Source organism: Oncorhynchus keta, chromosome 21 (assembly GCF_023373465.1).
Source record: "Oncorhynchus keta strain PuntledgeMale-10-30-2019 chromosome 21, Oket_V2, whole genome shotgun sequence".
Taxonomy (NCBI): domain Eukaryota; kingdom Metazoa; phylum Chordata; class Actinopteri; order Salmoniformes; family Salmonidae; genus Oncorhynchus; species Oncorhynchus keta.
In genome coordinates, this window is record NC_068441.1 from 21,254,594 (window position 1) to 21,542,951 (window position 288,358).

General features: G+C 43.2%; 8 protein-coding genes and 2 long non-coding RNA genes across 50 annotated transcripts in view; 5 read left to right on the forward strand and 5 right to left on the reverse strand.

Moving 5' to 3' along the window:
* The window catches only part of LOC118400238 (dnaJ homolog subfamily C member 11), a 288,373-nt gene extending 280,872 nt beyond the window's left edge, over positions 1-7,501 (forward strand). The window contains exon 17 of one of the 2 annotated variants that reach the window (XR_008074242.1): positions 1,096-7,501. The gene's annotated coding sequence lies outside the window, so the exon portion shown is untranslated. Of the gene's footprint in view, positions 1-295; positions 633-1,095 lie in introns of those variants that run through there. The other variant, XR_008074243.1, reaches the window with a different exon arrangement.
* Positions 1-26,373, reverse strand: part of LOC118400245 (cell division control protein 42 homolog) — a 39,065-nt gene extending 12,692 nt beyond the window's left edge. Inside the window, exon 1 of one of the 3 annotated variants that reach the window (XM_035796906.2) lies at positions 26,230-26,373. The gene's annotated coding sequence lies outside the window, so the exon portion shown is untranslated. Of the gene's footprint in view, positions 1-24; positions 71-26,229 lie in introns of those variants that run through there. The other 2 variants (XM_035796907.2, XM_052473465.1) reach the window with 2 other exon arrangements.
* A 14,023-nt stretch (positions 26,374-40,396) lies between these two features.
* On the forward strand, positions 40,397-43,732 carry snrpe (small nuclear ribonucleoprotein polypeptide E). Its single transcript, XM_035796909.2, has 5 exons — positions 40,397-40,606; positions 40,923-40,949; positions 41,084-41,146; positions 41,279-41,357; positions 43,465-43,732. Exons 1-5 carry the CDS (start codon positions 40,553-40,555, stop codon positions 43,518-43,520), a joined length of 279 nt encoding a protein of 92 aa, XP_035652802.1. The 5' UTR covers positions 40,397-40,552; the 3' UTR covers positions 43,521-43,732.
* A 1,771-nt stretch (positions 43,733-45,503) lies between these two features.
* Positions 45,504-124,579, forward strand: LOC118400247 (transcription factor SOX-13-like). 8 transcript variants are annotated; one of them, XM_052473474.1, is made up of 16 exons: positions 59,965-59,979; positions 60,382-60,499; positions 75,624-76,047; positions 93,432-93,651; positions 95,957-96,065; positions 96,578-96,664; positions 97,193-97,365; positions 97,882-97,950; positions 98,050-98,164; positions 99,697-99,770; positions 105,889-106,051; positions 108,145-108,263; positions 120,324-120,411; positions 120,766-120,936; positions 121,421-121,637; positions 122,077-124,579. In XM_052473474.1, exons 3-16 carry the CDS (start codon positions 75,650-75,652, stop codon positions 122,348-122,350), a joined length of 2,277 nt encoding a protein of 758 aa, XP_052329434.1. In that variant the 5' UTR covers positions 59,965-59,979; positions 60,382-60,499; positions 75,624-75,649; the 3' UTR covers positions 122,351-124,579. The 8 variants fall into 8 exon arrangements, with proteins under 8 accessions (XP_035652806.1, XP_052329437.1, XP_052329434.1 ...); XM_052473473.1 differs by lacking the exon at positions 59,965-59,979 and adding an exon at positions 60,277-60,292; XM_035796913.2 differs by lacking the exons at positions 59,965-59,979; positions 60,382-60,499; positions 75,624-76,047 and adding exons at positions 45,504-45,838; positions 45,919-46,189.
* Positions 124,580-125,091: 512 nt separating this feature from the next.
* Positions 125,092-163,368, reverse strand: LOC118400249 (ethanolamine kinase 1-like). The gene is made up of 9 exons (XM_035796917.2): positions 162,862-163,368; positions 150,767-150,904; positions 150,421-150,542; positions 147,905-148,045; positions 144,991-145,133; positions 130,766-130,849; positions 130,530-130,690; positions 130,335-130,408; positions 125,092-129,780 (listed from the first exon to the last, which is right to left on the reverse strand). The coding sequence occupies exons 1-9, from the start codon at positions 163,063-163,065 to the stop codon at positions 129,708-129,710; spliced, it is 1,140 nt and encodes a 379-aa protein (XP_035652810.1). The 5' UTR covers positions 163,066-163,368; the 3' UTR covers positions 125,092-129,707.
* Positions 163,369-176,434: 13,066 nt separating this feature from the next.
* Positions 176,435-181,970, forward strand: si:ch211-112f3.4 (EF-hand and coiled-coil domain-containing protein 1). The gene is made up of 7 exons (XM_035796918.2): positions 176,435-177,374; positions 177,552-178,020; positions 178,119-178,253; positions 179,579-179,782; positions 179,923-180,085; positions 180,562-180,687; positions 180,872-181,970. The coding sequence occupies exons 1-7, from the start codon at positions 176,774-176,776 to the stop codon at positions 181,172-181,174; spliced, it is 2,001 nt and encodes a 666-aa protein (XP_035652811.2). The 5' UTR covers positions 176,435-176,773; the 3' UTR covers positions 181,175-181,970.
* A 462-nt stretch (positions 181,971-182,432) lies between these two features.
* LOC118400251 (solute carrier family 41 member 1-like) lies at positions 182,433-225,953 on the reverse strand. Of its 24 annotated transcripts, none has more exons than XR_008074267.1 (13): positions 225,651-225,953; positions 223,201-224,387; positions 203,721-203,828; positions 191,561-191,632; positions 190,710-190,854; positions 188,975-189,121; positions 188,247-188,394; positions 187,901-187,980; positions 186,677-186,811; positions 186,452-186,600; positions 185,281-186,381; positions 185,016-185,068; positions 182,433-184,803 (listed from the first exon to the last, which is right to left on the reverse strand). XR_008074267.1 is itself a non-coding variant. In XM_035796920.2 (11 exons), the coding sequence occupies exons 2-11, from the start codon at positions 223,681-223,683 to the stop codon at positions 186,196-186,198; spliced, it is 1,653 nt and encodes a 550-aa protein (XP_035652813.2). In that variant the 5' UTR covers positions 223,684-224,387; positions 225,651-225,953; the 3' UTR covers positions 182,433-186,195. The 24 variants fall into 24 exon arrangements, 2 of the variants coding, with proteins under 2 accessions (XP_035652813.2, XP_052329439.1); XR_008074259.1 differs by having other exon boundaries at positions 182,433-184,962; XR_008074266.1 differs by having other exon boundaries at positions 185,175-186,381.
* LOC127910309 (uncharacterized) lies at positions 205,979-207,298 on the reverse strand. Of its 5 annotated transcripts, none has more exons than XR_008074276.1 (4): positions 206,895-207,298; positions 206,553-206,856; positions 206,287-206,400; positions 205,979-206,248 (listed from the first exon to the last, which is right to left on the reverse strand). It is a non-coding gene; the product is annotated as an uncharacterized LOC127910309 (long non-coding RNA). The 5 variants fall into 5 exon arrangements; XR_008074273.1 differs by having other exon boundaries at positions 206,287-206,476; XR_008074274.1 differs by lacking the exon at positions 206,287-206,400.
* Positions 214,577-217,103, forward strand: LOC127910310 (uncharacterized). Its single transcript, XR_008074277.1, has 3 exons — positions 214,577-215,115; positions 215,157-215,197; positions 215,280-217,103. It is a non-coding gene; the product is annotated as an uncharacterized LOC127910310 (long non-coding RNA).
* Positions 225,954-262,066: 36,113 nt separating the features above from the next.
* LOC118400252 (kelch domain-containing protein 8A) lies at positions 262,067-283,062 on the reverse strand. 4 transcript variants are annotated; one of them, XM_052473487.1, is made up of 8 exons: positions 282,930-283,062; positions 272,389-272,810; positions 271,985-272,195; positions 271,382-271,546; positions 270,789-271,007; positions 268,069-268,170; positions 264,904-265,052; positions 262,067-264,648 (listed from the first exon to the last, which is right to left on the reverse strand). In XM_052473487.1, the coding sequence occupies exons 2-8, from the start codon at positions 272,551-272,553 to the stop codon at positions 264,598-264,600; spliced, it is 1,062 nt and encodes a 353-aa protein (XP_052329447.1). In that variant the 5' UTR covers positions 272,554-272,810; positions 282,930-283,062; the 3' UTR covers positions 262,067-264,597. The 4 variants fall into 4 exon arrangements, with proteins under 4 accessions (XP_052329447.1, XP_052329444.1, XP_052329445.1 ...); XM_052473484.1 differs by having other exon boundaries at positions 282,771-283,042; XM_052473485.1 differs by lacking the exon at positions 282,930-283,062 and adding an exon at positions 282,240-282,758.
* Between the last annotated feature and the right edge of the window lie 5,296 nt (positions 283,063-288,358).

Below are 288,358 nucleotides of genomic sequence, written 5' to 3' on the forward strand. Positions count from 1 at the left end.
TCCTGTAGGAGTCTGCTGACTTACCAGGCTTTAAGCTTCCTTTGAAGATGCATTTTCTCAGCTACAGTGCCTTCGGAAAGTATTCAGACCATTTAACTTATTCCACATTTTGTTATGTTACAGCATTATTAAAATTTATTTTTTTAAGTCCCCTCATCAACCCACACACACAAAGTGCATAATGACAAAGCAAAAACTGTTTTTTGGTGTTTTTTTTACTTTAGCAAATCTATTAAAACGAATACCTTATTTAATTAAGTATTCAGACCCTTTGCTATGAGACAACAGAGCTCAGGTGAATCCCGTTTCCATTGATCATCCTTGAGATGTTTCTACAACTTAATTGGAGTCTACCTGTGGTAAATTCAGTTGATTGGACATGATTTGGAAAGGCACACACCTGTCTATATAAGGTCCCACAGTTGACAGTGCATGTAAAAAATAAAAACCAGGCAATGAGGTTGAAGGAATTGTTCGTAGAGCTCAGGGACAGGATTGTGTCGAGGCACAGATCTGGGAAAGCATAGCAAAAAATATCTGCAGCATCGAAGGTCCCCAAGAACACAGTGCCTCCATTATTCTTAAATGGAAAAAGTTTGCAACCTCCAAGACTCTTCCTAGAGTTGGCTGCACAGCCAAACTGAGCAATCGGGGGAGAAAGGCCTTGGTCAGGAGGTGACCAAGAACCTGATGGTCACTCGGACAGAGCTTCAAGGGTCCTCTGTGGAGATGGGAGAAACTTCCAGAAGGACAACCATCTCCGCAGCACTCCACCAAATCAGGCCTTTGTGGTAGAGTGGCCAGACTGAAGCCACTCCTCAGTAAAAAAAGGACTGACCATGAGAAACAAGATTCTGGTCTGATGAAACAAAGTTAATTCTTTGGCCTGAATGCCAAGTGTCACGTCTGGAGGACACCTGGCACCATCCCTACGGTGAAGCAGGGTGGTGTCAGCGTCGTGCTGTGAGGATGTTTTTCAGCGGCAGGGACTGGGAGACTAGTCTGGATCGATGGAAAGATTAACGGAGCAAAATACAGAGATGCCTTGATGGAAACCTGCTGAACAGCGCTCAGGACCTCAGACTGGGGGCGAAGGTTCACCTTCCAACAGGACAACGACCCTAAGCACACAGCCAAGACGACACAGGAGTGGCTTCAGGACAAGTCCCTGAATGTCCTTGAGTGGCCCAGCCAGAGCCTGGACTTGAACCAAATCAAACACCTCTGGAGAGACCTGAAAATAGCTGTGCAGCAACACTCCCCATCTTACCGGACAGAGCTTGAGAGGATTTCCAGAGAAGAATGGGAGGAACACTCCAAATACAGGTGTGCCAAGCTTGTAGCGTCATACCCAAGAAGACTTGAAGCATCTTTGGCAGCGATTACAGCCTCAACAAAGTACTGAGTAATGGGTCTGAATACATATACAGTTGAAGTTGGAAGTTTATACACTAAATTGACTGTGCATTTAAACAGCTTGGACAATTCCAGAAAATGATTTAGAAGCTTCTGATAGGCTAATTGACATAATTTGAGTCAATTGGAGGTGTACCTGTGGATGTATTTCAAGGCCTACCTTCAAACTCAGTGTCTCTTTGCTTGAAATCATAGGAAAATAAAAATAAATCAAAGACCTCAGAAAAAAAAAAATTGTAGACCTCCACAAGTCTGGTTTATATTTGGGGAAAATTTCCGAACGCCTGATGGTACCACATTCACTCAAAGATGCATATCGTTCAGTCTAGCGGAAGAGGGCTCAGCATACTTTTCTCAGACTAGCAAACTGAAAAGTAGAAAAAGTACCTGGCTGAAAATGACTAATCTGCTGTATAGCCAACTGCCAGCGCTAGTGTAAAAAAACTAAATTGTCTTCATTCACATTCATTCCAAGCACTGTGGTTGGACTGCGACTGAGGTAGTGACAACATACTGTCCCCTAAATGAACACGAGTACCAGAGTTGAGGAAGATGACCGGTTGAGATCCTGATGTGCTGAAGGGTTAACCCTAACCCTAACCCTACTCCTAACCCTAACCCAGTTAAAAAGGTGAGACAGAGCTCTGCAGAGTCTGCCTGCCAGTTGGGATGTGCACAGTTATTTGAATATCAGTGTTAGTATTCAAATACTTGTAGGAGTATTCATTTGTGAAAAATGTGTTACATAAGGGTAAAGAGAGACATTTAAAATTACTTTTATTAAATTCACTTCAGTGTAGTTAAGACCACCGCATGACCCATAAAAAGAATGGTATCCTTCACGTGTGTCGCTTGTTTATGTTGGCAAATCAAAGCGGAAGAGGAGTACAAGTTCACTAATGCAATGCAAGATGGAATACAATTACAGAATTAAAAGTTAGCTAAAAGGAGGACTAGGCTACAATGAGCAACCCAACAGGTAGGCTGTTTTATCTGAATGGCATTGGGAAAAAAGCAGAGCATGTGCCCTCAATAAGCCTAGCTAGCTACTCTAGGCTACTCCATGCAAGACAGGCATGGTTATATGGGATGATAAACAATAGTGGTTGCTACAAGTTCTCTAGTTTTGCTGTAGTCAAGTTCCCTTAGAGAGTCTCTCTCCCTCAGTCTGCTCGGCACATATGCCGACCAATACCCTCCGCAGCTGTAGCAATAGTGCACAAGTCTCATCTTTGCGCAGTAGCGCTCAGGTTAAAACAAATTTTAAAAAATAAAATGTTTTGAATATCTGACAAAAAGTCCTGATACTATTTGAAGTCAAATGATTTCAAACACCCATCCCTTCCTGCCAGTCACAATTCAACTAAGCTTGGGCAGTATACCGGGCAGTATACCGGGCAGTATACCGGGCAGTATACCGGGGTATTTGGAAATAGCCACAGGGTGGTTTTTCAAATCAATTTGAAGATTTGTAGCTACTTTAAGTAAAATACTTAGTCAACTTCTGCAATACACGTTAGGAGATAAGGACTGCGTTCTTCATTTCACCCATCACAATTTTTCATCATGACACTTACCGGTAGTTCTCAGTCGTGAGGTGTTTGTTTACAAGGTCACAATGACGAGACCAGAGCCTTGAGTGAGTCACTTTTATTCAGCACGCACCAGGTGATCGCGTTACAGTATGGAATTCACAACCAAATGTTCGCCCGCTAGATATCTTAGCTATTAAGTTAACCGTGTAAAAATGTGCTAAATTCTCTGTAGTGGTGCATTAGGTTTGCTAATTTAGTAGCTAGTTAGCCATCTAGCTAAGTGGGTAGCTTCTTCCAAAAATCAAGCTTCACATGACAGCAGAGAATCTCTCTCTGCTTTTTAGCATTTAATTAGCATGCTCTATGGGATTTTACATGTACTTGTTAGCATTGCTAACATTTGGATTACAAAGGCGGAGTGGGGTATCCTGGTATGGCACAAGATTGGTATGTAGGTATGACAATCTGGATACCACCCAAGCCTATATTACACAACACTCTCCCCCATTGTCTTCTGAACTATCACTCACATGCTGGTTACATAAACTACCTACATCTCCCTCTATTTCGCTACCCTCACACACACCTCGCTGAATACACACTCCATCTCATTACACACACACACACACACCTTACTCATTACATAAACGCTGCTTTCATTACACACTCCCTCTGTCCACCTCTCATCCTCTTTATCTTGTCACGGAGACAAAATCTCAGTACAGTTTGAAATAACTGTTGGTTAAGTAGTACAACAGTGATTATTGGATGCCTAACACCCAGAGATCTCCTGTTCAATAGCCGTGTAAGGCCCGGTCTGTAAAACAACCCCTTGCACGGGACAAACTCTTCTGCATTATGGGGATGGCTTTAATAGCATTCAAATGGGTTGAATGGAACTCAGGAATATTGCTTATCCATTCATCTGATAGATCTGGGTGATGGGAAGGGACAGGGGCCTGTACTGCAACTATACATCACACCTCCAGACACTGCCCTAATGGAGAGAACTGAGACAAGGACATTTGGGTAATTTAAATAGAGTAGTGTTCTTCACACATACACAGCAGAGCTGAGCTGCTGGCATAGAAAAATGGGCTCTGTCAGTGAGATGGAGAACACAGGGTTTTGTGAGGCTAGAGAAAACACATTGATCTTTATAGTTTATCCATCTACTCTGTACCCATAGACTGAACAAACCCACGGTCACAATATTGCTGACATTTTCTGTTTTACTGGGAGGGGTGGGAATCAGTAAGCACAGAGAGGAACGGGGAAGAAACAGTTTTCCTTGAGAAAAAAAAAACAATCAAACTGAACGTTGGACACTGATGACAGCTCGACCTACATGATGCACACTAACATCTAGAAGCAAAATCAATCTCATATTTACACATGCACAGAAAACTACACTGTCAGAGGTTATTGGCACAACACATTTGAATTAGCCTAAATTGTTGTTCTCCCACTTTGAGCCAGGCTGTCCTCTAGCCCAGGGAAACAGGCTGAATCCTCAGCCAAGTTGCATTAATAGTGTGACAGAAGACCATTTACACCCACCCGCCGTACTATTGCTCGCCCTCCATCCGCCCTCTGACCAGCCAGCCTTCCCCTCCCCCTCCCCGTGCAGACAGTGGGTCACTGCGGCTTTAAGCTGAGGCATAACGTCATCGGTTTAGAAGCGCTGCACAGCATAGCACAGCTCAATCAGCACACATAGCTAGATCACAACAACGCACAGCATAGAACTCAAAGCCACTCACTGACATCTCACAAAAGTGATTCAGAGTACCCTGCAGCAGGTGATAACAGACACTGCCACAATGACCGTATAATCGTGTAACAGATGGTTATGATGAAGACAGTCATGAAAATAAGAACCATCATAATGGTTAGGGAACAAAAATAAAAATGGGTGGAACGAACAGCTGACAGAATTGCCAGGCATTGTTGTTGAGTCAATTTCTGCGGTAACTTTCGGTTACTGGCCCAGTGCAAATACAAACGTGATTTTCTTGGCAATAGGTAGCCTAGTGGTTAAGCGTGTTGGGCCAGTAACCGAAAGGTCACTAGTTCGAATCCCCGGGCAGACTAGGTTAAAAATCTGTCAATGTGCCTTTGAGCAAGGCACTTAACCCTAATTGCTCCTGTAAGTTGCTCTGTATACAAGAGTCTGAATGCTTAAAATGTAAAAATATGGTGAATGTTTAATACAATACTTTAAAAAAATGGATTAAATTGAAACTGTCTATGCTAGTGAGACAATACCCCACCCATAATGTCAAAGTGGAATGTTTTTTTAGATTATGCTTTTATTAAAAATGAAGTCAAGTATTCAACCCCTTTGTTATGGCAAGCCTAAATACGTTCAGGAGTAAAAATTCGCTAAGAACAAGCCACATAAGTTGCATGGGCTGTGTGCAATAGTGTTTAACATGATTTTCGAATGACTACCCCATCTCTGTACTCCACACAACTACTTGTAATGTCCCGCAATTGAGTAGTGAATTTCAAAACAGAATCAACCAAAGACCAGGGATGTTATTCAATGCCTCACAAAGGGAACCTATTGGTAGATGGGTAATAAAGGGGGCAAAAGCAGACATTGAACATCCCTTTGAGCATGGTGAAGTAGATTACACTTTGGATGGTGTATCAATACATCCAGTTACTACAAAGATACAGGCACCCTTCCTAACTCAGTTGCCGGAGAGGAATGAAACCGCTCAGGGATTTCACCATGAGGTCAATGGTGACTTTAAAACAGGTACAGTTTAATGGCTGTGAGAAGAAAACTGAGGATGGAGCAACAACATTGTAGTTACTCCACAATACTAACCTAAATGACAGAGTGAAATTGAAGCCTGTACAAAATAAAAATCTTCCAAAACATGCATCATGTTGGCAATAAACTGCAAAAAAAGTGGCAAAGAAATTACCTTCGTGTCCTGATTACAAAGCATTATGTTCAGGGAAAATATGTCACTGAGTACCACCTCATATTTTCAAGCATTGTGGTGGCTGCATCATGTTATGGGTATACTTGTCAATGGCAAGGACAAAAAATTAACTTATTAGAACTAAGCACGGGTAAAATCCTAGAGGAAAACATGGTTCAGTCTGCTTTCCAACAGACACTGGGAGACAGATTAACCTTTCAGCAGGACATTAACCTAAAACATGGCTAAATCTACACAAGCTGATTAGCAAGATGACATTGAATGTCACCTTGACAGAGCTTGAAGAATATTAAAAAAATGCACATCTTAAGAGAAACCTACACAGCTTTAATCGTGGCGAAATGTGATGAACATGCATTGACTCAGGGGTGTGAATACTTATGCAAATGAGATATTTCTGCATTTCATTTTCAATACATTTCTAAAAACATGCTCTCACATAGGGTATTGTGTGTAGATGGGTGAGAGAAAAAATGCAATCCATTTTGAATTCAGGCTCTAACAACAAAATGTGGAAGAGGTCAAGGCGTAGGAATACTTTCTGAAGGCACTGTATAGGCTATATTTCCTCTTTGTGAAAATGATAATCCCTTTTAGTGTAAGAGCGGTTTGAAAAGACCTAACACTTCAGCCTGTTTTGGTGCTAAATTAGTTAGATCAGTAAGTGAGCTCGAATCCTCTCTACCAATAACGGCTAAACTCAACAAAAAAATTTTCAGCAAAATTAACATGTGTAAATATTTGTATGAACATAAGATTCAACAAAAACTGAACAGCTTCCACAGACATGTGACTAACAGAAATGGAATAATGTGTCCCTGAACAAAGGGACACAAATCAAAAGTAACAGTATCTGGTGTGGCCACCAGCTGCATTAAGTACTGCAGTGCATCTCCTCCTCATGGACTGCACCAGATTTGCTAGTTCTTGCTGTGAGATGTTAGCCCCACTCCTCCACCAAGGCACCTGCAAGTTCCCGGACATTTCTGGGGGGGAATGGCCCTAGCCCTCACCCTCCGATCCAACAGGTCCCAGACGTGCTCAATGGGATTGAGATCCAGGCTCTTCACTGGCCATGGCAGAACACTGAAATCAGCCATTCTGCTCGTTCTGTGAGTGGTGGCAATGTCATGCTGGAGAGTCATGTCAGGATGACCCTGCAGGAAAGGTACCACATAAAGGAGGAGGATGTCTTCCCTGTAACGCACGGCGTTGAGATTGCCTGCAATGACAACAAGCTCAGTCCGATGATGCTGTGACACACCACCCCAGACCATGAAGGACCCTCCACCTCCAAATTGATCCCGCTCCAGAGTACAGGCCTCGGTGTAACGGTCATTCCTTCGACTATAAACACACATCTGACCATCACCCCTGATGAGACAAAAGCATGACTCATCAGTGAAGAGCACTTTTTACCAGTCCTGTCTGGTCCAGCGACGGTGGGTTTGTGCCCATAGGCGACATTGTTGCCGATGTTGTCTGGTGAGGACCTGCCTTACAACAGCCCTACAAGCCCTCAATCCAAACTCTCAGCCTATTGCAGACAGTCTGAGCACTGATGGAGGGATTGCGCATTCCTGGTGTAACTCAGGCAGTTGTTTTTGCCGCCATCCTGTACCTGTCCTACAGGTGTGATGTTTGGATGTACCGATCCTGTGCAGGTGTTGTTACACGTGGTCTGTCACTGAGAGGACGATCAGCTGTCTGTCCTGTCTCCCTGTAGCGCCGTCTTAGGAGTCTCACTGTACGGACATTGCAATTTATTGCCCTGGCCACATCTGCAGTCCTCATGCTTCCTTGCAGCATGCCTAAGGTACGTTCACACAGATGAGCAGGGACCCTGGGTATCTTTCTTATTGTGTTTTCAGAGTAGAAAGGCCTCTTTAGTGTCCTACGGTTTCATAACTGACCTTAATTGCCTACTGTCTTAACGACCAATCCACATGTGCATGTTCATTAATTGTGTATGGTTCATTGAACAAGCTTGGGAAACAGTGTTTAAACCCTTTACAATGAAGATCTTTTAAAAAAAAAATGTATATACAAATTATTTCTTTTTTTGCCGAGTTTAGTTTTCAGCTTCCCCCTCCACACTCAGACCACTCCCAGATAGTCCTAGCAATATTCTTGCTTGAGAAATGTCTTTGCTAAGAAGCATTGTTTTTAAATTAAAAATAAACAAAAATCACAGTAAGGTACTTAATTGTTACGAGAAAAACATCTGCACTGGACCTTTAACAATATGATATAGCTTTGTTGCTCCTTCCTGAAAAAGTTGTAGCAAATTAGTCATTGGTTGCTGCTGCAGCAGCACACACATAAATATAATCAATAAAACAGGCTTGGAACCCCAATCCCTGGAAATTTTACTGGTAAAGTCATGGGTACACTCGCAAAGGCTGCCTGGTGTTGTGGTGCAATAATTTTTCATGCGAATATAGAAAATTAATTCAAACGTTTACTGATGTGGCTCATGCAATGGAATGTATTTTTGTTTACATGTCAGTTGAGTTGAAATCAACAAGTCACAGCACATATTGGAAGGGTACACTTCCTGCTCTGCTCCTAGGTTGTTATCTTCAACCTAGTTTTACACCTATAGGTACACTCGCAATGCTCGCTAGTCCACCCATTATGCCATCATTGACTTGAATGGGGATGGCCATTCTATATTTCTACAGCAGCACATGGTCAACCTGTGCATGAAAAAAAAGTAAAATAGCTATTTTCCTAATTAAACTACTTTCAAATGTACCTTGAATGCATGCATGTATTTTGAAGTACAGACTACAGGTGGCCTTCCAAATGTAATATTATTGTTGCTACAACATGGGATACAAAGTCTCAAAATAAGGCTCTTCACATCACATCGGTCCTCCTGTGTTTATGACCAAGTTGGAAGGTTAATTTAACAATAGCAAATAAATACAAAATAATTGTCCATTGAGTGCTAGTATGCAAAATTATAATCTAGTGAAGAGAGAACGCTGATTTGGACAGGCAGTGTCACGTTCGTAAAATTTTTGAATTAAAAGTTAATGTAGCAGCATTTCCAGTATGATTGTATGCAAATGTTCTATGCAAAGCTATCTTTCATAAAGGGTTTAGGTGATGTGTAGCCGGTTGCCTTTCTCTGTCAGTAAGGATGCTTCATAACATGATCATGATAAAATGCGATAATGATAAAATGTTAATGTACTTCCTACTGCTTCTGAAGTGTGTTTATGTTAACAAGCACGCAATCTTAATCTGTGAGATTGTGAGTGCACCCAAAATGGATCATTCTCATATGAACTGCAATGCATTATGCTAACCGGAGCATTTTTTTATTTAACCAGGTAGGCCAGTTGAGAACAAGTTCTCATTTACAACTGCGACCTGGCCAAGATAAAGCAAAGCGACACAGAGTTACATTGAATAAACAAACATACAGTCAATAACACAATAAAAAAGTCTATATACAGTGTGTGGAAATGAGGTAAGATTAGGGAGGTAAGGCAATAGACAGACCATAGTGGCAAAACAATTACAATTTAGCATTAACACTGGAGTGACAGATGTGCAGAAGATGAATGTGCAAGTAGAGATACTGGGGTGCAAAAGAGCAGCAGAAAAATGGAAAGAAAGGCAGCCAAAAGAGAAGTTGGCTTTGGGGATTATCTGTGAAATATACCTGCCTGCCGGAGCACGTGCTACAAGTGGGTGCTGCTATGGTTACCAGTGAAGGGGGTAAACAATGCAGCAACCTTTTTAGCTGTGGCAAAACAGAGATGCCTGAATATACAGATGAAGCTGATTACATTGGACAAGACAGCAGACTCCACCCAGAAGCATCACGTGGAGGACATGTGGAAAGATATCAGACCTGATCCAGGCCATCCATGTTGAGCACATCTCATGGGGGAAAGTGAGAAACTATTCAATCTGCATGTAAATCAGCTGAGCACAATTTTGTGCAGTGTCCTCAAGAGCAGTGTACTACCACCTAAACACACCAATCCTCTGATTTACCAGTCCTTGTCCAGCTCCAATCGTGAACATTAAAAACAGGGACCTGCCTTCTTGTCAAATATAAAGCCACAAAATCCAACAGGCAGTTCATGGGACTGGTAACAGATATAGACTGATGCAGTTGAAATCCAGTTCTTGAGGAGTAACGACCACACAGGATGTGTACATCTTGCCAGCCAATGAGGACAAGGGTTGGGTGGCAGCTGGTCAAGTGGTCCAGTCCATGACCTTTTGTGGACAACAGGCCTTCCGTGTTACTCAGTAGGTGGTTGATAAAAAAACATTTAATCTTTGAAATAAAACATCTATCATTAACGATCTAGAATGAAATTGCTAAAACTTTGTAAATTTGAGATAGAAGTGCAGTGTCATTTGCAGTTTCTTTTGGGACCCGTTCACGTCCATAACTCTAGTGTTGTGAAAATACTCAAATTTATATAACTTTTGAGGTGTGCAACCCTCAAACTCAATGAAAATAAAAAGGTATTCCAATAAAGAATTGTAAACGCATTTTTGGTTGGTTAATACCGGACCCACGAGTGCACTTTGATAGCCTATGCAATAACTGTTCAAGATGCTGGTTATTTATTGGTTCTTTGAGGTACATTGGGCCCTATGATTTCTGTGTTGCGGAAATCAATGACGGAATCTGGCCATAAAAATTGGATCAGCTGTAAAATGTGGAATATTGCAAAAAATGTTCCATAATTTGGCTGAAATTGATGTAAAAAAAAATCTAAAGCAGGCCTAAATATTGTAGTAACCTAAATGATTTCTTAATTTAAAGATTACAGACGAGCAGGCCTAGAGAAATAATTACGTTTTCAAATGAGGCGTTTTGAGAGAGCAGAGCAATACCAAAAGGACTATTACGAGTAGAGGTCGACCGATTAATCGAAATGGACGATTGATTAGGGCCGATTTTAAGTTCTTCATAACAATCGGTAATCGGCATTTTTGGACACCGATTGTGGCCGATTTGAAAAAAAAAAATGTTTTACCTGTATTTACCTCGGCAAGTCAGTTAAGAACATATTCTTATTTTCAATGATGGCCTAGGAACGGTGGGTTAACTGCCTTGTTCAGGGGTAGAGCGCCAGATTTTTTAACTTAGTCAGCTTGGGGATTCAATCGTGCAACCTTCCGGTTACGAGTCCAAAGCTCTAACCCCCTGCCTTACATTGCACTCCACGAGGAGCCTGCATGGCAGGCTGACTACCTGTTACGCGAGTGCAGCAAGAAGCCAAGGTAAGTTGCTACCTAGCATTAAACTTATCTTATAAAAAATTTAAAAAAAATCTACCTTAACAATCACTAGTTAAACTAGTAATATCAACCATGGGTAGTTGTTATCTAGCTTGTCCTGCGTTGCATAGAATCGATGCGGTGCCTGTTAATTTCTCATCGAATCACAGCCTACTTCGACAAACGGATGATCATTTAACAAGCGCATTCACGAAAAAAGCACTGTCGTTGCACCAATGTGTACCTAACCATAAACATCAATGCCTTTCGTTAAAATCAATACACAAGTGTTTTAAACCTGCATATTTAGTTAATATTGCCTGCCAACATGAATTTCTTTTAACTAGGGAAATTGTGTCACTTCTCTTGTGTTCCGTGCAAGCAGTCAGGGTATATGCAGCAGATTGGGCAGCCTGGCTCGTTGCGAACTGTGTGAAGGCCATTTATTCCTAACAAAGACAGTAAATAAATTTGCCAGAAATGTACATAATATCTAAGGTTGTACAGTGTAACAGCAATATTTAGACTTAGGGATGCCACCCGTTATATAAAATACGGAACGGTTCTGTAATTAACTGAAAGAAAAGTTGTTTTCGAAATGATCGTTTCCGGATTTGACCATATTAATGACCTACGGCTCGTATTTCTGTGTGTTATTATGTTGTAATTAAGTCTACGATTTGATAGAGCAGTCTGACTGAGCGGTGGTAGGCAGCAGCAGGCTCGTAAGCATTCATTCAAACAGCATTTTCCTGCGTTTGACAGCAGCTCTTCGCTGTGCTTCAAGCATTGAGCTGTTTATGACTTCAAGCCTATCAACTCCCGAGATTAGGCTAGTGTAACCGATGTGAAATGGCTAGCTAGTTAGCGGGGTGCACGCTAATAGCGTTTGAATCGGTGACGTCACTCGCTCCGAGACCTTGACGTAGTTGTTCCCCTTGCTCTGCAAGGGATGTGGCAATTTTGGAGCAATGGATAACGATGCTTTGAGAGTGGCTGTTTTCAATGTATTCCTGGTTCGAGCCCAGGTAGGGGCGAGGAGAGGGACGGAAGCTATACTGTTACACTGGCAATACTAAAGAGCCTATAAGATCATCCAAGTGTCAAAGGTACATGAAATACAAATTAGAGAAATAGTCCTATAATAACTACAACCTAAAACTAATTACCTGGGAATATTGAAGACTCATGTTAAAAAAGGAACCACCAGTTCTCATGTTCTGAGGAAGTAACTTAAAATGTAGCTTTTTTTTTTTTTTTTACATGGCACATATTGCACTTTTACTTTCTTCTCCAACACATTGTTTTTGCATTATTTAAACCAAATTCAACATGTTTCATTATTTATTTGTGGCCAAATTGATTTTATTGATGTATTAACTTCTTGACACTACCAATAACTGTAGCGGGATATTTTCATCTGCAACCACTGAAAAGCATAGCGCAACAGTCAAATAATATTACTAGAAAATATTCATATTCATTAAATCACAAGTGCAATATTTTTAAATGTAACCTGTTACTCCTACCCCCTACTTTTTCGAACATTCTGTTAAATCGCGCAACATTTCAGCGCCCTGCTACTCATGCCAGGAATATAGTATATGCATATGATTAGTATGTGTGGATAGAAAACACTCAGACGTTTATAAAACTGGTTAAATCACGGCTGTGACTAACAGAACGTGCGTTTCATCGAAAAGTGCAGGAAAATCTGATCACTGAAAATGGGAAAATATATCCATGCGCCACTTCAACCCATTGTTAAACGTGAACCACATTAAATGGGGCCGAGGTTGCAATACCTACAGCTTCAACACGATGTCAGTCTTTTCATTTGCCTACGATTTGTTTCTTGGTCAAACAGACACAAGGCAGCGCAGTTCTTCCGGTCTCCGACCTGATATTTTGGTTGAGATTTACCCGGACATTATTTCCAGACGTACAGCTATAGAATATACATCGCCTCGTGATCAATTTGATCGCGTATTAACGTTTACTAATACCTAAAGTTGCATTACAAAAGTATTTCGAAGTGTTTTGTGAAAGTTTATCGTCGACTTTTTGAATTTTAAAAAAATGACGTTACGTTATAAAACGCTATATTTTTCCTTGATCACAGTCTTCATAGATCAATATGTAGGCTATATATGGACCGATTTAATCGAAAAAAAGACCCAATAGTGATTATGGGACATCTAGGAGTGCCAACAAAGCAGATGGTCAAAGGTAATGAATGTTTTATATTTTATTTGTGCGTTGTGTAGCGCAGACTATGCTAATTATTTGGTTTACGTCCCCTGCGGGTCTTTTGGGGTGTTACATGCTATCAGATAATAGCTTCTCATGCTTTCGCCGAAAAGCATTTTTTGTTGCCTGGATTCACAACGAGTGTAGCTTTAATTCAGTACCCTGCATGTGTATTTTAATGAACGTTTGAGTTTTAACGAGTGCTATTAGCATTTAGCGTAACGCATTTGCATTTCCAGATGTCTAGATGGGACGCCTGCGTGTCAGGTAGGAGCAAGAGGTTAAATCACCCTGTCGTCTCAGATTTCAAATTATGCTTGGTCACGAAAATCAGAAAAGCAATCAAATGAACCATTTACCTTTGATGATCTTCGAATGTTTTCACTCACGAGACTCCCAGTTACACAGCAAATGTTCCTTTTGTTCCAGAAAGATTATTTTTATACCCAAAATACCGAAGTTTCTTTGTTGCGTTATGTTCAGAAATCCACAGGGCAAAGCGGTCACGACAACTCAGACGGAAATTCCAAATAGTATTCATAATGTCCACAGAAACATGTCAAACGTTTTTTTATAATCATTCCTCGGGTAGTTTTTAAAATATATATTTGAAAATATATCAACCGATGGTGTAGCTTTTTCCATAACAGCTGGAGGAACAATGGCTGCTTTACTCAATTGCGCACAAACTCACTCAGAGCCCCCACCTCTCCACTTACGCAATGTGATCCTTCACGCTCATTTTTTCAAAATAAAAGCCTGAAACTATGTCTAAAGACTGTTGACACCTTAGGGAAGCCACAGAAAGAGGAATCTGGTTGATATCCCTTTAAATAGAGGACAGGCATGCATAGGAGCACAGCGGTTTCAAAATAAGAGGCTCTTCCTGATTGGATTATCCTCAGGCTTTCACCTGCAATATCAGTTCTGTTATACCCACAGACAACATTTTTACAGTTTGGGAAACAGTGTTTTCTATCATAATCTGTCAATTTTATGCATATTCTAGCATCTGGTCATGACAAATAGGCCGTTTACTTTGGGAACGTTATTTTTCCAAACATAAAAATAGTGCCCCCTTAATTAAAGAGGTTAAGTTAAAGTAAAAGTCAATTCAGTATGGTTGTAATTGCCGTTATTACAAATAAACAAAAACAATGGGCCAATTAATCGGTATCGGCTTTTTTTGGTCCTCCAATAATCTGTATCGGCGTTGAAAAAAAAAAATCAGTCTGTCGTCCTCTAATTACAAGTCAGTCAATAAGCTGTTTGCAAATTGTCATCATACTATTGGTTGGACCTGTAAAAATACATGTGATGACCACTTAAAGTCTAAAGCCCACATGAAGAACAAGGAAAAGCACCGTCTTAGCCAGAGCATGCCTCTTCAAACGACCATTACTAGTGCAAGCGCAACTGCAGATTCAAGACGAGAATTTATTCAGGCTGTGTACACCGAGTCTGATATTCCCTTAGAAAAGATAAGAAAGCTACGGCCGTTTCTAGTGAAGCATTGCAAACAGGGAGTGTTGGCCAAAAATGAGAGCAGCCTCCATCAAACTCACCTGCCCATGTGTTCGACCAACACATGACTGCTGTTCTACAGAAGATCCGTTAGAAGTTGGCGGTGGTTGTGGACGAGACAGATGCAAGGGATTGTAGCATTCTAAACATAACTTAGCCTATTAATATACCGTTGCTATAGTCTACATTTACATTCTGCAATGTGAAATTGTCTGCACGCTAATTGCGATATTCCAAACGACAAGCTATCGTGGTGAAATATAGCGATGCATAAATGTCAGCAACTGGTCTGCCATCTCCATCTATCGCTATATCTATAGTGTTTACACTTGAAATGTAAATAAAATAACTTTGTTTTAACCTCTTTCATTGCATGTGTTGAAAACCAGTACTTTCTAGTGGACGCCATTTTCATGGACAGATGCAAAAACTCCACGTTTTCCCAAGCTATACTAGCCTCCCTCCACAGCAACGATCTGAACCTGAACAATGCCTGAGCAGTGATCACAGATAATGATGCTACTGCCTGAAGGCATACAAGGAGGTTCTGAAAGGAGTGATGCCCAACAGCGTCCATGTAACCCGTCTCTGTCATGTCATCAATCTGGTGGGTGAGACCTGGCAGCGCTACAAATACTTCTCTGAAGTTGCATCACGTATGACATAGATCTTATCGGTCTTCTTTAAGAAGCCTGGCAGAAAGAGGAAATGGGTGAGCTTCCTCATTATGAAGGAGTTCGTGCAGGCCAAAGCTCCTCCCGAAGCAGTGAGCTCCAGATGGAATAGCTGGTTTGAGGCAGTGAAGTACCATGCAGAGCATGTTCATCACTACAGAGCGTTTGTGTTGGCAGAAAAGTCATCATCCCAGGCAGTCACAAACATCCTCAGTCAGCTGGAAACAGAGGTGGTGGTGCAGGCCCTCCCTGTTAAGCTAACCTTCATCGCAGAGGGCTGCTCCAAACTGATGACAGCTCTGTCAATCCTGGAAGGAACCCACCGTCCCACAGCAGTGTCTGCATACAACGCCATGGAGGATCTAGACTCTTACCTAGTGAATGAAATTGGCAAAAACATTTGGGTATGCTGCCAAGACAGGTGAGCTATTGAGAAAGATGGGGATTGGAGACAGGAGGGAGGTGCTTGACCATCTCCATGATGCATTCCACTTGGCCTTCAAAGTTCTCAAAGCACTGTGACACACATCCAGTCAGAGGTCTACAGGCTGGCAAGGGTGTTCGATCCTAGACAGGTTTCACAGCCATGGAAAAGTAGATTGAAACCTACACACAATTGAAATCCATGGAAAGCCCATCAACAGAGCTCAGTGAAGAATGGATTGCCTCAGCTCTGTGTGTCCAGGGAGTCCTCACCTGTTTTGGAGCTTGCTGATTACTGGAGGAGCATGAGTGCAAGATTCCCAAGAGTTGCAATGCCCTACATCTACTTCCTAGTCAACTCAGTGGACTGAGGGGAGTATCAGCAAATACACAACTCCACTCATAGACAAGCAAGAGGCACTCACCGAGCTCAACACAAAGAGGCTGATAATCATGTACTTATAATGGAGAGGTCTGTGATAGATGGAAACCATAGATTTAGCCTATTGCTGCATAATTTGCCTAGTGAAGCACTTTATTTCACAAAAAAACAGTGAATGTACCATTGATTTTTTTTACACAAGTATAACTAAGTTTTGCCTATTGCTGGCTGCATTGTTGCCTAGATTACCACATTACTTTTTTCATTTATAATGAAACACTTATAAAACTCTGTATTGAAGCACTAGCCTTGATTTTAAAATGCAATGTGCAATGTGCAATGTTGTGTTGCATCAATACAAATGTACCGTTATATCTTAAGTTTTTCGGGCTAGGGGGCAGTACTCGGAAGTTTGAATGACTAAGGTACCCAAAGTAAACCACCTGTTCCTCAGGCCCAGAAGCTAGGATATGCATATATTGGTAGTATTGGATAGAAAACACTGTGCCTGTGAGTATAACAGAACAGATATAGCAGGTGAAAACCCTTTGAGAATCCATCCGGGATGCACCTGTACTGACTTCCTTTTTGTTGTTGAAGTGACACCATTTAAAATGCCTGTCTATGGGACAATCAAAGGAATACCTCCCAGATTGCAGTTCATAGGGCTTCCAGTCTTCAGAAAGAGTTTCAGGCTGTTTTTTTAAAAAATGAGCTAGAATGTAGTTTCTAGGTGGCTCACATTTTGGCTGTAGTATTGTGGCACGCGTGGATGAGCAATTGCACTTCGTTTATTTATCTCCATTAATGAACATACCATTCTATTATTTACATTTTAATGTTTATTTATATATTAGAGCACCTGAGGATTGATTAGAAACCTTGTTTGACTTGTTTGGACGAAGTGTATTGGTAACTTTTGGGATTCATTTGATATGCATTTTCAACGAGGGAAACCGGTGATATACTGAGTCAAGCACGCCAACTAACCTGACTTTGGGATATAAAGGACTTTATCAAACAAAAGGACAATTTCTTATGTAGCTGGGACCCTTGGGATTGCAAACAGAGAAAGGTATGTGATTTATTTTATTGCTTTTTCTGACTTTCGTGGCACCTCTGCTTGTTTGGAAAATGTTTGTAATGCTTTTGTACACGGGGCGCTGGACTCAAATAATAGCATGGTATGATTTCGCCATAAAGCCTTTTTGAATCAAAGTGGCTGGATTAACAAGAAGTTACGCTTTTAAACTATGTAAGACACTTGTATTTTCATGCATGTTTAATATTACGAATTTTGCATTTCACGCTCTGCAATTTCACCGGATGTTGGCCAGGTGGGACGCTAGCCCAAAGAGGTAAAATTGTTGATGTTTTATGAATTCACATTAGACACTGATGATAAAGTGTAAATCGTAAAACACAGAATTCAGAAAATTGTAAACAGATTTCATAGGGCCCAAGGTACACTGTATTTTCAGATACTACTTTCTAGTTATGATGAAGTTTGGTGAAGAAATCTTTAAAATAATAACACTCAATTTGCAGAGCGTCACATCCATTGTGCTTCGCCAAGCCTTCCTTTTAGCCTCTAGGGTATGTGGGACGCTAGTGTCCCATTTGGCCAAAATCCAGTGAGATTGCAGAGCGCCAAATTCAAGTACAGAAATGCTCATAAAAATTCAGAAAACAAAACATATTTTACATAGGTTTAAAGATTAACTTCTTGTTAATCCAACCACTGTGTCAGATTTATAAAATGCTTTTCGGCGTAAGCATACCTAGCCCAGAACATACCTAGCCGACAAATTATTACAAACAGTAACCAGCCAAGCAGAAGCGTTACAAAACTCACAAATAGAGATAAAAATTAATCCCTTACCTTTGATGATCTTCATATATTGGCAATCACAAGACCTTCATTTACTCAATAAATGTTCCATAAAGTCTCTTTATATCCAAAAACCTCAGTTTTTTTCACCTGTTTTCTTAAGTAATCCACAGGCTCAAATGCAGTCAAAACAGGTAGACAAAAATCCAAATTGTATTTGTAAAGTTCATAGAAACATGTCAAATGATTTTTATATTCAATCCTCAGGTTGTTTTTCGCCTAAATGATCTATAATATTTCAACCAGACACGTCGTCAATATAAAAGGTAAACAAGAAATGCACTCTCTCGAGGTTGCGCATGAAAAAGCTCTGCAACACGGTAGGGTCCACTCATTCAGACTGGTCTTACTCCCTCACAAGCCTGAAACAATTTATAAAGACGGTTGACATCTAGTGGAAGGCATAGGAACTGCAAATGGAGTCCTAAGTCAATGGATACTGTAATGGCATTGAATAGAAAACTACAAAACAACAAAAAAAAAACTACTTCCTGAAAGGATTTTTCTCAGGTTTTCACCTGCCAAATCAGTTCTGTTATACTCACACTATTTTAACAGTTTTGGAAACTTCAGAGTGTTTTCTATCCAAATCTACCAGTTATATGCATATCATATCTTCTGGGCCTGAGTAGCAGGCCGTTTAATTTGGGCATGCTTTTCATCCAAAATTCCAAATGCTGCCCCTTAACCTAGAGAGGTTAAAGTGTCTAGTAATATTTTACCCTAAGACTGAGATTTACTTTTGCCGATGTGTCTGTTCTCCAAAAAATGCCTGTCAATTTACGTGACATCCATTAACCATTACTTCAAAGTGGTATTACATAGAACTTGGTAATTGTGTGTACACTTCACCTATAAAAAAGGTTTAAAAAAAATAAAACATTCACATTTATGCATGATAAGTCAATTCTGTGAGACATCTGGTTTCTCATTGTGTGTGCAAATGTCACATCCATAACACTGAAATTGCCTACATGCAGCCAGGAGCATAGGAGAAAATGTTTTGTTTTTTTAAACATTATTTTGCTATTCAAACGTTTATTATTACGTTGACAGATCATTTGGCTGGCCAATAACAGACATCCAAAATTCCATGACCATCACAGTCCTAACAGAGAAGCCACAATTCCCTGTGAGGGTAGAAGGCCCCAGGCTCCAAAAGGGCTGCAACGGGCAGTAGCCCTCTCCCCACGATTATGGTTCCACTTCCAGGAACTGACACAGCCATTCATTTTTAGCATACAAATTTCAACATGCTGGTTATCGTCCAAACATTGAATAGCTACAAAAGTCTCTGGGGTAAACGATTAATTCAATGGTTAGGTGTCACTTTAATCCCTTACACTCTTAGAAAATGGCCTATATAAAAAAAATCTAACAATTTAAGATGTTTACTGAGTTACAGTTCATATAAGGATATCAGTCCATTGAAATAAATAAATTAGACCCTAATCTATGGATTTGACGACTGGGTATACAGATATGCATCTGTTGGTCACAGATTAAAAAATATATATATAAAAAAAAATGAGGCGTGGATTAGAAGATGCGTCAGTATCTGGTGTGACCATTTGCCTCACACAGCGTGACACATCTCCTTTGCATAGAGCTGATCAGGCTGTTGATTGTGGCCTGTGGAATGTTGTCCCACCCCTCTTCAATGCCTGTGTGAAGTTGCTGGATATTGGCGGTAACTGGTATCCCGAACATGCTCAAAGGGTGATATGTCTGGTGAGTATGTAGGCCATGGAAGAACTGGGACATTTTCAGCTTCCCGGAATTGTGTACAGATCCTTGCGACATGGGGCAGTGCATTATCATGCTGAAACATGAGGTGATGGCGGCAGATGAACGGCACGACAACGGGCCTCAGGATCTTGTCACGGTATCTCAGTACATTCAAATGTCCATAGAAATGGTTCAATTGTGTTTGTTGTCCGCCACGCACACCTCCAACTCAATCGAGTTTGCAGATGACAACAGTAGTAGGCCTGAATACCAACAACGAGACAGCCTAGAGTGGAGGGCCCTGGGAGTGTGGTGTCAGAAAAATAACCTCACTTAATGTTGAAAAAACAAAGCAGCTGATCGTGGACTCCAGGAAACAGCAGAGGGAGCATGCCCCTATCCACATTGACGAAACCACAGTAAAGCAGGTAGAAAGCTTCAAGTTCCTCGTCATACACATCACTGACAATGTGAAATGGTCCACCCACAGACAGTGTGGTGAAGAAGGCACAACAGTGCCTTCATGTTGTGGGGTGCTTTGCTGCAGGAGGGACTGGTGCACTTCACAAAATAGATGGCATCATGAGGTAGGGAAATTATGTGGATGTATTGAAGCAACATCTCAAGACATCAGTCAGGAAGTTAACATCTCTAGGATAGGGGGCAGCATTTGGAATTTTGGATGAAAAGCATGCCCAAATTCAACTGCCTGCTACTCATCCACAGAAGATACGATTGCATATTATTAGAAAACACTGACGTTTCTAAAACTGTTTGAATCATGTCTGAGTATAACATAACTTATTTGGCAGGAGAAACCTGAGGACAAACCATTCAGATTTTGTTTTTGTTTTGAGGTCACTCTTTTCAATGGGTTTTCATTCGGAATCCAGATTTCTAAGGAACCTTCTTGCAGTTCCTACCGCTTCCACTGGATGTCAACTTCTGACCCACTGGGAATGTGATGAAAGAAATAAAAGCTGAAATAAGAATCACTACTAATATTCTGACATTTCACATTCTTAAAACTAAGTGGTGATGCTAACTGACCTAAAACAGGGAATTTTACTAGGATTAAAATGTCAGGAATTGTGAAAAACTGAGTTTAAATGCATTTGGCTAAGGTATATGTAAACTTCCAACTTCAACTGTACATAGAGTTGATATCACTAGCCACTAATAATGTTTACATAATGTTGCTTTACTCATACATTAAACTGTATATTCTACTGTTTTAGTATATGCAACTCCAATATTTCTCATCCTAATATTTATAGAATTATTCTTTTTTTTAAACAACTTTTAGGTTGTGTGTATTGATGTGAATTGTTAGATATTACTGCATTGTTGGAGCTAGAAACAAGCATTTTGCTAGACCGGCAATAAAATCTGCGAAACATGTTTATGTGACATAAAATGTGATAGTTTATGCCTGCCCAAACCCCGCCACCATGGGGCACTCTATTGACAAAGTTGGCATCAGCAAACCGCTCGCCCACAACTCCATACACGTGGTCTGTGGTTGTGAGGTCGGTAGGACGTACTGCCAAATTATCTAAAAAGACATTGGAGGCAGCTTATGGTAGAGATTTGACCATTACGTTTTCTGGGAACTGCTCTGGTGGGCATTCCTGCAGTCGGCATGCCAATTGCACACTCCCTCAACTTGAGACATCTATTGTGTTGTGTGACAAAACTGCACAACAGAGGTTAGGCCACAGCTTCTCCAGACAAGGGAGTGGGGGGGGCTGGCAATGGGGGCAGAGGGACGCTAGATGGGTATGTGTGGAGCCTCCGCAGAGCTCTGTAGCAATGAGGATGAGCGACGAGTATAAGGGAGAAAGAGAGCGAGGGGGAGTGAGAGAAAGCAAGACAGTGTCATATTGCAAAGTGAGCAATAGAGTGAACGGGAGAGGGAGTGAACATAAACTAATGCACAGATGGACATCTTCCTTCCACACGCCAACAACCTGAGGATGAGGGGCTAACCATCCCTCTGTTCCAACACACACACACACACCAGCCTGATCAGGGTGTTTTCCTCCTACACTGGCTCCAAGCAGCTGGACACTGGCTGGGGTGATGTTGAGACAAAGTTAAAGAGTGATAGATAGGCATATGACCTAAACAGTGCTGTCAAGAACAGACAGTGTTGCCACATCTAGCCCCTCCAAGCCTACTGCGAGACTAATTTTTATTTTATTTCACCTTTATTTAACCAGGTAGGCAAGTTCAGAACAAATTCTCATTTACAATTGCGACCTGGCCAAGATAAAGCAAAGCATTTTGACACATACAACAACACAGAGTTACACATGGAGTAAAACAAACATACAGTCAATAATACAGTATAAACAAGTCTATATACGATGTGAGCAAATGAGGTGAGATAAGGGAGGTAAAGGCAAAAAAGGCCATGGTGGCAAAGTAAATACAATATAGCAAGTAAAACACAGGAATGGTAGATTTGCAGTGGAAGAATGTGCAAAGTAGAAATAAAAATAATGGGGTGCAAAATAAATACAGTAGGGAAAGAGGTAGTTGTTTGGGCTAAATTATAGGTGGACTACGTACAGGTGCAGTAATCTGTGAGCTGCTCTGACAGTTGGTGCTTACAGCTAGTGAGGGAGATAAGAGTTCCAGTTTCAGAGATTTTTGTAGTTAGTTCCAGTCATTGGCAGCAGAGAAGTGGAAGGAGAGGCGGACAAAGAAAGATTTGGTTTTGGGGGTGACTAGAGAGATATACCTGCTGGAGCGTGTGCTACAGGTGGGAGATGCTATGGTGACCAGCGAGCTGAGATAAGGGGGACTTTACCTAGCAGGGTCTAGTAGATGACATGGAGCCAGTGGGTTTGGCGACGAGTACGAAGCGAGGGCCAGCCAACGAGAGCGTACAGGTCGCAATGGTGGGTAGTATATGGGGCTTTGGTGACAAAACAGATTGCACTGTGATAGACTGCATCCAATTTGTTGAGTAGGGTATTGGAGGCTATTTTGTAAATGACAGCCAAAGTCGAGGATTGGTAGGATGGTCAGTTTTACAAGGGTATGTTTGGCAGCATGAGTGAAGGATGCTTTGTTGCAAAATAGGAAGCCAATTCTAGATTTAACTTTGGATTGGAGATGTTTGATATGGGTCTGGAAGGAGAGTTTACAGTCTAACCAGACACCTAAGTATTTGTAGTTATCCAGGTATTCTAAGTCAGAGCCGTACAGAGTAGTGATGTTGGACAGGCGGGCAGGTGCAGGTGAAGAGCATGCATTTAGTTTTACTTGTATTTAAGAGCAATTGGAGGCCACGGAAGGAGAGTTGTATGGCATTGAAGCTTGCCTGGAGGGTTGTTAAAACAGTGTCCAAAGAAGGGCCAGAAGTATACAGAATGGTGTCGTCTGCGTAGAGGTAGATCAGAGACTCACCAGCAGCAAGAGCGACATCATTGATGTATACAGAGAAGAGAGTCGGTCCAAGAATTGAACCCTGTGGCACCCCCATAGAGACTGCCAGAGGTCTGGACAGCAGACCCTCCGATTTGACACAATGAACTCTATCAGAGAAGTAGTTGTTGAACCAGGCGAGGCAATCATTTGAGAAACCAAGGCTGTTGAGTCTGCCGATGAGGATGTGGAGATTGACAGTCGAAAGCCTTGGCCAGATCAATGAATACGGCTGCACAGTAATGTTTCTTATCGATGGCGGTTAAGATATCGTTTAGGACCTTGAGCGTGGCTGAGGTGCACCCATGACCAGCTCTGAAACCAGATTGCATAGCAGAGAAGGTATGGTGAGATTCATAATGCTCTGTAATCTGTTGACTTGGCTTTCAAAGACCTTAGAAAGGCATGGTAGGATAGATATAGGTCTGTAGCAGTTTGGGTCAAGAGTGTCCCCCACTTTGAAGAGGGGGGATGACCACAGCTGCTTTCCAATCTTTGGGATTCTCAGACGACACGAAAGAGAGGTTGAACAGGCTAGTAATAGGGGTGGCAACAATTTCGGCAGATCATTTTAGAAAGAAAGGGTCCAGATTGTCTAGCCCGGCTGATTTGTAGGGGTCCAGATTTTGCAGCTCTTTCAGAACATCAGCTGAACGGATTTGGGAGGAGAAATGGGGAAGGCTTGGGCGAGTTGCTGTGGGGGGTGCAGTGCTGTTGACCGGGGTAGGAGTAGCCAGGTGGAAAGCATGGCCAGCTGTAGAAAAATGCTTATTGAAATTCTCAATTATGGTGGATTTATCAGTGGTGACAGTGTTTCCTATCTTCAGTGCAGTGGGTAGCTGGGAGGAGGTGTTCTTATTCTCCATGGACTTTACAGTGTCCCAGAACTTTTTTGAGTTCGTGTTGCAGGAAGCAAATTTCTGCTTGAAAAAGCTAACTAGCTAATGAACATGTTCAACCAACAGCTTGCTGGGTCTAAAATGGTGTCTCAACTTGTCACTATGTGTGACTCAACACGGTTAATATATAATTATGATGCTTCCTGATAGCAAGAGGACAAGAGGATGAGTGACGAGTGTATGGGTTTTCAATAAACAGCCACCACCTTCGTTGCATGTAGGCCCGTGAGAACATGGAATCACATCCCGATAGAGCTGGTCATACCATATGTTCCACACACCTCTCCAAAATGTTGTCATTTTCTGTTGGCCTCTGGCCTGTTGAAAGGAAACAACTTCAATAGTTGCCAACCAATACCTAGCAATGTGGACTTATCGCCTATGTGGACTCAGATTACACCGCTCTGTCAGTCAGCTACTTTCACTGCCTTGGTTGGCCTTGTTTCAGAGTGCTGGCTGGCCTACAAACAGAAATGAGTGGATTAAAGCTGATGCAATCATTATCACAACAGTAAAGTTGTGTCTCCATCTCCAAACACGCACACATGTGCCTAATGTTGAACTAATGCTAGGATGCCCAGATATTCCAAGAATGTCAATAGAAGATTCACCATCCCACCCCTTTGCAGATGCAGGGGTTCTCCCACCTAGGACACTTTTACAGAAGGGGCAGAGGGACACACAATGCAACTGTGCAATGACTTTCAGGGACTTTCCCATCTGGGTTTACAGTACAATGCTGTGCAGTATAGACTACCAAAAGCAGCTCTATCTGCAAGGCGGTGTCTGGTATTACACCGGATTTACTCACTCTGAAAGGCTTTAGTGATCTTTCACAGCCTCCCTGTTTCCTTCCTACAGCCTATGTAGAAAACACACTGACTCACGTACTGCTAGCCAACCCACATAGCCATACTTATTTTAAAGGTCTATGCCTTTTTCTGAATGTAACGTTAAGTCTGTCAATAAGTACAATACACCAAACAAATGAAATCAATGTACCACAAAGTCAGGAGTTTGGTTGAATTGCTTTTCTATCAGCACTGACTGAATGGCACTGTGGAAGGGGACAAAAAAACAAATCAGCTTTACACAACCATATACCCGATGTACCACTATCCATGTATTAACTAACCATGAGCTAACCAGCTAGCTAATTAAAGATGGCTCGTAGCTACTATTCCATGGACTAATCTATCGGTCTGACAATCCTAAAACATTGGTAGAGAAATGGTCAACAATCAAAATAATAACACTCCTAACTAGGTAACATTACACGCTACGTTGTCGTGAAATAATGGAAACATCTATGTGCTGGCTACCATCGTTCAATCATTCCTCCTGGCTTCCTCCTGGCAGTAACGTTAACTACCCTCCCAGGCGGTTTTAAGCAGAGAGCGACCATCGCCATTCTAGCTAGCACCCTAGCTAGCTAACAGCTAGTTGTAACAGTGTCAATCAACGATGAAGAAACACAGATTAACGTAACTTAATTGTTTTCATACAAACCCTGTCAGATCGATTGCTTTAAGTACATTAATCCACTAGCTCATTTAGATAACGTTAGCTATAAATTTCATTGAAAAAGTCTGATTAGCGTTGATTTAGCTAGTTAGTTTGGCAAGCGGCTTCCTTTCGCTAGTTTGCAGTAGCTACCATAGTAAACGATGTTAGATTGGCTACCAAGCGGATGCTGTTGTTGAATGAGATGACAAAAGCAAACATTTTATCTCCAATGAAGTAAACAACCAGATACCTACGTTGATAGTGACATGTTAGTTATAACACCGATAGTAACTAGCTACTTACTATAAGTGAATAAATAATTTATTAAAAATAGTCATTTTCCGTACCGTATCCTCTTTATTTGTGTCTCTGCGGCGGGCGTTGGCAGGTTCACGCTAGGGGCTTTCTAGTCAAAAGTGCAGGGGCACGTGCGTAGAACGTAATGCGTGAGATGTTAATAAGAAATCACTTATAGCTAAATTGATTGATTGACTCCAAATGATTTACATTTCAATAACAGTGAACATGAATATATTGCCTAATAAGAATAAGTACAATACCGGTATTATCTTACTCTGTGTTAATGCACATTAAGTTTTTTTTTGATGAGAAGACCTGACTTTTCCCTCTATTTGCAATCACCTGCAATAGTGATTGGGAGAATACGGACAGCTGTTTTCACAGTAATATTGCGTTCACACAATATCATTATTATTTTTACTCCACTACTCAAAGGACTGCAATACAATAGCATGCCGTTAGATGGCAGAGTACTATGTCAAAGATAACCAATATAGTGGTTTGAAAACAGATTGTGTCTTTGCTGTGAAGTGTCATCAAAAAATCTATTGGCCATTTAATCAGTGTCTGCCATATGGACAGATAAGCACGGAATTGTGACCAAAAGATCTTATAGAAAAATGGTTTTGTGTCAGCTACATTAAACACTTAGCTCTGACTGAGTTCCTGGAATAAGATGCAAAACGCATTCTAACACTGTCTCCCCTCTCAGGATTATGTCCTCAAACCGGTTACCTGACCATTATCCAACCAACACTTCTACAATCTGGGACACAATGACTGCAACATAAACTATTGTGTAAGGTTATACTGTTGATGTTTACAGTGTCTCTCTTGATAGTTCTTCTGATATGCTTGCTGATTGACAGAGGTCTATTACTAAGCCAATACTCAAAACACAGAGAGAGAGAGAGAGAGAGAGAGAGACCGCCAGAAAGAGATAGAGAGACAGAGAGAATAACCCATCCAAAATAAGAATTTTAACCAGAATATTTTATCTATATTTTATCTCCCTATGCAGTTTGATTTGGTTATCAAAATGTTTTATGACAAAAGGTGCCTTCATAATAAAAGTAAAATAAAATTAGTCCAGTAAGTGGCGGAAATGCAATTTTCCAGTCACACAGCGGAAGTAGGCCGCTGTGTTATTCATAGTTAGATAGAGGACTCATCTTTATATCTGTACCATTGTAGTGTCTGTGACAGCTGTACCATTGTAGTGTCTGTGACAGCTGTACCATTGTAGTGTCTGTGACAGCTGTACCATTGTAGTGTCTGTGACAGCTGTACCATTGTAGTGTCTGTGACAGCTGTACCATTGTAGTGTCTGTGACAGCTGTACCATTGTGGTGTCTGTGACAGCTGTACCATTGTAGTTTCTGTGACAGCTGTACCATTGTAGTTTCTGTGACAGCTGTACCATTGTAGTTTCTGTGACAGCTGTACCATTGTAGTGTCTGTGACAGCTGTACCATTGTAGTTTCTGTGACAGCTGTACCATTGTAGTTTCTGTGACAGCTGTACCATTGTAGTTTCTGTGACAGCTGTACCATTGTAGTTTCTGTGACAGCTGTACCATTGTAGTGTCTGTGACAGCTGTACCATTGTAGTTTCTGTGACAGCTGTACCATTGTAGTTTCTGTGACAGCTGTACCATTGTAGTTTCTGTGACAGCTGTACCATTGTAGTTTCTGTGACAGCTGTACCATTGTAGTTTCTGTGACAGCTGTACCATTGTAGTTTCTGTGACAGCTGTACCATTGTAGTGTCTGTGACAGCTGTACCATTGTAGTTTCTGTGACAGCTGTACCATTGTAGTGTCTGTGACAGCTGTACCATTGTAGTGTCTGTGACAGCTGTACCATTGTAGTGTCTGTGACAGCTGTACCATTGTAGTGTCTGTGACAGCTGTACCATTGTAGTGTCTGTGACAGCTGTACCATTGTAGTGTCTGTGACAGCTGTACCATTGTGGTGTCTGTGACAGCTGTACCATTGTAGTTTCTGTGACAGCTGTACCATTGTAGTTTCTGTGACAGCTGTACCATTGTAGTTTCTGTGACAGCTGTACCATTGTAGTGTCTGTGACAGCTGTACCATTGTGGTTTCTGTGACAGCTGTACCATTGTAGTTTCTGTGACAGCTGTACCATTGTAGTTTCTGTGACAGCTGTACCATTGTAGTTTCTGTGACAGCTGTACCATTGTAGTGTCTGTGACAGCTGTACCATTGTAGTTTCTGTGACAGCTGTACCATTGTAGTTTCTGTGACAGCTGTACCATTGTAGTTTCTGTGACAGCTGTACCATTGTAGTTTCTGTGACAGCTGTACCATTGTAGTGTCTGTGACAGCTGTACCATTGTAGTTTCTGTGACAGCTGTACCATTGTAGTGTCTGTGACAGCATGGGCAGTGGCATTGAGGCTATCTCCATTTTCAATTAGTCAATTTTCTTCTTCAAGATAGGCTGATCCCTCCTGATGACCCAGTTGGACAAGACTCCAACAGGGTCACCAGGAGGGATCAGCCAATGAAGTTGGAAGAGTTGACTAGATTAAAACGATGGAAGCCCTCAATGGCGCTGCCCATTTTAATTGGCCTTTTGGCCACTGGATGCCTCTATCATTCTCTATGGTGTTGATTACATCTGCACCACATGTTGTGCACCATATCAGTGATCGGTATATAATGACGAGATGCTCATGTCTCCTCCCTGAGTCGTTGTCCCAAAGGCGGGAAGACAGGCGAAAAGCTTAGGTCCAAAATAAAACCATAGAAACGCATTGGGTTTAATTTGGACAGATGTTGTCGAGAGCGAAACATATCGCTTCGTTTCTTCCTCCCTGACCATACATACCAAGGGTTTCCACTAGATAGCACAGCCACAAAGTCAGAATAGTCTTATGACGTCGTAATTGTTAATGAAAACAAAAATATGCTTTTTGTTATTAATTTTAGCAGTGTAGTTAAGTAACGATCAATTGTAGAATTAGGCGGGTTTTATGACTTTGTGGTGTGGTAACTATTGACGAACCCCATACCGCAGTGGTTGTTTGGAAACTCTGCGAGAATTGAAAGAGGCTGTAGTAGTGAATGAGATTATTACATTTACATTTAAGTCATTTAGCAGACGCTCTTATCCAGAGCGACTTAGAAATTGGTGCATTCACCTTATGACATCCAGTGGAACAGCCACTTTACAATAGTGCATCTAAATCTTTTAAGGGGGGTGAGAAGGATTACTTTATCCTATCCTAGGTATTCCTTAAAGAGGTGGGGTTTCAGGTGTCTCCGGAAGGTGGTGATTGACTCCGCTGTCCTGGCGTCGTGAGGGAGTGTGTTCCACCATTGGGGAGCCAGAGCAGCGAACAGTTTTGACTGGGCTGAGCGGGAACTGTACTTCCTCAGTGGTAGGGAGGCGAGCAGGCCAGAGGTGGATGAACGCAGTGCCCTTGTTTGGGTGTAGGGCCTGATCAGAGCCTGGAGGTACTGAGGTGCCGTTCCCCTCACAGCTCCGTAGGCAAGCACCATGGTCTTGTAGCGGATGCGAGCTTCAACTGGAAGCCAGTGGAGAGAGCGGAGGAGCGGGGTGACGTGAGAGAACTTGGGAAGGTTGAACACCAGACGGGCTGCGGCGTTCTGGATGAGTTGTAGGGGTTTAATGGCACAGGCAGGGAGCCCAGCCAACAGCGAGTTGCAGTAATCCAGACGGGAGATGACAAGTGCCTGGATTAGGACCTGCGCCGCTTCCTGTGTGAGGCAGGGTCGTACTCTGCGGATGTTGTAGAGCATGAACCTACAGGAACGGGCCACCGCCTTGATGTTAGTTGAGAACGACAGGGTGTTGTCCAGGATCACGCCAAGGTTCTTAGCGCTCTGGGAGGAGGACACAATGGAGTTGTCAACCGTGATGGCGAGATCATGGAACGGGCAGTCCTTCCCCGGGAGGAAGAGCAGCTCCGTCTTGCCGAGGTTCAGCTTGAGGTGGTGATCCGTCATCCACACTGATATGTCTGCCAGACATGCAGAGATGCGATTCACCATCTGGTCATCAGAAGGAGGAAAGGAGAAGATTAATTGTGTGTCGTCTGCATAGCAATGATAGGAGAGACCATGTGAGGTTATGACAGAGCCAAGTGACTTGGTGTATAGCGAGAATAGGAGAGGGCCTAGAACAGAGCCCTGGGGGACACCAGTGGTGAGAGCGCGTGGTGAGGAGACAGATTCTCGCCACGCCACCTGGTAGGAGCGACCTGTCAGGTAGGACGCAATCCAAGCGTGAGCCGCGCCGGAGATGCCCAACTCGGAGAGGGTGGAGAGGAGGATCTGATGGTTCACAGTATCGAAGGCAGCCGATAGGTCTAGAAGGATGAGAGCAGAGGAGAGAGAGTTAGCTTTAGCGGTGCGGAGCGCCTCCGTGATACAGAGAAGAGCAGTCTCAGTTGAATGACTAGTCTTGAAACCTGACTGATTTGGATCAAGAAGGTCATTCTGAGAGAGATAGTGGGAGAGCTGGCCAAGGACGGCACGTTCAAGAGTTTTGGAGAGAAAAGAAAGAAGGGATACTGGTCTGTAGTTGTTGACATCGGAGGGATCGAGTGTAGGTTTTTTCAGAAGGGGTGCAACTCTCGCTCTCTTGAAGACGGAAGGGACGTAGCCAGCGGTCAGGGATGAGTTGATGAGCGAGGTGAGGTAAGGGAGAACGTCTCCGGAAATGGTCTGGAGAAGAGAGGAGGGGATAGGGTCGAGCGGGCAGGTTGTTGGGCGGCCGGCCGTCACAAGACGCGAGATTTCATCTGGAGAGAGAGGGGAGAAAGAGGTCAGAGCACCGGGTAGGGCAGTGTGAGCAGAACCAGCGGTGTCGTTTGACTTAGCAAACGAGGATCGGATGTCGTCGACCTTCTTTTCAAAATGGTTGACGAAGTCATCTGCAGAGAGGGAGGAGGGGGGGGTAGGAGGATTCAGGAGGGAGGAGAAGGTGGCAAAGAGCTTCCTAGGGTTAGAGGCAGATGCTTGGAATTTAGAGTGGTAGAAAGTGGCTTTAGCAGCAGAGACAGAGGAGGAAAATGTAGAGAGGAGGGAGCGAAAGGATGCCAGGTCCGCAGGGAGGCGAGTTTTCCTCCATTTCCGCTCGGCTGCCCGGAGCCCTGTTCTGTGAGCTCGCAATGAGTCGTCGAGCCACGGAGCGGGAGGGGAGGACCGAGCCGACCTGGAAGATAGGGGACATAGAGAGTCAAAGGATGCAGAAAGGGAGGAGAGGAGGGTTGAGGAGGCAGAATCAGGAGATAGGTTGGAGAAGGTTTGAGCAGAGGGAAGAGATGATAGGATGGAAGAGGAGAGAGTAGCGGGGGAGAGAGAGCGAAGGTTGGGACGGCGCAATACCATCCGAGTAGGGGCAGTGTGGGAAGTGTTGGATGAGAGCGAGAGGGAAAAGGATACAAGGTAGTGGTCAGAGACTTGGAGGGGAGTTGCAATGAGGTTAGTGGAAGAACAGCATCTAGTAAAGATGAGGTCGAGCGTATTGCCTGCCTTGTGAGTAGGGGGAAGGTGAGAGGGTGAGGTCAAAAGAGGAAAGGAGTGGAAAGAAGGAGGCAGAGAGGAATGAGTCAAAGGTAGACGTGGGGAGGTTAAAGTCGCCCAGAACTGTGAGAGGTGAGCCGTCCTCAGGAAAGGAGCTTATCAAGACATCAAGCTCATTGATGAACTCTCCGAGGGGACCTGGAGGGCGATAAATGATAAGGATGTTAAGCTTGAAAGGGCTGGTAACTGTGACAGCATGAAATTCAAAGGAGGCGATAGACAGATGGGTAAGGGGAGAAAGAGAGAATGACCACTTGGGAGAGATGAGGATCCCGGTGCCACCACCCCGCTGACCAGAAGCTCTCGGGGTGTGCGAGAACACGTGGGCGGACGAAGAGAGAGCAGTAGGAGTAGCAGTGTTATCTGTGGTGATCCATGTTTCCGTCAGTGCCAAGAAGTCGAGGGACTGGAGGGAGGCATAGGCTGAGATGAACTCTGCCTTGTTGGCCGCAGATCGGCAGTTCCAGAGGCTACCGGAGACCTGGAACTCCACGTGGGTCGTGCGCGCTGGGACCACCAGATTAGGTGGCCGCGGCCACGCGGTGTGGAGCGTTTGTATGGTCTGTGCAGAGAGGAGATAACAGGGATAGACAGACACATAGTTGACAGGCTACAGAAGAGGCTACGCTAATGCAAGGAGATTGGAATGACAAGTGGACTACACTTCTCGAATGTTCAGAAAGTTAAGCTTACGTAGCAAGAATCTTATTGACTAAAATGATTAAAATGATACAGTACTGCTGAAGTAGGCTAGCTGGCAGTGGCTGCGTTGTTGACTTTGTAGACTAGCTGGCAGTGGCTGCGTTGTTGACACTACACTAATCAAGTCGTTCCGTTGAGTGTAATAGTTTCTACAGTGCTGCTATTCGGGGCTAGCTGGCTAGCTAGCAGTGTTGATTACGTTACGTTGCGTTAAAAGAACGACAATAGCTGGCTAGCTAACCTAGAAAATCGCTCTAGACTACACAATTATCTTTGATACACAGACGGCTATGTAGCTAGCTATGTAGCTAGCTACGATCAAACAAATCAAACCGTTGTGCTGTAATGAAATGAAAATGTGATACTACCTGTGGAGCGAAGCGGAATGCGACCGGGTTGTTGAGTGCGGAAGTTCTATTCAGTAGACGTTGGCTAGCTGTTGGCTAGCTAGCAGTGTCTCCTATGTTAAGGACGACAAATAGCTGGCTAGCTAACCTCGGTAAATTAAGATAATCACTCTAAGACTACACGCTCTAAACTACACAATTATCTTGGATACGAAGACAGCAAAGACAACTATGTAGCTAGCTAACACTACACTAATCAAGTCGTTCAGTTGAGTGTAATAGTTTCTACAGTGCTGCTATTCGGTAGACGGTGGACGTTTGCTAGCTGGCTAGCTGCTGGGCAGATAGCAGTGTAGACTATGTTAGGACGACGAAATACGAAGTTGCAATAGAAGTGCTGACTGTTTCACTTTGTTGTCCTCTTTCTTTTCCTTTTTCTTCTGTCCTTCTTTTGTCCTTATTTTGTCTTCCTTTCTTCTGATTATGCTGGGTCCCAGCCCATTCGGGAGTGACCGGGAATAAAATAGTAGACCAGGTAGCCAAAATGGCTTTAAAACAAGATATAATTTATATTCTTGCTCCATTGGGTAGAGGTAAGGCCAAATGTAAGATTAGTGCAATTATGATTGATGTGTGGCAGAAGAGATAGGACTCAGAGCGCAAGGGCCAGCGTTTATATGCCCTCCAAAGAAAGGTTGGTGGACGAAGATTCAAAGGTCAGATTAGGAAGGAAGAGTTGGTGTTTTCTCGGTTGCGTCTATGCCATTGTACATTGAACTCTTCATTATATTTGGTTAGCAAGCATGTGAAGGGTGAAACTGGCTCTCATGAGGACCGCGACAGGAAGAGGATACATTCGAGTTAACAGCCTTAGAAATTGCAGCCCAAATAAATGCATCACAGAGATCAAGTAAGATATCAACTAGTCAGAGGAGACTGCGTGAATCAGGCCTTCATAGTCGAATTGCTGCAAAGAAACCACTACTAAAAGGACGGTCTCCACAATCCCCCGACCTCAACCCAATTGAGATGGTTTGGGCCACAGAGAAAAGGAAAAGCAGCCAACAAGTGCTCAGCATATGTGGGAACTCCTTCAAGACGGTTGCAAAAGCATTCCTCATGAAGCTGGTTGAGAGAAGAACAAGAGTGTGCAAAGCTGTCAAAGGCAAAGGGTGGTTTCTTTGAAGAATCTAAACTAGATTTAGGTTTGTTTACCACTTTATGTACTACATGACTCCATATGTATTATTTCATAGATTTGATGTCTTCACTATTATTCTACAATGTAGAAAATAGTAAAAATAAAGAAAACCCCTTGAATGAGTAGGTGTCCAAATTTGACTGGTACTGTACATACTATATACATTTTACAAAGAGAATATGTTACATGAGTTGTCTTTTGTTTGTTTTTTTTAGTCCCAGCCTTCAGCTACCCTCAACCACTCTATTCTAATCTATTTCTGAAGACCATCCAGTTGAGTTCGAGCTGACATATTTTTCCCACTGCGCTGTTCCACAAAAGTTCTGAACCTTTGTATTCTCATAGTTTCTACATATTGTAAATTAAAGATAACTCTTAGCACAAATGATATTGATTGATTTGACTATGACTTTTCAAAAATCACCCAGCATTGCTATTTGTATTGTTATTTGCTCCAAGTAAATGTTGCATTTTTGGCCATTCCTGAACAACAATACAGAGAAATAAGCTACATATGGGAAATACCAAAACAAGTGATCTCATGATTCTGTCTCTATGCAGCAAAATCTGCAGAGGACGGTTGTATCCCCCATATATAACACACATTGGTTGCAATCATTTTTTATAATGGTTTAAATTAAAAAACACAAGTGTTGAATCCACCGTCATTTTATGTATCAGTTCATAAACCATGTGCCATGGAATCGGTAATCTCCTCCCAACTATTTTGCAACCTGTATGGCACAGCAGTCCGTTTTTTGGTCCTTAAATTAAACTGGAATCACAATTTTCGTTAACCAATTGGTCTTTAATGCAGGATTTCTTACCTTCCCCTTGCCTCCATGTTTGCAGTAATGCTGCAATCAATTGGTTGTAATTTGACAGAGCAGGCATTTCCATATTTTTGTTAACTGCATGTGACATAACTCCACCAGTCCTACTGATATCATTTACAAAGACAACAGTAAAAAAAATATTGAACTTTTTATTTGATCAATTAGTATATTTGAGTCTAACCACAATATTTGTTCTGTAATTTCTGGTGGATTAAAGTGAAATTGCAACTAGCTTTCTATGGCGATATTTCTGAGATTATTTCATTTTCAAATACAGTGCCTCCAGAAAGTATTCAGGCCCCTTGACTTTTGTTATGTTACAGCGTTATTCTAAAATGTATTAAATAATGTTTTCCCCTCATCAATCTACACACACACATACACACACACACACACACACACAATACCTCATAATAAAAAGGTAAAAATAAATGTCTGAATATTGTCTCATTTATAAAAAATGAAACTGAAATCACATTTACATAAGTATTCAGACCCTTTACTCAGTACTTTGTTGAAGCACCTTTGGCAGTGATTAAAGCATCAAGTCTTCTTGGGTATGACGCTATAAGCTTGGCACACCTATATTTGGGGAGATTCTCCCATTCTTCTCTGAAGATACTTTCAAGCTTTGTAAGGTTAGATGGGAGCGTTGCTGCACAGCTATTTTCAGGTCTCTCCAGAGATGTTTGATCAGGTTCAAGTCCGGGCTCTGGCTGGGCAACTCAAAGACAAATTACGGACTCCTCTTTAAATCTGCGTATTCCTCCAAAGCTCAGTTGTCCTGAGTCTGCACAACTCTGCCAGGACCGAGGATCAAGATAGACACTCAAGTGTTTTAGTACTATATCTCTTGACACAATGATGAAAATAATCATGGCCTCTAAACCTTCAAGCTGCATACTGGACCCTATTCCAACTAAACTACTGAAAGAGCTGCTTCCTGTGCTTGGCCCTCCTATGTTGAACATAATGAACGGCTCTCTATCCACCAGATGTGTACCAAACTCACTAAAAGTGGCAGTAATAAAGCCTCTCTTGAAAAAGCCAAACATTGACCCAGAAAATATTTAAAAAAACATCGGCCTATATCGAATCCTACATTCCTCTCAATTTTTTTTTGAAAAAGCTGTTGCGCAGCACCTCACTGCCTTCCTGAAAATAAACAATGTATACGAAATGCTTCAGTCTGGTTTTAGACCCCATCATAGCACTGAGACTGCACTTGTGAAGGTGGTAAATGGCCTTTTAATGGCGACAGACCGAGCCTCTGCATCTGTCCTCGTGCTCCTAGACCTTAGTGCTGCTTTTGATACCATCGATCACCACATTCTTTTGGAGAGATTGGAAACCCAAATTGGTCTACACGGACAAGTTCTGGACTGGTTTAGATCTTATTTGTCAGAAAGATATCAGTTTGTCTCTGTGAATGGTTTGTCCTCTGACAAATCAACTGTAAATTTCGGTGTTCCTCAAGGTTCCGTTTTAGGACCACTATTGTTTTCACTTTATATTTTACCTCTTGGGGATGTCATTCGAAAACATAATGTTAACCTTCACTGTTATGCGGATGACACATAGCTGTACATTTCAATGAAACATGGTGAAGCCCCAAAATTGCCCTCGCCTGTGTTTCAGACATAAGGAAATGGATGGCTGCAAACTTTCTACTTTTAAACTCGGACAAAACAGAGATGCTTGTTTTAGGTCCCAAGAAACAAAGAGATCTTCTGTTGAATCTGACAATTAATCTTGATGGTTGTACAGTCGTCTCAAATAAAACTGTGAAGGACCTCTACGTTACTCTGGACCCTAATCTCTCTTTTGACGAACATATCAAGGCTGTTTCAAGGACAGCTTTTTTCCATCTACGTAACATTGCAAAATATCTGAATCTTTCTGTCCAAAAATGATGCAGAAACATTAATCCATGCTTTTGTTACTTCTAGGTTAGACTACTGCAATGCTTTACTTTCCGGCTACCCGGATAAAGCACTAAATAAACTTCATTTAGTGCTAAATACGGCTGCTAGAATCCTGACTAGAACCAACAAATTTGATCATATTACTCCAGTGCTAGCCTCCCTACACTGGCTTCCTGTTAAGGCAAGGTCTGATTTCAAGGTTTTACTGCTAACCTACAAAGCATTACATGAGCTTGCTCCTACCTATCTTTCTGATTTGGTCCTGCCGTACATACCTACACGTACGCTACGGTCACAAGACGCAGGCCTTCTAATTGTGCCTAGAATTTCTAAGCAAACAGCTGGAGGCAGGGCTTTCTCCTATAGAGCTAAATTTTTATGGAATGGTCTGCCTACGCATGTGAGAGACGCAGACTCGGTCTCAACCTTTAAGGCTTTACTGAAGACTCATCTCTTCAGTGGGTCATATGATTGAGTGTAGTCTGGCCCAGGAGTGTGAAGGTGAAGGGAAAGGCTCTGGAGCAACGAACCGTCCTTGCTGTCTCTGCCTGGCCAGTTCCCCTCTCTCCACTGGGATTCTCTGCCTCTAACCCTATTACAGGGGCTGAGTCACTGGCTTACTGGTGCTCTTTCATGCCGTCCCTAGGAGGGGTCACTTGAGTGGGTTGAGTCACTGGCGTGTTCTTCCTGTCTGGGTAGGTTGGGTTGGGTTGTGCCGTGGCGGAGATCTTTGTGGGCTATACTCGGCATTGTCTCAGAATGGTAACTTGGTGGTTGAAGATATCCCTCTAGTGGTGTGGGGGCTGTGATTTGGCAAAGTGAGGGGGGGTTATATCCTTCCTGATTGGCCCTGTCCGGGGGTATCATCGGATGGGGCCACAGTGTCTCCTGACCCCTCCTGTCTCAGCCTCCAGTATTTATGCTGCAGTAGTTTATGTGTCGGGGTGCTAGAGTCAGTTTGTTATATCTGGAGTGCTTCTCCTTTCTTATCCGGTGTCCTGTGTGAATTTAAGTATGCTCTCTCTAATTCTCTCTCGGAGGACCTGAGCCCTAGGACCATGTTTCACGACTAACTGGCATGATGACTCCTTGCTGTCCCCAGTCCACCTGGCCGTGCTGCTGCTCCAGTTTCAACTGTTCTGCCTGCGGCTATGGAACCTTATCCTGTTCACCGGACGTGCTACCTGTCCCAGACCTGCTGTTTTCAACTCTCTAGAGACAGCAGGAGCGGTAGAGATACTCTTAATGATCGGCTATGAAAAGCCAACTGACATTTACTCCTGAGGTGCTGACTTGCTGCACCCTCGACAAATACTGTGCTTATTATTATTTGACCATGTTGGTCATTTTTGAACATTTGAACATCTTGGCCATGATCTGTTATAATCTCCACCTGGCACAGCCAGAAGAGGACTGGCCACCCCTCATAGCCTGGTTCCTCTCTAGGTTTCTTCCTAGGTTTTGGCCTTTCTAGGGAGTTTTTCCTAGCCACCGTGCTTCTACACCTGCATTACTTGCTGTTTGGGTTTTAGGCTGGGTTTCTGTACATCACTTTGAGATATCAGCTGATGTAAGAAGGGCTATATAAATACATTTGATTTGAAAGATGTTCAGAAACTTGTCCCAAAGCCACTTCTGCATTGTATTGGCTGTGTCCTTAGGGTCATTGGCCTGTTGGAAGTGGAGCCTTCACCCCTGTCGGAAGTCCTGGAGCAGGTATTCATCAAGGATCTCTCTGTACTTTGCGGCATTCATCTTTGCCTCAATCCTGACGAGTGTCCCAGTCCCTGCCACTGAAAAACATCCCCACAGCATGATGCTGCCACCACCATGCTTCACTGTGGGGATGGTGCCAGGTTTCCTCCAGACATGACGCTTGGCATTCAAGCCAAAGAGTTCAACCTTGGATTCATCAGACCAGACAATCTTGTTTCGCATTGTCTGAGAGTCTTTAGGTGCCTTTTGGTAAACTCCAAGTGGGATGTCATGTGCCTTTTACTGAGAAGTGGCTTCCATCTGGCCACTCTACCATAATGGCCTGATTGGTGGAGTGCTGCAGAGATGGTTGTCCTTCTATAAGATTCTCCCATCTCCACAGAGCAAGTGACCATCATGTTCTCAATCACCTCCTTGACCCCAATTGCTCAGTTTGGCTGGACGGTCAGCTCTAGGAAGAGTCTTGGTGGTTCTAAACTTCATCCATTTAAGAATGATGGAGGCCACTGTGTTCTTGGGGACTTTCAATGCTGCAGAAATGTTTTGGTAGCCTTCCCCAAATCTGTGCCTCAGCTCAAGGATGATCAGTGGAAGCAGGAGTCACCTGAGCTCAATTTCGAGACTCATAGCAAAGGGACTGAACACTTGTGTAAATAAGGTATTTCTGTATTTTTAATACATTTGCAAAATTTTCTAAAAACCTGTTTTCATTTTGTTATTATGGGGTATTGTGTGTAGATTGCTGAGGACATTTTTTGATTTAATCCATTTTAGAATACGGCTGTAATGTAACAAAACGTGGAAAAAGTCATGGGGACGGAATACTTTCTGAAGGCACTGTAACTGAAGGTCAGAGGTTGTACTCGGAATGAAGGGGAAAATGCCATTCTTGAACACGGCGTGAAAAACGATTCGTACTAATAGTTTTTGTATGACTGAAGCCTTCAGTGAGAGGTCCAACGCTTTAATATTGAATCATTTCTGCCCTCTGAATTCATACGCATTATATAAACAGGACTGTTTAATTTTGTCTGGTTTGCCGCTCCAAGTAGTGTCATATTTGTGCTCATATAATTTTTAAAAACAAGTCGTTAGGTTTAGGCAGGGCCAAACGTAAACAGGTAAACTGGGATATGACTAATTAATTAATTATTAGGGAGATTTTTCCACAAATAGACAGGTGTTGTCCTTTCCATGATACCAACATTTTATCTAATTTGGCTAACTTTCTATTAAAATGTATTGTAGTGAGAATTTCTTTCTTTCAGGATATGAATACTGAGTATGTCGACTTCACAGTCGGACCATTTTATTGGTAAACCAAACGTTTTTTTTTGCGATCCAATACATAAAATTATGCATTTGATTGAAATTCGGTTTTAATCCAGAGTCAGTGGTGGTGAGTGTGTGGATAGTCCTGTGAGTTTGCAGATCGTCCAGTTAGCCATTTGACTTTTCAGTAGTCCTATGGCTTGGGTACAGAAACTGTCTCGGAGCCTGTTGGAGCTTGATGCTTGGATACCACTTGCCGGACGTTAACAGAGAGAAGTCTGGAAATGTTCCGAGCCATCCTCTGACACCGCGTGCTATATAGAGTTCATGGATGGAAGATCGCCCCAGTGATATACTGAGTCGTTCGCACCACCCTCTGCAGAGCTTTGCATTCGAGGGCGGTGCAGTTTCCGTACCAGACGTTGATGTAGCCATTCGATATACTCTCGATAGTGCAACTGTAGAACCTCTTGAGGATCTGAGGGTCCATGCAACATCTATTGAGCCTCATGGGAAAGAAGAGGTGGTAATACATTCCTCATGAACCAGGGGAGGGGTGAAGAAGCGTTCCCCTTCAATACAGTTCTGTGGTAAGTGCCTCCCGCCTATAGGGGCGCTGCAACTTTGAGGAGAGTCAACTCTTTGCTTGCGCACGCGGAAAGCAGGAAGCGCGCCATTGAAGAAGCACAACGTGAATATTTCGAGTTTCTTGTCTTCCTTCGAGTGAAACGTTTTGACAATTGTTTTTAGGACAACAAAGCGTAAACCCACAAAGCTTAAACCCATAACGAGGATGGCGTACAGAGGACAAGGACAGAAAGTCCAGAAGGTTATGGTGCAGCCAATTGTATCCTTTCTTGATGAAAAACTTAATACAATATTTTGCCCTAGGCTGCGTTTCATTCATTGTTAGCTACCTACTATTCGTGGTAGTTGGCTACCTACAATTACTTTTCTGCAGCTAAACATTGGTTTGATTAACGTTAATTGCATATTTCTCAAAGCGGTTAGCTTGTCCAGGAACACAAATAGTGTAACCCATGATGCGTGCTCTATTATGTTACGTTAGCTAGCTAACAGTAACTCCACAAAACATGTGCAGTCAAATCAGCCAGTTTGCTAACTAAATGTTTGACACAGTTCCTTGACCCTATGTCCACCAGAACCTTATTTTCAGGTATCTACAGAACGTAAGTTTCATCCTTTCATATTTTCTGCATTTGTCAATTGCAAATGTGGTAGACTTCATGCTTTTATAATACATTACAATCATTAGCAATCTCCTCAAATATAATCACAGCCTCTCTCCCTCTTCTCCCTGCAGCGCTCTCGTATCCAAGTGTGGCTGTATGAACAGGTTAACATGCGGATAGAAGGCTGCATCATCGTAAGTGATCATCCTTCGATATTTCCTCCTTTATTCTCTTAGCCAAAGCACCTGAAACTACACCAGGGCTGCTGACACCTAGCAAAATGTGTAGTTGAAAGCAACAAACCTCTCTCTCTCTCTCTCTCTCAGGGCTTTGATGAATACATGAACCTGGTTCTGGATGATGCTGAGGAGGTTCACATGAAGACCAAGAACAGGAAGCCCTTGGGTAAGTCGGCGTGTGCGCGCACGTGGTTGTAATGCCGCATTCATAACAAGTGGGAAACTTGGAAAAATACTACCAGTACTTGTAAGCTGGGAACAAGTTGTGTGTTTTGAAAACAAATGATCGTTTTCAAAAACCATATTTATAAATGTTTTGTTGCCTCCTGAGTGGCTCAGCGGTCTAAGGCTACAGTGCTAGAGGGGTCACTACAGACCTGGATTCAATCCCAGGCTCTATCACAGCCGGTCGTGATTGGGAGTCCCATAGGGCGGCTCACAATTGGGCCAGTGTTGTCCGGGTTAGGGGAGGGTTTGGCCAGGGTTGGCCGTCATTGTAAATAAGAATTTGTTCTTAACTGACTTGCCTAGTTAAATCAAATGCAAATGCTGTTATTGAGTTCATTGCCGTATGCCTCGATCATACCTACAGCGTCATTACGCAAAATGGTACACTACATCATCGGGATATGCATGCAACAAAAGTTCAATATTCACCTACTGCTACCATTTCTGTCAAGCTGTCTACGCATACAGTTTGATAAATCCAATGTATGCACCACACAACGCACTGCAACTGCCTCTGCAATGTTGCAAGGCCAACGCAGCATTCCTTTGGAAATGAATGTACTTCTGGTGTACCAAAATGCAGTAATGCTGTTGGTGGAATCGAGGCGCTAGTCTGTGAAGTCAGAGTTCAGCATGTGGGAGAAGTCGGAGCTCAGCGACTATAGGCGGGTGCCCCACTAGTTATTACCGGTTTGAGGGACGTTCAAGTTGATTTTTCCAAACGGGTTGTTCCTGGGCCCAGTTTCCCAATATAATTTAGGCCCTATTGTTTTTTGTTCTACCTTGTTATTTTTTGTATTTCATTGTTAATTATTACGGCATTGTTGGGTTTAGAGCTTGCAACAAAAGCATTTCACTGTACTTTAGCATGTGACTGAAAAACATAAGTTTCAATGATGTACCTTTCCTTACAAAGGCCAAATATGTAACATGCGTTTCCCAAAACACCACACGGGAGAACAGTCGGTAAGTGCTTTGTTGGAGCGTGTGTCAATACTTACAGGATTAAAAGAAAGGCAGTGCTGCCCTCAGATCAGTGTTCCCAATTCAAATCTTACCTTAAAATTATAATTATTTCAAAATACTGACGATGGATCAGCTCCTAGAGCGGTGTTTTCACCTACAGCTGCAAATAGAGGCGGCTTATTCTAATGCTTGCCCGATTAAAAATGCACTAAATTACTCATTTGGCACATGATTGCGCACGTTAGGCCTCACATCATGAAATATATTGAGACAAATTACAGACCGTAGCCTAAAAGTAGAAAAATGTAACCAAATGTATTTCAATATGATTGAAATGGGCCTATAGCCTGCTGTATTTATATTTTAGGCATTAGATTTAGATAATTTTCAAATGCACGTTTAATAACTAGTTTGGTGAATTTGGTCTCTTGATGCTTCTGGGAACCGGACCCTGGACATTTTTCCGACTTGGAACAAGCTAGGTGGCATAAGATAAGCTACTAAAACGCTGGCCAACCCGCCTTAAGAAAAGTGATGCGGACAAAACAAGCAAATGCCTCTTCTGAGGGGAATTGCAATATCTACGTCATTGCCCAGAGCCAATCAAATGCAGGTGTTTAACAGACAGCACTGCCATTAAAATGCATTATTCAATATTGAAGTCGACGAGATAAGATTAGGAAGGATAGCCCTTAAGACTAGTCTGTGACCAACTCATGGTAAGCAGCCCTGTCCTGCACGTTGGACTAATAGCATGCCGTTGTTGACACTCCATACTAGATAGGCGACGCTTGTCTTATAGGGCCTATTAATGCCATCGGATTGACAAAAAACACAAGTTGAGTAAGGACTTAATAAAAAAGCTGATTTTTTTTTAGTGTTATTTTAACACCTTTCTCTAGTTACTTCTCATATGTTGTTGATGATCATACAACTTTCTTTTGTTGGCAGTCTGAGCAAGTGTGTCCTATCAACCAGTCTGGTCATTATGACTGTTGGCTGAAGTGTCACCACATGTCTCTCCATCTATCCTCACTTCTCTCAATTCCTCCCTGTATCTCTCCATCCATCTCTCTCAGGGAGGATCATGCTGAAAGGAGATAACATCACCCTGTTACAGAGTGTAGCCACCTAACTCAACCCAACAGGATCAAGTCCATCCATCTCCAGCTGACATACATTTTCTAGGATATTTCTTTCCCCTTTTTGGTATTTAAAAAAAAAAATGTTATGTTCGATTTATTGCTAAAAATATTGAAGCTCAGTGGTGTTCGTGTTACATGAATAATGTAATTGTTTATTTTCGCCAGCTATTCCTCTGTAATAAATGTTTTGTTATCTGAAAGATATACTCAACCAATTACTCTTTAGTTTCTCAGTGAGAACATTGCACCTGTAACTTTTTTAAGAATTGTAAAAAACAAATTGAAATAAGTTCAGCTGTTGGGTTGCATGGGCTACTGATTGAGATATGCTTCTAGATGTATTTTCTTCTCCCGCAATATTGACTTTCATAGCCACATACACTGAGTGTAGAAAAAATTAGGAACACCTGCTCTTTCCATGATTTAGATTTACCAGAGGAATCCAGGTGAAAGCTGTGATCACTTATTAATGTCACTTGTTAAATCCACTTCAATCTGTAGATGAAGGGGAGGAGACGGGTTGACTAATTATTTTTAAGCCTTGAGACATGGTGTGGGAATGTGAGCCGTTCAGTGGTTGAATGAGCAAGAGCAAATATTTAAGTGCCTTTGAATGGGCTATGGCACCAGGCTTGAGTGTGTCAACTGCAACGCTGCTGTGTTTTTCATGTTACACCGTTTCCTGTGTATCAAGAATGGTCCACCACCCAAAGGACATCCAGCCAACTTGACAACTGTGGGAGGCATTGGAGTCAACATGGGTCAGCATCTCTGTGGAATGCTTTCGACGAATGAAGACTTTTCTCAGGGCAAAAGGGGGTACAACTCAATATTAGGAGTGTTCCTAATGTTTTGTACGCTCTGTATTTCTGGACTGTGACAATACATCGATGGTCCACCAGGAGGTGATATGCCCATACAGTATTTCAATGAAGCTTGCATAAATGTATGGATACATTTTTCAACAGGGATGCAATACTTTTTCTCATTTCATTTTGAGAATCCAGGAAATGTTGCTTGCAATGACAGTGCTGACTGCCATTATGTCAATCATCATTACCATGCATCTTACCGTAAATGGCCAAAGTATTCCCATATGGTTTTAATAGACTTTTATATAAAGCACGACCTGGCCATTTCACTGTTGTGTACAATATACCTTTAACACATGATCTTGAGTAGGTCAGGAAGGCCAGCCTTAAAGGAAAAATCCACCCAAAACCACTAATTCCTTTAATTGACAATGTTAAATAACACATGAGAACAATATTTGTGAACAAATGTTTAATTTTGGTAGCAATATGAAAAATCATTGTGGAAATCTGTTGCAGCTACACAATGCAATGCACTCTATGTGCTCACTTGGTAGCTATAGCACACGTAGCTACACACAATCCCAAATACAATATTAGCATGCAAAATAGTTAGCTGTAAAATCGTCTAAACAAACGACTATCAATTTAGGAGTCTACAATTTCACCATGTTCAACCTGCAGATCGATGTGCCTCAGAGTGTAGACTGGTTTTACAACGGCAGATACTTTTGAGGATATGGGAAACGTTGCTCATGTTACGGCAATGGGCATCGCGGTGCATTCTGGGTAATTCAGGGACCAGGAGCGCCCTCCTCCATGGAGTGAATGGGAGTCAATTGGGCGCTAGCTCAAAACCCAACATTAGCACAAATTTCATCAACAAGAAGTACAACATTACAAATCTTTTCAGAGGCGTGAGATTATCCTGCTATCTGTAATACCGTGTAGTTTTGGAATTGTGACATGACGTACTTTTGAGGAAAATAGGCGCGTTTCTAGACATGTACACTGATTGAAAGCGATTGCGTGTCGATTAGTTTAGCAACCGCGTGATGCAGCATGACAACGTAACAGCGATTGGTCAGAGTCTGCTGGATAGGGCATTACACGTTCCTTCATTCATTTGCTTCCTATCTCCTTTGTATAATATCTCTGGCAACAGTACCATGCAATGCACCCTGGACTAAAGAAGCAGAGAAGTAGGAAGAATGTGCTTGCTATACCCTCTGTTAAATGACACATTTATCGAGGTAGAACTATCGCAAAAATATGACCAATGGCTCATTCGAGAGAAGACATCTTCCCGAGTAATGACATCGGCCAGTATTGAAAACTGACATGTATGCTAGACGTTTTCGCGATCTAAACGTTGTATTCATATTAACTTCCAGTGTAGTGCGGGGACTTTATCACAGTGCTACGTCATACCGGCCGGATTTCTGCCCGCTCTTCTCCAATAACTCAGATGCATATGAAAATATGAAATGACCCAGGTAAAAGATAGAACATCACTCATAGATGCACAAAACAATATAATATTCCAGATGTGTGAGCCTTTCCTTTAAATCTGCAGTTTACAATAATATAAACATACAACATGTGATGGTAACGAGCAGCCGAAAACAGACCGGAGTCCACAAGTGGGAGAAAGAAAAGGAGCAAGAAGCCTCCGCAGCGAGGGCTGAGGTGTCGTCTTACAGGACGGGAACCCTGCGCCTCATCTTATAAGGAAGGGGTGCCACAGCTTGTGGCAACATGCCAGATGACCCTCATTGCCCACACCTTCTCAAGTCCGACTGAGAACAGTGAGACTCGACAGACGTTGGCAATTGACCGTCGCACTGGTAAAGTTCTCGCAAGTTTTACTAGAGGATTTCTCTACGTAGTAAGACAATTGAAATTATTTTAAAGGTCTTCACCAGACACACACACACAGTCACACACTTATACATATGTAGGCCTACATCTCATCCGTCTTTCCTCAGTCTTTCCTGTGTCTCCCCCTTTCAGACAAAGGAAACAGTGCCTGGGTCAGATAATCAACCCCCCTCTCTTTCCAGAGACCACTTCCTGTTGCTGTGTGTGTGTGTGTCTGTCTGTCTTTTCTCCCCCTTCTCATCCGTCTGACCATCCCTAAGACACCTGACCCCTCTCCTACCTCAGCCTGGCTCTGCCAGGTGTGGGTCTGTATCCTGCCCACCTCCCGCTCTCTCATTCTGTCTGTCTATTCATAGCACCCTCATTGAACATGTTTGGGGCGCAGACTCTTGTGTGGTTATTTCTTTCAACATCTGCTCTCTATGGCCTGTATCAAAACTCCATGAATAAATGTTATGCCGAAAGTTCAAATACATAACATCAAGGCAGATGTATTCTAATGTGATTGTTATTTCAAACTCTGGGTGGCCTTGGTACCTATTCTGATTCTCAGGGTAGTTTGTTTGTTAGTCTGTGTGTCCCTGTAAAGCCAGCACCCATTGATAGCATCATATCATGACCTGGACTGAGAGACTAGGAAAGAATAGAACCAAGAGCTACTTGATACATTGTTATTATAGTCATGTTTGTTTATTCAAAACAGAGATGTTTGGTTGGTCGGTTTATAAAAAATGTATTCAGGGTACTTTCTTTGGGTTTTTGTGTGTTTATGTGTGTATAGGGTGGGTGGTATTATGTATTTGGACTTACAAGTGGAAAAGGAAGGAAAACAATTACACAGAAATGTGTCAGACTTATGACATCAGTCACTGGCCCCCAAAAAAGCACACATTGAAATTGAAAAATGTTTTGCCTTTAACTTACTGTATGAACATACAGTGCCTATTGAAAGTCTACCCAAATCAAATAACATTTTATTTGTCACACGCACTGAATGTAGGTGCATGTGTCGACCTTACTGTGAAATGCTTATTTACAAGCCCTTAACCAACAATGAAGTTTTAAGAAAAATAAGATTTAAGAAAATATTGACTAAATAAAGTAAAAAGAATGTAACGATACAAGGCTATATACAGGGGTACCGATACCGAGTTAATGTGCGGGGGTACACACCCCTAGCACAGTCTTCACATTTTGCTGCCTTCAAATTAAATGTAAAAAGGGATTACGAAGATGTCTTTATTGCGTATGTTTTCACACGCCAGAGTTAATACTTGGTGGAAGCTACTTTGGTAGCCTACAGCTATGAATAATTTTAAGTCAGACTGAGACTGGACCACTCAGGACCACTCAACACCTATTGGAAAGCCATTCTGCTGTGTTTTTGGCATAAAAATAATTCAACTCTTTCCGAAGGTTATGTATTCAAAAGACTGAGGCAGGGTTTCTTCTAACTTTTTATCTGGGCTTTGCTCTTTCATATTTCTTTCCATCCTGACAAACTCCCCAGTCCCTGCCAGTGACAACCATACCCATAACATGATGCTGCCACCACAATTCTTCCAAATACAGAGGGTTTGTGTGAACACATGCAGTACACTTTATTTTATCTGTGTCAGAAACAAAAAAAGAAAGTAGGAATTAAATGTTTTGATATGTCTTTGTAATGTAAATTGAATATGTTCCTTACAAAGAAATGGTTAAAATGAATCTAACCAGACTGCTATTATCCATTCCTCAATCAAACTGGAGCAGCAGCTGCAGCTAGCTATAGCTTGTGGTAATGCAAATAGTGCTTACTGTGTCTGGTTACTGCATGGTGATGGTGTCAGCAGAAAGAGACAGCCATCTCTGTCTTCAGGGTGGGCTGCGTTATTCCTCACACAAATCTGTGTGTGTGTGTGTGTGTGTGTGTGTGTGTGTGTGTGTGTGTGTGTGTGTGTGTGTGTGTGTGTGTGTGTGCTTGCGAGCGTGTGCATGCACATGTTTGTGTGTGTGAGAGAGAGAAAAAAAGGGAGAATGTGTGTAAGTGTGTAACGTTAAACAACATTCAATTAGCTAGTGCTTGGCATGATGGAGTGACAATAATTAATTGAGACAATTTGTAAATACTGTACCTTGGATGACTCTGTCTTCAGGATGTTTTTTTGACTTTGTCTCTGTATGTTTTTTTTACCTGCCAATCAATCAAGTCAATTAAATATACAGGTATATGTATTACCTTTGACCTATGCAGGGATGTTTTGTGTCAAACAGCCATCTGTCACCATCTCTGACAGCATCCAGGAGAAGCTCTCAGAACAGACCTGGGGGACTTCCAGACCGTTCACCTCAGGCAGACAGACTTGGTCATAGCAAAAAGTGAAAATAATCTGTTTTCAACTTGTTCACACTCTTTCTATCAAACAATCCATTGAATGGCCATCGGCTTGGACCTGTTTATAAGGCTCTTATCTTGTTTTCACAGGGCCGTCGCAATGCACAATACACACTTATTTTCCCCCCAATTAACACTGTGAACAATACGCAGGTCCGGTAAGGCCTTTTTGTTTGAAATAGGGTTTGTGAAAATGAGGAAATGTGCAGGAATTTTTCATTGTGTGACTCTTTGGCTGTAACACACAGGATCTGATCTACAGTGGCAGGGTGTTGAGGCCAAACCTGTACCAGAGGTGTTGGAAAGTCACCCAAGGTTTTGGGAAAATAGGCTGCAGGAATCATATTAACACAGGCTACCTGATTCAGCTACTAAATAAAGCCTTATCGAATCTTGATTATCAATTTTATTGAATCTCATGTATTCATGCTTTGCTGGGATGAAGGGCAGCACAGACACAGTAGCTCTTCTGGACCAGAGTTAGTGAACCAGAGTTGGTGACCACTGATGTGGTTTACTGTGTTCAAACAAGGTTTGTTGATTCACTTGTGAATAGATTATACTACTTATCTCTTCATAACTACCATGTGATTTCATTACAAAAAATAGATTTCCTACATTTTCTCTTGACATCTGCATGTATATATAGCTTTATAGCACCCCATGATGTTACAGAATGAGACATAACTCTTCAGATGATTTACTTCCTGTTTTATCTCATGAAACTGACAGCTGTTTAGCACACATACTGTATACACACACATGTACACACTGGCAGTGGTTCCAAATGAAGTGCCTAAATGTGTTGAACAAAAGATCTGCAGGGGAGCGAAAGGAGAAGCAGAGTAATGAAATTATAACAATACGGAGAGAGGGAGAGAGAAAGAGAGTAGGGTGCGGGTGCCACAATGGCAAGGAACAATCGTGCCGCGTCAATGGAAAAAGAGGTGGGGGAGGGCTATCTGGACAATAAAGCCGGTGACAGGAGCACAATGGCTGCAGTGTTTTCAATTAGACATTATCTCATAGACAGAGTGGCAGGTTTCATTGTGTGAGGGGCTATTTCAGGGATGGCTTTGTGTGGGGCAGTGCTGTACTCACCTCCCCTCAACCCCAGCACCCCCCTCATCCCTGCCGAGAGACTGTACCCCTCCTGCCCCCTATCTGGGACCGAGAGACTGAAAAACAGCTTCTATCTCAAGGCCATCAGACTGTTAAACAGCCACCACTAACATTGAGTGGCTGCTGCCAACACACTGACATTGACACTGACCCAACTCCAGCTACTTTAATAATGGGAATTGATGGGAAATGATGTAAATATATCACTAGCCACTTTAAACAATGCTACCTTATATAATGTTACTTATCCTACATTATTCATCTCATATGCATACGTATATACTGTACTCTATATCATCGACTGCATCCTTATGTAATACATGTATCACTAGCCACTTTAACTATGCCACTTTGTTTACTTTGTCTACATACTCATCTCATATGTATATACTGTACTCGATACCATCTACTGTATGCTGCTCTGTACCATCACTCATTCATATATCCTTATGTACATATTCTTTATCCCCTTACACTGTGTATCAGACAGTAGTTTTGGAATTGTTAGTTAGATTACTTGTTGGTTATCACTGCATTGTCGGAACTAGAAGCACAAGCATTTCGCTACACTCGCATTAACATCTGCTAACCATGTGTATGTGACAAATAACATTTGATTTGATGATTTGATTTGATTTATCACTGGCGTAGCACACACCCTCACAGCTCCCACAAGTCGTGGGGAAGGGGCCCTCGACTTTTATAGACAGTGCCTCCATAATTATTGGGACAGTGAAGTATTTTTTATTCTTTTGGCTCTATACTCTGGAAGTGTGGATTTGAAATCAAACAATTACTATGATGTTAAAGTGCAGACTGTCAGCTTTAATTTGAGGGTATTTTGATCCATATCGGGTGAGCCATTTTGAAATGACAGCACTTTTTGTACGTAGTCCGTCCATTTTAGGGGACCAAAAGTATTGGGACTAATTCACTTATATGTATTTTATTTATTTTTAAGTTTTAATGAAAAATAGAGAAAATGTATTAACCCCTCTTTGGAGGACAAATATATATTTTAGGTTTTTTTTTACAGCTTTTCTGCTACATTTGGTTTCCATGTGCCATATATTTTTCAATTGACCTATGATGTCCTACCAATGTTTTTTTAACCTTTCTAATTGTATAGCTACAAGTATTATTATACTATTTATTGACTGACTATGTTTTTCCAAATTGCCCAGCAATGCTATTTTGTAAAAGGTTAATTGTACGTGCGTGGTGTGATTTTCTGAACCATTCCTGAACCTGTGACCAGAAACAAGCTACATAGGGGAATACCAGAATAAATTATCTATTGATTCTGTCTCTTCGCAGCAAAATCTACAGAGCTGAGATTGTTGTATGCCTCACATATATAGCATTCTGTTGGTGGCAAGAATTTTATATAATCTTTTACATTTAAAAACTCTTAAGTGTTGAATCAAGTGTTTTTTGTACCAGTTCACAAACCATGTGCCATGGAATCGTTACATAAAATATCTCTTCCCATTTATTTTACAACCTGTATGGCGCAGCTGTCAACATTTTTGTCCTCAAAATGAAACTGGTATATTTTTCTATTTATGCCAATTCCTTTCAGCCAATTTGTATCTTTAATATATGGCAGGCAAACAAGTTCCCTACCTTCTCCCTTTTCCACTTTCCTCCATTTTTGTGGTAATGCTGTAATTAATTGCTTGTAAATTTGGATTGAGCAGATATTCCCATATATTTTTGATAGCTGCGTATGTGACAACTCCTCTGTTTCTATTCATAATATCATTAATAAATATAATAAAATAAACACATTAAGAATGTTTTTTTATTAATCAGTATATTTGAGTTCAACCATAACATTTGTTGTAATATTTGTTCTATATTTTCTGTAGGATAAAACTGAAATTATATGTGTATTAATGTAGTAAAAAGTTAAGTATTTGGTCCCATATTCATAGCATGCAATGACTACTTCAAGTTTGTGAATTTTTTGGGATGCATTTGCTGTTTGTTTTGGTTGTGTTTCAGATTATTTTGTGCCCAATGGAAATGAATGGTAAATAATGTATTGTGTCATTTTAAAGCCTTCAGGTTTTATTCATAACACTTTGACTTTTTCCAAATATTGTTGTGTTAAAAAGTGGGATTTAAATGGATTGATTTGTCATTTTTTAGTCACCGATCTACACAAAATACTCTGTAATGTCAAAGTGAGAAAGAAAATCGAACATTTGTAAAATATGAATGACAAATTTAACACTAATATACTGTATTTTAATTAGATAAGTTAAATCAAATTTGATCAAATCAAATGTTATTTGTCACATGCCGAATACAACCTTACCGTGAAATGCTTACTTACAACCCTTAAACAATGATGCAGTTCAAGAAATAAAGTTAAGAAAATATTTACTAAATAAACTAATGTCAAAAATAAAATAACAAGTAACAAAATATATATATATTTTTCTTCAATTTAACCTTTATTTAACAATAACAAGGTTATATACAGAGGGTACCGGTTCCGGGTCAATGTGCGGGGGTACAAGTTAGTCAAGGTAATTTGTACATGTAGGTAGGGGTAAAGTGACTATGCATAGATAATAAACAGCGAGTAGCAGCAGTGTAAAAACAAAGGTTTAATTGTTTGGCAGTCTTATAGCTTGGGGGTAGAAGCAGTTAAGGAGCCTTTTGGACCTAGACTTGGTGATCTGGCATCGCTTGCCTTGCGGTAGCAGAGAGAACAGTCTATGACTTGGGTGACTGGAGTCTTGGACAATTATTAGGACCTTCCTCTGATACTGTCTAGTATATAGGTCCTGTCAGGAAGCTTGGCCCCAGTGATGAACTGTGCCGTAGGCAGTACCCTCTGTAGCGCCTTACGGTCGGATGCCGAGCAGTTGCCATACCAGGTGGTGATGCAACCGGTCAGGATGCTCTCGATAGTGCAGCTGTAGAACTTTATAAGGATCTGGGGACCCATGACAAATCTTTTCAGTCTCCTGAGGGGGAAAAGGTGTTGTCGTGCCCTCTTCACAACTGCCTTGGTGTGTTTGGACCATGATAGTTTATTGGTGATATGGACACCAAGGAACTTGAATATCTCGACCCCCTCCAATACGGCCCCATCAATGTGAATGGGGCATGTTCGGCCCTCCTTTTCCTGTAGTCCATGATCAGCTTCTTTGTCTTGCTCACGTTGATGGAGAGGTTGTTGTCATGGCACCACACTGCCAGGTCTCTGACCTCCTCTCTATAGGCTGTCTCATTGTTGTCGGTGATCAGGCCACTGTTGTGTCGTCGGCAAACTTAATGATGGAGTCATTCTTGGCCATACAGTCATGGGTGAACAGGGAGTACATGAAGGGACTAAGTACGCACCCCTGAGGACCCCTATGTTGAGGATCAGCGTGGCAGAGGTGTTGTTGCCTATCATTACCACCTGGGGGCGGACTGTCAGGAAGTCCAGGATCCAGTTGCAGAGGGAGGTGTTTAAACCCAGGGTCCTTAGTTTAGTGATGAGCGTTGTGGGCACTATGGCGTTGAACGCTGAGCTGTAATCAGTGAACAGGATTCTCACATACAGTACCAGTCAAAAGTTTGGACATAACTACTAATTCCAGGGTTTTTGTATATTTTTACTATTTTCTACATTGTAGAATAATAGCGAAGACATCAACACTGTGAAATAATACTGTGATTACAGATTGTTTCTGGGTAGGTCTCTAAGAGCTTTCCACATCTGGATTGCGCAACATTTGCCCATTATTCTTTTCAGATAAAATGGTTGTTTAGCAATGATCAATAACCAATTTGCTTTCCCACATTTTTTGCAGTATTAAAAATACATTAAAAAAATATTTATTGTCATATACACCGGATATGTGCAGTGAAATGTGTTGTTTTACACGGTCAACCATAGTAGTATTGCACCCCTAGACCAAATTAGGGTTAAGTGCCTTGCTCAAGGGCACCAATAGATTTTTCAACTTGGATATTGAAACCAGAAACTTTTCAGTTACCACCCAATACTCTAACTACTAATGCTACCTGCAGCTCCTTTTGTGCCTTGTAAACAGAATGCTTGTTTTGGAATATTTTCTGCACAGGCATCCTTTTCACTCTGTCAGTTAGGTTAGTACTGTGGAGTAACTACAATGTTGTTGATCCATCCTCAGTTTTCTCCTATCACAGCCATTAAACTCTAACTGTTTTAAAGTCACTGTTGGCCTCATGGCGAAATCTCTGATCGCTTTCCTTCCTCTCCGGCAACTGAGTTAGGAAGGACACCTGTATCTTTGTAGTAACTGGGTGTATTGGTACAACATCCAAAATGTCATTAATAACTTCACTATGCTGAAAGAGACACTCAATGTATTTTTTTCCTTCTTTATACCTGTCTACCAAAAGGTGCCCTTCTTTGTTAGGCATTGGAAAACACCCCTGGTCTTTGTGGTTGAATCTGTGTTTGAAATTCACTGCTCGACTGAGGGACCTTACAGATAATGCTATGTGTGGTACAGAGATGAGGTAGTCATTCAAAAATCATGTTAAACACTATTATTGCACACAGAGTGAGTCCATGCAACTTATGTGACTTGTTAAGCACATTTTTACTCATGAAGTTATTTAGGCTTATCAAAACATACTTGTTGAATGCTTGTTGACTCACAGTTCAGCTTTAATGTGTAATTAATTTGATGATGGTGTCTGACAGAGTTGACATAATCCAGTTAGTTGCATTTTATGAGGAAACAGAATAATAATTAGGAGGTTGTTCCTTTACATGGTGTGATAGCTAATACTTTGGTCTATCAAAATATATATTTAAAAAACATTTAATATTAAGACACATATTTGTGGAAATTGTTGAGATTGTCCTATTTTTCAAAAATCACTGAGCTCTAAAACAACAACATTCTCTCAAAATGTGTAAAATAGCATGAGATTAGCTATAATACTGCACATTCTTCTCTCTGCCCCATGGAAGGAGAAAAAACCCTAAGGAGGCCTTGCTTGGACCTTGCGTGGGAGCCCCACAAAACTGCCCTACGCCGCTGCCCTGAGTGTGTGTGTGTAACAGCAGGTTGGTAGCACCTTAATTGGGGAGGACGGGCTCCTGGTAATGGCTGGAGCAAAATAAGTGGAATGGTATTAAATACATCAAACACATGGTTTCCATGTGTGCCATTATTATGAGCCGTCCTCCCCTCAGCAGCATCCACTGGTGTGAGTGTGTGCCCGTGGAGAGGGAGCAGATCTTTACGTGGCTTGCTGTTTGCCTTATGTTAGGGCAGGCAGGGCACGGGAGAGTGTGGGTGGTTACTGGGGCTAGACTTTAGACAGAGAGATATATAGATAGTAAGAGAGACATAGAGAGACAGAGAGAAGTTCGATAGACATTGATTTCACTGTCTTCACCAGTGTTCTTCAAAACAGGTCTTCAAGAGCAGCATGGTGTGCAGGCTTTTTCTCCAGCCCACCACTACCACACCTGACTCCACCAATTGAACAGCCATATGAGGCTTGACAAGCACAATGGCACTGGTTTGAGGCCTTCTGTTGGCTATCACCCAAATTGTTGTCACAAAAAGATTGGCTGTCACATTTTAACAGTTTATTTTAAATTCTGTGCATGAACTAGTATAACGATCAGCTCAAGCGGGTCACTGTGGTCTGTTTCAATAGGGTAATGTTTGTGATAGGGAGTGTTACTGCGGCAGTGTGTTTTTCCGATGGTAGATGTGTTGTTTTGCTCGAATTTGCGGAAGCGGTGTTGGAACAGGGGGTGTTGCGGTCCCTTCGCTTCTGAGAAATAATGTGAGCATTTGTTATCATATAAGCATGTATCACGCACACTAACAAACACACACACACAGGAGTGATGTGTTTGCTGTTTTCGATAACATTCTCAGCCTACTTCTCCCATGCGGTCGGTGTGTGTATCCGACCTCTTCTGTTTCCCACCTCGCCTTTTGCATGTTGGTGAAGACACCTTGGTTTGTTTAAGTGCACACATAGGCAAATCTGCCTTATCGCTTTGGCTGCCATCAAATATACAGTAGTGTCAGCTAAGCAGAATAATAGGATATAGTCAACCTCATGAGTAGCTTTCCCCCACAGCTTTATCTGACTGTTATCTCTCTTCACTAGGGCTTTCTTTAAGCATTAGCATTGCTAACAAAATGGTTGAGCTTGATGTTCTGGCTGACAGTGTGATACAGCACAAGCATGCATTATGAGTATGATTCTTCTTTATCCCCAAAACTGGTGGCTCACCAAACTTTTTCCCCTATGACCCGTTCATTAACAACCAATGTTACCAGTCATCTTCCAGTCTCTTAATACCCAGAAGTGTGCCCCGACATCGGAACCCCCTGCAGACCAATGTCATGGTTTTAGTGAGCTCGTGCTTAACTTAAGGTCTTCAGTACATTGTGTTGTTGTGAACACTGGTTGGGATTGTGGGTGTGCAGTGTTAGATATGGACTGGGTTCCACCAGCACCACAGGGAGAGACAGACAGTGTGTTGATATTCATTTGAAAACTGTGTTTCAGTCCAACCCACCAGTGGTGCTGAGAGTGCTGTTAGATTCGACAGGCAGGCAGGCTGACATATCAGATGCAGGAGAGAACATAGAGGCCCACAGTCAGATAGACATCTAATGAGTGAGGGCAGAGAGCAGGCAGCCGTGTGGTCTGATACAGATCTTTGCCATCAGGGAAGGGCAGGGGGCTGCCAACCCCACAAAAGTGAGGCAAAGAGACAACCTGGCACACAGGAAGAGAGTGGTGGTAATCTCATGCAGCTTGGATTGTGTCTGTTACAACATATATGGCATGGAGGCTAGGTGCTGATGCAAACACACATAACGGACTTAAAAAGTTTGGTTTGTGGGGATAGGTCCCACTGAAACCAATATAAAGCTTGTCTCTTTGCTTATGAGCAATTCTGGTCCTGGAGGGCCACAGTATGTGCAGACTTGTGTGCAAGCCCAGATCAACGCACACATACCAGATTAAATGTATCATTATCGAGATTGAAGACCATGGTAAGTCGATTACTTGAATCAGGTGTGCTAGTGCTGGGTTTGAATAAAAGTGCACACACACACTGTGAATCCTCCAGGACTGGAGTTGCCCACCCCTGGAGTAGTGTTTTCACATTCTCTCTCTATTGATATGAAAGCTCAGCCCAGTTTAGTTGGCTTCAGCAGGCAGGGTAGACAAAGATGCATGGCCTGAAAGGCAGAGGGGAGAATAAGGGTGCCAGATCCTAAGACAGGCAAACAGTCTCACTGCAGCTTACTGACACCAGAGTGACGCACAAATAAACAGAGAGAGAGAGTGTGTACAGAGAAGAGGAAAGATGAACTGGCGAGAGGGAGAAAAAAAAAGAGATGGGAGAGATTGAGAGGAAGAAAATAAAATGAGAGAGGGGGGAGAGAGAGCAAAGGCGAAGGGGAGTAAAAAGGAGAAGTGGAGAAAGGGTTCTGCAATAGTGGTGTTGGGCCATCACCATGGTGACAGGCACAAAGGACTGTGGTTGGCCATTGATGGCTAATTGTATTCTTCACAGCTCTTTTGTTAATTGTTGTCTGCCCAGCTCCCACTTCCTGCTGGGCCACAGCACAAAGGCAGGAACAGGGGGGATTAGAAATGGCACATCAGTTCGCTCCCAGCTATAGCTAGCTATAGTCTCTCTCCCTCTCTCCCGGCCCTCGCCCTCACCTCTTTCTTTCTCTCTCTCCCTTTCTCAATTCTCTCTCCCCCCCCTCTCTCTCTCCCAATTCTCTCTCTATCTCTCCCTCCCCCACCCCTCTATCAGGGACCTCGCTTCTCCTTTTCTCTCTCTCTGGAAAGAGAGCTGAATGTAAACACAGGCCAGGGCAGCCCAGGCTGGCTGATTATAACATACTGACAGACTGATCGATTCACTTACTACTGACTGAATGACTGTGTGAATGACTGAGCGATTAACCGACACTTCGGTTATTTTTTAAATAACTAATTAACCTACTTTGGTTCAAGTATTTGAATTCCATTTAATTTGTTCTTCTTCTGTGAGCTCAATGCGGACATCGCACAGTTTCTGTAGAGATAAATCATATACAGTCTGAACTGTGCAATGTAGTCGGGGGTTGTAGTTTCCAACAGGCCAATATTGTACTTAGTTTAGCACAAAAACGTGGTAATTAACTACAATCAGTATTGTAAAGTACTTAAGTAAAACTACTTTAAAGTACTACTTAAGTAGTTTATTTTTTGTATCTGTACTTTACTATTTATACAACTTTTTTTTTACAACTTTTACTTTTACTTCACTACATTCATAAAGAAAATAATGTAGTTTTTACTCAATACAATTATTTATACTTTTACTTCTGATATTTGGATATTTTAGCAATTACATTTACTTTTGATACTTAAGTATATTTAAAACCAAATACTTTTAGACTTTTACTCAATTAGTATTTTACTTGGTGATTTTCACATTTACTGGAGTCATTTTCGATTAATAAGGTATCTTTGATTTTACTCAAGTATGACTATTGGGTACGTTTTCCACGACGGACTACAATTACCATAATCCATAGCGCATATACTTGTCAGTCTGTGTTAATTTTACGCCTGCTACTGAAGAGAGAAGAATGCTCGATCGTGAGGCGATATAGAGAGCAGCTGTAGATTAACGAGGTATCTCTACCTGAAAATACATGATCTAAGTGATTGATAGTTGGTATTCAGCAGTCTTATTTACAGTGAAGAACTTCAAATCAAATTCAAATGAAATCAAATGTATTTATATAGCCCTTCTTACATCATCTGATATCTCAAAGTGCTGTACAGAAACCCAGCCTAAAACCCCAAACAGCAAGCAATGCAGGTGTAGAAGCACGGTGGCTAGGAAAAACTCCCTAGAAAGGCCAAAACCTAGGAAGAAGCCTAGAGAGGAACCAGGCTATGAGGGGTGGCCAGTCCTCTTCTGGCTAACTACAAAATAGTGTTTTTGTCAGACAGCACAGGCAGCAGCTCTATGGAGATGAGATGACTCAGAATTAAATAAAGTCATCAAATAAAACAAAAGTAATATACACAACAACTGAAATATTTTATTATATGTGAATAAATGATGGTTTATAAGTGGTGAGCAGCAATGGGTTGTCACTACCATCATGAGACTTAATTGTTATTCTGTGTTGTTACAACATTCAACCCACATAACGCACAATGCATATAATGTTGGAAAAGGTCATCACAATCGAAAACCGTGATTATTTAAAAAAGAATTGGTCCGAAACCGAACTGACCTCAAAAAGCACTAATCGCTCAGCACTACTGCAAAGCTTCCATCCTTGTAACAGATACAGTAAGTACTATGTGATACAACTTCAGGCAACCCGGTCTCAGAGCATTTAGTATTATTCTGTACGTAAATCAGAGAGCCTCCATTTAGTATGATATGTTATGTTTGGTATGGTTACATAAGACAGATGGTTAATTAAGGCAACAACAAAAGTAGGGTGGATGGTTAAGCATATAATGTGAACATCTAGCAACCCTTGCGAGTTTGAATCTCATCACGGACAACTTTAGAATTTTTGCTAATTAGCAACTTTTCAACTACTTACTACTTTTGAGCTACTTTGGAACTACCTGGCATGTTAGCAAACCCTTCCCCTATCTGTGACCGCAACCATTTTAGCTATCTCTTCACCTAACTCTAACCTTAACCCTTTTAGGTAACCCTTTTAGCTAACCCTTCCCCTAACCCTAATACTAACCTTGACCCTTTAACCTAACTCCTAACCTTAACCCTAACCTTAAAACTGACTCCCTAGCCACCTAGCTAGAATTCGAAACATATTGTAAGTTTTGCAAATTCGTAACATATAAGATGTTTTTAGCAACCTAACCTTAAACCTGACTCCCTGGCCACCTAGCTAGAATTCGTAACGTATTGTAAATTTTGAAAATTCGTAACATATAACACGAATTGTAATTTGTAACATATCATATGAAATTGGTGATGGACATCCACGAATGAATACATACCACACAAAACGTAACATATAATGCTAAAATGCGTCTCCCGGATTTACGTAAAGAATAATACGAAATGCATTGAGACCAGGTTGCTTTAGGGTGATGTCGTCCTACTTACACTTTGACCCAGTGTAGACCAACGTCACGAAGAAGGTAAACGTTTGGAATACTTGCTCCAATAAGGAATGCTGTTTCCCATGAATGTTCAAGTCCTGTGTTGAGCAGTGTTAGGTACTTTTGAACACGAATGTATGGTCTACCCTTGTTGTGTGTGTCTGTTTGTGCTATATTGGAGGGTAGGGGAAGGGATACCTTACTGATAGTTTGGTTATTGTTTCAGTTGAGAATCGAGTGCATAAAAGGCCTTTCTTTCCAGTCTAATGATCCCATTGATTTGATACCCGGGCCCTTTCTCATGATCCCTTCTCTTCCAATCCCATTGTGGCGACAGATAAAGAGGTCCTTTCCCTTTAAGGGGGAGGTGAGTGGAAGGGAGAGTGAATGTTAGAAACAAAACACCAGAAAGTCATGGGGAGAAAGCGGGGTGAGGTTGTGTGAGTGTTGGGCAGAACTACCGTGAAGTTGATAGCAACGATAGGTCCTTCTGTAACCCTGTCCTCGTCTTTCCTGTAGACGGAAGAGAAGCCGACACAACGCGTCTTCTCGTGCTTTGCATTCGTTGAGCAATCAGCGGTGAGCGCTCGGGAAAAACAGAAACAGACGTTTGGAAAGCCCGCGAGCTTCAGGAGTGGTGAGTGAAAAGAACAGAGCGGGGCACTTTACCCAGGATTAGTGTGATGAGTCCATACACACTGTACTAGGCTACTTGTTAACGACAGGACATATAACTCACTGTCCATACAATTTCATACGCTTCGTGTACTTTTGGATCGTTTCCCTATGCGTTTCCACCCAAACATCATGCGCGCATCCTGGATCGCGAGTGTTTCGAATACAAGGCAATATTTGCGCTTTATTTCATAAATGTTCGAACATGAGTAGCCCTGCTAATGAAATGACATATGTATCAAGTTACACAGACAGGTCCGTTTCGCCTTGCCTTGAGTTGTAGTCTGCGTATGCCATAAGGTCTTTTTAAATATATATATATATTTTTAAATAGGCAGAACAGTCACAGCATCGTATCTGTAAGGTGACAGCGCACGCAATAACTAGTGACGATGCCAGTTGTGTTGGCAGATGAGAATTAAACTATCAACTACTTTCCCGAGAATAGCTGCGAATGTTAAAACACAGAATATATTTACATTATGTCTGTTTTATCGTGAGTCGTGGCCTATTTATCCCTTAAAGTATTTTCCTGAGGGGTGTTAGGTGTTTGGATTATTTTTTTTATTTATTTCACCTTTATTTAACCAGGTAGGCTAGTTGAGAACACGTTCTCATTTGAAACTGCGACCTGGCCAAGATAAAGCATAGCAGTGTGAACAGACAACACAGAGTTACACATGGAGTAAACAATTAACAAGTCAATAACACAGTAGAAAAAAAAATGGGCAGTCTATATACAATGTGTGCAAAAGGCTTCAGGAGGGGTGCGAATAATACAATTTTGCAGATTAACACTGGGGTGATAAATGATCAGATGGTCATGTACAGGTAGAGATATTGGTGTGCAAAAGAGCAGAAAAGTAAATAAATAAAAAAACAGTATAAAAACAGTATGGGAATGAGGTAGGTGAAAATGGGTGGGCTATTTACCTATAGACTATGTACAGCTGCAGCAATCGGTTAGCTGCTCGTATAGCTAGATTAGTAGATTCGGGAAATATCTTCCTTTTGGTGGTGGTAGATGATTGGTTGTAGTAGGTAAGGAAAGAGAACATTCTTCATAATTCAGTGAAGTCTTCCCTTGGTAGAATCTATGTGCAATCTGCTTTTCTAGATCACTATGGACATAGCCCTGGGTGAAAATGACAGAACATGTACATTGAGCCAGGGGTGGCATCCTTAGTGGTGGTCAGTCTTAAAGGCTGGAATAGGTTGATTGACAGCACTAGACTGCAGATATGTCTTCATGGGCAAGGTATAAGCACGTCACTCTGTGAGTGTGGGTCTGGGTAGTGTTTGTATGTGTTTTAAATGCGTTGAGCAAGCAAGGTCTGGGTACTGTGTGTATGATGGGACTGAGAAGTCTGAAGTTAGGCAATTTCAGATGATTTAAAGCTTTCATTGCCAACCTATTTTGTGTGTGTGTGTGTGGCTTTACAGTGACTGGCTGCACACAAAGCTGCCCGTCAGTGGGGAGTCCTTGACCTTTCTCTCTGTCCATCTCCTTTCTCTATTCCTCATTCAATTTTCTCTTGCTTTCTTATTATCTTTCTTTGCCGTTCTCATTCCCAGTCTGTTTCGTCTCATTCACTCTCCTTTCTCTCTTTGTGTGTCTGTCAGTTTTATCGAGTAGACTGCGGACAGTGAAATCTTCTATAAGTTATCAGAGGTGTCAAAGGGAGATAGTGTGTGTGTGTCATGCAGGGTCTTATTTGCGCTAGCCCCATTGGCTGTGTTGAATTCCAGTTGTCTTTCAGAGCAGAGAGGGTCTGTTAGAGAAGAGAACACACTGTCATACAGTATGTCTGCAGCAGAGAGGGTCTGTTAGAGAAGAGAACACACTGTCATACAGTATGTCTGCAGCAGAGAGGGTCTGTTAGAGAAGAGAACACACTGTCATACAGTATGTCTGCAGCAGAGAGGGTCTGTTAGAGAAGAGAACACACTGTCATACAGTATGTCTGCAGCAGGGTCTGTTAGAGAAGAGAACACACTGTCATACAGTATGTCTGCAGCAGAGAGGGTCTGTTAGAGAAGAGAACACACTGTCATACAGTATGTCTGCAGCAGAGAGGGTCTGTTAGAGAAGAGAACACACTGTCATACAGTATGTCTGCAGCAGAGAGGGTCTGTTAGAGAAGAGAACACACTGTCATACAGTATGTCTGCAGCAGATAGGGTCTGGTAGAGAAGAGAACACACTGTCATACAGTATGTCTGCAGCAGAGAGGGTCTGGTAGAGAAGAGAACACACTGTCATACAGTATGTCTGCAGCAGAGAGGGTCTGGTAGAAAAGAGAACACACTGACACACAGTTTGGGTGTGGGGATTAACCAGTAACTGGTAAGCTGTGTGTGCTGTTCTTATAAGGAGAGGACTGACCCCTGACCTCTAACCTCTCACCCCCCTTCTCTCTGAGCAATGTGCCTCCAGGTGAATGGGTTCACACAGGATGAGGGGTGACCTGGATGCACTTTCTCTCCAAATCAAATCTAGTCATCTATCAAGTTATATTGGAATAGTATTTACACTTCCTTGTTAATTAAAGCTTTGTCGAAGACTCAATAGCTGCTGAATACAGTTACTATGTATTAATAACCTGTTGTTAACATGTATCCTGCTGACTCTAGGGTCCCTAGCTAGCTCTCTGAGTGTTGGTCTGTTGAGTGACATACACTATATATAGACATTTATGTGGACACTCCTTCAAATTAGTGGATTCGGCTATTTCAGCCAAACCCGTTGCTGACCGGTATATAAAATCCAGCACACAGACATGCAATCTCCATAGATAAGCATTAGCAGTAGAATGGCATTACCGAAGAGCTCAGTGACTTTCAATGTGGCACCATCATAGGATGACACCTTTCCAACAAGTCAGTTCATCACATTTCTGCTCTGCTAGAGCTGCCCCGGTCGACTGTTACTGCTGTTATTGAGAAGTGGAAACGTCTTGGAGCAACAACGGCTCAGCCACGAAGCGTTAGGACACACAAGCTCATAGAACTGGACCGCCGAGTGATGACGTGAATAGAGGATAAAAATCATCTGTACTCGGTTGCAACACTCACTACTGAGTTCCAAACTGCCTCTGTAAGCAACGTCAGCACAATAACTGTTCGTTGGGAACTTCATGAAATTGCTTTCCATGGCCAAGCAGCTGTACGATAGCCTAAGATGACCATGCGCAATGCCAAGCGTCGTCTGGTGTGGTGGAAAGCTTGCCACCATTGGACTCTGGAGCAGTGGAAACACGTTCTCTGGAGTGATGAATCACGCGTTACCATCTGGCAGTCCGACAGACAGATCTGGGTTTGGCGAATCCAGGAGAACGCTTCCTGCCCCAATGCATATTGCCAAATGTAACGTTTAGTCGAGGAGGAGTAATGGTGTGAGGCTGTTTTTCATGGTTCGGGCTAGGCCACTTAGTTCCATTGAAGGGAAATCTTAACACTACAGCATACAATGACATTCTAGACGTTTCTGTGCTTACAACAGTTTTGGAAGGTCCTTTCCTGTTTCAGCATGACAATGCCCTCGTGCACAAAGCGATGTCCATACAGAAATAGTTTGTCGAGACCGGTGTGAAAGAACTTGACTGGCCTGCACAGAGCCCTGACATCAATCACATTGAACACCTTTAGGATGAATTGGAACGCCAACCGTGAGCCAGGCCTAATCGCCCAACATCAGTGCCCAACCTCACTAATGCTCTTGTGGCTGAATGGAAGCAAGTCCCTGTAGCAATGTTCCAACATCTAGTGGAAAGCCTTCCCAGAAGAGTGGAGGCAGTTATAGCAGCAATATTCCAACATCTAGTGGAAAGCCTTCCCAGAAGAGTGGAGGCTGTTATTACAGCAAAGGGGACCAACAAAATATTAATTCACATGATTTTGGAATGAGATGTTCTACGAGCAGGTGTCCACATACTTTTGGTCAGGAATTATATAGGTTTCTGCTCCACTTCATTCCAATTTGCAAATACCAAGAACCCAAGGGCAGTATTTATGGGTCTTTGTGTGTTTGTGTGTGTTTTGTTGCCTTTGTGTGCGGTTTGTGTGTGTTCTTGTACTTGTGTGTGTGCCCCATTTCCAATGGGCCTACACCAGACAGCTCCATAAGGGCAGCAGAGCAGACAAAGGTTTTCCTCTGTCTTCCTCTGACCTCTTCTGTTGCAGTCTGCATTGTTCTCCCTGTCCTATTGAACCAGGGGTCCACAGAGACGCACCACAATGGAGACAGAAGTGTGTGTGATTTTGTGTGTGTATGCTCCTCCTGTTTGTGTCTGTGTGTTTCAGACCAATTAAATAAAGTGATTGGTTGCTTTGATCCTTCAAATGTATTGTGCTCTTGGATCGTCAAGTCATGAAGCATAACAAGGAATCTATTAGTCATGTGCCGAATACAAAAGGTGTAGACCTCACCATGAAATGCTTACTTACAATCCCTTCACCAACAATACATTTCAAGAAATAGTTCAGATAATATTTACAAAATAAACTAAAGTAAAAAATAAAATAACGAGGCTATATACAGGGGTACCAAGTCAGAGGATAGTGCGTATGGCCCAGTACATCACCGGGGCCAAGCTTCCAGACTCCAGTCACAGACTGTTCTCTCTGCTACTGCACAGCAAATGGTACCGGAGCGACAAGTCTAGGTCCAAGAGGCTCCTGAATAGCTTCTACCCCCAAGCCATAAGACTCCTAAACAGCTAATCAAATGCCTACCCAGACTATTTGACGCTCCAGACCCAAACTGTTATAGACTTATATCTATCCTGCCCTGCCTTTCTAAAGTCTTCGAAAGCCAAGTTAACAAACAGATCACCGACTATTTCGAATCTCACCGTACCTTCTCCACTATGCAATCTGGTTTCCGAGCTGGTCATGGGTGCACCTCAGCCATGCTCAAGGTCCTAAATGATATCATAACCGCCATCGATAAAAGACAGTACTCTGCAGCCGTCTTCATTGACCTGGCCAAGGCTTTCGACTCTGTCAATCACTGCATTCTTATCGGCCGACTCAATAGCCGTAGTTTCTCAAATGACTGCCTCGTCTGGTTCACCAACTACTTCACAGATAGAGTTCAGTGTGTCAAATCGGAGGGCCTATTGTCCGGACCTCTGGCAGTGTCTATGGGGGTGCCACAGGGTTCAATTCTCAGGCCGACTCTCTTCTCTGTATATATCAATGATATGCTCTTGCTGCTGGTGATTCTTTGATCCACCTCTACGCAGACGACACCATTCTGTATGCATCTGGCCCTTCTTTGGACACTGTGCTAACAAACCTCCAGACGAGCTTCAATGCCATACAACACTCCCGCCCGCCCGCCTAGCATCACTACTCTGGACGGTTCTGACTAAGAATATGTGGACAACTACAAATTCCAAGGTGTCTGGTTAGACCGTAAAGTCTCCTTCCAGACTCACATTAAGCATCTAATTAAATATAGAATTGTCTGCCTATTTCGCAAACAAAGCCTCCTTCACTCATGCTGCCAAACATACCCTCTTAAAACTTACTGTCCTACCAGTCCTTGACTTCGGCGATGTCATTTACAAAATAGCCTCCAACACTCTACTTAGACAACATCCAATTTGCTGTCATAGTGCCATCCGTTTTGTCACCAAAGCCCCATATGCTACCCACCACTGCGACCTGTATGCTCTCGTTGGCTGGCCCTCGCTTCATCGCCAAACCCACTGGCTCCAGGTCATCTATAAGTCTTTGCTAGGTAAAGCCCCACCTTATCTCAGCTCACTGGTCTCCATAGCAACACCCACCCATAGCACCCGCTCCAGCAGGTATATTTCATTGGTCATCCCCAAAGCCAACAACTATTTTGGCCGCCTTTCCTTCCAGTTCTCTGCTGCCAATGACTGGAACGAATTGCAAAAATCACTGAAGCTGGAGACTTATATCTCCCTCTCTAACTTTACTCATCAGCTGTCAGAGCAGCTTACCGATCACTGTACCTGTACACATCCCATCTGTAAATAGCACAACCAACTACCTCATCCTCATATTGTTATTTATTTTATTTGCTCTTTTGCACCCCGGTATCTCTACTTGCACATCTTCTATTCACTCCAGTGTTAATGCTAAATTGTAATTATTTCGCCACTGGCCTATTCATTGCCTCCCTAATCTTACTACATTTGCACACACTGTATATAGTTTTCTATTGTGTTACTGACTGTACGTTTGTTTATCCCATGTGTAACTATGTGTTTTTGTCGCACTGCTTTGTTTTATCTTGGACAGGTTGCAGTTGTAAATGAGAATTTGTTCTCATCTGGCCTACCTGGTTAAATAAAAAAGGTCATCTCATTGTTGCCAGTGATCAGGCCTACCACTGTTGCGTCGTCAGCAAACTTAATGATGGTGTTGGAGTCATGCATGGCCACGGAGTACAGGAGGGGACTAAGCATGCACCCCTGATGGGCCCCAGTGTTGAGGATCAGCGTGGCAGATGTGTTGTTGCCTACCTTTATCACCTGTGATTGTCAGGTGTGAATAGGCAGTGTGGAGTGCCATTGAGATTGCATGAATTGTTGGGGCTGTATGCAAATTGGAGTGGGTCTAGGGTTTCCGGTATGATGGTGTTGATGTGAGCCATGTCCAGCCTTTCAAAGCACTTCATGGTTACCAATGTGAGTGCTATGGGGTGGTAGTTATTTAGGGAGGTTACCTTTGCTTTCTTAGGCACAGGGACTATGGTGGTCTGCTTGAAACATATAGGTATTACCGACTCGGTCAGAGAGAGGTTGAAAAGGTCAGCGAAGACACTTGCCAGTTGGTTTGCGCATGCTCTAAGTACCGGTCCTGGTAATCCTTCTGGCCCCGTGGGCTTGTGAGCAAGACCTGTTTAAAGGTCTTGCTCACATCGGCTACAGAGAGGGTGATCACACAGTCATCCAGAACAGCTGGTGCTCTCATGCATGCTTCAGTGTTGCTTGCCTCGAAGTGAGCATAAAAGGCATTTCGCTCATCTGGTAGTCTCGCATCACTGGGTAGCTCGCTGCCGGGTTTCCCTTTGTAGTCCGCAATAGTTTGCAAGCCCTGCCAAATCTGGCAGGGTAGCCTAGTGGTTAGAGCTTTGGACTAGTAACCGGACGGTTGCAAGTTCGAACCCCCGAGCTGACAAGGTACAAATCTGTCGTTCTGCCCCTGAACAGGCAGTTAATCCACTGTTCCTAGGTCGTCATTGAAAATAAGAATTTGTTCTTAACTGACTTGCCTAGTAAAATAAAGGTAAAATAAAAAAAATAAACATCCGACGAGCGTCAGAGCCGGTGTAGTAGGATTCAATCTTAGTCCTGTATTGACAGATGGTTCGTTGGAGGGCATAGCTAGATTTCTTGTTAGTGTCCAGATTAGTGTCCCGCTCCATGAAAGCGGCAGCTCTAGCCTTTAGCTCGGTCCTCTGGTTGCACATGTGACATGCTGGTAGAAACGAGGTAAAACAGATGAAACTTTAAAAAAAAAATTATAACCAAAACTGAATACAAAAATGAACATTTATATAGTCCTTGGCAAGATAACTGGATGTTTTAAAGCTCCTCTTAGACCACTTCTTAAAATATTTAGTGTGCGTATCTGTCAGGGATGTTGTGGGAAGGGTGTCACAGGGTAGATTGATAAGCCGTGTTCTTGTCTATAATGAGGGGAGTGAAAGGCCTGTGGGGAAATGTTACTGCATGTTGTCTCCTGTTGGATAACAAGATTAATGAGCCAGACTGGCCTTTTTCTCTTTGTGACCGGACAAAAATGATAGAATATTGACAAAGAGAGCAGTAATCATTGACTAAAGTTGACTAAGTGTGTTAGTACAGGGCCAACCAGGTTAGAGAGGCATGCAATGGAAGAAAATGGCTTTATACACCATCCCTGTGTTTGTGAGAGAGAAAGTTCACATGGAATGGGCTCTTTCCTTCTTGAGGCATGATATGATTTAAAGAGATCTTGAGGTAATATTTTATAATATACTTTGATTTCATGAGTTACTTGATCTTTGTACATAACTGTGAAATGCACCACATCACTTCAGTAGGAGATGTCCTAACACTGAAAATAACACAGGCTGGTTTTGTGTCATGAGTAAACCCAGTTTAGTGTTTTGTTCCACTGATTGGTCGATGCAGACTTCATGCTATGGAGGAGAGTTAGCAGATCATTGACTTTTGATGGACTTCTGACTCCCCCCCCCCACGATATCTCATGCACCCACATACACACACACAAACAGTCTCCACCTGTTGTTGTCTCAGTGGTACCTTATTGGGGGAAACAGAGGATGTCTCAGACTCAGCATTGCTCATAGAGCTCAATCAGTAGAGACGCAGTGAGACCGAAGACACAGTTAAGAGACAGTCAGTCAGTCAGTAGTAATCTCATTCCGAGACTAGAGTACACATATCTTACCTGCTGCCTTGCATATCAGCCTCTCTCTCACATTTCAAGGTAAGACTCCTTTCTACCAAACCGATTCCACTTCAGTTATTAATATACAGTATTATAAAGCAAAATTACTGAAAAATAAGTTTGATCCAAAATGAGAACTGAGGTTACAATCTGTAACAGGGTTTTCAATTTGCAACGTTATGAAGTTTTAACTAAGGCAGTAACATCTTGTTTGTGGCATACTGAACTTTTTTATTTTGTTAGCCTTTTAAGTTGCAGTAATTATATTGAACATTTTGGTTTGCCTGTGCCATTTAATTTATTTTGCTGTTTTCCAGTCACCTAATATGGGTGGTGTCTTTCTGTTACATTTTGTGCCAGTCTTATAAATATAGCATAATGTCACATTTATAACAGTCTAAAATACAGTCTAATGTATTTTAGACAGCTTTCTGAGCACAGGTGTAGTGTTATTAAATAATGCTTAATGGTAGTAGGAGTCAAATACCTCAAAGTTATTTATTCTGGGAATAAAATCAACCCCACCTGGTGTTGTATTGTGCATCTTTACCTTGGTGTGAACCGTGGGTGTACATTCAAGTCTATAGTGGTGTTTTAAGTCCGTGGCGTCTTCAGCTATAAGGAGCTATTCACTCACGGTAATAAATCAGTCTGAACAAGAAAGAACGGAAGCTGTTGTGAACGCTGCTTTGACTTTCTCATGCCACAGCTAAACAATGTTTAATCCCTCTCAGAATACACAAGTCTGGGCTGTGTGTGTGTGTGTGTTCCTGTACCTGCTGCAGGTGTGTGTTAGTGCAGAGAGGGCATGAGGTGGGGCGTTGCGGCAGAAAGCAAGCTGCTACAGGACCAAGGTGTGTTTCACCATGCCGCTATCTGAATACATTTCTCCAGGATGTTTTGTTGGCTAAAATGTGTTTCGCCTATTTCATTGTTCATGTAATGTGAGCGACGTCACATCAGACAGTAGAATATTACTTGATTCATATCATCAATGCATGACTGACTCTACTCTCACAAGTCTATTTAAAAAAAAAAAAGCATAATTATAAGGAATGTGCAACATACAATTGTTTTTCAGTGTTGAATTGTTTGTTTACACAAACATAAGCAATGCAATTTAGACAGTCTTTGTCAAATTCATCCACATAGGGAAATATTTTATTTTCTATAACAATAAGTTAACGAGTGGCTGGTGTGACTAAGTAACAATATTACAGACTGCTCTCTACAATGCATTTTCCAAGACACAAATGGGGAGAGGCAGTACATTTCATACAATAAATGTCTTCAAGTGGTTCTGTGGTTAATGGAATGCCACTGTACTGTATTTGTATGGATGATTGTGATGCTACTACCTCTTGGGCCAGGCTCCCTATTAAAATAAACTGATGTCTTAATGGGACTGGCCTGGTTAAATTTAGCCTAAATATATAAATTAGTAAAAATACATTCAAAATAATTATATTGATAGAATATACAATATCTTAATATACAGATTCAAAATACACTTTCACTGTATCACTTCTTTATGGAGGAGAATGTATGGCTAAGTTATTAATAAATTGCCTAGTCCAAAAACACTCTCAATTTGCTTCTGATCATTTTGTGTTATTGTTAACCATGAATATTTGTATCCTGTTGTGGCGTCTCAGACACAGATGTTTGTTATGGCTGTCAGGTGTGTCAATGTCACATAGTGGTTTGTCACAACCCAGTGGATTTGTTTATCTCTCTGTTTGGAGAATGATTTGTTTCTCTTTTGGAATCAGTGAAAGCTAATAAGAAAGAACTTTGTGTGCTTGTCTGTTTTTTGTGATGTTAACCCTTTACACTCGTACCATATATGGGTTGAAAATGGCAGATTTGGGCACTGATAAGCATGTAATTTGGAACGCAGTGGCTATACAGTAACATGCTATAAATTATGTCAGCGCTCTGGCTCTGTGCTTCACAGCTTTAAAAATGTTTAGACTGACAGCTGTTCTGAATTTGAACACCACACCTGACAAAAAGTTGCCCTCATTCCTCCTGCTATTTGGCAAACTTTTGAACATTTTTGTTGTCTTAGTCAGGGAAATGCTATGAATTTGTAGGACTCAATGTATATTGAAAGATGAGAAGTTGAGGATTTATAATAAATAGCGGTTTGATGTCATACAAGCAAGCCAAACACCTGTGAGTCCAAATGTGAACTTCACTTTTCCACATCATAAAACCATGTCATATACAGTTTCAACATTTATGATCACTATGTTTGATGTACAGTTAGAAGATGACATGGCGTTATACCCTGGGTTGTCCTGAACAGAATGAGCCTATGTGAAGAACATTTGCCCCGGAGCACGCACTTGAATGCACTCATGACTCAATTCTATGCACACCAAAATTATTGTCAATAGAACGTTTTTGGATTGTGTCAACAACAGCAGTAATTGTGTGATGCCGGGGATGCAGGGTTGTGTTCCAAACAAAACAAACATAAGTGTGCTTGTTCCTCAACTGCACAGCTATTAGAGCAAAAAACAAAGCACCTTATAGTTGAATACTCTACTTTCAGTCATAAAAGTGCATTGCCAATTCTTAGGAACTGTATACAGCCTATATCTCTATCTCTACTAGAGGTCGACCGATTATGATTTTTCAATGCCGATACCGATTATTGGAGGACCAAAAAAGCTGATACCGATTAATCGGCTGATTTAAAAGTTTTTTATTTTAATTTTATTTTTTTTATTTTTTATTTTTTTTAAACATTTTATTTTAAAATTGTAATAATGACAATTACAACAATAATGAATTAACACTTATTTTAACTTAATATAAAACATCAATCAAATCAATTTAGCCTCAAATAAATAATGAAACATGTTCAATTTGGTTTAAATAATGCAAAAACAAAGTGTTGGAGAAGAAAGTAATATGTGCCATGTAAAAAAGCTAACGTTTAAGTTCCTTGCTCAGAACATGAAAACATATGAAAGTTGGTGTTTCCTTTTAACATGAGTCTTCAATATTCCAAGGTAAGAGGTTTTAGGTTGTAGTTAATATAGGAATTATAGGACTATTTCTCTCTATACTATTTGTATTTCATATACCTTTGACTATTGGATGTTCTTATAGGCACTTTAGTATTGCCAGTGTAACAGTATAGCTTCCGACCCTCTCCTCGCCCCTACCTGGGCTCGAAACAGGAACACATCGACAACAGCCACACTCGAAGCATCGTTACCCAACGCTCGAACAAAAAACGCGGCCCTTGCAGCACAAGGGGAATAACTACTCCAAATCTAAAAGCGAGTGACGTCTGAAACAGTATTAGCGCACACCCATCTAACTAGCTAGGCATTTCACATTGGTTACACCAGCCATTAGGCTGATAGGCTTGAAGTCATAAACAGCGCTATGCTTCCGAAGAGCTGCTGGCAAAACGCACAAAAGTGCTGTTTGAATTAATGATTACGGGCCTGCTGCTGCTCGGTCAGACAGCTCTATCAAATCAGACTTAATTATAACATAACACACAGAAATACGAGCCTTTGGTCATTAATATGATCGAATCCGGAAACTATCATTTCGAAAACAAAATGTTTATTATTTCAGTGAAATACGGAACCGTTCGGTATTTTATCGAACGGGTGGCATCCCTAAGTCTAAATATTCTTGTTACATTGCACAACCTTCAATGTATGTCATAATTACGTAAAATTCTGGCAAATTAGTTCGCAATGAGCCAGGCAGCCCAAACTGTTGCATATACCCTGACTCTGCGTGCAATGAACGCAAGAGAAATTACACAATTTCACCTGGTTAATATTGCCTGCTAAACTGGATTAGTAGTTATAACTAGTGATTATGATTGTTTGTTTTTTATAAGATTAATGTAATGTTAGCTAGCAATTTACCTTGGCTTCTACTGCATTCGCGTTTCAGGTAGCCTACTCGTGGAGTGCAATGGTTAGAGCGTTGGACTAGTTAACTGTGCGGTTGCAAGATTGGAACCCCTAAACTGACACGGTGAAAATCTGTCGTTCTGCACCTGAACAAGGCAGTTAACCCACAGTTCCTAGGCAGTCATTGAAAATAAGAATGTGTTCTTAAATGACTTGCCTAGTTAAATAAAAGGTATTTAAAAAAATATATATATACATTTTTTTTAATAATCGGAAATCGGCGCCCAAAAATACTGATTTCCGATTGTTATGAAAACTTGAAATCGGCCCTAATTAATCGGCCATTCTGAATAATCGGTCGACCTCTAATCTCTACATCTCTATCCATCATAGCTATCTATCTCACCTCTATTTCAAATATGAATTTGGACAGCAGGTAAATATACCAGGAAACACATCTGAAAAGGAATGATGTGCTGTATCATTACTGTTGAACTGTACCTGGGTGAGAGACCATTTTCACCAATTATAAACAGTCAAAAGATTGCAATGCAGAGAAGTAAATCCAGAATACTGGCTATTTTGGGCTATAGATTATAGCCTATATAAAATTTGGAAAAAAGCAAGGTCTGCTCTGAGAAATCAAGTTCTATTGGGAATTACATTACATATTGGACAAAGAAAAAGAGAACACGTATGTCATGATTGGTTTAAAAACAAACTGTTAATCCATCAATAATTTGCTAGGTTTCCATAAAGGAGAATGTTGATTTTTAAACAATTGTTATCTGTGCACACCCCTTTTAAGAATTGATTGATTTGTTGATTGATTGGTTAATTGGGTTCCCTGGCTCAGAATCAATAGCCTTGTCTTGTTGCTTTTGTAACTCTCTGACTGCAGTGGCTTTGTTTAGTAATTTATGTTCATGTCGGTATCTGTCTGACCTATACATTACAGTACACACAAGCACACATGCATTTGACTTGAGATTGGCTTTGGCTCAGCCAATTTTACCCAGTCCAAGGAGAAGAACCAGTTTTGCAACTCTCTCAAATCAAATTTAATTGGTCACATGCACCAAATACAACAGGTGTAGACCCTACAATGAAATGCTTACTTAAAAGCCCTTAACCAACGGAGTACACAACCTGGTAATCGGTCTGACCCAGCGGCCTTGTGAACGTTGACCTGTTTAAAGGTCTTACTCACATTGGCTGTGTAGAGCGTGATCACACAGTCGTCCGGAACAGCTGATGCTCTCATGCATGTTTCAGTATTACTTGCCTCGAAGCGAGCATAGAAGTTATTTAGCTCATCTGGTAGGCTTGTGTCAATGGGCAGCTCTCGGCTGTGCTTCTCTTTGTAGTCTGTAATAATTTGCCAGCTCTGTCACATCCGACGAGCGTCTTAGCCGGTGTAGTACGATTCGATCTTCCTCCTGTATTGACGCTTTGCCGGTTTGATTGCATAGCGGGATTTCTTATAAGCTTCCTGATTAGAGTTCCGCTCCCTGAAAGTGGCAGCTCTACCCTTTAGCTCAGTGCGGATGTTACCTGTAATCCATGGCTTCTGGTTGGGGTATGTACGTACAGTCACTGTGGGGACGACGTCATCGATGCACTTATTGCTGAAGTCAATTACTGATTTGGTGTACTCCTCAATATGCATAGGCCCCCGCCCCGTGTCTTACCAGAGGCTGCTGTTCTGTCCTGCCGAAAGAGTGTATAACCCGCCAGTTGTATGTTGTTAATGTCGTCGTTCAGCCATGACTCTGTGAAACCTAAGATATTACAGTTTTTAATGTCCTGTTGGTAGGGTACACATGCTTTCAGTTCGTCCCATTTATTTTCCACTGATTGAACGTTAGCTAGCAGGATGGAAGGCAAGAGCAGATTAGCCACTCGTTGCTTGATCCTCACAAGGCACCCCAATCTCTTTCCGCAAAACCTCCCTCCTTTTCCCTTTCCAGCGAATCACGGGGATCTGGGCCTGGTCAGGTGTCTGTAGTAGTATATCCCACCCATCCAACTCATTGAAGAAGAGGTTAGATGTGTGTTAGTGTGTAAAGCAGTGCCAATCTTTCAGCTCGCTGTGTTTTAGGGACCACCCGCTGTAGACGTCTGATTGCCAACATTTTCAAGCGATACCACATGTAGCATCGTTGACTTCTTTAGAATCACTTGATGTTGTCCTGCGCAAAGAAATCTCCATGACCATGCCTCCGAGCCATGGCCCGCCAGTCTATAAGGCCCTCAGCAAACGGGGACCTATACACGCGCACACACACACCCACACCCTTTCTCAGCCACATATGCTCTGTGAACACGTGGGTGACCTAAAGTAGTGGTCCTGAATGGGCCTTAGATACAAAGTGTGCCGAGGCTAAAGGAGACAGCTCATTGTGTGGGCCTGCCCCTTTTGTCTGAGTTAGCCTGAAGGGGTATAAGGGGGTGGGGTTTGGGCAAAAAGGGGCCTTTCATACACATCCTTTCTTCCCCTTCTCTTATTTTTTCTCTTGATTGGGAGTATGTTTTGTCTTTCTTTTCCTCCTCTCTGATAAATGCCACAGTATCCTTTTCTATCCACCACAATACATTGCCTGTTGCTGAGTCTGAGAGAGATGGAGAGAGAGGATGAAAAGAGTCTGCTTTTTAACCTGCATTTCTGAAAGCAGAATAAAGGAGCCGCTGTGCCAGAGCCAGTCCCTTTCTCTTATTTTCTTTTCTTATTTCTCCTTTCTCTCTTTTTGTGAAAAGTGTGATTGTGTCATCAGCCTATTTATATGAAGAGAGGACGCAGAGAAAGAAGAGAGGACGCAGAGAAAGAAGAGAGGACGCAGAGAAAGAAGAGAGGACGCAGAGAAAGAAGAGAGGACGCAGAGAAAGAAGAGAGGACGCAGAGAAAGAAGAGAGGACGCAGAGAAAGAAGAGAGGACGCAGAGAAAGAAGAGAGGACGCAGAGAAAGAAGGGAGGACGCAGAGAAAGAAGAGGGAGGACGCAGAGAAAGAAGAGGGAGGACGCAGAGAAAGAAGAGGGAGGACGCAGAGAAAGAAGAGGGAGGACGCAGAGAAAGAAGAGGGAGGACGCAGAGAAAGAAGAGGGAGGACGCAGAGAAAGAAGAGGGAGGACGCAGAGAAAGAAGAGGGAGGACGCAAAAGGAGAGCAGAGCGTGCTCAAACTGTAGGTTTATATAATTAAAACTGCGAATTGTAACTTTTTGGGCAACCCAACCAAATTCACATAAATGTGAGTTTTAGATCATTCATTGTCATTGAAAACAAGCCTAAGAAGCGATTGATCTGTTCTATGTGTGTTATTTCTATGCTTCTCGTTCTTACAGTGCATTCGGAAAGTATTCATACCCCTTGACCTTTTCCACATTTTCCGCAAAAACAGGTTTATAGAAATGTTTGCACATTTGTTAAAAATAACAAACTCATTATTTAACATTTATAAGTATTCAGACCTTTACTCAATACTTTGTTGAAGCACCCGTGGCAGCAATTACAACCTCTACTCTTCTTGGGTATGATGCTACAAGCTTGGCACACCAGATCCTCTCAAGCTCTGTCAGGTTGGATGGGGAGTGTCGCTGTACAGCTATTTTCAGGTCTCTCCAGAGATGTTCAATCAGGTTAATGTCCGGGCTCTGGTTGGGCCATTCGAGACTTGTCCCGAAGCTACTCCTGCATTGTCTTGGCTGTGTGCTTAGGGTCGTTGTCCTGTTTGAAGGTGAACCTATGCCCCAGTCAGAGGTCCTGAGTGCTCTGGAGCAGGTTTTTATCAAGGAACACTCTGTACTTTGCTCTGTTCCTATTTCCCTCAATCCTGTCTAGTCTCCCAGTCCCTACTGCTGAAAAACATCCCCACAGCATGATGCTGTCACCACCACGCTTCACTGTAATGATAATGGCAGGTTTCCTCCAGACCTGACACTTGGTATTCAGGACAAAGAGCTCAATCTTGGTTTCATCAGACCAGAGAATCTTGTTTCTCGTTCTTCTGAGAGTCCTTTAGGTGCCTTTTGGCAAACTCCAAGAGGGCTGTCGTGCCTTTTACTGAGGAATGGCTTCCGAATGGCTTCCTTCTGGCCACTCTACAAAAGGCCTGATTGGTGGAGTGCTGCAGAGATGGTTGTCCTTCTGGAAGGTTCTCCTATATCCACAGAGGAACTCTGGAGCTCTCTGAGTGACCATCGGGTTCTTGGCCACCTCCCTGACTAAGGCCCTTCTCCCCTGATTGCTCAGTTTGGCCAGGCGGCCAGCTCTAGGAAGAGTCTTGGTGGTTCCAAACTTCTTCCGTTTAAGAATGATGGAGGTCACTGTGTTCTTGGAGACCTTTAATGCTGCAGAAATGTGTTGGTACCCTTCCACAGATCTGTGCCCCGACACAATCCTGTCTCAAAGCTCTACGGACAATTCCTTCAAGTTTCGTCTTGCTTCTTTTACTTTCAGTTTTGTACACCAGCTTTAAACACCTGAAAATATAATATTTTTGATTATGGTAAATGTATTTCACAGCAGTTAGTACAATTATTCTCTACGCTATACTTGCTTGTTTTGAGTCACAAACTGAAATTAGGCAAACTATTCAAATTTTAACAACCAGGAAATGGCAGAGTTATTTCTGCATAGTGCATCTTTAACAAAGTGAACATGTGGCATCAGTGTGCCTTGGGGCCATCCCTGAGCTCCACATGGATTTTTTTTTAAAATCCCGGTGTATCCTTGAGTTCCCAACACTGCTCTTTTTGTGATGATATCTGGCCATCAACCACAGAGAACAATACTAATTCAACATCAGCTACCTCTCATCTGGCGGTATCACACTTTTACAACTCCTCACAGCAGGCCTGTGTGTGTGTGAGATTAACTGAATGAATCTGTTGTCTGTGTGGGTGTATTCTGTGGCCAGTGGGTAGCCCCCTGGGTTCAGCCAGGAGGGAGAGGAAGGGTAGGAAAGCTTTTGTATGTCTGGCCTTGAGAGCTCAGTTCCTAATGAGACCCATTCAGCAACACAACACAAGTAACCTGCTTCAGACCCTACCCATGCTGAGGCAGAAAGCAAGCGTGTGTATGTGTGGGTACGTAAGTGCGTGAGAGAGAGAGAAATGTTGTCCCGCAGAACACTCACTATAAGAGAAACAACCAACCATGCCATCCACAACACTGTATCAGATTGAGTTTCTGTCATCTTGCCAACCCCTCCATCCATAAAATCTAATATCATGTAATGACAGACACACAGCAGGCTTCGCATGTTTGGGTCATCATAACAGACATATGTATGTGTTGACTTGTTCTCTCACAACAAGGCTTAGTGTACTAAATACCTGACACATGGTCTGGGCCTGAGGCTGTCTATGAGCCAAGGGGGAGTGAGAGAGGAACGTGGTCCTGGGAACCCACTGTGGATGCAGGTCTTCATCTCAACTCCGTTAATTAGCCTGTGTTAAACTATTTGAAATATTCTTGCTAACTATTTTAAAGGGATGGCATTTGTCCTATATTTTTCAGAGAAAATATCTAAATGAGCGATTCAAAGTGTCTTTCAGTTAATTGGTGGCCTTTTTAACGAGCCAGATACTAATTGATGGTCATCTTCAGTGAGATCCAGCATCCACAGTGGGGTGGAATCCACAGCTCTAGTAAGTGTGTGTGTGTCAATCCACTGCGTTATGTGGGCTGGAGAGAAGCAGATGAAATATTTAGTGTCACCAATGAAAGGAGAGTGAATGTCCGTTCGCTCGCTGTTTGCTGCTCCCGAGGAGAGTGTGATCTTTATTTGAATCAGTTTATACAACCATATCATCTTACTAAACTCTGTGACCACACAAATGTTGCTCAGGTCAATTAAAAAATCCAGCTTGGGGGCAGAAAATGGTGAATAGATCAAATATATATACTCTTTTCATTAGCATATTGTTTCTAGCCCAGCTCCTGTGTTATATTTGAATGTGTGATATTCCTCTCTTTCCTTCATTTATTGTGTCCCCGTTTCAGGCAGGCAGCCAAGAAACCCCCATAAAGCATAAAGGTGGCATTGTTAATTATGTGATGCTGGACATCACAGCGCTGTATCACACCTGTGGGTCCAGCGATTTGATCCTTATCACACATTAATGTTATAGATCACATGGGGCAAAACCTATATGATGCAAAGTATTGGATTGTTTGACTCAGAGGCACTGTCGCCATGACTGGAGGTAAACGTGAAGACCGATGTGGGGAGAGGAAGTAAGAGATGGTTAGAGGGACATAGAGAGGGAGGGAGCTAGAGAGACAAGAGTTAGTGTTTGAAGGAAACAGAGAGAGTTCAGTCTGCAGAGTGGCTCTGTGCTGAGAAAGAGCCTGCCTGCTTGCCTGCCTGCCTGCCTGCCTGCCTGCCGACAACATGACCTGTTTCTGCTGTGTAGGGGTCCTCTTAAGTCTGTAGACCTCCACACCTAAGAGATTCCACTCCTTAACCTTTACTTTTCTCTCTGATTGATAAATGTAAATGACCGACTGCTTGTTTCTCCAGAGTTGTCATTAACGACTTGCTTGTGGCAGTATCATGATGTATTGTACTGCATTGTTTAGCTGGTGTGGAAATATAGACATTTCATGGTAAAATTGTTAATGAACAATTACCTTTTTTGTTTTGTTTGGGATTCAGATGAACCAGTAACACAAAATACAATTTAGCGTGAAGTTATTGCCTTTATTACATATTAACAAGTAACACCAACTGAAGCATATGACTTTGTAATAAAGTGTTATTAAACATTAGGTAGAGTGAATGGCTCTACAGGGGTTTCATAACTTAATTCCCCCAGGGAAGACCATGGGACTAGAGTCCCACTAAGCGTATGCACCTGTGCTATGGTGCACCTGTTAAGGGTTGTGTCCCAGCCACCGTTCAGGCTTTAATGTTGGCATCGCCAGCCTCACCTGCCACTGTGCCAGGCCCCCGGGCGTAAGGGAACCAACCACTCTGGGCTGCAGAATAACTGCAGGTCAACATGATATCTTTGCCAGAGCATTTAAACATTCCTAAAGCAGGTTTGATTGTATCCAGCCTGAGATATTTATAGGCTCAGGACAATTTAACACAACTTTAAACAGTTTGTAAATGTTTCTTCCAGCAGGAGATGTGTGTCAAGTTAGTTCTGTGTTTGAGTGTCTCTCTCTCTACCCAGAGGAGTCCCTGCAGAGCTTTTGTCTATAGAGCTGTCAGTCTCAGAGTTCACTTGATCAGCCATCGTGTGCTGTTATGATACTGGCTCAGTGCTCTCTCTAGAAGCGCCCCCCCCCTCGGTCCCCTTCAGACCATGTTTGGAAAACAACATTGACGACACTGAGCAAACTAAAGATGGAGGGAGAACAACCGAATGCCTTTGCATTACAGATGCCCCGGGGTGAGATGTTGGGTTTACAAGTTACAACATGTTTGGTAACTGAATCTTTTGTGTCGACTTTTTAGTGCCTCATGGGAAGAGTTCGATTTCAGAGGTGTCACAGCTCAGATTCAGCGCTGATCTTATCTCTGAGGTTTAGACATGCTCCCTCCCTTTCCTCCATCCGCTTTCATCCTTCCTCCTTTCCTAGAAGTAATCACTGATCTGAACATGACTGGACTGGTGAACGCAATGTAGTGGAAGTGGCTTTCACCTGTTTCAGAGTTTCCATTCCATTTGAACTTCACTACAACAGTCTTGGAGAATTATTTTGTTTCTGCACTCTGTTTAACTGCAATACTGTCCTAAATTAATGTAAATGTTTTTTGAATTGTTCCTTTTAAATACGTTCTCCAGTTTATTTGTGTATGATGTCATGACAGTCCCAAGCTACTGCATTTACCAGTAGTTCAGCTGACTGCAGCCTATCATAACACAGCATAGTTTTAGGTTATCTGTGGTCAGGTCTATGGTAGTCCTATGAGCCATGTTGAGAAATTATGCCGAATTGATTGCACCTACATTTGAAATTATAGGATTCATATCATCTTCAATAAATATAGTACTCAACATCTGAATTGGAACATCATTATTCCTAACAGGTAAAACACCTAGGAATCCAATAAAATGATCAAATGCCACCCATGGACCCCACTACAACTCACGCCAATCCAGTGGCGGTCGGTGCCGTTTATGATGAGGGAGGAGGATTTTAGAGATGTTATGTTACGGCGTATTGGATGACTGTCGTTCATATTTCATTCAGCCAGTTCAACATAACATCCATAGGTTTAGGATACTACATGATACTCAAATGTTCCCTATACCCATCATGAGGTTGCTACCACCAAGCCTATGAATAAACGTTTACAAAGTAGTTGCACACAGGTCGAGAATTTGAAGTGACATACAGTGAGTGACACATGGACTAACAGTGACCCATACAATTTCCCCTTGCACAATCATAGTCCAACAGCTGCAAACGAGAGTTTAAATTGGACAAATTCGGGTATGTTTATCCCCATTTCGTTCTGTTTGCTTCCGTTTTAAGAAATGTTTTTCAACAGAATCGTAATGAATAAACCCCTGATCACATGTAAAGACAGGTTACTTACATAGCAGCCACGTTGTATTCCCTTCTCTCCTCCCCTCACCTTTTCCCTTTACTTGTGGACTTCAATGCACAACACATCAGCTGTATGTGACCAGGCAAGAAAACTTTCCAAGCCAAACCATATCAAAACCGCTACACACAGCCTACATCGTTGTTGCCATATTAGCTAAAGTAACGTCATAGTCAACATAGCTAACAGAACTAAGGACTTAGTAAACCCGCTTCAATCATGCAGTAACATTTAGTTTATAGTCAGTAAGAAGTTTAGCAGTTACACCGTGAGGGCCCGGTGGCAATAAATTAGTCAAACGAAAACTAGCTAGCTATCTTTGCTAGCTGCCTTTGCTAGCTAAGTAAGTGAAACTGAAAGTTAAAAAATGACTCTCTCTTGCTTCTCCTTTATTTTTGAGTCAAACACTCACCACATTGTATGCACTGCAGTGCTAGCTAGATGTAGCTTATGCTTTCAGTACTAGATTCATTCTCTGATCCTTTGATTGGGTGGACAACCTCAGTTCATGCTGCAAAAGCTCTGATTGGTTGGAGGACATCCTCCGGACGTTGTCATAGTTACTGTGTAAGTCTATATGGAAGGGGGTGAGAGCCATGAGCCTTCTAGGTTTTGTATTGAAGTCAATGTACCCAGAGGAGGTCGGAAGCTAGCTGTCCTCCGGCTACACAATGGTGCTACCCTAAAGAGTGTTGTTGAGGTTACTGTAGACCTTCATTGCAAAACAGTGTGTTTTAATCAATTATTTGGTGATGTTAATACTTTTAGTGTAGTTTTATCTAAAAAGGATTTATTTGAAATGTTTTAGAATGTTTATTTTTATGAAATTCACTGAGGAGGATGGTCCTGCCCTTTCCTCCTCTGAGGAGCCTCCACTATGCCACTCCCACCCCAACAACCAGTATACCGTATCAGTTCTCTGTCTGACAAGTAGTATGGAGCTGCTGCTTATAGTATTGCTTTTTCATCCTATGTAATGTAGTCCCTGTGAATCTGGTGATGTTTCCCCCCCTGCTAGTCTTATCTTTCTAACTACATAAATTATTTCAGAACAATCTGAGATGGTGGGTGTCATGGCTTGCTGAAATGACATGTAACAATTTATTCAAATCACACTACAATTCTACATGGGAGGCCCGAGACGAGGCAAGCCCTAGCATTGTCTGAGCTCTTACGCTACAGCATTGTTTAACTCTAAGATTAGATATGGACCCCGGACCTCAACCCCAGATAACCTCCACACACACCTTAGTGCAAACCACGCTGTCAGCAGGTCTGTAACTCAATCAGATTCATTCTGCCTTTGTGTCCATGGACACGGAGAGAGGGGTGACCAGTTATATGGTCAGGTGCTGCAAAGAAGGACCTAGAAAAACTGCAGCTAGCCCAAAACAGAGCGGCATGTCTTGCTCTTCACTGTGTTCAGAGGGCTAATTTCAATACTATGAATCAAATACATTTATAAAGCCCCTTTTTAGATCAGCAGTTGTCACAAAGTGTTTATACAGAAACTGAGCCTAAAACCCCATAGAGCAAGCAATGCAGATGTAGAAGCACGGTGGCTAGCAAAACCTCCCTAGAAAGGCTGGAATCTAAGAAGAAACCTAGAGAGGAACCAGGCTCTGAGGGGTGGTCATTCCTCTTCTGGCTGTGCCGGGTGGAGATTATAAGAGTATATGGCCATTAAGGCCAGATCAATCTTCAAGATGTTCATAGATGACCAGCAGGGTCAAATAATAATCACAGTGGTTGTAGAGGGTGCAACAGGTCAGCACCTCAGGAGTAATTGTCAGTTGACTTTTCATAACTGAGCATTCAGAGGTTGAGACAGTAGGTGCAGAGTAGCATGAACAGTACACAGGTCAGGGTTCCATAGCTGCAGGCAGAACAGCAGAAACTGGATCAGTAGCACATCCGGTGGGTGAACAGATCGGGATTGCATGCCAGTCTCTCGTGGCTCAAAGTAGAGGAAAGGCTGACTGCATTACTTCTTGTTTTTAGAAGAATCATTCATTTGTTGAAAATTCCAAATAGTTTGCACAGTCAACTTACACACAGCACTGACACACACTTACCCCACCAGACATGCCACCAGGAGTCTTTTCACAGTCTCCAAATCCAGAACAAATTCAAGGAAACGTACAGTTTTATATAGATCAAGATTCTCCAACTGGCGGCCTGCAGGTGGTTTTATTTTGCCCCCAAAGGTTTCTGTGCAAATTCATTGTTGGACATGACTGTAAAAACACCAGGAAATCCGCTCCAAGTGATCTAAATCTGTTCCCAACTATTCCCACACATAATAGAAAGACTGTATACAAATGTAATCAAGGTTTGAAATGACTGTTTTAGTTAGTCAAATATTATATCTGTTTGGGCTTCTACAATTATCCGCACAAGAAAAGATTGGCCCGCAGCTGAATCTAGTTGGTGATCCCTGATTTAGAGCCATGATTACAACAAGATGGTGCTGGAGAACAAGGCTCACGTTTTACATAACTAATTGTGTTTTTTTTTGTGTTTTTTTTTGTAACTTATTTTGTACTTAATGTTGCTGCTACTGTCTCTTTTGATCGAAAATAACTTCTGGACATCAGAACTGAAATTACTCACCACGGACTGGCACAATCTTTTTTTTCTTTTGACAAGTCTGACGTGAATGATATACTGCTTTCCAGGGAACAGGCCCAGAACAGGCCCGTCATTTGCATGACAAGCAGGCGGGGAAAAAGGGCCCAGAGAACGGTCTGTCTTCTGAGAATTCGTATGCGTTTGAATAAACCCCCAAATTCCTTCCATTCTGCTTGCTAACGTGCAGTCTTTTTGGAAATAAATTGATGACCGACGCGGAAGATTAAACTACCAACGGGACATTAACAACTGTAATATGTTCTGCTTCACGGAGTCATGGCTGAACGATGACATTATCAACATACAGCTGGCTGGTTATATGCTGTATACGCTGTATCGGCAGGACAGAACAGCGGCGTCTGGTAAGACAAGGGGTGGCGGACTCTATTTTTGTAAATGACAGTTGGTGCACGATATCTAAGGACGTCTCAAGGTTTTGCTCGCTTGAGGTAGAGTATCTCATGATAAGCTGTAGACCACACTATTTACCAAAGAGTTTTCATCTGTATTTTTCGTAGCTGTCTACATAACACCACAGACTGATGCGGGCACTAAGACTGCACTGAATGCACTGCATTCCACCATAAGCAAACAGGAAAACGCTCATCCATAGGCTCTCCTAGTAGCCGGGAACTTTAATGCAGGGAAACTTAAATCCGTCTTACCAAATTTTTATCATCATGTTAAATGTGCAACCAGATGAAAAAACAACTCTAGACCACTTTTACTCCACACACAGAGACGCATACCAAAGCTCTCCCTCGCCCTCCATTTGGAAAATCTGACCATAATTCTATCTTCCTGATTCCTGCTTACAAGCAAAAATGAAAGCAGGATCTCCAGTGACTCGATAAATAAAAAAGTGGTCAGCAAATGCTGAACTACTGTTTTGCTAGCACAGACTGGAACATGTTCCGGGATTCCTCCGATGGCATTGAGGATTACACCACATAAGTAATTGGCTTCACCAATAAGTGCATCGACGACGTCGTCCCCACAGTGACCATACGTACATACCCCAACCAGAAGCCATGGATTACAGGCAACATCTGCACTGAGCTGAAGGATAGAGCTTCCACTTTCAAGGACGCTAACCCGGAAGCTTCAAAGAAATCCTTCTATGCCCTCTGACGAACCATCAAACAGGCAAAGCGTCAATACAGGACGAAGATCGACTCGTACTACACCAGCTCTGTTGCTCATCGGATGTGGCAGGGCTTGCAAACTAATACAGACTACAAAGGGAAGCATAGCCGAGAGCTGCCCAGTGACACGAGTCTCCCAGATGAGCTAAACTACTTCTATGCTCGCTTCGTGGCAAATGACACTGAAACATGCACGCTCTCCTCAGCGAATGTGAGTAAGACCTTTAAACAGGTCAACATTTGGATTACCAGGACGTGTAATGCGATCATGCGCTGACAAACTGGCAAGTGTCTTCACTGACATTTTCAACCTCTCCTTGTCCGAGTCTGGAATACCAACATGGTTTAAGCAGACCACCATAGTCCCTGTGCCCAAGAACACCAAGGTAACCTGCCTAAATGACTACCGACCCGTAGCACTCACATCTGTAGCCATGAAGTTCTTTGAAACGTTGGTCATAGCTCACATCAACACCATTATGCCATTATCCCAGAAACCCTAAACTCACTCTAATTTGCATACCCCCATACAGATCCACAGATTATGCAATCTCTATTGCTCTCCACACTGCCCTTTCCCACCTGGACAAAGGGAACACCTATGTGAGAATGCTATTCAATGACCTACAGCTCAGCGTTCCACACCATAGTGCCCGCAAAGCTCATCAATAGGCTAAGGACCCTGGGACTGAACACTTCCCTCTGCAACTGGATCCTGGACTTCCTGACGGGCCGCCCCCAGGTGGTGAGGGTATGTAACAACACATCTGCCACGCTGATCCTCAACACAGGGGCCCCTCAGGGGTGCATGCTCAGTCCCCTCCTGTACTCCCTGTTCACTCATGACTGCATGGCCAGGCATGACTCCAACACCATCATTAAGTTTGCCGATGACACAACAGTGGTAGGCCTGATCAACGACGAAATACTCTATTTCGTGGCCAGGTCTCTGACCTTGTGGCCATGTGGTGTCAGGACAACAATCTCTCCTTCAACCTGATCAAGACACAGGAGATGATTGTGGACTACAGGAAAAAGAGGACTGTGCACGCCTCCATTAACATTGACGGGGCTGTAGTGGAGCAGGTTGAGAGCTCCAAGTTTTTTGGTGTCCACATCACCAACAAACTAACATGGTCCAAACACACCAAGACAGTTGTGAAGAGGGCACAACAAAACCTATTCCCCCCCAGGTTACTGAAAAGATTTGCATGGGTCCTCAGGTCCTCAGATCCAAAAAGTTGTACAGCTGCACCATCGAGAGGTGTCATTACTGCCTGGTATGGCAAATGCTCTGCCTCTGACCGCAAGGCACTACAGAGGGTAGTGCGTATGGCCCAGTACATCACTAGGGCCAAGCTTCCTGCCATCCAGGACCTCTACACCAGGTGGTGTCGGAGGAAGGCCCTAAAAATTGACAGACTCCAGCAACCCTACACAGCTGCTACTCTCTGTTATTATCATCTATACATAGTCACTTTAATAACTCTACCTACATGTACATATTACCTCAACTAACTGGTGCCCCCGCACATTGACTCTGTACACAGGTGGGTATCGGTACAGTCTCGCTATTGTTATTTTACTGCTGCTCTTTAATTACTTGTTACTTTTATTTCTTATTCTTACTTGTATTTTTTTAAACTGTATTGTTGGTTAGGGGGTCGTAAGTAAACCTGTTGTATTCGGTGCATGTGACTAATAACATTAGATTTTGATTGCATGTAACTCCCTTCCATCTCAGATTGCTCAAGTGAACATCAAACCTGGTTTAAAAAAAACTGAAAGCAACACCTCACAACACCTCTCCCCTGTTTACCTAGATATGTTGTGTGTATGTACTGATATGTTGGCTGTGTGATGTTTAAAATGTATGTTGTTCTGTCCTTGATGTTCTTGTCTATTAATGTTCTGTATTATTTCATGTTTTTTGTGGACCCTAGGAAGAGTTGCTGCTGCTATCGCAATAGTTGATGCGGATCATAATAAAATACCCCCCAAAAACTCTCTCACACTTCCTGCCACCAACACCCCCTACAGAGAAAAAGCATCACTCATTACGAACAAATGAACAGAGTATTTGAGGTGAAGGGCTTTGAGGTGTGCAGAGGGAGGGGACTTGAGTGGATGTAAAGGTTGTTGTCACAGGCATTATTGCCCATCCTCTATGTTCAGGAAGTTCAGACTTTATTAAGCTCATCCCCCCCGCACCCTCATATATCCACCCTGTGGCTTGTAATCTGTGGTGTTGACAACTAGAGTTCCCCGTCCAACACATTAAAAGCTCTGTAAAGCCATTGGTGAATGTATTAGGTCGCTCTCTCTCTCTACTCACTCACTCTCACTCTCATTCTCTCACTCTCAGGTTTAGAGCCTTGGCTTCTGGCAGGCAGGTGGCTTTGTGTAAATACATAATGTGAAAGGGGGAATGGGGGGACCTCTAATCACTATGCACTCTGCATTTTCCCCTCTGTTCCCGGGTCGGTCGGCACATTCCGCTGGCATTGTTATCTGCACTGTTTCCTGCAGCCCGCGGCTTTTGTCCGTCTCTCGCCCATTGTCCCGGCTTCCTTTGTTCCCTCCGTCTAACAATGGCTTTTGTCTCACATACACACATACGTACACACATACGTACACACATACATACATCATGTCATTAAAACTCGTTTTTCAACCACTCCACAAATTTCTTGTTAACAAACTATAGTTTTGGCAAGTCAGTTAGGACATCTACCTTGTGCATGACACAAGTCATTTTTCCAACAATTGTTTTTACAGACAGATTATTTTCCTTATAATTCACTGTATCACAATTCCAGTGGGTCAGAAGTTTACAAACACTAGGTTGGAAAATTCCAGAAAAGGATGTCATTGAATTAGAAGCTTCTGATAGGCTAATTGACATAATTTGAGTCAATTGGAGGTGTACCTGTGAATGTATGTCAAGGCCTACCTTCAAACTCAGTGCCTCTTTGCTTGACCACATGGGAAAATCAAAACAATTCAGCCAAGACCTCAGAAAAAAAATTCTAGACCTCCACAAGTCTGGTTCCTCATTGGGAGCAATTTCCAAACGCCTGAAGGTACCACGTTCATCTGTACAAACAATAGTACGCAAGTAGTAACACCATGGGAACACGCAGCCGTCATACTGCTCAGGAATGTCTCCTAAAGATTAGCGTACTTTGGTGCGAAAAGTGCAAATCAATCCCAGAACAACAGCAAAGGACCTTGTGAAGATGCTGGAGGAAACGGGTACAAAAATATCTATATCCACAGTAAAACGAATCCTATATTGACACAATCTGAAAGGCTGCTCAGCAAGGAAGAAGCCACTGCTCCAAAACTACCATAAAAAAGCTGGACTACGGTTTGCAACTGCACATGGGGATAAAGATTGTACTTTTTGGAGAAGTCCTATGGTTTGATGAAACAAAAATAGAACTGTTTGGCCATAATGACCATCGTTATGTTTGGAGGAAAAAGGGGGAGGCTTGCAAGCCAAAGAACACTATCCCAACTGTGAAGCACGGGGGTGGCAGCATCATGTTGTGGGTGGTATTTGCTGCAGGAGGGTCTGGTACACTTCACAAAATGGATGGCATCATGAGACAGGAGAATTATGTGGATATATTGAAGCAACATCTTAAGACATCAGTCAGGAAGTTAAAGCTTGGTCTCAAATGGGTCTTCCAAATGGGCAATGACCCCAAGCATAATTCCAAAGTTGTAGCAAAATGTCTTAAGGACAACAAAGTCAAGGTATTGGAGTGGCCATCATAAAGCCCTGACCTCAATCCTATTGAAAATGTGTGGGCAGAACTGAAAAAGTGTGTGCGAGCAAGGAGGCCTACAAACCTGACTAAGTTACACCAGCTCTGTCAGGAGGAATGGGCCAAAATTCACCCAACCTATAGTGGGAAGGTTGTGGAAGGCTACACAAAACGTTTGACCAAAGTTAAGCATTTTGAAGGCAATTCTACCAAATACTAATTGACTGTATGTAAACTTCTGACCCACTGGGAATGTAATGAAAGAAATAAAAGCTGAAATAAATCATTCTCTCTACTAATATTCTGACATTCCATATTCTTAAAATAGTGGTGATCCTAACTGACCTCAGACAGGGAATCTTTATTTGGATTAAATGTCAGGAATTTAGAAAAACTGAGTTTATATATATTTAGCTAAGTGTGTGTGTGTGTGTGTGTGTGTGTGTGTGTGTGTGTGTGTGTGTGTGTGTGTGTGTGTGTGTGAACTTCAACTGTATATACAGTACCAGTCAATTTTGGGGACACCTACACATTCAATGATTTTTCTTTATTTTGACAATTTTCTATTATTGTAGAATAATAGTGAAGACATCAACAATATGAAATAACACATGAAAGCATGTAGTAACCAAGTGTTAAAGAGTGTTAAACAAATCTAAATCTATTTTAGATTTGAGATTCTTCAAAGTAGCCACCCTTTGCCTTGATGACAGCTTTGCCAACTCTTGGCATTCTCTCAACCAGCTTCATGAAGTAGTCACCTGGAATGCATTTCAATTAACAGGTGTGCCTTGTTAAAAATGTATTTGTGGAATTTCTTTCCTTAATGCGTTTGGGCCAATCCAGTTGTGTTGTGACAAGGTAGGGGTGGTATACAGAAGAAAGGAAGAAAGGAAGACCCAGAGTTACCTCTGCTGCAGAGGATAAGTTCATTAGATTTACCAGCCTCAGAAATTGCAGTCCAGATGAATGCTTCACAGAGTTCAAGTGACAGACACAGCTCAACATCAACTGTTCAGAGGAGACTGTGTGAATCAGGCCTTAATGGTCGAATTGCTGCAAAGACACCACTACACCAATCATAAAAAGAGACTTGCATGGACCAAGAAACACGAGCAATGGACAGTGTAAGTATGTCCTTTGGTCTGATGAGTCCATATTTGAGATGGATCCAACTGCTGTGTCTTTGTGAGACGCAGAGTAGATTAATATGTGGTTCCCACCATGAAGCATAGATGAGCATGTGTGATGGTGTGAGGGTGCGTTGCTGGTGACACTGTCTGATTTATTTAGAGTTCAAGGCACACTTAACCAGCATGGCTACCACAGCATTCTGCAGTAATACGCCATCCAATCTGGTTTACGCTTAGTCCCACTATCATTTGTTTTTCAACAGGATAATGACTCAAAACACACCTCCAGGCTGTGCAAGGTCTATTTGAACAAGAAGGAGAGTGATGGAGTTCTGCATCAGATGACCTGGCCTCCATAACCACCTGACCTCAACACAACTGAGATGGTTTGGGATGAGTTGGACCGCAGAGTGAAGGACAAAGTGCTCAGCATATGTGGGAACTCCTTCAAGACTGTTGGAAAAGCATTCCTCATGAAGCTGGTCGAGAGAATGCCAAGTGTGTGCAATGCTGTCAAGGCAAAGGGTGGCTATTTTGAAGAATCTCAAATATGAAATATATTTTGATTTAACACTTTTTTTTGGTTACTACTTTCCATCATGTTTTTGAGCCAATCAGTGGTATTGTGACAAGTTTGGGTTGGTATACAGAAGATAGCGCTATTTGGTAAAATACCAGGTCCATGTTATGGCAAGAACAGCTCAAATAAGCAAAGAGAGAGTGCCAAGACTGCAAAGCTGTCATCAAGGCAAAGTGTGTCTACTTTGAAGAATCTAAAATATATTTGGATTTATTTAACACTTTTTTTGGTTACTATGCGATTCCCAATGTGTTAATTGATAGTTGATTGTTTGGATTTATTCACTTTTATTATACAATTTTGAAAATAGTACAAATAAAGAAAAACCCTTGAATTAAATTTTTGACTGGTACTGTATACAGTGGGGCAAAAAAGTATTTAGTCAGCCACCAATTGTGCAAGTTCTCCCACTTAAAAATATGAGAGGCCTGTAATCTTCATAATAATATATGTAATAATAATATAATATAATAATATATAATATATGATAATAATATAATATATAATAATAATAATATATGCCATTTAGCTGACGCTTTTATCCAAAGCGACTTACAGTCATGTGTGCATACATTCTACGTATGGGTGGTCCCGGGAATCGAACCCACTACCCTGGCGTTACAAGCGCCATGCTCTACCAACTGAGCCACAGAAGGACCACATCATAGGTACACTTCAACTATGACAGACAAAATGAGAAAAAAAATCCAGAAAATCACACTGTAGGATTTTTTATTAATTTATTTGCAAATTATGGTGGAAAATAAGTATTTGGTCACCTACAAACAAGCAAGATTTCTGGCTCTCACAGACCTGTAAAAAAAAATCCACTCGTTACCTGTATTAATGGCACCTGTTTTGAACTTGTTATCAGTATAAAAGACACCTGTCCACAACCTCAGTCACACTCCAAACTCCACTATGACCAAGACCAAAGAGCTGTCAAAGGACACCAGAAACAAAATTGTAGACCTGCACCAGGCTGGGAAGACTGAATCTGCAATAGGTAAGCCGCTTGGTTTGAAGAAATCAACTGTGGGAGCAATTATTAGGAAATGGAAGACATACAAGACCACTGATAATCTCCCTCGATCTGGGACTCCACGCAAGATCTCACCCGTGGGGTCAAATGATCACAAGAACGGTGAGCAAAAATCTTAGAACCACAAGGGGGGACCTAGTGAATGATCTGCAGAGAGCTGGGACCAAAGTAACAAAGCCTACCATCAGTAACACACTATGCCGCCAGGGACTCAAATCCTGTAGTGCCAGACATGTCCCCCTTCTTAAGCCAGTACATGTCCAGGCCCGTCTGAAGTTTGCTAGAGTGCATTTGGATGATCCAGAAGAAAATTGGGAGAATGTCGTATGGTCAGATGAAACCAAAATATAACTTTTTGGGAAAAACTCAACTCGTCGTGTTTGGAGGACAAAGAATGCTGCGTTGCATCCAAAGAACACCATACCTACTGTGAAGCATGGGGGTGGAAACATCATGCTTTGGGCCTGTTTTTCTGCAAAGGGACCAGGACGACTGATCCGTGTAAAGGAAATAATGAATGGGGCCATGTATCGTGAGATTGAGTGAAAACCTCCTTCCATCAGCAAGGGCATTGAAGATGAAACGTGGCTGGGTCTTTCAGCATGACAATGATCCCAAACTCACCGCCCGGGCAACGAAGGAGTGACTTCGTAAGAAGCATTTCAAGGTCCTGGAGTGGCCTAGCCAGTCTCCAGATCTCAACCCCATAGAAAATCTTTGGAGGGAGTTGAAAGTCCGTGTTGCCCAGCAACAGCCCCAAAACATCACTGCTCTAGAGGAGATCTGCATGGAGGAATGGGCCAAAATACCAGCAACAGTGTGTGAACCTTTTTTTCACCAGCAACGTTTGACCTTAGTCATTGTCAACAAAGGGTATATAATAAAGTTTTGAGAAACTTTTGTTAATGACCAAATAGTTACTTTCCATCATAATTTGCAAATAATTTCATTAAAAATCCTACAATGTGATTTTCTGGATTTTCTTTCTCATTTTGTCTGTCATAGTTGAAGTGTACATATGATGGAAATTACAGGCCTCTCTCATCTTTTTAAGTGGGAGAACTTGCACAATTAGTGGCTGTCTAAATAGTTTTTTGCCCCACTGTATATGTGCACTTTTCGCCCTGTGTGTTCTGTTTGTTTTTTTCTCCTGTTTGTTTTGTTCTCCTGTCTGGCGTGCTTTCTTTCCTCCTGCAGTGGAGGAGGGGGAAAAACACAGCTGAAGTCGGAGAATTTTAGAGTTCATTAAGGTTCAACCTCTCTCTCTCTAGCTGCTCTCTTCACCTGACTACACTCATCTCTCTCTTTCTGTCTTTTGTTTCTCTCTCTCTTTATGCTTGGGTGTGTATGTGTGATGTGCAGTCTTTACCTTGTCATGATTTAACTTTCCCTGACACCTACAACGTCTCCCAGACTAAACGCTAAGATTTCAAGCTAAAGGTACAGTTGTGTTTATTCACAGTATGTCCTCTGTTCCCTATGCAAAGCAGTGGCCATATACACATCCACACCTAAAGTTCAGAGATCCAGAGATAGTCAAACCTGGAAAGGCTTATGGTCTCATTACAGCTATTACAGACAGATAAAGGTGATCACACTGTGTGTGTGTGTCAGCTCCAGATGTGCAGTAAAGTTAATGCAGTAATGGACTATCTATTCACCTGTACTATTATTCACTCTTTTCCCTTTTCCCACCAGAATGGTTGAGCCCAGTCCCCCAGCGTTGCATCTCCATGCCAACGGTGATGTCAGCATGGTGGGCATTGGTGTGAAGCAGGAGGAGGAGGAGTCTGGAGGAGAAGGGGGAGGGGCCAAAGTGGAGCCGCGCTCCTCTCCTGCCTGTGATTGGTCAGGACATCAGCCAATGGCGAGACCGGAGTCTAGACAGCTGACTCCTCCTCTCTCCCGCTCACCCTCAGTAAGAGAGAAACTCCTCCCATTTCTGTATTTTAATCAATTATTTAGTTTATCTAGGTGTGCTGTTCACCCTGTTAGTCCCCGCCTCTACAGTTGTGGCCAAAAGTTTTGAGAATGACACAAATATTAATTTTCACAAAGTCTTCTGCCTCAGTTTGTATGATGGCAATTTGCATATACTCCAGAATGTTATGAAGAGTGATCAGATGAATTGCAATTAATTGCAAAGTCCCTCTTTGCCATGCAAATGAACTGAATCCCCCAAAAACATGTCCACTGCATTTCAGCCCCGCCACAAAAGGACCAGCTGACATCATATCAGTGATTCTCTTGTTAACACAGGTGTGAGTCTTGACGAGGACAAGGCTGGAGATCACTCTGTCATGCTGATTGAATTCGAGTAACAGACTGGAAGCTTCAAAAGGAGGGTGGTGCTTGGAGTCATTGTTCTTTCTCTGTCAACCATGGTTACCTGCAAGGAAACACGTGCCGTCATCATTGCTTGCACAAAAAGGACTTCACAGGCAAGGATATTGCTGCCAGTAAGATTGCACCTTAATCAACCATTTATCGGATCATCAAGAACTTCATGGAGAGCGGTTCAATTGTTGTGAAGAAGGCTTCAGGGCGCCCAAGAAAGTCCAGCAAGCGCCAGGACCGTCTCCTAAAGTTGATTCAGCTGCGGGATTGGGGCACCACATTTACATCATTTACATTTAAGTCATTTAGCAGACGCTCTTATCCAGAGCGACTTACAAATTGGTGCATTCACCTTATGACATCCAGTGGAACAGCCACTTTACAATAGTGCATCTAAATCTTTTAGGGGGTGAGAAGGATTACTTATCCTATCCTAGGTATTCCTTAAAGAGGTGGGGTTTCAGGTGTCTCCGGAAGGTGGTGATTGACTCCGCTGTCCTGGTGTCGTGAGGGAGTTTGTTCCACCATTGGGGGGCCAGAGCAGCGAACAGTTTTGACTGGGCTGAGCGGGAACTGTACTTCCTCAGTGGTAGGGAGTACAGAGCTTCTGCACTCACAGTGCATCTGCACTCACAGTGAGGTGAAGACTTTTGGAGGATGGCCTGGTGTCAAGAAGGGCAGCAAAGAAGCCACTTCTCTTCAGGGAAAACATCAGGGACAGACTGATATTCTGCAAAAGGTACAGGGATTGGACTGCTGAGGACTGGGGTAAAGTCATTCGGTCTGATGAATCCCCTTTCCGATTGTTTGGGGCATCTGGGAAAAAAGCTTGTCCGGAGAAGACAAGGTCAGCGCTACCATCAGTCCTGTGTCATGCCAACAGTAAAGCATCCTGAGACTATTAATGTGTGGGGTTGCATCTCAGCCAAAGTTGGGCTCACTCACAATTTTGCCTAAGAACACAGCCATGAATAAAGAATGGTACCAACACATCCTTCGAGAGCAACTTCTCCCAACCATCCAGGAACAGTTTGGTGACGAAAAATGCCTTTCCAGCATGATGGAGCACCTTGCCATAAGGCAAAAGTGATAACTAAGTGGCTCGGGGAACAAAACATTGATATTTTGGGTCCATGGCCAGGAAACTCCCCAGAACTTAATCCCATTGAGAACTTGTGGTCAATCCTCAAGAGGCGGGTGGACAAACAAAAACCCACAAATTCTGACAAACTCCAAGCATTGATAATGCAAGAATGGGCTGCCATCAGTCAGGATGTGGTCCAGAAGTTAATTGACAGCATGCCAGGGCGGATTGCAGAGGTCTTGAAAAAGAAGGGTCAACACTGCAAATATTGACTCTTTGCATCAACTTCATGTAATTGTCAATAAAATCAGTTGACACTAATGAAATGCTCGTAATTATACTTCAGTATTCCATAGTAATATCTGACAAAAATATCTAAAGACACTGAAGCAGCAAACTTTGGAAATTAATATTTGTGTCATTCTCAAAACTTTTGGCCACGACTGTAGACACTTACACAGATCTGGTTGTAGTATGCTTATCAAAGGCTGGCTTGCTACAGTTTGTTAGCTTTCTAAACGCACAGCCAGACAGTAGGATGGTCGAGCGTCTGCCGGATGAGAGCACTTAGCACCTCTAAACAGATTGCTTGCCGTAATTTGCAAAACAAGTTCAAACCAGTTCTGCATATAGAAATGGGCAAAAATGATGGCCATCAGTCGCTCACCGGTGGGGTGGTCTCTATAACACACTGCTCTGACAGCAAGTGAACAAATGGCGATTGAACAGCCCCCTTCTGTACAGACTGACAATTGTTCTGGTAAGTTTTGTACTTAACCCTGTTTTTCCCTGTCCTTGGTAGGAGGGCTCTCTGGGTAAGGAACAGTTTCAGAGTCCTGTGGGGATGAAGGGGGGCAACAGGGGGTCCGACCACCGACCAGAGGGACACAAGCAGCCCACTGTCAGCGAAGGTATGGTACACCTCGTCTGCTCCCCAGTGTAATATGTTTCTAATCATTACATTGCTCTTTGGAGATCTCTCCTGAACATTGATAGAGGTAAATGTGAAGGAATTTCAGTGGATCACATGAAGACTGAGGAGGCTAGATGAGTTTACCTTAGCTCTCAGTATGTTCAAGTTTGTGCTCCTAATCATTGGCTACAGGATTACATTGAATTTCAAATGTCTGTTTTTCTTATTTGAGAGAGTTTACACAATGTACTTTCCTATTGAAATCCTTAAAGTAGTAGACCTTGAGATTTGTTTTGAAATATTGATTCAAATGCATGTGTGAACTCACTCACTCACTCACTCACTCACTCACTCACTCACTCACTCACTCACTCACTCACTCACTCACTCACTCACTCACTCAACATGCACGCACCCCAGACACATGCACACACACCATTTAACTATGTCTGTTCATATAATATGGCGACTGAACAACAAAGTAAAAACTCATCCATGTCCTGTTGGCAGTCATGCCCACCATAGAGAAGCTGCTGAGTGTCGACTGGAGGGAGAAACTTCTGGACAAAAGCTTGCTGGGAGGCAATCACTTGAAAGGTGAGCTCTCACCCCTTTACCCCTAAGCCCTGACCCCTCATCTTTACCTCTCATCCTTTTACCCCTGACCCCTTTACTGCTAATCCCTGACCCGTCATCTATACCGCTCACCCCTGACTGGCCCATCAGTGCTCTGTCTTAACTGTCTGTCAGTCTCTGCCTGCCTGTCTCTATATCGAATGGTCTCTATGTGTAATCCTGTTTGTACTCATCTCTCTCTAACCACAGTTTTCATGAGTGTAAAGTCACGCCATGTAAAAAAATCACGACAAGTGTGATGGAAACCGAAAGTGGCAGTACAATTTTATAAATGTGGACAGACAATTTGTTTGTTATATTGTGTGGTCCTTCCAATTCGATTTGGAAAAGCATGCGCAGTTTAGGCTACAGGATGGTGAAAGTGCACGTGATGAGCTTGATGCTTCTTTCCAATAAAATCTAGGTTCTTAATTTGTATACTAGTGACATGATCAGTGCTTAGCTGCCAATTTAACAAATAAAAATGATATTGCGCTCTTGCTCTTTCAGGCACTCCAGAGTCTTTGGCAGAGAAGGAGCTGCAGTTGTTGTTGATGATCAACCAGCTGAGTGGTCTGAGGGAGCAGCTGCTGGGAGCCCACTCTGAGCAGAGGAACATGGCCACCCTGCTGTTGGAGAAACAACAGCAGCAGATGGAGCTGGCCAGACAGCAGCAGGAACAGGTGATCCTGACCTTTGACCCCTAATACACACACTTTTAGTTTTTATTTAACCTTTATTTAACTATGCAAGTCAGTTAAGATTTTTTTTTGTTACAATGATGGCCTACCCCGGCCAAACCCTGACGACGCTGGGCCAATTGTGCACAGCCCTATGGGACTCCCAATCACGGCCGGATGTGATACAGCCTGGATTCGAACCAGAGACTATAGTGACGCCTCTTGCGCCTCGTGCCTTAGACCGCTATGCCACTTGGGAGGCCACTGACCCCTAACCTGGGTTTACCTGGTCTTACCTGAGTGTACCTGGGCTAGACTATATGTTTTTAATGGGCATGTTCTTCCACCCAGACATTGCTGACTCATGCCATATCTTAAAAAGCCTCGATAGGTATTTTGTAACTAATCATATGTTATAGTAATCTGTCAGTCGGTGACAGTCTGACGTGGCACCCAACCATTGGTTAAAGCATGTAACATCTGAGCAGAGGAAGACAACATGTGTGTGGTTCATTTCAGATCGCCAAACAGCAGCAGCAGCTGATCCAGCAGCAGCACAAAATCAACCTGCTTCAGCAGCAGATCCAGGTGAGTCCTTCATGCTATTTTTATAACATAATTTTGAAGTAATTTTGGGTTAAATCTGGGTGTGACTGACCTTGTGCCCTCTGTCTGACCTGGTCATAGCAGGTGAACATGCCCTACGTGATGATCCCAGCCTTCCACCCCAACAACCAGCAACTACCTGTCACCTCCGACACACAGATGACCATGCCACTGCAGCCAATCCCCTGCAAGCCAGGTGAGTCACATCCCGCACCAAACCTCATTTAGACAATCCCCTACAAACCAGGGGGGTCTAATCCGGCCCGTGGGTGGTTTATGTAAAATAATTATATATATATATATACACAGTGGGGAGAACAAGTATTTGATACACTGACGATTTTGCAGGTTTTCCTACTTACAAAGCATGTAGAGGTCTGTCATTTTTATCATAGGTACACTTCAACAGTGAGAGACGGAGTTTAATGGAAGTGATTGGAGAAAACTGAGGATGGATCAACAACATTGTAGTTACTCCACAATACTAACCTAATTGACAGAGTGCAAAAAGATAGCCTGTACAGAAAACATGCATCCTGTTTGCAACAAGGCACCAAGGTTATACTGAAGAATAAAAAAAACATGACTGAGTACCACTCTTCATATTTTCAAGCACGGTGGTGTCTGCATCATGCTATGGATATGCTTGTCATCAGCAAGGACTGGGGAGTTTTTCAGGATAAAAATTAACAAAATGGAGCTAAGCACAGGCAAAGTCCTAATGGAAAACCTGGTCCAGTCTGCTTTCCAACAGACACTGGGAGACAAATTCACCTTTCAGCAGGACAATAACCTAAAACACAGATCTACATTAGAGTTGATTAGCAAGACAACATTGAATGTTCCTAAATGGCCTAGTTACAGTTTTGACTTAAATCTGCTTGAAAATCTTTTGCAAGACTTAAATATCTGTTTAGCAATGATCAACAACCAACTTAAAAATAACTTTTATTTTGTATTTAACTTGGCAAGTCAGTTAAGAACAAATTCTTATTTACAATGATGGCCTACCCCGGCTAAACCCTCCCCTAACCCGTACGACGCTAGGCCAATTGTGCACCACCCTATGGGACGGCCGGTTGTGATACAGCCCAGGATCCAACCAGGGTGTGTAGTGATGCCTCTAGCACTGAGATGCAGTGCCTTAGATCGCTGCGCCACTCGGGAGCCTCCTTGTAATTACATATTGCACAACCCACAAAGACTCAAAGCTGTAAACGCTGCCGAAGGTGTTTTTAAAATGTAATTACTCTGGGGTGAATACTTCAAATTAAGATATTAGTTTTAGGTTTTTCATTAATTCTTTTAAATTATATAATTTTTTTTCTTCCACTTGGACATTAGAGTATTTTGTGTAGATTGTTGACAAAAAATGACAATACATACACTATGAAATGAAATAAGTAACGAGCTGACATTCAGTGATCGCTGTGGACTTTAAATGTATTGTAAATGTCAATGCCCCCCCCCCCTCTGTTTGGTTTGTCTTGTTGCTATGTACTGTGTAAATTGTTTGAGCAACGACCAGACGTCCATTTCATATGGTATTGTGGTCAGTAACCTTCTCAGTCAAACCCCCTTTTCCCTGTTCTTGCCCTTCAATGTGTTGTGCAGTCAGCATGATGGTAGTACAGATAATGTTTTCTAAATGATGTTTGGATATTATTGATTTTGTTCCCTTCTGACAGTGATTGTGAAGCTTTCATCTCCCCCTGTTTTCTTTAACAGTGGACTATCCCATGCATCTACTGCAGAGCCTTCACTCCGCCCCTATGAAAAGGCCCAGTGGTACCTTCCGACAGGTAGTGATTTTCATCCATATTATACTGGACATATACCTATACTATAGTATACCCTTATTATACTATATTACATACTGGTCCTTTGTAACTCAGTTGGTAGAGCATGGCGCTTGTAACGCCAGGGTAGTGGGTTCGATTCCCGGGATCACTCATATGTAAAATGAATGCACACATGACTGTAAGTCACTTTGGATAAAAGCGTCTGTTAAATATTATTATCACTATACTGTACACATTACACTACATACTATACTGTACACATTATACTACACTGTATACATTACATTACACTGTATACTATACTGTGCATATTACACGACACTGTACACATTACACTAAACTGTATACTGTACACATTACACTATACTGTACACATTACACTACACTGTATACTATACTGTACACTATACTATACACATTACACTACTGTACACATTACGTTGTATACTATACTGTACACATTACACTACACTGTATACTATACTGTACACTATACTATACACATTACACTACTGTACACATTACGTTGTACACTATACTATACACATTACACTACTGTACACATTACGTTGTATACTATACTGTACACATTACACTACTGTACACATTACGTTGTATACTATACTGTACACATTACACTATACTGTACACATTACACTACACTGTATACTATACTGTACACTATACTATACACATTACACTACTGTACACATTACGTTGTATACTATACTGTACACATTACACTAAACTGTACACATTTCACTACATTGAATACTCTACTGTACACCAGCCTTTCTTAAAATATGGGTCTTTGTGTCGCGGACCTGTTAATGGTGGGTTGCGACGTGTCAGCGTAAATGGTTAATTATTTCATTAATTACTGGAATTGATTTGGCCAAGTACACCTGCACTCTCTGTTCAGTGTGCTCTCTGCTTAACAGCGGTCTCTGTTCAGTTTGGCTTCTCGAGTGTGAGAGGGATATGCCCGTGTGCTTCGAGGTTTACCGGATCTTATTTCTGTAGTTTTCTTGAAGATTACTCCACAACACGCACGACGCAGCGCTGTCTTTCAAGCCACTGACTTGTTATTCCCACTCGCCATCACTCACCGCTGTCATGAAATGCTAGCCACAAGTTCTGACTGAGCTCAATTATCATGAAACGCATATACAGCGTTGAGTTTCTGTCTCTTTCAAACAAACTTATATTTTTGGCATTTTATAACAGGTGGTGATACTCATAAATAAGGGAGTACTACAGTAACTAACTCTCATAGTAGTAGATGTGAGTTTCTCTTTCAAACAATCCTCTGGTCTTGTACACAGCTAATAGCTAACATTCGCCAAAGTAAGCTAGCTACTGATGAAGATGAAAAATGATCAGGCCTACTGTACATCTTACTGTTGAAACTATTGTTGAAAACAATTAGTCTGGGTTGGAACTGTTTCTGTTAATACAATAATAATTGTTATTCTTAACTGGAATAAACTGTTTGAAGCAAGATGCTTTTTGCTGCAAACACACTCACACAGTTCTGGGTTGCTAATCTACAGCAGGAAGTGGTCTCCTGCCTGACTGAGAAAGCAGTAGATGTTCAGATCCAGTTTGGCACCACATACCTATGTGAGTCAGGGTTCTCAACCTTGACATGCTAATAAAACAAGTCCAGAAACAGTTTCAAGGCTGAGCTTGACCTCCGTGTTGCACTGTCTAAAACAGAGCCCAGAATAGACATACTCTCAATAGGACTGTGTGTGTGTGGGTTTTCTGGTCTACATCTGTGTGATGTTATCAATCTGTTTATTCTAGTTCAGAATATAAAATATTTATTGTATTTTAACAGCAACAGTTCCAACCTAGACTTTCTTTCAACAATAATTTATACAATAAGATGTACAGTAGGCCTGATAATTTTTCATCTGTACTGTTACTTAGGGTTGCAAAAAGCCTGTGTGTGTGTTCTGTTATTCATCTGTGTGATGTGATCAATCAGTTTATTCCAGTTCAGAATTAATTATTTATTGTATTTTAAAAGCAACAGTTCCAACCTAGACAGATATGTAAGAGTGTTTTTAATGGGGGGAAATAAACATGAGTAGATATTTATATGGATATTTAGTTTTGTCTATATATCATTTGTTTTAGGCTTAAGGGCAATGAAATGTACTGATTTATTTATGTTTAGTTGCATATTTTCCTAAACTTGGGTCCCACGAAAACACGTTACTTCTAATATGGGTCCCAGGCTGAAAAAGTTTATGAACCCCCGCTGCACACTATATACTATACTGTATACTATGCACTGCACTACACTGTACACTATACACCATACTATACACTACACTATACAATAAACTGTGTGGTTCAAGCCCCGAATGCTGATTGGCTGACAGGCGTGGTTTTCACGGGTATGACAACATTTATAGTTACTGCTCTAATTACGTTGGTAACCAGTTCATAATAGCAATAAGGCACCTTGTGGTATATAGGGCACTATATGGTATAGTGCCCTAGCACTACAATTTGAGAAGACATTTAGCACGCTTATAGGAATTCATCAAGCACAGCACTTACACAAATTACTGATTGCCTGAGAGAAAGTTATGATCTATAGATTGGTGGGGCTTTTTTGTTAAACTTCAGTGCGACTTGACATTGCCGATCATAGTCTTGCTGGAAAAACTTATGCGTTATGACTTTACACCCCCTGCTATATTGTGTATAAAGAGTTACCTGTCTAACAGAACACAGAAGGTGTTATTTAATGGAAGCCTCTCCAGCAAAATCCAGGTAGAATCAGGAATTCTCCAGGGCAGGTGTCTCGGCCCCTTACTTTTTTCAATCTTTACTAACGGCTTTGACACATTGGCTTAGAGTAAAGCCAGTGTGTCTCTATGTATGCGGATGACTCAACACTATACACGTCAGCTGCTACAGCGACTGAAATGACTGCAACAAAGAGCTGCAGTTAGTTTCAGAATGGGTGGCAAGGAATAAGTTCAAAAACTAAAAGCATTGGATTTGGGTCAAATCGTTCACTAAACCTCACCTAAATCTTGTAATGAATAATGTGGAAATTGTGCAAGTTGAGGAGACTAAACTGCTTTGCGTAACCCTTGATTGTAAACTGTCATGGTCAAAACATATTGATACAACAGTAGCTAGGATGGGGAGAAGTTTGTCCATAATAAGGTGCTGCTCTGAATTCTTAACAGTGCTATCAACAAGGCAGGTCCTACAAGCCCTTGTTTTGTCGCACCTGGACTACTGTTTCATCGTGTGGTTAGGTGCCACAAAGAGGGACTTAAGACAATTGCAATTTGCTTAGAACAGCTGACCCTTGGATGTACACAGAGAGCTAACATTAATAATATGCATGTCAATCTCTTCTGGCTTGAAGTCAATCTCTTCTCCACTTTATCACTACTTGTATTTGTGAGAGGTATTGACATGTTGAATGCACCGAGCTGTCTGTTTGAACTAATGGCGCACAGCTCGGACACCCATGCATACCACAAAAGACATGCCACCAGAGGACTCTTCACAGAACCCAAGTCCAGAACAGACTATGGAAGGAGCACAGTACTACATAGAGCCATGACTACATTAGATTTAAGAAACAGATAAAAACACACCTTATGGAACAGCAGGGACTGTGAAGCAACACAAACATAGGCACAGACCCATGCATACACACACACATGATAACATACACACTATGGGGCGGCAGCGTAGCCTAGTGGTTAGAGTGTTGGACTAGTAACCGGAAGGTTGCGAGTTCAAACCCCCGAGCTGACAAGGTACAAATCTGTCGTTCTGCCCCTGAGCAGGCAGTTAACCCACTGTTCCCAGGCCGTCATTGAAAATAAGAATGTGTTCTTAACTGACTTGCCTGGTTAAATAAAGGTAAAATTAAAAAAAAAAAAATTAAAATACACACACGTAGATATGTATTTTGGGTTGTAGATATGTGATAGTAGAGTAGGGGCCTGAGGGCACAAACGTAATGTGTTGTGAATGTAATGTTTTAAAAAATGTATAACAGCCTTATTTTCACTGGACCCCAGGAAGAAGGCAGCAGCTAATGGGGATCCATAATAAATACAAATACTACCCACCTGATTCAAATCATCAACTCATCATCAGGCTTTGATGATTTGACTCAAGTGTGTAGTGCTAGGGCAAAACAAGTGTGTAGTGCTAGGGCAAAACAAGTGTGTAGTGCTAGGGCAAAACAAGTGTGTAGTGCTAGGGCAAAACAAGTGTGTAATGCTAGGGCAAAACAAGTGTGTAGTGCTAGGGCAAAACAAGTGTGTAGTGCTAGGGCAAAACAAGTGTGTAGTGCTAGGGCAAAACAAGTGTGTAGTGCTAGGGCAAAACAAGTGTGTAGTGCTAGGGCAAAACAAGTGTGCAGTGCTAGGGCAAAACAAGTGTGCAGTGCTAGGGCAAAACAAGTGTGTAGTGCTAGGGCAAAACAAGTGTGTAGTGCTAGGGCAAAACAAGTGTGTAGTGCTAGGGCAAAACAAGTGTGTAGTGCTAGGGCAAAACAAGTGTGTAGTGCTAGGGCAAAACAAGTGTGTAGTGCTAGGGCAAAACAAGTGTGTAGTGCTAGGGCAAAACAAGTGTGCAGTGCTAGGGCAAAACAAGTGTGCAGTGCTAGGGCAAAACAAGTGTGCAGTGCTAGGGCAAAACAAGTGTGCAGTGCTAGGGCAAAACAAGTGTGCAGTGCTAGGGCAAAACAAGTGTGCAGTGCTAGGGCAAAGTGCCTGTATACAGCCCTTAGCCGTGGTATATTAGCCATATACCATAAACCCCCGAGGTGCCTTATTGCTATTATAAAAAGGTTACCAATGTAATTAGCAGTAAAAAATAAATGTTTTGTCATACCCGTGGTATACGGCGTGATATACCACAGCCAATCAGCATTCAGGGCTCGAACCACCCAGTTTATAATTTTCTATACACTATAACAGGGTTATTTGACTCTTACCCTACAAAGTACCTGATAATGAATTGCGTACACCTGGTGTCCCAGGTCTAAATCAGTCCCTGATTAGAGGGGAACAATGAAAAAATGCAGTGGAACTGGCTATACTATACACGATACTAAATACTATACACTATACTTTACAGTAACACCTATGTCCAGATTCAAGCTTTGCACCTGTTCGTTTGCCGAGGGAATAAAATATAAAAGGAAAGCAAATGATGTTAATGTTTCTATAAAGACAGTTCCATGTCTTTCTTTTCTGTATTTTATTCCCTTCCTGAAAATAACAGCTGCAAATATTGCACAGGTGCAAGCCTTATTTTAGCATGGATTTACTTGTATTTTTGTGCAAATGTCATGTTAGTGGCTGAACTCTGAACTATGTATGAGCCTAAAGGGTTCATCATACTGTAGTCCAAAACGTGTACGTGTACACACAGCAGTGTTCTAGAATATTGGACCGTTGGCTTTCATACTTTTCAAATTCTCAACTCAGCTCAAGCAATTTCTCCAACTGTCATCACATTCAAATGAATAGAGGACTCATACCGGGAGACGGGTTGGTTGGAAGTTGTGGGGAGGTGCACGTTTGGCCCTGTGGCCGAACTAATACGCCTCAGCTTCCGTGGACTATGATTTATGCTTAAGAAGCTAGCTCTCTTAGGACTACAGATACAGGCTAGATCTCTTTGAAAACACTGTCAAAACAATGCACTCCAAATTAACAATGGATGTTTCTGGTACACTACATCCCATTCACAATTGTGTGCACAATGCATGCTCTTTCTGCACAGTTGGTTCTCAAGTGGAAAAGGGCATCACATAAATAACTAAACAAAATAATCAGGACAAAGAGAAAGAACAGGCAACAGAAATATTAGATTAAAGAAACACTACAGAGGTGTGAGATGACATATCTGTCATGCATAACCCTAACACATACACACCCACCTCATACCTCGGTGTGTGTGTTTATTATATTGACATGGATGAGAGCTGTACATTGTGTGTTTTTTAAATATTTACTCAGCGTATAAATATAAGCAGTGTAGTGTATTGTGTTTGTGTGTTTCTGTGTTGTGCTGACACACCCCTGATGGTCTAGTCTTTTGTATCTTTTCCCCTTAGGAAGCCAGCCAGCCTCTGAACTTGACCTCCAAGCCCAAGGGGATGGACATTGGGAACATCCCCAGCCCGCAGGCCTTTGAGCTGGGCACGTTGACACTGCAGGGGGGATACAGACCCAGAGACAACCATAGAGACAGCCCCTCACGACCTGCACTTAACCTGGGTCTGTCTGCACACACACATTAATGCTATACACACACAACACCTGCATACTAGAGGTCGATCGATAACGATTTTTCAACATAGATAACGATTATTGGAGGACCAAAAAAAGTTGATACTAATTAATCGGACGATTTATTAATATAATACATCAATAAAATCAATTTAGCCTCAAATAAATAATGAAACCTGTTAAATTTGGTTTAAATAATGCAAAAACAAAGTGTTGTAGAAGAAAGTAAAAGTGCAATATGTGCCATGTAAAACAGCTAACGTTTAAGTTCCTTGCTCAGAACATGAGAACATATGAAAGCTGGTGGTTCTTTTTAACATGAGACTTCAATATTCCCAGGTAAGAAGTTTTAGGTTGTAGTTATTATAGAAATTATAGGACTATTTCTGTCTCAACCATTTGTATTTCATATATCTTTGACTATTGGATGTTCTTATAGGCACTATAGTATTGCCAGTGTAACAGTATAGCTTCCTTCCCTCTCCTCGCCCCTACCTGGGCTCGAACCAGGGACACATCGACAATAGCCACCCTCGAAGCATCATTACCCATCGCTCCACAAAAGCCGCAGCCCTTGCAGAGCAAGGGGAACAACTACTTCAAGGTCTCAGAGTGAGTGACGTCACCGGTTGAAACGCTGTTAGCGCACAACCTGCTAACTAGCTAGCCATTTCACATCGGTTACACCAGCCTAATCTCGGGAGTTGATAGGCTTGAAGTTATAAACAGCTCAATGCTTGAAGCACAGCAAAGAGCTGCTGGCAAATGCAGGAAAGTGCTGTTTGAATGAATGCTTACGAGCCTGCTGCTGCCTACCACCGCTCAGTCAGACTGCTCTATCAAATATCAAATCATAGACTTAATTATAACATAATAACACACCGAAATACGAGCCTTTGGTCATTAATATGGTCAAATCCGGAAACTATCATTTTGTGGGAAAAAAGTTTATTCTTTCAGTGAAATACGGAACCGTTCCGTATTTCCATAAGTCTAAATATTGCTGTTACATTGCACAACCTTCAATGTTATGTCATAATTATGTACAATTATGGCAAATTAATTATGTTCTTTGTTAGGAAGAAATTGTCTTCACACAGTTCACAACAAGCCAGGCTGCCCAAACTGCTGCATATAACCTGACTGCTTGCATGGAACGCAAGAGAAGTGACACAATTTCCCTAGTTAAAAGAAATTCATGTTAGCAGGCAATATTAACTAAATACGCAGGTTTAAAAATGTATACTTGTTTATTGATTTTAAAGAAAGGCATTGATGTTTATGGTTAGGTACACTTTGGTGCAACAACAGTGCTTTTCTTTCTCGCAAATGCGCTTGTTAAATCATCAACTGTTTGTCGAAGTAGGCTGTGATTCGATGAGAAATTAACAGGCACCGCAGCGATTATATGCAACCCAGGACAAGCTAGATAAACTAGTAATATCATCAACCATGTGTAGTTAACTAGTGATTATGTTAGGATTGTTTGTTTTTATAAGATAAGTTTAATGCTAGCTAGCAACTTACCTTGACTTCTTGCTGCACTCACATAACAGGTAGTCAGCCTGCCACGCAGTCTCCTCATGGAGTGCAATGTAATCGGGCACAATCGGTGTCCAAAAATGTTGATTACCGATTGTTATGAAAACTTGAATCGGCCATTCCGATTAATCGGTCGACCTCTACTACATATCTCCTTCCACTCATGATATTCTTTACCTTCAGGCATGTCAACACTGTGTGTGTGTGTGTGTGTGTGTGTGTGTGTGTGTGTGTGTGTGTGTGTGTGTGTGTGTGTGTGTGTGTGTGTGTGTGTGTGTGTGTGTGTGTGTGTGTGTGTGTGTGTGTGTGTGTGTGTGTGTGTGTGTGTGTGTGTGTGTGTGTGTGTGAGCTTGTTCCCCCTTTGATTTTAGGACTTATGCTCTCAGCGAGTCTGTCACCGCCCACACTCTCCCTCTGAAACAATAAGTGTACTCTGTTGTCTTGACATTTGCAACACTTTGTCGGTGCTCTGAACATCTGATGACGATTTGTTCCTCACTTTTCTTCCCTCTCTCTCTCCTCCTTCTCTCTCTCTGCAGGATTTCTGGGAGAGGGGGATGTGGTCACCCAGGCCATCCATGATGCCCAGCAGCTGCTGCGGAGTCATGGGCCAGGCGGAAGAGAGCGGGAGCGAGAGAGAGAGAGCACTGCCAGGATGGTAAGCCATTGTCCAAAGACACACAGACACACACAATCTCAGACCACTGTCCTTGTCAGTCTCTCTTTATGGAGGAGTGTGTAGCCTCCTCTAAACACCCATCACACACACACACAGACTGGCAGGCTAAGGGCTGTGGCTGGGTTCAGTTCCAGGTTTAGGGTTACAGGGAGCCGTGGTCTCAGTGGCTATTATAGACTGGAGAATGTCTCGGCTACACACACACACACACACACACACACACACACACACACACACACACACACACACACACACACTGAGAATGTCTCAGCCATGTCCTCCAGCAGGAACAACAGCTGCTGTAAACTCACAACCGTGCTCTTAGAACACCATGGTGATGACTCACCTATCTCCTTTGTCCACTGTAACACACCACTTCCCCCCTCTCCCCATCTCTCTGCCTTCTCTCTTTCCTCCACCCCCATTCCTCCTCTCCTTTCCAGACACATAGAAAAACAGTTCGGCCAAGTGTGTTTTAAATGTATCCTTTTCATGGACCCCACAATGGCAACAAAATCTCCAAGACGAGTCCATTCTTCAGCAGTAACAATGTCATTGTTGTGGAGCATATGGTGCCATCATATGGGAGAGTTCTTGTCACCCTAATTTCTTGCACCCTCCTCTCCTTCTCTCCTCCCCATCCCTCTATTTCCTTCTTTATTTTATTTCAATATTTTTTTTATTGAATATCCGAAACATACAATATACTTGCAGTAAAGCCGCTCAACAATTCCATTATACCAGTCATCCAACAAACTCCCATTCAGAGCGACACACAGAAGCATCCAGGGTGAATGCCCTGCTCAAAGGCACGTTGACAGGTCTCCCAACAGGCCAAAAAACATTAACCCGAACCCTCCAAGATCCAACACAGTTCCCCAATAGCTGTCCCTCAACCATTTGAGACCCCTCCCACAGTTCACCCCCAAAGAAGAAAAATAAAAAATACAATTATTTCCCCACCCCCAACCCCCCCCCCAATACACCAACAACCAAGAGAATGAACTAAAGAGAAAAAAATAAAGACACAAGAAAGCAGCAAACAACAATGCAAAAAAATATTATAAAAAAAACAACATTTTAAACATAGGACATCAAGGACAACTAAAATCAGAACAGCAATGCTTACTGTATATGTTTGTGTGCATGTCTGGCACTATTACATGTGTCGTGTCTTTACTATCATTAAACTGAAGACTTATAGTTTTTATCAAAGATTCTCTGTAATTAGTATTATGCGATTAAACTCATGAATTATGTAACTGTAATTAACTAGGAAGTCGGGGCACCAAGGAAAATATTTAGATTACAAAGTTATCATTTCCCAATATAACCTTTCAGATATTTTATATCTGATCAATTAGTCTTCGAATTAATGAATTATTTACTTTAACTCACGTTACTCATTCCAAACGTCCTAAATTGTTGCACGAACCCAGTCTTCACTATGACTCATCCATACATCAATTGTCTTAAATCATTTATTTATAAACTAACTAAACAATCACAGAAGTGCACACACAAACAAACAAAGTAAATATGGTTACAAGAAATGATAGGGAAATGTGCCCTAGTGGGCTAAACCGGTATGGCGGTTTGTTAGACAAAAGGGAAGTGGGGGTCGACTAAGTCACTACAGAGTTAATAATTATAACAATTGAAATGCTAATCCTTTACACATAAACGCTCACTCATTCGGGAACAATTGCAATCAATATATATATATATTTACGCTCAGTGTGTCGTCTTGATCGCTGTTGAAAAGTTTGTTTCTTTTGTAGAATTGTCCGTCTCTCTCTCTCTCTGTCGTGGTTATAGTGGATAGTTCAGAGTGACATTCATTCATGTAGAATGGATGTTTCGGCGGTTGTCGTTCTTCGCGTTCAATGATACCGAATTCCTAGTTGCAGACTAGTAATTAATATCAAAGACTTGTTCTTATTCTGTCGGTATCGATAGTCTAAGAGTTGAACCACGTGGTATGGTTAAAAGATTCAGCAATGGTCTGCAACCTTTGTCCTCCCGTGATTGAGAGAAACATGGTCTACTGAGAATTTCTCAGTTGGGTTTTATTCGGAATTGCAGAAAAGGGGCTGTCCCAGGATGCCTGACCCTAACTGGGCTCATGGGCGGTCCTCTGATTTAGTTCAACTCAAAAGGGAATTGGAGTTTCCTTCATTAAACAGTCCAAAATCACATAACACAATTTTACAAACAGTATCATACTCACTCATTCATCTTATACAACAATTAGATGTAAACCTCATATCTGAGGCTATTACATAAACAGCGTTATGGTAATGTGGCCACACCGTCTCCCATGAGCTTCCCCAAGTTGTAACAAACGGACCAGTTCGTAGCTGGATTCTTCACCGACATTTTATACCTCCTCCGGAATATGAAATTTGTTCGGATCTCAAGTTCTGTGAGGTAGAAGAAATTCCTTTGTTCTATATGAAAATTCACTCTGTCTCTTATACTGTGTCCATGAGGAGATAATCTCTTCGAGGAATTTACGACCTCCTGGTTGAAGGAGCAGAGAGAGGCAGGGAGAGGGGGATGGTGCTTGCTGTACCCAAAGAGGGAAATGTCATGACACATGTATGTGTGTGTTCTTGTATGCGTTTGTTTGAATGAGAGTGTGTGTGTATGCATGTGTACAAACACCTGCAAGGCATCCGCCTCAGGCAAACCAGCATTAGTTGTAAAAACACTGCCCCTCAGTGTCATTCAAACATCATTTTTATTATGTTTTATTTAGACTTTTCTTTTTTTAAACTTTTATCTTTGACCATCATTCTATCTCTCGCACAGCAACTCCACTCCCACTACAATTCCACATCCCTTCCCTCAGCCCATCCCATCTATCTCTGCTTGCCACCCACTTCGCGTTTTTACGCAACACATATCTTTTAACTATGCTGTGATGTTTAACGTACAATTTCAATCTATTGAATAGAATCCACAGATTGCGAGTTGAAGATAAATACTTTTACTAAGAGTATTAGTATATTAGTAATTGACTGACCCAGTCTCTTCAGACCTCCTAACAGTACTATTTCTAGGGTCCATTTTAGATCAATGCTATGCATTTTCAGCCATTCCTGAACCTGAGACCAGAAACAGGCTACCCGAGGGCAATACCAAAATAAATGGTCTATTGATTCTGTATCCTCACAACAAAATCTGCAGAGCTTCGATGATTTTATGCCCCAATTATTCAACATTTTGTTGGTCGCAGGAATTCTATATATTTTTAGCTGAAAAGCATGAATCTTGTGGTGTTTTATATATCATCTCATACACCCTGTACCGTGGAATCGGTACATCAAAAAATGTCTTCCCAACTATTTTGTAATCTGTTTGGCACAGTTGTCAACATCCTGGTCCTCAAATGAAACTGGTATACTTTCCTATTTATGCTGTTTTTATTCCTCCGCCAGTTTTGATCCTTTATATTGGGCAGACAGACCAGTTCCCTACCTCCTCCTGCTTCCTCCATTGTTGGGGTAATGCTGTAATCAATTGGTTGTACTCTTGGATTGAGCAGACCTTCCCGTACAATTCTGATAACTTCATGAAGGACATAACTCTACCATTCCAATTTACAATATCATTTAAGAACAAAATACCCTTTTCAAACATCTTTCCCATAAATACATGTATTCTATCAACCAGCACATTTGAGTTCAGCCATAATATTTGTTGTAATATTTGTTCTATCTTTTCAGGGGGATGAAATTGAAATTGTAGCCAGCCCTGCAATGCTCGTTTGAAAAAGAGAGATACTTTGAAAAAAGTATAATTTTCAATTAATTGAAAATGAGACATGGCAATATGCACAAAGGCAATTTTTACACAATCGATGAGCTTTTATTAGTAATCCACTTGAACCATTTAGGGTTCAAGTAAACCTTTTGAATAAAGTAAGCTTTTAGAGAAAGCTTTAGTGCTTTTATATTTAATAATCTCAACCCACCCAACTCATATTCATTATATAGATAGGTATGTTTTATTTTGTCTGGTTTAGCGTCCCAGATAAAGCTAAATATTATTTGCTCATATAATTTGAAAAACAAGCACCATAAGTAAGTAAGTAAACTGAGATATGACTAAGGAGTTAATCAGGGAATTCAGGGAAAAAATGCTACTCAAATGTCCGGAGAAATGATGATAGCTCCGACAGATAACGTCAGATAACAAGCAATAAACATGACTAAATATACATGTTCTACAAATAGTTACAAAGATACACTTCTTCTTAATGCAACCGCTGTATTACATTTATTTTTAACGTTACAGAATTCGTTCACTGGCTATACAATGAGACGGCGCTCAGATATTAGCAGTATGTCTCCTCTACGTTTGGAGTCCACAGACACCCAAAATAACCACATAAATATTCCCTTACCTTACCTTACCCAATACATTGTTTGGTTTCACGTTGTGTGTCTCTGTATTAGCATATGCTAACAGCTTCAGCTGAAATGCACCCAAAATGACTTCTGGTCCCGCACTCTTGCGCATCAAAACTTCAAATTTACATATTATATGTCGACTAAACTGGTCAAACTATGTGCAGAATCGAGCTTTATGATGTTTTTAACATGTAAAACAATGATCAGCGCGAACAGACAAACCGCCTTCAATTGGTGTTTCTTGGAAAAGAGTGTGCCCCAAATCGGCCGCGCGCAATAGAGTGCATGTATTTGAGAGTGACCCTAACATTTTCGTCCGCCAATCGACGAGGGCTCGCGAGATTCTCACAATGAACGCGCCATTTGAAAGCAGGCATCGCGCTGAACACATACATACTGTTCCCAGATCGGTAGCTGCCTGGGAAGGGTGGGGGCGATGACGTCAAAGTTAACCCAACTTTTCTCTTGACAAGAAAGAGTTTGGGAGAAAGGCTGCCCTGAGAGTTCTGCTTTACATACAGACATAATTTAAATGGTTTTAGAAACCTTAGAGTGTTTTCTATTCAATAATTATTATTATATGCATATATTAGCAATTTTGGGAAAAAATATGTTCAGTTTACTATGGGCACGCACTTCCTCCAAAGGGGGCAGTAATTGAGGCCTAGTCTTGAGGTTAATTTCCCCTTTTTTTATTATTTGGAAAGAATTCCTTACCATAATCTTCAGTGGGAGAGGATGAGGCGGAAAAGAGACCATCTGCCTAAAATAATTGGCTTGGATGCAGTGTTGTAGTAAAATCATCTCAAGCATATTTGGTGATACTCAAAGCAACTCAAACAACATTGAACTTGCATCAATGATGTCCATTTTTAATACATAGTTTTGGCATGTCTCTTGTGATACGCTTCACAGCAGCACTGATGGATGTGTTGACATGACAACTGCGCCAGAGTTTTGAACGACCCTTCCCCCTCTTTTGTTCCATGCTGGAAACATATGTTTCCCTTCCATCTGTGTCTGATAATTATCTTTGCCATAGGTGAATAGGGTAAACTTTTAATTATATTTGCTGACACCCTACAGTCAAATTTTGGCACTAATATAGTAGCAATTTAGCTACAGTTGAAGTCGGAAGTTTACATTCACTTAGGTTGGAGTCATTAAAACTTGTTTTTCAACCACTCCACAAATTTATTGTTAACAAACCTATAGTTTTGGCAAGTCGGTTAGGACATCTACTTTGTGCATGACACAAGTAATTTTTCCAACAATTGTTTACAGAGATTATTTCACTTATAATTCACTGTATCACAATTCCAGTGGGTCAGAAGTTTACATACACTAAGTTGATTGTGCCTTTTAAGCAGCTTGGAAAATTCCAGAAAATGGTGTCATGGCTTTAGAAGCTTCTGATAGGCTAATTGACATCATTTGAGTCAATTGGAGGTGTACCTGTGGATGTATTTCAAGGCCTACCTTCAGACTCAGTACCTCTTTGCTTGACATCATGGGAAAATCAAAAGAAATCAGCCAAGACCTCAGAAAATAGATTGTAGACCTCCACAAGTCTGGTTCATCCTTGGGAGCAATTTCCAAACTTCTGAATTGTACCACGTTCATCTGTACAAACAATAGTTCACAAGTATAAACACCATGGGACCACGCAGCCGTCATACTGCTCAGGAAGAAGACTCGTTCTGTCTCCTAGAGATGAACGTACTTTGGTGTGAGAAGTGCAAATCAATCCCAGAACAACAGCAAAGGACCCTGTGAAGGTGCTGGAAGAAACGGGTACAAGCGTATCTATATTCACATTAAAACGAGTCCTATATCGACACAATCTGAAAGGCTGCTTAGCAAGGAAGAAGCTACTGCTCCAAAACCGCCATAGATATGCCAGAGTACGGTTTGCAATTGCACATAGGGACATAGATCATACTTTTTGGAGAAATGTCCTATGGTCTGATGAAACAAAAATAAAACTGTTTGGCCATAATGACCATCGTTATGTTTGGAGGAAAACAGGGGAGGCTTGCAAGCCAAAGAACCCCATCCCAACCGTGAAGCACGGGGGTGGCAGCATCATGTTGTGGGGTTGTTTTGCTGCAGGAGGGACTGGTACATTTCACAAAATAGATGGCAACATGAGGCAGGAAAATTATGTGGATGTATTGAAGCAACATCTCAAGAAATCAGTCAGAAAGTTAACTTCTTGCGTCTATGGGTGCGTTATGTCATTATTGGATAAAAAGACGTGCCCGTTTTAAGCGCGATATTTTGTGACGAAAAGATGCTCGACTATGCATGGAATTGACAGCCTTGGAAAGACAAAACTCTCACGTCTCCAAAACTGCAAAGATATTATCTGTGCGTGCCCCAGAACTAATGCGACAGGCGAAACCAAGATGCAACTTCTAACAGGAAATGAACAGGATTTTTGACGCTGTGTTTACTAACGTCTCCTTATATGGCTGTGAATATGCTGGGAACGAGCTTATGCGCTCTGCCGTTCCTCCAAGATGTCTGCAGCATTGTGTCGTATTTGTAGGCATATCATTGGAAGATTGGCCATAAGAGACTACATTTGCCAGGGGTCGTCCGGTGGCCTTTGTCTAAATTGGTGCGTAATTCCCAGTGGCATTCATTTTACCTTGCGATACAGGAGAAGGATACTTCCAGGAACGATACATCATTGAAGAGATATGTGAAAAACACCTTGAGGATTGATTCTAAACAACGTTTACCATGTTTCAGTCGATATTATGGAGTTAATTTGGAAAAAAGTTGGGCGTTTGGATAACTGAATTTTCGTTTTTTTTTTTGGTAGCCAAATGTGACGCACCAAACGGACCGATTTCTCCTGCACAAAAAATATTTCAGGAAAAACTGGACATTTGCTATCTAACTGAGAGTCTCCTCATTGAAAACATCCGAAGTTCTTCAAAGGTAAATTATTTATTGAATGTTTTTGCTGTTTTTTGTGAAAATGTGGCCTGCTAATGCTAACGCTAAATGCTAATGCTAAATGCTAGTTTTCTATGGTAGAGAAGCATTTTTTGAAAATTTGAGATGACAGTGTTGTTAACAAAAGGCTAAGCTTGAGAGCAAATAGATTAATTTCATTTAATTTGCGATTTTCATGAATAGTTAACGTTGCGTTATGGTAATGAGCTTGAGGCTGTGGTCACGATACCGGATGCGGGATGGCTCGACACAAGAAGTTAAAGCTTGGTCGCAAATGGGTCTTCCAACTGGACAATGACCCCAAGCATACTTACAAAGTTGTGGCAAAATGGCTTAAGGACAACAATGTCAAGGTTTTGGAGTGGCCATCACAAAGCCCTGACCTCAAGCAAGGAGGCCTACAAACCTGACTCGGTTACACCAGCTCTGTCAGGAGGAATGGGCCAAAATTCACCCAACTTCTTGTGGGACGCTTGTGGAAGGCTACCCGAAACGTTTGACCAAAGTTAAACAATTTAAAGGTAATGCTACCAAGTAATAATTGAGTGTATGTAAACCTCTGACCCACCTTTTTATTTATTTTTTATTTATTTGACCTTTATTTAACAAGGCAAGTCAGTTAAGAACACATTCTTATTTTCAATGATGGCCTGGGAACAGTGGGTTAACTGCCTGTTCAGGGGAAGAACGAGAGATTTGTACCTTGTCAGCTCGGGGGTTTGAACTCGCAACCTTCCGGTTACTAGTCCAACGCTCTAACCACTAGGCTACGCTGCCGCCCCACTGGAAATGTGATGAAGGAAATAAAAGGTGGAATAAATCAATCATCATATCCCTGGATTTCAACCGCAAGCTCTGGACATTTACACCTGGATCTCGCAGCTAGCTAGCTGCTATCTGTGTGACTATTGGCTTACGTCGATCCCGGAGCAAACATCTATTATTCCGGAGCTAGCCAGCTGAAGAGTTCCATCAGCCACTCCTGGGCTACAGTCACCTGTCCGGATCCGACGGAAATGCACGAGGTGGCTAAAAACAGATCTCCATCCTATGCTAGCTTGCTACCGATGGCCCGGCTAGCTGTCTGAATCGCCGTGACCACAACCAACCTCACTACTCACTGGACCCTTTTGATCACTCGACTAAGCATGCCTCACCTTAATGTCAATATGCCTTGTCCATTGCTGTTCTGGTTAGTGTTTATTGGCTTATTTCACTGTAGAGCCTCTAGCCCTGCTCATTATAAATTTTCCAACCTTTTCAGTTCCACCACACACACGCAATGACATCACCTGGTTTCAATTATGTTTCTAGACACAAGATCTCTCTCATTATCATTCAATACCTAGGTGTACCTCCACTGTATTCACATCCTACCATATCTTTATCTGTACATTATACCTTGAAGCTATTTTATCGCCCCCAGAAACCTCATTTTACTCTCTGTTCCGGACGTTCTAGACGACCAATTCTCATAGCTTTTAGCCGTACCCTTATCCTACACCTCCTCTATTCCTCTGGTGATGTAGAGGTGAATCCAGAACCTGCAGTGCCTAGCTCCACTCCTATTCCCCAGGCGCTCTCTTTTGATGACTTCTGTAACCGTAATAACCTTGGTTTCATGCATGTTAACATTAGAAGCCTCCTCCCTAAGTTTGTTTTATTCACTGCTTTAGCACACTCTGCCAACCCGGATGTTCTAGCCGTGTCTGAATCCTGGCTTAGGAAGCCCACCAAAAATTCTGAAATCTCCATCCCATCCTAACTACAACATTTTCAGACTAGATAGAACGCTCAAAGGGGGCGGTGTTGCAATCTATTGCAAAGATAGGACTGAACTCTGCAGGCTACTATCCAGGTCTGTACCCAAACAATTTGAACTTCTACTTTAAAAAATCCAGCTCTCTAAAAACAAGTCTCTCACCGTCGCCGCCTGCTATAAACCACCCTCTGCCCCCAGCTGTGCTCTGGATACTGATTGCCCCCCATCTATCTTCAAAGCTCGTGCTGCTAGGCGACCTAAACTGGAACATGCTTAACACCCCAGCCATCCTACAATCTAAATTTGATGCCCTCAATCTCACACAAATTATCAATGAACCTACCAGGTACCACCCCAAAGCCGTAAACACGGGCATCCTCATAGATATCATCCTACCCAACTTGCCCTCAAACTACACCTCTGCTGTTTTCAACCAAGATCTCAGCAATCACTGCCTCATTGCCTGGATCCGTAATGGGTGTCAAACGATGGTCAAACGACTTCCACTCATCACTGTCAAACTCTCCCTGAAACACTTCAGCGAGCAGGCCTTTGTAATCGACCTGGCCGGGGTATCCTGGAAGGATATTGATCTCATCCCGTCAGTAGAGGATGCCTGGTTATTTTTTTAAATGCCTTCCTCACCATCTTAAATAAGCATGCCCCATTCAAGAAATATAGAACCAGGAACAGATATAGCCCTTGGTTCTCTCCAGACCTGACTGCCCTTAACCAACACAAAAACATCCTATGGCGTTCTGCATGAGCATCGAACAGCCCCCGTGATATGCAACTTTTCAGGGAAGCTAGAAACCAATATACACAGGCAGTTGAAAAGCCAAGGCTAGCTTTTTCAAGCAGAAATTTGCTTCCCGCAACACAAACTCAAAAAAGTTCTGGGACACTGTAAAGTCCATGGAGAATAAGAACACCTCCCACACTGTCACCAGCAATAAATCCACTATAATTGAGAATTTCAAGAAGCATTTTTCTACGGCTGGCCATGCTCTCCACCTGGCTACCCCTACCCCGGTCAACAGCACTGCACCCCCCCACAGTAACTCGCCCAAGCCTTCCCCATTTCTCCTTCTCCCAAATCCAACATCGGAGAAGGCGTGTTTGCAGAGGGGCGTGGTTAATATAGCACTGTAAAAAGTATGCTTCTTTGCAGACAAGATTGCCTTGCCTTGGTTGGCTGGTTGCAAGTTTCACCATCCAATTATTTCAGATCTACAGGAGAGCAAGTGTCACCATGGCATGGACCGTGGTGATACGTTAGCACATGAGAATTATTAGCATATGGCAAATATTAGTAAATTATTGCATTCTATCCGTGCTGTCTTTTGCAGGCTACCTGAGACATGACACAGATATAGTTCCTTCAGAAAGTATCCGTACCCCTTGACTTATTTCACATTTTGCTGTCACAGCCTGAATTCAAAATGGATTTTAAAAATGTTTAATTATATATTTTTTAAACAAATTCTTATTTACAATTACCCCATAATGACAAAGTGAAAACATGATTTTAGAAATATTTGCAAATTTATTGAAAATGAAATACAGAAATAAAAAAAATAATAATTTACAAAAGTATTCAATGCATGTTAGAATTTCCTTTTGGCAGTGATTACCTGTGAGTCTTTAACATAATTTTTAAATTCTTCAAGCTCGGTCAAGTTGGTTGTTAATCATTGCTAGACAGCCATTTTCAACTCTTGCCATAGATTTTCAAGCTGATTGAAGTCAAAACTGTAACTAGGCCACTCGGGAACATTCAATGTCGTCTTGGTAAGCAACTCCAGTGTATATTTGGCCTTGTGTTTTCTGTTGTTGTTCTGCTGAAACGTGAATTTGTCTCCCAGTGTCTGTTGGAAAGCAGACTGAACCAGGTTTGGCTCTATTCCTTTTGACAAGCATATCCATAACATGATGCAGCCACCACCTTGAAAATATGAAGTGGTACTCAGTGATGTGTTGGATTTGCTCCAAACATAACACTTTGTATTCAGGGCACAAAGTTAATTTCTTTGCCACATTTTTGGCAGTTTTACTTTAGTACCTTATTGCAAACAGGATGAATGTTTTGGAATATTTTTATTCTGTACAGGCTTCCTTCTTTCACTCTGTCATTTAGGTTAGTATTGTGGAGTAACTACAATGTTGCCGTTTTCTCCTACCGCAGCCATTAAATCCGGTGACTTTAAAACAGTTACAATTGGCCTCATGTTGAAATCCCTGAGCGGTTTCCTTCCTCTCCGGCAACTGAGTTAGGAAGGACGCCTGTATCTTTGTAGTAACTGGGTATATGGATATACAGTGCCTTGCGAAAGTATTCGGCCCCCTTGAACTTTGTGACCTTTTACCACATGTCAGGCTTCAAACATAAAGATATAAAACTGTATTTTTTGTGAAGAATCAACAACAAGTGGGCCTCAATCATGAAGTGGAATGACATTTATTGGATATTTCAAACTTTTTTAACAAATCAAAAACTGAAAAATTGGGCGTGCAAAATTATTCAGCCCCTTTACTTTCAGTGCAGCAAACTCTCTCCAGAAGTTCAGTGAGGATCTCTGAATGATCCAATGTTGACCTAAATGACTAATGATGATAAATACAATCCACCTGTGTGTAATCAAGTCTCCGTATAAATGCACCTGCACTGTGATAGTCTCAGAGGTCCGTTAAAAGCGCAGAGAGCATCATAAATGTCAACAAAAAGTCACTGGGCAAGTTAATGGAAACATAGCTACTCATGCACACACACATACACAAAGATATTGTTAAATGCTCTCTTCAGGCCTGTTTATCTGCAGCAACATTCAAATCCCGTCTGTCTTTTGTGTAGCTGTGTGTCAGGTGTGTGTGTGTAACTCTGTCTCTGTGTAGGAGTATAAAGTGGCTGGACACAGCAACCGGGGGGAGGATGGACAGACCCTCCAAACCAACGAGGACCATCACAGCAGCGACTCTGAGGGTAGGCTGATTTCATGCTGAAATTATTTTCTCCTTTTGTTAGTACTTTAATTTGATTATTTTGTGTGAAGCACTTTGTTAACTTGTATCGAAAGCACTATACAAATAAAGTGATCATTATTAGGCCCCCCAACACTACCTGATCAAAAACAACATGCGAGTGGGCAAGCATCGCAGTAGTCTACAGAGGTTTTATATCCTCGTCTCCTCCTTTAGCTACACTGATACAACATGGACGATGCTTGTCCGTTATTTGTTTTCTCCTTTCCTGTTGTTTTACCAGTGAAGTTGAGGGAAAGTTGATGTTTTGTTGGCCACTGACTGGCTGTCCCACCATTCTCTTTCCCTCCTGCAGGCCCCCTATCTGCTCCTGGTGTTGGGTTGTTTGCGGAGGTTCGCAGCCCCCCCTCCTCCGTCCACATCAAGAGGCCCATGAACGCCTTTATGGTCTGGGCCAAAGACGAGAGGCGACGTATACTACAGGCCTTCCCTGACATGCACAACTCCTCCATCAGCAAGATACTGGGTGAGTCCACACACACACACACACGCACGGGGGACATAAAGCATGCACAAATTGCTCCTCTGGGATTAATGACACGTAAAACACACACATGCTGTCAGTCAATGTGCACTGTGTGTATTTATATATAGTCTTTGTATACATATTGTGTTTGTGTGCACTCTCTGTGTGTGTGTGTGTCACCCGCTGTAGACCTGGCACAGTGGGGCATGCAAGGCCACAATCTGCCACCTGCTTCCCCTGGCGACAGGAACCTCCTACCACGCACCCACCCCCTCCACACACACACTGCCCGCACCCCTTTCCTCTGACCAAACATTCCATACCATTGTGAAGCACTCAAGCCATCGCTCCCTCCTCATCTAACGTAGCCAACCCCTTTCTCTGTAGGTCACTGGAAGTCTATGTCCAACTAGGAGAAGCAGATGTACTCTTTCACACACTAAGTCCTCTGTTCTCTAGTCTGAAATTGTCTCCCTCCCGCCAGGAACTAGATGGAAGTCTATGTCTAACCAGGAGAAGCAGCCCTACTATGAGGAGCAGGCCAGGCTGAGCCGACAGCACCTGGAGCGTTACCCCGACTACAAGTACAAGCCCCGCCCCAAACGCACCTGCATCGTGGAGGGGCGGAGACTCCGGGTGGGCGAGTACAAAGCCATGATGAAGAACCGTAGACAGGAGCAGAGAGGGGCATACCCACACAGGTAATGCTCACACACAGATGATGTTCTGTTAGTGTGGCCCTAGCAGTGAAGAGAACCTGCTATTATGCAGAGAGCTCTTAATGAAATGAAACAATATAAACTGTTCCATTCCCACATGCTTTTTCTGTAAGAACACAAACAAACCCACTGTGGTAAATAGAAGTGCAGGGCTACAGCTGGTTATGTTAGTCTCTCATAGTGATTAAAACTCTGCTGTATTGTTTTCGGATTGTAAAACTGCACTTGAGTAGCAGTAGCTTTTAGTGGTTTGTTAAGTCCTCTTCTCTGGGTAAGGTCTGGGTCCTGAGACATGGTGGTAGACTCCTACATACAGCCTTGTCTCAGGGCAAACGCCTATCCAGTCCTTTCAGATTTTGACAAGGATTTGGGATTTGGCGTACGTTACAGCACCAGTGTCCCATCTCTTCCTGTTTTTCAGCCAATCAGAGCCACAGCAGCTGCACTACACCCCCGGCGAGGGCCAATACCCAGGCGGTGGTGGGGCGGTCTCCATGGCAACGGTGCCATTCCACCCCACGCTATTGGAGCACTACCTGCCGCGAGGGCTGGAGGCTCCGCCTAGTCGCAGACCTGAGGGACAGGCCACGCCCACTCCTCTCCCCAGAGAGAGGGAGAGACCGCCGTACAGTGAGGGGGAGGAGAGCGACGGCGGAGAGAGAAGTGAGGGAGAGCTAGTGCTCCTCACTGACTGACAGAGAGAAGAAAGGTGTGTGTAGAGAAGTGAATGAAAAGGGGTGTGTCTGTAGAAGTGGATCTTGGACCATATCAAGTATGTCATATGACCATGTCAGCAGAGCCTGAGTCTGTCCCAACACTCTAAGATGAATCCCATTCTTTATCTAATCACTGATCTGGTCACAGAAGACTAGGGTCTAAACTAATAGTTCTCACTTTTAGATCAGTGAGAGTCAAGAGATGGGAAATAGACCGTAGTAAATGCCCCACCCTTGTAAAATAATACAATTGGACATTGATCAAACACACAGAGACACACATCAACCCTATCTGTGTATGTTTATTTTTCCTACAAACAGATGTTGTCATCCCAGATGTTAGTTGTTGGTAATCTGCTGTCGGCCCACCAGTATCTGTTATTCAGCTCTACATGTCAAACATGTCCCATTCTCCCCCATAGTTCACAATTAAACAATGAAATCCCAAATAGCGCTAGAAGGGGCATCTTCTTGAGAGGAACCGGACTCGAGGAGGAGCCCATCCTTCTCTGACTGGCTCGACAGGTTACGTTTACTGAGAGTTGTTTGTTACAACATTAAAGGTATGTGTCCTTTACACATGAATCTGGCAGCTGAATCTAAAAGATCATGGGTCATATGATATATTGGGCTGTTCATGTTGCTGCTATGTACCTAATCAACAGGGTAGGAGTGTAGCTTGTGATAAAGGGCACATTCACAATGTGTAGCGGAATGAGTTGAGATCGACTGGTTTAGACTGGCAGTCCATTATCTTCCCCTACAAGCATTGACATAGATGTTTCCCTTAAGCACAGATCAATATCCGATGACTGGATCCTTATAAACCTGAAACATTAAGGCCGGGTATTAAAAATATCTGACCGGGTATCAGTAGTTAGGGAGAGATCTGATTGAGTGCTGCCCTCTGCTGTTTGGGATGAGCACAGCACCATGAAATACCCATGTTTTATTTCATTTTCAATTATTACACAGATGACCTGGTCTGTGGTGATTAGAGGTTATATAATCCCCATTAGCTGATGCACTTCCACTCAACAATCATCTCCTTTCCAAAACAGAGCCAAAGACTTCACCTGAATAGTCAAGTGGCCTTCATCTCAAATCCTCCTCTTCATATGCACTGACAACAAAACCGAGGATAAGTGAAAGCAATAGGGGAGATTCCTCCTGCTAGTTCTTCACATTGGTGCAAGTGGAGTAGGGGAGGTGAGGAATTCACTTTAGATTATCGAGATGCACCCAATGTTTCAGTTATTGCACTTGTGATAGTCTATCAGCAGTTACATCTAGTGTAATGAGGAGAAATGTTTAAGGAATCCCCTTCCAAGCCCTTATTCTAGATTCATCTAATCCTCTATTCTTTAGTTGTGTACAACTGTAAGTGCATCTTTCAATCAATTTATTTTGGACCCGGGTTTAAAATGTACTCATCACAGAATGTTTTACAAATGTTCTGTAACATGTATGTATCTCCGTATGTGTTGGAGTATTGAACTCAAAGGTTGGCCTGAACACCTTGTCTGTGTACCCTGACATTCTGGCCTCTTGTCTTGACCACAGCTGTTTCTCTGTCCATGTACTGCAGTCAGAAGTCACTGTAGGGCCATTTGGCTTCACAAACAGGGATCCATCTCAAAAGTCCTATGTCGCTTCCTCTCCTTTCCTTAATCAGATCAGTGCAGATGGAGAAACCAAAATAGGAAGCCACTTTACACTATTGGGATGCATCCTTCATCACAATGTACTGGACAGAAGAGGGGTCAGATTTCTGATGTAATCTCCATGTTAACGGAGACAGGCTTGTGGTTAGTTGCTGTCACACTGCAGTAAAACCTGTGCGTTGATTGGGGAGTACTATAGTATGAAGTTGCACCTGGACACTGATCTATGGTCAGTTTTACTTTTGCACCAATAAATGTTAAGAGCTATGATGTGGGTGGGGTAGATTGATCCTAGGTCTGTGGCTACAGACAACTTCTACCCAGAACCAAGGGGATGGCAGTTAGGAGAGGCTGGGACTGTGTACATAGACAAATATCAGATGAACATTTTTATATATTACAGAAAACCTTTGTCACATGTTGTCACACCTGCTGATGTAAATATAGACTTTATTTTGTTTATAAGAGCCTGTGTAATCGAAAGGTGTACATTTTCCAAGTTGTGGTTAGTTTTTAGAAATTAATAAATAGCTTATTATTTGTGCCCAAGTTATTTTTCTGTGTGTGTACACCTTTGGTTGCTAAGATGAAATCATGTGTGCCGTTTCCCACTGGAGTCCATACCATACTGACTCCCAAAGGAGGTCACTTTCCACCCCAGTCCTTATGGTATGTCTTGATCCATTTCGGATTTCAAACGGTGGCTTTTTATATAGTCTCATCAGCCGGGCCTATAGTAAAACAACCTCTATGCTATAATGACAAATTACTAACCAACTGTATAAAAATTAGAAATAAAGAACACTTTCTCTGTAGTCTTGGGGGCAGCGAGAGGCCACTTTACTAGAGGATGTTGGAACGTGTCAGTAGTGAGGATGCTGCAGTCTTGTGTTTTTAGTAGAGGATATCCTCCGTAGTGGAGCCCCCTGGGTCTTCCATCTCAGGGACAGGTCAGCTGACAGTGGTGATGGTTTAACCTTGGTGGGGGTAATAAGCATCTCCAACAGTGGAACAGGGTGGCTATTGTTCAAAAATACTATTAGCAAATTCTTAGGTATAGAAATGGAATAACTGCCATCGATACAAGTTTTTTTTTAATGGAAATATTTACTTTACTTAAATGACTCTCCCAGAAGTGTGGAGGATCACTGTAGACAGATTCACAGTATTTACAACCTGTCTCCTCTCCACTGGCCTTTAATGCTACAGCGTCCTCTTCAGGAGTGGCTGACTCCACACACGCCAGCACAAACATTACATACATCTTGAAATGTTGGGCCCTCTTTTACAGATTCTAATGAACAGTTAGAAAGTAATTCAAGTTCTGTACAGTGGGTTTTCAAGTTAAGCCAGTATAGTACATTCACAAGTTAATTTCAAATGAACTGCAAGCTTGGACGCTAACCATTTTGGTATGTACTGTATTTTTTTTTTTTATGAAAGAAATGCAATGACCAGTTCACCCAATAAATACCTCCTTTAAACATTTCTACTCTAAAAACACCACCATCAGGATATAAGCCTTCCATAGTCATCACATATCCTATGCTGGAATAACAAAATCAGGTCCCACATTAGTGCACGCACACCTCAGTTCTGGATCTTACCTAACTTTAATGAATCACTGAATGCAAGTGTGCAACGTCTTCTTGGACACCCTCAATAATACTAATGGTAATCAATGCTCTTCCAGGGAAGGCATATGATGTAGTGTATGGTACTACTATATAGCTACTCCTACAGTAGGGTCCGATTCTTCAACTCGCTCCCGTCCATGTGCCCTCAAAGATCTGAGAGGATTGGAGTGTCAGGCAGGAGGGTGTTTCCACCATTTACACTTATCCAAAGCTTTAAAATCTGCCTGGGGGAGTTAACACGGGCATAGGCAGAATGTGGGGCAGGTTTGAGAATAGAAAAGCAGCCTTAACCTTCAATAAGTGGGTGCATTTCCATGAAACCCAGGATCCTTCTTGGTTGATTGAGCATTCAGAAAGCACTCATTTATAACACCACCATCAGGCCATGTTATTAAAGATAGAAGTAGGTTGTCGCTTTCTAATCACATGAGATTAACCATTAATCCCAATTTATTCATACCTGTTGCAACATTTACCCTTCAACAAAAAAGTTCTTGATCAGTGAACTTGTTTGGCCATAGGAACCACAGACCCCAGTGAGTGCTTTGGTGCATAGAACATCTCAACCACCTTATCTTCCTCATACTCTTATGGTGTCTCAATCTAAAAGTGGCTTCCCCTACTAATCTCTCCTTAAAAATCACCAAACACAGGATGAAAGCAACACAGAGATGCACCCTAACAAGAGAATACAGTTTTAGTTTCAATTTAAATGTTACGGGTCATTCAAAGGAAACACATTCACATATATATATTTACGATAAATAAGAATTCATTGCGCTCTTCAATCAGCACTTGTCAGCTCTCAGTTCAACCCAAGGTCTACTGGCTAATATCACGTAGAGCAGATGGGGAGTTGTGACTCACATAAAGCCTGTCAAAGTAATGTCTCTGTCCAGAAAGGTCTTACAACCTTCATATAAGAGGGATTGGACTCGATCATCCATTTAGGAAACACTACAATAAAAGGTTCTTCTCACAACCAACTCCTCTCTCATAAAAACCCTCAAACACTGACTCAGAGGGGTAATAGGTTTGGAATGTTGCAGATTGAAATGTACCGTGTAGAGTGGACCCAATCCTACGTACGAGTCATTTCCATTCCATTTGTTGCATTTCTATATGTTGTGGATGCTCTGATTAACACTAATCCAGTGGTCAAAAACCCTGGTCCTGGAGAGTTGCAGGCTTTTGTTCCAGCACAGCATTAACACACCGATTAGTTGATTAGTGGAACCATGTGTGTTAGTATCTGTACTGTTGCTATCTAGGACCAGAGTGTGTGTCAATGGCTTTACTCCATCTACCCTCCCAGCCTGTATGGCTGGTGACGAGGGACAAAAAGGCGAGCTCTTCTGAGTCTGTCCCAACCAAGAGGCTGCTCAGGGACTCAGTCTCACCACATTGCCAGACAACATATTTTGGCATTTACTAGGGGATCAAAGAGGCCTGGCACGCGAGGCTAGTGACTCCTCATAACAACCAGGCAGGAATTGCAGGGAGTCCTTCTCTTCAACATCGTGTTTAAAAAAAATACTAATGATAAATGATTAACTCATGTTAGTGACTGACAGGTGAGAGGGCTTTCTTGACTCCAGGCCAGAGTTATGGGCCTGGCCTGCTCAGGCTGGTAAGCCACAGTGTCACGGTCTGCTGAATGATTGATGTCCCCTCTGTCAGACTGGTGAATTATTAACCCCGTCAGTAACAGGAGAAAACCAGGGGAGGGCAAGGCAGGGGTCAGCACTCCCTTTCTCCCCCTAGTGGTAATTTGGAAGAGTCACAGGACAGGCTGAACGATATACAGGTAACTGCCAAAATAAAGGAAACACCAACATAAAGCGTCTTAAATACGGCGTTGGGCTACCACGAGCCAGAACAGCTTCAATGCACCTTAGCATAGATTCTACAAGTGTCTGGAACTCTAGAAATTCCATGAGATAGTGTTTTGCTGATGGCGCTGTTCCTGAATCTCACATAAGTGTTCAATTGGGTTGAGATCTGGTGACAGACAGCCATGGCATATGGTTTACATTGTTTTCATGCTCATTCAGTGACCTGTGGATGGGGGAATTGTCATCCAGCCATGTGGCCAAAATGTCTTTACCCACCATTTTTTATGCATTATCCTAAACATAATGGAATGTTAATTGCTTAAATAACTCAGGAGCCACACCTGTGTGGAAGCACATGCTTTCAATATATGCTGCATTTACACAAGCGTTTCCATTATATTGTCAGTTACCCGTATCTCCATACTTTAACATGGCTCTCCATTTTTTATGTTGACCCTCTGATCTGAGAGGGCTTGTTGGAGAGGAAAGATCCAACATAAGGTGACCTTTAAAAGCACTGAATTTCAAACAATTCAGATAGAGAAAACTGAACTAGGGCTGAATGCCTGGATGGAGAGGTCAGAACTAGTCTGGAGGGGCTTGCTGCCTGGGGTAAGGAAGGGTGTTGGAGTTATTTGGTCCAGCGACCCTCCAAAGACCTGTGTGCCGTGATGCCAGCTAGAGAAGTGACTGCTGGCTTAGTGTGGACTTCCTGCTGTCTTGTCCTTGGTCACCTCACTCACATCCTCATAGACAAGCTTCAGAACAAAAACACCAGCCCAGGATTACTGGTCCCAGACCCTTTGAAGCCTTGATTTGCCCTGACCTAACACAGTTTCAGTAATGAGGTTTAAGTAACCTCATTATATAAGGTTTTGGCTCCTTTTTAGGGAAGTTGTAACTTGATAGGGGGTGGGGAGAGGTTGGGATGTTATAGTAAGTATGTGCACATCAGGCAAAAGTCCCTTCCCAGCCAATCAAGAGAGAGGGGAGAGGAAGCGATATAGGGCAGAATGAGAGAGAAAGGGGAGGCAGAGGGGTAAAGAGGGGGCAGGGGGAAGGGGTGTGACAAGGGTGATTGAGGTTGGGATTTTCCAAATGGTCTGTGAGGGGTGGAAAGTCTAACAGAGCGAGTCACCATAACCATAAAAGCTAAAGTGGTGGAAAAGAGGCTAAGAGGGAGAACTGGTTTAAAGTTTAGCATCAGTGACGCAAAGCTGCTCCTGGCCACTGAAGATGCTCTGCCGTCAAGACATTATTAAACTACCATATCACTGTCCTGTCTAGCCCCTCTCTTCCCATCACATTTATGATCCCTTTACTGAAAATCAACTACTTGCCAGTACTAAATCAACCCCTAGCCACTTTGTGTTGATCTGAGAGAATGGACTTCAAGTTACTGTTCACTCAGTTTGCGGGCCCTTTTTCCTATTTCTTTTTGTTGTTTGGCTTTTGTAAAGTTTGATGTATACCATATACACTAATTTCAAGGTCTCTCCATTACTAAATCAAAAAAATAAATCCTATTAGATCAGTGCCAAAGCTAAGGGCTAGGGGGTTGACGATGACTGCCGCCTCTGTCCCACAACGCTTTGAGCAGCGACAGCCAAAAACTAAACCCAGAAACACACTTATACATAACTGTCTGCACACTGTCCTCCATGTCGGCACCAAAAACTAGTGTTCCAGCTACCTGTGTCTGGGGAGTGAATCTCACTGGATCAATCAATTCTTCACAGAATAAATCAAATATAAAAAATGAAAACACACCAACTGTGGCGGATTGGGATCTTGAGTGCTGAGACAGGTGGACTGAGTTGAATAGGAATAAAATAGTGTTTTATGTTGGGGTCCATCCACACTGTCCCCTTAATGTTATTACCCACAAGTGTCAAACTCATTCCAGGGCCAAGTGTCTATAGGTTTTCGCTGTTCCGTTGTACTTGATTGATGAATAAAGGTCACTAAGTAGTAAAGAACTTCCCACACCTGGTTGTCTAGGGCTTTATTGAAAGGAAAAACCAAAAACCAGCATACACTAGGCTCTCAATGGAATGAGTTTGACACCGCTGCCTTAACCACATACTCAGCCCTAAACATGAACCCCAACCCTTGTCACCCATCCCAGTCCTCTCCTGCTCAAAGTGGGTCTGCTCCCCTGGTCAGTGCCGGTGAACCTCTCTTCTCTTGTATTCCCCTCTCATTCTGGGATCTGTAGGGCCATCGCTGCAGGCTTGGTCTTGAAGTATTGGTTGAAACGCAGCACAGCATAGCTGAAGGAGAGAGAGTGAAAAGATGGAAGGAGAAAGAGTGTGAGGGAAGGAAGAACATGTTGAAAGAGACCAGAAGAGAGAGTTAAACACCCATTCTCACTAAATGAGTGCACAAACTATCCAATAGCAGCCCTAACAATAGCCCAGACAGATCCCATTGACTAGCTGCTAAACTGTCTGAGCAATATGTCACTCATACAGGCAGGGGCAAAGAGTGACCGGGGGGACAGTTCTGTCGTCACTGCAGGACTGATTGGGTTGCAGACACTCAAACCACCAGCCTGTGGGTCAGTTACACCTCTGCAGGTCCCTTGGGGAAGCAGGGACAAGACAGTTCTCTCTCTAATCAACTGCTCCTTTCTCACTATTTCCACAGGCGCTTACTCCCCTTTCCATCTCTCACTGTGTGGAAACAGTGTAGTGGAGATTGCTCTACAACAGACTGAGTTTTGGTATGTCTTTCACAGTAAGAGATCCCTTTCACTCACATGCAACACAGGCAGGCAGGCCAACCAACAGATTTTAAGAAGGGACCATAACACACATGCACTTACCCCAGGAAGTCAAAATTTATGGAGGAGTACTTGGCCTGGATGAGTGCCCAGAAGCCCCAGAAGAAGTGTGACGCCTAAAGAGAGAGGTTAGTGGTTAGACAGTACTGGGCTGATCAGTTTGGTCCTAACACACGTGTGTGTTTGAAAGAGAGCGAGCAGTGACCACAGTGGTGTGAGCGACTGTGTGTTCCTCACCAGGGCAAACTTGTTGACCTGTACGTAGAGAGTCTCGAGCTCTCTGTCGCTGACCTCCTCTCCTTTCTTAGTGGACGCCTTGTACGCGTGCAGATACACACGCAGCCACTCCAGCTGCATCTCACGGCTAGGATACAGCCCATAGTCCAGCTCACTCATACCTGAACACACACATATTAATAATATATGGTGTGCAGTACATGTCATGACTAAGATACAGCCTATGTATCTCTTACCTGCAAACTCGTTGAAGTGGTTCCCAATGTCAAAGGCCTGATAGTTGTAACTAGAGTATTCATAGTCTATGAACCGGACATGGCCTGGAGAAAAAAAGAGGATGGGAAGAAAATGTGATAATGTTACAATTTTTTACTAATATGTTGTCCAACACTGGAAAGTTACTGGCTTTTTTCCCAAGATGTGACCCTTTGCGGTTATGGATGACAATGTTCTACTAGAAACGTGCATCTTCCCTTTTGAAGACGATTCAATACATATCTAGATACATGGGCTCCGATACCATACGTTTTAGTTAGAAACGAATCAATGTGATTCGGTATGATGCAATACGATGCAAACATTTATTACATAAATCATTTTAAATTCCAAATTAAAATATTCTGCTAATGCCTCTCTGAGTTGAATTGTAATTGTGTGTGTGTGTGTGTGTGTGTGTGTGTGCGTACACAGTACTAGTCAAAAGTTTGGACACACCTGCTCATTCAAGGGTTTTTATTTTTTACTATTACTACATTGTAGACTAATAGTGAAGACATCAAAACTATGAAAAACACATATGGAATCATGTAGTAAAAATTAGTTAAATTAGTTAAATCAACATATATTTTATATTTGAGATTCTACAAAGTAGTTACCCTTTGCCTTGATGACAGCTTTGCACACTCTTGGCATTCTCTAAACCAGCTTCATTATATAGTCACCTGAAATGCATTTCAATTAACAGATGTGCCTTGTTAAAAGTTAATATGTGGAATTTAGTTCCTTAATGCGTTTGAGCCCATGAGTTGTGTTGTGACAAGGTAGGGGTGGTATACAGAAGATAGCCCTATTTGGTAAAAGACCAAGTCCATATTATGGCAAGAACAGCTCAAATAAGCAAAGAGAAACAACATTGCATCATTACTTTAAGACATGAAGGTCAGTCAAAGTGGAAAATTAAAAGAACTTTGAAAGCTTTGCAAAAAAACATCAAGCGCTATGATGAAACCCTTGAATGAGTAGGTGTGTCCAAACTTTTGACTGGTACTGTATATGTGATGTATAGGTCTATGGTGTATGTGGGTACCTGAGCTACGCCATATGGGAAACTGGCACCCCATCCCCCACATTCTGAAATCACCATCACCCACTAATTATACTGAACAAAAATATAATTGCAACATATAAAGTGTTGGTACAATGTTTCATGAGCTGAAATAAAATATCCCAGAAATGTTCCATACAAACAAAAATATTATTTTGCAAAACAATTTGTGCACAAAGTTTTACATCCCTGTTAGTGAGCATTTCTCCTTTGCCAAGATTATCCATCCACCTGACAGATGTGGCATATCAAGAAGCTGATTTAACAGCATGATCATTACACAGGTAAACCTTGTGCCGGGGACAATAACAGGCCACTAAAATGTGACGAGATCCCGAGGCCCACTGTCGTGACATTCATCCGCCGCCATCACGTTTCAGCATGATAATGCACGGCCCCATGTTACAAGGCGCTGTACACAATTCCTGGAAGTTCTTCCATGGCCTGCATACTCACTAGACATGTCACCCATTGAGCAGGTTTGGGATGCTCTGGATTGACGTGTACGACAGCGCCTTCCAGTTCCCACCAATATCTAGCAACTTCGCACAGCCATTGAAGAAGAGTGGGACAACATTCCACAGGCCACAAACAACAACCATATCAACTCTATGTGAAGGAGATGTGAACACACCAGATACGGACTGTTTTTCTGATCCACTCCCCTACCTTTTTTAAAAAGGTATCTGTGACCAAAAGACCAGCTGTATTCCCATTCATGTGAAATCCATAGATTGGGGCCTAATTTATTTATTTTAATTGACTGGTTTTCTTATGAACTGTAACTCAGTAAAATCTTTGAAATTGTTGCATTTATATTTTTGCTCAGTATTATTTATTTTTGCAGATTAAGTGTTAAAAAATGACCTGACTAAGCCAATGAATCTATAGCACAATTTTGGATTTCACCCATAATCTAATGGTTTAGACCGCTTCTTCTCCCACTTCGACCATGCATTGTGGGTAGCAAAAGTGATTCACCCTGCTAATCAAAAAAATTGCCATATACACCAATTGTTTCAAGCTAAACTACCAAAACTACTGTAGATGTTGATGAACCTGATCAAAATAAAATAAAATAGCCCCAATCAGCATGTTGCCTACCTAAAGCCATATGAGAGTTGTCTCTCCGGCAGTATGCTACTTTATTCTGGTAAATCACCATTTAACGGCGCATTTGATAAAATGTTACCTTGCAAATTACATTGGCTGTCACAACTAATAAAGCCTAATATTGCGCAAGTAATTTTACAAAACATATGTCCTCATTTTTTTTGTTCATTAAAATAGCATGAAATTGATCAGAAATACAGTGTAGACATTGTTAATGTTGTAAATAACTATTGTAGCTGGAAACGGCAGATTTTTAATGGACTATCTACATAGGTGTATGGAGGCCAATTATCAGCAACCATCACTCCTGCGTTCCAATGGCACGTGGTGTTTGCTAATCGAAGTTTATTTTAAAAGGCTAATTGATAATTAGAAAACCCTTTTGCAATTATGTTAGCACAGCTGAAAACTGTTGTGCTGATTTTAAAGAAGCAACTGAGAAGTGTCTGCTCAAACGGTCAGAAACAGACTCCATGAGGGCCCGACGTCCACAGGTGGGGGTTGTGCTTACAGCCCAACACCGTGCAGGACGTTTAGCATTTGCCAGAGAACACCAAGATTGGAAAATTCGACACTGGCGCCCTGTGCTCTTCACAGATGAAAGCAGGTTCACACTGAGCACATGTGACAGACGTGACAGTCTGGAGACGCCGTGGAGAACGTTCTGCTGCATGCAACATCCTCCAGCATGACCGGTTTGGCGGTGGGTCAGTCATGGTGTGGGGTGGCATTTCTTTGGGGGGGCCGCACAGCCCTTCATGTTCTCGCCAGAGGTAGCCTGACTGCCATTAGGTACCGAGATGAGATCCTCAGACCCCTTGTGAGACCATATGCTGGTGCGGTTGGCCCTGGGTTCCTCCTAATGCAAGACAATGCTAGACCTCATGTGGTGTGTCAGCAGTTCCTGCAAGAGGAAGGCATTGATGCTATGGACTGGCCCGCCCGTTCCCCAGACCTGAATCCAATTGAGCACATCTGGGACATCATATCTCGCTCCATCCACCAACGCCACGTTGCACCACAGACTGTCCAGGAGTTGGCGGATGCTTTCGTCCAGGTCTGGGAGGAGATCCCTCAGGAGACCATCTGCCACCTCATCAGGAGCATGCCCAGGCGTTGTAGGGAGGTCATACAGGCACGTGGAGGCCACACACACTACTGAGCCTCATTTTGACTTGTTTTAAGGACATTACATCAAAGTTGGATCAGCCTGTAGTGTGGTTTTCCACTTTAATTTTGAGTGTCACTCCAAATTCAGACCTCCATGGGTTGATAAATTTGATTTCCATTGATAATTTTTGTGTGATTGTTGTCAGCACATTCAACTATGTAAAGAAAAAAGTATTTAATAAGAATATTTCATTCATTCAGATCTAGGATGTGTTATTTTAGTGTTCCCTTTATTTATTTGAGCAGTGTATTTCTACTCGTTCAATTTGCAAAGAAAGTAATCTGTGAAAATCTAACCCTAAACGTTGTTTCAACCAGTCAAATCACGTTCGTATGTATTCCTCAGAGATCCTAGAACATAACTAGACTTCACTATATCATTAGGTGTGTAGTATATCCTATAGGACACCAAATTTGGTCAGAGAGCGACGCCTTCATGGCACCGCCGATGATGCCGGCGGTCTTCACGTGATCGACTCCAACTTTGTCAAATAAGCACCAATCGGGGTCAACAAAGCTAGCTAGATAGCCAATGAGCTGGGCTTTACGGGAGTATCCGGAAACCATGTATCTGTTGTAAAATGTAGCTACTAACCTTGTATGACATGCCTTTTCCTTTTGGACAAAAATGATAAGGATATTCAGAGTTATGAAGATATGAAAACTGGTTGTTTTGCAAATGTTGAACTTATAATATGGCTACTAATACTGGAAAAGCTAAATCAAAGTCCAAGTATACAGACTTGATGAAATTCTTGCAGAAAAATTTAATATGAATGCAAATGTCTCCTTCACGATTTTCCCAAATGTACCTGGGTGACTTCACACGAAATGTCATGTAGTTCGCTCATAGTTCAAGTTATCCGTCTGAAACGGCGCACACACTGCTGCCATCTTGTGGACACTATCGAAATTACAACCAGAGTGATTGCGAGAACTGGGACCTGTTGCATTTCAAAGATGGTGGTAGGGGGGAAATTGGGTTTTTCTTTGAATTTTCTTCTACCAGATCTATTGTGTTATATTCTCCTACATTCAATTCACGTTTCCTCTCAAGTGGTACCAAGAATATACATATCCTTGCCACAGGCAGTTAGATTTGGGTGTGTCATTTTAGGCAAAAACTTAAAAAAGGGGGCTATCCCACTTAACCCAGAAACCAGCAGCACCAATGTGTCGGAGGAAACACTGCACAACTGGCAACCGTGTTAGCGTGCATGCGTCAGGAGTAGCTAGAGCGTTATTGGACATGGCCATCCCGGCCGGCCAAACCCTATCCTAACCCGGACGACACTGGGCCAATTGTGTGTCGCCTCTAGGGTCACCCGGTCGCGGCCGGCTGCGACACATCCCGGGATCGAACCCGGATCTTTAATGACGCCTCAAGCACTGCAGTGCCTTAGACCGCTGCGCTACTCGGTAGGCCCCCATTTGACTAACATTTGAATGCTGAAGATGACTTGCAGATGTGCCAGATCAGGAGTAGGCATACCTCTCGATCAGCGCACAGCGCGCAGTTTGATTAGGCTACTGATATTGCCTGGGTTTGTTTGGGTTGCAAAATGACTGGGTTTGTTTGGGTTGCAAAATGACTGTCTAACATAATTACATGCTTAGTTCCAAAGTGAAGGAGAGGATGCAGTTGTCACAAATGATGAGTGGTATTTTCAGAAGGTAGAAATAAAGGAATTTGAACAAAACATTTGTGAACCGGCGATTCATAACGCTTGAATAGATTTCCTGACCGATGCATGCTACATTTGCGTTGCTTTGGGGTCTCTCTTAAACATTTGAACCAGGGACTAATGACTATTGTGAATTGTTACATCCCTATGTTCTATCTTGTGGTAGGCAGTATACTGTATTTTACTATATACAGCGGTATTGATGGTGTACGCCAGCAGCCGTCCAGGGGCACCCTCCTCCACAGCTCAGCCCGGTCACTGACCAAAGGAAGCAAGGTCTTGGGCCCTCCTCCACCTCCCAGAGGATCCCGACACCATCCGCTGCTACTGGTATATGTGCGTTGAGTCAGGCTGGCAAGAGTCGAAGCAAACCTCCTCCCCCCTGCCAGAGGCAGGCACATTCGGTTCCCCCTCTTCCTTCCCCATTGTATTCCATCATGACCACAGTCTTGGGCAGCTCAATGGTGAGATTTTGTCCTGCTTGCGGCCTGTGGGCAGACCAAGGTCCATTGTTACCCAGGCGCCCGTGTCCAAGACAACTTCCTCCTGCAAACAGTTCTAGCCAGCTACTCTACTATTGGCACCGAAGTTGGATTTAATGTCATTCGCTTTCGGCAATCTGAAGAATTAAAGGAGGACTACAACTTTCTCTTGAACATCCTTGTTTGCAAAGGGAAGAGAACATTAATCTCTAGCCCCCTGCCATGCTATAGAAGGGGTTTGGAACATTACAGCCGCCTAGCTGCCCTAAACAAGTTCCTGAAGAAACTCTGCAAAGACAGGAATGTCTCCTTTCGTAACAAATTTGACTTGCTGTGGGAGCAACCAACAATCTTTAAAAGATGGGATTCACCCTTACCGCAAAGGGTTCGAGGATTCTCTCCAACATAGCGAACTGCTCAAGAGACTGACTGTCTGGGTTTGGTAGCGTTCCAGTCCACCCTGTCATAATAAGCAACAGAGGACATGGAAATCGTATTATATCCCAGAGAAATAGAAGTGCAGTGAATGTAAGTAACCTAATCTATTCTTTAACTTATAGCGCCGAGGGTATTATCTGCAATAATCACATGCATATAGAATTGAATTCCACAGTTTGCACTGAAACTGTCTGCCTTAGGAAGAAGCCCGCTGTGGGCAGCCCACCCAGTACCATTGACTCAAATGTAAATGTCACTGACATGTCTCCCTCGGATCAGCCTCTCAGAAACAAACAAGCAACCCAGAAAAGGACAAAAATAATTGCCTATTTTAACACCGACCCCTTCCCTTTTTCCACTTTGTTACGTTAAAGCCGTATTCTAAAATGGATTAAAAAAATTAAAAATACCTTATTTAAGTATTCAGACCCTTTGCTCAGAGACTAAAAATTAAGCTCAGATGCATCCTGTTTCCATTGATCATACTTGAGATGTTTCTACAACTTGGAGTCCATCTGTAGTTAATTCAAGAAGGGCTTTCATCAGGGAGGTGACCAAGAACCCGATGGTCACTTTGACAGAGCTCCAGAGATGGGAGAACCTTCCAGAAAAACAACCATCTCTGCAGCACTCCACCAATCAGGCCTTTATGGTAGAACGGAAGCCACTCCTCAGCAAAAGGCACATAACATCCCGCTTGGAGTTTGCCAAAGGGCACCTAAAGGACTCTCAGACCATGAGAAACAAGATTCTGTGGTCTGATGAAACCAAGATTGAACTCTTTGGTCGGAATGCCAAGTGTCACGTCTGGAGGAAACATGGCACCATCCCTATGGTGAAGCATGGTGGCAGCATCATGCTGTGGGGATATTTTTCAGCAGCAGGGACATTTTTCAGCAGCAGGGACTGGGAGACTAGTTAGGACCGATGGAATGATGAACGGAGCAAAGTACAGAGAGATTCTTGATGAAAACCTGCTCCAGAGTGCTCAGGACCTCGGAAAGTTAACTGCCGCCCCAATCAAACAGAACAACAAACCTAAGCACACAGCCAAGACAACACAGGAGTCGCTTCGGGTCAAGTCTCAATGTCCTTGAGTGGCCCAGCCAAAGCCCAGACTTGAACCCGATTGAACTCTAGAGACCTGAAAATAGCTGTGCAGCGACACTCCCCATCCAAACTGACAGAGCTTGAGCGGATCTGCAGAGAAGAATGGGAGAAACTCCCCAAATACAGGTTTGCCAAGCTTGTAGCATCACACCCAAGAAGACTTGAGTCTGTAATCCCTGCCAAAGGTGCTTCAGAGTATTGAGTAAAGCATCTGAATACTTATGTAAATATGTATTTCAGTTCTTTATTTTTAATACATTTGCCACAATTTCTAAAATAACCTGTTTTTTGCTTTGTCATTATGGAGTATTGTGTGTAAATTGACAAGGAACAAAAACAATTGAATCCATTTTAGAATACGGCTGTAACATAACAAAACTCAAGGGGTTTGAATACATTGAAGGGCTGAACTACAGACAGTGCATTGACTAATAATGTTCTGTACTATATATTATTTCACGTGGACCCCTGGAAGAGTAGATGTTTCAGCAGCTAATGGGGATCCTAATAAATACCAATACATGGACCGGTTTAAGTTTTTACTTTACCTTCTGTAATGGTATTTGAATGTTTGAATAGTTTGTTAAATGTGATACTTCGTGTGTAAAGTCAATTTTTTCAAATTTACTCCACTACTTGAGTTCTTTCCCTCCATGCTGATTTCCACACAGACCTAGCCCCGCCCAGTCACTCAAGGCGCACATTTGTTTTTGCTCGACCATGAGACACTTGTGTTGCATTGACCATGCAGACTGAACACATGCTACAATGTTGATGACAATGATGCTGTTTCCACTTTAGGTCTTACCCCTTTAGACCCCAGTAGAATTCTAGAATATTGCTATACTGTGAATTTCCAAGATAAAGCTCATGTTTTCACACATTTCAAAAACAGCCGTAGCTCTAAAACAAAGAACAAATTACAATTACAAGTTAACTTTGTACAAATGTAAACAATTTAGAGACTATTTCAAAATGAACTGTTCATTGGGAGCTTCATGAAAAGGGTGCCCATGGCAGAATAGCCGCAAACAAGCCTAAGATCACCATGCTCAATGTGTTGGCTGGAGTGGTGTAAAGATTGCCTCCATTGGACTCTGGAGCAGTGGAAACGCGTTCTATGGAGTAAAGAATCACGCTTCACGATCTGGCAGTCCGACAGATGAATCTGGGTTTGACGGATGTAACGCTACCTGCGTCAATGCACAGTGCCAACTGTAAAGTTTGGCAGAGGAGGAATAATGGTTCGGGCTAGTCCCCTTAGTTCCGGTGAAGGAAAATCTTAATGCTACAGCATACAATAACATTCTAGGCAATTCTGTGCTTCCAACTTTGTGGCAACAGTTTGGGGAAGGCCCTTTCCTGTTTCAGCATGACAATGTCCCCTTGCACAAAGCGAGGTCCATGTGGAAGAACTTGACTGGCCTGCACAGAGCCCTGCCCTCAACCACATCGAACACATTTGGGATGAATTGGAACGCCTACTGTGAGCCAGGCCGATTCGCTCAACATTAGTGCCCAACCTCATTAATGGTCATGGCTGAATGGAAGCAAGTCCCGCAGTAATGTTCCAACATCTAGCAGAAAACCTTCCCAGAAGAGTGGAGGCCGTTATAGCAGCAAAGGGGGGGGACCAACTCCATATTATTGCCCATAATTTTGGAATTAAATGTTTGCCAAGAAGGTGTCCACATACTTTTGGTCCACATTATTTGAGCTCCACCGCTGCCGTTTTAACCTGTACCAACCAAGTTATCATGACAGGACTTTCTAATTTGAGAGCCATTCCCCAAGTTTCACAGCATCAAACATACATCTACTGTTTACGCTTTCAAAGTGCAAGGATGTGTCCGAATCCGTACCACTAACCAACAAAGACAGCGTTTTTCACAGTGAAAAGTCGACCACTTCGGCACCATCATTTTTTTTTTTTAAACGTTGAAAAATTCAAATGACCGCATACCAAATCAAATCCAATTTTATTTGTCACATACACATGGTTAGCAGATGTTAATGTGAGTGTAGCGAAATGCTTGTGCTTCTAGTTCCGACAATGCAGTGATAACCAACAAGTAATCTAACTAACAATTCCAAAACTACTGTCTTATACACAGTGTAAGGGGATAAAGAATATGTACATAAGGATATATGAATGAGTGATGGTACAGAGCAGCATACAGTAGATGGTATCGAGTACAGTATATACATATGAGATGAGTATGTAGACAAAGTAAACAAAGTGGCATAGTTAAAGTGGCTAGTGATACATGTATTACATAAGGATGCAGTCGATGATGTAGAGTACAGTATATACGTATGCATATGAGATGAATAATGTAGGGTAAGTAACATTATATAAGGTAGCATTGTTTAAAGTGGCTAGTGATATATTTACATCATTTCCCATCAATTCCCATTATTAAAGTGGCTGGAGTTGGGTCAGTGTCAATAACAGTGTGTTGGCAGCAGCCACTCAATGTTAGTGGTGGCTGTTTAACAGTCTGATGGCCTTGAGATAGAAGCTGTTTTTCAGTCTCTCGGTCCCAGCTTTGATGCACCTGTACTGACCTCGCCTTCTGGATGATAGCGGGGTGAACAGGCAGTGGTTCGGGTGGTTGATGTCCTTGATGATCTTTATGGCCGTCCTGTAACATCGGGTGGTGTAGGTGTCCTGGAGGGCAGGTAGTTTGCCCCTGGTGATGCGTTGTGCAGACCTCACTACCCTCTGGAGAGCCTTACGGTTGAGGGCGGGCGGAGCAGTTGCCGTACCAGGCTGTGATACAGCCCGCCAGGATGCTCTCGATTGTGCATCTGTAGAAGTTTGTGAGTGCTTTTGGTGACAAGCCGAATTACTTCAGCCCCCTGAGGTTGAAGAGGCGCTGCTGCGCCTTCTTCACGACGCTGTCAGTGTGAGTGGACCAATTCAGTTTGTCTGTGATGTGTATGCCGAGGAACTTAAAACTTGCGACCCTCTCCACTACTGTTCCATCGATGTGGATAGGGGGGTGTTCCCTCTGCTGTTTCCTGAAGTCCACAATCATCTCCTTAGTTTTGTTGACGTTGAGTGTGAGGTTATTTTCCTGACACCACACTCCGAGGGCCCTCACCTCCTCCCTGTAGGCCGTCTCGTCGTTGTTGGTAATCAAGCCTACCACTGTTGTGTCGTCCGCAAACTGGATGATTGAGTTGGAGGCGTGCATGGCCACGCAGTCGTGGGTGAACAGGGAGTACAGGAGAGGGCTCAGAACGCACCCTTGTGGGGCCCCCGTGTTGAGGATCAGCGGGGAGGAGATGTTGCCTACCCTCACCACCTGGGGGCGGCCCGTCAGGAAGTCCAGTACCCAGTTGCACAGGGCGGGGTCAAGACCCAGGGTCTCGAGCTTGATGACGAGCTTGGAGGGTACTATGGTGTTGAATGCCGAGCTGTAGTCGATGAACAGCATTCTCACACAGGTATTCCTCTTGTCCAGGTGGGTTAGGGCAGTGTGCAGTGTGGTTGAGATTGCATCGTCTGTGGACCTATTTGGGCGGTAAGCAAATTGGAGTGGGTCTAGGGTGTCAGGTAGGGTGGAGGTGATATGGTCCTTGACTAGTCTCTCAAAGCACTTCATGATGACGGAAGTGAGTGCTACGGGGCGGTAGTCGTTTAGCTCTGTTACCTTAGCTTTCTTGGGAACAGGAACAATGGTGGCCCTCTTGAAGTATGTGGGAACAGCAGACTGGTATTGATTGAATATGTCCGTAAACACACCGGCCAGCTGGTCTGCGCATGCTCTGAGGGCGCGGCTGGGGATGCCGTCTGGGCCTGCAGCCTTGCGAGGGTTAACACGTTTAAATGTCTTACTCACCTCGGCTGCAGTGAAGGAGAGACCGCATGTTTTCGTTGCAGGCCGTGTCAGTGGCACTGTATTGTCCTCAAAGCGGGCAAAAAAGTTATTTAGTCTGCCTGGGAGCAAGACATCCTGGTCCGTGACTGGGCTTGGGTTTCTTCTTGTAGTCCGTGATTGACTGTAGACCCTGCCACATGCCTCTTGTGTCTGAGCCATTGAATTGAGATTCCACTTTGTCTCTGTACTGACGCTTAGCTTGTTTAATAGCCTTGCGGAGGGAATAGCTGCATTGTTTATATTCGGACATGTTACCAGACACCTTGCCCTGATTAAAAGCAGTGGTTCGCGCTTTCAGTTTCACGCGAATGCTGCCATCAATCCACGGTTTCTGGTTAGGGAATGTTTTTATCGTTGCTATGGGAACGACATCTTCGATATTGACACAGATAGTATTGTTCGAAAAACAAGGCCATTTGCGGCCGCTATAGTAATTTAAAGAAAAGCCATTGACGGACGCTATGGGCTCTAAAGAGTTAATATAAATCCACTAGAGTTCTATAATTACACTATTAGTTTGTTTCTTACATCTGTAAACTGCTAGTTTGTATTTTCTTAACAATTTGTGGCTAAATCGCCACTAATGCTAATAGCTCGTTAGCTAGCTAATAAAATGAACTAAGTCAGAGCAAACGTAGCCAATCTGATACCAATGATGATGCAGGCCTAAATCAGCATGTTGTTTTTGCAACAGTGTCTTCGAAACCAAAGAGGAATAGACGAAGCATGAATGTGTTAGCTACATGAAATAACTAAGAGAAATTTAATGAAGCCAAAGATTATAGGATCCCCTAGGAAACACTGACAAACACTGTTTCCTACCCTGTTACAATAACTCCTCCCTGGCATTTTCATTCATTGCCATGTCAAACACTGTATTCAAAGTGCCCACTAGTATAATTTAACTATATAATTATAATCATTCTATTTTCATGATCCCAACCGTTCACCCAAGTGTTTTGATCTAAATTGCAAGTCAAATCACAACTGCAACATTTGGTTAAAAATAATGCCTAGATATTTAGCCAATATTGTGCAGTCCTATGTGGCAGTGTGGAAATGATCTTAAATGAACACAGGAAAAGCAGAAATTGGTGAAAATGGCCCACAAAAATGTGGTTAAAGTTTAATTGAACAGTGCATTCAGAAAGTATTCAGACCCCTTTACTTTTTCCAAATGTTGTTACATTACAGCCCTGTTCTGAAATGTATTAACATTGACCCCCCCCCATCAATCTATATACAATACCCTATAATTGCAAAGCAAAAACAGGTTTTAGAAATGTTTGCATATATATATATAAATAAAAAAACATGTTGAAGCACCTGTGGCAGCAACTACAGTCTCGACTCTTCTTGGGTAAGATGCTGCAAGCTTGGCACACCTGTATTTGGGGAGTTTCTCCCATTCTCTGCAGAACCTCGCAAGCTCTATCAGGTTGGATGGAGAGTGTTGCTGCACAGCTATTTTCATGTCTCTCCAGAGATGTTTGAGCGGGTTCAAGTCTGGGCTCTGGCTGGGCCACTCAAGGACATTCAGAGACTTGTCCCAAAGCCACTCCTGCGTTGTCTTGGCTGTGTGCTCAGGGTCGTTGTCCTGTTGGAAGGTGAACCTTTGCCCCAGTCTGAGGTCCTGCGCTCTCTGGAGCAGGTTTTCATCCAAGATCTCTCTGTACTTTGCTCAGTTAATCTTTCCCTTGATACTGACTAGCCTCCCAGTAGGGGAGTAGGGTTTTTTTTCCCAGACGTGACACTTGGTATTCAGGTCAAAGAGTTCAATCAGACCAGAGAATCTTTGACTTTTGGCAAACTCAAAGCGGGCTGTCATGTGCCTTTTACTGAAGAGTGGCTTCGGTCTGGCCACTATCATAAAAGGCCTGATTGGTGGAGTGCTGCAGAGATGGGAGAACCTTCAAGATGGACAACCATCTCCACAGAGGAACTCTGGAGCTCTGTCAAAGTGACAATCGGGTTCTTGGTCACCTCCCTGACCAAGGCCCTTCTCCCCCGATTGCTCAGTTTGGCTTCCATTTAAGAATGATGGAGGCCACTGTTTCCTTGGCGACCTTCAATGCTGAAAAAAAAAAAAAATGGGTACCCCTTCCCCAGATCAGTACCTCGAAATAAACCTGTCTCGGGGGCTCTAGGGACAATTCCTTCAACCTCATGGCTTGGTTTTTGCTCTGACATGCACTATCAACTGTGGGACCTTATATAAACAGGTGCCTTTTCATTTGATTGGTCATGATTTGTATTTACCACAGGTGGACTCCAATCAAGTTGTAGAAACATCTCAAGGATGATGAGTGGAAACAGGATGAAGCTTAGCTCAATTTAGAGTCTCATAGCAAAGGGTCTGAATACTCATGTTAATAAGGTAATTTTGTAATGATACATTAGCTAAAATGTTTAAAAACCTGTTTTTGCTTTGTCATTATGGGATATTGTGTGTAGATTGATGAGGGAAAAACTATTTAATCAATTTTAGAATAAGGCTGTAACGTAACAAAATGTGGAAAAAGCCAAGGGGTGTGAAAACTTTCCGAATGCACTGTAAAACAGTCAGAATGGAGAAAGATCCATGTAAATCCCTTAGAATGTATGTATTGCCACCCTAGCCTCATGCACTACTCAATTTGCAAATTTAGAATGTATTATTCAAAAACAAAACTGTCAAATACTGTCAAAAATTATAAAAATACAGTGATAGAGGTCCTTGACCTTGACTGGATGATGTTCTAACGTTGCTGTAACTAACTCACCCTCTTTGCTGTTGTGGATGATGTTCTAACGTTGCTGTAACCAACTCACCCTCTTTGCTGTTGTGGATGATGTTCTAACGTTGCTGTAACCAACTCACCCTCTTTGCTGTTGTGGATGATGTTCTAACGTTGCTGTAACCAACTCACCCTCTTTGCTGTTGTGGATGATGTTCTAACGTTGCTGTAACCAACTCACCCTCTTTGCTGTTGTGGATGATGTTCTAACGTTGCTGTAACCAACTCACCCTCTTTGCTGTTGTGGATGATGTTCTAACGTTGCTGTAACCAACTCACCCTCTTTGCTGTTGTGGATGATGTTCTAACGTTGCTGTAACTAACTCACCCTCTTTGCTGTTGTGGATGATGTTCTAACGTTGCTGTAACCAACTCACCCTCTTTGCTGTTGTGGATGATGTTCTAACGTTGCTGTAACCAACTCACCCTCTTTGCTGTTGTGGATGATGTTCTAACGTTGCTGTAACCAACTCACCCTCTTTGCTGTTGTGGATGATGTTCTTGCAGAGCAGGTCATTGTGACAGAGCACCACAGGAGAGCCCAGCTTTGACAAGTGCTCCTTCATCCACACCATCTCCTGCTCCAACACTGCCTGGCTGGGCACCTCCTGCTGGATCCTAGAGAGAGGGGTGGTGGGGGGAGTCCACATTTTCAGACTAACATCAGTGACTCCGTTTCCTCCCTGTGACTGTTATCGAGGACACAATGTTCATTGTTAAATAAAAACAACAGTAAGTTGGCCCTATTTAGAGTGACTGAAATAGCTTTGCCAAGTTTTCAAAGTGTATACAGTGTTGTTGGACCAACAGAGCATGGGACTTTGTAGAATGAACAAAAACAGACACACACTAGTCTCTCTCAAAACGGTAGAATTTCAAATCAGACAGGGAGTGCAGCCAACTAATACAATTGTAGCCAGAGGTGCATACATCCCAATTTTGCACATCAGCACCATTCTCACTCCTTGCGGGTTGTCTTACATAAATGAGCCTGCTGCTGAGAGAGAGAGAGAGAGAGAGAGAGAGAGAGAGCAAGAGAGGAGCGTTGAGCTACTGTTGATTGTGAAGATGGAGGCCTTTCACGGACGTAAAATTAAAGTTAGAGTATGCCTATCGTGAAAAGTCTAGAAGGGGAATCTCCCCCGTATGGACAAGTTTCAATATTGTAGTGAACTAAGATAACAAGAATGTTGGCGCAGCAAAATGCAAGCTAGTGTGCAACTCGCTATTCAGGTACAGTAGGATGCAATTTCTTTACTTTATAAAATGTTTTCATAGAGTAATAATAATGCTAAAACAAATTATAACTATCATTGTAGGCCTTCATTGTGATAACTAATTATAACTATCATTGTATTAATCTAAACCAGTTCTTTAAATATGATAAATGTGTTTTTTCCCCCCATTCTGTTTAAACATTTATTGGCTAAATTAAGTTCGACCTGTCTTTTTGATTGTGTGCTCTGTATTTAGATTAAGATCGGTATATAAGTAAGCCGGTTGTAAAATAAAATATAATTAGTCTATTGCTGTCATTTTTTGGGTTAATTAAGCATTAAGCACTAGCCCTTTTAGTAATTGCTGCAATATAGCCTGTTCAATATTGTGAAGGTTTAAACCAGTTCGCAAGTGTTTTGTTTCATTTTGTTGAGCCATTTTCTTTGGCCAAATTAAAGTTCCAACTGTAATGTGTTTGCCGCAATACAATATCCTGCTCGTATTTTCCCTATAAACTATGGCTTGATTTACTTTTACTATTACCCTGGCTATAAGCCTATTATGTTGCAGGCGTATGATATGAAGGCAGTGTACAGTTGACTCCGACAGTTGAACTTGAGGTAGAATGTTCTTGGCATACCAGTGTTACTCCTATAATCTAACATTATAAAAAAAGATTTTTATAGAAAACATATTATCCTCCTTCCGTACGCCTATATCGCGATCTCTCTCTCTGGGGCTGAGCCTAAGCTTAAATATACACACACAGATTTTTTGGAATCAATATCATACAGAGAGTGCCTAAGCCTACAGGCCTATGAATGCAATGCCCTGATGCATTTAGTGCTCAAATCTCCAACAGCTGAACCGTGAGGTGGACAATTATTGTTTTAGGAAAGTAAAAAACAAAAACGCTATAAAAGTTCTGCATATGCTACACATCGAAACACAAGAAAAGTGTTTTTGTCATTTGTTATAGGCTGTTTTAAAGGACAGGTAAATATGGCTCATTTGGCAAATATCCCTGGTTTATTGATGGCGCTGGCTGCGTGGGTGGACACCCTAATGGGTAATGCACCCAATCCATATAGATGACCGGTACATTTCTCAAATGTCCGATAAATTAAAATCTTCCCGGTCACTTTTCCGGCGCCATTTTTTCTTATCATAAACCTTGGTGTGTATGTGTGTACTGTATGTGTGTTTGCGTGAGAGTAAGAGAGAGTAAGGTAATTTGTGTGTACTGTATTCACCCTGAGAGTGCCCAGAGGAGCAGTGCTGAGAGGAAAGGGATCATTCCAAGGGTGATTGTCTCGGCCAATCGAGCGACCACTCTCCTGTGGTAATGGGCTTAAAGGGCTAATCCAGAGTTAGCCTGAAGAGGCAGAGTAGAAAGGAAGGGGGAGGACTGACCGACTCCCACTGTGTTAACTCTCTATCCCGGGATTCCCACTTTAACTTTCTTCCATTAGTAGTACAGCAATAGTTACTACTATTGGGAATATTCCCTACGACTAGTAACCAACCACCAAATGATACTACTGCTGCTTCTCCCTATAGCCCATCCCCACTGAGGACCATTTGCACCCAGGCCACTGCTCGCTTACTGAGCTCCCAGTTTCTAAGAGTTTCACCCAGCTCTCTCCTCCCTGCCTGCCTGCCCAGGATCTCTGCTGTTGGCTGGGTATAGGAGCAAGTTGTGCAACCAGCACCCACCCTCAAGAAGGCAGAAGCCTTCTCTTCTCTGGGCACAGTTGTTGAGTCTACGTTTGTGTGAGTGTGACTAGGACTGTGTGTACAGTGGAGGCAGGATAGCTGAATGACACAGTGTGCTACATTACCCAGGCATTCTCGGCAGGCTGATAAACTAAGTGGTATGCAAACATCTGATATCCCAATACATGCCTCTGGCTCCCTAATCCACATCTACCCTGCACTGTAGTTATGATCACACTTATATAAGAGCCTGTATAGAGGACTTAATAACCATGGGAATAAAGCGTAATCCTCCCAGACGACTGAGTATGTATGAACAATAAACCAGGTTATGAAAAGACCCTTCTGAGTAAGAGGGGTCAAAGTGTGTCTGAGCCAGTTTCTTCAGCCTCTGTGTTTTCAGGTTACCTGGTGTGGTGTGTGTGTGTGTGTGTCTCGTTTCAGGGTCCTCTTACCTGGTGTTGGAGGCTTGGTCGGTGAACTCTGTAGCGACCAGAGAGAAATATTTCCTCATCTTAATCCACAGATTGGGTTTGGGGATGCAGCCGTTGTGTGCATGGATCGCATGGATATGAGCCATCTCCCTGGATATCAGTCTAAGGAGGAAGATACACATTAGACACTATATCACACACTACTTAATACAGTATATCAGTACTCACCTTTCATGCAAACATGTTTGTTCTGATGAATGAAATAAAATACAATGTGCTCATCCAAAATTACTCATATCCACTACAAACCGTTGGGTCCTGGATCCTTCTCTGATAATGTATTAACTTGACTGCTTGACCTCTAATTCTAGTTCCATGGTGAAAACAGGGTTTAGGACAGTCTTGAGACTCAGTCTCTCTGGACTCATCAGTAGTCTACTATGGTATACAGTCGTGGCCAAAGGTTTTGAGAATGACACAAATATTAATTTTCACAAAGTCTGCTGCCTCAGTTTCTATGATGGCAATTTGCATATACTCCAGAATGTTATGAAGAGTGGTCAGATGAATTTCAATTAATTCCAAAGTCCCTATTTGCCATGCAAATGAACCGAATCCCCCAAAAATATTTCCACTGCATTTCAGCCCTGCCACAAACGGACCAGCTGACATGTCAGTGATTCTCTCGTTAACACAGGTGTGAGTGTTGACGAGGACGGTGGAGATCACTCTGTCATGCTGATTGAGTTCGAATAACAGACTGGAAGCTTCAAAAGGAGGGTGGTGCTTGGAGTCATTGTTCTTCCTCTGTCAACCATGGTTACCTGCAAGGAAACATGTGCAGTCATCATTGCTTTGCACAAAAAGGGCTTCACAGGCAAGGATTTTGCTGCCAGTAAGATTGCACCTAAATCAACCATTTATCAGATCATCAAGAACTTCATGGAGAGCGGTTCAATTGTTGTGAAGAAGGCTTCAGGGCGCCCAAGAAAGTCCAGCAAGTGCCAGGACCGTCTCCTAAAGTTGATTCAGCTGCGGGATCGGGGCACCACCAGTACAGAGCTTGCTCAGGAATGGCAGCAGGCAGGTGTGAGTGCATCTGCACGCACAGTGAGGCAGAGAATTTGAGGATGGCCTGGTGTCAAGAAGGGCAGCAAAGAAGCCACTTCTCTCCAGGGAAAACATCAGGAACAGACTGAGATTCTGCAAAAGGTACAGGGTTTGGACTGCTGAGGACTGGGGTAAAGTAATTTCCTCTGATGAATCCCCTTTCCGATTGTTTGGGGCATCCGTAAAAAAAAGCTTGTCCGGAGAAGACAAGGTCAGCGCTACCATCAGTCCTGTGTCATGCCAACAGTAAAGCATCCTGAGACCATTCATGTGTGGGGTTGCTTCTAAGCCAAGGGAGTGGGCTCACTCACAATTTTGCCTAAAAACACAGCCATGAATAAAGAATGGTACCAACACATCCTCTGAGAGCAACTTCTCCCATCCATCCAGGAACAGTTTGGTGACTAACAATGCCTTTTCCAGCATGATGGAGCACCTTGGCATAAGGCAAAAGTGATAGCAAAGTGGCCTGGAGAACAAAACATTGATATTTTGGGTCCATGGCCAGGAAACTCCCCAGACCTCTATCCCATTGAGAACGTGTGGTCAATCCTCAAGAGGCGGGTGGACAAACAAAAACCCACAAATTCTGACGAATTCATAGCATTGATTATGCAAGAATGGGCTGCCATCAGTCAGGATGTGGCCCAGAAGTTAATTGACAGCATGCCAGGGTGGATTGCAGAGGTCTTGAAAAAGAAGGGACTAAACTGCAAATATTGACTCTTTGCATCAACTTCATGTAATTGTCAAAAGCCGTTGACACTTATGAAATGCTTGTAATTATACTTCAGTATTCCATAGTAATATCTGACAAAAATATCTAAAGACACTGAAGCAGCAACCTTTGTGGAAATTAATATTTGTGTCACTCAAAACATTTGGCCACGACTGTAGACACTTACACAGATCTGGCTGTAGTATGCTTATCAAAGGCTGGCTTGCTACAGTTTGTTAGCTCAGCACTGTCTGCTGGTAGAACAGAGGAGCACTGCACCATGTGCTGCCGTGTTCAGTCTGCTATAAACAAAGTCCTGACCGTAACATCTTACTCAAACTAACCCATAAACCCAGCAGAACAGTGTGACCATGGATGAAAAACATGTATCACACTAACTCAAGGTTAGAGCATTGAAGATGCTCTCCTATACTGGTTTCCTGGAAAGAGCTGGAGAGAGAAAGGACATGAATGAGCAGTACACAGTGGTGTGTACTATACACTCCTGCAGGAGTTTGAGGGTGTTGAAATTGAGGGTGTACAGATCAAAGCCTGCCTTACCTGCAGGCTAGACAGATATCAGGATCAGCTTGAAGAGGGTTTTCGAATAACATTGTCCCCCATCCGTTTAAGAGGCACCTCCACACCTCACCTATACCATCACACCTGAGTAGGGAGGGGTCCCTGTTGGACTGCACCATGTTCTCACCTGAGTATGGTTGGATCCCTGACGTCCTGTGTTCCGAGGGCGTCCCCTTGCATAAACTCGTAGCAAAGGCCATTCTGGAAGGTGCAGTAGAGCCGCGGCGCGCAGCCGTTAGCATGCAGCACCTAGGAACACACAAATTAGACACGGGTGGCCTAAGACAGACCAGGAAATAGCCTTAACATGGGTCCATGCACAGGGAGTTGAACTTAGCTACCAGTGTAGATGCACATCCTGAAGAATCTGGTGTTTGATTTACATAGATGTCCTCTAGTGAAGCACCTGAAAGCTCTGAAGTGTCAAGTGTGTGAACTGTGAAGGGTGTGTGTTAGAGAACGTGTGTACGCACCTGGAAGCTCTTGAGCTCGTTGTCTCGGTCGACAATCAGCTCCGTCTTGTTCCCATACACACGTACCAGAACCACGTCTTCTGGACTCGCCTCCACATAACAACCAACCAGCTTATTAGTGGTCCCATCAGTGAAGAGCTGAGAGAGGAAGAAGGGGAGAGACACAGAGGGTTTAATACAGAATTTTAAAAATAATAAAAAACCATTCAAAAAGAAAAATCACCAGTGAAGGTCTGAAAAGAGAGACTGGGAGGGAGAGATTCTGGGAGAATTTCAATTGGATACTCCTCATGTCCTCAAAACCCATTGGATATGAAAGGACACAAGGAGTATGCAATTCAGATTATCCCAACGTTAATTGGGTTTACTCTAGTTTACTGTCACTAGATAATGAGGCACAAGCCTGTCCTTGTCAGGAATCATATCAGAAAGCATAGGCCTAGATGACCATGAGAAGGTTAAGTCCTTCTGTAGCACAGTTGGTAGAGCATGGCACTTGTAACGCCAGGGTAGTGGGTTCGATTCCCGGGACCACCCATACGTAGAATGTATGCACACATGACTAAGTCGCTTTGGATAAAAGCGTCTGCTAAATGGCATATATTATTATTATTATTATATTAAGTCACAACAGTGAATTCCTAAAAGAAGGTCTGACTTTCTCCTGAGCTGAGATAGCAGAAACAGTAGGTCATGTCCATGTAAAAGGGTCTTAAAAACATCTACTAGAAAAAGTCTTAAAATATTAGAAATACATAAAAATACAATGTTGAAGGCCCCTGCCAAGTAATATCAAAATGTATATTTAGTTGTGCAGAAATGATTTGCCTTCTGTAAGTTTAAGAAATATTGTCTTGTGATTGTTACCAAAACCCACACAGCTTTCAGATATTTTATAATTTCTCTCCCTCATGAGGGAGGATTATGAAAGTTCACAGAAGTAACAAGTTAAGGTCGATATACCAATTTGTTAGTTTTCACTGATAATAATTCATACACAAAAGTATTAAGTGATTAAAAACACGTCACACATACCAAAATTGATAACAGAAACTAGGTTTCCATTCAATTGGCAACAGATTGATGCGAATTCAAGAATCCGGACAAAGATGATATGTGCATTTTCCCACTAATGGTGTTTCCACCAAATTGACTTTTTGCGGATACATTTAAAAAAAAATGTGTGATAACCTAGTGCACACAAAGGTAGGCTGTGAGGGTGTAGTCTACATGAGGTTATTATGGAGCTCACAGATCCAGTACAGGTAGGCTGTGAGGGTATAGTCTACATTAGGTTATTATGGAGCTCACAGATCCAGTGCAGGTAGGCTGTGAGGGTATAGTCTACATTAGGTTATTATGGAGCTCACAGATCCAGTGCAGGTAGGCTGTGAGGGTATAGTCTACATTAGGTTATTATGGAGCTCACAGATACAGTACAGGTAGGCTGTGAGGGTATAGTCTACATTAGGTTATTATGGAGCTCACAGATCCAGTGCAGGTAGGCTGTGAGGGTATAGTCTACATGGTGAGGTTATTATGGAGCTCACAGATACAGTGCAGGTAGGCTGTGAGGGTAGTCTACATGGTGAGGTTATTATGGAGCTCACAGATACAGTGCAGGTAGGCTGTGAGGTTATAGTCTACATGAGGTTATTATGGAGCTCACAGATACAGTGCAGGTAGACTGAGGGTATAGTCTACATGAGGTTATTATGGAGAAGAGCGAGAATATTTATTTGTCAAACGTCAGTCAAGCATCGATCATGTCAACAGAATAAGACCCTAAAAAATTATTGGAAAGGAGCACCAAGATCAGTGCACTTTCACCACCCTGTGAAGTTCATCATAACTTATTTAATTCCCAAATTTACTTCGATATGATGGTTATTATATTAATATTTGTGCATAAAGGCAAACAAACAAATGATCTGTTGGCATTTGTAAAATTGTACCAAAACTTCCTGTTTCCATGACAGCTGTCGTGTTTTTATTTATTTTATTTATAAAAAGGTATGAGTTTACTTGCATAAAACCTGAGGATAGAAACCTGGTTAGTGACCGAAAAATCAGTAACAGAATGACTGCAATTCAATTGGCCACAATGGGAAATCATAGGTGTCACAAGTTTCATTACTAATACAGTATGTACAGGATACACATGGTATACACCGTCCAATGACATGCTTACTTGCAGGTTCCTTCTCGACAGTATGTGAACGGAGTTGAGAGGCTGGACCCTCCAGGTCCATTCCAACCACTCTGCTAAAAACCGCTTCGCTCCAAATTCGCTCCATTCATTTTAAAAAAATCCCAATTTAACAAACCACCATCTATTTTTGTGACTTCCTGGACCTACCATTTGGTTTTGAAGTATTGAAACCAAACAAGTGGGCTCCCGAGTGGCGCAACGGTCTAAGGCACTGCGTCTCAGGGCAAAAGGCATCACTACAAATCCAGGCTGTACCACATCCGGCCGTTGGGAGTCCCATAGGGCGGCGCACAATTGGCCCAGCGTTGTCCTGGTTTGGCCGGGGTAGGCTGTCAATGTAAATAAGAATTTGTTCTTAACTGACTTGCCTAGTTAAATAAAGGTTACATAATGAAAAGTATTTCAATAAACATGAAAAGGTGAATGTAAGACATGCACATCCTTTCAAATATGCTACATGTCATATTGAACAGCATATAAACACTAAATAGGTCAGAAGCCAGACAGGGAGCCTAAGGAATGAAAAGGAATTATGTAGGCCATATTACTTCAAGGCTATAGCCTACAAAGAAATAAGTTGTGAAGCATTTGCGAGTGCGACAATAAGCTGGTAGGGACATGAAGCTCTCAGCATTTAAACATTTTTTTGGTATTAAATCATTATAGTCTATACAGTTCAAATATAGGATGTGACTTACACAGAATTAAATACAAATTCAAATGAATAATTACTTAGAGCCTTTGAATTTATTTTTAGAATACATTTTTAGAAACAGGAGTTTGGCCAGTCTTTGTCTTCAGGCTAATGTGATGGTGTCTGAAGAGCAGGTCAGCAGTGGAGAATATCCTCTCTACACTTGCAGAGCCACTGGGGATGCTAAACACCCTTTTGGCCACTCTTGCCAGGCTGGGCAGAGATGCAGAGTTTACATTTTTTTTTTTTTTATAGTTAGGCCTAATGGATTTTAGGCAAAATAACCCAATCGAAACAGAAAGCTGCTTGAAAGGATGCACATAACTCTGCAATGTTGTATTGGAGAGTCGGTCTTAAATAACTTTCCACATACAGTCTGCGCCTGTATTTCGTTTTCATGTTCGTGAGGACGAGAATCCACTCTCACATAGGTATGTGTTTTTAAAGGCATCAGTGTCTTAACAGCGAGATTTTCCAAGGCAGGATACTCTGAGCACAGCCCAATCCAGAAATCTGGCAGTGGCTTCTGATTAAATTCAATTTTCACAGAACCGCTTGTTGCAATTTCAATGAGGCTCTCTTGTTCAGATGTCGGGTAAGTGGACTGGAGGCAGGGCATGAAAGGGATAACGAATCCAGTTGTTTGGGTCATCCGTTTGGGGAAAGTACCTACGTACCTCACTCAGATGCTTCGCAAAACCACATTTGACATTGTCATAAACTTGAGTTCATTTGCACACAAAAATAATAATAAAATGGAAAGACCTGTGTGTTGTCCTTGTTAATGCAGACAGAGAAGAGCTCCAACACCAAGCCATGAGGTCAAGATGATGTAATGACACCACGAAAAATACAGCGCTACACAGAACAAAAGCAATAAAATACTAAGAGCATGCTTTCAACAACTAAACAAGTTGAAGTCGAGCAGTCATTTGAAAGAGTAAGAACATTTCAGCGAGACAACTAAAAGGCGAAATTCATTAAGGCCAAGATAATGGAGTTCATTGCCCTTGACAATCAACTGTGCTCTGCCGTGGATGATTTTGTCTTTCGCTGACTGGTCAAGCCCGTTACACAATATTTTTTAGATGTTATCTTACTGGAGTGACACAGTAGTGTTGAAACTCGCATCCATGAGCATCACTGCTATTAGCCTCACTACTGACATTTGGACCAGCGACGTCATCCCCATGAACATGCTGAGTCTGATAGCACAGTGGGTCGACAAGGATTTCGTACTGAGGAAAGCCGTATTTCATTCTCAAGAATGTGCTGGTTCTCATACTGCTGCTGCCATTTCAATGGCATTTGAGAACATGTTTTAAACTTGGAAACATGATCACTCCAAGCTCCATTCAAATGACTGACTTGAGAATTAAGGTCAACTGCGTCTGCAGCAGACGCGATACCCTGTCATGGCATTGAAACGCCTGCTCAACAAAACTGCTGACACAGACCGTGGGGTTAACTTACAAAATTACTCAGCTGTGAACAAGCGATTCGGTGGCATTCTCTGAGCCTCTTTACTGTGTTGCCACCCTGCTCGATGCTAGGTACAAGGACCGCTACTTCGATGCAGACAAACAGGGTTTACGTGAAATGTTACGTACACAGCTGGACAAGATGGAAACGGGCACAGTGACTGCGCGCCGAGGAAGAGCGGTCACGGACAGACAGAGCTGAAACTTCACTACTTGACATGCATGATGAAATCCTGTTTGAGAATGAAACAAATGAACAACGAAACAGCACAGCAAGTAAGTAAACGATAGGGACATATGTAAATGACAATAAAATAACTTTTTGTGGTATGTATGTGTAACCTTCATTTAACTATGTGAATGACTGCATACCCCGGCCAAACCCGGATGACGCTGGGCCAATTGTGTGCTGCCCTATGGGACTCCCAATCACGGCCGGATGTGATACAGCCTGGATTCGAACCAGGGACTGTAGTGATGCCTCTTGCACTGAGATGCTGTGTCCGTGTAACTATTTGACTGTATGAGAATGCTTAAGCCCACAAACATTTTTGGTATTGGACAAAAATGTCATATCGGTGCATCCCTACTTATTACATGCAGATGCCAAAAGAAAGGAACGAGGTGGGCATATAACTAACTACATGTGCCATTGTAGCAAAGTATTTATAAACTAAAAATCACATCTCTTAAAAATGTAATTCGTTTTTGTTCTATTATCTATACCAGGTATTCCCAAACTGGGGGGTACACACACAATGCCTTCAGGGGTACACCAAATAAAAATGTGATTTACATTTTTTTTTTTAAATTGGATTGTGTTTTTTTCTCGCCTGAGTAGCCTCGTTTCACTGCCACAAATAACATTAAACAATCTAGTGTTGAGCTAAATAATAAACACAATGTCAAATACAGGTAGCATAGTCAAATAATTAACATCCAATCACATTAACTGTTACTCTCTCTGGGAATTCCACTAACGGTTTGTATGTAGCCAAACGTAGCTGCTGCTCATGTTGATATCTGTACTGATGGCGCAAAAGCCATAACAGGGAGACATAGTGGAGTGGTAACGTGCGTGCAAGCAGTTGCTCCCGATGCCACTTGGGTACACTGCAGCATCCACCGAGAGGCTTTTGCTGCCAAAGGAAGGCCTGACAGCTTGAAAGACGTTTTGGACACCATTGTGAAAATGGTTAACTTTGTTAAAGCAAGGCCCCTGAACTCTGTGTATTTTCTGCACTATGCAATGATATGGCCAGCGACCATGTAACGCTTTTACAACATACAGAAGTGCGCTGGTTATCAAGGGGCAAAGTATTGACACGTTTTTTAAAATTGAGAGACTAGCTTAAAGTTCTTTACTGACCATCATTTTCACTTGTCTGACAGCTTGCACGATGACGAGTTTCTCACACGACTGGCCTATCTGAGTGATGTTTTTTTTTTGCCTGAATGATCTGAATCTAGGATTACATGGACTCCGCAACTACACTGCTCATATAAAATAAAGGGAACACTTAAACAACACAATGTAACTCCAAGTCAATCACACTTCTGTGAAATCAAACTGTCCACTTAGGAAGCAACACTGATTGACAATCAATTTCACATGCTGTTGTGCAAATGGAATAGACAACAGGTGGAAATGATAGGCAATTAGCAAGACACCCCCAATAAAGGAGTAGTTCTGCAGGTGGTAACCAGACCACTTCTCAGTTCCTATGCTTCCTGGCTGATGTTTTGGTCACTTTTGAATGCTGGCGGTGCTTTCACTCTAGTGGTAGCATGAGACTGAGTCTACAACCCACACAAGTGGCTCAGGTAGTGCAGCTCATCCAGGATGGGACATCAATGCGAGCTGTGGCAAGAAGGTTTGCTGTGTCTGTCAGCATAGTGTCCAGAGCATGGAGGCGCTACCAGGAGACAGGCCAGTACATCAGGAGACGTGGAGGAGGCCATAGGAGGCCAACAACCCAGCAGCAGGGCCGCTACCTCCGACTTTGTGCAAGGAGGAGCACTGCCAGAGTCCTGCAAAATTACCTCCAGCAGGCCACAAATGTGCATTTTTCTGCTCAAACGGTCAGAAACAGACTCCATGAGAGTGGTATGAGGGCCCAAAGTCCACAGGTGGGGGTTGTGCTTACTACAGCCCAACATCGTGCAGGACGTTTGGCATTTGCCAGAGAACACCAAGATTGGAAAATTCGCCACTGGCGCCCTGTGCTCTTCACAGATGAAATCAGGTTCACACTGGGCACATGACAGACGTGACAGAGTCTGGAGACGCCGTGGAGAACGTTCTGCTGCCTGCAACATCCTCCAGCATGACCGGTTTGGCGGTGGGTCAGTCATGGTGTGGGGTGGCATTTCTTTGGGGGGGGCCGCACAGCCCTCCATGTGCTCGCCAGAGGTAGCCTGACTGCCATTAGGTACCGAGATGAGATCCTCAGACCCCTTGTGAGACCATATGCTGGTGCGGTTGGCCCTGGGTTCCTCCTAATGCAAGACAATGCTTGACCTCATGTGGCTGGAGTGTGTCAGCAGTTCCTGCAAGAGGAAGGCATTGATGCTATGGACTGGCCCGCCCTTTCCCCAGACCTGAATCCAATTGAGCACATCATGTCTCGCTCCATCCACCAACGCCACGTTGCACCACAGACTGTCCAGGAGTTGGCGGATGCTTTCGTCCAGGTCTGGGAGGAGATCCCTCAGGAGACCATCCGCCACCTCATCAGGAACATGCCCAGGCATTGTCATCAAGGCACGTGGAGGCCACACACACTACTGAGCCTCATTTTGACTTGTTTTAAGGACATTACATCAAAGTTGGATCAACCTGTAGTGTGGTTTTCCACTTTAATTTTGAGTGTCACTCCAAATCCAGACCTCCATGGGTTGATAAATTTCCATTGATCATTTGTGTGTGATTTTGTTGTCAGCACATTCAACCATGTAAAGAAAAAAGTATTTAATAAGAATATTTCATTTATTCAGATCTAGGATGTGTTATTTTAGTGTTCCCTTTATTTTTTTGAGCAGTGTACATAAAACATTTAAAAAACCTAAGAAATAGGTTAAATTACCAGATTCTCACATGGCCCATTTTATTCGGCTATTGGTATTACTGGGAATATCAGCCAACAGACTACACATAATTTGAGGCAAGCAGTTGGAGAGTCTTGCACTTTATAGCCTACTTTTTAGGATAACTGCCCTGTGCCTCTGCGCCCGTGCATAGGCTATAGCCTACTGTATTTAATTGAGACCGCAAGCACACCTGATCACGTGGAACCCCTTGCAATTGCCCAGTAACAGTATTCTGGGTTACACTGGAGCTTAACTACTGGGCCAAAGGGCAAGGGCTTTACAGGTAGGCTACTTGTTTAACTTCTCCCAGACAAGGAAGAAGGGTCATTTCCGCAAGCCATGACACCCACCATCTCAGATTGTTCTGAAATCATTCCTGTAATTAGAAACATTATTTTGTTGAAATAAAGAGAATACATTATATAGGATGAAACAATACTCCGAGCCGCAGCGCCATACTCCTTGTTAACTTCTTGGTGACAGGGGGCAGTATTTCCACATCCGGATGAAATGCATGCCCAAATTCAACAGCCTGCTACTCATCCCCAGAAGATAATATATGCTTATTATTAGTAAATCTGAAGTTTCTAAAACTGTTTGAATCATGTCTGTGAGTATAACAGAATTAATTTAGCAGGCAAAACCCCAAGGACAAACCATTCAGATTGTTGTCGTAACTCTTTTCATTGGGAATGCAGATTTCTAAGGGACCTTCTTGCAGTTCCTATCGCTTCCACTGGATGTCAACAGTCTTCAGAAATTGGTTGAGGTTTTTCCTTTGCGTAATGAAGAAGTACGGCCATCTTGAACGAGGGTCACTTGAAGTGTACTGTTAGAGGAGCGTGACCAGAAAGCATGCTTCAGTTTGTTTTACTCCTGTATTGAAAACAGATCATCCAGTCTTCAATTTTATCGATTATTTACATTAAAAAATGCCTAGTTGTATTACAAAAGTAGTTTGAAATGTTTTGGCAAAGTTTACAGGTAACTTTTGAGATATTTTGTAGTCACGTTGCTCAAGTTGGAACCAGTGTTTTTCTGGATCAAATGCGCCAAATAAATAGACATTTTGCATATATATCTACGGTATTAATCAAACAAAAGGACCATTTGTGATGTTTATGGGACATATTGGAGTGCCAACAAAAGAAGCTCGTCAATGGTAAGGCAAGAACTATATTTTTATTTCTGCGTTTTGTGTCGCGCCTGCAGGGTTGAAATATGCTTTCTCTCTTTGTTTAAGGAGTTGCTATCCTCAGATAATACCATCGATTGCTTTCGCCGAAAAGCCTTTTTGAAATCTGACATGTTGGCTGGATTCACAACAAGTGTAGCTTTAATTTGCTATCTTGCATGTGTGATTTAATAAAAGTTGGATTTTATAGTAATTTCTTTGAATTTGGCGCTCTGGATAGTGTCCCACATATATCCCAGAGAGGTTAAACAGAGAAGTGATACGATATACTTGTTGTTGGGGTGGGATTGGTGTTGAGGGGTCTGTGGGTGGCTTTTGACAACTTCTTTGGATTCCTCAAGTCTTTCTCTTTGTTAGAAAAAAGTTTGGTTCAAATCGGATGTTCGGTACTATAATTATTGAATATTATATAAATCCTAGAAATTAAAATAGCCAATTTGGGTGCAATCAATTAGCGTAATGTCTCAAAGATCTAATTATATTTCAACAAAATAATTTTGCAGGAATGCTAATCTTCTCTAACAGAACACTGAGATTGTGGGTGTGGAAATCCTCTTGTGCTTTTTGAGGTGGAATGGCCCAGTTGGTTGCATTATCAGTGACAGCCACATCATTCAATGATTACTGTTGGGGGAGAAAGTAACACATGGGAACCCATGGTCTGCATCTGTAGTCTCTAGTCAAGTGTGGCTTTCTTTTCTATTTTCCTTTCCTTTACAAACAGTTCACACCATTGAGATGCACCCAATAGCTAATAACTGACCATATTTATGTTCACTGGAATGTGGACAATCCCTGACTAGTGATTTGACAGCTAAACAGACCACAGAGAGACTAGCCTTATAGACACTGGCCCGCTCTCTGGCCACCCACCCCAAGATAGCTGGCATTCCTGGCATGGTTGACTAGAGAGATGGGCACACTGGCACCATGTCACAACCACACACACATACACTGCCTTTATGAATGAATTATTTATCTCGTGACCGTCTACACATACCCAGTTCACAATGCACCACTAAAACCTGTGATCATCCTGCACCATTGTGTGTGTGTGGTGTGTTGCTCCACATGTCACAGGTAATAAAGCGCCAACACAACGGAGGAAACTACTAACAAACATTCTACTTTTAGGTGACATGTTCTTTGAATGAGAACAAAATGTCTGCATATCTTAGTAGGCAATTACTTTATTGTGGCTAAGCTTAAAAGTGAAACAAAGTTTCTATCCATTGATGAGGCCATTTATCGAACATAAAAAGTGACTTAATAGCTCTTGCATGCCCACATCAGAGTAAGGCAGAAGGCCACATGGCATTAACGTGTGATAATAAGCAGCTGTAAGCTCAAAGAATTGGAATGGGGTGTGACTGGGCTGTTGGTGTTGGCAGCATCTGGTGTTTTCAGGGATAGATGGCTGGATGTTTGGGACTGGACTTGACCGACCCCCCCCCAGTTTCTCACTCTCCCAGTCTCCCTCCGTCCGTATATGTTGGACTCATTCTGCCTCCCTCCATATCTGTCTCCCTCTCCATCTGTCCTCCAGCTCTCTCTCTCTCTCTATAAGTCTCCGTCTCTCAATTTGTCCTCTCTCTTTCTCAGAGTTGGCATGTTCCCATGCCTGGGGGGGGGCAGCTGTATTGGGGCTGTGTGGGTTAAAGGGACAAATGCAGGCAGACAAAGCCTGTTTGGGTGGCTCCCATTGAGAAAAGCTGTGTCGGGCGGTCAACAGTGTCACGATCTCAGTTACAGGGCAAAAGGGGTGACCAGCCCAGATTAGGTTAGGCACACACACGTAAATATCCAGCAGGGACAGTCACATTCTGGCCTCAATGTACAAAACAACCCAGAATGACTGGGGAGTTAGATTTGTCAGCACTAGAAGAGGAGTGGGAAGTTACTCTCACTAGCAAGGCCCCAATGAAACCAGTGTGTCATGTATCATTAGTGTCATCATCATATCTCCAGCCAGGTCACCCGTGATATAAGTCAGTATTCGACTTCATCCATGTCTGAGGACGTCAGGAGCTGACGTGGAAACCGGCCACTAGCGGCAATATTGGGTGCTGTTACCTTCAAGTAAGTTTAACTTGTGGACAGAGATGGCGGATGAGCTTAAGCATCTGCCTCTGATTCCAAAGGTCCCAAATTCAAATCCAGCAATATAATTTTTTTTTTTACATGTTTATTTTAACCTTAACCCTTATGTTAACCATTTGGAGTTCATGCCTAACTTTAGCCTTAAACACTTTGAAATTTGACGTTTGGAACAACTTGGAAATTTGACGTTATAAACACGGATGAACATCTAATACTGACGTGAGACTTGGTAGCCTATGTCATATATCTAACATGTCAACACATTGCCATAAAACTGCTGACATTTGGGCAGGAGACAAGCGCCACCCGATAGCAGGCCTACCTACTGCTTAGTGCCAATGAATAATGCATTTCCCCCGAATGACTGACAGGAACCCTAAACATGACAGGGTCAAAGTAATTCACACAAACATGGTAATAAATAGGCCTAGCTAGGTGTATCAATGGACATCAATTCCAGTTTGTATGGAGATAAGAGTGAGGCGTGTTTGTGTGCCTATGCAGTTGGGGGTGAGTTGTGTCTTGTGTGAATTCAAAATTAGGTGTGTGTCTGGGGTCAGGAGTGAGGCAATTTGGATGGGGATATGAAGTGGTCACCAGACCATGGGTGACTCTCACAGGGTATTGTAATCCTCCAGACACACAGCGTTGCCACTGCCATGTCCATCTTACCTGAGTGGACAGCTTTCAAGGTGCCTGTATTTACAAGAAGCTATCAGGGCAGTGGAAAATGTCAATTAGATAGGGGATTTGAGCTAATACATACAGCCAGGCTCTATTTCTGCTGTCTAATGTTAACGTCATCAATGCTGCCTGACCCTCACGTCATTGCCAGCTGGTCACTGACAAATACAGATTACTGGACACATTTCATCCACACACACACTTTCTGTAACCACAGACAAAGGGGGTTAGTTATCAATAGCTATATTTGTTGTAACGGTCTCTTTTAAATACGTCACGTCTTGAAAGAGAGAGAGAGGCATATGACATTTCTATCAATATATCTATGGAGCACTGAAGACTGACACGAAAATGTCTTATTCATTCGACATAAGAACCATCAAAGTGGTTAGTTAGTTAGCTACTACTACTCCCAGGGCGCAACCAAGCTAACGTCAGCTAGCTAACACCACTAACTTTCATCTCAGCTTGAATACCTAACTGCAAACTAAATGCAGGAGAAGCCAATGATAAAATGTATGCTCAAGGCGAGGAATATATCAAGGGGCTGGTCTGATAGCTATGCTAACTTTAGCTAGCTAGCCAACTAGTGATGTTGGACCATTGGCGCATCATTCAGTGGAGAATTGTCAACCTTACCTTGGTCTTGACATGGTTCATGTCCCACGCTGGCCGAAGCTGCTTTATCAGCTTCATTGCTCCATCCGTTACATTATTTTCCTCCACGAAAATCGGGAATTTTCGAATTACCGGCGACCCAACGGGCACGTGTATCTCAGTCTCCATAATGTGGTTAATTTTCCGTTTCGAATAATTAACAGATATTTCTGGAATTCGGGACATAAAAAAATAGCTAACAGTTGTTTTATGAGCTGGTTGGTATAAACGGCTAACGTTGGTTAGCAAATGAGCTAGCTAAAACAGGGGCTTGTCGGTGTGAAAAGCAACGGCGCTTATGAAGAAGATGCAACTACCGGTGAGATCCTCTTCGGTTTTCTCAGGAGCCGGTCAGTCCACGACACGATTTCCTCCGACTTGGCACCGCCCTCGCGAAATCATCCGATGCTCGACACGCACACCGGTGGGCTCCGGGAATGACAACCAAAGATTTGTGTGACGACAGCACTCCAACCCGCGGACGGGGAGCACGCACACTGTTTAAGCCGAGTTTGTCCGAGTGGAGCCGAAGAGCACCAGAGAGTCTTCTTCAGCGCTATGGTTTCCAATCATATACAACGAGTCATTATTAAATAACACGAGGGGCAATATTTATAACCTTGAATGAGGACTTACTTTGGATCAGAAAGCCCTCACATGTCATTGTTTTTGCACAACATTTTAGACTTATTGAGTAGTCACAGGCACTAGACATAATTTGGTGCGGGGCGCCCCCAATTTCATCCAGTGGGTGTCAGTGTTGCAATGCAAAAACCAGGCGATTACCAGTGCAAGTAATGTTATTGCATTCAATATACAATGGGGTCTGAAATTATTGACACCCTTAATAAAGATTTAGCAAATACTGAGCTAAATTATATGCCAAAAATTAGGAATTCATATTATTTTATACTAAAGCAATTGTTTAGAGAAAGATATTTTGTTTAAAAAAAGGTACCCCTGTTTTCAATTCCTTTTAATACCTCACCTTGCGAGGATACGTGCAATGAACCTTTTTCTAAAATGTTATATGAGAACACATTGATAAAGATCTCAGAACATTCCTTCATATAGAATCCTTCCAGATCCTTGATATCCTTCATCTGCGCTTATCAACTGTCATCTTCAATTAGTTTTAAGTCCGGAGACTGAAATTGTTATCAACCCCTTTACAATCACTAAATCAATCACAGATATATACACACAATAATTATATATACTTTAAATGCCCAGTGCAATAAGAAATAGATTTTCCTGTATTTACAGTGCATTTGGAATGTATTCAGTCCCCTTACTTTTTCCACAAAATTAATTAAGTAAAACAAAAACCATCACTTTTTTGACAATCAGATCAAAATGTCTTGATTGGTTGTGTTCATGACACATTAAAACATAATATTTTTTTATACATTTCTTTACAGTTAAATTACATGTCTTTACTATAAATCCCATAAAAAGGGAGGTCCCGTTAAAAAGATTGTGACCATCCAAATGTCATGGTGTAATTCACACTCTGGATGTCACTTTCAAGTGGATTTACTGCTGTATGCTAATACCCTTATATAAAATTCTGGCCTTGAATGCAAACACTGTAATAAGACTTTTGGAATTGATTTATGATTTATTTGCACAGGGAAATGTACCAAACCGAAGCTGATGCATTTCATGCTTTGAACTTATTACATTGAACAAATCCACCTTTCATCGATTAAGTTTCAAAATATTATAGCCCCCATAAACGGGGTTTGTGCCTCACCTTGGCCACGCAATTCTTAATGTACTGGACATGCCGCTGTGTGTGTGTGTGTGTGTGTGTGTGTGTGTGTGTGTGTGTGTGTGTGTGTGTGTGTGTGTGTGTGTGTGTGTGTGTGTGTGTGTGTGTGTGTGTGTGTGTGTGTGTGAGAGAGAGAGAGAGACAGAGAGAGAGAGAGAGTGTGTATGTCAGTGGAGGCTGATGGGGGAGGACGGCTCATAATAATGGCCGGAATGGAGTAAATAGAATGGTATCAAATGTTTTTTATATGTTTGATTCCATTCACTCCATTCCAGACATTACACGCCATTCCAGCCATTATTATGAGCCACCCTCTCTTCAGCAGCCTCCACTGGTGTGTGTGTGTGCACAGGTTCCTGCACAGGCGGGGCAGCTCAAAGCTTAAATGCACCAGTGTTCCATGAATATCTGAGCCATGAGGAAATGTTTACATTCTCTCTCTCTCTCTCTCTCTCTCTCTCTCTCTCTCTCTCTCTCTCTCTCTCTCTCTCTCTCTCTCTCTCTCTCTCTCTCTCTCTCTCTCTCTCTCTCTCTCTCTCTCTCTCTCTCTCTCTCTCTCTCTCTCTCTCTCTCTCTCACACACACACACACACACAGTCACACTCACACACAGTCACACTCACACACAATGAAGCAACTCCTCCATTCTAAACTAAACTCAGTTGTCCCTCTCCACGCCCTACCCAATTTCTCATGTCAAAGTGCATGTTGACACACACACATTTTAAGTTTGATAGATTGTGAGTCTGAATGGGTGTGTTTGGGAAGTAGTGCATCTCTGCATCTCCAGGTGACATACCAACGCAAAGGCTCATGCAAACACTCAAATGCACACACACATGATCACATAATGGCTGACCCACAAATGCAAACACACTTTCAAAAAGACAAAGATAAAAACACAGCACACACACACACACTAACACATCTAACTGACTGCACAGCTGTGGTAAAGGGGGAGTGCACGGTACACACACAAACACACACACACGTGCATGCATGCAAGCACATACACACACACGCATCCACACACACACACAAGCACACACACACCCACAAGCACACACACACATCTAACTGACTGTGGGATCTAACTCTATTGTAGAGTTGACAGATGGTCTTTAGATGGTGGTCAGTTAATGATTAGCTATGTCATCACTTAATCAGAGTACCATTAATCTGTCACACACACACACACACACACACACACACACACACACACACACACACACACACACACACACACACACACACACACACACACACACACACACACACACACACACACACACACACACACACACACACACACACACACACACACACACACACACACACACAGGGTTGGTAGGGTCATTCACTGCCTACATTTACCATGGCACAGTCAGTTCAAACAGGTACATGCTGTCCATTTTATACAAACCACAGCTTTCTTCTAAACTATAGGGAGTCAAGGTCGGATTTGTAAAGCCAATGTTAGAGCCATTTTGTATGTTAAACCAAATGTGTATTGAAGTTTTTTTGGTGATTTATTATCCTATAGAAATTGTATGAAAACGGTTTTATTTATGTGGAATCTCCCTTTAATGGTTATTTCTACGCCAAGTAGCCAAGTGTAAGTTTGCTGTTTGAGGTGTATTTAAAGGCTTTGAGATATTGTCACTAACATGTGATAGGAGCCTGCTGCTAGAAAGATGCCCTAAGATACAGTTTTCAACTTTCGTAGTGGCGTCAAATAATGTCTCCAACATACTAATAGGCCACTTCCTTTACACACCTTTACAAGGACTGTTTCAATGCTTTTCCAAGAAAAAGCATGACATGTAATTCATTGGTTGAGTCAAACCTCATATTTATTTATCAGAAAATGTCTAGGTTTATCACAGTTCCTTTGTTGGTAAGAGTTAATGATGGCAAACAAACTCCAAAAGGCACAACAATTATTATGGTAAAAAGGATGAACTAAACAGCAAATCCAATTATATAAATCCAAACAGTATCTCATTGAGGAGACTCTCTCCACGTAGACACAATGTATTTTTGTTTGTGGTATTTTGCACCTCTCAACACCCCTCACCATCTATGCACGCATCCACTCACTTGCACTACGGATTACTAACTACACACACCATTGTTAATTGTATATAGTTTAGTTAATAAATATATTTTTGTCATTCCTTGATCTCTGCGTTGTCTCCCTTCTTATTACGGGCTACGAGCCGGTTCGTGACAGCAGAGATGCAGAGAAGCTTATTTAGTTCCTTTAAAAAATGAATCAACAATCAGGAGAATACAGACAGCGCAATATGTATGCTGAAAAATCGATGAGGGGTGGGGGGGTTCTAAGCTGACATATGGAATTGTTTTAAGGTCCTATTATATGTAACTTAGCTCTTTGATTCAGAATTTTAGGACCCCTTTGGTATAAAAAAATATATATACAGTACCAGTCAAAAGGGTTTTCCTTTATTTTTTACTATTTTCTACATTGTAGAATAATAGTGAAGACATCAAAACTATTAAATAACACATATGGAATCATGTAGTAACCAGAAAAGTATATATTTAGTAGTAACCAAAACAAAATATATCTTATATTTGAGATTCTTAAAAGTAGCCACCCTTTTCCTTGATGACAGCTTTGCACACTCTTGGCATTTTTTCAACAAGTGGTGTAAAGTACTTAAGTACAAATACTTCAAAGTACTACTTAAGTAAGTTTTTGTGTAGCTGTACTTTACTTTTACTTCACTACATTCCTGAAGAAAATATTGTACTTTTTACTCCATACATTTTCCCTGACACCCAAAAGTACTCGTTACATTTTGAATGCTTGGCACACTTATCAAGCGAACATCCCCAGTCATCCCTATTGCCTCTGATCTGTCAGACTCATTAAACACAAATGCTTCATTTGTAAATTATGTCTGAATGTTGGAGTGTGCCCCTGACTATCGGAAAATAAAAAATAAAATGGTGCCATCTGGTTTGCTTAATATAAGAAATGTGAAATTATTTTTAATTTTATTTTTGAAACTTAAGTATATTCAACCAAATACTTTTAGACATTTACTCAAATAATGTTTTACTTGAGTCATGTTCTATTAGGATATCTTTACTTTTACTCAAGTATGAAAAATGGGTACTTTTTCCATCACTGCTCTCAACCAGCTTCACCTGGAATGCTTTTCCAATGGTCTTGAAGGAGTTCCCACATATGCTGAGCACTTGTTGGCTGATTTTCCTTCACTCTTTTCCTTCACTCTGCGGTCCAACTCATCTCAAACCATCTCGATTGGGTTGAGGTCATCTGATGCAGCACTCCATCAATCTCCTTCTTGGTCAAATAGTCCTTACACAGCCTGTAGGTGTGTTGGGTCATTGTCCTGTTGAAAATCAAATAATAGTCCCACTAAGCGCAAACCAGATTGGATGGCGTATAGCTGCAGAATGCTATGGTAGCCATACTGGTTAAGTGTGCCTTGAATTCTAAATTAATCAGGGAGTGTCATCAGCAAAGCACCTCCTCCTCCATGCTTCACTTGGGAACTTCACAGAGATAATCCGTTCACCTACTCTGCATCTCACTAAGACACGGTACCAAAAAAATCTCAAATTTGGACTCGTCAAACCAAAGGACAGATTGCCACTAGTCTAATGTCAATTGCTCATGTTTCTTTGCCCAAGCAAGTATTTTCTTATTGGTGTCCTTTAGTAGTGGTTTCTTTGTAGCAATGCGACTATGAATGCCTTATTCACGCAGTCTCCTCTGACCAGTTGATTTTGAGATGTGTCTGTTACTTGAACTTTGTGAACCATTTATTTAGGCTGCAAATTTATGAGGCTGGTAACTCTAATGAACTTATCCTCTGCAGCAGAGGTAACTCTGGGTCTTCCTTTCCTGTGGCGGTCCTCATGAGAGCTAGTTTCATCATAATGCTTAATGGTTTTTGTGACTGCACTTGAAGAAACGTTCAAAGTTTTTGGCATTTTCCGCATTGACTGTTCTTCATGTCTTACAGTAATGATGGACTGTCGTTTCTCTTTGCTTATTTGATCTGTTCTTGCCATAATATGAACTTGATCAAATAGGGATATCTTCTGTATACTACCTTGTCACAACACAACTTGATAGGCTCAAACGCATTAAGAAACAAAGAAATTCCACAAATGAACTTTTAACAAGGCACACCTGTTAATTGAAACGCATTCCAGGTGACTACCTCATAAAGCTGGTTGAGAGAATGCCAAGAGTGTGCAAAGCTGTCATCAAGGCAAAGGGTGGCTACTTTGAAGAATCTCACTCTTTTTTTGGTTACTACACGATTCCATATGTGTTATAGTTTTGATGTTTCACTATTAGTCTACAATGTAGAAAATAGTAAAAATAAAGAAAAACCATTGAATAAGTAGGTGTGTCCAAACTTTTGACTGGTACTGTATATGAACATTTTTTTTAAATAAAATATTGAATTTGGCCTTAACTACTACACGCCATAGAATAACACATTCATAAATGTCAAAAAAGACAGGCACAAAAAGGAAAATAAGATTTTGAAGTGTCCCTGTCCTATATCTAGAATATATCTTACACATATTTACAGTAGCACCCCTCCAGACCATCCCCCCAGCCCAGCCAGATCACCCGTGATACAAGTCAGTATTCGACGTCCATCCATGTCTGAGGACGTTGGGAGATGATGTGGAAACCGGGCACTAGGGGCAACAGTGAACGCTGTTACCTTCAAGTAGGTTTCGGTTTTACTAGGGCATTGTGGACGTGGATGGGGATAAGGATCTGCCTCTGCCTCTGAAACTAAAGTTCAAATCCAGTTTTTGAGATTTCAGTTTTTTATTTTTTTGTCCCAAATCTTAACCCTTACTGTAATCATTCAGAGTTAATGCCCAACCTTAAGTTTTCAGAGTTATTGCCTAAACTTAACCTTAAACACTTCAACATTTGACGTTTGCAACAACTTTAAAATTTGATGTTTGAGAAACATGGATGAATGTCTAATTCTGACATGAGACTGTGAGAGCTAGTTGCCCAGATATCCTCACATACTTTGTGGCCCCTCAAGTTTTGGTGGTGCATGAAACCCCTGCTTATAAAGGAAGTGGCTTATTAGAATGTTGGGACATTGTTTTAAGTCACTGTAGCCACTGCTAATAGGTCACCAGACTGAAATATCCAGGTTTACAGGGTAAAGGCAAACTAACTGCAGTGGTTTCATACAGGACAAGCATACAATTTCACATACAGTCATATCTGAGCTGGGTATGACAATGCAGACAAATATATGTCTAATGCATAGCTAATCAACAAATCTTTACACAATACGACACTTTAAAACAAACATTGTGTCTGTAAACATGTTATAAGTCTGTCCTATTGTGTATCAAGGCATGCTAATGTTATACAAAGCATCTGCCAAGCTATGTTGGCCATCTGGACCTTACAGAGCTCCGGACTTTTATAGGGACCCCTTTTCACTAGTTCCTCTGTATGCCTTTATGTCCTGTGCCCTCCCTCTTACCCCATGGATAGCCCATGCGCTCTCTCCCCAACTCTCTTTCTTACTCTTCTTTAACACACTCTGCCATTTCAACTTGAACTAACTTCTTCCTCCCTTTTCCTTCTGTCTGTCTCATTTACTTTTCTCCTATCTATCCCGAACCTGCCAGAATGGGGATCCCACCTCACCCACACACTCTGCTTCAGAAGGGCTCCAACCCAACCTGCACTGCTTAATCTCCATCTCCCTCTCTTTCCCTTTCTTACCCCCCTTTACCCCTCCCTTTGTTTTCTTGTTGGTTTCAGTGATTTAAGTGTAATGACATTTATGAGCTTCATTCAGTTCAGTCCCAGTCTCATGACTCTCGCATGCCACATGTGCTGATTTAAGGCCGCTCCTATAGAAGAGAGTCCCAATACAGGATCAGTGATCTAGATGGACAAGGAAAGGAAGCAAGTTAAAGACATTCTCCGGTGCTTTGTATACTTTTTAGCTTGTAGTTCTGAAAGTAGCACTCACGAGCCAAAAGTGGTCCCTGGAAATTGGTACTACATCACATACATTATATCAAGATTTCAGCACCACGTCATTGTTATTGTTCTCGCTCTCTGCTGTCTGTGCATCATGTGCCTCTTGCAAGCTGTCACTCAAATGGTGAGGGGCTGAAGCTCATTGGTTGAACTCAAATTGCTAGGGGGCTGGCCCTTATGGGAAAATGTAGGGAAAATGGCATAGGACAGCTTCCAGAAAAACAGTTGCTTTAAAATTTAGGATTTTGTGGTTAATTGAGGTAAGACAATAATTCTGCTCATACGGTAGATTATGCATGTATGAACAACACATTAACTCACCCAGTCCACAGTGGGAGTTTTGAAAAATGCTTAGAAGTCGCTAAAGTTCCAGAGTGTGTCTGTAACGTTCGTTATTGGAAGGATTGGACCAAGGTGCAGCGTGGAAGATGAACGTGCAGCTGTGTAGGGCTAACAAGCAACAATACAAAATCAAGATCCCACAAACAGGTGGGAAAAGGCTGCCTAAATATGATCCCCAATCAGAGACAACGGTAGACTGCTGCCACTGATTGGGAACCATACCAGGCCAACATAGAAATAGAAAAACTAGACTACCCACCATAGTCACACCCTGACCTAACCAAAATAGAGAAATAAAAGGTTCTCTAAGGTCAGGACGTGACAGTGTCTTTAGGGCAGAAGGGACACAATCAACAAGTTCCCTCTCACACACACCTTCAACATACTGTGTAAGAATCTCCGACCTTGACATGACACAGTTTGCTGAAACACGGAGGGCATCAGAATGCGGTTGGCGTCCTGGAGTGAGTGTGTGTATTAGGATGTGTGTTGGGATGTGTGTGTGTGTTTGGGCATTGGCACTCTCCTAGGTTTGGGTCAGTGCACAGATATAGGGGCTCTGACTGAGGGAGGGGGAGAGAGGGGAGTGGGAGGGCAGCTATAGGGTCATTGTAACAACTAATAATAAAATAATAAGCATGTGGTCGCGGGAGGGAGCCTGCGATTGTATAGGTGTGCGTGTGTGTGTGTGTGTGTGTGTGTGTGTGTGTGTGTGTGTGTGTGTGTGTGTGTGTGTGTGTGTGTGTGTGTGTGTGTGTGTGTGTGTGTGTGTGTGTGTGTGTGTGTGTGTGTGTGTGGGGGTAAGTGACCACGTGAGTGTTTGTGCATATCTTGAACTATTGTTGAACTCAGTGGGCCATATGGTAGTGAACACAAAGACTTAACTCAAACCCATTTAATAGACAGCAATAGTAATGGCGTCTTTTTGTAAGCACTAACGGAGGCTAACTCCGCCATGGCTTGGTGTTCAAAGCCTATGGAGAAATTAATGGGGTTTTTGGAGGGTTTTTTGATAAACGCCGAAAATAAGGTCTGTGGTATACACAGGTTTAGGAGATCTTATACAGTACATTTTGTTCTAATTTATGAGGTCATCTCTATCAGTGAATTTTGAAGCATTTATGACATCAAAACAAGTACATAAAGCACATGAAGGCTTCATATTTCATTAAGGTCATGTTAACTGACTGATATTATCTCATAGAACAAAACTTTTATAAGATTCCCTAAGCCTGTGTTAACCTCAGACCTTATTTTGGGCGTTTTTCCAAAAACCATACAAAAAAAACAATTAATTTCCCCGCAGGCTTTGACCAACGAGCCATGGCTAACTCATTTCCATTTTTTAGGACTAGCAGCTAGCGAGCTCTGTACTGTTAACCCTTACCTTAACTCCACCCCTTAAAGGTGAATAACAGGCCACATCCACCTACAGCCTCCAAATTCTGCTCTCCAGACACACACACACACACACACACACACACACACACACACACACACACACACACACACACACTGCTCTGTTCTTCTTTCCCCGACTCTTCTCCATCCCCATGCCCCCCTTCTTCTACTCCCTCTCCTCCACCCCTTCCTCCATTATTACCTCTTCGTTTGTCTTCCGTCCTTTCATTTGCAGCCCAGGCCTTTTCACCTTAAACAGACAGCAGCTGTGTGGTGAGGGCTTAGAGCCACTGCAGGCCTGAATGGACTGTTACTCTCCACTGGGTTGGATAAAGCTGTGCTTCCCCAGCAACACATCAGCTACAAATTAGCCTGCAGGCTCTGGGTCCTGCAGGGGGAGAGACCTGTGTGTGTGTGTGTGTGTGTGTGTGTGTGTGTGTGTGTGTGTGTGTGTGTGTGTGTGTGTGTGTGTGTGTGTGTGTGTGTGTGTGTGTGTGTGTGTGTGTGTGTGTGTGTGTGTGTGTGTGTGTGTGTGTGTGTGTGTGTGTGTGTGTGTGCATGTGTCCAGGCTGGGGGATCCTTTCATGTCTACCAACACTGATGGGGTGGGGGCTAAGGGGAGGGGCTAGAAGTTGTTTTGGGACCACTGGCCTGGTACAGTATGAGTGACAGCTGGGAGTCAACAGGTTTAAACCCCCCAGCTTCTCTCTGACAAGTAATGGTTAACAGGCTGAAGGGGGTTTGCCCTTCCCTGTGGGTGGCATGGTGCATGTGTTTGTACGTGTGTGTGTATGTGTGTTTGTTTGTTTGTGTGTGTGTTTGTGTGTGCATGTTTGCATACATGCATTTGGGGGTGTGTGTCTGGGGGAGTGTCTGTGTTCTGAACTGTAGCCCATCCCTGTACAGTAATGTGATTATCTTCTCAGAAAGAGCCCTGAGGCTGGGAATTACTGGCTGAATCTCCTTCGCTAGCACTATGGGACACCTCCCTCCTTCTCTCTCTCTTTTTTCCACTTGCCTCTTTCTTTCTTTTTTCTTTCTTTTTTTCTTTACCCCTTTATTTATTTTTTCTTTCTTTCTTTCTTTCTTTCTTTCTTTCTTTCTTTCTTTCTTTCAGCGGACAACTCTCACCTCATTACCCCTTGAGAGAATCATTCATGATGGGACATGCATTGCACTGTAATTCTACCAAACTAAGTCACGAACTGATTAACCATGATTAACCATGTTAGCTGCCATTGGATCCAATGGTGATTTTACTTGCAGATCTGTGATCTCACTTAGCTCTCAGACTGAGGGATGGAGTTAGACAGAGAAAGGTAGATGGAGCTACTGCATGTCTTCACTTGTCCGTATAAAATAGGTCATCCGTTTATCTTGTCTTCGTGTGAGTGTGTGCTTGAGTTGGTGTGTGTGTGTATTTGAACATGGGTGGGTGTGTGATGGTCTATGTCTATGTGTGTGTGTGTTCCTCTCTCTGAGATGCCAGATAGCAGAGTGTCTGTGATTATCAGGGGATGTAATACTGTAGATGTAGGCCACTGTAGCCCCGACCAGACCTCTGACATCACCCACTAGATGGTCTGCCAGACACAACAACAGTAAACAACACTACAGTAAACAGGCCAGGCGGACGGACAGATGTCCTGATCACTGAAGGGAGGTCACAAAACAGAAACAACTCCATATTTCAGTCATTTAGCAGACACTCTTATCCAATTAGGGTCAAGGGCACATCAACAGATTGTTCACCTAGTTGGCTCAGGGATTTGAACCAGTGACCTTTCAGTTTACTGGCCCAATGCGCTTAACCACTAGGCTAATTCCTATAAAAAGATAAAAAGGATGCATTTGCTATAACTGACTCCAGACTCTTAATAAACCCATATTCAACTTCAACTTCCTTTACAAAGCAGAAAAATATAAAAAATTGTGATCAAAGCGTGTCTAACGTCACATTGAATCTGAAACTGAAATTGAGCTGTAGAAAAGGAACTCCATACTTTTAGAAGTAAAGACAAAGCAAGTGTCGCTGAGTCAAGGAACAATGAATGACTTTACCGCAGCCAGGTGACTCACCTCTCACAGACTTGTATATTAGTTACAGCCGGTGTGTTCGTGTGTGTGTAAGGTGTGCCTCTCTCTTATCTTATGACCCTAGCACAATAGGGAATTTTTCCCTGGTAAGGTTCATTCCATAGGTAGGATGTTACAGCAAACACATTAAGGCTGAAATTAGAGTAGGTTGTGTAGGTTGTGTGAGTGAGTGTGTGTGTGTGTGTGTGTGTGTGTGTGTGTGTGTGTGTGTGTGTGTGTGTGTGTGTGTGTGTGTGCACTCATGCACATGCATGTTGTAGCTGTCAGGTATGTGATGAGTAGACATGAGGGTGAGGAAAGGTATTTCCGCTCAGAGGTGCTTGGTGTCCTCTGGGATTCACTGGGAGTGGGAGAATGTGTGTCTTACGTTTAGCTGAAAGAACGTGCTAAACTGAAAGTGTATGTGTGTGTGTGTGTGTGTGTGTGTGTGTGTGTGTGTGTGTGTGTGTGTGTGTGTGTGTGTGTGTGTGTGTGTGTGTGTGTGTGTGTGTGTGTGTGTGTGTGTGTGTGTGTGTGTGTGTGTGTGTGTGTTGATTGGGTGACAGTGAGTGTTGGCATGTGTCTCTCTGATGTGTTTGGTTATCAGATGACCTGTCAGATTGTCGCACCCTGAGTAGAAGTGACTAATACACAGGTTGTAGCACTGAAACAAAAAACCTCATGACTCAATTAGCTCTATTCTCTTTCTTTGAACGGAGGGACACCATCTCTGTGTGTCACACATTTAGTGAACAGGACACTATGAGATCCAGGTCTGTTATCCAATACACAACACACATGCGTATCATGCCCATAGGGGGCACAGGGGCTCGTGCCCCCTCAGATTTTTCCTGTTTAAAAATGTTGTTGTTGTTTCTCTGTAATACTACGAGCCACCTCACAATTGTATGAAGTTGGTTTTAGACCAAATAGGTTCCCAATCTCCCAACCTCATAAGTAGATACTAAGAAGCTTTTACAAAGATTTTAGCAGAGATGCAGGGAAGCACATTTAATTGATTTAATAAGAACCATCAGTCAGGAGGATACAGACGACTCAAGAGGTATATTTAGACATGCAGAAAAATATACATATACAGTACCAGTCAAAGGTTTGGACACATCTGCTCATTCAAGGGCTTTCTTTATTTTTACTATTTTCTACGTTGTAGAATAATAGTGAAGACATCAAAACTATGAAATAACACACATGGAATCATGTAGAAACCAAAAAAGTGTTAAACAAATCAAAATAAATGGTATATTTGAGATTCTTCAAAGTAGCCACCCTTTGCCTTGATGACAGCTTTGCACACTCTTGGCATTCTCTCAACCAGCTTCATGAGTACAGTAGGTCACCTAGAATGCATTTCAATGTGCCTTGTTAAAAGTTAATTTGTGGAATTTCTTTCCTTCTTAATGCGTTTGAGCCAATCAGTTGTGCCGTGACAAGGCAGGGGTAGTATACAGAAGACAGCCCTATTTGGTAAAAGTCCATTTGTGTTATAGTTTTGATGTCTTCACTAATATTATACAATGTAGAAAATAGTAAAATAATGAAAAACCCTTGAATGAGTAGGTGTGTCCAAAATGTTGACTGGTACTAATATATTAGTACCAGTCAACATATATATATATATATATATATATATATATATATATATATACTCCATAGAATTAAGCCTAATGAGTATAGCTCTAATTGCAGAAAAAAGCGGTTTCAGGTGTTTGAAAAAAGAAAGAATCCCTCAACTTTAAGGAAGGGGATGCCCCCCCCAGCCACCCACACCTACTTTGTGTCCCCTCAAATTTCTGGGTGCATGACGCCAATGTGCCTACACACAGACACACATACAGTATACAGTTAGCTCTGCGCGGGTGGAGCCTAATCGTGTCTGGAAGGATTTCACCGTCCGAGTCCTGGCGTGCACAACACAACACACACACTTTGCTGTTGAGGGAGATACACGTCTTCACGCAATGTGAAGACACGACTTGAATGCTAAAGATCTAATATACGACGAAACGTCAGAGCATTATAAGTGCTACGTGAGGTCGATGGTGTATTTTAATCTTATTAGATATATACCTGCGTTTTAGTGGGAAGTTTGGGATCTCTCGCTCTAAGTGAATGAACTGGGAAAGCACTGTATTACAACTTGGATGAACAGGTTCTCTCCCGGGACATGTTTTAGCGGTGTTGGGTAGGGAATTATTTTATCATATAATTAGGTGGCAAAACACCTCGTCCCCACCATGAAGCGCTCAAGAGGTACAGTAGCGACGCCATCTTTCCAGTCCTCTCCAAGGGCTGCGCGGCAGAGCGAGTGGCTGCGGAGCGCTCTGGCCCACCATCACTGCCCTGAACCCGGCGTGGAGAACGAAATAGTGGTCCTGGCCACGGGGATTGACCAGTACCTCCAGGAGGTGTTTCACCACTTGGTTTACCCCAAACAAGACGACGTGGTCTCGGCAGAGGATTTCACTGTGCTTTGCTCAGTGCTGGGGCTTACCGGAGAGGAAAGTGAGACAAGGGATGGAGAGAAGGAAGAGGAGGGAGATGATGAGGAGGGTCAAGGTATTTGCTCGGGGCTCCCTCGCGAGCTGGCCTTTAGGGACTTCCATTCGCGGCTATGCGGTTATTTCCGCGTCCGAGAGCGCGATGCAACTGGGGTCATGCGCCTCCCAGTTACAGAGGAGACCGAGCACATTGAGCGCGAGATCCGGCTTCGGTGGCCGCGGGTCAGGCGACGGAAATGTGTCAGTTTCGACCTCACAAGAGAACAAACCGGGAGGAGGCCCGCGCCCAAAGCGCACAACCGTGAAATGGGTTCATCAGAACTACATCATAAAACAGGTAAGCAATTGGCTATAGCATATGAACTGGACTCTAAAATGTCTGAACTGTTATGGTTGCAGGTTCAAACTGCTGTCTGCTGAGCTCACTCATTAGGAAGGATCCCTCATGTGTTATCTCCAATTGAGGATACTAACACCATTCCTTATGGACAATCCTCATCTCTCCCACCTCTAGGTCAGACAGAAACCGAGTGTGTGGCTCTGAGGGAGCTGGTTGAGGACCTGCGCTCTGCTCTACAGGGCAGCGATGCTCGCTGCCTGGCTCTGGAAGTTGCATTACGACGACACAGGCTTACCATGCACCACTCCAATGTAGTGACTTCAAACACACATACACCCTCAAACATACCAATTTCAAATGCCCAGGGACGCGAGAGGGGTGCACTTAACCCCCCAAAAGAAGGGATCCCAAATCTCCAGGGCCGAGGGTGCGGGGTGGGGGAAGAGACGGTAGCAGGGAGACGGGGCTCCAAAGACCCTATCCTCAGGGAGCTGCAGCTGATTCGCTCCTCACGTGACGGACAGCTGGAGGAGGCAATCAGGTTCAACCAGCGGCTGGAGGAGGAGCTTGGCTGGGCATATGGTGAGGCTCGCAGGCTGGAGGGGGTGGAGTCTCGCCTACGGCAGGAGAATGCTGAGATCAGGTTGGTTTTGGTTGACTGAGTTTTTTGTTGATTGGTTGATTGATTAATGGAATGGCTGGTTGATTGGTTTGTTGACTGACTGATTGTTTGATTGACAGGCGGAGAACAGAAGAGGCGAGGGAGGCTCTCAGAGAAGGTCTCAAGAAGGTGAGACTGATCCAGAAACAGGCTCAGAACGTCCCTCAGCTCCAGAGCAGAGTCACACAGCTGGAAACAGACATTCAAGAGTACAGGTAGATTATACAACACCCCCGTCCCCAAGTCTAGGCCTGGAGGTCCACCACACTGGCACATAGGGGGCTGAATAAATGTGATTATGTTTGGTTAATATTGAACTCTATATCACCAACAGCAACAACATAGCAACAACCCAGCATAGGTTCTGTCCTCTACACTGCTGATACAGTATATTAACCACATAAACGTGGTTAAAGTATTATTAATTGAGGACACATTTATGACTGTTGAAATGTAAGGTAGTCATTAGTGGGGTAAGTCATTGGCCCTGCCTCTCTCTGGTTGTGGTATCTGCAATGGTTTAACAGCTTGGCTGACAGTGTGAAGCTGTAATGCTCTCACCACGAAACATAAGAGACCTTTACTACTGTAGTGTACACACTCACCAGCAACACACACATACATGAACGTGCAAAAACATAGTGCCTGTTGTGAAGAGGGCACGACAAAGCCTATTCCCCTTCAGGAAACTAAAAAGGGTCCTGAGATCCTCAAAAGATTCTACAGCTGCAACGTTGAGAGCATCCTGACCGGTTGCTTCACTGCCTGGTACGGCAATTGCTCGGCCTCCGACCGCAAGGCACTACAGAGGGTAGTGCATACGGCAAGTGCATCACTGGGGCTAAGCTGCCTGCCATCCAGGACCTCTACACCAGGCGGTGTCAGAGGAAGGCCCTGAAAATTGTCAAATACACCAGCCACCCCAGTCACAGACTGTTCTCTCTACGCGGTACCGGAGTGCCAAGTCTAGGACAAAAAGGCTTCTCAACAGTTTTTACCCCCAAGCCATAAGACTCCTGAACAGGTAACCAAATGGTTACCCGGACTATTTGCATTGTGTGCCCCCCCCAACCCCTCTTTTACACTGCTGCTACTCTCTGTTTATCTTATATGCATAGTCACTTTAACTATACATTCATGTACATACTACCTCAATTGGGCCGACCAACCAGTGCTCCCACACGTTGGCTAATTGGACTATCTGCATTGTGTCCCACCCACCAACTGCCTCTTTTACGCTACTGCTACTCTCTGTTCATCATATATGCATAGTCACTTTAACCACATCTACATGCACATACTACCTCAATCAGCCTGACTAACCGGTGTCTGTATATAGCCATGCTACTGTTATTTTCAAATGTCTTTTCACTGTTGTTTTATTTCTTTACTTACCTACACACACACACACACACCTTTTTCTTTCGCACTATTGGTTAGAGCCTGTAAGTAAGCATTTCACTGTAAGGTATTCTGTGCATGTGACAAATAAACTTTGATTTGATTTGACTCATACTGTGCCTAACCTTTGACCTCTCAGATCACAGTGCACCTGCAGAGGAAGCCACGCCTCACCGCCTCGAGAGCCCATGGACGACACCTGCCTCCAGCGAGCGGTGGAGGGGAGAGCTGCCTCGGACGAGGAAGAGGAAGAGAGGGAGAGGAAGGAGGAGAGGGAGGAAGGACAGTGCTGCCTTTTGGAGGTGAAAAGGCTCATCAACAGACTGCACAACTGTGGTAAAGGGTGAGTGCACACACACACACACACACACACACACACACACACACACACACACACACACACACACACACACACACACACACACACACACACACACACACACATACACACACACCTGTAGCTGACTCTCTTCTCCTCTCCAGGTGTCAGAATACAACAGCCCACCACTTGCTACTCTCCCAGAACCTCCTCCTTGACAACCAGAACAATCTCCATGACATCTCCAATGACCTCCTCATGATCCCCAGGGGGTGGGGTCGCAGAGGTCACACTTATCAGGAGGAGAGGGAGACCGAGTTAGAGAAGGTGAGAGAGAACTAGAGGGGTTCTTAGGGCCAATTCCATTTTTATTTAGCTCCCTCCAAAGAGAAAGAAAAAAAGTAAGACTTGGAATTGATTCTGGAACATGTAGAGAACTAGTAGCCAGTGGGAGGCAGTTATAGATACATTTCCTTGTTTACCATATCTGAAGTATTTAGCAGATGGTGTCTGTGAGAGTACTTTAGATACAACTAATACTGTTTTAGCTCTATTCAAGCAGACTAATGGAAGCCTGTCTGGCACAGTTCACTATCCATTTTTTTTATTGTATAAATATTATTTCTTCATTGACTGACTTCTGCTTTTTCTCTCTCTCTCTCAATTAATTTCCATTCAATTTGCTTTATTTGCATGATGTCAAAATGTACATATACTGCCAAAGCTTACTTTGGAGATTTACAATATTACCATTCTCTCGCTCTCACTCTCTCGCTCTCTCTCTCGCACACGCGCACTGTCAGAGGCATGAGGAGGTGGAGGGGTTGAGGTTGGAGGTTCAGATGGTGGAGACCGAGAGAGTACGTCTGTCACTCTTGGAAGAGAAACTGACAGACACACTAACACTGCTACTGCAGCTACGCATCAAGGTACACATATACTGTATACACAAGCAAGAACAGTAAACACACAAGTCCTCGGAACATTCTGATTGTTTGTTATACCAGCCTTTCTAGTTTTGTAGTGCCACCTAGTGGTATAGTGTGTGTAAAGACCGGTGTATGAGTCGAGCCTTTCCCACCCTGGCATTTCTCTCTCATTCTCTCTGGGCAGGGTGTCTCTCATAGGTCTCTGGGGAAGATGCTGATGGACACTCTGGATGTCTGCAGAAAGAGTGGACATAGCCCATCCCATGTGCTGCAGGTGGTCAATTCCTTCTGTGCCCAGCTTTCGTCCAATGAGCTGCTGCGAGATGGGGTAGGGGTGGGAGGGGAAGGTGGCGGTGTAGGTGGAGAGGCACGAGTATCTGTGTCTACAAGCCAGAGACCCTCAAGCACCGCCAACCCCCCTGCTCATCTGTTTAGGCAACACACAACCCTCTCTTCTCCCCAACTCCCCTCCATGAACACTACATAACTGGTTTACAGCTACAGTACACTCCTAAACCTCCTTCTGATTATGCTACAATACCACGTCCTCTTGTATACCACGTCCTCTTATAAAGGGAAAGGTAAAGGGGGGTACCTCGTCAGTTGTCCAACGGGATGCATTCAACTGAAATGTTTCTTCCACATTTAACCCAACCCCTCTGAATCAGAGAGGTGCGGGGGGCTGCTTTAATCGACATCAACGTCTTCGGCATATACCACTTCCTCAGGAGTAGGCCTAGCTATGACTGTTTATATGAGAGGAAGATACTACAGGTTCATCTCTGTTGCTCTGCGGCTATAACAGTCTCTGTCTGTGTACTGCTATATGTACACAGCAGATTTAGACTTTCACATCTGTATATCTATTCTGTTGTGTTTGTTACTAACATGGCACTTATGACACAATCATGATTATTTATGCACATTTATATATTCATATTTATACTAATGGGACAAGTTTGATTAGCTATGTATTATGTTTTTGTCTTTCTGTGTCATTTGACATATTTTGTTAGTTTAGTTTAAAGCTTTGTAGAGGAGCACACTAGTGTGATGACTGTGTATGTATGTCTTCTGATTGTACCTTAGATACACTGCTTACTCTACATCAGGTACAGTACTTTATACTCTATTCATTATTTATCAAATTTCTCATTGAGATGGACACATCTTTTCACATGAGGGACCCTGGAGACCTGATTTATAAACATGTAACATTCTAATTATTGCAGTTATTGTAGAGGACAATTAATACATTAATTAATAAAACATCATAAAATGTGCATATAGTAGGATACTATGTGTTTTTCTTCTCTATACAAATGCATATCTACTGTGGTTGATTATAGGGACTCACAACAGGTGTCTTCACAACATTCAGCTGCTACATTGTACTTAGTGCTCAATATGAGCTCAGAGCTCAGACATTTCTATCTCATATGACTGTGAGAACCAGGACTCAGGGTGAATGTGTGTGTCTTTGTTTGAGAAACAGCTGAAAGCACCAAACGTGAGTGTGTCAGCGAAAGAGAGAGGTATAAAGCTACTCTGACCTTTGTATGATATCTGAGCAAGGCCACTCATTGCCCCATATCCATGATACATTCTATCCTCAGAAAGGCATAACCGCACCTGACACACACACACACACTTGACGTCCAGCTCTTAGGTTCTCTTAATTCAGGTATAGCCCCCCATACAATCACACACCGAGTGACTCACAGAAGACTACAGCAATACAGAAGAGTGGTACAAAATAATATAGTCCTTTATTTCCAGCAATTTATAAAGTCCTGCAGATTGTGAACCCCACTACAGTTACAGGGTTAGAGAGGGGGACAGCAGGGGGAGCACACAGTTCCAGATTAAGTGTGTGTTTGTGTGTGTAACCAATATATCTGTATGGACATTTTGTGCTAGTAGTGTGTGTGTGTGTCTGGGAGGTGAGGGTTGAGGAATGTGGTTATTGAGAAATGATCCATCCGTTATACCTCTGTTGTCTGACCACTAGTCTGTTCTAGTCAGAGCCTTCTGTTTACAATATCCATCTATTCATTTATGTTCTCAATTGAAGGTTCTGTCCTTAGTGATTCCCAAACACTGCAACCATTGCAACCATGCAGCCTCTCTCATAGATTATTTATTCATTCATTACATTACAACATCAAATCAAGGTATGTCAGTTATTAATAAAAGCTAATTAGAGAGATTCTACTCTGTGGTGAGCCTAGCTCCTGATTGGTTACTATGTGTTGAGCTTGGTTCCTGATAGGTTAAGGCCTTCTATGTTTGGGTCCCTGCCCGAGGGCAGGGGATGTAAGTTGTGTGAGGTTCATCAGATATTAGGCACCCACACTGTTTGTTAGCCTAGGCGCTAATCTACCGCGGCAGCGCTGAAGCTCTACTGGCTGGATACAACCCAAAAAAGGATGAACAAAAAAATTAAATGAGAAACAATTACAAAAACAGCGACAGAACAGAGACAAAATTAAATGAAAAATAAACACCTTATTTATAGAATAAATATAGTATATACAATTTGCTTTGTGTGCATCTAAAAATAAATAGAAAAAGCATTCCTTCCCCTGAAGAAGTATTCACAACCTCTTATCCGTACTGGGGCAGAACGCTGGCACAGGTTCAGTAAGACAGCAGAGAGAACCCAGGTTCTAGATTCAGGGTTCCGCCTCAAGAATACAGGTTTTAGAATATAATTTTGGATACAGGCTCTAGAATCCAGAAGGTATGTAATTCTATCATGGACACAGATTATAGAATCAAGAAAATACAAATTCTAGAATCTAGAAAATGCAGGTTCTACATTAGAATCTTGGATACAGGTTCTATAATCTAGATGAAGCTAATAGTGAACAGCCACTATCACTATCAGCACTGTCTCACATTCACTCATATGACAATGTTGCCCTCTGGTGCCTGTGTGTGTATATTACAGTACTTTCCAACAGTGACACTTAACCCCACTGGGGCTCTCAATCATAAACATGACATAATCATTCTCTAACACATAAGATCACAGAAGGATTAAGAAAAATTATGAACTTAAAGAATACATCTAATAACGGACACAACTTCCACTTTGTAAATTGTGTCAAACCTAAGAAGGATACATTATCTTTTAAAGAGAAGGAAACTTAACTCATAATGCACACGTTTTGAATATTCATGTTATGTGCCCTGCACATGCACTCTGCTGGCCCCTTAAAACAACATATAAATTGAACACCAGATAACAAAGCATCAGATGATAACACATGCATTTCACCATCAAGCTGGGCTCTGCTGCTTACGAGAATTAGAGTGTCTATACTGACAGTATGTTAATGTGGGTAGGATAGGAGGCCATTTTGAAGCATGGCGTCTGTGGCAGATATTGTAGGTCAGCTGCACAGTGCGTATGTACAATGCACAACAGACATTAAGGAAGTGTGGTAGTCAGCATGGACAGGCCTTGAGTTGCTTCAACTCAAGAAGATCGCTGATATTGTTTGAACCATTTGAGAAAGCTTGAGAGAGCGAGAGACAGAAAGAGCGAGCAAGATGTTTGCATGATATTCCTAAGCAGGCAATATTGGTTTGACAATTCCTCCCTCAACATCCTGTCTTTCCTCACTAACTAATGAAGTCCAAACACTTTCTGTCTAAGTGTTTGTGTGAAAACAAAGAATAAACAAATGTAATTAAAGAAATGTCACAATCGTAGCCCTTTAGGAGGATTCAGGGGACCAGGGGACAACAAGGAGGTGTTGAAACCTTGCTATTGAGCATTGAGGCCTCAAGGACCACTAAGGACATGTTTGGCATGAATTGGGGTTGACTTTAATTTAAAAAACAACCCTCCAACTGAGTGTGAAACATAATGTGGCACCGTACGGTCTGGCACCTCCTTGGTGGTGATCTATGAAGCATAATGTGGCACCTGACCGTATGATCTGGCACCTCCTTGGTGACCTATGAAGCATAATGTGGCACCGGACCGTATGATCTGGCACCTCCTTGGTGACCTATGAAACATAATGAGGCACCTGACCGTATGATCTGGCACCTCCTTGGTGACCTATGAAGCATAATGTGGCACCTGACCGTCTGATCTGGCACCTCCTTGGTGACCTATGAAACATAATGAGGCACCTGACCGTACGATCTGGCACCTCCTTGGTGACCTATGAAACATAATGTGGTACCTGACAGTATGATCTGGCACCTCCTTGGTGACCTATGAAACATAATGTGGCACCTGACCGTCTGATCTGGCACCTCCTTGGTGACCTATGAAACATAATGAGGCACCTGACCGTACGATCTGGCACCTCCTTGGTGACCTATGAAACATAATGTGGCACCTGACCGTATGATCTGGCACCTCCTTGGTGACCTATGAAGCATAATGTGGCACCTGACCGTCTGATCTGGCACCTCCTTGGTGACCTATGAAACATAATGTGGCACCGGACCGTATGATCTGGCACCTCCTTGGTGACCTATGAAACATAATGTAGCACCTGACCGTACGATCTGGCACCTCCTTGGTGACCTATGAAGCATAATGTGGCACCGGACCGTCTGATCTGGCACCTCCTTGGTGACCTATGAAACATAATGTGGTACCTGACAGTATGATCTGGCACCTCCTTGGTGACCTATGAAACATAATGTAGCACCTGACTGTACCAACTGGCAGGACCTATGTCCATGAACTAGGTTGAGGTTGCCTCTTACCACTGATACAGGGTCAGTTATGTTTTCATCCCTCCCCAATGGTTAAGGTTAGGATTTGGAGAGGGTAAACTGATTCTAGATCTGTGCTTAAGGGCAACTTAAATCTTCCTGTTTCTTTTCAGGTTAGTGTTCAGTCATCCTTTAACAGGGTTGGGGGGTTGTTACCTAAGCGGATTCAGGTCTCTACATTCTGGTCCGGGCCCCTGTGGAGCTGCCCCCACTGAATCACTACTCTCAAGGCAAGGCAAATTGGAAGGGTCCCTTAAAAATGTATTCATCTCTTTATACGTATAGCACTTGGTGATTAAGCATTCTAGGCTTGTGTGAGGTTTTTTTGCTGTCTGTCTGTCTTCATTTCAAGTCTTTAAGATCGAGCTCATCTTTACAAATGCTGCCAATGTGACTGGCCCAAGGGAGAATGTCCCCATTGAAAATAATGAGGATTCACCCACCCAATGGTAAAACAGATATAGATTCTTATCAAATTCAATATTAACAATAATAATCATAATCATCGTCATCATAATAACAATAAAAACAATAGTAGTAAAACTCTTATTTAGTCAAATAAAGAAAAAATGGCATAGTCTGTGACCCAGGGGGAGGGGTTTGGGGGGAGATTGGAGGTCAAGGGGTTAGGGTTGAGGTCTGGGTCTGAAAGTGATTCAGTTGTTCCGATGTCCAGAGGGAGATACTGTACAGTTCAGTTGTTCAGGTTGTTTCCGGTGAGCCCGAATTGATGCTATGTATGTATGCTGTCCAGGTGTGTGTTCAGTCTCCCACGTCAGTGTCTCTGTCTCCAATGAGCCAGAGGACATGGAAGCAGAGGGCCAGGAAGCCGGTCCCCAGCAGATCTCCCAGGGCCGTCAAGTAAGGAATAGAGAAGTTATCAGGGTTCATCCCCCTACTCCACATCCAGTGGACCATCCAGTCAGCCAGGTACAACAGGATCAACACCTAGAGACAGAGACGGTGAGTGGTGAGGGGGGGTTAAGGTGTGTGGGGGTGTGAGTGTGTGTGTGTGTACCTGCAGTAATGCAGCAGCCATGTAGAAGGCTATGAAGATGGATGTTAGTGTGGTGTGTCCTCCCTGCATGGAGTTGATGGTGTAGAGGAAGACCAGGTGACCTGGAGCAACCAGGAGGAAGAGCACCCGTGCTGAACGAGAGTTGACATCTGGGAAAGAGAGAGAAATCAATTAAGTCAATATCAGTCAATATTGTACCTTTTTATGAAACTAATCAATACTCACTGGAACCAAAGAAGGAAGTGCAGGGGGTGGGGCATTTCCTGGGGTTGGGGTCAGGGTCTCCCATGGGGATACCATTCATGTGCAGATAGGTGGAGATTCTACTGGCCTGCACCGCTACCAGGTTACCTCCCACACCTGGCATACACACAATACAGCACACATATGAGACAGACATAGTGTACAGTGCGCATTCGGGAAAGTATTCAGACCCCTTAAGATGATACAGTCTTATACTCAGCTGGCCCCTCCCCGGATGTTGTGTTAAACGCTCTACAACAAAACTTTTTTAGTGTCCAACAAGCTTTCTCTGCCCTTAACCTTGTTCTGAACACCTCTAAAACATGCTATGTTGTTGTCTTAGGTCTCTCTTTATGAAGTGTTGTGTTGTCTCTCTTGTAGTGATGTGTGTTTTGTCCTATATTTTAATTTAATTTATTTTTAATCCCAGCCCCCATCCCCACAGGAGGCTTTTGCCTTTTGGTAGTCCGTCATTTTACATAAGAATTTGTTCTTAAAACTGACTTGCCTGACTTGTTACAGTAAATAAAGGTCAAATAAAAACATCCTTGATGAAAACCTGCTCCAGAGCACTAAGGACCTCAGACTGGGGGGAAGGTTCAGCTTCAAGAAGAAAAACGACCCAAAGCACACAGCCAAGACAACACAGGAGTGGCTTCTGGACAATTTTCAGAATGTCCATGAGTGGCCCAGCCAAAGCCCGGACATGAACCCGATCGAACATCTCTGGAGAGACCTGAAAATACATGTGCAGCGACGCTCCCCATCCAACCTGACAGAGCTTGACAGGATCTGCAGAGAAGAATAGGAGAAACTCCCCAAATACAGGTTTGCCAAGCATGTAGCGTCATACCCAAGAAGACTCGAGGCTGCAATCGCTGCCAAAGGTGCTTCAACAACGTACTGAGTAAAGGTTCTGAACACTTATGTAAATGTCATATCAGTTTTTTTTTCTTTTGAAAAAAATTCTAGAAACCGTTTCTTTTGCTTTGTCATTATGGGGTATTGTCTGTAGATTGATGAGGATTATTATTTTTTAAATACATTTTAGAGTAAGGATGTAACATAACAAAATGTGGAAAAAGTCAAGGGGTCTAAATACTTTCCAAATTCACTGTATCAGTGGTTGTGTATCAGTGGTTGTGTATAAGTGGTTGTGTATCAGTGGTTGTGTGCAGAGTATTCAGTGCCAGGAGAGAGTCTCACCGTTGATAACAGGAGTGAAGACAGCCATGCCAGCGAAGTTGGGGTTGGACACGGTCTTATCTAGGATCAGACCCCCAACACTGAGGAGAGCACAGAGGAAGGGAGGTGAAACACAAGACAGACACAGGTGAGAGATGAGAGGTAGGTGAAACAGGTAGGAGAACAGTGACTCAGATGAGAGGAAGTGAAACATGTAGGAGAACAGAGACACAGATGAGAGAGAGGTGAAACAGGTAGGAGAAGAGTGACTTAGATGAGAGTAAGGTGAGACAGGTAAGAGAACAGTGACATAGATGAGAGGAAGGTGAGACACAGGTGAGAGAGAGGAGGGACATAGGTCTTGCACCTGCTGATTGCCATGGCAATGATGACAGGTTCCCAGCCTGAGTAGAGCACCTCTCTGGTGGAGGGGATCCTCCGAGCGATCAGCACCCACAGAGGGGTCAGCGCCACAAACACAGCACACACCAACGGGTTGGCATAGTCGTTAAACTCTGTAAGAAAACACACACAGGAGTCAGCATCCTTGTTACGCTATACACACACACACTTCATCAGCTCAATATAAAAACGGTACCAACGCATGGTACACAACGCTGTTTGTGAATAGGAAATGTGTTATTACTTTTCCAACATGAGTGTTTCCATCTTTTTATATGTGATGGTGAGGTCACTGAACTAACAGTAGATGGCATAGTTGTGGGGTCACACACTCAGACATACACACATTCCGTACCACTGTGAGGTTAGTGGTGGAATCAAACCTCAAGTAGGCCTATGTTAAAATAAGATCCCTTCTATTAGTGTCAAGCCAGGAAGGGTCGAGTTAAAGTGTTTCCATTGGGACTTTTACTGCCTGAAAAGGCTGATCAGATACTCAGCCACACTCACACCCTGGGGTGAGACAGATAAGTATAACGCAGAGTGGGTGTTGGTGAGATGTGTGTATGTGAGTGATAAGTGTGTCTGAGTGTGTCTGTATCTCAAGCATGTGTTCTATTTAGTTCTGTGATCTCAAGTGTCCGTCTGTGTGTGCGTGCGTGCGTGCGTGCGTGTGTGTGTGTGCGCGCGTACCCAGCTCCTTGTACAGTCCTGTGCTGATGCCAGCCAGCAGAGAGAGGGTGATCAGATCTCCCAGACTGGCAGCGATGGGCGTGGCCACATTGTCAGGGTTGATGCCCACCTTCCTGGATGCGATGATTACACCAATCATAATGATCCCTGCAGACAGAAGGAGGGGCTTAATGTTAAACACACCAATCATAATCAGCTTTATGGAAATATGTAACATGTTGATTTGATCACAGTTTAATCAGTGTTAACTTATTTGGGGTAGGGGGCAGTATTTTCACGTCTGGATGAAAAGCGTGCCCAGAGTAAACTGCCTGCTACACAGGCCCAGATGCTAGGATATGCATATTATTAGTCAATTTAGATAGAAAACACTCTGAAGTTTCTAAAACTGTTTGAATGATGTCTGTGAGTATAACAGAACTCATATGGCAGGAGAAAAAATCCAACCAGGAAGTGGGAAATCTGAGGTTTGTAGGTTTTCAAGTCTTAGCCTATCCAATATACAGTGTCTGTGGGGTCATATTGCACTTCCTAAGGCTTCCACTAGATGTCAACAGTCTTTAGAACCTTGTTTCAGGTTTCTACTGTGAAGTGGGAGAGAATGAGAGCTGATTGAGTCAAGGATCTGCCAGAAGGACATGTGTTCAGTCAGGCGTGTGTCCATTCCCTTTCATTTTTAAAGACAAAGGAATTCTCCGGTTGAAACATTATTGAAGATTTATGATAAAAACATCCTAAAGATTGATTAAATACATCGTTTGACATGTTTCTACGAACTGTAATATAACTTTTTTGACTTTGTCTGGACCTAGTGCCTGCGCATTTGGATTACTGTACTAAATACACGAACAAAAAGGAGGTATTTGGACATAAATTAAGGACTTTATCGAACAAAACTAACATTTATTGTGGAACTGGGATTCCTGGGAGTGCATTCTGATGAAGATCATCAAAGGTAAGTGAATATTTATAATGCTATTTCTGACTTTTGTTGACTCCATAACATGGCGGGTATCTGTATTGCTTGTTTTGGTCTCTGAGCGCTGTACTCAGGTTATTCCATGGTGTGCTTTTTCCATAAAGCTTTTTTGAAATCTGACACAGCAGTTGCATTAAGGGGAAGTATATATTTAATTCCATGCATAACAGTTGTATTTTCATCAACATTTATGATGAGTATTTCTGTAAATTGACATCTTTCACAGGATGTTTTGGAGGCAAAACATAACAATGAGCCAATGTAAACAGAGATTTTTGGATATAAATATGAACTTTATCGAACAAAACATACATGTATTGTGTAACATGAAGTCCTATGAGTGCCATCTGATGAAGATCATCAAAGGTTAGGGATTAATTTTCTCTATTTCTGCTTTTTGTGACTCCTCTCTTTGGCTGGAAAAATGGCTGTGTTTTTTTGTGACAAGGTACTGACCTAACATAATCGCATGGTATGCTTTTGTCGTAAAGCCTTTTTGAAATCTGACACTGTGGTGGGATTAACAACAAGTTTATCTTTAAAATGGTGTATAATACATGTATGTTTGAGGAATTTTAATTATGAGATTTCTGTTGTTTGAATTTGGCGCCCTGCACTTTCACTGGATGTTGGTTAGGTGGGACGTTAGCATTCCACTTACCCTAGAGAGGTTAAATCGTTACTATGTGCATATGAACAATTACAGTCTGAAAAATGTTTACAGTACTATTTATATAGTTATTCTTCTAGTGGTACCTAGTATCAGAGAAGCGATGAATGCAGTTGCCACACTGGAGGCACACAACAGGATAGCATGTCCCAGTCTAAAGTTCCCTTCTGGGATCCAGCCAAAGATCACCGCGGCGATGGACGCCAGGAACCCTACTACCGTGGCCTGGACCTGGGAGAAGGCAGAAAGAGAAGGGGTACTGTAAACTATACTGTACGTGTGTGTCACTGTAGTAAAGGTCTCCTTGACCTGAGGAGGCTTAGTGTGTGTGTGTGTGTGTGTGTGTGTGTGTGTGTGTGTGTGTGTGTGTGTGTGTGTGTGTGTGTGTGTGTGTGTGTGTGTGAGTGAGTACTGTAATCCCCTGGTGAGCTGACCCAGCACACAGTGACTCCCTCTAGCAGGTTATGTGACTGACAGGGATCCAAAGTTCTGGGGTTAGGGGGCTTCCAGGAACCAGTCCAATATTACACATAAGAGCACTTGTACATCTGACTGTGTCCAGTTCTGGTAACAAAATGTCACCTTACCAGGACACACCGTGATTGGACTTATTTTGTGATTTTTTTATGTCGGTGTTCCATCATTCCATGCACATGTTTTGTTTCAGAATGTGTTGAATGGTTTTCTGTTTCACAGTTTTCCATGCAGGTGTGGTGGGATGTTATAGAGTGTTCCATGTGCAAAAGACACGCACACCTGTTTAGGCTGGCTAGCGGAGTAGAACACTTGAAAAAGAAAAGGAGAGCCGCACACTTTAGGAGCTCAGATGCAATCATTTAATAACCTAATGATCAACGTTTCGACAGACAGGCTGTATTCATCAAGGTATAATGATGAAGACAGCGGCTCTCCTTTTCTTTCATAGAGTGTTCCTTACCTGGATGAGGGCGAGGTTTCCAACGATCATCTTCCACATGTCCTTGGCTGAGTCCATCTGACCAATATTAGCCTGCAGAGAGAGACGCAGGAGACCGTAAGAGAACGCAACACAACTATAACACAGATTACCATGAGACCAAGACCACAGCACTCAACGATGTCTGACTGGCCACGGTTTGAAAAGAGGAAAAGGAACCAGAATCATGATGTTTCAAAAGCTGAGAATCTGGACAATTGAGTATGTATACATGTACATGAAAACGTGTGTGTGCGCGCGCTGTGTCATAGGCCCTAGGTTCTGTCAGAACAATAAGGGTTCAATTCTCAAAGAATTCTCAAAGAAGCTCTGACCCCTCCACCCTGCGGCCCACTTATCTCATCTCTGTACACACACACACACACACACACACACACACACACACACACACACACACACACACACACACACACACACACACACACACACACACACACACACACACACACACACACACACACACACACACACACACACACACACACACACACACACGTCTCTCTCATTCATGGTCTCAAGCATCAAGTGGCTGTCCAACAGAGGCACAGTGTGTGTCAGAGGCTATGAGCCTAATGACCACACTGCTCAGAGGCGTGTGTGTGTGTCTGTATCTGTGTCAGTCATTTAAGGAAGTTGAAAGAGGAAGGGTGAGCCTTCAGGGGCCGTGTTTCAAACCCATGTGTACAGAGAGAGATGAGTGGAGTTGGCTGCATGGTGGATAAGGGGGCACAAGGCAGGGAGATAAGAGACAGGGCAGGTCACACTACACTACACACACCAGCCACCCAAACAATAAAGAAACCATACGCTCACACACACACACACACACCACTGACGGCGTGATGACGGCAGCAAGGGCTCAGCCAGAATAGGCCACAATGTCACGTAAGCTTTAGCCTTGGTTGTTTTTCGGTTGGTGTGTGTTTTTCCAGCTGTTGAAGGCTATGAGCTGGTGGTGAGATAAGGCAGTGTCTAAGGGTTTAGTGTGTGACAGTAAATGACGGTAGCTAGCTACCCCGCTATCTTTTTGTTAGCCTAGCACTCATCCCTCTTTTAGGCTTAGAGAGAAAGAGAGCAGGAATAGCAGATATTACATTTATTATGAACATTTACATTAAACCATGCCAATAATGGATGTCAGAGTGAGTTTAGCCCAGAATCTCCTCAACCCCTAAACAAAAACAACCATTTTCAGCAGATCAAAATAAGAAAGAAGACAGAGATGTGGTCATGTGGATGGCATTCTGTCTCAGCCCCTGGGATCAACCATTTTTTCTTTGATAGGCTCATTAGGAAACTTACAGTGATCTTAATCTGTTGATAATGAGTAATTCCGTGGAAAGAAACGTGGCCAACTGGAGCGAGCCAAGATCCTCCAAGAAAAACAATAACTCTAGGTGGAACGGGAGTAGGCTAATGTCACACCAAACAAATGACATACACAGTCCATCTGCCAGATCATACACGCTCAAGTCACCTGGCTGCCACCAAGTCGCAACAGCAAGGAAAGCAGTAAAGTTTCCTACATAAAAAATGCATCCACCCTTCCTCCTTCCAGTCTTGGAATGGGGGTTACCCAACATAGCAATATCTGGGAGCCCTACACTCAATTCACCTGCATCACAACTCAAAGGTCAAGACAGGAAAGAACTGGAAAAGCTTATCACATTCTGCTGTGTTTGTCAGGCTGTTTTCCCACAAGCCAGTGGAAGGAATGTGTGGATTGATGTGCTTAATAGCAGCAGTGAGCTACTAAATTTAGGTACTACATAGTTCTAGGAATACATTCTTAGAAAAAAGGGTTTCCAAAAAGGTTATTTGGCTGTCCCCATAGGATAACCCTTTATGGTTCCAGGTAGAACCCTTTTGGGTTCCATGTAGAACCCTCTGTGGAAAGAGTTCTACATCTAACCCAAAAGGGTACTTCCTGGAACCAAAAAGGGTTCTTTAAAGGGTTCTCCCATGGCCGGCTATAGCCTTTTGGGCTAGAGCTTTTAGGCCCCCCACCTTGCGGCAAAAGATTTTAGTGGCCCCCCTCTTGATGGTGGAGAGAAATGTATTTTTTTCAAGGTTAATTTCCTGCAATTCTACACGTTTTGCCATGGGGCGTAGAGAAAATGTTGCAGTTTTAAAGCAATTTTTATGCTCTCCTACTCATTTTGCCACAGGGCAGAGAGAAAAAAAATTGCAATTACAAATTTGCACTACCTGCAATTCTACACATTTTGTAATGACTAATGCCATGTTATATCATATCTGAATGACTAACACAATCAATCGGGGCCCACTGGAGGTCAAGGCCCCTGGGCACGTTCCCTGCATGCCCGGTCGGTATTCGGCCATGATTAATTAATTTAGCTGGACCGCTACCTCGCACAACACTCGCCCGACAGTTGCCCCCCTTTAAGCAGCAAAGTGTAAACAGAATTGTTTCGTTAAGCCAACACTCTTCCAGTAAAAATTGTAATAGCAGAGCAATTTAAAAAAAAAGCTGAAATGTACAGACATTTTACTTATATTTGAAACTTGTTTTATGGAATTACCTGTAATTGTAGTAACAGCCTGTTGCATTCTGAGATTGTCACCGTAGTTTAAAATCTAAAAATGTTTTTCTTTGCTTGACTGTATTGAGCCACCAGGCAAGAAGCAACTCCCAAGGGAATTATCAATGTTTTCAGTCTCTATTTGCTTTTACCTCATACAATGTCTTCTATGATATTGATAAAAATTTGAGCTGTGGACCAAGAATGTTGCATTGCCAGCCACAACGAAAGGTAAGGCAACGATTGAATGTAAATTCAAAAGTAGATATCTCTTTCGCCATTCCACTCCTCAGACTCTCCTTCATCTCTCGTAGTGTGAATATGGCCTAACTACCAATCTAAACATTTTAGTTGACATGACTAATTGAGTGACTGTCAGAAACTGATATGAGAGAAACTGCTGATGCCCAACCATATTTTAAATTGCACCTGGTGTATTGTACTATCCTTACTCTCAATAGTAAGTTGTCTGTAGGCCCTGCATTAAAGACCAACATGTTTTATATTTTGAAATGTTTTAAATGTCACCTTTATTTAACCAGGGAGGCCAGTTGAGAACATGCTCTCATTTACAACTGCTATCTGGCCAAGATAAAGCAAAGCAGTGCGACAAAAACAACAACACAGAGTTACACATAACAAACGTACAGTCAATAACACAATAGAAAAGAAGAAAAATCTATGTACAGTGTGTGTAAATGTAGAAGAGTAGGGAGGTAGGCAATGAATAGGCCATAGAAGCAAAACAATTCAAACGTAGCATTAATACTGGAATGATAGATGTGCAGATGATGATGTGCAAGTAGAGATACTGGTGTGAAAAAGAGCAAGAGGGTAAGTAAAAATATGGGGATGAGGTAGTTGGGTGTGCTATTTACAGATTGGCTGTGCACAGGTACAGTGATCGGTAAGCTGCTGACAGCTGATGCTTAAAGTTAGAGAGGGAGATATAAGACTCCAGCTTCAGAGATTTTTGCAATTCGTTCCAGTCATTGGCAGCAGAGAACTGGAAGGAAAGGTGGCAAAAGTAAGTGTTGGCTTTGGGGATGACCAGTGAGATATACCTGCTGGAGCGCATGCTATGGGTGTGTGTTGCTATGGTGACCAGTGAGCTGAGATGACGGGCTTTACCTAGCAAAGATTTATAGATGACCTGGAGCCAGTGGGTTTGGCAAGGGCCAGCCAACGAGAGCATACAGGTCGCAGAAGTGGATAGTATGTGGGGCTTTGGTGACAAAACGTATGGCATTGTGATAGACTGCATCCAATTTGCTGAGTAGAGTGTTGGGAGGCTATTTTGAAAATGACATCGCAAAAGTCAAGGATCGGTAGGATAGTCAGTTTTACGAGGGTATGTTTGGCAGCATGAGTGAAGGAGGTTTTGTTGTGAAATAGGAAGCCAATTCTAGATTTACTTTTGGATTGAAGATGCTTAATGTGCGTCTGGAAGGAGAGTTTACAGTCTAGCCAGACACCTAGGTATTTGTAGTTGTCCACATATTCTAAGTCAGAACCATCCAGAGTAGTGATGCTAGAAGGGCGGGCAGGTGCGGGCAGCGATGGGTTGAAGAGCATGCATTTAGTTTTACTTGCATTTAAGAGCAGTTGGAGGCCACAGAAGGAGAGTTGTATTGAATTGAAGCTCATCTGGAGGTTTGTTAATACAGTGTCCAAAGAAGGGCCAGAAGTAAGCGGAATGGTGTCGTCTGTGTAGAGGTGGATCAGAGAATCACCAGCAGCAAGAGCATATCATTGATATATACAGAGATAAGAGTTGGCCCGAGAATTGAACCCTGTGGCACACCCATAGAGACTGCCAGAGGTTCAAACAACAATCCCTCCGATTTGACACACTGAACTCTGTCTGAGAAGTAGTTGGTGAACCACGCAAGGCAGTCATTTGAGAAGCCAAGGCTATTGAGTCTGCCGATAAGAATGCGGTGATTGACAGAGTTGAAAGCCTTGGCCTGGTCAATGAAGACGGCTGCAGAGTACTGTCTTTTATCGATGGCGGTTATGATATTATTTAGGACCTTGAGCGTGGCTGAGGTGCATCCATGACCAGCTCGGAAACCAGATTGCATAGTGGAGAAAGGTACGGTGGGATTCAAAATGGTCTGTGATCTGTTTATTAACTTGGCTTTCAAAGATTTAAGAAAGGCAGGGCAGGATGGACATAGGTCTATAACAGTTTGGGTATAGAGTGTCTCCCCCTTTGAAGAGGGGGATGACCGAGGCAGCTTTCCAATCTTTGGGGGATCTCAGAAAATACAAAACAATTTTGGCGGATCATTTTAGAAGGCGAAGGTCCAGATTGTCTAGCCCAGCTGATTCGTAGGGATCCAGATTTTGCAGCTCTTTCAGAACATCAGCTTTGGGTGAAGGAGAAGCGGGGGGGAGGCTTGGGCAAGTTGCAGGGGGTGCTGAGATGTTGGCCGGGGTAGGGGTAGCCAGGTGGAAAGCATGGCCAGCCGTAGAAAAATACTTATTGAAAATATCGATTATTGTGGATTTATCAGTGGTGACAGTGTTTCATATCCTCAGTGCAGTGGGCAGCTGGGAGGAGGTGCACTTATTCTCAATGGACTTTACAGTGTCCCAACAGTTTTTGGATTTAGTGCTACAGGAAGCAAATTTCTGTTTGAAAATGCTAGCCTTAGCTTTCCTAGCTGACTGAGTATATTTGTTCCCGACTTCCCTGAAAAGTTGCATATAGCAGGGGCTATTCGATGCCAATGCAAAACACCACATGTTATTTTTGTGCTGGTCAAATCTGGGTTGAACCAAGGGCGATATCTGTTCTTAGTTCTACATTTGTTGAATGGGGCATGCTTCTTTAAGATGGAGAGGAAAGCACTTTTGAAGAGCAACCAGGCATCCTCTACTGACGGGATGAGGTCAATATCCTTCCAGGATACTCGGGCCAGGTCGATTAGAAAGGCCTGCTCGATGAAGTGTTTTAGGGAGCGTTTGACAGTGATGAGGGGTGGTTGTTTGACCGCGGACCCATTATGCACGCAGGCAATGAGGCAGTGATCGCTGAAATCCTGGTTGAAGACAGCAGAGGTGTATTTAGAGGGCACATTGGTCAGGATAATATCTAAGAGGGTTAAAGGAAATTGGGATAAATAAAAAAATATAGCAGTTTAATTTCAGGACTAAAAAAATGGACAGCTGTGCCATAACGATCGCAAAATAGTTGGGAAGAGATATTCGATGTACCGATTCCATGGTACATTGTTTATGAACTGATAAGCAAAACAAGGCCGGATTCAAAACTTGAGGTGGGTCATGAGAAATCAAACTGGATGGACATCAGAAATAGATGGGAGAGGTTGAGGGTAGAAGGAGGACAGGACTAAAAACAAACTAAATATAACTTATGTAGAATAGATTGTGTCCGTAAAATGTATATAGTGTGTGTAAGCTAGAGGTAGAGGCCTAAGTGTTTTTTGTTAGTTTACTCCAATTAGGGGAGTGGTACGGTTATCGGAAAAAAAGTAAAGAAAAAATAATAATTGAGACCCCAACTACGTAAGAAATTCATTTTTTCTCTAATGAGTAGGCTTGCATTTTGATGAATTCATACAACTATCACACCTGTGCATATTATTAAATGACACTGATGTTTAAGATAAAACCATGTTATGTTGATAACTAATATTGAAAGGAGATATGAAGCAATCTAACTAGATTAGAAGGCCTAGGCTACTTCATCCTAATGTAAGCTAAATGCATTGGATACAAAACAAATACTGGCATGTGATAAAGGATAACATGTCCAATATAATTATATAAATGGATATCAAACAAGAATATACACTCAGTGTACAGTTTATTAGGCACACCACCCTGTTCATGAAAATGGTACGCCACGTAGCCGTGGCTTGATATATAAAGCAGACAGGCATCGAGGCATTCAATTACTGTTTGATTGAACATTAGAATGGACAAAACGAGTGACCTAAGCGAATTTGAGCATGGTATGATCATCTGTGCCAGGCGCGTGGTTTCTAGTTTCTCAGAAATGGCCGGCATCCTGTGTCTAGGTTTTACAAAGAATGGTGCAACAAACAAAACACATCCAGTCAGAGGCAGTTCTGTGGGGGAAAACAAGTCGTTGATGAGCGGTCGAAGGAGAATGGCAAGAATCGTTCAAGCTAACAGGCAGTCCACAAACAGGCAAATAACGGCGCAGTACAACAGTGGTGTGCAGAACGGCATCTCGGAACGCACGACTCATCGGTCCTTGTCACGGATGGGCTATTGCACCAGATAACCACACCGGGTTCCACTCCTAAAACAGGAAAAAGTGGCTCCAGTGGGCAAGCGATCACCAACACAGGACAATTGAGGAGTGGAAAAACTTTGCCTGGTCTGACAAATCCCACTTCCTGTTGGTCATGCTGATGGCAGAGTCCAAATTTGACATACGAAGCAGGAGTCCATGGCCCCATCCTGCCTGGTGTCAACGGTACAGGTTGGTGGCGGTGGTGTAAGAGTGTGGTGAATGCTTTTCTGGCACATGTTAGGTCCCTTGATACTGAAGGATTCAGGCTGTTCTGGAGGCAAAGGTGGGTCCGACCCGTTACTAGATGGTTGTACCTAATAAACTGGACACTGAGTGTCTATTCAATTAAATAAATACAGCATTGTAATAGTGTTGATGCCTTTCTCTCCTTACATGGGATTAGCCAGATGATCTGCGGTCACCAGATGCCCAAGCCTCAAAACCAGAAACATGTGGAGACATCAACATTTGTAATTTTAATAAATGTTAACCTTTTTATTGTTTTTCCTGTATCTGTGCATGAGTACTTAAAACACAGTCCATTGTACAAAATAAGTCATTCCCAAGTGAGGGACAGGGAGATTAACCTCCAACATTCATACACTTGTTTGGTACAGTAGGACAAATTCAATTAATTGTGGTCTAAATTGAAGACTTGCACACAGTGCAATCCCCTGGGACATAAATCACTGTATCACTGTAATCATCTGTATTATAGAATGAGCTTCCTAAATTGTCCTGACAAATCTGGATGATAAACGATAACATGGGTGAATCTATTTCTATCTAACATTGTGATATTGCACACTCCTAAATAATATCCTGAGACATGGTAATTATCCTGGTGACTGGCAGGTTCCAGACAAGTTCTTTACATCTGCAGGGTGTCAGGGTGAGATGTTCTTCAACCTGGAACAAGCAGACACAAGGGGGAAGAAATTAACCTCACTGCTCAAATTTCTGTGCTGGTTCAAGTTGCTGAAGCCGCAACAATGTCCCTCATTTAGGAATGACTTATTAACGTGCAATCGCTTTGTTAACAGTTTTGCATATTTTTTCAGGCTTGGTCAAGTTGTTTAAAGTAAGAGTAGAATAACTTAGCCTCTAATTTTAACTAGTAACACCAACCCCAATAGTGCAAAACAATATTGGAAGGGAAGGTGGCAAGATAAAGTTAGCTAACGTTAGGTAAACAGACACTGCAGGCAGCTAGTTAGCAAAACAGAATGAACAAATAACTCGGCTGGCTAGCAAGCCTAGATTGAACAGAACACATCTAGCTGCATTTCCTAAGTCTTTCATCAGATGTTGTTAAAATGTCTTCCGTCCAAATGAATCGGCAGGACCGTTTTCTCCTGCCGAGCCAATGCAATGGAGTGAAACGCGATCAGGTGCCCACTTCAGTCCCTGAAAACAAATGGAAGAAAACAATTTGTTACATGTCTTCAGCTGGCTAGCAAGTTCACCATTTCATGATTTTAAAACTGTACGGATCTTCACAATTGACATATTGCTGAATCTATGATTAGTTAGTTAGGTTGTTCATCTTTAAACAGCCAATAAGCAGAATGAGATCGCCTGCTAGCTAGCTATCACATCCAACATGTTAGCTAACTTGACAACGGGCTGATAAACAACAGTTACTCAATTTTTTAATTCAAAATTAATATGAAAGTTTGTACATAATTTGGTTAATAAATAAACATTATACTTACATTTTGAAGTTATTCCTTATTCTTCTGGAAAATGTTATCTCAAGTGGGGACTTCTGTGTGCCATTATTTTTTATTTTTTGTTTTGAAAGTATATTGGAAAGTTTCTTAGTAGCAAGCTAACTTTTTAGTTTGGATCCCATGGCACATTTGGCATCAGTTGCTGGGACTGCTACACTCTGTTCAGTGATCCTGCCAACCAAGGCCAGGACTGAGGAGCTATTTGGCATAGCAACTAGCCTAGCTGCTGGCTAGCTGCCTATCAAGCTAGCAGGGTTTGTTGAGGGCTTGAACACGGCCCGCAACGTGGTTAGACATTGTGGCTGGGACTGCGGATTGTCCCGGGTTTGTGGCTGTCTAGATCCCTGCGGTTTGTTGTGTTCAATCTTCCCTGTGACCTACCCAGGGTCAGCTCGATGAGGTGAAACAGGAGAACGGCAAGATGTCGGCAAACTGTAAGTCATTGAGAGAGGACATCAGTTCTGTGTGTGAATCCATGATAACAATGATGGATACATCTCGAGGGACAATCAAGGCAAAACAACGGAATTGCAAAATCCTGAGATTCTGGGACCTAGATGGAGTCAGAGGACAAAGTGAAGGAAATGAACTCTGAGAAATTGATGGAACACCGGAAGATTGAGGTGGAACCTGCCTACAGGACTGGAAAACCCACCACCAGCCCAGGTGACAGGCCTAGGCCGATAGTGGTCAAGTTCCTGAGGTTCAAGGACAAGGTAGCTGTTCTGGAAAGAGCCAAGAACTTGAGAGGAATGTATATATTCCTCAACGAGGACTATCCTGAAGCTGTGCGCCAGAAGAGGAAAGAACTTATTCCAGCCATGAAAGCTCCTAGAGTGCGTTGGGACATTGCTTACATCTGCTATGACAGGCTAATTGTCCACCCTCCCAGAAGCCTGGAAGGGATGAGAGAGCCAATCCTATGGGTTTGTAGCTTCAATACCGCCTCACACACACCAATTAATGGAGAGCTGAAAGTATATATTTTTATTTTGCTTTGCTCTTTTCATATGTTTATCTCTAATAAGCTACCCAGGAAAAGACTGAACATAGCCCATATTATTATATGTGGCCTTAGAAATAAGGTTCATGAAATCAATAACTTAAAAAAAAAATCTTTATTGAATATCCGAAACATACAATATACTAATAGCATCGAAGCCGCTAAACAGCTACATCATACCAGTCATCCAACAAACTCCCATTCAGAGCGACACACAGAAGCATCCAGGGTCAATGCCCTGCTCAAAGGCACGTTGACAGGTCTCCCAACAGGCCAAAAAACATGAACCCGAACCCTCCAAGATCCAACACAGTTCCCCAATAGCTGTCCCTCAACCATTCGAGACCTCTCCCACAGTCCCCCCCTCCCCAAGAAGAAAAATATAAATAAAAAATACCATTAATTCCATTCCCCACCCCTGTAACGGTCGTCGTCGGTGGAAGAAGGTGAGGAACAAGGTGCAGCATGGTATGTGTCCATATTTATTAAATGAACACTGAAATAACAAAATAATAAAGAAATGACCGAGAACAGTTCTGGCTGGTGCAGACACACAACAGAAAACAATCACCCACCCAACACAATAGAAAACAGGCTACCTAATTATGGTTCTCAATCAGAGACAACGATTGACAGCTGCCTCTGAGAACCATACCAGGCCAAACACAGAAATAGCAAATCAAAGAAAAGCTAACAAAGACAACCCACCCAACTCACTCCCTGACCATACTAAAACAAAGACATAACAAAAGAACTAAGGTCAGAACGTGACATACCCCCCCCAAAGTTGCGGACTCCGGCCGCAAAACCTGAACCTATAGGGGAGGGTCTGGGTGGGTGTCTGTCTGCGGTGGCGGCGCTGGCGCGGGACGTGGACTCCACTCCACCATAGTCCTTGTCCGCCTCTTAGCCCGCCTCCGTGGCCTCTTAAGAGCAGTGACCCTTGCCGCCGATCTCGGACTGGGGACCCTAGCCACGGGTCCCGAATGGATGGGAGACTCCGGCAGATCCGGACTGGAGGGAGCACCTGTAGGAAGGAGACAGAGAGACAGCCTGGTGCGGGGGGCTGCCACCGGAGGGCTGGTGCGTGGAGGTAGCACCGGATAGACCGGACCGTGAAGGCGCACTGGAGCTCTCGAGCACCGAGCCTGCCCAACCCTACCTGGCTGAATGCTCCCCGTAGCCAGGCCAGTGCGGCGAGGTGGAATAGCCCTCACTGGGCTGTGCTGGCGAACCGGGGACACATTTACATTTACATTACATTTAAGTCATTTAGCAGACGCTCTTATCCAGAGCGACTTACAAATTGGTGCATTCACCTTATGACATCCAGTGGAACAGCCACTTTACAATAGTGCATCTAAATCTTTTAAGGGTGGGGGGTGAGAAGGATTACTTTATCCTATCCTAGGTATTCCTTAAAGAGGTGGGGTTTCAGGTGTCTCCGGAAGGTGGTGATTGACTCCGCTGTCCTGGCGTCGTGAGGGAGTGTGTTCCACCATTGGGGAGCCAGAGCAGCGAACAGTTTTGACTGGGCTGAGCGGGAACTGTACTTCCTCAGTGGTAGGGAGGCGAGCAGGCCAGAGGTGGATGAACGCAGTGCCCTTGTTTGGGTGTAGGGCCTGATCAGAGCCTGGAGGTACTGAGGTGCCGTTCCCCTCACAGCTCCGTAGGCAAGCACCATGGTCTTGTAGCGGATGCGAGCTTCAACTGGAAGCCAGTGGAGAGAGCGGAGGAGCGGGGTGACGTGAGAGAACTTTGGAAGGTTGAACACCAGACGGGCTGCGGCGTTCTGACACCATGCGTAGGGCTGGTGCCATGTACCCCGGCCCGAGGAGACGAACTGGAGATCAGATGTGCTGAGCCGGCTTCATGGCACCTGGCTCGATGCCCACTCTAGCCCGGCCGATACGAGGCGCTGCTATGTACCGCACCGGGCTATGCCTGCGCACCGGGGACACCGTGCGCCTCATGGCATAACACAGTGCCTGCCCGGTCCACCTCTCTCCACAGTAAGCACGGGGAGTTGGCTCAGGTCTCCTACCTGACTTAGCCACACTCCCTCCCAACACATTTTTGGGGCTCCCTCTCGGGCTTCCTTGCCAGCCGTGTTCCCTCAAAGCGCTGGCCCCCTTTACCTGCTGCCTCCGCTCTCCTGGCTGCCTTCACCTGTTCCCATGGGAGGCGATCCCTTCCAGCCAGGATCTCCTCCTATGTGTAGCAACCCTTGCCGTCCAGAATGTCTTCCCATGTCCATTCCTCCTTATAGCGCTGCTCCTGCCCATTACCACGCTGCTTGGGCCTTTGGTGGTGGGTAATTCTGTAACGGTCGTCGTCGGTGGAAGAAGGTGAGGACCAAGGTGCAGCGTGGTATGTGTCCATATGTATTAAATGAATACGGAAATAACAAGATAACAAAGAGAAACGACCGAAAACAGTTCTGGCTGGTGCAGACACACAACAGAAAACACACACCCCACACACACATGTCCAGAAATGTCCACACAGGCACCTACACACACACGCACACACACACAACACACACACTCACCGCTGTGGACAGTCTGGAAGCCAGTGTCATCTCCAGGTTGCCCTTTAACCCCAGCAGCGCTGGGACCAGGATGAAGACTTCTGTCACCTCTGTAAACACCGTCCAGTGCTGCAACACAAGAACACAGTCTGAAACCTGATCTCTTCCTTTTCTCAGTGACATGCTATCTGTTCAAACCGTGTTGGAATCATAATCATATTCCCTCTGGAGAGGAGCAAGGTCATTTTGACCTTACACTGTAACCATTCACCACCCTCTTTCTGTCACTTCTCTCTCCCTCTCTTCTCTAAACATCCACCTGCTCCTTATCTATCCCTCTCCTCTCTCTCTTCCCGTACCCTTTCTCGCCATTCTCCCTGTCTTCAACAACACTATAATAAAACACTGTAACAAGATTTATTTTATTGATATTACCTTTCATACAGTACTTGCAGCCCACATTGTTTTTACTGTAACCCTCCATCTGCCTGCTAGCTCTTGTGCTGAGGCAGAGAGATAGCAGGCAGATTGGCAAAGAGGAAGAGAGTATTTAATACTCTCTGCCTCTGTTCCAGTTACCATACCTCTCCACAGTGAACGACTTAGTCTGGGGCAAAGTCAGCCAGGAGCAAGGCCAGCTAAATCTAAAGGGTCATTTAGATATACTGTATGGCCTGGGATGGGAGACATCAGAGAAAATGAATAAATGACAAATGCTCACGCTCACGCAGCTGAGTTGCTGTAGAATCAAATGGAAATTCCCAGTTGATGACTCTGTGGTCCTGGAGCTGATTACCGGCCCACTATGCCCCCCACTTTAGCTGTATTCCAGCCCTTGAGATGGTCTCTATGAGTCCCTGAACTGATGACTGTGGTAAAGTGCCTCTCTGATGTTTCTCCATTAGCCCAGTGCAGTGGCAGGAGCAGCAAAGTGGGACAGAGGATAGACAGGGCTGGTGCATAAGGATGAGGATGATTTTGGGATACATGGCTAAGGAATGACTGGGTTAGACTCACTATAAGGTTGGGGCAGTGGTACAAGCCTGGGGTTGGGGCATAAAGCTGGGGGTTGGGGCTGGGGTATAAGGCTGGGGGGATGGGGTTGGGGCTGGGGTTGGGGCTGGGGTATAAGGCTGGAGGGATGGGGTTGGGGCTGGGGAATAAGGCTGGGGGGATGGGGTTGGGGCTGGGGTATAAGGCTGGGGGATGGGGTTGGGGCTGGGGTATAAGGCTGGGGGATGGGGTTGGGGTTGGGGTATAAGGCTGGGGGATGGGGTTGGGGTTGGGGCTGGGGAATAAGGCTGGGGGGATGGGGTTGGGGCTGGGGTATAAAGCTGGGGGTTGGGGTTGGGGCTGGGGAATAAGGCTGGGGGGATGGGGTTTGGGCTGGGGTATAAGGCTGGGGGATGGGGTTGGGGCTGGGGTATAAGGCTGGGGACAATAATCCATCAACTGAGAAAGCGCTTGCCTTCAGAGTGAGTCCCACCTGCCCCCAGCACTTGCAGCTCATCGCTCAGCCCACAGCTAAATCAATACTGAGAAGGCTGTAGGGGAGAGGAATAACATCTAGATAACTTTATCCTGCCTACACATCCCTACAGTGAGAAATAGCTGTGTTTCATCAGCAGTCTGGGTGGAGGTGATAGCACTGTTAACCTCCTCTCTGTCTGTCAGCAGCCTGGGCTCTTTAAAACGGTTGACTCTACAGGGACCCCACCACCCCACCTTCTGTCCCTCTCCCAACCCAGCTCTGGTTAGCCAACCACCCTAACCCACTTCTCTCTCTCTGTCTCTCTTCTATTAAACTCTACCTCTTTCATCCCTCCCTTTTCCTTTCCCTACTTTCACCCTGTCCTCCTCTCTCTACTCTCCTCTCCAGCTGTTATATATGTTGTTGTCTCCAATGGAACAGTGGAGCCCAGCCAACACCTCACCCCCCAACGACCAGCCCCAGTTCTGCAAACTCTGTGGATATCAGAGTCAGTATCATGGTGTATCAAGAGGAAAGGAACGCAGCCCTGTTTGTCCAGTGTTGCTCATGTGGAGTGTTCACCGGGCATACCCCCCACGATAATTATTTTTTAGAAGATCTGGTGACTTTTTAAAAGGATATTCTTCCCATTATTTTGGGTTGTGGGCCCCCTAAAGCTGCCGAGCATATGAACATGTTGTAAGCCATGGCAAAATGCAAAATGTTTTGAATGACAGGAAATTAGATTTAAAACTGGGAAAAAAATCTGACTTTGCACAGGTCCAACACTGCTTGCGAGCTTGGGGTTGGGGGGGGCGTTGAGGTGGTAGGGTGATACTTGACTAGTACAGTGTTGAGACTTGACTAGGTGAGGGGTGAGGTCTGAAGAGAAGGAATTACAAAAGTTCCTAATATGTATTGCGTCCCAGTGACTGGCTTGCTGTCTCTCTGGGTCTGACAAGCATGCTGTCTCGAGGACAGTGCACTGTTTCGTGCACAGGCAGGTTTGGCTGTCACAGTGGCACAAAGAGCTAAATAACCTTTAGAATGATGTTGTACCCAGACAGAGCTAAATAACCTTTAGAATGGTGTTGTACCCAGACAGAGTTAAATAACCTTTAGAATGGTGTTGTACCCAGGCAGAGCTAAATAACCTTCAGAATGATGTTGTACCCAGACAGAGCTAAATAACCTTCAGAATGATGTTGTACCCAGACAGAGCTAAATAACCTTTAGAATGGTGTTGTACCGAGACAGAGCTAAATAACCTTTAGAACAGTGTTGTACCCAGACAGAGCTAAATAACCTTTAGAATGGTGTTATACCCAGACAGAGCTAAATAACCTTTAGAATGGTGTTGTACTCAGACAGAGCTAAATAACCTTTAGAATGGTGTTGTACCCAGACAGAGCTAAATAACCTTTAGAATGGTGTTGTACCCAGACAGAGCTAAATAACCTTTAGAATGATGTTGTACCCAGACAGAGCTAAATAACCTTTAGAATGATGTTGTACCCAGACAGAGCTAAATAACCTTTAGAATGGTGTTGTACCCAGACAGAGCTAAATAACCTTTAGAATGGTGTTGTACCCAGACAGAGCTAAATAACCTTTAGAATGGTGTTGTACCCAGACAGAGCTAAATAACCTTTAGAATGGTGTTGTACCCAGACAGAGCTAAATAACCTTTAGAACAGTGTTGTACCCAGACAGAGCTAAATAACCTTTAGAATGGTGTTGTACCCAGACAGATTATCAAAAGTACTGCATGTTTGGTAGAAATACTATGATGTTAAAAAATGTATTATGTTTAAAAACATTGCAGATTTTACCATGGTGCAGTTCGACAGCTAAATGAATGCAGCAGAAACACTGCTCATATGAAACTGCTGTGTATATCTGTACACTTTCTACAGGCAGGATTCTGAACCCAGCAGCATAAAACACCAACGCAATGTTGATGACTGTGCAGTGACACCAATGGTTGGAACACATATGACATCACAGGCAGTAACACTGATGGCACACAGCAGTGTTTCTGCTAGATTATTTTCCTAGGGGGGAGCCCCTGGGCCAATAATGCTGGTTGCTAACCAGCAGCCTTTCTATGTTAGTGATTGATGGCTGTTTAACAGTCTGATGGCCTTGAGATAGAAGCTGTTTTTCAGTCTCTCGGTCCCAGCTTTGATGCACCTGTACTGACCTCACCTTCTGGATGACAGCGTGGTAAACAGGCAGTGGCTCGGGTGGTTGTTGTCCTTGATGATCTTTTTGACGTTCCTGTGACATCGGGTGCTGTAGGTGTCCTGGAAGGTAGGTTGTTTGCCCCCGGTGATTCGTTGTGCAGACCGCACCACCACACCATCTGGAGAGCCTTGAGGTTGAGGGCGGTGCAGTTGCCGTACCAGGCGGTGATACAGCCTGACAGGATGCTCTCGATTGTGCTTCTGTAAAAGTTTGAGAGGGTTTTAGGTGACAAGCCAAATTTCTTCAGCCTCCTAAGGTTGAAGAGGTGCTGTTGTGCCTTCTTCACCACACTGTCTGTCTGTGTGGGTGGACCATTTCAGTTTGTACGTGATGTGTACGCCAAGGAACTTTCCACCTCCACTACTGTCCCATTGATGTGGATATGGGGGTGCTCCCTCTGCTGTTTCCTGAAGTACACAATCATCTCCTTTGTTTTGTTGATGTTGGGTGAGAGGTTGTTTTCCTGACACCACACTCTGAGTGCCCTCACCTCCTTCCTGTAGGCTGTCTAGTCATTGTTGGTAATCAAGCCTACTAATGTTGTGTCGTCTGCAAACTTGATGATTGAGTTGGAGGCACACATGGCCACGCAGTCGTGGGTGAACAGGGAGTACAGGGGGGGGGAATGAGCATGCACCCTTGTGGGGTCCCAGTGTTGAGGATCAGCGAAGTGGAGATGTTGTTTCCTACCTTCACCACCTGGGGGCGGTCCGTCAGAAAGTCCTGGACCCAATTGCAGAGGACGGGGTTGAGACCCAGAGCCATAAGCTTAATGATGAGCTTGGAGCGTACTATGGTGTTGAATGCTGAGCTGTAGTCAATGAACAGCGTTCTTACATAGGTATTCCTCATGTCCAGATGGAATAGGGCAGTGTGCAGTGTGATGGCGATTGCATCGTATGTGGACCTGTTGGGGCGGTATGCAACCTGAAGTGGGCCTAGGGTGGCAGGTAAGGTGGAGGTGATATGATCCTTGACTAGTCTCTCAAAGTACTTCATGATGACAGAAGTGAGTGCTACGGGGCGATAGTCATTTAGTTCAGTTATCTTTGCCTTCTTTGGTACAGGAACAATGGTGGCCATCTTGTAACATGTGAGGACAGCAGACTGGGATAGGGTGCGATTGAAAATGTCCGTAAACACACCAGCCAGCGGGTCTGCGCATGCTCTGAAGATGAGGGTTAACATGTTTAAATGTCTTACTCACGTCGGCCACGGAGGAGGATAGGGGGGGCCCGCAGTCCCTGGTAGCGGGCCGCGTCGGTATTACCCTCAAAGAGGACAAAGAAGGTGTTTAACTTGTCTGGAAGCAAGACGTCGTTGACCGTGACATGGCTGGTTTTCTTTTTGTATTCCGTAATTGCCTGCACACTCTGCCACATATGTCTCGTGTCTGGCCTGTTGTGTTGTGACTGCATTTTGTCCCTATACCGACATTTCACTTGTTTGATTGCCTTGCGGAGGGAATAACTACACTGTTTATATTCAGCCATATTCCCCCGACTTCTTTCCATGGTTGAATGTGGTGGTTCGCGCTTGAAGTTTTGCGCGAATTCCGCTGTGTATCCACAGTTTCTGGTTGGGGTAGGTTTTAATAGTCTCAGTGGGTACAACATCTCCAATGCAATTCCTAATAAACTCACTCACCGAGTCAGCATATAAATCGATGTTACTGTCTGAGGCTTCCCGGAACATTTTCCAGCCCATGTGATCAAAACAATCTTGAAGCGTGGATTCCGATTGGTCAGACCAGCACTGAATGGTTCTAGTCACGGGTACATCCTGTTTGAGTTTCTGCCTATAGGACGGTATGAGCAAGATTGAGTTGTGGGCGGATTTGCCGAAGGGAGGGTGGCGGAGGTCCTTGTATGCATCGCGGAAGTTAGAAATTTAGGTAGCTTTGTTAAAATCCCAAGCTACGATAAACGCAGCCTAGGATATAAAGTTTCCAGTTTACATAGAGTCCAGTGAAGTTCTTTCAGGGCCGTCAAGGTCTCTGCTTGGCTTTGGGGGGGGGGGTATACACGGCTGTGACTATAATCAAAGAGAATTCTCTCGGGAGTTAATGCGGTCGGCATTTGATTGTAAGGAATTCTAGGTCAGGTGAACAAAAGGACATCAGTTCCTGTATGTTGTTAATGTTACACCATGAGTCGTTAATCATGAGGCATACACCCCTGCCCTTCTTACCAGAGAGATGTTTGTTTCTGTTGGCGCTCCGCATGAAGAAACCAGTTGGCTGTATCGACTTTGACAACATATCCCAAGTGAGCAATGTTTCTGTGAAACAGAGAATGTTACCATCTCTGATGCCTCTCTGGAAGGCAACTCGTCACCTAATTTCGTCCACCTTGTTGTCTAGAGACTGGACATTGGCGACTAATATGCTCAGAAGCAGTGAGTGTTGTGCTCACCTTCTAAGTCTAACCAGGAGGGCGCACCGTCTGCCTCACCTGCAGTGACAATATTGTTTTGGGTCGGCCTCTGGGATTAGATCCAATGTACAGGGTGGAGGTCCGAACAAAGGATCCCCTTCTGGAAATTATTCGTAATGTTGGTAAGGTGACGTCGCTCTTATATTCAATAGTTCTTCCCGGCTGTATGTAATAACACTTAAGATTTTCTGGGCTAACAATGTAAAACATAATACATTAAAAAAAAACAAATTACTGCATAGTTTCCTAAGGACTTGAAGCGAGGCGACCATGTCCGTCAGCGACATCTTGTTGAGCATTTTTTTCAGCCACTCAATAGCAGGCTAACCCACTAAAACCTTCAAACTCAATCAGACACTAACAAGCTAGCCATACACTCTCAGATAAAGGGTACGGTTAGGGTATAGTATTGTTCAATGGGGCACAAAAATATCAAAATATACACAATGTACACTGAGGTACACATATGATCTCAGATGGTACTGTTCGGTACATTTTATAGTACATGTGCAGATAACCTAGTAGAATGGTACATTTGTGTGACACTAAAGAGCTGTAATTAATATTGTAGCAAACTTAACCCAACACTGAGCGACCTTGTCAAGTGGTACGGACCTCTTGGTGTAATGGTTAAGGTCTGGATGGACCCAGGTTCGAGTCCCGGTCAGGGCTACCCCACAAATTCATTCCATTGTTGTCAGTAGTGGGATGGCGTAGAGGCGTATACTGTACATGTGAGGGACTTGATATAGAGAAGAGGTACATTTTTGTCACTTAAAAGGAACAAATGGTACACTATTGTCTCTTTTAAGGTACAAACTGCATGGGTACAACTATGCACCTGTAACTAATGGTAAAATGGACGTACCTTACTGGGTACCACTACAGTGATAAGCATTTGTACAATTCTGTACCTTTTTTTCTGAGTTTATGGCAGTCAATGATTGACAGGATGTAGCATTGTTAATAGGCTATTCCACAGTGTAGCACTTAAAAGGGGGATTTGGATGGTTAGAAAATGCACATTAATCAACTTCTGAGCATTTTTTTGTATTACCTTTGGGAGGGTGTTAAACAAAATAAACATACCACAAGTGTACCACTCCTGAAATGACAACACAATTTAGGATGTTCACCCACTGTTCTTAGAACGCTGGAAAATATGACTATCCTCAAAAGGGCAACTACTTAATCATGTTTATAAGACCTTTTTCTAACCCTTATGTCATTAAAATAGACAAAAGTATTTGTCACTGTGTTGGTATAACCTTGTATTTCCCTGTATTGTTGTTATAAATATGTTATATCATTGTAACCGTTGCTAGTACCTGTTTCAGTGGTGCTGTTTTTGTCTAATCTCTGCTGATTTTACAATTTGGAGATTAGCTTCTATTTTGCATTTTTCGCGGTTTGGACAAATTACTATCAACTTGATCTATAAGTCATTTAAATCCAGGCAAGTCCAATTTCATATTCCTGTCACGGCAATTCGCCAATCTTGTGAGGATTTCGTTCTGTGGCAATATAAAATGAAGACGTTGAAAATACACCAAGGATTTTGAAGTGACTGATGTTCACGGGGAGTTATTCAATTCTTTGTGTGTATATATACAGTACCAGTCAAAAGTTGGGACACACCTACTCATTCAAGAGTTTTTCTTCATTTTTAAAAAAAAAATTCTACATTGTAGAATAATAGTGAAGACATCAAAACTATAAAATAACATATATGGAATCATGTAGTAACCAAAAAAAGTGTTAAACAAGTCCAAATATATGTTATATTCTTCAAAGTAGCTTTGCACATCCTTGGCATTCTCTCAACCAGCTTCACCTGGAATACTTTTATGCTGAGCACTTGTGGGCTGCTTTTCCTTCACTGTACAGTCCAAATAAATCCAAACCATCTCAATTGGGTTGAAGTGGGTGATTGTGGAGGCCAGGTCATCTGATGCAGCACTCCATCACTCTCCTTCTTGGTCAAATAGCCCTTACACAGCCTGGACGTGTGTTGGGTCATTGTCCTGTTGAAAAACACATGAAAGTCCCGCTAAGCTGTGAAGCATTTATTTGGGCTGCAATTTCTGAGGCTCTGCAGCAGAGGTAACTTTGGGTCTTCCTTTCCTGTGACTGTCCTCATGAGAGCCAGTTTCATCAAAGTGCTTGATGTTTTTTTGCGACTGCACTTGAAGAAATGTTCAACGTTCTTGCAATTTTCCGCATTGACTGACCTTCATGTCTTAAAGTAATGATGGACTTTTCCTTTCTCTTTGCTTATTTGAGCTGTCCCATCTCCACAGAGGAACTCTGGAGCGCTGTCAGAGTAACCATTGGGTTCTTGGTCACCTCCCTGACTAAGGCCCTTCTCCCCTGATTGCTCAGTTTGGCCGGGAGGCCAGATCGAGGAAGAGGTTTGGTGGTTCCAAACTTCTTCCATTTAAGAATAATGGGGGCCACTATGATTTTGGGGACCTTCAATGCTGCAGTAATGATTTGCTACCCATCCACAGATCTGTGCCCCGATACAATCCTGTCTCGGAGCTCTACGGATAATTATTTTGACCTCATTGTTTGGTTTTGCACTGTCAACCATATATAGACAAGTGTGTGCCTTTCCAAATCATATTAAATCAATTTAATTTACCACAGGTAGACTCCAATAAAGTGGCAGAAACATCTCAAGGATAATGAATGGAAAATGGAAGCACCTGAGCTCAATTTTGAGTCTCATAGCAAAGGGTATGAATACTTATGTAAACAGGGTATCTGTTTTATATTTCTAATACAGTGGGGCAAAAAAGTATTTAGTCAGCCACCAATTGTGCAAGTTCTCCCACTTAAAAAGATGAGAGAGGCATAAGTATTTGGTCAATAACAAATGTTTATCTCAATACTTTGTTATATACCCTTTGTGGGCAATGACAGAGGTCAAACGTTTTCTGTAAGTCTTCACAAGGTTTTCACACACTGTTGCTGGTATTTTGGCCCATTCCTCCATGCAGATCTCCTCTAGAGCAGTGATGTTTTGGGGCTGTTGCTGGGCAACACAGACTTTCAACTCCCTCCAAAGATTTTCTATGGGGTTGAGATCTGGAGACTGGCTAGGCCACTCCAGGACCTTGAAATGCTTCTTACGAAGCCACTCCTTCGTTGCCCGGGCGGTGTGTTTGGGATCATTGTCATGCTGAAAGACCCAGCCACGTTTCATCTTCAATGCCCTTGCTGATGGAAGGAGGTTTTCACTCAAAATCTCACGATACATGGCCCCATTCATTCTTTCCTTTACACGGATCAGTTGTCCTGGTCCCTTTGCAGAAAAACATCCCCAAAGCATGATGTTTCCACCCCCATGCTTCACAGTAGGTATGGTGTTCTTTGGATGCAACTCAGCATTCTCTGTCCTCCAAACACGACGAGTTGAGTTTTTACCAAAAAGTTATATTTTGGTCTCATCTGACCATATGACATTCTCCCAATCTTCTACTGGATCATCCAAATGCTCTCTGGCAAACTACCGACGGGCCTGGACATGTACTGGCTTAAGCAGGGGGACACGTCTAGCACTGCAGGATTTGAGTCCCTGGCGGCGTAGTGTGCTACTGATGGTAGGCTTTGTTGCTTTGGTCCCAGCTCTCTGCAGGTCATTCACTAGGTCCCCCAGTGTGGTTCTGGGATTTTTGTTCACCGTTCTTGTGATCATTTTGACCCCACGGGGTGAGATCTTGCGTGGAATCCCAGATCGAGGGAGATTATCAGTGGTCTTGTATGTCTTCCATTTCCTAATAATTGCTCCCACAGTAGATTTCTTCAAACCAAGCTGCTTACCTATTGCAGATTCAGTCTTCCCAGCCTGGTGCAGGTCTACAATTTTGTTTCTGGTGTCCTTTGACAGCTCTTTGGTCTTGGCCATAGTGGAGTTTGGAGTGTGACTGTTTGAGGTTGTGGACAGGTGTCTTTTATACTGATAACAAGTTCAAACAGGTGCCATTAATACAGGTAACGAGTGGAGGACAGAGGAGCCTCTTAAAGAAAAAGTTACAGGTCTGTGAGAGCCAGAAATCTTGCTTGTTTGTAGGTGACCAAATACTTATTTTCCACCATCATTTGCAAATAAATTCACTAAAACTCCAATAATGTGATTTTCTGGATTTTTTTTCCTAATTCTGTCTGTCATAGTTGAAGTGTACCTATGATGACAATTACAGGCCTCTCTCATCTTTTTAAGTGGGAGAACTTGCACAATTGGTGGCTGACTAAATACTTTTTTGCCCCACTGTAAATTTGCAAACATTACTAAAAACATGTTTTTGTTTCGTCCTTATAGGGTATTGTTTGTAGATTGATGAGGATTTTTTATTTATTTAAAAAAATATATGGCTATAACGTAACAAAATGTTGAAAAAGTAAAGGGGTCTGAATACTTTCCGAATGCACTCTATGTGATAAGAGCCTAGCAGATTATATATATGGATCAATGAAATGACTGTTAGCACCATAGAGATTTTATCTTTATTCACTTCTGTGGATAATTCGACCAGACTACAAAAAGAGAGACAGCTGGAAGCCAGTATGATTTTCCAGATTATTAGAATAAACCAGATCGACAGGGGACCAAGTCCACACTCTGGTTTCCCACTGGCTCCTGTAGAAACCCGGCAACTGGATGTGGTTGTCCCAAAATGTCCTCCTGTGGGGGGAGAGAGTTGGCTGGTTTCAGGCTGTAGTGTTGTGAATTCCTGTTTACTGTTTGCTGTATTTTTAGATATTGTTTGTTTATATTTGAGGCGCTGAGACTGAACCAATGTCTTGCCTCACGGTTTTATTTTGGTCATCTGCACGTCATCTGACGCCACAGTGTGGGGAAGACAGACAGACGGATAAGAGATAGGCAAACAGATAGGAGAAATCATACAAGGCAACAAACAAGTTACCCCACATTTTTACACTATATAAACTGTGAATGGCAATCAACTGTGGCTGAGACACTATCTGGTGTGGAGTGCTCTCTCTCTCTCTACTGGAAGCATGTCCAGCATGTCCAACATCAAAACAACCATTGCACCTGTCTTGACCTTTGAAGTTCGTAGGAAGGTCATAAATCACATCTAACGAAGAACAAATCTGTGAACTTTCCTCTCACTGACCTACAGTAAGTGTCAATTTCAGAGAGTGTGAAAGTGTCCATTTCAGAAGACCATTTCAGCAGGCGCACTGCTCCTGTGGTTTGGGATTGACAGACAGTATTGGGACACTGTGTGCTCAGGTTTGGGATTGACAGACAGTATTGGGACACTGCGTCCTCAGGTTTGGGATTGACAGACAGTATTGGGACACTGTGTGCTCAGGTTTGGGATTGACAGACCGTATTGGGACACTGCGTCCTCAGGTTTGGGATTGACAGACAGTATTGGGACACTGCGTCCTCAGGTTTGGGATTGACAGACAGTATTGGGACACTGTGTGCTCAGGTTTGGGATTGACAGACAGTATTGGGACACTGCGTCCTCAGGTTTGGGATTGACAGACAGTATTGGGACACTGTGTGCTCAGGTTTGGGATTGACAGACCGTATTGGGACACTGCGTCCTCAGGTTTGGGATTGACAGACAGTATTGGGACACTGCGTCCTCAGGTTTGGGATTGACAGACAGTATTGGGACACTGTAGGAATGGGGCCTGAGACAGGGTGTGTGTGTGTGTGTGTGGTGAGGAGGAAGCTAAGGGAAGTTAAATAGGTGGGTCACATTTCACACAGAGATTGGGGCTCCCGAGTGGCATAGCGGTCTAAGGCACTGCATCTCAGTGCTAGAGGCGTCACTACAGACCCTGGTTTGATTCCAGGCTGTATCACAACCGGCCATGATTGGGAGTCCCATAGGTTGGCGCACAAATTGGCCCAGCGTCGTCCGGGTTTTGCCAGGGTAGGCCATCATAGTAAATAAGAATTAGTTCTTAACTGACTTGCCTAGTTAAATAAAGGTTAAATAAAAAAATGTTTAAAAAATTAAATTATCGAGAACGCTGTGGAGAACGCATGCATGCATCACCCTGGGCAACCATTCCTCACTCCAGCAGCTGAGCTGAGGGGCAACACACACATTGAGAGGATGATGTATTTTGCATCTACCATACATCTGAGTCAGGGAGATAAGAGATAGAGAGAGGAAGAGAGCAGGGTAATTGCCTCCTGCAAGGGCAGAAGGGGATTCGCTGTTAGCTGAGTTAGCAGTGTGTCAGGGGAGGGGAATTACAATGTGATAGAACCTACTAGACAGGCTTCTAGAATCAATCATTATATTGAAGACATTGTCACGATCTATTATTTATCTTCACACAGGAAATGATATCACCTTCTCTTTTCTTTATCATCATAGCTGTTGTTATTAACTCTTTAATAGGGTGAAAATAATTCAGTATTTAGCAGGGAAGTTCAGAGAACTACAGATGAATCAGCATGCTATGATTGAATGCGAAAATGAGAGGTAGACTGTCAGGAAAAGAGAGAACGTCCTGGTTAGAGGGCAGGATATGGGTAACCGCATAAGAGTGCAGGCTATTAACCACAGTGAGGCACTAATCTGTCCTTATGACAAGTATAACCCCAGAACCGGAGTGGTGAGCACTTTCTTTCTCTTCACCATCTTGCTCTCTGTGTGTTCCTCCCTCTCTCCCTCTCTCCCTCTCTCTTTCTTCAGAGTTCCTGTGTTACACTATGTTGGCATCAGAATGGGCAGTCAGTGCCAGCACTTGGTCTCCAAGCAACCAGACACCTCCAGCTTTATCTGTAGCAGAGGCTGACCTTAAATAAATATATGACCTGTCAGCCACCCAGGCCCAGGACTGTATTTTTACACTGCCAGTACCGCAAAAAACACGGTAACACACACGTACTGGCAGAAACATTACACAGTAAACTCACACACAATCATGCACACCACATGCACACAGACCAACAAATATCCACATATTATAATATACTGCATATCCAAACCCAGTTTACACAAGGCAAGTCAACAGGAAAGTGTGAAGAATTCTATTAAATTGTTTCCCCTGTGGCTCTCAGAACCCAGCGGTGCTCTGGCTGTAGACTGTTGTTTGTCTCCTTTGGGTTACAGTCAGCTACAGTGGCTGAAATACACACTATATTTTACAGCTGCGTGCTCATACTATACTCTGTTTTATTATACGAGGTGTTATTAAATTCTGTTCTGCTCAGCTCTATTCTATCAGAAAATAGAACCATGAGGATCTACTTATGTGTTTGAGTATGTCTCAGCAGTATTCACAGATACAGTTGAAGTCGGAAGTTTACGTACACTTAGGTTGGAGTCATTAAAACTAGTTTTTCAACCACTCCACAAATTTCTTGTGAACAAAAAATTCCGGAACATGAGATCATGACTTTAGAAGCTTCTGATAGGCTAACTGTCATAATTTGAGTCAATTGGATGTGTACCTGTGAATGTATCAGCCAGGACCTCAGAATTTTTTTTGTAGACCTCCACAAGTCTGGGTCATCCTTGGGAGCAATTTCCAAATGCCTGAAGGTACCACAAACAATAGTACGCAAGTATAAACACCATGGGACCATGCAGCCGTCATACTGCTCAGGAAGGAGACGCCTTCTGTCTCCTAGAGATTAACGTACTTTGGTGTGAAAAGTGCAAATCAATCCCAGAACAACAGCAAAGGACCTTGTGAAGATGCTGGAGGAAACCGGTACAAAAGTATCTATATCCACAGTAAAACAAGTCCTTTATTGACATAACCTGAAAGGCCGCTCAGCAAGGAAGAAGCCACTGCTCCAAAACCGCCACAAAAAAAGCCAGACTACGGTTTGCACATGGGGACAAAGATCGTACTTTTTGGAGAAATGTCCTCTGGTCTGATGAAACAAAAATAGAACTGTTTTGCCATAATGACCATCGTTATGTTTGGAGGAAAAGGGGGAGGGTTGTAATTCGAAGAACACCATCCCAACCATGAAGCACGGGGGTGGCAATATCATCCTGTGGGGGTGCTTTGCTGCAGGAGGGACTGGTGTACTTCACAAAATAGATGGCATCATGAGGCAGGAAAATTATGTTAATAGATTGAAGCAACATCTCAAGACATCTGTCAGGAAGATAAAGCTTGGTCGCAAATGGGTCTTTCAAATGGACAAAGACCCAAGGAAACTTCCAAAGTTGTGGCAAAATGGCTTAAGGACAACAAAGCCAAGGTATTGGAGTGGCCATCACAAAGCCCTGACCTCAATCCTATAGAAAATGTGTGGGCAGAACTGAAAAAGTGTGTGCGAGCAAGGAGGCTTACAAACCTGACTCAGTTACACCAGCTCTGTCAGGAGGAATGGGCCAAAATTCACCCAACTTATTGTGGGAAGCTTGTGGAAGGCTACCCGAAAGGTTTGACCCAAGTTAAACAATTTAAAAGGCAATGATACCAAATACTAATTGAGTGTATGTAAACTTCTGACCCACTAGGAATGTGATTAAAGAAATAAAAGCTGAAATAAATAATTCTCTCTACTATTATTTTGACATTTAACATCCTTAAAATAATGTAGTGATCCTAACTGACCTAAAACAGGGCATTTTTACTCTGATTAAATGTCAGGAATTGTGAAAAACTGAGTTTAAATGTACTTGGCCATAAGGTGTATGCAAACTTCCGACTTCAAATGTAAGTCAGATAAAACAGATACTTCTTAATTTAACTGTCCAGCTGTCCTCTTTCTACCCCCCTCCACCCCAACTCCCCCTTAGCCATGCTAGCCTCGCCCTCAAGTGGGTGCTAACAAGACAGCAAGTGTAGCTACAGAAGGTAGTGCTACGTATCAACAGCCATTCTCAGCCAATTCATTCTCAGCCGATTGATTTCTTGCGTCGCGACATTGCAGAGATTTCAATAAAGTTCAGCTTTCTCCAACTTTAGTCCCACCCGGTTCAGCTCCCTCGCCCATGCTCGCAATTCTCAACGGTACCCCCGCACATTCCGCTTCTCTCGCTATCCTTCCATTAAAAGTGAATGGCTGTCACGCCCTGGTCGAAGTATTTTGTGTTTATCTTCATTTATTTGGTCAGGCCAGGGTGTGACATGGGTTTTTGTATGTGGTGTGTATGTAGTGGGATAGTAGCTTAGTGGGGTGTTCTAGGTAGGTCTATGGCTGTCTGAAATGGTTCTCAATCAGAGGCAGGTGTTTATCGTTGTCTCTGATTGGGAACCATATTTAGGCAGCCATATTCTTTGGTTGTGTTGTGGGTGATTGTCCTTAGTGTCTTGATGTCCTTGTGCTGTGTTAGTTGACACAAGTATAGGCTGTTTTCGGTTTTCGTTTCGTTTATTGTTTTGTAGTGTTTTTGTATTGATTCGTGTTACGTTTATTTAATTAAACATGGATCGCAATATACACGCTGCAGTTTGGTCTGCCTTTTCTTTCACCATTAGAAAACCGTTACAGAATCACCCACCGTAAACGGACCAAGCAGCGTGTCAACAGGCAGGAGCAGCCCAAAGAGGAGATGCGTATTAAGGATTTCTGGACATGGGAGGAAATCCTCGACAGGAGAGGACCCTGGGCTAAACCAGGGGAGTGTATCCGCCCAAAGGTGGAACAGGTGGAGGCAGCGAGGAGAGCAGAGTCAGCCGGAGAGAGGAGCCGGCGATATGAGGGAACACGGTTGGCAAGGAAGCCTGAGAGTCAGCCCCAAAAATGTCTTGGGGGGGGGGGGGCTCAGGGAGAGAGTGGCAGTGTCAGGAGTCAGACTTGAGCCAACTCTCCCTGTTTATCGTGAGGAGCCAAGGAGGAGACCAGAGCCGGTGTTGGAGGTAAGCGAAGCAGAGACTGTGAAGGAGTTAATGGGGAAATTGGAGGAGAGAGAAATGAGGGAGTTGCTGTGTTGGTGCTTTTTGCATGGAATTCGCCCGACGGAACGTGTCAGGGATTTGATGGCACCTGGGTCAGCGCTCCATACTCGTCCTGAGAAGGTAGTGCTTAGTCGGCCGGTGAAGTTGGTGCCAGCCTCACGCACCAGGCCTCCTGTGCACATCCCTAGCCTTGCATGTCCTGTGCCAACACTGCTCTCAAGATCTCCAGTACGCCTTCACGGTCTAGCCCATCCTGTGCCACCTCCACACACCAGCCCTCCGGTAGCAGCTCCCCAGGCTTCCTGTGCGTGTCCTCGGCCCAGTACCACCAGTGCCAGCACCACGCATCAGGCATACAGTGCGCCTCGCCTCTCCTGCGCTGCCGGAGCCTCCCGCCTGTTCAGCGCTGTCGGAGCCTTTCTCCTCTCCTGCGCTACCGGAGTCTCCAGTCTGTTCAGCGCAGCCAGAGCTGCCAGCCTGCATGGAGCAGTCAGAGCTGCCAGCCTGCATGGAGCAGTCAGAGCTGCCAGCCTGCATGGAGTAGTCAGAGCTGCCAGCCTGCATGGAGCAGTCAGAGCTGTCAGTCTGCATGGAGCAGCCAGAGCTGTCAGCCTGCATGGAGCAGCCAGAGCTGCCAGCCTGCATGGAGCAGTCAGAGCTATCAGTCTGCATGGAGCAGTCAGAGCTGGCAGTCTGCATGAAGCAGCCAGGTCTGTCAGTCTGCATGAAGCAGCCAGAGCTGTCAGTCTGCAAGGAGCTGTCAGTCTGCAAGGAGCTGCCAGTCTGCAAGGAGCTGCCAGTCTGCAAGGAGCTGCCAGTCTGCAAGGAGCTGCCAGTCTGCAAGGAGCTGCCAGTCTGCAAGGAGCTCCCAGTCTGCAAGGAGCTGCCAGTCTGCAAGGAGCTGCCAGTCTGGAAGGAGATGCCAGTCTGCAAGGAGCTGCCAGTCTGCACGGAGCCGCCAGAGCTGCTAGTCTGTAAGAAGCCGCCAGAGCTGTCAGCCTACATGGAGCAGCCAGAGCCGCCAGTCAGCATGGAGCAGTCAGAGCCGCCAGTCAGCATGGAGCAGCCAGATCTTCCAGATCTGCCAGTCAGCCAGAATCTTCCAGATCTGCCAGTCAACCAGGCTCTTCCAGTTCTGCCAGTCAGCCAGACTCTTCCAGATCTGCCAGTCAGCCGGGATCTGCCAGAACTGCCAGTCAGCCAGGATCTGCCAGTCGGCCAGGATCCGCCAGTCGGCCAGGATCCGCCAGTCGGCCAGGATCTGCCAGTCAGCCAGGATCTGCCAGTCAGCCAGGATCTGCCAGTCAGCCAGGATCTGGTAGATTCATCAACCTGCCGGAGCTTCCTTTCAGTCCTGAGCATCCTTTCACTCCTGAGCATCCTTTCACTCCTGAGCATCCTTTCACTCCTGAGCTTTCTTTCACTCCTGAGCTTTCTTTCACTCCTGAGCTTTCCCTCAGTCCCGAGCTTCCCCTCAGTCCCGAGCTTCCCCTCAGTCCCGAGCTGCCCCTCAGTCCCGATCTGCTCCTCAGTCTATTGGGGTTCAGGGTGAGGACTACTAGGCCATGGTCGGCGGCGAGGGTGGACTATCCAAGGACGCGAGGAGGGACTAAGACAGTGGTTGAGTGGAGTCCACGTCCCGCGCCGGAGCCGCCACCATGGACAGACGCCCACCCGGACCCTCCCTATTGTTTTGAGGTGCGTTCGGGAGTCCGCACCTTAGGGGGGTTCTGTCACGCCCTGGTCGAAGTATTTTGTGTTTATCTTCATTTATTTGGTCAGGCCAGGGTGTGACATGGGTTTTTGTATGTGGTGTGTATGTAGTGGGATTGTAGCTTAGTGGGGTGTTCCAGGTAGGTCTATGGCTGTCTGAAATGGTTCTCTATCAGAGGCAGGTGTTTATCGTTGTCTCTGATTGGGAACCATATTTAGGCAGCCATATTCTTTGGTTGTGTTGTGGGTGATTGTCCTTAGTGTCTTGATGTCCTTGTGCTGTGTTAGTTGACACAAGTATAGGCTGTTTTCGGTTTTCGTTTCGTTTATTGTTTTGTAGTGTTTTTGTATTGATTCGTGTTACGTTTATTTAATTAAACATGGATCGCAATATACACGCTGCAGTTTGGTCCGACTCTCCTTCACCAGTAGAAAACCGTTACAATGGCTTCCGATGTTTCACCGCGTGATGCCAATTGCTAAAGTAAAGTAAATGGGGTGTAAGGAGTGTAATATATTATGTAAATACCCCATATTCTCTGATGACCTCCCATTCTGTCTATACTCAGAGCTGAGATATCACATTGGCTGGCAGAGCAGTGATTGACATGTACAGGGCCAATCAGTTGACAGACCACTTCATTCAAACATGCCCAAGACCAACCCCTTAGTAGTCTTCATCACATGATGTGACCTCGCTAAGAAGAAGTTGTACCTTGATGACCACAGCTAAAGCCAAACATGTATGTGCTTTAGTTTGGGGTTTGTTATGCAGACTAATATAATAATATATGCGACTAGATCAGTCAGATAAGCAACCGTGTCCATTCCTCCCTTCATAAGGTCAATATGTCCTCCTACCCTCTGCCAGTAAGAAGCCTTCTGGAGCATGTCTTAACATGACTAGCACAACGCTGAAGACTGTTTCCTTATTGTCTTTAACGGGACTGGGACTAAGGTGAGTAGAGGGTGGAGGAGGTAGCATAAACACATTACAGTACAGCTCCTAGCACAAGCAAGGCAAGTGTTGTCTGTAGCCTCAACATTCTGTTTCTGAGTCCATACTGCTGAACTAAGACGTTCCATTATATTGACCAGGTACTCCATTGGCTGCTCTAACAATGAAAATAAATGTCTTCAAAAACGGAAGGCAGTCGGGAGGAAACAAAATCAGGTGGGGCCATTCTAGCAAATGAGAGGGCAGATATGCATGTGAACATCCACAATGGTCCTTGTAATGTAGTATCCTTGGGACATCCCCACCCCATTGAAGTTTACATTTAAAAAGGTTCAGGTACGAGTTAGAGGTAGGTTCAGATAAGGGTTATGGTTAGAATAGGGGTTAAGATTAGGATTAGGGTTTAGGGTAGGGATGTCGCAAGGCACAACTCTGAAATCAAGTGTTTTTTCTCAAAGTTGTCGGGATGTCACGTGTCCTACTTATATCAGTACACTCGTAACAACTTAAAAACAACATTAAAAAACCTATATTCGACCAAATAAAGCTCACATAGCAAATGAGCCATTTGATTTTTTGTTGACCAAATTCGACACTTATTGACCTCCATACAAAAACTCCTTGCTTGGTGAGTGGAAAAAACACCACCTGCTGGAGAATACAGATTTTCAGTTATCCCTCTCACTTTGCCTCTTCCTCTCTCTGCAGAATCAGATAGAATCAATATGTTCAGAAGTTTTGGTCCAGGAGTTTTGGACCTGTCACCTGACCCAAAATATATTGGTGTGAATCAAAACAGTTTCTCCTCACCTGAACAATGTCCAGCACCATGCCCGCCGCCACCGTCCCGAACCCGGCCAGCAGGAATGGCAAGACCACCTGGAGGCCGATGGAGAAGGACGTCTCTTTTAACGGCGCTGGTGGCTCTGGGCTCTGGTCAGTGCTTATGTCGTCGCTCTCGTTGCTCTGGCTGCCATTCTCCAGGAGAGCGTCCTCCTCGCGCTGGCCCTTGGCATTCGCCCTGCAGTCTATCACCACTATCTCCCGGCCTTCATCTCCCGGTTCACCAGACCTGTCTGTGAAGGATGTCACTTCTGTGAGCTCGTACTCGCCCCTCTCCTCCTGTCTCATCTCCTCCGGTCTCATCTCCTCGGGGTCATCGGTGAGGATGGCCGGGTGAACAGAGCCGTTGGAGTGGAGGTACACCGGTGGTACCACTCTCTTCATTTCTATCGCCCCGGATGACATGTCGGTGTCCGGCGGTTGGTCTTGCTCTTTCGACCAAAGTACCATGCGGAAGCTTTTGGGGACAGTAGACTGAATTACAAATATAGGCTATGGCAAAAAGGTGTGGGATGGTTGGTTTAGATTCCCCTTGATCGGTTTTTAATAACCTGATCTCACAAGTGAATTTATCCCATTAAAGAATGCTGGTGAGTGGCACTCAGGTGTGGTCATGAACGCAAAATTAAGTGGTAAAAAACGTTTTGAAAGCTCAACTAAGCTCCTGCAAAGGCAGGTGTGAGTAGCTGCTCTCCCCCAGGCGTGTGTGAGAATTTGCCGGTGCTTCGGGAGAAGCTGGAGTATGTCCTCCATTCACTGCGTAAGCACCGTAGGCAGATGTATAGAAGAATGAAACAATTATATATTTTTAAGAGAGCAAAAACAAACAAACCAATGTTTATCTGGTCAACAACGACTGGTAACCAAAAAGTCTTGAAAAGTTGGTATGAAAAAGTACATGAAGTATTGCAGGTCCAGCTAGTAGCCTGAAGTTCTTTTCAGAAAGTCATCCAAGAGCGCAGGTCAGTCCTGCACGCGCTCTGACGGTGCTTTCAGACTAGCTCGCTCCAGATCGTGTCCTGGGCTGGGATGGTCTCACCTTTCACCAAGTGTCTATTTTATGAGGAGTATTTAAAGGTCTGCAGCACAAGGATATAGTTACGGAGCAGCCCTACAGGAGAACACTTCCCCTCAGCGCTCTGGCTGCTGTTTACCTAAAAGAGAAGAAAATTATAACTTTTAAGAATAGGCTATATGTCCTGTCTCTTTCACAGGCAACATCTCATCAACTTTCAGCTTTTTATGTAGCCAAGCTTACAAATGCGCATTATTGAGCACAAATGACTGTCATGGAATGGACATGACAATACTGGATTTATTTGGTATAGGCACTGGTTGGAATACTTATGTTTATGATATCCTACTAAATGATGAGACATACATTTCTGGGGGGTTATTTGCCTAAGTATGTTATTCTCAAACACATTATGGCCATCAAGGGTAAGTCTATAGCTACAGTGTTACCTAATTCCACAATAGCATCCTTTCATGACATTATCATGTTATATGGATAGACCAGGGCTCCCCAACCCTGTTCCTGGAGAGCTACCATCCTGTCGGTTTTATCCAAACCCAGGTGTGAATAATCTGATTCAGTTTATGAACCAGCTAATTATTAGAATCAGGTGTTCTAGAATAGGGTTGGAGTGAAAATCTACAAGACGGTAGCGCTCCAGAAAAAGAAGCCGAGTAGAGGAAGGGGTGGGATGTTATCCGTTAAAAAAGCAGCGTGTTGTGCCAACAACCCTCCACGCTTTCCTCGGACTATGTTTGGCGTTATGAAGCCGGGTTACCTATGGAAGCGTTTACAAACGGTTTCATACAGCGCCAAACATCTAAATTCCTCTGGCCGGCTACAAATAATTATCCAATAGCCGAGGTGTAGGCTACATCCTCTAATGCTGATTCTCCCCCCGCATGTTACGACGTCAGATACTCTCCTGCTTTAGTGCGCATTTGGTTTCCCCCCTGGTCCTGAAACAATCCTGTTTAGTAGTCAAGACCAATACCCCGCCGCCCAACACTGCAAAGGCGTAAATTAGTACAAGCTTGGTCGTGGATGAATAGGGGGAAGGAACCCTTCTGTGAGTTTGTGATAATGCCGACACGACCGTTGAATTAAATTATAGATCGTGGGGATTTTTTGTTCTCCAAACCTGTAGCCCAGCTATGTATAATGAAATAATTCAGCCAACTGACGTAACAGGTAGACTAGTCATAACATAACGGTAACATGAGGCAGGGAATATTCTCTAAAGTGGCAAAAATCAACGATTCCCTTCTTCACAGAGAAATATGGGTGGGATAGAAAGAGCAGCGAGGAATACAATAGGAAAATAGCCTGAGGTAAAAACCATCCCCCGTCCAATATGTCTGGATCGATACCAGCAGATCAGGTATAACAGACAGTTCTTTACCTAAAACGCAGAAGTCCACAGAGGAGACGAGTGAACAGACGCTGAACAGAGCGCACTGCTGAACGCCTCAAAACTGTTGTCTCATATCCTGCACTCCGTTATAATGTGTGCTGCAGCCTGATGCGTGGGTGCCGGTATGCATGCCTGGTAACGGTAACCGTCCGTACCTGGCTTAATCGTTAACCCCACACGGTTAAGGCTGTCACTTCCGACCCGTCACATTGTCCCATTTAGAACACCGCGAACCGCTACATGCGCATATAACAATCTCATGGCATAGGAAGTCACAAGGCTGGGCAACCAGAGATGACGTGAGCGCGTGCGCGTGATAGCCCCCTGCGATTTGTCACGGTTGAGCGCTGCGCGGTGCAGCCAGCCGCATCTATGTCCGATAAGCACGCGCGTGAATTGAGCTGGCCTTGCTGTGTGTGTGTGTGTGTGTGTGTGTGTGTGTGTGTGTGTGTGTGTGTGTGTGTGTGTGTGTGTGTGTGTGTGTGTGTGTGTGTGTGTGTGTGTGTGTGTGTGTGTGTGTGTGTGTGTGTGTGTGTGTGTGTGTGTGTGTGTGTGTGCGGGTGTGGGTGTGTATGTGTGTGGTTGTCTGGGAGTTCTTTGTCTTGTTATGGATTTCTTACCACAGTAGACTTAGATTTGTTTATCTATCCTTAATTTAACAATATCACCCATGGAGAGAAGAGTTGTGATGGTTATAGCCTGGATTCTTCAGTGTAGCTGAAGTGAACATTCAGGTTACTCATTCACCAATGCGTCCTTATATAACTGTATTGCTTATCACATCACCCCACCATGCTCATTCAGAAGCACACTTAGCCATGCCGGTTGGGGATGATATTCTTATAACCTTAAAAGTAAGTAGAACACTAGTAGAGATAATAGGCACAGTGGAAATGGTATTGAGCCCAGGTCATCTATGCTTTCCAAGACGGTGTTAGCCTAGTGAGCATAAAGCTAAGGAGTTCACCTAATAACCTCAGCTATACTTTGAACTCAGTAACTGATAGGCTAGACATCAACTGTGTTTCTTGAGTCAAGGCACCAATGTGACCTTTTTTCACCTATGTGAAATGAACTGAATCAACTGTGTATTGATCCCTGGTCATCTGTGTAACTCAAGATTGCGTTTGCCCGCTGACCTAAAGTCTATATACACTGTATAGGTATTAGCTTTGGATTGCACCAAGGATTTTCACAATGGCAGGCATGGGCCCAGTGCTGTTTCCTGTTGTTTGTTAATTGACTGGTTTCCAGGTAAATATTGAAGGTGGGGCTATAACACAATGGAGATTTAACAAGAATTACATAAAGCATTACAGTATTATGGTACAACATACAATGCTGGTAATGTAGTGTTTACTTCTGTAGATTATATTTCCCAGATGGTGAATTGTGGTTGGGTTCGTGACTGAGATGGGCTAGAAATCCGGATAGGGGTTCATTCCGTTTCGGGGACCGGGGAAACATCCCTAAAAGCTTCAGGTAGTGCAGTGTAGCAATCTGGTCTCAGAGCATTTTGTATTATTGTGTAGGTAAATTTGAGACACATCTTTCAGTATGATATTTTACATTTCGTATGTATGTATTCATTTGTGGGTGTCCTTCAGCCATTTCCTATGATATGTTATGAATTACAAGTCATATGATATGTTACAGATTTGTGAAATGTACAATATGAACTAATTACAATAACATATATGTTACGAATTTGCAAAAAATATGATATGTTATGAATTTTAACTAGGTGGCTAAAGTTAGCTAGCTGGCTAACATTAGCTAGGCTACAGATTAGGGTTAGTATTTAGGGTTAAGGTTAGGGTTAAATTTATGAGTTAGGTTAAAGGGTTAAGGTAAGGGTTGGGGAAGGGTTAGCTAAAAGGATTAAGCTTAGGGTTAGGGGAAGGCTTAGCTAAAAGAGTTATGGTTAGGGTAGTTGCTAAGAAGTAGTAAGTAGTTGAAAAGTTGCTAATTAGCTAAAATGCTAAAGTTGTACATGTTGACATTTGAACTCACAAACTTTGGGTTGCTCGACGTTCAAATTATACGCCCCACCCCGGCCAACTACCCTGCTTCTGTTTTTGTCGTAAGTAACCATCTGTCTCATGTAACCATACCAAATGGAATATAATATCATTCTAATTTGAGTGTTCCGGATTTACTTTTACTATGTTATGTCTAGTCTTCGAGAACAGGCTGAGCATAGTGCAGCAACTTTTGGGAAGCGCAGTTGCCCCAAACTGATTGAAGACATTGGTTATGTTTTTCTGATCATAGATCTGTGTAGCAGACAGTGTGTTATCCCATTGGTAGGGTTTGATTTCTGTATAAACAAGTTGAGGATGGGAAACTGTGTGTGAGAGAGAGACTATACATCGGCCTAAACATCAGCGCCACAGGTAACTTCCACAAAGCTGTGAATTATCTGAGAGACAAGGCAAGAAGGCCATCAAAAGGAACATACAAAAGGAACATACAATTTGACATACCAATTAGGATCCCATTGCCCTTTATGGTTGTGAGGTCTTGGGTGCGCTCAACAGCCAAGAATTCACCAAATGGGATGAACACCAAATTGAGACTCTGCATGCAAAATTCTGAAAAAATATCCTCAGTGTACAATGTAAAACACCAAATAAGGCATGCAGAGCAGAATTAGGCCAATACCCGCTAATTATCAAAATCCAGAAAAGAGTCGTTAAATTCTACAACCACCTAAATGGAAAAGATTCCCAAACCTTCCATAACAAAGTCATCACCTAGAGAGAAATTATCTGGAAAAAATCTGGAGAAGAGCCCCCTAAGCAAGCTTGTCCTGGGGCTCTGTTCACAAACAGAAACAGACCCCACAGTGCCCCAGGACAGCAACACAATTAGACCCAACCAAATCATGAGAAAACAAAAAGATAATTACTTGACACTATGGAAAGAATTTACAAAAACACAAAGCAAACTAGAATACTCTTTGGCAATAAACAGAGAGTACACAGTGGCAGAATACCTGACCACTGTGACTGACCAAAAATTAAGAAAAATCTCTGATTTTGTACAGACTCAGTGAGCATAGCCTTGCTATTGAGAAAGGCTGCAGAAAGCAGACCTGGCTCTCAAGAGAAGACAGGCTATGTGCACACTGCCACAAAATGAGGTGGAAACTGAGCTGCACTTCCTAACCTCCTGCCCAATGTATCATATTAGAGACACATATTTCCCTCAGATTACACAGATCCACAAAGAATTCGAAAACAAATCCAATTTTGATAAACTCCCATATCTATTGGGTGAAATACCACAGTGTGCCATCACAGCAGCAAGATTTGTGACCTGTTGCCACAAGAAAAGGGCAACCAGTGAAGAACTAACACAATTGTAAATACTACCAATATTTATGTTTATTCATTTTCCCTTTTGAACTTGAACTCTTTGCACATCATTACAACACTGTATATAGACATATGACATTGTAAATGTTTGTATTATTTTGGAACTTGTATGAGTGTAATCTTTACTGTTCATTTTAAATGGTTTATTTCACTTTTGTTTATTATCTATTTCATTTGCTTTGGCAATGTAAACATAGAGTATGTTTCCCATGCCTTAAATGAGAGAGAGCGAGACTGTACCTCCTTTCTGAGGATGTTACAGTGGTGATGGCTATTGGACTTTCTATCATGCACCTTGAGAGCCTGTTTGTAGACAGACTGCATCGGCTTTAATGTTGTACATTAAGCTCGGGCCCAACTAATCAAGCAGTATGTTAAGTGGGGGAGGATCATAGCATTGAAGTACATTTTTGCTGCCTGTGTAGTCAAACAATTCTGTATATGAGAAATTAGGCAGGTTGAATTTGGTTATTTGGGTTACCATTTTCACCTGCTTTTTGAAAGGGAGGTTATATGATGCCAAGGTACTTAAAAACGAATACCACCTGGAGCTTCTCCCCTGACTCATAGACGTCTGGATCAGTAGCATCAGTTGCCCTCTTTGTGAAGAAAATACAGACTGCTTTATTCACATTGCAGTGCAAACATGAGTCACTGAGCCACTTTGTAACATTGACCGTTGCTGCAGTGAGCTCTTGTGCAGCTTGCTGTTTGCATGCGCATAAAACACTGTATCGTCTGCATACATTTGTACTTTAGACCCAGTACAAACAGAAGATAAGAACATGAATGTGCAGGCTGAACAGAAGGGGCCCCAGTGATGACCCCTGGGGCACACCCACATCATAGCTGAGGGTGGGCGACATCTCACTGCATTTCATTGGGCGACATCTCATTGGGCGACATCTCATTGGGCGACATCTCATTGGGCGACATCTCATTGCATGTACATGATTAACCACCACACCTCTGTGTTGTGTGCATGCATTTGAAAAGCATAGATAAGAAGGTAGCAGTGTGTCACTGTGGTTTGTGTGATGGCTGCTAGAGATTCAGATTCAGAGTTTTTAATCGTCACATGTACATGGTTGCAGTTGTGATTGCAGGGTACAGTGAAAATCTCAGGCTCCGAGCTACAACATGCAGGACAAAGTGATGTAAAACAATGAAAATGGTAATAAAAAAGCAACAATAAAAATAGCACTATATACTTCATAACAACTGTGTCAGTGATGAATAAATACATGTCTATTGGGGTGAAGGCAGAGTAAAGAATGTTGAGGGGGTGGGGTGTCATAGGGTGAGCAGCATGACCATTGAGGATGTGCGGGGGCCAAGTGAAATAAAAACAATAACAATTATAGTGGGGGGTGGGGGGTGGGAGCAGGTAGCTGACTAGTGGTGGACTGTTCAGCAGCCTGATGGTCTGAGGGTAGAAATGGGGCGGCAGCGTAGCCTAGTGGTTAGAGCGTTGGACTAGTAACCGGAAGGTTGCGAGTTCAAACCCCCGAGCTGACAAGGTACAAATCTGTCGTTCTGCCCCTGTTCCCAGGCCGTCATTGAAAATAAGAATATGTTCTTAACTGACTTGCCTGGTTAAATAAAGATTAAATTAAAAATTAAAATTTGCCTGAGATGGCATAGCAGTTCAGGTGTCCTGTAGTTAGTTACAACTTTTTTTCACATACATTTTATTTTTATTTTCCATCAACTTTTCCATCAACTCATCTTCAAAACCCGCCTCACCAATTTATATTTATAAATTAGTATTATTTACCTCAAATCTGCAATCCTCCAAGAAGCTAGCCAGAAGCTAGCCAGAAACTAACCAGAAGCTAGCCAGGAGCTAGCTAGAAGCTAATCAGAAGCTAGTTCAGAAGCTAGTTAGCTTCTTTACTGGCAAATCGTTAGTATTCAGCTAACCACGGTTTGTGGTCATCAGCTATCCTTTAGCTCGAAAATCTATCGCCAGTTTTGTACGGCGCAGCGCGGCTCGGAACGGAACATACCGGACCATTTTTTCTCTCCATGTCCTTGGATTTCAACTGCTCTCTGGACATTCATTCCCGGATCTCACAGCTAGCTAGCTGCTATCCGTGTGTCTATCTGCTCTCGTCGATTCCGGAGCAAACATCAATTACTCCGGAGCTAGCCAGCTCCGTCAATCACTCCTGAGGTCCGTCAATCACTCCTGGGCTGCAGTCACCTATCCGGACCCGTTTTACTGCCTACGCGGAGCCCCACCGGGCCTTCACAACTGGACTGCCGACGTTATCTACCCGAAGGAGATCCGGCTGGCTCCTCCGTCGCGACGTTACCTGAACGGCCATCTGCGGCCTGCTAACCGTTAGCTGTCTTACCGGCTGCTCTCAGAATAGACAATCGGACAATTGATTTATTTTTATTATTATTATGTTTCTTCTTGGGCCTCTATAACTATATCTATTGTTTTTATTTTATTTTTGTTGTTGTGTGATTTGGACTAATCCCCTCTACCACACGGAACCCCACTAATCTACTGACGGAATGCAAGAGGTGGCTAACAACAGACCTCCATCCTATGCTAGCTTGCTACCGATGTCCTGGCTAGCTGTCTAAATCGCCGTGACCCCCAAACCAACCACTCCACTCACTGGACTCTTTTGATCACTCGACTAAGGATGCCTCTCCTTAATGTCAATATGTCTTGTCCATTGCTGTTCTGGTTAGTGTTTATTGGCTTATTTCACTGTAGAGCCTCTAGTCCTGCTCACTATACCTTATCCAATTTATTAGTTCCACCACCCACACATGCAATGACATCTCCTGGTTTCAATGATGTTTCTAGAGACAATATCTCTCTCTTCATCACTCAATACCTAGGTTTACCTCCACTGTATTCACATCCTACCATACCTTTGTCTGTACATTATACCTTGATGCTATTTTATCGCCCCCAGAAACCTCCTTTTACTCTCTGTTCCAGACGTTCTAGACGACCAATTCTTATTGCTTTTAGCCGTACCCTTATTCTTCTCCTCCTATGTTCCTCTGGCGATGTAGAGGTGAATCCAGGCCCTGCAGTGCCTAGCTCCACTCCTATTCCCCAGGCGCTCTCTTTTGATGACTTCTGTAACCGTAATAGCCTTGGTTTCATGCATGCTAACATTAGAAGCCTCCTCCCTAAGTTTGTTCTATTCACTGCTTTAGCACACTCTGCCAACCCGGATGTTCTAGCTGTGTCTGAATCCTGGCTTAGGAAGACCACCAAAAATTCTTAAATTTTAATTCCAAATTACAACATTTTCAGACAAGATAGAACTGCCAAAGGGGGCGGTGTTGCAATCTACTGCAAAGATAGCCTGCAGAGTTCTGTCCTACTATCCAGGTCTGTACCCAAACAATTTGAACTTCTACTTTTAAAAATCCACCTCTCTAAAAAAAAGTCTCTCACCGTTGCCGCCTGCTATAGACCACCCTCTGCCCCCAGCTGTGCTCTGGACACCATATGTGAACTGATTTCCCCCCATCTATCTTCAGAGCTCGTGCTGCTAGGCGACCTAAACTGGAACATGCTTAACACCCCAGCCATCCTACAATCTAAACTTGATGCCCTCAATCTCACTCAAATTATCAATGAACCTACCAGGTACCCCCCCAAAGCCTTAAACACGGGCACCCTCATAGATATCATCCTAACCAACTTCCCCTCTAAATACACCTCTGCTGTCTTCAACCAAGATCTCAGCGATCACTGCCTCATTGCCTGCATCAGTAATGGGTCAGCAATCAAACGACCTCCACTCATCACTGTAAAACGCTCCCTGAAACACTTCAGCAAGCAGGCCTTTCTAATCGACCTGGCCAGGGTATCCTGGAAGGATATTGATCTCATCCCGTCAGTAGAGGATGCCTGGATATTTTTTTTAAATGCCTTTAACCAGGAACAGATATAGCCCTTGGTTCTCCCCAGACCTGACTGCCCTCAACCAACACAAAAACATCCTATGGCGTTCTGCATTAGCATCGAACAGCCCCCGTGATATGCAGCTGTTCAGGCAGTTAGAAAAGCCAAGGCTAGCTTTTTCAAGCAGAAATTTGCTTCCTGCAACACTAACTCAAAAAAGTTCTGGGACACTGTAAAGTCCATGGAGAATAAGAACACCTCCTCCCAGCTGCCCACTGCACTGAAGATAGGAAACACTGTCACCACTGATAAATCCACCATAATTGAGAATTTCAATAAGCATTTTTCTACGGCTGGCCATGCTTTCCACCTGGCTACTCCTACCCCGGTCAACAGCACTGCACCCCCAACAGCAACTCGCCCAAGCCTTCCCCATTTCTCCTTCTCCCAAATCCATTCAGCTGATGTTCTGAAATAGCTGAAAAATCTGGACCCCTACAAATCAGCCGGGCTATACAATCTGGACCCTTTCTTTCTAAAATGATCTGCCGAAATTGTTGCCACCCCTATTACTAGCCTGTTCAACCTCTCTTTCTGAGATTCCCAAAGATTGGAAAGCAGCTGCGGTCATCCCCCTCTTCAAAGGGGGGGACACTCTTGAAGCAAACTGCTACAGACCTATATCTATCCTACCATGCCTTTCTAAGGTCTTCGAAAGCCAAATCAACAAACAGATTACCGACCATTTAGAATCTCACCATACCTTCTCTGCTATGCAATCTGGTTTCAGAGCTGGTCATGGGTGCACCTCAGCCACGCTCAAGGTCCTAAACGATATCTTAACCGCCATCGATAAGAAACATTACTGTGCAGCCGTATTCATTGATCTGGCCAAGGCTTTCGACTCTGTCAACCACCACATCCTCATCGGCAGACTCGACAGCCTTGGTTTCTCAAATGATTGCCTCGCCTGGTTCACCAACTACTTCTCTGATAGAGTTCAGTGTGTCAAATCGGAGGGTCTGCTGTCCGGACCTCTGGCAGTCTCTATGGGGGTGCCACAGGGTTCAATTCTTGGACCGACTCTCTTCTCTGTATACATCAATGAGGTCGCTCTTGCTGCTGGTGAGTCCCTTATCCACCTCTACGCAGACGACACCATTCTGTATACTTCCGGCCCTTCTTTGGACACTGTGTTAACAACCCTCCAGGCAAGCTTCAATGCCATACAACTCTCCTTCCATGGCCTCCAATTGCTCTTAAATACAAGTAAAACTAAATGCATGCTCTTCAACCGATCGCTACCTGCACCTACCCGCCTGTCCAACATCACTACTCTGGACGGCTCTGACTTAGAATAAGTGGACAACTACAAATACTTAGGTGTCTGGTTAGACTGTAAACTCTCCTTCCAGACCCATATCAAACATCTCCAATCCAAAGTAAAATCTAGAATTGGCTTCCTATTTCACAACAAAGCATCCTTCACTCATGCTGCCAAACATACCCTTGTAAAACTGACCATCCTACCAATCCTCGACTTTGTCGATGTCATTTACAAAATAGCCTCCAATACCCTACTCAACAAATTGGATGTAGTCTATCACAGTGCAATCCGTTTTGTCACCAAAGCCCCATATACTACCCACCATTGCGACCTGTACGCTCTCGTTTGCTGGCCCTCGCTTCATACTCGTCGCCAAACCCACTGGCTCCATGTCATCTACAAGACCCTGATAGGTAAAGTCCCCCCTTATCTCAGCTCGCTGGTCACCATAGCATCTCCCACCTGTAGCACACGCTCCAGCAGGTATATCTCTCTAGTCACCCCCAAAACCAATTCTTTCTTTGGCCGCCTCTCCTTCCAGTTCTCGAACTACAAAAATCTCTGAAACTGGAAACACTTATCTCCCTCACTAGCTTTAAGCACCAACTGTCAGAGCATCTTACAGATTACTGCACCTGTACATAGCCCACCTATAATTTAGCCCAAACAACTACCTCTTTCCCAACTGTATTTAATTAATTAATTTATTTTGCTCCTTTGCACCCCATTATTTTTATTTATACTTTGCACAGTCTTCCATTGCAAAACTACCATTCCAGTGTTTTACTTGCTATATTGTATTTACTTTGCCACCATGGCCTTTTTTTTGCCTTTACCTCCCTTCTCACCTAATTTGCTCACATTGTATATAGACTTGTTTATACTGTATTATTGACTGTATGTTTGTTTTACTCCATGTGTAACTCTGTGTTGTTGTATCTGTCGAACTGCTTTGCTTTATCTTGGCCAGGTCGCAATTGTAAATGAGAACTTGTTCTCAACTTGCATACCTGGTTAAATAAAGGTGAAATAAAAAATAAAATAAAAAATTGTCCAGTCTTCCAGTTTTTGCCTTGTTGCTCCGTACTGCCCGCGTATGAGTGATTGAAACGTGGAGAACAGGGAATGGCTTGGGTGGCTGGTGTCCCTGTTGATCCTGGTCTTCCTGCGACACCTGTTGTTGTAGGTGTCCTGTTGGGCAGGCAGTGTGCACCCAGTGGTGTGTTTGACTGAACATATCACCCTCTGAAGCGCCTTGCGGTGGTGGACCAGGCTGTGATGCAGCCCAACAGTATTCTCGCGATGGAGCTCCTGTATAACACTGTGAGGGCCCTCGGTGACAGGCCAAATCTCTTCAGCATCATGAAGAAATTCAGCCTGCTAGAGGATACATCCATGTTTGTCATCATGACACATCAATTACCTCTGCTAACACTGCCAGGCTAGATGTGCCCTCTGTGCAGTGTGTGTGTGTTCGTGTGTGTGTGTGATAGAGAGATTATACTTTATTGTCTGCTTGTGCAGAATTTCTCCTAGCATCACACGCTCCACGTCACACATATATAACACAGGTGTGTGTCCTCAGAAGATGGCTGATCCTTTGTCTGAGTCTGTTGTCTGTATCCAGGTGTGCTGTGCTCTGGGAGGACAATTCATCACTTTGCTCTCCATTCCTCCTCCCCGCCACATGTGGACATATCCTACTGTACATTTGTTTGAGTGCCTCCATGTTTTTCTATTTCTACTAAATGTTTGATTTTTATTCCATTCAGCATATTTAATGTCATTATTCCATTGTATCATTCTTATCATGCAGCGTTGTTGAGAGTGAACCGGCAAGACGGCATTTCAATATACTGTACACCATGTGTATCCTGTGTATACAAATACACTTGACTTGGGACAGCGGCAGAGTCTAGACATGCTGAACTGACCTGAAGAGCAGTGAGACTAACATTTATGTGGCAGTTCTGAGTTGTGACATTCTTCTAAAAAGGGTGTCTCTCTCATACAGAAATTAAACATCAACGTGTGGGTCAATCAATGGTGCGGGTGTATCCGGAGTGAATGTGCGTCTGTAGATTCCAGTTAGTCAAGTAGATTTCCATTGGAGTGTATTCCGGCGTATGGGGGGCCTGACAGGCCTACGTAACACACATTTGAGTCCTTGCAGGAATGCAAAACATATGGAAAATCACAGCGTTCCCCTTAATCGTCACATTTAAGAGGATTCAACTTCGGATTGAGAGCATGATATCTTTTTCACATTCTCACATTTCTGAGCATTCATCAGAGCCCCATTCATGAAATTCTGAAGTTGGATGTTAGGTGTATGGTAGAGTAGATCTGATTGTATTGGCAAATATTGGCCATTTGTTAGTCAGCACGACAAAGAAGGCACTAAAATTCACATGAATTAAGGTTCACATGGTTGCAAATGAATTGCCAGAAAGTTGTCTCTGTCTGGAGTTCCAGCAGACTTGGGTCACAGGAAGTCAGTCTAAGCCGTCAGAACAGACACAGAGAAAATGGAAAGATCTGACCCAGGTCAGTCTGTTAATCAGTCATTATAACTACTGGCGGTATTTGGGGTTTTCTTTCTTGGCAGCCTCCATTGCAAAATTTTCCATAAGCACAAAAAGCGCATTTCTCTCATTGTGTGCACAAATATGTTTACGTAACTATTAGTGAGCATTTCTCTTTTGCCAAGATAATACCTGACAGGTGTGGCTTATCAATAAATTGATTAAACAGCATGATCATTATACAGGTTCACCTTGTACTGGGGACAATAAAAGATCACTCAAATGTCCAGATTTGTCACACAACACAATGCCACAGACGTCTCAAGTTTTGATGGAGTGTGCAATTGGCATGCTTACTGCAAGAATGTCCACAGAGATATCCAGATAATTGAATATTATATTCTCTACCATAAGCCACCTTGAACGTAATTTTAGCGAATTTGGCAGTACATCGAACCGGCCTCACAACCACAGACCACGTGTTTGTCATCGTGTGGGCGTGGAGTTTTCTGATGTCAATGTTGTGAATAGAGTGCCAATGGTAGCGGTGGGGTTATGGTATGGACAGGTATAAGCTATAGACAACGAACACAATTGCATTTTATCGATGGCAATTTGAATGCACAGCAGTACCGTGACAATATCCCGAGGCCCATTGTCATGTCTTTCATCCACCTCAATCACCTCATGTTTCAGCATGATAATGCACAGCCGTATGATGCAACGATCTGTACACAATTCCTGGAAGCTGAAAATGTTCCAGTTCTTCCATGGCCTGCATACTCCTCAGACATGTCACCCATTGAGCAAGTTTGGGATGCTTTGGATCAACGTATACGATAGCATGTTCCAGTTCCCGCCAATATCCAGCAACTTCGCACAGCCATCAAATACGTGTGGGATAACATTCCACAGGTCACAATCAACAGCCTGATCAACTCTATGCAAAGTAAAAGTGTTGTGCTGCATGGGGCTAATGGTGGTCACACCTATCAGTCAAATGTATTTTTTAAGCCCTTCTTACATCAGCTGATGTCACAAAGTTCTGTACAGAAACCCAGCCTAAAAACCCAAACAGCAAGCAATGCAGGTGCAGAAGCACGGTGGCTAGGAAAACCTCCAGAGAAAGGCCAGAACCTAGGAAGAAGCCTAGAGAGGAACCAGGCTATGAGGGGTGGCCAGTCCTCTTCTGGCTATGCCAGGTGGTGATTATAACAGAACATGGCCAAGATGTTCAAATGTTCATAAATGACCAGCATAGTCAAATAATAATAATCACAGTGGTTGTAGAGGGTGCAGCAAGTCAGCAACTCAGGAGTAAATGTCAGTTGGCTTTTCCTAGCCGATCATTCAGAGTATCTCTGTCTCTAGAAAGTCGAAAACAGCAGGTCTGGGACAGGTAGCGCGTCCAGTGAACAGGTCAGTGTTCCATAGCCGCAGGCAGAAAAGTTGAAACTGGAGCAGCAGCACGACCAGGTGGACTGGGGACAGCAAGGAGTCATCAAGCCAGGTAGTCCTGAGGCATGGTCCTAGAGCTCAAGTCCTCCGAGAGAGAGAAAGAAAGAAAGAAAGAAAGAGAGAAAAAGAGAGAGAATTGGAGAGCATAGTTAAATTCACACAGGACACCAGATAAGACAGGATAAATACTCAAGATATACAGACTGACCCTAGCGCCCCGACACAAACTATTTCAGCATAGATACTGGAGGCTGAGACAGGAGGGGTCGGGAGACACTGTGGCCCAGTCCTACGATACCCCCGGACAGGGCCAAACAGGCAGGATATAACCCCACCCACTTTGCCAAAGCACAGCTCCCACACCTCTAGAGGAATATCTTCAACCACCAATTTACCATCCTGAGACAAGGCTGAGTATAGCCCATAAAGATCTCCCCCACAGCACAACCCAAGGGGAAGCACCAACCCAGACAGGAAGATCACGTCAGTGACTCAACCCACTTAAGTGACGCACACCTCCTAGGGATGGCATGAAAGAGCACCAGTAAGCCAGTGACTCAGCCCCTGTAATAGGCTTTGAGGCAGAAAATCCCAGTGGAGAGAGGGGAACCGGCCAGGCAGAGACAGCAAGGGTGGTTCGTTGCTCCAGTGCCTTTCCGTTCACCTTCGCACTCCTGGGCCAGACTGCACTCAATCATAGGACCTACTGAAGAGATGGGTCTTCAATAAAGACTTAAAGGTTGAGACCGAGTCTGCGTCCCCCAATGGATAGGCAGACCATTCCATAAAAATGGCGCTCTATAGGAGAAAGCCCTGCCTACAGCTGTTTGCTTAGAAATGCTAAGGACAGTAAGGAGGCCTGCATCTTGTGACCGTAGCGTACGTGTAGGTATGTACGGCAGGACAAAATCGGAAAGATAGGTAGGAGCAAGCCCACGTAATAATTTGTAGGTTAGCAGTAAAACCTTGAAATCAGCCTTTTCCTTAACAGGAAGCCAGTGTAGAGAGGCTAGCACTGGAGTAATATGATTCTAGTCAAGAGGTTCTAGTCAAGATTCTAGCAGCCGTGTTTAGCACTAACTGAAGTTTATTTAGGTCTTTATCCGGGTGGCCGGAAAGTAGAGTATTGCAGTAGTCTAACCTAGAAGTGACAAAAGCATGGGTTAATTTTTCTGCATAATTTTTGGACAGAAAGTTTCTGATTTTTGCAATGTTACGTAGATGGAAAAAAGCCATTACACCAGATACTGACTGGTTTTCTGATAAATGCCCCTACCTTTTTTTAAGGTATCTGTGACCAATATTCCCAGTCATGTGAAATCCATAGATTAGTGCTTAAATTTGTTTTTTCAATTGACTGATTCGAACTGTAACTCAGCCAAATCTTTGAAATTGTTGCATGTTGCGTATATATTTTTGTTCAGTATTGCTGCCAAAGAGGACAGCAGTGGAGGCTGCTGAGGGGAGGACGGCTCATAATAATGGGTGGCATGGAGTCAATGGAATAGTATAAATCACATCAAACACGTAGTTCCCATGTGGTTGATACCATTCCATTAACTCCCTTCTAGTCTTTATTATGAGCCGTCCCCCCTCAGCAGCCTCCATTTGAGGACAGAAATGGGTAACCAAAGTGGATAGTGAGACTGCAGAGATGCATGGCGTTGGCACTGTGGGGGGTGGGGTCTGGTTGGGCAGTAGGGGTGCTCAGAGGGTTAATGATTCTCTTCCCTCTTTTTCCTCCCGTCTTTTCTCCAACAGGAAGTGAGGTGGCAACGGGACACAAAAGTGCTCACCCCGGCAACGCTTCAAGAGAGCGCTTCTCCATGGCAACTGTGTGGCAGCCTGTGCCAATTCAGTCCCTGCGGTTCTTTGAGCCCAGAAGAATGTCAGGAGAGATTTGGAACTTTCGCTTGGGCTTGGATGAATAGCTGTCCACCGACCATCCCCTCCCCCCTCCACTATTTCCTTTAGTTGAGAGGCCTAAACAAGCAACTTCAACCGTCAGGTTTTTGGGTCTTAATGTTTTTGTTTGACACCGCATTACTCTGGCTGAAAATACTTACTTGTGCTCTTTCAAAGTATTGATAAGTTAGGATAAGGCTGTGTGCTTCACTGTAACTTTGTTGAAAGGTAATTCAATTGAATCATTCAATAGGATTGACTAAAACACTTGTGCTATTAGGGACATAGCACAAAACACTACGCAAATTGAATGTACATTAAAAAAAATGGTCCAGTACATATAATTCAAATCTGAACACTACATTTGCACCATCTGCAACTACAGGGCCTTCCAGAGGGTGGTGTCGTGACGTTGTATTATTTAATGTGACGACTGTTGTTCATCGAATGATTAAAAGTTTCTAATTGCGTGATTAACTGAATCAAGCAATTATTAACTCATTAACCCAGGGCACCATGGGAAAACTAGTTTTTATTGAGTTTCTATTTCCCAAATTAACTCAAAGAATGTCAGGATATTGATTTTACAACAGCCGCTAATTAGCCAGTTACCTCTACAATCTCGTTCTGAACGTTGTATAGTCCGTGAATCTGCACGGACCCGGGTCTCACCAATGAGTTCGTACCACACCAATCTTAGTTGAATATTTATTTACTAGAAAGCTAAAATTATGATAAAAAATACACATAGACAAAACACATTATAGGCTATTGATTAGAACTTAGTATAACGGGCCAACACACTATGGCGCGTGTTACCTAAAATGGGGATTTCAAAGAGAGAGAGAGGAAAAAGAAAGTACACGAGAGAAATATACATTTGGATGAATTTGTCAGCTATGCTATTCTAACCCTAGCCGTGCCAAACTGACGCTCTTATGGGTCAGAATATAATGATGTAATTACGTGGGGGAAGTCCCCAAGGATTTTCTGCGTGGACCGTTCAGCTGCTCGATGACGCACTACTACTCCTCCGCACCTCTCTGATCGCCCCCCTAATGTCAGTGTCCTTTTTGCTTAGGATTCTGTTCCCTCACCCTTGCTCTGGAAGGGGTCTTCTGAGGACAGACAACTCTGGAAGCGTTGGAATGAAACAGTGTAGATACAACGATTCGATGGGAGATGGAGGCTAGGTGGTTTGACTTGAATTCACCCGGTTAGACACAGCAACTCATCCGTAGCTTGGGTAGAAAAATATTTCTTTGTCTTCAAACTTGCGTTGCGTTTTGGGTTAGTTGACTTTTTAGACCTTGGATGCAGCTTGGGTCACATAGTCTTCTCTGGAAATTCTTTACTCACAGGTTTTATACCCTCGTGTCAGAAGTTGGCGTAACCTCCTTTAGGGCAATTCTCTGGGCGTACCAAGGTATGAGGGCAAGGTCTAGATTTGACTCAAATCCAATTTGAGACAACTAACTTCACATTTCATCTTTGATTTGACTTATATATTTCCATACAACGTACAATGTATAAACATCAAACATATACTAGGAAAACTATTCACGTTACAATGTTTTCGTAATAATGTCATCTTTTAACCTTTAATAATAAAACAAAAATTACATACATTTTCATATTCCATCTATCATCATGATCACCCTTGTGGCTGATGGAAACCATTGTTCCAAAGTCCCTTTATTTCATGTTTAATGTTCTAAGGCTGGTTCTCCATAGTAACAGGACAAAGGAATTGATCTGTGGCCTGATATTTACCAGGGTTGTGAGGGGGTCATAAAATCCCCACATCTTCAGACCCCTAGATCTCTCCTCCTCTGTTGGGGTTGAGAGATAATCTGTAGGGTTGTGGTCTCCTGTAACCTGACCTGATCAGGACAGTCATGACAGTGGCGTGGTCAGTCCAACGCATCACCAGGGGCACACTGCCTGCCCTCCAGGACATCTACAGCACCAGGTGTCACAGGAAGTCCAAGAAGATCATCAAGGACCTCAGCCACCTGAGCCATGGCTTGTTCACCTCGCAACCATCTAGAAGGCAAAGACAGTACAGGTGCATCAAAGCTGGGAAAGAGAGACAGAAGCTGTTTTTCTATCTCCAGGTCATCAGACTGTTAAACAGTCCCCACTAGCCAGCCTCCGCACAGTACCCTGTCCTGAACCTTAGTCACTGTTCTAGCCGGCCACCACCCGACACTCTACCCTGCACCTTGGAGTCACTGAACACTGGTCACTTTGATAATATTTACATACTATTTCACCCACTTTAAAAATGTATATACTGCATTCTAGTCATGACTCAGGTGAGAGCAAAGATTATGTTATGATACTGTTTATGCACCGAATGGTTGTTTTATGCAGTAGAGTAGGGTTCTTAGAACTCTCTCTTCCTTTCTGAGTGAACGGAGAGGAGTCTTTTGAAGCTTTGGCCGGCAACTGATTAAGTGATGGCTTGGTGATAAAAACTAAACAGCCACATTCCATTCTGAGTAGTGGTGCATGACAGAGATAGCCTGAAGGAATAGATCAAACATTTCATTGTTCTTATCCTTGTATCTGAAAAACTTAGTCTAGAAGAGTAAAATAGTACCCCCGTGCAGATAATGACAGGATGAACCCAGAGTGGCTTAGGATACCCCTTGAGCTACATGGGAGGGGTGGACCAGCCATGACCAAGAATTCTTATTGTCAGCTACATAAAATAAACAGCATTGTCTTTAAAGGTTAGGCTGCTCAGCCCAACAGTCAAGTGTTGGGTTGACTAGTCTCTTTAATGCAATAATTAATCGATATTGAATAAAGATGATTGAAGAAATGACAAACAAAGTCTCTCTCACTTGATTAGAATATTCCACCTCACTCATCCTGTCACCTTTTGTTTTCTGGATTACATGTGTATAGTTTTTTTAATGTATTTTTTTATTGCTAGGTATACGGCACTGTTGGAGCTAGAAACACAAATATTTTGCTATGATAACATCTGCAAATCTGTACGAGATGAAAAACAGATTTGATTTTACTTAAAAGCTATCATATGAACAGCATCATTTCAAGGAACCCAGGCCACATCATCACCAACCACAGTACAGAGCACTGTACAGTAACTGACAGATCTGGAAATCAGTCAGCCAGTCAGTGAGTCAATCAGGACGGAAACTTGGACAGTGGTTGTCAGAAATGTACAGTAGAGTTATGTCAGAAACCTACACAGTGACCATAATGAATGTTGGACGACATCACCCACGGGGGGAATATACTTCTCCCATGGGCTCCAAAGGGGTGATGAAATGAATTAACAATTTTGATCCGAATGTGAAAATTGTCCAAACAGATCTGCAAAATAGATTGATTATTTTAAATATGTTATTGGACCATAACTAGATTTGGCTCATTAATCTATGCAGTCTTTGGTGGATAATTTCTTTACTATCAAATGAGGATACACTTATCACACAAGTAAGAGTTATACTTAAACTGACTATTTATTAACTTATTAGAGCAGGTCAATACAACAAACACATATACAGTGAATAGATTGAGTGCTCTACGATAATGATTGCTGGTCGGTAAATTACCCTTAGATGATTTGTTGAGAGCCCAGAGACAAAAGTACAAAGGTATTTTATAGCCAAGATACACCCATTTCAACCTACATGAAGAACAACAGGTGTATAGAATGGGTCACAAGGTTAAGATTTGTATGAAGAATACTTATAATTCACAGCAGACAGTATCTGCTGTAAAAACAGTTACCTTTGTTCAGAGACCAGGGTCTGGCCCTGGGGTCATCTCTCTCTGTTACCATATAGAACAGAAACATTAACTTCTCTAGGGTAGGGGGCAGCATTTGGAATTTTGGATGAAAAGCATGCCCAAATTAAACAGCTTTCTACTCAGGCCCAGAAGATAGGATATTCATATAATTAGTAGATATGGATAGAAAACTCAAAAGTTTCCAAAACTGTTACAATAATGTCTGTGAGTATAACATAACTGATTTGGCAGGTGAAAACCTTCGAAAAATTGATTCAGAAAGTAGGATTTTTGTTTGTTTTTGTTTTGACTGAGGACTCAAATTGCAGTTCCTATGCCTTCCACTAGATGTCAACAGTCTTTAGAAATGGTTTCAGGCTTGTATTCTGAAAAATGAGGGAGTAAGACCAGTCTGAATGAGTGGACCCTGCCGTGTCACAGAGCTTTTTCATGCGCGCGACCAGAGAGAGTGCCTTTCTTGTTGACCTTTTATATTGACAACGTTATTGTCCGGTTGAAATATTATAGATTATTTAGGCTAAAACCAACCTGAGGATTGAATATAAACATCTTTTGACATGTTTCTATGAACTTTAAGGATACAATTTGGATTTTTTTTGTCTGCCTATTGTGACTGTTTTTGAGCCTGTGGATTACTGAATGCGCAAACAAAACATAGGTTTTCGGATATAAAGGATGGCATACCAGTTGAAATATCAAAACTTTTTTTGATTTAGTCAGAGGACTGTTATAAGCATGTTTTAACCACTTTATTAAAATTAACAGATACTCAACTAGATTTGATTTCACCATTACTGAAACAGGACCTAGGTAGTAAATAAACTCAGCAAAAAAAGAAACGTCCTCTCACTGTCAAATGTGTTTCTTTTTCAGCAAACTTAACGTGGGTAAATATCTGTATGAACATAAGATTCAACAACTGAGACATAAACTGAACAAGTTCCACAGACATGTGACTAACAGAAATGGAATAATGTGTCCCTGAACAAAGGGGGGTCAAAATCAAAAGTATCAGTATCTGGTGTGGCCACCAGCTGCATTAAGTACTGCAGTGCATCTTCCCCTCATGGACTGCACCAGATTTGCCAGTTCTTGCTGTGAAATGTTACCCCACTCTTCCACAAAGGCACCTGCAAGTTCCCAGACATTTCTTGTGGGAATGGCCCTAGCCCTCACCCTCCGATCCAACAAGTCCCAGACGTGCTCAATGGGATTGAGATCCGGGCTCTGAGCTGGCCATGGCAGAACACAGACATTCCTGTCTTGCAGGAAGTCACGCACAGAACGAGCAGTATGGCTGGTGGCATTGTCATGCTGGAGGGTCATGTCAGGATGAGCCTGCAGGAAGGGTACCACATGAGGGAGGAGGATGTCTTCCCTGTAACACACAGAGTTGAGATTGCCAGCAATGACAAAAAGTTCAGTCTGATGATTCTGTGACACACCACCCCAGACCATGACGTATCCTCCACCTCCAAATTGATCCCGCTCCAGAGTACAGGCCTCGGTGTAACGTTCATTCCTTGGACGATAAAAGCAAATCCGACCATCACCCCTGGTGAGACAAAACCGCAACTCGTCAGTGAAGAGCACTTTTTGACAGTCCTGTCTGGTCCAGTGATGGTGGGTTTGTGCCCATAGGTGATGTTGTCCTCTGGTGAGGACCTGTCTTACAACAAGCCTACAAGCCCTCAATCCAGCCTCTCTCAGCCTATTGCGGCCAGTCTGAGCACTGATGGAGTGATTGTGCGTTCCTGGTGTAACTTGGGCAGTTGTTGTTGCCATCCTGTACCTGTCCCGCAGGTGTGATGTTCGGATGTACCGATCCTGTGTAGGTGTTGTTACACGTGGTCTGCTACTGCGAAGACAATCAGCTCTCCATCCTGTCTCCATGTAGCGCTGTCTTAGGCGTCTCACTGTCCGGACATTGCAATTTATTGCCCTGGCCACATCTGCAGTCCTCATGCCTCCTTGCAGCATGCCTAAGGCACGTTCACTTAGATGAGCAGGGATCCTGGGCATCTTTCTTTTGGTGTTTTTCAGAATCAGTAGAAAGGCCTATTTAGTGTCCTAAGTTTTCATAACTGTGACTTTAATTGCCTTCCGTCTGTAAGCTGTTAGTGTCTTAACGACGGTTCCACAGGTGCATGTTCATTAACTGTTTATGGTTCATTGAACAAGCATGGGGAACAGTGTTTAAACCCTTTACAATTGAGGTCTATGAAGTTATTTGGATTTTGCTAATTATCTTTGAAATTTTGCCGAGTTTATAAAGATCCAGTTCATAAAAATAAAAAAATTGGAGGCCTCTTACACTTCAGTGTTGTGATGCATGTATGACTGAAATGTATACATAAATGCCTGGAATATTAACATTTTGGATGGGTTAAAGTCATGTATAGTAATCCTAGGTGTAAAATAGTAAATAATGTTGACTTCTCCGAAAGTATTATTATCAAAGTAAAACAAGGTTCTCCACAATCGGCATATCTATTTATGGCCATCGAAATGTTAGCCATTAAAATCAGATCCAACAATAATATCAAGGGGATAGAAATACAGGGCTTTAAAACAAAAAAGGTGTCATATTTTAAATCCACAATTTGGATCCCTCCACAGCCGCAGAACAACAATTTTTCTAACCTCTCTGGATTAAAACCAAATTGTGATGTGTACTATATTATGTACTGGATCACAAATATTTTTACATTACCATGTAGTTTACCAATAAAATGGTCTGATGGTGAAGTGGACATACTCAGTATTCATATCCCAAAATACAGTTAAATTAATAGACAGTTAACAAAAATAGATACAATCGTTACCACGGAAAGGAAATTAGCTGTCTATTTGTAGGGGGGGGGAAGAAGGAAAAAAAAAAAAAAAAAAAAAAAAAAAAACACCCGGATTAACTCTTCAGTCATGACCCAGATGACCAATTTGAATATGGCCCTGCTGACAACTTGTTTTTTAAATTATGAGAATTTTTTAAAAATGTATAAATCCACTTAATTTGGGACAGCAAGCCAGACAATTTAAACAGGCCTATTTATTTAATGAATATGAATTCGGATGGCGGAAATGATTAGATAATTAAAGCATTAGACCTTAAAGGTTTCAGTCATACATAAATCTGAACTGGTTCTCTAGCAGATTAGTAAGAATTGCACACCCAGTGTTCAAAAACGGCCTCAGATTACAACCTCTCACTTTAGGTTATTTGAAAATTAAATATCCACCATATTGCTATTTTTAAAACAAGCCGTAGAAAGTTGGTTGATATTTCGGTTTAAACCACCAGAAAAGACAGAACAAATATTATGGTTAAACTCAAATGTATAAAGCATTTAAAAAAACAAAATCTGGATTAAAAAAATGAATAAAAAAAGTCTTATCTGTGTAAAATATATCATCAATAGCACTGGTGGAGTTATTGTCTAACAGGATTTTCTGGTGAAAGAGGTTGACCAAAATGCAGCGTGGTGGTTACTCATGTTTTTAATGAAGACGACTATACATGAACAGACTATACAAAACAAGAAAAGTGAAAACCTAAACAGTCCTATCTGGTGCAAACACAGAGACAGGAACAATCACCCACAAAACCCAACACAAAACAGGCTACCTAAATATGGTTCCCAATCAGAGACAATGACTTACACCTGCATCTGATTGAGAACCATATCAGGCCAAACATAGAAATAGACAAACCAGACACACAACATAGAATGCCCACCCAGCTCACGTCTTGTCCAACACTAAAACAAGGAAAACACATACGAACGATGGACAGAACCCCCCCCAAGGTGCGGACTCCGAACGCACAACCTAAACCTATAGGGGAGGGTCTGGGTGGGCATCTGTCCGCGGTGGCGGCTCTGGCGCTGGCCTAGGAAACCTAACAACGGGCCCCACTGGACTGAGGTAGCTCAGGACCGAGGGGAAGCTCTGGACTGAGGGGAAGCTCGGGAGTGAGAGGAAGCTCAGGCAGGTTGATGGATCTACCAGATCCTGGCTGGCTGGTGGTTCCGGCAGATCCTGGCTGACTGGCAGATCCTGGCTGACCGGCGGATCCTGGCTGACTAGCAGATCTGGCAGATCCTGGCTGACTGGCACTTCTGGCGGATCCTGGCAGACTCTGGCTGAATGGCGGATCTAACTGATCCTGGCCGACTGGCGGATCCTGGCCGACTTGTAGATCCTAGCCGACCGGTAGTTCTGGCGGATCCTGGCAGACAGGCGGATCCTGGCTGACTGGCGGATCCTGGCTGACTGGCGGATCCTGGCCGAATGGCAGATCCTGGCCGAATGGCAGATCCTGGCCGAATGGCAGATCCTGGCCGAATGGCAGATCCTGGCCGACTGGCAGTTCTGGCAGATCCTGGCCGAATGGCGGATCTAACGGATCCTGGCCGACTGGCAGATCCTGGCCGACTGGCAGATCTGGCAGAATGGCGGATCTAACGGATCCTGGCCGACTGGCAGATCCTGGCCGACTGGCAGATCCTGGCCGACTGGCAGATCTGGCAGATCCTGGCCGAATGGCAGATCTAACGGATCCTGGCCGACTGGCAGATCCTGGCCGACTGGCCGTTCTAGCGGATCCTGGCCGACTGGCACATCCTGGCCGACTGGCACATCCTGGCCGACTGGCAGATCTGGCGGATCCTGGCTGACTGGCGTATCCTGGCAGACTGGCGGATCCTGCCAGTCGGCCAGTCCACTCACCAACCAAGAATTCACAAAATGGGACAAACACCAAAGTGAGACTGCATGCAGAATTCTGCAAAAATATCCTGTGTACAACATAAAACACCAAATAATTCACGCAGAGCAGAATTAAGCCGATACCTGCAAATGATCAAAATCCACAAAAGTGACGTTAAATTCTACAACCACCTAAAAGTGATTCCTAAATCTTCCATAACAAAGCCTTGACCTACAGAGAAATTAACCTGGAGAAGAGCAAGCTTGTCCTGGGGCTCTGTTCACAAACAGACCCCACAGAGCCCCAGGACTTCAACACAATTAGACCCAACCAAATCATGAGAAAATGACTTGACACAATGGAATTCACAAAAATACAGAGCCAACTAGAATGGTCTTTGGCCATAAACAGTAAGTACACAGTGGCAGAATACCTTACCACTGTAAATTATCCAAAATGAAGGAAAGCTTTGACTATGTACAGACTCCACATAGTCTTGCTATTGAGAAAGGCTGCAGAAAGCCTGTCTTCTCTTGAGCCAGGTCTGCTGTGTGCACACTGCCCACAAAACCAGATGGAAACTGAGCTGCAATTCCTAACCTCTTGCCAAATGTATGACCAGAGACATATTTCCCTCAGATTACACAGACAAAGAATTAAAAAAAAAAAAAAAAAATTTTTTTGGGGCGCAGTGAAGAACACCATTGTAAACACAACCCATATTTGTTTTCCCTTTTGTAATTTAACTATTTGCATCTCATTACAACACTATATAAACATTATTTTGGAACTGTTGACTTCATCCATGTCACCTGCTTTGGCAATGTAAACATGTTTCCCATGCAAATTAAGCACCTTTAATTGAAAGTTCTGAGTGAGAGCGAGCAAGGTTAGACAGGGCGGAGAGCCTTCATGACACAGAAGAGCAGTCTCAGTGGAGTGACCAGTCTCAAAGCCTAATTGGTTAGGGCCAAGATCATTATGAGAGAGATGGCGAGAAAGTTGACTAGAGACAGCACACTCAAGTGTTTTGGAAAGAAAAGGGATACAAGTCTATAGTTGTTGACTTCAGATGAGTTGAGTGTTAGTTTCTTGAGGGGAGCGACTCATGCAATTTTGAAGTCAGAGGAGACACAGCCAGTGGTCAGGGATGAGTTGATTATGTAAATGAGGAATGGGATAGGGTCTCCAGAGAGGGTCTGTAGAAGGGAGGAGGGGATGGGTTTGAATGTGCAGGTTGTCAGGCAGCCAGACCTCACTAGTCGCAGGATTTCATCTGGAGAGGGGAGAAAGAGGTCAAAGCGTAGGGTAGTTGTGTGAGTGAGACCAGTGGACTCTAGGCTGAGTGATTGAGTAGCAGATGTAGTCAACCTTCTTTTCAAAGTGGTTGACAGCTGTCCGAAGAGCGGAAGGGGGAGGACTAAGGAGGGAGGGGAAAGTGGAAAAGAGTCCCAGGTTTAGAGGAAGATGATTGAAATTTAGAGTGGTAGAAAAGTGCTTTAACAGATAGAGGAAGATAAAGTAGAGGACAGAGTGAAAGGAGTGTCAGTCCTCCGATAGTTTCTCCATTTTCACTCAGCTGCCCGCAGCCCTGTTCTGTAAGCATGAATGTCATAGGATGCAGAAAGGGCCCAGTGCGAGTCATAGGATGCGGAAAGGGAGGAGCGTAGGGTCAAAGAGGCAAAATCAGGAGACTGGAGGGAGAAGGATTTAGCAGAAGGGAGAGATGATAGAAGAGGAGAGAGTAGTGGGAGAGAAAGCAAAGATTGCATGGCACAACCATCTGGGTAGGGGCTGAGTGTTTAGGATTGGAGGAAAGGGAGACAGAAAAGGAAACAAAGTAGTGACCTGTGGGGGGGGTTGCAGTGAGATTAGTCTGGGAGGAGCTTCTAGTAAAGATTAGGTCAAGCGTATTGCCTGCCTTGTGTGATTTGGAGGGGATTGGGAAAGGCAGACATCGGGAGGTTGAAGTTGCCAAGAACGAAGAGCGGTGAGCCATTGTCAGAAAATGAGCTTATCAACATGTCAAGCTCAGTGAGGAACTCACCATCTATCACCTGGTTGGTGATAGATGACAATAATGTTAAGCTTGCGTGACAGCATGGAATTCAAGTGAGGAGATGGACTGGGGAGAGGGAGAAAAGAGAAGTTCCACTTAGGGGAAATGAATAGACCGGTGCCACCACCACAACTACCAGATGCTCTGACTATGAGAGAACATTGTCAGATGAAGAAAGAGCAGCAGTGTTCTCTGGGGTGATCCATGCCTCTGTCAGGGCCAAAAAGTCAAGGGACTGAAGGGCAGCATAGGCGGAGATGAAGTCAGCATTCTTAACCACAGGTCAGCAGTTCCAAATGCTGCCAGAGACCTGGAATTCCACATGGGTTGTGCGCGCAGGGTACACTAAATTAGGAGGGTTGCAGCCAAGAGGTGGGGAGGCTCTGTAAAGCCTACAGGGAGCAGTGCAAACAGGTTTAGAAAACAGTTGCCAAAGCTACAAAAAGAGGAAAAATTTGATCTGAAAATAACTTGGTAAGATACTCAAGTGAGAGAGCGGTGGTATGGAGCCTTCCTCAAACAACTCCAAAGACCAGTATTAGTTTTGTGACAAAACTGACATAGCCGCTACTACTGTGAAACCAAGGGAGACTAAAGTACTAACACTAATTGCTAATTGCCAAGCAGAGGTGGAGAGCACGCCTCCCTGTATTAATTGCTGATTTCCTAGGAGAAGTGAAGTCACTCTCCCTCCGACACAGCCACTGATTACCAAAACAAGTCACAAATTGCCCTCCCCTTGATCCTGGTTGATGTGTCAAAAACTATTTGCAAATTATGAGCAGTCAGTAGATCCCACACCAAGTAGGCCACTGGGAAGACAGGCAGCACTTAAAGTAGATGGTCATAGCTAGCAAAAAGACAGTACTAGATCACAACAGATCAGCTCTCTGGCTATAAGCAATCAGGACTCCGGGTCCAACGACTGTCAAGTCAACAACCTTAACCGCTATGCCAAGAGGTCTGGACCACTTGAAAAGTTTGCTAGTTGTTTGGTTAAGGTCACTACATTACCCCCTTCCTTCAGGAGAGCGTGTCCCCACACTTCTTTATACCAAGTCCCTTACGTGTACATGCCTCTCCGATGGCCTAACAAGTGCCATCCCACTTCTGACACCAATGTAGCAAATGCAACTGTTAACCATTATTCCAAGAGGTCCGAACCTCCTCTTGACAAGGTCGCTAGGTATTGGGTTAAGGATGATACAATATGAAAAACAACAAACTGGTAAAACAAAGTAATTATCTTATGTAGGTGAGGATCTGGGATGGGCACCATTGTTAGTAATGTTTGAGTGAAACCCTTATGGCTGGACATGTGTGATGTTCCGACCACACTGTTACTTCTTACTGACAGGGAACCACTTCCTGTCTGGGTCACACGCTCTCAACTAATCACATTCTGATACAGACGAGTTGAGGATGAAGCAATCCTTCCCTCCATTATTTTATCCTCAGTAGCTACCTTATCTTTTGACAGTTGATATCACCCCTTCAATGCGACACTAGTCCTATTAGGGATGACTGAATCTAACTGTGATCATTTGAATGGATACAGCAGATATGGATCCTACCCACATCATGGCCTGTTGTTGTGTTCAAAATCAAACACTGCACTCAAATCATAAACAAAGTGATCAAAATGATATACACTCTCACACAGTCAGTAAACAATACACCAAAAAATAGAAAACACATTGTTCAAAACATACAATTCTCAGGGAGAAGTACATTTTTACTCAAAAAAAATATTCATATTTTTCCGTCATTGTCTTTTGATGAACGAAAACATGTTCTATTATAGTAGCTCAAAATTGAGCAGAAATTACTACTCTGCTTTGCTCTATGCAATTTAGTTTTTTGTTCTTCCTCCTCCTTGTACCCCTATTTTTACAGTACTGTACCCTGCATCTCACAAACTTGTCCTTTGTCTCTGTGATACTGTAATTCTTGTTCTTTGTTGATATGAACCTGCAACCAGTCAAAATCTATTGAGCAGTCTGTTAATAAATGGAAAGCACAATGTTCAGGGCCATACAATTTGTCCATTGTACAGTATACAGCCTACAATGCACTGTACTACAGTATACCATAATAAAAGGGACAAAATTCAAAGGAGTAAACATGTGATGAATGTGCTTCTTCTTGTCTTTGGGCTGGGTCAGGCCAGAGCACTTCGTTGACATCACAAGCAACATTGTCCCTCCTGAGCCAACGGGGGAAGAAGCCTCTTGTGTGCCGTATCCAGCCCTGACATGATTCCTCACCTATATCACCACAGGCTAAATCCATGACTTGCAGCAGATTTACTCTGGTGTAGGGTTGTCTATCATACACTTTCCATCTCCAAGAGGAGAAAAATTGGAATCAGGAAAGGCGAGTATGGAGGGAGGTACAAGTTCATAAACTTCCCATTGATGTTAAACCATTCCCTTACCTGAGCAGCTCGGTGGAAACTGACATTGTCCCACACTATCACATAGGTGGGAATGGGATTCTCATTTAGCTCTTGACCTTGCTGCTCTTGAACCTGCTGCTCAAGTAAAATATCTCTTAGATTGGCAATAAATCTTAGAAAGTGCTGGGTATTATATGGCCCGAGTGTAACATGGTGATGTAGAACACCATGGTTGCTGATAGCAGCACAGATTGTGACATTGCCACCTCGTTGACCAGGGACTTCAACAATGGCCCACTGTCCAATCATGTTTGGGCCTCTCCTTCTCCTCTTTGTTAGATTGAAGCCTGCTTCATCGACAAATATGAACTCATGGGGTCTGTCCAATCACAGCCTCTCCTTCTCCTCTTTGTTAGATTGAAGCCTGCTTCATCGACAAATATGAACTCATGGGGTCTGTCCAATCACAGCCTCTCCTTCTCCTCTTTGTTAGATTGAAGCCTGCTTCATCGACAAATATGAACTCATGGGGTCTGTCCAATCACAGCCTCTCCTTCTCCTCTTTGTTAGATTGAAGCCTGCTTCATCGACAAATATGAACTCATGGGGTCTGTCCAATCACAGCCTCTCCTTCTCCTCTTTGTTAGATTGAAGCCTGCTTCATCGACAAAGATGAACTCATGGGGTCTGTCCAATCACAGCCTCTCCTTCTCCTCTTTGTTAGATTGAAGCCTGCTTCATCGACAAATATGAACTCATGGGGTCTGTCCAAGGATTCCAAGTCAAATATTGTCTGTGTAGAAATACAATATACTGTATGTAGGATTTTGTAAGTCGTACAGAGACAATGCTATACTGTAGAGTACAATTAGGCTTCTGATTCACACACTTTGTATGTACTCAAGAGTAATGTCATTCACATAGTATGTGTTAGTACTGTAGACAATCTGGATTACAGTAAATGTTTCTGAATGTACACTTACTTGCACATACTGAGCTCGCAGTTCTTTCACCCTTGGTGAGTTGCGCTCAAACGGTATTCTGTATACTTGTTTCATTCGCATCCTGTTACGATGGAGGACACGGTGAATTGTAGAAATGCGAACACTGTCGATTCCCTGGAAGTGTGTGTTGTCTTGTATCACTCGTTCCTGGATTTCTCTGAGTCGTATTGCATTATCTTGAAGGACCAGGCCAACTATAACGGCCTCTTGCTCCCGAGTGAATATAGTTGTCCTTCCACCTGCATGTGGCAGCCTTGCAATTCTACAAAAAGTCGTTGTGCAGTTACAAAACATATTCATGCAGTACAATACATACAGTGATTAACTTTACAAATGTCTATTGAAACAGCTGCATATAGTGTAGTACAGTAAATTTGCAATTACAAAAATACAGTAGTATACTGTACCTGTTCTCTTCTCTGAATGTCCTTACTATGGTGGACACAGAAAATCGTCTCAAATTGGGTTGCACTCTAAGTCCGGCTTCCCTCATTGTCAGTCCATGGACAAGAACATGGTCTATAACTGTTGCTCGAATTTCATCAGATATTTCCACTCTTTGTCTTCCTCTTCCTCTTCGTCCCCCTCTTCCTCTTTCTTGCCCTCCTCCTCCTCGTCACCCACCTCGCATACGCACTCGTCCTCATCCTCTCACATTGTTTCTTCTATGCATTCTCAGACTTTCTCCTTCCCACCTTCAACAACCTGTTTGCTCTCTGAACTGGCTTATATTGGTTGTTGTCGCATCATTTGAAATAGGTTAAATCAATTTTGAGTGGTTGTTTTCAATGAGTGACATGTGCTCTCTATTTGTATTTGATTGTTGCCACTTGTGTTTACCAGTATGGATGACATGTGCATTAGAGTGCAGAATGTGTTTTGAGAATGAGAATGTGTTTAGAGTTTTGGTGAAAAGTCTAAGTGAGATCTGCAAATTGTGTTTTACCATGTGAAATGGTTTAAGGTATTGACAACAGATGGCATAATGAACTAAATGAGTCCAGGGAACTGAGAACTTTGTTCAGCCAATGGGTTTTAGTGTTTTAGCAATTGAGAAAAACTGTAATAATGTGGGAAAAGCAGAGGGGAGAATACACTTGCCACAGAGAACAGCCAACCTCTCCACTCGGAATGCAATTAACCCATTTGACAGTGGTGATTCATATAGGGTGTTTGTGGTGTGTATATGTGTCTGGCAGCTCAGCCTGTGTGCAGGGCAAAGAGGGGTCATGGGGCAAATGTAGACCCAAAATGGATAACGGAAGTCATCATGCACAGGAAGTCTTGGTTATAGCATTAGAATCAATAGAACCAACGTTTCCATTCACAACAAATCGCCTCCGTGGCAGATGAACAGAAAAAATACTATTTGGAAGAATGTTAATGTAACTGATGCTTATAACGAGGCCATGTTTACTTCAACTGTTCCCGATACATTCTACAACTCCACTTGGCGCCAATGTCGCCTATTTTTCTCACCTTAGTGAGGAAGGAGTATCATTTAAAGACAAGTGTTTCAGAGCACAGTGTGTATCCATGTATAAATCCACTGTATTGTTGACATTGAGGGGGAAGGTTCAGAACTGAGTGTGTGTTTGCATAGTTATTGTGAGGCTTTGACCTATGGCTATACTGCGATAAAAAGATTGTTGAACAAAAAGATAAGTACACCATAAAGTGTCAGCCAGCCTGTTCAGTATGTTTGGGTCAATTCTGTCCTAGAGAAGAATCATCTTCCTCAGTTTATAGCTTATGTGTTGTGTTTAATTGTCATCTAGTGGTGAAGAGTGAGATTACAAGGCAGTTTTCAACACCAACTGTATGCCCAGCAGAGGCTGAAAATTATTTTGGTATTTCGTACACTACATGACCAATGTAGACACCTGCTCGTCGAACATCTCATTCCAAAATCATTGGCATTAATATTGACTGGCCTGCACAGGGCTCTGCATCATTGTATGCGGTGGCGTTAAGATTTACATTCACAACCTCCTGGGTGACGCAGTGGTCTAAGGCACTGCTGCAAGCTGTGCCACCAGAGATTCTAGGTTCGAGCCCAGACTCTGTCGTGGCCGTGGCCGTGGCCGTGGCGACGCACAATTGACCCAGCATCGTCCGGGTTAGGGAGGGTTTACCCGGCAGGGATAACCTTGTCTCATCACACACTAGCGACTCCTGTGGTGGGCCAGGCACAGTGCATGCTGACCAGGCTCTTGACCTTCGCCTCTCCTGAGTCCGTATGGGAGTTGCAGTGATGAGACAAGTCTGTAACTACTACCAAAAGGATACCATAAAATTGGGGGTAACTGAAATCCAGTAACTGTCCACTGGATCTAAGGGCCTAGCCCAAACCATTAAAATCAAGCCCAGACCATTATTTCTCCTCCACCAATCTGTACAGTTGGAACTATGCATTGGGGCAGGTAGCGTTCCCCTGGCATCTGCCAAACTCAGATTATTTTTGAAGCATCACTCCAGAGAACGCGTTTCCACTGCTCTAGAGTCAAATGGCCGCAAGCTTTACACCACTCCAGCCAACACTTAGGATGAACTTAGGATGCGTGGCTGTGTGGTTGCTCGGCGATGGAAACCCATTTCATGAAGCTCCCGACTAACAGTTATTGTGCTGACGTTGCTTCCAGAGTTAGTTTGGAACTCGGTAGTGAGTGTTGCAACCGAGGACAGTTTCTACATGCTACGTGCTTCAGCACTCAACGGTCCAGTTTTGGAAGCTTGTATTTCCCTACCACTTAGCGCCTGAGCCGTTGTTGCTCCTGGACGTTTCCATTTCACAATAACAGCAATTGCAATTGACAGGGACAGCTCTAGAAGGGCAGAAATGTGATGAATTGACTTGCTGGAAAGGTGGCATCCTATGACTGTGCCACATTGAAAGTCACTGAGCTCTTCAGTAAGACCATTCTACTGCTAATGTTTTTCTATGGCGATTGCATGTCTGTGTGCTCGATTGTATTCACCTGTCAGCAACGGGTGTGGCTGAAATAGCCGAATTCACTAATTTGAAGGGGTATTGACATATTTCTGACCATGTAGTGTATTTTATTAGGATCCCCATTAGCTGTTGAGAAAGCCACAACTACTCTTCCTGGGGTCCAACACAGGACATGCAACATGACATAATACAGAACATTAATAGATATGAACAGCTCAAGGACAGAACTAGATACACTTAAAAACAGCATACATGCCCTACATAGTGTATCAATGAATACACATAAAATATCTAGGTCAAATAATGTGGCGGCAGGTAGCTTAGTTGTTAGAGCGTTGGGCCAGTAACCGAAAGGTTGGTGGATTGAATCCCCAAGCTGCCAAGGTCAAAATCTGTTATTCTGCCCCTGAACAAGGCAATTAACCCACTGTTCCTCGGCCGTCATTGTACAAAAGAATTTGTTCTAAACTGACTTGTCTAGTTACATGAAGGTAAAAATAGCAGAGAGGCTGTGAGGTGTTGCTTTTATCAATTTTTTAAAAACCAGGTCTGCTGTTCATTTGAGCAATATGAGATGGGAGTTCCATGCAATAATGGCTCTATATACAGTAATACTGTACGCTTCCTTAAATTTGTTTCCTGATTTGGGGACTGTGAAAAGACCCCTTGTGGCATGTCTGGTTGCATAAGTGTGTCAGAGCTGTGCGTAAGTTGACTATGCAAACTATTTGGAATTTTCAACACATCAATGTTTCTTATGAAAAGAAGTGATGCAGTTAGTCGCTCATTAACTCTTAGTCAAGAGAGACTGGCATGCATAGTATTTATAATAGCCCTCTGATTACAATGACGTGCATGACGTGCAAGACGTGCCGCTCTGTTCTGGGCCAGCTGCAGTTTAACTAGGTCTTTCTTAGCAGCACTTGACCACATGCCTGGACAATAATCCATATAAGATAAAACTAGAGCCTGCAGGACTTGATTTGTAGAGTGTGGTGCCAAGCAGATAAGCAGAACTTATCTTTATTACAGACAGACCTCCCCCATCTTTACAACCATTGAATCTATATGTTTGACCATGACAGTTCACAATCTAAGGTAACATTAAGTAATTTAGTCTCCTCAACTTGTTCAACAGCCACACCATTCATTACCAGGTTCAGCTGAGGTCTGGTGCTTAGAAAATGATTTGTACAAAAATACAATGCTCTTAGTTTTAGAGATGTTTAGGACCAGTTTATTACCGTGTCCATTCCACAACTGACTGCAACTCCTTGTTAAGGGTGTCAGGTACTTCAATAGCTGTGGTTACTGACACAGTACATGTGTCACACCCTGATCTGTCTTTGTGATTGTCTCCACCCCCCTAGAGGTGTCACCCATCTTCTCCATTATCCTCTGTGTATTTATACCTGTGTTCTCTGTTTGTCTGTTGCGAGTTTGTTTTGTTCATCAAACCTACCAGGGGTTTCCACCTTGCTCCTGTCTTGTCTTTAGTTCCTGGTTTTCTAGTTTTACCGGTTTTTGATCTGCCTGCCCTGACCCTGCCTGCCATCCTGTACCTTTGCCACCTGACTCTGGATTTACCGACCTTTGCCTGCCCTGACCCTGAACCTGTCTCCTGTCCTGTACCATTGCCCCACTACTCTGGATTACCGACCTCTGGCTGACCTGACCCTGAGCCTGCCTGCCAGCCTGTACCTTTGCCTGCCAGTGTTCGATTTAATAAACTTCGACACTGTCTGCACCTGGGTCTTACCTTCAAACCTGATAGTTTGAACAGGCCATGACTGACCCAGCAGACCTGAGCCAGCTACGCAATGCCATCTCCTCCCAAGGGGCCACCATTGGTAGGCATAAGGAATTGCTTTGTGGCCTTATGGCGGGGGTCCAAACCTTGGCTGAACGCCATGCCCGGGTGTTAGACAGTTTGATGGAGCAATTCCACAGGTTGCCTGGGAGGCAGCCTACCATGGTGGTAACCCCACAGCCCCTCAGTAACTCAGCTGTTAGCATCGCTGTCTCATCAGGCACTCCACCTTCTCGGGAGCCACGCATACCTCCACCGGAAAGCTTCAGTCGGGCTTTTCTAGCTCAGTGTGCCCTCATCTTCGAGCTTCAGCCCTCCTCCTTCCGCTTGGATCGCTCCAAGATAGCCTACCTCATCACGCTGATGTCTGGGAGGGCCCTCACCTGGGATACTGCTGTATGGGAACAACAGCCGGCCATATTAGCCTGGAGGGGTTTGTGGGAGAGGTGAAGAAGGTTTTTGATGCCCTGTTCACTGGGAGTGAAGCTGCCCGGTAGCTAATCCAGCTTCGGCAGGACTCCCACTGTGTGGCAGACTATGCAGTGGATTTCCGCATGTTGGCAGCGGAGAGTGCTTGGAAACAGGAAGCGCTGTTTGATATGTTCCTGCACAACGTCTCAGAGGAGGTCAAGATGAGCTTGCTGCTCGGGAGTTACCTACGGATCTCGTTTCCCTCATCGCTTTGACCATCCGAATCGATGGGCGATTACGGGAACATTCGATTACGGGAAATTCGATTACGCTCATACATCCAGGGATCCCACCTTACCCCCGAGTCATCCCGGAAGTCCCCGATGGTCCCGTTGCCGAAGAGAACCCGAGGCTTCCCTACTTCCCCTGAAAGTCGCCGAAGACGGCTCAGTTACTGCTTCCCGAGCCTATGCAACTAGGCAGAGCTGGGCTGTCGCCAGCGGAACGGCAATACAGGCGCAACACGAAGAGTTGTTTGTATTGTGGGACTCTTGGTCATTTTGTGTCCTTTTGTCCTTTAAAAAAGACCAAGCTCACTGGCAGGAGTGAGTATTCTGGTGGGCCATATGGAGAACTTTTCTGCTTCCCTTGCTCGCACCCCTTTTCATGCCATTCTGCTGTGGGGAAACAATCATTGGCTGGAGTCCGTTCTGCCACGCCCATTGTCTGAAGTCAGCACAACCTGCCCTGGGACATATTCCTGGGGGCTCGAAAGGTGTCATGGACCTCTCCGCCATTCCCGCAGAGTACCAGGACCTTCAGGAGGTGTTCAACAAGACCCAAGCAGCTTCGCTTCGCCCACACCGACCACATGACTGCGGGATTGTCCTTCTTCCTAGCACCACTCCGCCCCGGGGATGACTGTACTCGCTTTTGGGACCGGAGACCAAGGCTATGGAGACCTAAATTGGGGACTCCCTAGCTGCAGGATCTATCCGTCCTTCATCCTCTCCCGCCGGCGCATGGTTCTTCTTTGTGGAGAAGAAGGACAAGACCCTGTGCCTGTGCATCAACTAACGGGGACTCGATGACATGACGGTGAAAAACCGCTACCCGCTACCACTCATCTTCTCTGCCTTCAAGCCGCTCCAGGGGGCCACTGTGTTTTCCAAGCTGGATCTACGGAACTCCTACCATCTGGTGAGAATACGGGAGGGGGATGAGTGGAAGACCGCCTTCAACACAACCAGCGGCCACTACGAGTATTTGGTCATGCCATTTGGCCTCACCAACGCCCCTGCTATGTTCAGCACTGGTAAATGATGTTCTCAGCGACATGTTAAAATGGTTCGTCTTTGTCTACATTGATGACATCATCGCCTTCACCTGCTCCCCCCCAAGAACATGTGCTCGACGTCCGTCAGTTTCTTCAACAAATCCTGGAGAATCAGCTGTTTATTAAGGCAGTGAAATGCGAGTTCTATTCCTCCACCATCCCTTTTCTGGGGTACATCATGGATCCCAGGAAGGTGAGAGCGGTGGTGGATTGGCCCCAGCCTACGTTCATGGTGCAGCTGCAACGTTTCCTGGGGTTCACCAACTTTTATCGCTGCTTCACCCGGGGTTACAGCACCCTGGCTTACCATCTGTCAGCACTCACCTCTCCCAAGGTTCCGTTCACATGGTCCCCTGCTGCTGACCGGCCGTTCCGGGACCTCAAACATTGCATCACCACTGCTCCCATCTTTGTTCAACCTGACCCTTCCTGTCAGTTCGTGGTGGAGAACGATGCTTCTGATGTAGGAGTGGGGTTGTTCCTGTCTCAGCGTTCTGCCCTGGACCTGAAGCTACTTCCATGCACCTTCTTCTACCACCGCCTCAACGCCACAGAGAAAAACTACAATGTGGGGAATCGTGACCTTCTCGCAGTGAGGATGGTGTTGTAGGAATGGAGGCACTGGCTGGAAGGGGCAGAGCATCTGTTCATTGAATGGACCGACCACAAAAACCTGGAGTATCTCCACACAGCCAAATGCCTCAACTCCAGGCAAGGCAGATGGGCCCTGCTGTTCACACGGTTCAACTTCTCCCTCTCATATCGTCCGGGATCCAAGAATATCAAGCCGGATGCACTGTCTCACCACTATAGCTCCACGGCTATTACCCAGAGCCCGACACCATTCTGCCCACCTTGTGCCTGGCGACGGCATTCAGCTGGGGTATAGAGAAGCAGGTCCGGGAGGCGCAGCATTCCCAGCCGAACCCCAGTGTCCCTGATGTCTCTCATTTGTCACCGCTTGCATGGTTTATGCACAAACAAGACTCCTCGACTCCGGCTCATTTCTTCCAACCTCTGCCTGTCCCTCACCGTCTCTGGTCTCACATCTCCCTGGACGTTGTCACGGGGCTTCCACCATCTGATGGCAACACCACCTCCAGGTATCGACGATTAACGAATCGCCACCGGACCCCGGCTCTCCGGTATCGTCTTGGGCAGAAGGTATGGCTGTCCACCCAGAATTTGCCCCTCCGGGTGGAATCCCACAATCTATACCCTCGGTTTATTGGCCCGTTTCCCATCTCCAAAATCATTAGCCCCTCTGCTGTTCGTCTTCTGTTACCTTCATATACATCCTACCTTTCATATGTGCAGAGTTAAACCCATGTCTCACAGCCCTTTGTCTCCTGTTTACTTACACACTGTCTGCACCTGGGTCTTTCCTTCAAACCTGATAATATGGTTGAATCATCATCATACACTACTGGTCAAAAGTTTTAGAACACCTACTCATTCAAGGTTTTTTCTTTATTTTTTACTATTTTTTGCATTGTAGAATAATAGTGAAGACATTAACACTATGAAATAACACATATGGAATCATGAAGTAACCAAAAAAGTGTTAAACAAAGATTCTTCAAAGTAGCCACCCTCTGCCTTGATGACAGCTTTGCACACTCTTGGCATTCTCTCAACCAGCTTTATGAGGAATATATATTATATTTGTGATTTTTCAAAGTAGCCACCCTTTGCTGAAGGTACCAAAAAATACTGCAGATATTTTTGGTACCCTCTCCCAGATCTGTGCCTCGACACAGTCCTGTCTCGGACCTCTACGGACAATTCCTTCAACCTCATGGCTTGGTTTTTGCTCTGACATGCACTGTCAACTGTAGACCTTATATAAACAGGTGTGTCTTTCCAAATCATATCCAATCAACTGAATTTACCACAGGTGGACTCCAATCAAGTTGTAGAAAGATCTCAAGGATGATCAATGGAAACAGGATGCACCTGAGCTCAATTTTGAGTCTCAGAGCAAAGGGTCTGAATACTTATGTAAATAAGGTATTTCTGTTTATATATGTTTAATACATTTGCAAACGTTTCTAAAACCCTGTTTTTGCTTTGTGATTATGAGGTATTGTGTGTAGGTTGATGAGCGCAAAAAAAACAATTGAATCCTTTTTAGAATAAGACTGTAATGTAACGAAATGTGGAAAAAGTCAAGGTGTCTGAATACTTTCCGAATTCATTGTAGCTCTGAATCCATGATATGGCAGAGGATGAAAAGTTTCCTTAACAACAGGTTATGGACAATAATATAAAAGGCTGCACTGAAATCTAACAGTACAGAATAAGAATGAAACAAGAATGATATAGAAGAATTCTACATACAGGTCGGAAGTGGATGCACTCCATGGAATTATTTTGTTAAGCTTCTTTTGTTTTACTTTCTAATCAAGTTAGAAGAATACCTCATTGAAGCCATACTTACTGTAGAAGTATTCATCCAGTAGTTTGTGCTTTTTAATAACATCCTGAGAATGAAGCTATTCATTAATACGTACATTTGACAGAAATCAATTGTCAATACACAGTGCACTAATTACAAACCAAAACAGATGAACCGAAAACCAGTATTGCATGTAATCACGAGTATAACATATATTTTTTAAATGGGGATTTTAAAAAGAGCAACAGATCTTAAATAGGATTAAAGAACATACATCATTTGATATATACTTTAAACCAGACATGACATGATTAACCTTCTCACACCTATATAATTCCTATTGCCATAGCAATCCATAGGCAACCCATTCAAATATGTAGGTTTCAGTGGAGGCTGCTGATGGGAGGATGGATCATAATAATGGCTGGAATGGAGTAAATGGAATGGTATCATGGTTGTGTTTGATACCAATACATTCTGTCCATTCCAGCCATTCCAGTCCTCCCCTCAGCGGCCTCCATCAGTGGGTATAGTCAACTCCTGATGATTGCACACTCTGTTTCAGTAGTGCAGTTAATTCATATACATTATTTTGACTTGCTCCAGATATATGCATGCTATGTCTGCATGCATGCTATATGCACACTCCAGTTAAGTGCATGTCTTCATGCTCTTCCAAGCGACTGCATACTGTACTGTACTGTATGTCCGGAGTTGGCTAACTTAGGTCTTAGAGATGGGTGTACACTAACATGTCACTTGCATCTACAGTAGGGAATATCAAACTGTTGACAAACTGCACACATTTCATACACAACAAATAAACAGTATTTATCTCAGTAACAATACAAAATGTATTACCTTGCTCTAGTCTTTACTCCCTGTTAAGATCACATCTATATGTCCAGTTAAAAACATTTAAGGCAAGGCAAGCAGTAAATCTACAACAATAGATGCAAAAGTAAAAAAAATATTGAATACTTTGAGAATCTCTATAGGGAGATCACACACAGTGAAGAGGAATCTTTACATTACTAAAACTCTTCTGAATAACTTATTTACAGAGAAAGCCAGCTCCTCGTGTGTGTAGAACCGGGATGTGCAACTGGCTACCTTTTTTTTTTAGAATACACAAGGCGCAATTTCGAAATGTGGTTGTGCCCACGTGGGTACGCAGACCCGCGAGTAACTACAGCCCCTCATGATGAGTTCAGATTTTTAGTGGGCCTACGCCCATCAAAGTTGGCCATCCCTGGTGTAGAATATTTTGTACGATGTGAGTCAGTATGGTGATAATTGGGATCTATTCTCTGTGTGTGTAGCCTGTGTGATATCAGTTCTCTCACTGTGTGTTGGAGTTGAGTGTGCATAGACAACCCAGGAGAGGGCACTGTTCTGTGTTTGTGGCATTATTTCCCCATCCTTTCTTTTCCTCTGTAGATCTTAGGAAACATATTGCACTTGTCCCAGACCAGCAGCCATTATGAAAGCACTGTAACCACTGATTTTGAATAGAATGTTCTAGAATTCAGAATCTTCTTGTGGTCATCCTGCTGTCAATCATCCTGTAAGGCTCATGTCCTCTAGCCTACAGACACTCCTCTTTCACATACAGGATCTCATGGGCTGAACTAGGGACCTTAAAGACAGTTAGACAGAGACAGATAGTAAATGGCGAGTGTGTGTGTGTGTGTGTGTGTGTGTGTGTGTGTGTGTGTGTGTGTGTGTGTGTGTGTGTGTGTGTGTGTGTGTGTGTGTGTGTGTGTGTGTGTGTGTGTGTGTGTGTGTGTGTGTGTGTGTGTGTGTGTGTGTGTGTGTGTGTGTGTGTGTGTGTGTGTGTGTGTGTGTGTGTGTGTGTGTGTGTGTGACAACAAGCACAGCAATATTCCAGCACCTGGTTGACTCCTCCCACCACCAGCAAGCGGTCCCTGATGACGATGGACGAGGCAGAGCATCGCGCCATTGCCATGGGAGCCAGTCTCTCCCACTTCCTCTTCTGAGGGTGGAAGGCTTCCACCGTGTCCAGAACTGAAGGCTGGTGACCTGGGGACCACGCACGGTCATCATACGGTGTTCATACAGTCAATATACAGTGCATTCGATAGTACATTATTCAGACCCCTTGATTTTTTCCACATTTGCCACGTTACAGCCTAATTCTAAAATTGATAAAAAAAATAAAAATCTCCAATCTACACTCAATACCCCATAATGACAAAGCAAAAACCTTTTTTGACTATATTCTACATTGTATAATAATAGTGAAGACATCAAAACTATTAAATAACACATATGGAATCATGTAGTAACCAAAAAAGTGTTAAACAGATCAAAATATTATTTATATTTGAGATTCTTCAAAGTAGCCACCCTTTGCCTTGATGACAGCTTTGCACACTCTTGGCATTCTCTCAACCATCTTCATGAGGTAGTTACTTGGAATGCAATTCCATTAACAGGTGTATCTTGTTAAAAGTTCATTTGTGGAATTTCTTTCCTTAATGCATTTGAGCCAATCAGTTGTGTTGTGACAAGGTAGGGGTGGTATACAGAAGATATTTGGTAAAAGACCAAGTCCATTTATGACAATAACAGCTCAAACAAGCAAATAGAAACAACAGTCCATCATGACTTTAAGACATGAAGGACAGGCAATTTGGAACATTTCAAGAACTTTGAAAGGTTCTTCAAGTGCAGTAACAAAAACCATCAAGCGTTATGATGAAACTGGCTCTCATGAGGACTGCCACAGGAAAGGAAGACCCAGAGTTACGTACCTCTGCTGCAGAGGATAAGTTCATTAGAGTTAACTGCACCTCAGATTGCAGCCTAAATAAATGCTTCACAAAGTTCAAGTAACAGACAAATCTCAACATCAACTTTTCAGAGGAGACTACATGAATCAGGCCTTCGTGGACTAATTGCTGCAAAGAAACCACTACCAAAGGACACCAATAATAAGAAAATACTTGCTTGGGCCAAGAAACACGAGCAATGGACATTAGACCGGTGGAAATCTGTCCTTTGGTCTGATAAGTCCAAATTGGAGATGTTTGGTTCCAACCACCGTGTCTTTGTGAGACGCAGAGTTGGTGAACGGATGATCTCCACATGTCTGGTTCCCACCGTCAAGCATGGAGGAGGAGATGGTGTGGGGGTGCTTAGCTGGGGACACTGTCAGTGATTTATTTAGAATTCAAGGCACACTTAACCAGCATGGCTACCACAGCATTCTGCTGCGAGATGCAATCCCATCTGGTTTGCGCTTAGTGGGACAATCATTTGTTCAACACGACAATGACACAAAACACACCTCCAGGCTGTGTAAGGGCTATTTGACCAAGAAAAAGAGTGATGGAGTGCTGCATCAGATGACCTGGCCTCCACATTCACCCAACTTCAACCCAATTGAGATGGTTTGGAATGAGTTGACCGCAAAGTGAAGGAAAAATAGCCAACAAGTGCTCAGCATATGTGGGAACTCCTTCAATACTTTTGGGAAAGCATTCCTCATGAAGCTGGTTGAGAGAATGCCAAGAGTGTGCAAAGCTGACATCAAGGCGAAGGGTGGCTACTTTGAAGAATCTTTGTTTAACACCTTTTTGGTTACTACATGATTCCATGTGTTATTTCATAGTTTGGATGTCTTCACTATTATTCTACAATGCAGAAAAAGTCAGTGTGTCCAAACTTTTGACTGGTACTGTAAGTATTCAGACCCTTTACTCAGCACTTTGGCAGCGATTACAGCCTAGAGTCTTCTTGGGTATGACTTTACATGATTCGCACAACTGTATCTGGGGAGTTTCTCCCATTCTTCTCTGCAGATCCTCACAAGCTCTGTCAGGTTGGATGGGAAGCGTCGCTGCAGAGGCATTTTCAGGTCTCTCTAGAGATGTTCAATCGGGTTCAAGTCCGGGCTCTAGCTTGGCCACTCAAGGACATTCAGAGACTTGTCCTGAAGCCACTCTTGCGTTGTCTTGGCTGTGTGCTCAGGGTCTTTGTCCAGTTGGAAAGTGAACCTTCGCCCCAGTCTGAGGTCCTGAGTGCTCTGGAGCAGGTTTTCATCAAGGATCTCTCTGTACTTTGCTCCGTTCATCTTTCCCTCGGTCCTGACTAGTCTCCCAGTCTCTGTCACTGAAAAACACCCCCACAGCACAATGCTGCCACCACAATGCTTCACCGTGAAGATGGTGCCAGGTTTCCTCCAAGCGTGACGTTTGGCATTCAGACCAAAGAGTTCAATCTTGGTTTCATCAGACCAGATAATCTTGTTTCTCATGTTCTGAGAGTCCTGTCAAGCGGGCTGTCATTTACTGAGGAGTGTCTTCTGTCTTCTGTCTGGCTCTCTACCATAAAGGCCTGTTTGATGGAGTGCTGCAGAGATGGTTGTCCTTCTGAAAGGTTCTCCTATCTCTGCAGAGGAACTCTAGAGTTCTGTCAGAGTGACCATCGGGTTCTTGCTCAAATCATGTCCAAACCTCTCTGACCTTTTTTGGTACCCTTCCCCAGATCTGTGCCTCGACACAATCCTGTCTCGGAGCTCTATGGACAATCCCCTCGACCTCATGGCTTGGTTTTTGCTCTGACATGCACTGTCAACTGTGGGACTTTATTTAGACCGGTGTGTGCCTTACCAAATCATGTCCAATCATTTTACCACAGGTGGACTCCAATCAAGTTGTAGAAACATCTCAAGGATGATCAATGGAAACAAGATGCACCTAAGCTCAATTTTCGAGTCTCATAGCAAAGGGTCTGAATACTTATGTAAATAAGGTATTTCTGTTATTTTGTTTTTATAAAATAGCAAAAGTTTCTAAAAAACTGTTTGACTTTGTTAACATGGGGTATTGTGTGTAGATTGATGAGTATTTTTTAAATTTTATTTCATCCATTTTACAATGAGGTTGTAGCGTAACAAAATGTGGAAAAAGTCAAGGGGTCTGAATACTCTCTGAATGCACTGTATGGTCATCACACATTGTCATGACCAACTAACGTTCAACAAAAACACACATATATGAGCACATATAGACACACATTCACACTCCCTCACCGAGTCCTCCTGCTACGACCATCCTGCCACTGAGGAAAGATGAGGCAAAGTCAGCCCTCTTAGTCTTCATGGCCACCGTGTCTTCTGACTTCAACCACAACCCTGGAGGGAGACAGGAGAGGACGATGTCAGAGTGTGTGTGTGTGAGTGCAAGTGTAAACCACATTTTAATGAGGGTGGGGGAGGCAGGGAAGTGTGTATACAATCAACATTGACCACTGCATAAAACTCCAGCAAGGTGACAATTTTATTTTTTCCATTTGTTTTTTTAATTCTGCAAGTTACAATTTGGTGTGTGCCTGAATGCTGGTGGCACCACAACTCAATAAGAAATACAGTGTGCACCTTGAATACAAATGTCCACATACACACCAAGCTACCAGGTCATGGCCCCAGATATTGGAAATAAGAAAATAGGGTACATTTCCTGTAAAACCATCCAATCTGAACACTTCAATTGCAAAGGAGAAAAACAATTTATTTTCCTCCAGCAGTCTGGCAGGGGATGACTATTACAGTAAATTGGCATATTATTTACAGTTCTACTTAGGCAAACATTTGTGCTGCTAAAGACAGTGAAACTATTTCAGAGAAACAGCGACTAGGGAGATTTTTTTCTTTTTCAAAGACTCTTTTAAAGCTTTTATGTTGTCTGTAAGAAACCCAAGCCTGCGTGAGTTTAGTGTCTCTGACTTCACAATCAGCTCCACAGAGAGAGAGGAAGAGAAATACAGAGGGAGAAAGAGAGGGAGACACAGAGACGAAAACATAACCAGAGCAGATAAAAGCACTTTGTTAATGAACTGTTGCCAATCCAGCCCATATTTGAGCTTGAAAGGGAATAAGGCAGAGCACAGCTGGCGACGGGCACACTGCTCTGAGACTCACTGCCAGGGCCTTTGTTGTTGAAGTGTTGGCTGGCTGGCACTCTCAGGGGCTTCCTCCAAGTAACTTTTTAAAACATATCATATTCAGCACTAAGTTCCCTTTTTCCTTCAGATTCAGAGGGAGGGGCACACACTAACACACTAGCGGGAAGAACGGTTCAGAGAGTTTAGTTGCTCTACTACAGATAGCTGAACTAGAAGGGACTGGAGATATTGCAGTTGTGTAGTTAATGTATGTGCTGGGCTGTGTGTGAGTGTATCTTGTATACAGAGAGTGTGCATTAGTGTGATGTATTTTCTACAGTTTTGTAGAGGCTTTGGTAGTTAGTGGTTTTCCATTGAACAGATCATGATGAGCTACAGTCAGACATGGAGAACCCAATTCTGGATACTAGATCATTCGCTGCTCTAATTTGTTATGAGTTATGTCATATTACACAATGTCTGTCTTTGTATATTGGAGTCATTTTAATATTCTACTTTTACCAATGTAATCTACACTCAGTGGCCAGTTTATTATTAGGTACAACCATCTAGTATCGGGTCTGACCCCCCTTTGTCTCCAGAACAGCCCAAATTCTCTGGGGCAAGAAAACTCAATTGGAATCAAGGTACTTAATGTGTGCCAGGAAAACATTCCATACACCATTACACCACCACCAGCCTGTGCCGTTGACACAAGGCAGGATGGGGCCATGGACTCATGCTGCTTATGCCAAATCCTGACTCTGCCATCAGCATGGCGCAACAGGAACGGGGATTCAATGGACCAGGGAATGTTTTTCCACTCCTCAACAGGAGTGGAACCTGGTATGGTCTGCAATAGCCCATCCGTGACAAGGACTGGCGAGTTGTGCGTTTTGAGATGCCGTTCTGCACACCACTATTCTGCGCCGTTATTTGCCTGCCTGTTAGCTTGCACGATTCTTGCCATTTTCCTTCGACATCTCATTAACAAGCTGTTTTCTCCCACAGGACTTCCTTGTTGTTGCTATTTTGCACACACATTTTCTGTCAACATTCTGTCAACATTCTGTCAAGACATTGAATTCTTGGTCAATCCAGAGCCATATATTCAGATGTCTAAATAAATGTCTCCTGGGCAAATCTAACAATGAGTGAGCTACAGAGTATAATATCCCAGTGTGAGAGTTGCAAACAGCATGACCATCTGTGGAGGAAAGCAGATAATAACACAATCTGTTTCTGAATCCTGTAATTTAAACACCTCCCTCCCTCCTCACTGTAGCTCATCTCCCATCTCATCTCCACTTAGATTAGATTGGGAGGGGGAGTAAATGGGCCTCATTGTTTATTGCTTACTGTGTGTGTGTGTGTGTGTGTGTGTGTGTGTGTGTGTGTGTGTGTGTGTGTGTGTGTGTGTGTGTGTGTGTGTGTGTGTGTGTGTGTGTGTGTGAGGAGGAAGGTAACGAGGAAGGTATTGTAAATGTCTATCTGATATCTCTGGAGTAAAACCCAGCCAGCCTGCCAGCTGGCCAGACAGACATTCTCACCGTGGTGTTAGATAAGTATTCAGACTCCCACTGCTTCTTTCATTTGGCTTCGACTGGTAACAATAGAAAAATGACTTATCAATTTTTTACCTGGGTATGGCTCTTTTCTCTTCCTGGTCTCTTTTCAATTTGACCATTTGATATTCATTTTCTGTGAGACGGAAGATAAGTCGTTTTTTGAGGTGTGTGTGTGTATGCAGCATGCACCTAGCTTTTATTTGGAGAGAAATATAACTTTATTGTGTACCTGGAGAGGAAATCAGTGCAATTAAATGCATATGTATGTGTTTTGTGTATGTGTTTTTTTTGTGCTTCTTACCCTGGTTAGTATCAAAGATGTTGACATTCTTGGTGAACTTGGAGCTCTGGTGGCCCCCTCCCTTCCTTAGCCCGCCCAGCAGACACAGCCTCCCCGAACTGTCCCAGAACACGCCACCGTACGAATGTTTACACGGCATGTTGGGTAGTGTACTCCAGGACCGTGTCTCTGAATCAAATACCTCAAAGACCTTCAACGTGCGCTTACACTGACGCCCACCTAAAACGAACACACACACACTTAGTATACACATTATACGTGCAAACTGTCAAACACGCACACAAGCATGAACAGACACCCAAACACGCACACATGCATGAACAGACACCCAAACACACACACAAGCATGAACAGACACCCAAACACGCACACATGCATGAACAGACACCCAAACACACACACAAGCATGAACAGACACCCAAACACACACACATGCATGAACAGACACCCAAACACACACACAAGCATGAACAGACACCCAAACACACACACAAGCATGAACAGACACCCAAACACACACACAAGCATGAACAGACACCCAAACACGCACACAAGCATGAACAGACACCCAAACACGCATACCCTTTCCTTACCTGCCACGTAGATCTTGTTGCCCAGTAGGTGTGCTGTAGCATCATATCGCGGTGTGGGCATAGGGGGCAGTAGTGCCCACACATTCTTCCTCAGGTCATACTGCTGTAGTATACTACGAGGGAGCAGGTCTGAACCCATACCACCCACTGCCAACGCACGCCCATCTACAGAGAAGGGTGAGAGAGAGAAAGGTGGAGGAGTGAGAGGTGAGAAACTAAGCCATTAACATGGATCTGGCCATGTACAGAATGCAAGTATATATGTCCTTGTGTCACCCGCCACCCTACATACCTTTCACAGCGACAGCCACCTCCCAGCCTACACACTTTTTACAACGACCACCCCCCACCTATACACCTTTCACAACGACAGCCACCCCCCCACCTACACACCTTTCACAGCGACAGCCACCTCCTACCCAACACACCTTTTACAGTGACGGCCACCCCCCCACCTATACACCTTTCACAACGACAGCCACCCCCCCACCTACACACCTTTCACAGCGACAGCCACCTCCTACCCAACACACCTTTCACAGCGACAGCCACCTCCTACCCAACACACCTTTTACAGCGACAGCCACCTCCTACCCAACACACCTTTTACAGTGACGGCCACCCCCATCAGTGCTTCTCTGAGGGCGCTCCTCTTCCTCCACCTCCCCTCCTCTGTGTTGTACACCTCCACAACCTTGAGAGGGCGCTGGTCCTCCCCCACACCACCCACCACCAGGATCTGCTTGCCCAGCACCGCCACTGCCGCACCCACCCGAGGGGTGGGCATGGGGGGCAAGCTTAACCACTGGTCCTCCTGAAAACAACAAAAAAGTGTAATTAATTACATGGTCGATTAGTCCTGTGTAAATGTTTGAACCGATGCGTTCTGTGTTTAATCCTGTGTGCGTTGTGTGTTTGTGTGCGTGTGGGTCGTGTGTTTGTGTGTGTGTGGGTTGTGTGTTTGTGTGTGTGTGTGTGTGCGTGCAGGTGTGTATGCTCCAACCTACCTCTGGAGAGTAGAGTTCCAGGGCTGGGGAGGGCCTCCCTGCAGCATCACAGCCCCCCAGCATGTACATCTGCCCCCCCACCTCCGCCAGGGAGTGGTAGACACGCCCGCTTGGCAGCCGAGCCAGGCTCTGCCAGTGGAACTCCAAGGCCGAGGGCACAGACATCTATATCTCGGACCAGGGAGGGGAAGGGTTGCTGGGGGAGAGGTGAGGGAGAGGTGGGTCCAGGGAACCAGAGATGGAGATGGACAGGGTTAGCACCCCTGGGTATAGTGCCGTGTCAACGGGAAGAGTCGAGAGAGTGGTGTTGTCAGGAGATCCAAAGAACTAGGTGGAGGACCAGAGATAGTGGATGGAGCAAGGTCAGCAAAGCCCAAACGGAGGCTCTTTCCCTGGAGTTGACCACCGGCTCGTACTAGGTCCTGGAGGAAATGAGAGGGAAGGATGATTGGTATGGAACAGGAAAGACAATGTAATATAATCCAATAGAAGAGTACTTATCTAAGTTCCCACTGACCCACTGGTCATTTAGCAGATGCTTCTAATCAAAGCAACCTACAGCTATTTACTATTGAATAGATTGGATGTTCTGTTGTGGCCTTTGGCTGTGTGTGTGTGTGTGTGTGTGTGTGTGTGTGTGTGTGTGTGTGTGTGTGTGTGTGTGTGTGTGTGTCATGGCCCTCTTTAGCTGTGTACACAATCAGGATGAATTGGGCTTTACAAGCAGAGGAAAACATCCATCAGTAACCAGGCAACCAGCCCCCCCCCCCCTCTTCCTCCTCTCTCTCCGTGTCTAGTTATTGCCTGTAACCTATTTCTTCTACCCACACAGACAGTGTGACTGAGCAGCAGCAGCCGCATGGTGGATCAGCTCAGTGTTCTCTCATAGTCCGAGAGCATCTGGTCGTCACAGTGGTGGCACAGAACTACTCGTTTCTTCTAAGTGGAGATTTTTTATTTTCTCCCTCACTCACCTGTCCATCTCCTCATTTGAATTCCATGCTGTCACTGTCACTCGTTCCCTGGAGACCAACCTCTTGACATCTGCCTTCAAGTAATTTCTTTCCAACTCTGTTTCCCCTTCTTGCCTCTTTTGACCTCACCCTTTGCCAGTCCCCTCCCACATACAAGGCTGGCAATATGCTTGACCTCATCTTTACAAGATGCTGTTCGCCTACTAATCTCACTGCAACCCCCTCCACGTCTCTGATCACTATTTTCCTTTTCTGTCCAACCCTAGCCACTCAGCCCCTACCCAGATGGTCATGCACCATGTCGCAATATTCACTCTCTCTCTCCCACTACTTTCTCCTCATTTATCCTATCAACTCTCCCTTCTGCTAAACCCTTCTCCCTCCTCTCTCCTGATTCTGCCTCTTCAACCCTACTCTCATCACTTCCCGCATCCTATGACTCGCACTGTCCCCTTTCCTCCTACCCGTCTTGGCCCTCCCCTCCTGAAACATTGTCTGAGTGGCTCACTGCTTCCAGAACAGGGTTGCGGGCAGCTGAGTGAAAATGGAGGGAAACTACATTTCCAGAGGACCTATCAACCTTCCACTCCCTCCTCTCTACCTTCTGTTGCTCTGTATGCGCTTTGTATTACTCTAAATTATAACCTTCTAACCCGAGAAAACTCTTTTCCACCTTCTCCTCCCTCCTTCATCCTCCGCCCCTCCCTTTCCCTCCTCCCTCTCTGCGGACGACTTTGTCAACCTCTTTGAAAAGAAGTTTAACGACATCTGCTCCTCATTCACTCAGCCTATTGAATCCACTGTTCACTCTCACACAGAACTACCCTGCGCCTTGACCTCTTTCTCCCCTCTCTCTCCAGATGAAATCTTGCGACTAGCGAGGTCCGTCCACCCGAGAACCTGCCCACTTGACCCCATCACCTCTTCCCTTCCCTGGAGACTTTCTCCCATTCCTCACTTTCCTCACTTACCTTATCCCTGACGACTGGCAGTCATTCCCCTTTAAAAAACAACAACACTCTGACTCAAACTACAGACCGGTATTCCTTCTTTCTTTTCAAAACACTTGAGCATGCTGTCTTTGATCATCTCTCTCGCTACCCTAACCAGGCTTCAGGACGGGTCACTCAACCCAGACTGCTCTTCTCTGTGTCAATGAGACTCTCCTCACTGCCAAAGTTGACTCTCTCTCAACTGTTCTCATCCTCCTAGATCTATCCGCTGCCTTTGACACTGTGAACCATCCAATCCTCCTCTCCACCCTCTCAGGGCTGGGTGTCTCAGGTTCTGCACACTCTTGGATTGCATTCTACCTGGCAGGCCGCTCCTACCAGGTGTAGTGGAGAGGATCAACTCCACAGTGTCCCCCTCCCAGAGTTAAAAAAGCCTTGGCATGACCCTGGCCAACATGTGCTCTGCAAACATCAAAGCAGTGACTCGGTCCTGCATGTTCATGCTCTACAACATTCGTAGGTTATGACCATACCTCACAGAGGAAGGGCCACAGACATCCCCGGCCTGGACAACTGCAACTCTAGCACCACTTTCTGCCAACTCTGGTCACTTGGCCCTTCTACACCTAAACCTAGAACAGCAGAGTCCCTGCCCATCTTCTGAAAACATCTGAAACCCTTGCTTTTCAAAGAGTATCTTAAATAAGAGCATCTGCTACAGTAAATGACTACAAAGTCAAATGTAATTTACGTAAGTGTCCACATCTAAAACCCTGGTAGCCACAGGATCACTTACAAAATATCTATTTCTACTGAGCATTGACAACCCATTAACACCCCCACACATCACACAGAGTGTGGGTGGGTAATATAAAACATGGATATCATTAGGTTTCATTGACAAAAAGCCTTTAGTAGACAAAGTGCTTGGGTCCACATCACTCAAACATAATTGGCTTATTTCAGTATGTATTTTTTCCTGCGAGGTAACTTGTGTGAGTTTGGCACATTGAACAATGGATGTTTAGTTAGTCAATCTCTCAATCAATCAAATGTATTTATAAAGCCCTTTTTACATCAGCCGATGTCACAAAGTGCTATACAGAAACCCAGCCTAAAACACCAAACAACAAGCAATGCAGCTGTAGAAGCACGGTGGCTAGCAAAAACATAATAGAAAGACCAGAACCTAGGAAGAAACCTGGAGAGGAACCAGGCTCTGAGGGGTGGACAATCCTCATCTGGCTGTGCCAGGTTGAGATTATAACAGTATATGGCCAAGATGTTCAAACGTTCTTAGATGACCAGCAGGGTCAAATAATAATAATCACAGTGGTTGTAGAGGGTGCAACAGGTCAGCACCTCAGGAGTAAATGTCAGTTGGCTTTTCATAGCCAAGCATTCAGAGTTTGAGACAGCAGGTGCAGTAGAGAGACAGAGTCGAAAACAGCAGGTCCGGGACCAAGGTAGCACGTCCGGTGAACAGGTCAAGGTTCCATAGCCGCAGGCAGAACAGTTGAAACTGCAGCAGCACGACCAGGTAGACTGGGGACAGGCCAGGTAGTCCTGAGGCATGGTCCTAGATAAGACAGGAGAATTACACCAGCTATAACAGACTGACCCTAGCCCCCCGACACAAACTATTTCAGCATAGATACTGGAGGCTGAGACACGAGGGGTCGGGAGACACCGTGACCCTGACCGACGATACCCCAGACAGGGCCAACCAGGCAAGATATAACCCCTCCCACCTTGCCAAAGCACAGCCCCAACACCACTAAAAGGATATCCGCAAACCACCAACTTACTACTCTGAGACAAGGCTGATTATAGGACCTATTGAAGAGATGAGTCTTCAATAAAGACTTCAAGGTTGAGACCAAGTCTGCGTCTCTCACATGGATTGGCAGACCATTCCATAAAAATGGAGCTCTACAAGAGAAAGCCCTGCATCCGGCTGTTTGCTTAGAAATTCTATGGACAATAAGGAGGCCTGCGTCTTGTGACCGTAGCGTACGTGTAGGTATGTACAGCAGGACTAAATCGGAGAGATAGGTAGGAGCAACACCATGTCATGCTTTACAGGTTAGCAGTAAAACCTAGCCTTAACAGGAAGCCAGTGTAGAGAGGCTAGCACTGGAGAAATGTGATCACATTTTTTGGTTCTAGTCAAGATTCTAGAAGCCGTGTTTAGCACTAACTGAAGTTTATTTAGGGCTTTATCCGGGTAGCCGGAAAGTAGAGCCCTCCAGTAGTCTAATCTAGAAATGACAAAAGCATGGATTAGCTTTTCTGCAATGTTACGGAAATGGAAAACGCTGTCCTTGAAATATTCTTGATATGTTTGTCAAAAGAGAGGTCAGAACAAAGTAATGCTGAGGTCCTTCACAGTTTTATTTGAGACGACTGTACAACCATAAAGATGAATTGTCAGATCCAACAGAAGATCTCTTTGTTTCTTGGGGCCTAGAACTAGCATCAGATATACTCTCTCTCTCTCTCTCTCTCTCTCTCTCTCTCTCTCTCTCTCTCTCTCTCTCTCTCCATAGACAAATAAAAGGAAGGATGCATGCATGCATAAAGAGAATAAAGAAAGATAGACGCTTCTTTTAGAAAAAAATAATTCTCCACTGTGTAACTTTTGAGGACAGGAGTGGGTTACTATAGAAACAGTGACATGTTTTGGAGTTGCGAGGCCAGGGTACAGATGGCCAGCCAGCCAGTATATTTATTGGTTTGGTTTTAATAATGGATTAAAGAAGGAAAGCATAAGAGCAAATAAAAGCTGTGGTGTTGTTCTCCACTCTGACCCCGGCAGGCAGAGTCTTGTTAGTGAGACAGAATGGCTTTCTCCTGGTGTGCCTTGCAGAGCGTATTAATTGCAATCAGTAACCGATTTGCTTCGCCACATCTTTTTTTAAATGAACTGCTTAAACAGCTTGAGATCAACAGTAGTCCCACCAGCACCCAAAGGAAGTCATTTCACAATCAGCATGAGTCTCTTTTCATACTTTTAATTAGTTAGTTAGTCTCCTTCGATCCCTATATAGGCACGAGTCGACTGCCAACTTTAGTTATAATGTAATCCTCAGAAAAGCTATTAGTTAATGTTTCAAATACAAGGAGCTTGGTTTGATCGTGGTGATGGCACATTCCCAACGGTCTCCCTATTGTCTCTCCTCTCTCCCCCACTCCATCTGTCCCCTATCGCTCCCCTTTTTTACTCTCTCTCTCTCTCCCTACAGGGTGAAGCAAGGGATTGTTTAACGACTAACATTCAATTAGCCTGCAGGATTCAAATAGTGCTTTACTCCCCACACCTCAGAACCGCTGCAGTGTGAGCAGTGGAGTCAGAGCAAGGGGTGTGTGTGTGTGTGTGTGTGTGTGTGTGTGTGTGTGTGTGTGTGTGTGTGTGTGTGTGTGTGTGTGTGTGTGTGTGTGTGTGTGTGTGTGTGTGTGTGTGTGTGTGTGTGTGTGTGTGTGTGTGTGTGTGTGTGTGTGTGTGTGTGTGTGTGTGAGGTAGTAGTCAGGTTTATTTGTAACAGGTCTTAATCCTGCTCTAATAGCAGTGTTCATGCTGGGGTGGGCTGAAAGTGAACTGACACCCAGGAGAGCCACTCATTGCTAACACTATAAAACTGCTGGTCATTCAGTGTAAATACAGTCCAACACAGCTTTATTCCACTCATACAAGACTGTTCACAATAAGGTGGATGACTCATGCCAAACACATTTCAATAACAGTACTGGCCCCATTAGACAAACTCCCAGACAGAGACCAGAGGAGGATAGAATCAAACCTACGTTAAAACTGCTTATGTAGTACCTTTTCATACATTACTCCTCACAGCAGTTTTACCATAGTGATTTACCAACTTGAGGGCTTGCTATACTGCAGTATACTGCTCATGCTATTATTCGTTGTTTACACAGCTTTAATACAGTACATTTCAGGGAGGCAGTCTCTCACAGCGTCATACCACCCTGAAGGCTAACATTACTGCCTATTACAAGACCAAGAACAAGAAGAACATTCTCCCTACAGGCCCAAATATAGAAAATCTCATCGTTACTTCTCATCATTAAAAAAGTTGATTCGAAGAATTTCATACTCTGTTCTGATTGCATTCATTAGCATCAGCAATGCTCTCCCGCTTTCTGACAAACGAAATGGTGCCTGCCTTGTGCCTCGCTGTTGTTGTTGTCTATGAACATTGCAATAACAACAATATTGATGTTTGATTTAGTTTAAATGGCTCCGCTGTTGATAGGACGCAGTTCCCTTTCCTTCACAACATGTTGTACAGTATGAGTGTACCAATATCATCACACACAGTAACACATTAACTAACAGTGACAGATGTTGACTCTTAGCAACATCTTCTACATCTTAACAGACAAATGCATCTCTTGGAGCTGCTCTACTCCGAGCTTAGTGATTACCAACCCTGGTCCTGGAGATCTACAGGGTTGGGATAGATTGTTGGCAGAGTGGAGGCAGAGTTGGAGGAATAGTTGGCCAAGTAAGTATCCAATCTCTCTCTGTTAAAAGGCTAATGTCTGTCTCGCCCTCCTGGCATCGCTTGTGTGTGTGTGTGTTTGTATGCTGTCTGCATGTGAGTAAACAGCTGTTGTAAAAGCAGACCAATAGTTTCCATAGCAACCCAGCAGCGTACATACAGGCAGCACAAGCGGATGCAAGGTGGTGTGGCAGTTAAATCAAATTAAATCATCAAAAACATAGATAGGGAGACATTCTTTCGGCCAATTAACAGACTTACGGCCAATTCCATTGCAATCCACGAGGAGACTGCGTGGCAGGCTGACCACCTGTTACGCGAGTGCAGCATCAAATGGACCAGGTGGCTGCAAGGAGCTAAGGTAAGTTGCTAGCTAGCATTAAACTCATCTTATAAAAAAAAAATCAATCTAAACATAATTACTAGTTAACTACACATGGTTGATGATATTACTAGTTTAACTAGCTTGTCCTGCGTTGCATATAATCAATGCGGTGCCTGTTAATTTATCATCGAATCACAACATACTTCAACTTCGTCAAACTGGTGATGATTTAACAAAAGCGCATTCTCGAAAAGAGAACAATCGTTGCACCAATGTATCTAACCATAAACATCAATGCCTTTCTTAAAATCAATACACAAGTATATTTTTTAAAACCTGTATATTTAGTTAAAAGAAATTCAGGCAATATTAACTAGGGAAATTGTGTCACTTCTCTTGCGTTCTGTGCAACAGAGTCAGGGTATATGCAGCAGTTTGAGCCGCCTGGCTCGTTGCGAACTGTGTGAAGACCATTTCTTCCTAACAAAGACTATAATTCATTTGCCAGAATTTTACATAATTATGACATAACATTGAAGGTTGTGCAATGTAACAGCAATATGTTGACTTAAGGTTGCCACCCGTTCGATAAAATACGGAACGGTTCCGTATTTCACTGAAATAATAAACGTTTTGTTTTCGAAATAATAGTTTCTGGATTTTACCATATTCATTTTTTTATGATTATTATTGTTATTTCACATTTATTTAACCAGGTAGGACAGTTGAGAACAAGTTCTCATTTACAATTGCGACCTGGCCAAGATAAAGCAAAGCAGTTCGACACAAAACAAACATACAGTCAATAATACAGTATAAACAAGTCTATATACGATGTGAGCAAATGAGGTGAGATAAGGTGGGTAAAGGCAAAAAAAGGCCATGGTGGCAAAGTAAATACAATATAGCAAGTAAAACACTGGAATGGTAGATTTGCAGTGGAAGAATGTGCAAAGTAGAAATAAAAATAATGGGGTGCAAAGGAGCAAAATAAATAAATCAATAAAATAAATACAGTAGGGAAAGAGGTAGTGGTTTGGGCTAAATTGTAGGTGGGCTATGTACAGGTGCAGTAATCTGTGAGCTGCTCTGACAGTTGGTGCTTAAAGTTAGTGAGAGAGATAAGTGTTTCCAGTTTCAGAGATTAAAATTAATGATTGAAAATTAATGACCTAAGGCTCATATTTCTGTGTGTTTATTATATTATAATTAAGTCTATGATTTGATATTTGATAGAGCAGTCTGACGGTAGGCAGGAGCAGGCTCGTAAGCATTCATTCAAACTGCCCTTTCCTGCGTTTGCCAGCAGCTCTTAGCAATGCTTGAAGCACAGCACTGTTTAGGACTTCAAGCCTATCAACTCCCGAGATTAGGCTGGCAATACTATAGTGCCTATAAGAACATCCAATAGTCAAAGGCATATGAAATACAAATGGTATAGAGAGAAATTGTTATATAATTCCTATAATAACTACAACCTAAAACTTCTTACCTGGGAATATTGAAGACTCATATGTTCTCATGTTCTGAGGAAGGAACTTAAACGTTAGCGTTTTTACATGGCACATATTGTGCTTTTACTTTCTTCTCCTACACTGTGTTTTTGCATTATTTAAACCAAATTGAACATGTTTCATTGTTTATTTGAGATTAGATTTTATATATGTATTATATTAAGTTAAAATAGAAGTGTTCATTGTTCATTCAGTATTGTTGTAAGTGTCATTATTACACATATATATATATATAAAAATGGGAGATTACTCGTTATCGGCTTTTTTTGTCCTCCAATAACCGGTAACAGTATCAGCATTGAAAAATCATAATCGGCCGACCTCTAGAATAAAATGTATGCATGTAGGTATCAAGGCATAAAACAGAGGACACATACTTTAGGCATTCTGTTATGTAAGCCATTGGACGGTATACTCAATTGAGACATATTGCACATTACCCCCTGGGAACAAACACGCATACACACTTGGAGACACACGGATACTCAGTACACTGGCTGATGTGAAAGAGCCCCATTAGAATGACTTTATCCAACGTGGCAGCCTGGAGAAGGCATGAGTGCAGACAGGGAGAGCAGAAAGAAGGAAAGAGAGATGAGGAGAGTATTGAGGAGGAGTGGGATAAAGGAGAGAGTTTTGCCTAGGTAGAGAAAGAGAGAGATTATTGAGAGAGCAATAAAGAACAAGTAGAGTTATTGATGGTTGGGAAGCCTGGGACACAATCCCTAGGGTTTTATACTTAATTACTAGTGTGTGTGTGTGTGTATGTGTGTGTGTGAGAGAGAGAGAGAGAGAGAGAGAGAGAGAGAGAGAGAGAGAGAGAGAGAGAGAGAGAGAGAGAGAGAGAGAGAGAGAGAGAGAGAGAGAGAGAGAGAGAGAGAGAGAGAGAGAGAGAGAGAGAGAGAGAGAGAGAGAGAGAGAGAGAGAGAGAGAGAGAGAGAGAGAGAGAGAAACGAGAGCCTACAGGACCAGGTCTCCCTATTTAATTTCTGGCCTTGATCTTATATTTATTAATTTACCATAAATCCCATAGGGTAGCTCAATGCACAAGCCCACTGATCTATAGGGTTTTTATGATTGTAAGTAATCAATAAGCACTGAGAGGACAGGAGGAGGTGAGAAGGAGGAGATGAGACAAGAATAAAAGAGAGAAGGGGATTTCAGTCTATATTCAGGTCAGAGAGTGTCCCAGATCTCTCAGCCTTGCTCCTAGCTGTATAGCGTGCGATTGGGCTAGGGGTGAGACATTCAGACAGCATAACAAACAGATGACATTTCAGACAGAATAATTCATTATCTTCAGCATCATTCTCCTCATCACTACAAGTACAGTCATCATCATCTTTATCAACAACAACAACCACCACAACAACACCATCATCATCATCATCACAATCCTCATCATCATCTTACCACTTGTAAAAAATAACAAGTTAGAACATAAAAATAGATAATAGGTGTATCACCATGAATAATAGGCTTATAATCTACTGAATGTATTGCACACTTTTATCTGTTTTGTATTAAGGTGCATCATGAGGACCTGAAAGTCTTTTAATACTCACATCGTTCAAACGGATCTCATCCCCAGGGTAATTGAGCATAAGCGGAAGTGTATGGTGATTCCATAAGTATATCATGTCGGAAAGACGTAATGTCCGACTTGCAAACCTAGGCGGAAGATTCGGATCCCGAGTTTCACACTTGGGATAAACCAGAACCAACCAATAGGAAGCTCGTAAAAAAACTTACGTTCATTTTAACTCTGACGTCCCGAGTTTCCGACATGATCTGAACGCGGTATAAATTCAAACAGAAGATTTATGAACACGATCAATATTTGAGGCCTTGTATGATCAAATTGAATGACAATGTATCCAGTCAGCGCAATATACACTGAAGTATGTACAAAACAACGTTAAGGATGCTAATAACTTTGTTGTTTCTGTAGCCTACAATATCCATTCAACGTTGTTTTATTTACGCCGCAATTCGTCTGAATGACACAGGAAACCAAAAATAAATTACTGGTATACTGAAACAACTTTTGTGTGTAGAAGTAAGGCTATTATTAGGAATAGGAAGACCCCACATACAATAAGAGGCTGTAGAGATTCCGGCGACTGAGTTTTCGGAACACCGAGAGGTGCACCCACACTCCCCAGAGAAGTTGGTCACAAAGCGGACGCGGCGCACAAAACGATCGGCCGGTCACATTAAAAGCGACAATATTTATATGAATCCTTCTCAGTTACATTACGATCTTTACGTGGTCCAGGTGCTCCCATGCCTTCTATCCGTCGGCGTTTCCCCTGGCCAGGCTGAGAGATGGAGAGAGGTTTCAGTGCAATAAGCCACTCAAGTAGCCTAATAGACACACCCTCTCTCTTCTATCCTCGCTGTGAAACGGGCAGGCTCTTGTGGTACCGCACATTTTCAAACAAACCCAGCCACTTCCATCCATCGTCATTATGTGGGTCACACTTGAAGTATACATTTCTGCCTTCACCGTAGCCTACTAATTGTCATTCATACATTAACTGTAGAAATCGGAAAGAGACTGCTGTACCTATAACCCACATCGCACTTTGACACACTTTTATGTTTAGCATAAAAAGTAAATCACTGACATGTATTGCCTTCAGTCGACTCAACTCAAATCACTGCATGAATATTTTATAGTGAGTACATAGCTCTTCAGAATTGTGTCAATAAAATGTTATATCTAATATTCCTTTTGTTTGTGTTTGTCATTTAACTCAACTTTTTCTGTCAATGTCTGTGTATCAGCGCCATTGAATGAATTCGTTTAGATCTATCATAATATCCTCTGTAGGCACATTTTATGGCCTGGAATGCCATACACCACAGCAGGCCTACATCATGAAGCTCAAAGCTTTTCTCATAACTTCACTTTTGTTCATCTATACTTAATTAAATGTTTTTATTTTTTATTTAACCAGGTAGGCCAGTTGAGAACAAGTTCTCATATACAACTGCGATCTGGCCAAGATAAAGCAAAGCAGAGCGACAGAAACAACACAGAGTTACACATGGAATAAACAAATGTACAGTCAATAACACAATAGAAAAGGCTATATACAGGGTGTGCAAATTAAGTAAGATTAAGGAGGTAAGACAATAAACAGGCCATAGTGACAAAATAATTACAATTTAGCAATGAAACACTGGAGTGATAGATGTGCAGAATATGAATGTGCAAGTAGAGATACTGGGGTACAAAGGAGCATAAAATAATAATAACAATATGGGAATGAGGAAGATGGGTGGTGCTTGTGGATGGAAGGATCGGACCAAGGTGCAGCGTGGTAGGCGTACATCTTACTTTATTCAATGAACACCGAAAAAACAACAAATACAAACAAAACGTAAAGTTTAGTAGGGCTAAACAGCACAGTACCAAAACAAGATCCCACAAACTACAGGTGGGAAAAAGCTGCTTAAGTATGATTCCCAATCAGAGACATTGATAGACAGCTGCCTCTGATTGGGAACCATACCCGGCCAACAAAGAAATAGAAAACATAGATTGCCCACCCTAGTCACACCCTGACCTAACCAAATAGAGAATTAAAAGGATCTCTAAGGTCAGGGCGTGACAACACGTATGTATGTACAATGTATGTACAATGTACAGTAAACGTTACACTCACAAAAGTAAAGAAATAATAAAAACATTTAAAATGTCATATTTAAGCAATAAGGCCTGAGGAGGTGTGGTATATGGCCAATATACAACGGCTTAGGGCTGTTCTTCTGCACGATGCAATGCAGAGTGCCGGGATACAGGCATTAGTTGTGGTATATTGGTCATATATTGGTCATATACCACAAAACCCCCGAGGTGCTATCATAAACTGTTTACCAATGTAATTAGAGCAGTTAAAATAAATGTTTTGTCGTACCTGTGGTATACGGTCTGATATACCATGTCTGTCAGCCAATCAGCATTCAGGGCTCAAACCACCCAGTTTATAATATGTCTATATACAGTGTTGTAATTAAATATTGGTTGTATTTACAATGGTGTTTGTCCTTCACTGGGTGCTTTTTCTTGTGGCAACAGGTCACAAATCTTGCTGCTGTGATTGCACCTGAGTATTTCACCCAATAGATATAGGAGTTTATGAAAATTGGATTTGTTGTCAAAATATTTTGGGTCTGTGTAATCAGATGGAAATATGTGTCTATAATATGGTCATACATTTGTCAGGAGGTTAGGAAGTGCAGCTCAGTTTCCACCTCATTTTGTGGGCAGTGTGCACGTAGCCAGGTCTGCCTACGGGGGCCTTTATCAATAGTAAGGCTATGCTCACTGAGTCTGTACATAGCCAAATATTTCCTTAATTTTTGGTCAGTCACAGTGGTCAGGTTTTATTTTGCACACAGAGGATTTTTTTTGCAGAATTCTGCATGCAGAGTCTCAATTTGTTGTTTGTCCCATTTTGTGAATTCTTGGATGGTGAGCGGACCCTAGACCTCACAACCATAAAGGGCAATGGGTTCTATAACTGATTCAAATATCACTGGAATAAAGCCCTCCATTCCTGTCTTTATTGAAATAGATTGTGATATCTCACATCTCAAAATAGGGCTACTTACGGTTAGATCCCTTACTTCCAAGGCAGTCATAGTGTCACGTCTTTTGTTTTTGTTACTTGTTTGCTGATGCTGTTCCTGTCTCGTTCCATGTCCGTTATTTATTAAATGTTTTACTCCCCATACCTGCTTCATCTCTCCAGCGTCATTCCATGTGACATATAGTCAATGAACTAATCACTGATCATAATCTGGATGTGATTGGCCTGACTGAAACATGCCTCAAGCCTGATGAATTTGTAATGAGGCTTCTCCTCCTGGTTACACTAGTGACCATATCCCCCGTGAATCCCGCAAAGGCGGAAGTGTTGTTAACAAATTTCAATTTACAAAGAAAAAGACTGCGTTTTCGTCTTTTGAACATCTAGTCATGAAATCTATGCAGCCTACTCAATCACTTTTTATAGCTACTGTTTACAGGTCTCCTGGGCCGTATACAGTGTTCCTCACTGAGTTTTCTGAATTCCTATTGGACCTTGTAGTCATGGCAGATAATATTCTAATCTTTGGTGACTTTGTTATTCACATGGAAAAGTCCACAGACCCACTCCAAATGGCTTTCAGAGCCCTCATTGACTCAGTGGGTTTTGTCCAACATGTCTCCGGACCTACTCATTGCCACAGTCATATAAACAACAAACATTTATCGCAAGAAATGTGCTCCCTGGCATACAAAAAATGACCGAGCCCTAAAGGAAGCTTCCAGGAAAGTGGAATGGAAATGGCGCTCCACCAAACTGGATGTCTTACGACTAGCTTGGAAAGATTACCCTGCAATATCAAAGAGCCCTCACTGCTGCCCAAACATCCTAATTGAGGATAATAAGAACAATCCAACATTTGCTTTTGATACTGTTGCAAAGCTAACTAAAAAGCAGCATTCAACAAGAGAAGATGGCTTCAGCAGTGATTCATTCATGAACTTCCTCGATGAAAAGATCATGATCATTAGAAAGCAAATTACGGACTCCTCTTTGAACCTGCGTATCTCTCTAAAGCTCAGTTGTCCTGAGTCTGCACAAAACTGCCAGGACCTAGGATCAATGGAGACACTCAAGTTTTTTAATCCTGTATCGCTTGACACATTCATGAAAATAGTCATTGCCTCTAAACTCTCAAGCTGCTTACTGGACCCTATTCCAACTAAACTACTGAAAAAGCTACTTCCTGTGCTTGGCCCTCCTATGTTGAATATACTGATAAGTTCAAACAGGTGCCATTAATACAGGTAACGAGTGGAGGACATAGGAGCCTCTTAAAGAAGAAGTTACAGGTCTGTGAGAGCCAGATATCTTGCTTGTTTGTAGGTGACCAAATACTTTTCTACCATAATCTGCAAATAAATTCATTAATGTGATTTTCTGGATTTATCTTCTCATTTTGTCTGTCAAGTTGAAGTGTACCTATGATGAAAATTACAGGCCTCTCTCATCTTTTTAAGTGTTAGAACCTGCACAATTGGTGGCTGACCAAATACCTTTTACCCCCACTGTATGTGGACGACACACAGCTGTCACGTCCTGACCTTAGTTCCCTTTTTATGTCTTTATTTTGGTTTGGTAAGGGCGTGAGTTGGGGTGGGCATTCTATGTTTTGTTCTGTGTGTTGTATTTCTATGTGTTTGGCCTGGTATGGTTCCCAATCAGAGGCAGCTGTCAATCGTTGTCTCTGATTGAGAACCATACTTAGGTAGCCTGTTCCCACCTGTGTTTGTGGGTAGTTGTTTCCTGTTTTTTCACCTTACAGGACTGTTTTGTGTCGTTCACGCTCTTTGTTGTTTTTGTCATTCAGTTTATTTAATGAAATTTAATATGAACACTTACCTCGCTGCGTGTTGTTCTGATGATTCCAATTCCTCATCATCAGACGAAGAGGAGAGCCGTTACAACCGCTGTACATTTTGACATAAAGAAGTGGATTGCTGCAAATGTTTTACTTTTAAACTCAGACAAAACAGAGATGCTAGGTCCTAAAAAACAAAGAGATCTGCTGTTGGATCTGACAATTAATCTTGATGGTTGTACAGTCGTCTCAAATAAAGCTGTTAAGGACCTCGGCGTTACTGATCTCGTGGACCCTGATCTCTCTTTTAAAGAACATATCAAGAACATTTCAAGGACAGCTTTTTTCCATCTTCCTAACATTGCAAAAATCTGAAACTTTTTGTCTAAAAATGACGCAGCTAATCCATGCTTTTGTCATTTCTAGATTAGACTAGTGCAATGCTCTACTCTCCGGCTACCCGGATAAAGCACTAAATAAACTTCAGTTAGTGCTAAACACGGCTGCTAGAAATTTTACTAGAACCTTGTTTTTTTTATCACATTACTCCATTGCTAGCTTCTCTACACTGGCTTCCTGTTAAGGCTAGGGCTGATTTCAAGGTTTTACAGCTAACCTACAAAGCATTCCGTGGGCTTGCTCCTACCTATCTCTCCGATTTGGTCCTGCTGTACGTATCTACATGTAAGCTACAGTCAAGACGCAGGCCTCCTTTATTGTCCCTATAATTTCTAAGCAAACAGGTGGAGGCAGGGCTTTCTCCAATAGAGCTCAATTTTTATGGAATGGCCTGCCTATCCAGGTGAGAGACGTAGACTAGGCCTTGACCTTTAATCTTTACTGAAGACTAGTGGTGTGGGGGCTGTGCTTTGGCAAAGTGGGTGAGGTTATATCCTTTCTGGTTGACCCTGTCCGGTGGTATCATTGGACGGGGCCACACTGTCCCACGTCCTACCCCTGTCTCAGCCTCCAGTATCTATGCTGCTATAGTCTATGTACCGGGGGGCTAGGGTCTGTCTGTTATATATTTAAGTATGCTCCCTCTAATTCTCTCTTCCTCTCCCTCCCCTCCCGGAGGACCTGAGCGAGCCCAAGAATCATGCCTCAGGACTACCTGGCCTAATGACTCCTGGCTGCCCCCATTCCACCTGGTTGTCCTGCTGCTCCAGTTTAATCTGTTCTGCCTGCGCTTATGGAACCCTGACCTGTTTTCGACTCTCGCTCTACCGTACCTGCTGTCTCGACCTCTGAATGCTTGGCTTTGAAAAGCCAACTGACATTT

Excerpts from the sequence above, each read along its gene's own strand:
- si:ch211-112f3.4 (XM_035796918.2), top strand. The coding sequence starts at position 176,774 with ATGAAGCGCTCAAGAGGTACAGTAGCGACGCCATCTTTCCAGTCCTCT. Across the intron at positions 179,783-179,922 it reads CTGCACAACTGTGGTAAAGG|GTGTCAGAATACAACAGCCC; the intron begins GTGAGTGCACAC and ends TCTCCTCTCCAG. Across the intron at positions 180,688-180,871 it reads TACTGCAGCTACGCATCAAG|GGTGTCTCTCATAGGTCTCT; the intron begins GTACACATATAC and ends CTCTCTGGGCAG.
- LOC118400249 (XM_035796917.2), bottom strand. The coding sequence starts at position 163,065 with ATGTCCCGAATTCCAGAAATATCTGTTAATTATTCGAAACGGAAAATT. Across the intron at positions 150,905-162,861 it reads TGAACCATGTCAAGACCAAG|CTCTTCACTGATGGGACCAC; the intron begins GTAAGGTTGACA and ends TTCCTCTCTCAG. Across the intron at positions 130,691-130,765 it reads CCACTTCAACGAGTTTGCAG|GTATGAGTGAGCTGGACTAT; the intron begins GTAAGAGATACA and ends GTGTGTGTTCAG.
- snrpe (XM_035796909.2), top strand. The coding sequence starts at position 40,553 with ATGGCGTACAGAGGACAAGGACAGAAAGTCCAGAAGGTTATGGTGCAG. Across the intron at positions 40,950-41,083 it reads TTTTCAGGTATCTACAGAAC|CGCTCTCGTATCCAAGTGTG; the intron begins GTAAGTTTCATC and ends TTCTCCCTGCAG. Across the intron at positions 41,147-41,278 it reads GGATAGAAGGCTGCATCATC|GGCTTTGATGAATACATGAA; the intron begins GTAAGTGATCAT and ends TCTCTCTCTCAG.
- LOC118400247 (XM_052473474.1), top strand. The coding sequence starts at position 75,650 with ATGAAGAGAGGACGCAGAGAAAGAAGAGAGGACGCAGAGAAAGAAGAG. Across the intron at positions 96,066-96,577 it reads GCAGCCCACTGTCAGCGAAG|TCATGCCCACCATAGAGAAG; the intron begins GTATGGTACACC and ends TCCTGTTGGCAG. Across the intron at positions 98,165-99,696 it reads GCCAATCCCCTGCAAGCCAG|TGGACTATCCCATGCATCTA; the intron begins GTGAGTCACATC and ends TTTCTTTAACAG.
- LOC118400251 (XM_035796920.2), bottom strand. The coding sequence starts at position 223,683 with ATGGTACTTTGGTCGAAAGAGCAAGACCAACCGCCGGACACCGACATG. Across the intron at positions 188,395-188,974 it reads AGGACTGTACAAGGAGCTGG|AGTTTAACGACTATGCCAAC; the intron begins GTACGCGCGCAC and ends GTTTTCTTACAG. Across the intron at positions 186,601-186,676 it reads CACTTCCTTCTTTGGTTCCA|ATGTCAACTCTCGTTCAGCA; the intron begins GTGAGTATTGAT and ends TCTCTTTCCCAG.
- LOC118400252 (XM_052473487.1), bottom strand. The coding sequence starts at position 272,553 with ATGTCTGTGCCCTCGGCCTTGGAGTTCCACTGGCAGAGCCTGGCTCGG. Across the intron at positions 272,196-272,388 it reads TGGAACTCTACTCTCCAGAG|GAGGACCAGTGGTTAAGCTT; the intron begins GTAGGTTGGAGC and ends TGTTGTTTTCAG. Across the intron at positions 271,547-271,984 it reads GGTGGCCGTCACTGTAAAAG|ATGGGCGTGCGTTGGCAGTG; the intron begins GTGTGTTGGGTA and ends CCTTCTCTGTAG.